General features: G+C 46.9%; 7 protein-coding genes across 18 annotated transcripts; 2 read left to right on the plus strand and 5 right to left on the minus strand.

The window, feature by feature from the left end:
- Positions 1-2,238: 2,238 nt before the first annotated feature.
- On the minus strand, positions 2,239-5,916 carry LOC114500699 (olfactory receptor 10A3). The gene is made up of 2 exons (XM_028517457.2): positions 5,781-5,916; positions 2,239-3,718 (listed from the first exon to the last, which is right to left on the minus strand). The coding sequence occupies exon 2, from the start codon at positions 3,480-3,482 to the stop codon at positions 2,538-2,540; it is 945 nt and encodes a 314-aa protein (XP_028373258.1). The 5' UTR covers positions 3,483-3,718; positions 5,781-5,916; the 3' UTR covers positions 2,239-2,537.
- Positions 5,917-10,285: 4,369 nt separating this feature from the next.
- Positions 10,286-15,596, minus strand: LOC114500828 (olfactory receptor 10A3-like). Its single transcript, XM_036028962.1, has 2 exons — positions 15,158-15,596; positions 10,286-12,734 (listed from the first exon to the last, which is right to left on the minus strand). Exon 2 carries the CDS (start codon positions 12,497-12,499, stop codon positions 11,552-11,554), a length of 948 nt encoding a protein of 315 aa, XP_035884855.1. The 5' UTR covers positions 12,500-12,734; positions 15,158-15,596; the 3' UTR covers positions 10,286-11,551.
- A 5,072-nt stretch (positions 15,597-20,668) lies between these two features.
- Positions 20,669-23,182, minus strand: LOC114500745 (olfactory receptor 10A3-like). Its single transcript, XM_028517516.2, has one exon. The coding sequence runs from the start codon at positions 21,908-21,910 to the stop codon at positions 20,963-20,965; it is 948 nt and encodes a 315-aa protein (XP_028373317.1). The 5' UTR covers positions 21,911-23,182; the 3' UTR covers positions 20,669-20,962.
- An 8,264-nt stretch (positions 23,183-31,446) lies between these two features.
- Positions 31,447-39,306, minus strand: NLRP10 (NLR family pyrin domain containing 10). 2 transcript variants are annotated; one of them, XM_028516600.2, is made up of 3 exons: positions 39,230-39,306; positions 35,155-35,464; positions 31,447-33,448 (listed from the first exon to the last, which is right to left on the minus strand). In XM_028516600.2, exons 2-3 carry the CDS (start codon positions 35,432-35,434, stop codon positions 31,779-31,781), a joined length of 1,950 nt encoding a protein of 649 aa, XP_028372401.1. In that variant the 5' UTR covers positions 35,435-35,464; positions 39,230-39,306; the 3' UTR covers positions 31,447-31,778. The 2 variants fall into 2 exon arrangements, with proteins under 2 accessions (XP_028372401.1, XP_035884856.1); XM_036028963.1 differs by having other exon boundaries at positions 35,155-35,473; positions 39,230-39,299.
- A 10,532-nt stretch (positions 39,307-49,838) lies between these two features.
- Positions 49,839-57,087, plus strand: EIF3F (eukaryotic translation initiation factor 3 subunit F). Its single transcript, XM_028515485.2, has 8 exons — positions 49,839-50,265; positions 53,199-53,269; positions 53,512-53,591; positions 54,013-54,150; positions 55,421-55,512; positions 55,949-56,085; positions 56,205-56,318; positions 56,866-57,087. Exons 1-8 carry the CDS (start codon positions 49,890-49,892, stop codon positions 56,941-56,943), a joined length of 1,086 nt encoding a protein of 361 aa, XP_028371286.1. The 5' UTR covers positions 49,839-49,889; the 3' UTR covers positions 56,944-57,087.
- An 11,683-nt stretch (positions 57,088-68,770) lies between these two features.
- Positions 68,771-149,807, plus strand: TUB (TUB bipartite transcription factor). 11 transcript variants are annotated; one of them, XM_036028964.1, is made up of 16 exons: positions 80,951-81,091; positions 82,608-82,662; positions 85,558-85,642; positions 86,192-86,239; positions 105,253-105,411; positions 134,386-134,437; positions 134,916-135,078; positions 138,277-138,420; positions 139,850-140,071; positions 140,994-141,115; positions 141,487-141,684; positions 141,951-142,063; positions 142,889-143,003; positions 144,484-144,582; positions 144,819-144,990; positions 145,454-149,807. In XM_036028964.1, exons 2-16 carry the CDS (start codon positions 82,635-82,637, stop codon positions 145,585-145,587), a joined length of 1,854 nt encoding a protein of 617 aa, XP_035884857.1. In that variant the 5' UTR covers positions 80,951-81,091; positions 82,608-82,634; the 3' UTR covers positions 145,588-149,807. The 11 variants fall into 11 exon arrangements, with proteins under 11 accessions (XP_028372806.1, XP_035884864.1, XP_035884857.1 ...); XM_036028965.1 differs by having other exon boundaries at positions 139,850-140,017; XM_036028968.1 differs by lacking the exon at positions 139,850-140,071.
- Positions 149,659-207,665, minus strand: RIC3 (RIC3 acetylcholine receptor chaperone). The gene is given in 7 exon segments (XM_028517006.2): positions 149,659-154,485; positions 168,257-168,405; positions 176,847-176,940; positions 179,480-179,537; positions 179,539-179,553; positions 180,536-180,759; positions 207,536-207,665. Coding segments are annotated over 7 exon segments (1,101 nt in total). The 3' UTR covers positions 149,659-154,054.
- Positions 207,666-251,300: the final 43,635 nt, after the last annotated feature.

Consider the following 251,300-nt stretch of genomic DNA (forward strand, 5'->3'; position numbering starts at 1 on the left):
TGAAAACTAAAAGACCCTCATGAAAAATACTGAAGAAGACACTAATAAATGGAAAAATATTTCCTGCTCATAGATTGGAAAATTAATATTGTTAAAATGTTGATACTACCCAAATCCATCTATATATTCAATGTAATCCCTGTCAAAATCTCAGTGGCATTTTTCACAGAAATAGGAAAAATACTAAAATTAATATGGAACTACAGAAGACCCAAATAACCAAAACAATGCTGAGAAAGAAAAACAAAGCTGGAGACATCACACTTTCTAATTTCAAACTATACTGCAAAGGTATAGTAACTAAAATAGTATGGTACTGGCATAAAAATTGAGAGCACAGAAATAAAACTTCACATACATGGTTATGTAATATTTGACAAGAAAGCCAAGAATACTCAATGGGGAAAGGATAATCCCTGCAATACATGGTGTTTGGCAAACTTGATAACCATATACATAAAAATAAAACTTGGGCCCCTATCTTACACTACTCATAAAAATTAAACTGTATTAAAGACTTAAATCTAAGACCTGATACCATAAAACTCCTAGGAGAAAACAGAGAGAAATCTCCTGCTATTAGTCATGGCAACCATTTTTTTGGATATGAGACCAAAAGCATAAACAAAAAAGCAAAAATCAACATGTGGGACTACAACAAATTAAAAAGCTACTACATGGCAAAAAAATAATTAACCAAATGAAAAGGTAACTTACAGAATGGGAGAAAATATTTGCAAATCATATATTTGTTAATGAAATAATATGAAAAATATATGAAGAACTCATACAACATAATAACAGAAAAATAAAATAATGTAATTAAAAATTGGACAGAGGAACTGAATAGACACTTTTCCAGAGAAGACATACAAGTGGCCAACAGGTATATGAAGTTGTGCTTAACATCACTAGTCATCAGGGAAATGCAAATCAAAACCACAATAAGATAACACATCATACCTGTTAGAACATTTATTATCAAGAAGACAAGAGATAATTATTAGCAAGAATGTGGAAAAAAACAGAACTCCTGTGCACTGTTAGTGGAAACATAAATTGGTACAGCCACTTTGGAAAACAGAAAGCAGATTCCCTAAAAAGCTAAAAACAGAACTCCCATATGATCCAGCAATCCCACTTCTGGATATACATCCAAAGAAAACAAAGAAGGGATTTTGAAGAAGTGTCTGCACTCCCATGTTTATGGCAGCATTATTCATAATAGCGAAGATATTAAAACAATCTACATGTCTGTCAATGGAGGTATGGATTAAACAATGTGATATATATACACAACATAATAAAATATTTTTCAGTCATAAAAAAAGGAAATCCTGCCATTTATGACAATATGAATTAACCTGGAGGGCATTATGATAAGTGAAATAAGCCAGACAGAGAAAGACAAATACCATATGGTAACACTTATATGTGGAATTTTAACTAAATTTATGTAAATAAAAATTTCAAGCCTAACATGCAGATAGACAGTAGAATGGTGTTTCCCAGGCGCTGGTGGGGGTGGGGGATTGGGGAGGTGATGGTCAAAGGGTGCAAATGTTCAGTTACAAGATGAGTACCGGTATGTTCAGAGTATCTAATATTCCATATGGTGACTGTAGCTAATAATAACATGTTGTATACTTGAAATTTGCTCATAGATCTCAAGTGTTCTCAATCAAAAAACAAAAAAGGTAACTATGTAAGGTGAGAGATGGGTTAATTAACTTGACTGTGGTAATCATTTCACAATGTGCATATATCAAATCATCACATTGTACTCTAAATATATCAATTTTAATTGTCAATTATATCACATGAGCTGGAAAAATAAATACATTAAGGTATTAAAAATTGGTTTCTACAATCAATGAATGAACAAATGAACTAAAGAATGGTTAAAAGAAAACTCTGTATTCAGCTTCCTTTTTGTTTGCCTGTTTGTTTTAGATAAGCCTTATTTTTATTGGTTCTTTTAAGAGCTACGAGATGGAAATTTCAAAATATCAAGGAATAAGATTCAACCAAACTTTTTTGCTGATGCTACTTTGATGTCTGACTGAAAACAATACTATACAGCATTTGGCTATTACCCAAGTTTCAGCAATCTGTTGATGAAATTTTAAAAAGTAATTTGGTAATATTTATGAAAGTTTGCAAATTCACAGTTGCTGTAACCCATCAAACTCAGGTTTGAAAACGTACTCTGCAGAAATGAAAGCTCCAGAATTTACAAATGTATAAAACTAGGTTTTTTATTTAGCATACTCTGAAGGTACAAAAATCTAACAAACACCTGTATGGCTTCCAATAAACAGTATTTTGAAGAAACCGTGTTATACCCAATATGCAGGAATATAATGCATCTATGAAAAAAACATGTATATAGATAACCCTACTTATTAGCAGATTTGGAGAACTCAAAAAGTTAAGCATATCCATGCCAAGAGATGCAAACTTTTACACTGTTTATTAAATTCAAAAGAGTTCACCAAACACTGACCAAATAAATATTTCATGCCTTCCCAGCACAGTCAGAGAGAGTGTAAGTCTACTTTTCTTCGCCATAACTTCATCAAAGCTCTTTTCATCTCACTGTTTCGCAAGCTGTAGATCAGTGGATTCAGCAGAGGCGTAAGAAGTGAGTAAGCCAGTGACATCAGTTTCTTGGTTTCTGGGGAGTAGCCAGATTTGGGTTGTAAATAGGTCATACTGGCTGTGCCATAGAAGAGGGTAACAGATGTGAGATGGGAGGCACAGGTGGAAAAGGCCTTCTGCCTGCCAGTGGTTGATGGCATCTTCAGGATGGCAAAGAGGATTCGAATGTAAGACAGGAGTATCAGAAAGAAAGGAACCATAATAATCAAAAGGGTGCCAATGAATGCATAAATTTCAAACCAAAACGTGTCTGCACACACAAGCTCTAGCACTGCTGGGGTTTCACAAGAGATATGACTAATTTCATTGGGGCCACAGAAGGGAAAACTAAACACCCATGATGTTTGCATAGTAGCCACCATGATTCCTGAGACCCATGAGAACATTACTAATTTCATGAAAATGCTCTTGTTCATAATCATTGGGTAGCTCAGAGGATGACAGATTGCAGCAAATCTGTCATAAGCCATTGTCCCCAGGAGAAAGCATTCAGTCCCACCAAAAAGAAGAATGAAATACATTTGTGCAAAACAACTCACAAATGAAATCGACGCTTTCTCAGTGGAGAGAACCACCAGCATTTCAGGCATAATGACTGCACTGAAACTTACGTCCACCACAGACAAGTTCAGGAGGAATAGATACAGGGGAACATGGAGGCTCTGTTCCAGGGAGATGATGACTATGATCATGGCATTTCCTATCAGGGTCACCAGGTAAACAACCAAGAAAACCCCAAAGAGTTGTTCTTGGAGTTCAGGAAAGTTTGAAAAGCCCAAGAGGATGAACTCAACCACAGAACTTTGATTTTGTCTTTTCATTTCAGTAGGAGAGCATGTTTTGTTTCTACAGACATAAAATATGAGTTATGAAGTCACCGTCCAATAGCTGAGTCAGTGTCCACACTTACCCCAGGTATACTTGGCAGATGATATAAAAAAGAAATTGCCCACACAGGAACTCAGTGTGACAATTATGGAGAATGGCCAGTTACTCAGATTAATCAATCTTTCAAATAGAAAGGATGAAGTAAAGAATTCTGGCTCAGAAATCTTGTCTGTAAAGTACAAATTATATCAAAATTCTTTTGCAATTTTTGCATTATGTAGTTTGAAAATTAAACATAGCCTTAAAACAAAATAAATAATTTAGATTCCATCTTCACAACATTGTTACCAGTATCATTCATTATTCTCAATTTTAAATACTATAAAATTTAAGACCACAAAAAAAGAAAGTATTAAAAAGTAGACAAATGGAAAAGGATACCCACAAAATTTTGATAACAACTTAATAGTTCAAAGTTACAGCAAACTTGTTTTATATTTGTTACAAATATGTATCATGTTCAAAATACACCTATGTGAGGTGGCTGAATATGAAAATGGCACAGGAACACACAAAGGGGGTTGTACTTCAGATATACTTATCTTAAGTGATCTGTAAATAATGTGAATTGCTTCCGGGCTTATTAGTTTATGCAAACACTGGTCATAAACAATTACATTAAGGTTGGACTGCATGGGAATTTTTAAGAGCCTTTGCCTTCTCATGAAGAAGTTCATTTCATCAGTTATTCAACACACATTGGTTAAGCAAATAAGGTTTTCTAGGTTCAGTAATCTCAGGCACACATTTGACCCTACAATTCAACAGAGAGCAGGAAATGATACATAAACTAGCATTCCAGCCTTCCCTCAGTCCCTCCTAACTCCTCCAATCATACCTTGCTCTATTTTCTCCATTACCACCAACTGACATTCTAAGTATAAATATATAGTTAACATACAAGAATAAATTAATTTATATCTATAAGTTAAATGGTATAATTTATATGTAAGTAAATAAGTTTATATATATAATATATATAAAATCTAACTTCCTCACTAAAACATAAATTCCAGGATTCAAAGATTTTTTTTTTGGTTCTTTGCTAGAGTCACAATGTCTAAAACAGGCCCTGACCCATAATAAATGCTACACCAATATTTGATGAATAAGGGGGCTAAATGAGGAAAACCCATGATAACTTTAAGAAATAGAGTGTCTTTTAAAAAGTGAAACCAGCACACAGGACTTTTGGGAAGCAAAAGTAATAACAAGCGGGTTAGACATTTCAAAGAGGGTCAGATTACTTCTGAATGGGGGGGAGGTGAACAGCCATAATCATAGGTGTCATCAGTGGAAGACATATTAGGTAGAAGGAGAAAGTCAAAAGGAAGGATGATTGCTCAGGTACAGGTATCTGATGGCACATTATTATTACAATGGAGGCCTACTGTCCTTTCTGTGATGTTTTACAAACCAGCAAACACAGGCTGGGAGGTGAGAAACCCAGAAGACAGTAAGTACAAAGTAGGATGAAGTCATTTAATGTTGTCTGAGTGCAGATCATTAGGGCATTAGCAGGCAGAACACAGGCTGATTTTCTCCTGTGCTTGACCACAATCATCCATTAAAATTAAATGGCTGTGTTAACCACAATAATTATAATTTGGATATCAAAAAGTCACCTAAAATTAGTAAAATGTAGTCATAAGATCAAACAGTTAAAACCCATTTCTAATGGGAAAAAGAGAATGATATATGATCAGTTTCTAATATTTAAAAGTAGATAGATTTTTTTAAATCAGAAAATCTGCGGTATCATATAAATAAAGAAGAAAACCTTTCAGGACTCACTGTGAGCATGCCATGGAACAGAACGTTCATGAGTGGTGAAGAGCAGCTGACCACAAATGCTCTTATTTTCTCTGTAACTTAGAAGAAGACCCTTACACCATCTGATCACTCCCTTCTGTAGAGTTCATCCATGAAATTGAAAAGAGAATAATTAGACTCATTTACCAAGTTCCCTTCAAGTTGCAAACCTCTAAGGTTTGGTGAATAGTCCATGCAAAATACTTCTACCCCTAATTATTGCCTGAACTCTTCTCTGAAAGGAAGAGGAAAATAAAGAGCATCAAAACCAAGAGCCTACTGATTCAAGTGGTTCAGCTGTGTCTCATGATTCCTGAGCACAGGGGAATCCCTTCCACTGCATCTCCAACTATCAGGGAGAAGAAGTGTATATGGAAAACCCACCATCAGGCACACAAGCAGAAGCTTCACTCTCTTACCTACTGACTTTGTCTCTTTAAGTTTCCCACTACTGTATCAGAAGTCCTTCCTGTAGCCAAAGCCACCTTGTTGTACATACAGCTCAGTGATTTAGTGCACTGATTCTAGAACATTATATGACATTGAATCTATGCCCTGGAGAATCCCTCCCTGGGAAACGTGAAATCACTTCAAAAATGCTTTTCCGTATTCTCATGTAATAACTAAAGAGACTTAAACTTGACCCCTCCAGGGAGAAAGCTCAAGAACACAAACCTGGATCCATCCCTCCCTCACATTCCTACAGGGAACAATGCCTCTTCACACAAGAGGCTCAGTTTCACCATGACATCACTCAACAGGAGGTGAAAGCAGAGGCTGCATAAAGCTTGTAAATGGGGAAAGAAGAGAGTGGTGGGATGAGGGGTGAGGGTGTGAGCAAAGGCAGGGGACCTACAGGCAGGGGATCTGATTAGATGGGTGCACAGTTGGGTTGTGGTCAGAAACAAGTGAGGGCAGTCTAGGGAAGCTTTGTAGAAAGCCTGGATGCCCCACCCCATCCAAGGAATTTGGATCATTTGAGTCACTGACAATTCTGAGAAAAAAGAAGTCATTACAATTGTTTTCAATAGTGGAAATTTTAAACTAGGAACCATACAATCTAGACCATTTTGTATGATTAGAGCAAGTCATTTAGCTCCTCTGATTCAGTTACTTTATCTATAACATAAACATAACATCATTAATATCATGAGATATTAATATCATGAGATATTAATATCCCTGAGTCCCTGGCTCTCAAACATCATGTTTGAGATTATGTTTGAGATTGACATCATGTTTGAGAGGCAGGGACTCAGGGATTGGTACAAACTGGTTTGAACAAGTCGTAAGCCATTGGCTCAGTCCCAGCAGAGTGAAGAGATAAGTGAGTCTGCAGGCTTGGCTTTCTCCAGAACTGGATGATGTGGCCAGATTACCTTCGTCTACTTATCATTGCCAAATGCCTGCAGTAGGATTCATTCTCAAGGAAATTCATCCCTCCTGGCAGCAATAAGGCTTCTTTCCGTGTGATCTGTGTGCATTGAAAAACATACCAGTGATCCTGAGGAAAGGAGGATTCCATTCACGGCTTCTAATCCAAGGGCCCTTCCCATAACACTCACCATGGTTGGATAACACCACATGTGTGAACTAGTCACCTGTGCCAGGTGTGGCAAGTGCTGCCCATGATCCATGCCCCCTAAAAATCTCATGAGGGCTTTTATCACACTGATGTGTTCTATTTATTGGTCAGCGATGGTAATGCAGGTGATGTGTACTCGGTGAGAAGTCATCAGGATGTAGAGTCACAATTTTTACACTTTCATCTGTGTGTATTGGACTTCAATGAAAAGTGTATAGAAAAACTTCAGATACATGCTAATGGGGCTAAAAAGGATGTAATGTTGTTAATATCACACTGGAATTCCTAGCAGTAGTACTAAATTGATAAAACAAAAATCAAAATGTAGAAAGTTTAACACTTCTTCCTCAATGTTTGACACACAAAATAGACAAAGAGACATACAGATAGGAATATTTTAATAATAAAACTTTGACTTAACAGATGATAATGAGAGTAAACATAAGACAGAAACAACACTTTTTATGCTGCTAACCCTATATTTTCTCCCAAAATATTTATGGAATATCTATAAAATGGATTATGTACTTGTCAGAAAGAAAATATTAATAAATTCAAATGCATGGCAATCATACACATAACACACTTTGCAATAAAACTGCAAAACAACAATCACATCCAGAAAAAGAAAGCTAAAGTCTTAGAAATTTTTAAGTAATCTGCAAGCATGTCTCATGTTAACAGGAAGTCAGAAGTGAAATATAGACTACTAATACATACATTTTAAATTAAGTAAACACATGTTCATTTATTAATGTGTCCAAAATGAACTCCTGGTCCTTTCCTAAAACCTGCTCCACCTTCTGCACTCCTCATCTAAGGTAACAGCATCTTAAAGCTTCCAGTTTCACAGACCAAAAGCCAAGGAGTCATCCTTGAGTCCATTTTTCCTCCCAAAGCATATCAAACCCATAACCTGTCTGTGGCTCCATCTTCAAAACACAGTGTTAAAAATTCTCACCTTTCCTAGCCATGGCCAGGTGGCTAACTTGTTTGGGGCATTATCCCACACACCAAAAGGCTGCTGGTTCGATCCCCAGTCAGGGTATATATGGGGGGCAGCCAAAGGATGTTTCTCTCTCTTCTTCTCCCAACCTTTTTACCCTCCTTGTCCACTGTCTTCCTCTGTCTCTAAAATCAATAAAACAGCCCTGACTGGTATGGCTCAGTTGGTTGGGCATCCAGAAAGTGGATGCTTGACAAATTGATTCCCAGTCAGGGTACATGCCAGGTTTGCTGCTTCAGTCCCCTTCAGGGTGTGTGAGAGAAGCAAGCGATTTATGTTTCTCTCCCTCTCTTTCTCCCTCCCTTTGCCCCGTCTCTTAAAATAAATAAGTAATATCTTCTTCTTTAAAAAAAAGTAAAATCAATAAAATATCCTGAAGTGAGGATTAAAAAAAAATTCTAACCTCTCCTAAAGCTAACACTGGTCCAGATTACCTTCTTCTCTCATATGATAATTGCCATAATCTCCAAATTTTTTCCTTCCTTCCTTCCTTCCTTCCTTCCTTCCCCCTACTCAAAATACTTCCATAGCACCGTATCTCATTCAGTGTTTAAGCCAAACTCAAAAAATGTAGATTAAAGATCTATTTCCCTGTTACCCTCTCAGCTCTCTGGGCTCATCTTTGGTACAATACATCCCCTTGTTCACCACTATTCAGCCATGCAATTTCTTTGCTCTTTCTCACACCCACCAGCAATATTCTCATCTCACAGCTACTGCCTTTGTTTTTTCCCTGAACACAGACTATGCTCTGAGAAAACTCTAACTCCCTTATGTCCCTTTGCCCAAGTTGCATCTTCTCCATGAGATCCTCCTATAGGGAGCCATTCCTCATGGCATGGGAATATAGCTCAGCACCCTTTCAGAAAGGCCAGTGGGAAGCGAGTCTGCACACAGCAGCCATGCCCATGGATAGGTTTTCCCACAGGGAATCAGGCCTGCATTGTACCTAGGCTGCTATGAGACTTGCTTTTGCTAAAACTCCCTCACCTTGAATTGAGGTAGCAAGTGCTTACTGTAACTTCCTAAAGTCTGTGCTAAACCTCCCAAGTATGGAGTGTAACCAGTTCAACCACCTTCCCCCCTGATCTATACCATCCTTCTCTTTGAAGTAATTAGCAAAATTCTTTCCTTTTTTATCTGTAAGTGATCACCTACAGCAAAACTTTGCATAGTAAATGAGGACCATCCTCAATATAATGTACCCAGAGAAGCAATAAAAGCCTGTCCAGGCAGGGGCTGGGGCCTCTCTCTCAGAGAGTGACCGTGCTGTCCCTTTGTCTCCATAGGACTTCTGTAGTCCATGTGTATTTGTTCATCGTAGCCACAACACACAGATCCTGATGGCTAGGATTCACATCATCCTCTCAAATCAACCTCTTTAAAATTGAACCACAACCACAACACTGCTGTCCTGATTTATTCTTTCTCCATAGCACTTCTCAGTATAGATACATCTAAATCATTAGGATATGAAAAGGCACAACATAAGAAGAAGGAAAAAGATACTCCAAAATAATACTTACATAAAAGGAAATTTATATAATGACATTATAATGAGAAAATTTTCAATTCTCCAAGAAGATATAACAATTCTAAACATGGAAGTGTCCAATAATATAGCTGAAAATATATCCAGAATTTATTGACCGAATCACAGGGAAACTTAAGAGTGTCCATCACAGTGCATACTGTAACATGCCTTTTTAATTGATAAGAGGAATAAATAAATCAGTAAGGAGAAAGCAAATATTCAAAATGTGACTTAGTCTGTTACACGTATAGAGAACATTGTGTAAAAAATGCAGAAGAGAACACATCCTTTTTAATCACGTGCACAACATTTTTAAAAATCTGATGACATACTAGACCACCAATCTAGCAATAAAAGCTTTCAGGATTGGCAACTTAGAATTATGTAACTGTGGCAGAAAACGTACTGGCCAGTGCAAGGATTCAGCCATCAAAAGGTGGGAAAGGATGAAGGCCGATAAATCAAAGCATAATAGAATTACATAGTTGTTACATAGCTATGGTGTGGCTGGCTTCTGTGACCTCCCAAAATCAGTGATCTTCCAATAAACTTGGAATTCCTCAAGGACAGAGACTGTATTTCCCCAGGGACAGCCACATTAAGTCACCTCTAACAAAAACTTGTTTAATCAATGAAGGAATAAACAAATGAAAGAAAGACCAAAAGTTGAAATGAAAGTTGTATATCTGTCTTGGGATTTAGGCTTTGTGAGTTTTTTTCCCCTTGATTGGCCTTATTCAATTGATCTCTCTACAAGGGCTATGAGGATATTTCAGGACACCAAGGACAGGATCTGATTAAAGGACTTCCAAATGCCTGTTCAATGCCCTACTGAAAAGAGTATATGACATTCAAATATTACCCAAACTGGTTTTGACCATTTGATGATGAAATCTCCATTTGTGGAAATCCAATCAGCTTTGCATCTTTACTTCTCTTTTGTGGCAAAGGCAGTGGTAATTAAAAGATTGTTTTTCCCACAACTGAGTGACAGTGGGATTAATGTTTTACCCCTTTGTTATTGTCCCTGGGGCACAAACTAAGAGCAGTAGAAGCTCATGTGTTACAGATTCAATACAGGGGCCCCTCCCTGTTTATAAATAGCAATGTAAAATTGCTTGCAGCATTAAATGTTTCAAATGTTGCTAGGTGAGAAATTATTCTTTCTTTCTCTCCATGTGATACTTAATGACATGACTGGAAGACATAGAAAATATGCACAAGTACTTAATCACTTAGTTTTCCATAATAAAAAAAATGAATCATCCTATGTTTATAAACAAAGTATCATAGCATTTTGGGGCCTACAAAGGGAAATTTAATGAAAGTCTCAAAAAAGAGTGGTCTATGGCTGAAAAATATACTGACACCATCAAGCGAGACTTCAGGGAAGTTTCATGTAGGTCTTTGCTCACCAACATTCTGATGAGTATCTGGAAAAATACCAAAGAAGTCCTGCTTTGAATAATAACCTGTGTGAGTCCCGGACATAGAATGAGTGTGGTCTCCCCAAAATGACTGCACTTATTTTCGTCATTCATGGAACAGGTTTTCACTCCAGAAATGAAAATCTCCTCAATGTGTTCATCTCTCAAAACTCTACCCTATTGGAGGGCCTTTGGGTCCACCTGGAGTTGCAATCGTTTTGAAGCTATTAAAGCTTCATGTGGTAGCTATTAAAATGTATAAGTATATACACTCCATCCCATCAGGCCAACTTTGAGGAACCTATCATACAGAAATAAAACATCACTACATAAGGACGTCTGAAACTAGGTGCTCATTGGAGCTTTGTCTTAGTGACAATAATTCAGAAATGACCTGGATGATCATAATAGAGGAACTAATAAGTAATTGTTTTATGTTATGAAAGCTTATATGCCCCCGGGAAGTGAATGACATCAGTACACGATCAAAAGGAGCCCTGACATATCATTGGACTTCAAAAACCCAACCAATTGAACATACTCATGCTAAGAACTGCAAACTTTTCCACCACTTATTAAATTTAAAAGAGTTCAGTCAGACAGTGACCAAATAAATATTTCATGCCTTCCCAGCACAGTCAGAGAGTGTGTTGTATGTCTACTTTTCTTTGCCATAACTTCAGCAAAGCTCTTTTCATCTCACTGTTTCGCAAGCTGTAGATCAGTGGATTCAGCAGAGGTGTAAGCAGTGTGTAAGCCAGTGACATCAGTTTCTTGGTTTCTGGGGAGTAGCCAGATTTGGGTTGTAAATAGGTCATACTGGCTGTGCCATAGAAGAGGGTAACAGACGTGAGATGGGTGGCACAGGTGGAAAAAGCCTTCTGCCTGCCAGTGGTTGATGGCATCTTCAGGATGGCAAAGAGAATTCGAATGTAAGACAAGAGTATCAACAAGAAAGGCACCATGACAACCAAAACGGTGCCAGTGAATGCATAGATTTCAAACAAAAACGTGTCAGCACAAGCAAGCTCTAACACGGGGGGAGTGTCACAGAAGAGATGGTTGATTTCACGGGGGCCACAGAAAGGAAAACTAAACACCCATGATGTCTGCACAGTAGCCACCATGATTCCTGAGGCCCACGAGAACATTACTAATTTCGTGAAAACACTTTTGTTCATAATCATTGGGTAGCTCAGAGGATGACAGATTGCAGCAAATCTGTCATAAGCCATTGTCCCCAGAAGAACGCATTCAGTCACACCAAAAAAAAGAAGGAAATACATTTGTGCAAAACAGCCTGAAAAAGTAATTATACATATCTCAGTGGAGAGAACCACCAGCATTTCAGGCATAATGACTGCACTGAAACTCACATCCACCACAGACAAGTTCAGGAGGAATAAATACAGGGGAACATGGAGGCTCTGTTCCAGGGAGATGATGACTATGATCATGGCATTTCCTATCAGGGTCACCAGGTAAACAACCAAGAAAATGCCAAAGAGCTGCTTTTGGAGTTCAGGAAAGTTTGAAAAGCCCAAGAGGGTGAACTCAACCACAGAGCTTTGATTTTGCCTTTTCATTTCAGTAGGAGAGCATGTTTGTTTCTACGGACATAAAATATGAGTTATGAAGTCACCGTCCAATAGCTGAGTCAGTGTCCACACTTACCCCAGGTATACTTGGCAGATGATATAAAAAAGAAATTGCCCACACAGGAACTCAGTGTGACAATTATGGAGAATGGCCAGTTACTCAGATTAATCAATCTTTCAAATAGAAAGGATGAAGTAAAGAATTCTGGCTCAGAAATCTTGTCTGTAAAGTACAAATTATATCAAAATTCTTTTGCAATTTTTGCATTATGTAGTTTGAAAATTAAACATAGCCTTAAAACAAAATAAATAATTTAGATTCCATCTTCACAACATTGCTACCAGTATCATTCATTTTTCTCAATTTTAAATAATATGAAATTTAAAACTACAAAAAAATAAAGTATTACAAAGTAGACAAATAGAAAAAGATACCCACAAAATTTTGATAACAACTTAATAGTTCAAAGTTACAGCAACTTGCTTTATATTTATTATGAATATTTATCATGTTCATATCATATACATAAAAATATATGTATGTGAGGTGGCTGAATATGAAAATGGCACAGGAACACACAAAGGGGGTTGTACTTCAGATATATCTATCTTAAGTGATCTGTAAATAATGTGAATTGCTTCCAGGCTTATTAGTTTATGCAAACACTGGTCATAGACAATTACGTTGAGGTTGGACTGCATGAGAATTTTTAAGAGCCAATTCTCCTTGGCTCATACATGTGACCATGATGATTTATGAAAAGTCCAATTTTTTCACTCTGAAACTAATTTCATTGTTTCCACTCTCTCCTTCTCTTTCTCCTTTCTCTCGTCCAATTTGCCTTCTCATGAAGGAGTTCATTTCATCAGTTATTCAACACACACTGATTAAGCAAATAAGGTTTTCTAGGTTCAGTAATCTCAGGCACACATTTGACCCTACAACTCAACAGAGAACAGGAAATGATACATAAACTAGCATTCCAGCCTTCCCTCAGTCCCTCCTAACTCCTCCCATCATACCTTGCTCTATTTTCTCCATTACCACCAACTGACATTCTAAGTATAAATATATAGTTAATATACAACAATAAATTAATTTTTAAGTTAAATAGTATAATTTATATGTAAGTAAATAAGTTTATATATATAATATATATAAAATCTAACTTCCTCACTAAAACATAAATTCCAGGATTCAAAGATTTTTTTTTGGTTCTTTGCTAGAGTCACAATGTCTAAAACAGGCCCTGACCCATAATAAATGCTACACCAATATTTGATGAATAAGGGGGCTAAATGAGGAAAACCCATGATAACTTTAAGAAATAGAGTGTCTTTTAAAAAGTGAAACCAGCACACAGGACTTTGGGGAAGCAAAAGTAATAACAAGCGGGTTAGACATTTCAAAGAGGGTCAGATTACTTCTGAATGGGGGGGGGGGGGTGAACAGCCATAATCATAGGTGTCATCAGTGGAAGACATATTAGGTAGAAGGAGAAAGTCAAAAGGAAGGATGATTGCTCAGGTACAGGTATCTGATGGCACATTATTATTACAATGGAGGCCTACCATCCTTTGTGTGGTGTTTTGCAAACCAGCAAACACAGGCTGGGAGGTGAGAAACCCAGAAGACAGTAAGCACAAAGTAGGCTGAAGTCATTTAATGTTGTCTGAGTGCAGATCATTAGGACATTAGCAGGCAGAACACAGGCTGATTTTCTCCTGTGCTTGACCACAATCATCCATTAAAATTAAATGGCTGTGTTAACCACAATAATTATAATTTGGATATCAAAAAGTCACCTAAAATTAGTAAAATGTAGTCACAAGATCAAACAGTTAAAACCCATTTCTAATGGGAAAAAGAGAATGATATATGATCAGTTTCTAATATTTAAAAGTGGATAGATTTTTTTAAATCTGAAAATCCGGGGTATCATATAAATAAAGAAGAAAACCTTTCAGGACTCACTGTGAGCATGCCATGGAACAGAACGTTCATGAGTGGTGAAGAGCAGCTGACCACAAATGCTCTTATTTTCTCTGTAACTTAGAAGAAGACCCTTACACCATCTGATCACTCCCTTCTGTAGAGTTCATCCATGAAATTGAAAAGAGAATAATTAGACTCATTTACCAAGTTCCCTTCAAGTTGCAAACCTCTAAGGTTTAGTGATTAGTTCATGTAACATACCTCTACCCCTAATTATTGCCTGAACTCTTTTCTGAAAGGAAGCCGAAAACAAAGAGCATCAAAACTGAGAGCCCCTAGCTGGCATAGCTCAGTGGGTTAAGCGCGGGCTGCGAACCAAAGTGTCGCAGGTTGGATTCCCAGTCAGGGTACATGCCTGGTTTGCAGGCCAAGCCCCAAGCAACTGCACATTTACGTTTCTCTCTCTCTCTCTCTCTCTCTCTCTCTCTCTCTCTCTCTCTCTCTCTCTCCCTCCCTTCCCTCTCTAAAATTAAATAAATAAAATCCTTTTTTAAGAAAACTGAGAGCCTACTGATTCAAGTGGTTCAGCTGTGTCTCATGATTCCTGAGCACAGGGGAATCCCTTCCACTGCATCTCCAACTATCAGGAAGAAGAAATGTATATGGAAAACCCACCATCAGGCACACAAACAGAAGCTTCACTCTCTTACCTACTGACTTCGTCTCTTTAAGTTTCCCACTACTGTATCAGAAGTCCTTCCTGTAGCCAAAGCCACCTTGTTGTACATACAGCTCAGTGATTTAGTGCACTGATTCTAGAACATTATATGACATTGAATCTATGCCCTGGAGAATCCCTCCCTGGGGAACGTGAAATCACTTCAAAAATGCTTTTCCATATTCTCATGTAATAACTAAAGAGACTTGAACTTGGCCCCTCCAGGGAGGAAGCTCAAGAGTGCAAACCTGGATCCATCCCTCCCTCACATTCCTACAGGGAACAATGCCTCTTCACACAAGAGACTCAGTTTCACCATGACATCACTCAACAGGAGGTGAAAGCAGAGGCTGCATAAAGCTTGTAAATGGGGAAAGAAGAGAGTGGTGGGATGAGGGGTGAGGGTGTGAGCAAAGGCAGGGGACCTACAGGCAGGCGATCTGATTAGATGGGTGCACAGTTGGGTTGTGGTCAGAAACAAGTGAGGGCAGTCTAGGGAAGCTTTGTAGAAAGCCTGGATGCCCCACCCCATCCAAGGAATTTGGATCATTTGAGTCACTGACAATTCTGAGAAAAAAGAAGTCATTACAATTGTTTTCAATAGTGGAAATTTTAAACTAGGAACCATACAATCTAGACCATTTTGTATGATTAGAGCAAGTCATTTAGCTCCTCTGATTCAGTTACTTTATCTATAACATAAACATAACATCATTAATATCATGAGATATTAATATCATGAGATATTAATATCCCTGAGTCCCTGGCTCTCAAACATCATGTTTGAGATTATGTTTGAGATTGACATCATGTTTGAGAGGCAGGGACTCAGGGATTGGTACAAACTGGTTTGAACAAGTCGTAAGCCATTGGCTCAGTCCCAGCAGAGTGAAGAGATAAGTGAGTCTGCAGGCTTGGCTTTCTCCAGAACTGGATGATGTGGCCAGATTACCTTCGTCTACTTATCATTGCCAAATGCCTGCAGTAGGATTCATTCTCAAGGAAATTCATCCCTCCTGGCAGCAATAAGGCTTCTTTCCGTGTGATCTGTGTGCATTGAAAAACATACCAGTGATCCTGAGGAAAGGAGGATTCCATTCACGGCTTCTAATCCAAGGGCCCTTCCCATAACACTCACCATGGTTGGATAACACCACATGTGTGAACTAGTCACCTGTGCCAGGTGTGGCAAGTGCTGCCCATGATCCATGCCCCCTAAAAATCTCATGAGGGCTTTTATCACACTGATGTGTTCTATTTATTGGTCAGCGATGGTAATGCAGGTGATGTGTACTCGGTGAGAAGTCATCAGGATGTAGAGTCACAATTTTTACACTTTCATCTGTGTGTATTGGACTTCAATGAAAAGTGTATAGAAAAACTTCAGATACATGCTAATGGGGCTAAAAAGGATGTAATGTTGTTAATATCACACTGGAATTCCTAGCAGTAGTACTAAATTGATAAAAATCAAAATGTAGAAAGTTTAACACTTCTTCCTCAATGATTGACACACAAAATAGACAAAAAGACATACAGATAGGAATATTTTAATAATAAAACTTTGACTTAACAGATGATAATGAGAGTAAACATAAGACAGAAACAACACTTTTTATGCTGCTAACCCTATATTTTCTCCCAAAATATTTATGGAATATCTATAAAAATGGATTATGTACTTGTCAGAAAGAAAATATTAATAAATTCAAATGCATGGCAATCATACACATAACACACTTTGCAACAAAACTACAAAACAACAACCACATCCAGAAAAAGAAAGCTAAAGTCTTAGAAATTTTTAAGTAATCTGCAAGCATGTCTCATGTTAACAGGAAGTCAGAAGTGAAATATAGACTACTAATACATACATTTTAAATTAAGTAAACACATGTTCATTTATTAATGTGTCCAAAATGAACTCCTGGTCCTTTCCTAAAACCTGCTCCACCTTCTGCACTCCTCATCTAAGGTAACAGCATCTTAAAGCTTCCAGTTTCACAGACCAAAAGCCAAGGAGTCATCCTTGAGTCCATTTTTCCTCCCAAAGCATATCAAACCCATAACCTGTCTGTGGCTCCATCTTCAAAACACAGTGTTAAAAATTCTCACCTTTCCTAGCCATGGCCAGGTGGCTAACTTGTTTGGGGCATTATCCCACACACCAAAGGGCTGCTGGTTCGATCCCCAGTCAGGGTATATATGGGGGGCAGCCAAAGGATGTTTCTCTCTCTTCTTCTCCCAACCTTTTTACCCTCCTTGTCCACTGTCTTCCTCTGTCTCTAAAATCAATAAAACAGCCCTGACTGGTATGGCTCAGTTGGTTGGGCATCCAGAAAGTGGATGCTTGACAAATTGATTCCCAGTCAGGGTACATGCCAGGTTTGCTGCTTCAGTCTCCTTCAGGGTGTGTGAGAGAAGCAAGCGATTTATGTTTCTCTCCCTCTCTTTCTCCCTCCCTTTGCCCCATCTCTTAAAATAAATAAGTAATATCTTCTTCTTTAAAAAAAAGTAAAATCAATAAAACATTCTAAAGTGAGGATTAAAAAAAAATTCTAACCTCTCCTAAAGCTAGCACTGGTCCAGATTACCTTCTTCTCTCATATGATAATTGCCATAATCTCCAAATTTTTTCCTTCCTTCCTTCCTTCCTTCCTTCCTTCCCCCTACTCAAAATACTTCCATAGCACTGTATCTCATTCAGTGTTTAAGCCAAACTCAAAAAATGTAGATTAAAGATCTATTTCCCTGTTACTCTCTCAGCTCTCTGGGCTCATCTTTGGTACAATACATCCCCTTGTTCACCACTATTCAGCCATGCAATTTCTTTGCTCTTTCTCACACCCACTAGCAATATTCTCATCTCACAGCTGCTGCCTTTGTTTTTTCCCTGAGCACAGACTATGCTCTGAGAAAACTCTAACTCCCTTATGTCCCTTTGCCCAAGTTGCATCTTCTCCATGAGATCCTCCTATAGGGAGCCATTCCTCATGGCATGGGAATGTAGCTCAGCACCCTTTCAGAAAGGCCAGTGGGAAGCGAGTCTGCACACAGCAGCCATGCCCATGGATAGGTTTTCCCACAGGGAATCAGGCCTGCATTGTACCTAGGCTGCTATGAGACTTGCTTTTGCTAAAACTCCCTCACCCTGAATTGAGGCAGCAAGTACTTACTGTAACTTCCTAAAGTCTGTGCTAAACCTCCCAAGTATGGAGTGTAACCAGTTCAACCACTTTCCCCCCACCGATCTATAACATCCTTCTCTTTGAAGTAATTAGCAAAATTCTTTCCTTTTTATCTGTAAGTGATCACCTACAGCAAAACTGTGTATAGTAAATGAGGACCATTCTCAATATAATGTACCCAGAGAAGCAATAAAAGCCTGTCCAGGCAGGGGCTGGGGCCCTCTCTCTCAGAGAGTGACCGTGCTGTCCCTTTGTCTCCATAGGACTTCTGTAGTCCATGTGTATTTGTTCATTGTAGCCACAACACACAGATCCTGATGGCCAGGATTCGCATCATCCTCTCAAATCAACCTCTTTAAAATTGAACCACAACCACAACACTGCTGTCCTGATTTATTCTTTCTCCATAGCACTCCTCAGTATAGATACATCTAAATCATTAGGATATGAAAAGGCACAACATAAGAAGAAGGAAAAAGATACTCCAAAATAATACTTACATAAGAGGAAATTTATATAATGACATTATAATGAGAAAATTTTCAATTCTCCAGGAAGATATAACAATTCTAAACATGGAAGTGTCCAATAATATAGCTGAAAATATATCCAGAATTTATTGACCGAATCACAGGGAAACTTAAGAGTGTCCATCACAGTGGCATACTGTAACATGCCTCTTTAATTGATAAGAGAAATAAATAAATCAGTAAGGAGAAAGCAAATATTCACAACATGACTTAGTCTATTACACATATAGAGAACATTGTGTCAAAAATGCAGAAGAGAGCACATCCTTTTTAATCACATGCACAACATTTTTAAAAATCTGATGACATACTAGACCACCAATCTAGCAATAAAAGCTTTCAGGATTGGCAACTTAGAATTATGTAACTGTGGCAGAAAACGTACTGGCCAGTGCAAGGATTCAGCCATCAAAAGGTGGGAAAGGATGAAGGCCAATAAATCAAAGCATAATAGAATTACATAGTTGTTACATAGCTATGGTGTGCCTGGCTTCTGTGACCTCCCAAAATCAGTGATCTTCCAATAAACTTGGAATTCCTCAAGGACAGAGACTGTATTTCCCCAGGGACAGTCACATTAAGTCACCTCTAACAAAAACTTGTTTAATCAATGAAGGAATAAACAAATGAAAGAAAGACCAAAAGTTGAAATGAAAGTTGTATATCTGTCTTGGGATTTAGGCTTTGTGAGTTTTTTTCCCCTTGATTGGCCTTATTCAATTGATCCTTCTATAAGGGCTATGAGGACATTTCAGGACACCAAGGGACAGAATCTGATTAAAGGACTTCCAAATGCCTGTTCAATGCCCTACTGAAAAGAGTATATGACATTCAAATATTACCCAAACTGGTTTTGACCATTTGATGATGAAATCTCCATTTGTGGAAATCCAATCAGCTTTGCATCTTTACTTCTCTTTTGTGGCAAAGGCAGTGGTAATTAAAAGATTGTTTTTCCCACAACTGAGTGACAGTGGGATTAATGTTTTACCCCTTTGTTATTGTCCCTGGGGCACAAACTAAGAGCAGTAGAAGCTCATGTGTTACAGATTCAATACAGGGGCCCCTCCCTGTTTATAAATAGCAATGTAAAATTGCTTGCAGCATTAAATGTTTCAAATGTTGCTAGGTGAGAAATTATTCTTTCTTTCTCTCCATGTGATACTTAATGACATGACTGGAAGACATAGAAAATATGCACAAGTACTTAATCACTTAGCTTTCCATAATAAAAAAAAATGAATCATCCTATGTTTATAAACAAAGTATCATAGCATTTTGGGGCCTACAAAGGGAAATTTAATGAAAGTCTCAAAAAAGAGTGGTCAGTGGCTGAAAAATATACTGACACCATCAAGCGAGACTTCAGGGAAGTTTCATGTAGGTCTTTGCTCACCAACATTCTGATGAGTATCTGGAAAAATACCAAAGAAGTCCTGTTTCATAATAACCTGTGTGAATCCAGGACATAGAACGAGTGTGGTCTCCCCAAAATGACTGCACTTATTTTCGTCAATCATGGAACAGGTTTTCACTCCAGAAATGAAAATCTCCTCAATGTGTTCATCTCTCAAAACTCTACCCTATTGGAGGGCCTTTGGGTCCACCTGGAGTTGCAATCGTTTTGAAGCTATTAAAGCTTCATGTGGTAGCTATTAAAATGTATAAGCACATACATTTTATGTGCTTATACATGTGTGCTTATACATGGGATTCCATCCCATCAGGCCAACTTTGAGGAACCTATCATACAGAAATAAATATCACTACATAAGGACGTCTGAAACTAGGTGCTCATTGGAGCTTTGTCTTAGTGACAATAATTCAGAAATGACCTGGATGATCATAATAGAGGAACTGATAAGTATTTGTTTTATGTTATGAAAGCTTATATACCCCTGAGAAGTGAATGACATCAGTACACAATCAAAAGGGAGCCCTGACATATCATTGGACTTCAAAAACCCAACCAATTGAACATACTCATGCTAAGACTGCAAACTTTTCCACCATTTATTAAATTTAAAAGAGTTCAGTCAGACAGTGACCAGATGAATATTTCATGCCTTCCCAGCACAGTCAGAGAGTGTGTTGTATGTCTACTTTTCTTCGCCATAACTTCAGCAAAGCTCTTTTCATCTCACTGTTTCGCAAGCTGTAGATCAGTGGATTCAGCAGAGGCGTAAGCAGTGTGTAAGCCAGTGACATCAGTTTCTTGGTTTCTGGGGAGTAGCCAGATTTGGGTTGTAAATAGGTCATACTGGCTGTGCCATAGAAGAGGGTAACAGATGTGAGATGGGAGGCACAGGTGGAAAAAGCCTTCTGCCTGCCAGTGGTTGATGGCATCTTCAGGATGGCAAAGAGGATTCGAATGTAAGACAAGAGTATCAACGAGAAAGGGACCATGACAATCAAAATGGTGCCAGTGAATGCATAGATTTCAAACAAAAACGTGTCAGCACAAGCAAGCTCTAACACAGGGGGAGTCTCACAGAAGAGATGGTTGATTTCACGGGGGCCACAGAAAGGGAAACTAAACACCCATGATGTCTGCACAGTAGCCACCATGATTCCTGAGGCCCACGAGAACATTACTAAGTTCATGAAAACACTTTTGTTCATAATCATTGGGTAGCTCAGAGGATGACAGATTGCAGCAAATCTGTCATAAGCCATTGTCCCCAGAAGAAAGCATTCAGTTCCACCAAAAAGAAGAAGGAAATACATTTGTGCAAAACAGCCTGAAAAAGTAATTGTAGATATCTCAGTGGAGAGAACCACCAGCATTTCAGGCATAATGACTGCATTGAAACTCACATCCACCACAGACAAGTTCAGAATAAACAAGTACATGGGAACATGGAGGCTCTGTTCCAGGGAGATGATGACTATGATCATGGCATTTCCTATCAGGGTCACCAGGTAAACAACCAAGAAAATGCCAAAGAGCTGCTTTTGGAGTTCAGGAAAGTTTGAAAAGCCCAAGAGGATGAACTCAACCACAGAGCTCTTATTTTGTTCTTTCATTTTGTAGTAGGGTATACAGTGTTTTTATTCACATCGTATGTTAAATATGAAGTCACTTTGGAGAGTTGGAGATTCTTGGCAGAAGATGAAATTCTTGGCAGAAGATGAAATGACTCATTTTGACAGATCTTCATCATGGAAGTTTTGAGAATGGTTAAGATATTGAATAGTTTATCTTTCAAATACAAATGAAAAAGTGAAAAATTTTTATTCAACCCTCATTTTAAAAGTACAAAATAACAGCAGATAGCTTTCCAACTTGGGCCCAGCAGAACGGCTCCTTTCGTTGAGGGTGCCAAGAAGAAGCAGGGACAGTCTGCCACCAACAAGGCAGTGAACAGAGAACACACTGGCAACAGTCACAAGCACATCCGTGGAGTGGGTTTCAGGAAGTATGTCCTTCGGGTACTCAAAGAGATCCTGAAATCTGCCATGAAGGGTACGGGGACTCCAGGTGTGTGCACTAACACCAGGCTCAACAGAGCTGTCTGAGTCAAAGGAATAAGGGATGCCCCATGCTATATCTGGGTGCAATTGTCCAAAAAATGTTATGAAGATACGGATTCACCAAACAAGCTTCTATATGCTGGTTACCTGTTTACCTATCATCACTTTGAAGGATCTACAATAAGTTAATGTGGAAGAGAACTGGCCGCTGGTTGTCAAACAAGTCATAAAACTGCAAAAACAAAAACAAAAATAGCAGCAGGTGTTTTATGGCATCTTTTTTGTTAAGTTGAAAATTAATCCTAGTCTTAAAACATACATAGACATTATGTTATTTAGAATTCATTGTCTACTACTACATTGACGTGTACACCTCTGTATGCAATTTCAATTGTATATTTAAGAATTTTTAAATAAACAAGTAGCAAAAATTCAGAAAAAAGCTATAACATAATTCAAAATTAAAGCAAAATTTTTGATGCATATATATTGTAAATGCCAAAGTTCAAAATGCACTTATATTACTTTATTTAATATGAAGTATATGAATAGTACACCTAAACAAATCAGAAACATTCAAAGAGATTAGATGCACGTATCTCAGATGAACATAAATAAATTGCATCAAGCATACTGATTTCTGATTAGAGTGGATCTGACTAATTACTAGAAATTTGCCTGTATTACAAATTATAGAGTTCATTTCTCTATGGCTCATTTTTGTGACCATAAAGTGGCTTTCAGAACTATAGAAAATACCATTTTTGGTCATTCTGACCCTGTAATTTAAGTAGTCTCCATCCCCCCCTCTGCCTCCCTCTCTCTCCTCCTTTCTCTCTCCCTCTCTCCCTCTCTCCCTCCCTCTCTCTCTCTCTCTCTCTCTATCTCATACACACACACACAGTAGGAAATTTATTTAACCATTAGTAATTCAATAAACACTGGTGGACCACCTACCTTGTGGATGCCTGTGTACCCTCAGAGATGTATTTGAGCCATGAACCAACAGAGAGGTCTTCCCTGGCCACAGGGCATAAAATAGCAACCTACCACAATATTCTCTGACTCCTATCTCCCTGGTTTATTTTATATCATAACACTCATTGCCAACTGAAATAACCCATATTTATTTGGGTTTTATGCTTGTTTCCTAAGTCTCCCTTTTGGAATGTAAGCTCCAGGAAGACAGGAACTTGCTCATCTTCTTTGCTGTATTTTCAGTGCCTAAAACAGATAATAAATGACACAGTAGCTGCTAAACCAATACTGATTGAGTAGATGGAGGAGTAAATATTAAAATTAGGAAAACCCAGACTCTGCCCTTATGGAGTGTAATGTCTGAAGAAAAACTAAACACAGGGAAATAGAAGGCTGCAGAATTAATCCATGAGTTTTGCAGACCTTTGAGTCTCCTTGTGGGATTGGAAGTACCACTGGACTGGGGAACTGGGCTCTCATCCTGACTGCCACTACCCCCAAGACTAGTGTCTGCCTCTCTCTGCACTCAGGTTCCCCTGTGGATTGGAAACAGGAAAATGACTCTGCAATCCCTTCTGGCTCTGGCATGGGTATTTCTCTGATTTGTTCCTAGAAATCTTCAAGCTTCAGGGCTTCCCTTCCATTCATATGACAGCCAGGCTGAACAGACCCTGGAATAGTGTCGGGTGGCAGGTAGGAGGCACACATGCTCCCTGAGTCCTGTGGGCCAGCCAAGCAGAGCTAACCATCATACTCCCAGTTCACCTTCCCTTCCCAAGCTCCTCTCTGAGCAGAACACCTCACTTCTCTCCACTTCCCTCTCCAGTCCCCCAACCACCTCTCCCCTGTTCTCAGCGTCTTATTCACTGTCAGGCCCAAGGATCTTTAGAATCTGGAGTCCCTCTGGCCTCAGTGAGTTCACCCCCACTGACATCTCTCCAGCTCACTGTTCCCTCTCCTCCCAGATGGCCTCCCTCCATTATTAAATGGTCTCCTAACTGGCTTCTCCGTTTGTTGTAACTCCTCCAATATATCCCTCATGCCTCTGCCAAAATATTATCAGCTTCACTCCCAGAACCTTCAGTGTATCCTCTTAACTACAAAATAAAATGCCTACAACCTGGCACTTAAGGGAAATCAAAGTGGAAACAAGTGCTGTAGAAATTTACAGAGGGAAAAAAATGACTTCTGAATGGAGAGAGAGGGTGAACAGCTATAATCACAGGATGTCACAGGTCAAAACGCCATTAAGTAGAAGGAGGAAGGCATAAGAAAGACAGCTGACATGCTCAAATCAAAGGTATGAAAGGCATCTTAGCACTAGAAGAAAGTCTTCTGGTCTTTGAGTGATGCCTGAAAACCAGCAGAACTTTACTGTGGGATACAGAGAAGTCTGGAGAACAGACAGACAAGCATGCTGGATACATGTAATGCAGTCTTGAGCTCAGATCATTAGGACATTAGTACCTGAGAGTAAAGGCAAATTGAATTACTGAGTTTGACCATAGTGATCTATTAAAAGGAAATATCTTCAGCAAATGAATGATTCAAAAACTTGCAGTACATTTACACAACAGAATACTACGCAGCAGAAAGAGAGAAGGAACACCTACCTTTTGTGACAGCATGGATGGTACTGGAGAATATTATGCTAAGTGAATTAAGCCAGTCGGTGAAAGACAAATAACATATGATCTCACCTATAAGAGGAATCTAATGAATAAACTAAACCAATGAACAAAATAGAACCACAGGCATGGAACATAGTACAGACTGACAGTGACCAGAGAGGAGGGAGAGGGGGATAATAGTGGAAGGAAGGGGAAGGGACTAGACAAAAAACATGTGTGAATGACCCATGGACATGGACAAGAGTATGGGAATTGACTGTGGGAGCTGGGGGTGGAATGGGCAGAGGAGGACAAAGGGGGGAAAATGAGACAAATCTAATAGAATAACAATAAAAAGTGACTGAATAAATAAATGTTTAAAAATCAAATGTCTGGACTAATTTTAATAATTATAAATTGGATATCAAAAAGTCTTCTAAAAGTAGACTCTATGGGAAAAAAATTCAAGTACCATTTCTAAGACAGAAAAGTATTTGAGTTCCAAGAGTATAGAAATCAAGTTATAAAAAAGATAATTTAGGGTATCCTATTAAAAATAGACAGGCTTCCGGGGGCTGACAAAGTTATGGAACAGATTTAAACTGCTGCCTTCATGAGTGGTTAAAAACAACAACAGCAACTGGACCTCAACCCTCCATCATTTCTCTTGAGCATGAACTACCTAACATGTGGCTTCTGGCTCCAGTATGTACTTTCCATGACTTTGGGCAAATCACTTCCTCTTCTCAGTCTCATCTTCCTACATGACCAGCCATGTAGAAAGATACCAGGTGTTCATCTATTTCTGAACACCTCCCACCCAAGCTACAAACCTCTACGAATTGATGATTCATGAAAGCAAACCACTTACAGCCCTAATCATTAACCAAATGATGGGATACATGGATATGAAAGGCAGAGTAGTTGACATCCTTACCTTAGCACTGAGATATCACTTGACAAATATGCCCAATTGTCATGTGAACTATAAATGGTAAACCCAGTGTCATTTACATAAGCAGAACCTGACCTATTGACTGCATCTGATTTTCATCCCATTTAATCAGGTTTCACCTTTTTAGTTAAAAAAATAAAAACTCTCCCATAAATACAACTCAGCAATTCAATGGACTGATTTCATGACATTATATGGCATTGAGTTGTTGCCTTGGGAGAATCCTTCTCTGGATAACTTACACTCAGTTTATGTAGACTCTCCCATATGGATATAAGAAAGCTCAATGCACATACTTAGAGAAACACGTTTCAGGTTTCCACGGGGAATCAACAGCTCTTCACTCAAGAGACTCAATTCCACCATGGCCTCTCCCACCACTTAAGAAATGAAAGCAGAGGCTGAGTGAAAGTTAGTAAATAAGCAGAGTGAAGTGGGGAGGAAGGGGTGAGGGTGTGAGCAAAGTCAGGGTGATCTAGACAGAAGTTCTGATTGCCTGGGGTAGACAGTTTCTGCAATGATAGGAAACACACTGAAGCAAGTAGACTGAAGTTCCTTTGTGGAAAGCCTAAATGGCATTCCCAAAATGTTCTATGTCTTCTAGTAGAAATGTAGAAACACTGAAAATTGAGGGGAGGGGGCATAGGGTGTCATTCAGATGATTTTATAGTTGGAGCTTTTTAATTTGAAAGTCAAAACATCTGAACTAGTTATATGACTTCAAGTAAATACATAACTTCTTTGGCTCTCTTACCTTTCTGCTAAAATAAAGATAATGTTATTAATTTCACAGGGTATGTATAAGAATCAGAGGACTCAGAGTTCAGTCTATACTGATTTGAATAATCAGTGAGACCACTGGCTCAGTTCCAGCAGAATTCAGGGATGAATGACTCTTCAGGCATGGCTTTATCTGGAACCCAGATGATGTAACCAGGACCTGGATGGGTTTTCTTCCTCTGTTTCTCATCTCTGCTTTCCTAGAATAGGTGACAATCTCCAGGAAGCTCTCCCCTCCTAGAGGCAGGCACTAGGGTTGCCAAAAACACTTAGAGATACATCTTCTCTAATCTGTGTGTTATGAGGAACATACTAGTTATCCTACAGAAAACAAGATTCTCACTCACAAAAACCAATCCAAGGACTTGTCCCATATCATTCACTATTGTGAGATCACCTGTGAAATCATACACCAGACACTGTGGCTGTGACAAAGCTGAGAAATGCTGCTCACTATGTACTTTTCATGGTTTCTACCCCATAACTGGGGATAGTACTAACCCCAGCTATGCATACCTAAAAAGGTTTAATGAAAAAATTCCCCAAGATAAATGAAGGTACTGCTGGCAGGAGAATAATGCTGATGAATGATGGCAAGTCACGCTCAAATGCCTCTACATACATATATGAGAAAGCACACTGTCTATATTAAATTATTATATGAATACAAAGAGGAAGATGAAAGCTGAGACCCAACCAGATTTCATTAGTTGTTTTGGCAAGACAGACTGGAAGTATAGGTAAAGAGAGCAGAAAGAATGAACAAAACAAAAGGTACTTCAGGGCACATTGATAAGTCCTGGAGGACATGGATGTGGCAGGTAAAGAAGAGAGAATTTCAAATCTTGGCAAAAGAGGATGGAGAATAAATAAAAATTAGGTCAAAGAAAGTCCATAAATGAATCATTTCAAGGATTTTGCACACTTTGAGGCTGGTTCTCAAGCCCAGCAGTCATGGGGAAAAGAGTATAAAAGAATCTAAGGGATAAATAGCCCCACATTCTATTAATGACAGGGTATTCTTGTGGTTGACTCTCCCTTCACTGAACAGGCTGAGAGTCCAACCTTAAAGACATTGCTAAGAGCCCTGTATTGATGCCTTAGTCACCTTCTGGCATGGTAGGACAATGACTGGGACCTGGAAATGAGAAGGAAAGCAACAGATTAAGTCCCATCAGCAGGCAGTGAATTCAGTAACTATCCTTTTCTGTGATAAGGAAAGGGTTGCATTTCTTCCAATGTTCCAAAAATTAGAAGTAGAAATTCTAAATTGTCTGAGAAAGAGCATTGTCAGTAACAACCATGTCAAAAAAAATAGATGCAGAAAATCCTCAGTGCAGTGCCTGACAGTACTAGGGTCTGACAGGTGTTCATGTTGAAGCCCCACCAGTGGCCAAGATGGGGGCAGCAGCCCTCAACAAATTTGGTGCAGAAGGAACATACCTCAATATAATAAAGGCTGTATACAACAAACCCACAGCTGACATCACACTTAACGGTGAAAGATTGAAAGTGTTTTCTCTAAGATTGGGAATAATACAAGGATGCCCATTCTCACCACTCTTATTCAATATAGTAGTGGAAGTCCTAGCCAGAGCAATCAGGCAAGAAAAAGAAATAAAAGACATCCAAATCAAAACAGAACAAGTCAAATTGTCACTATTTACAGGTCATATGATCTTATCTATAGAAAATCCTAAGACTCGCATAAAAACCTGTTGGAACTAACCAATTTTCCCTCTTCCAATTTCTAGCCATTTCCCAGACCTCTTCTTCTAATTGCATAAGAAAATTTTAGTGTAAAGAAAACTTTCCAGTTGCTTTATACAGGAGAAATATAGAAAGAGGCCCATTTCCAAAAATGAGCAGGGGAACAGATCTTTGGGCAAAGAGTGTTAGAAGTAATCCTAAGAATGAGGTTTGCAGCATTCAAAAATGACTCTAAAGTGGCCCCTTAGGAATGACAGGAACAAGACAAATCCCATTTCAGAGAGGTGCACAAAAATCCTTGCCTCTGGATGGAAACCAAGAAAAAGTATCCCCATACTTTAATTAGAAAGGGAGGGCCTATGGTGGTACCCGTGTGCATTTTGGGAAGGGGTAAAAAATGTATAACAAGTATTCTGCCTGTACCCTGAGTGTAGCAAGCTTAATTCCATTTTTATCCACATCTGTCCACATACTGATATAAAAAAGACACACTAAAAGCAGGTAACAGGTAGAATCGATTGACTGTTCTCTGTAAGTGCCAAGCCACCCCACACACTTCCCACTTACTGCACTTTCTGCCATCCAATCCTTACCTGGTAACTGTGTTCCAGAGTTCACTGGACAGTACAGGCAATTGTCACACAGCACACAGACCCAACCTCAAAGTTGCCACAGATTTACTAATGTAAGTTCAGTCTTGTCCTAGCAACTCTTCCCCAAATAGTACCAAGCACACTCACATTTTTAACCTGTTGCAGGAGCCCCACCAGCCTGTGAGTTCTACAAAAGGCCATTTTCTTTTTAAAAGTCCCAGGGAAGGAGAGGAGAGTCAGGCAGGATTTCAGAACTAACTGGAGCTGCAGTGGCTGACGTCTTCCTCATGTGGCTTACAGCTGCAGCCCACTCCACCACCAGCCTCCTCCACTTGGGGTTGCCAGATTGAGCAAATAAAAACACAGGATTCAGATTTAAATTTAAATTTCAGATAAACGAGTAATTTTAGTGTAAGTTTATCTTGTGCCAAAATATTATCTGAAATTCAAATTAACTGGTTTCTTGTATTTTGCCTGACACCCTCCTCCACCTACCACTCTGAAACCCCACTCTTTTAGGAGTTCCTACAGCACTTCCCTAAGGATGGAAGAGCTTCCTTTTGGCCACAGATTTCTCTTTCCCATGGTTCATACCTCCCACTCCTCAGAGGGAGGCTACGTAAAGAACAGGTGGGCCCAGACTCTCTCTGTTCCTGGAATCACTACCCCCTCTGACCTCCAGGCCCTCTAGCCTGGTTGGGCCCAGACATCCAGACTTCTACACACAGGGTGCTCATTGTCTCTCCCTTTCACCCAGACCCTCAGGGAACCCCAATCCATCAGACACACTGTATCTGTGCGACATACTCTTTTCTTTTTCTGTTCAAAATGCTATCTTTTGGGGAGTCACTCTCCCATTCTGTGCATTTCTGGAGATGTTGATTCTTTCTTACTCAGCTCTAGGGGCATGGCAAAATGACCTGGAAAGTATGGCTATGTGACCTAGGCCTTGAAAGTCAAGTCTAGTCAGTCAGAGAAGTTCATCTCCCAGACCACAAGGACTGTTCAAGGCATGGCATGTACCCAGGGTCAGGTCAGAACCCTCCCCCAACTTCCCTGCTAAAGCTATTAGTAAAGATTAATCTCTTCTTTTGGGATTATTGACTAATAAGGATGGTTTAAGTTGAAGTTCCTAAGGCCACCTTCTCTAACGCATAAAGGTTACTTTCTGAAATAAGAGCCAAAGGTAGCTACAAAAAGGACTGAGAGGAAAAAGAGTGAAAGCCTTGATGGTGTTGTTAGAATGAGCATGACGTACCTAAAACTGGAAGTCAGTTTTTTTATTTAATTGAATACAGTAAATCATTTAATTTTTGCTAAAGCTAGTTTGAACTGAATGTGAATCCTAAGTTGAAATAATGTCTAAACCTCAACTGGATGTTAAAACTGTGTTTATTTTTTTAAACAGATCTCCTTGGCTGCATGAAAATCCAGCAATGTGACTGGGCACCTTCATTGTTTCATTGTTCCCAAATTCTCTATGGCACTCAGGAGTTGGCCTGCTGAGAACATCCAAGCTTGTTAGGGGTCAACACAGCGTAGCTCAGTGATACAGTACAAATTGCTCTTCAGATAAGTACATGCACACACATACTGTTTCCTATAATACATATTCTATGTTATAGGTAGGCAATCTGTGTTCAACATGCTATGTATATAATTATGAAATATAGTGTCACTGAATTCCCTGTGAGAAGAAGAGTTAATAATAATTGGTGCCATGGCATGCCAAGTCAACCACTCAGGGCGGAGTTCCCTTGGATTCAGATGTCTGGATGCATCCAGCAGATTGCTATCTTTGGACTGGTATACATGGAATCAACTGATAAGGAGTCATGACAGGAATAAAAATGTGTGAGAAGCCAAGAAACGCGCCTGTAACTTTCTGTGGCACACTGGAGTCCCAGACAGCGACAGCACTCTTGGTCACACAGGAGCCAGCTGCCACAGCCAGGATGGGAGCGCATTCACGGTGCTCACAGTCTTCCAGGGCTTCTACAAACCCTGGAAATGAATGGGGCTCCTGGATTAAATTTCCTCATCGATGATGAGGGAGTTAGGAACTGACCACACACCTAAATCTGTAATTCCTTTCCTCCTTCTTTTTTATGCAGAGGGAACCAAAGGAGAAAGAGATTATGAGTTAGTGCTTGGAAATCAATGGTCTTTCCAAAAACAAAAGTCTGTTAATGGTACATACAGCTGGAGACAACAGTGGCCTGTTATTAGCATAGAGGTAAGTCAAGTCACAGTACAGCTTCTAAGACCAAAGTTTGCCCTAGCCAGGTGGCTTAGTTCATCAGAATGTTGCCCTGTGCACCAAAAGGTTGCTGGTCCCAGCCTCGGTCAGAGCACGACCTGATTTCTCTCTCTCCATTATATAGCAGTACAGTATCTCCTTTAAATATTGACACTGATATGCTTCACATTATCTAATCTTACAGAATGAGCACAATCCACATTGTATTATATTAAGGAGTTTATTTTACAGGAAAGAGTCAAATGTCAGACTCTGCACTTTGGGAAGTTACAGACAGCCTGGGTGTGGGGTGGGGAGTGCTAAATAACTGAACTTGAGTCATTGTTGACACCTGTGATTGTTCCTAGGACCCATTCATGTGGCTTCAAATCCCCAAGTCCTATCTTCCAAGTCTGATCTTTTTCTACTTCTCCTTTCCATTTGCTCCTCTGTCCTTCCACTCCTTGTGCCCATTAGTCTAACCTCACATCTCTCCATTCCTTTCCACTCTCTCCCCCATCCTCTTGTCTCTCTATCCCACCATCCCCCTTCAGCTCTAGTGTCTCCATTTCTCTTCTTCCTGTCCTCCTGCCCTCCTTGTCTCTAGTTCCCCTTCCCTTTCTCTGTCTTTTCCATTAGAAGCCTTCTTCTGTGTCCCTGTTATGCTACCTTTGTCCACAACTGGACATTTTTGCTCCTCTTTCTTTGCTTTACTCAGTCGGGTTTTGAAACATGTTTTCCTGCTGTCAGATTTTCCTTTGTTCGAATGTTGCATCTTAAATGCTACGTCACTCATCTGAACACTCTTTACCAGATTCCTTGTCGACTCATACAGGTTGAATTCCAAATCCCAGGTCCTGTTGTGCTTTATAGAGTTCATTTGTTCTTTGAAGTTCTTCAGATCCTGCTTTATTGAAGGGGAAATTTTAAAGCAGAATGTTAGCTCAAAGATTGAGGAACTCTCTTTTTTTGACATGTCCAGTAAGAACTGCATACTGAGGGTCATCTCCTCATTCCCTGCCTGCCCCTTGTCATCCATCAGCCTAGTCACTTCTCTGAGGGTCTCTCCCCCCAGCTGGCTCTGGTCCTGTTTCACCAGGTAGGACATGGCATGAAAAAATTCCTGGAAGCTGATGTGGCGGAAGCTGTAGAATTTCTTGATATCAAGTCCCTCTTGGTAATCGTGGCTGCTCAGGAAAGCAGCAAGGCTGGACCCATCCAAATTGTGCTTCTTGAGGTCAGCTTCTTCAAACAGGAACCGCTGGTGCTGGATCCCCTGAGCTGCCAAGGAGCACAGACCCCTCAGGACCTTGTGTCGGGTAAGCTCAGGGCAGCCCTCATTGTCAGTAGGTGGCAGAAAGGTGGAGACATAGGCCATGAAGATGTCAGTGTCATTACTGAGAATCTCTGGGAACTCTCCACCTCTTTCCATCTGCCCCTTCAGCCAGGAGCAGACCACCCAGCAAAGGCCTGGAACCTGACATGCTTTGTAGAGAACGTCATTTCTACGTACAAAGTCAATGGCCTTTTTGGTTTGCTCCTCATCTGTGAAGTATGAGTGGAGATACTTCTCCTTCTCATCATCAGAGAAGCCCAGGACATGGACATGGCGTGGTTGTTTCAGCAAGGACTGCAGGTTCCGCAAAGCCAGAGGCCGAGTGGTGATGAGAAGGGAGGACGTGGGAAGTACCTCTCTCCTAATTAGACGGTGCAGGACGTCCTCTGTGCGGCTGGGTCCCAGCCTCCTCAGCCTTGCTGCAAAAGGCCTCTGTAGCTCATCGTAGCCGTCTAGGATGAACAGGAGCCGCTCCGGCTGCCTCCGAATCTCTGTGACAGGTGCTTTATTGTCCCCACAACACCAGATGAGGAGCTGGTCCAGCGTGCCCTCTGGCAGCAGGACCACTTCTCTGCAGCTCACATAAAAGACATAATCAAACCGGCCTGGGTACAAGCTGCCAGTGGCCCAGTCCAGGACCAGTTTTTTTGCCAGTGTTGTCTTTCCAGTACCAGCCGACCCTTGTAGCACCACTATGGGTGGGCCTTGGTTGGGCTCTTCCCCTGAATCAAATAGAGCCTCCACCGTGACAGAGTCCAGCTCCTGCTCCTGGGGGACACTCCCTGAGCTGGGCTTGGCCACCAGGAGCAGCTGGTTGTAGCTGCGGCTGACTCCCTCTTCTTGCCTCTCCTCCAGGCAGCGCACATACTCTCGGTATACGTCTCTGTAATCTGAGCCAAACACGTGGGGTATTAGGTGGTGAGATGGCAATACAAAAAAGACAAAATAACCCTTCAAATTCTGGACTCTGCTCTTTAGTCTCATATTCTATGCTCTCTAACTTGTATCTCCATGAAGGTTTTATTGGGTTGGCCAAAAATGTTTCTGTGGGGTTTTTTTTCCATAAAATAAAAGATACATTTTTCATTTTTACTAATAACTTTACTGATTTGGATATTGTGAGTATGTCAGCTGTCTCCCACATGGTGAACATTGATTGTTCTCAAGTAATGTCTCGATTTGATTGCTATTAACTTCAGCTGGTCTAACCAACCACGGAACACGTCCAGCAAGAAATCTCCAGCATGAAACATTGCAAAACATTTTTGATACATTCAATCAGTCACAGCACCTTTTGCACACACTGCACAAATCTTTTTTTTTTGCATTTCAGTTGCATTTTTACCTTTCTTGAAATAATGAAGCACGATATGCTAAAAATGTTGCTTATTTTCTTCTACCTTCAATATAAAAATAGCTACACAAATATTCAACAATTTTGATTAGTTTTTAATGCACACTGATATGACAGCTGTGACAATACAGCCTAAAAAAATGTTTTGGAAGAAGTTAAAGACAACTAAGAGCTACTAGGGCCCTCTGATGGAAAAAATTAAATGAACTTTTTGGCCAACCCAATACTTACAGCTTCATGGGGAGGGACCACTGTACATATATATATGAATATGTGTGCATGCATGTGTGCATTTGCATGTATGATGTTCATGTGTACAAGTGTGCAAGGTGTGTTTAGTGTGTGAATATCTGTGGGAAGGGGTGAGTGCTTGTCTCCACACACACTCATGGGAGTGTGCTTACGGAAGCTCATATATTTTTCTGTAGAGAAGGCATGTCAGTGTGCATCAGCAAGTATGTGTTAGTAAGAATATGTGTATGTGCAAAAGCCTCCATGTGCATGAATGAGTGTGCATATGAAACGTCCCCAATTGAAATGGTGAGAGAAGAGAGGACAAAGGGAAGGGAAGCTGTGAGATGGGGAAGCCATAGGAGCCTGTTCTAGGTAAAGATCAGGCCAGGTGGCACTATAGACAAACCAGCCCCTGATCAGGAGCCATGACCCTGAGTCTGTGGAACCTCACAGGGGCATCAGAGGAGTTCTCGGGTATGAAAGGAGCCCGCAGAGGGAGCATGGGCATCAGCAGACACTCTCTCCTCAGCACTCCACCAGAAGGGATAGGATGGGGCTTCATGCCCACCCCACTCTCTGGGGCACTGTCAGACCACCAGTTTCTTGAGAGAGCCAGGCACAGGTGCAGGCTGTCCTTGCTGAGAGTCAGCCTGAGCTGCCTGCCAGGAGAGCAGCTGGGGAGAGGTCTGGGGCGCATCCTGCTGGTTAGTGGAAACCCTTCACCAACACGCCCCCAATCTTTAAGCCCCGTTCTCCATAGTCTCCCCCTCTGTGGAACTACAACTAGAGATAGGAGGTGGGGCATAGTGGCCAAAGGATACCCTAGTCTTTCTGTAAATAAATCGCCACCCTTGGCTCAGGCCCCTCACCCCACAGTTGTCAGAGTCTTCAGCTGGAGACTAGTAGGACCACTAGGACCCTCAGGCACTGGAAAGTTTTTGGAAATGTCATGGGGGCAGGGGAGTCCCAATGCCACCCTGGCCTCCCCTTGTCCCCTGCTATACTCACCATTTAGGCAAATGTGGCTGAGCTGGTCTACAAGTTCTAATAAGTTCATGACCTCCAGGACCTTGAGCACCACTTTCACAGCCTCCTGTGCGCCGTACATCGAAATCAGCCGAGAAGCCAGGTCCACCCGACTCAGGCCCTCCAGCTCCCCTCGGGCCAGCCCTTGGCCCGCAAGCAGGGTTCTATCCCGTAAGTGGAACTTTAATATCTTGAAGTCATGTTCGTTAAGATCACTCAAGGCCCAAAGCAATGCCTCCCTCGGATTGCTGTCCAGGGCCATGGTATTCAGTATGAAGTGTCAAGTTCAGACCTGTGTGACCTGGAGAAGGGGTTGGGGTAAGAGGTGAGGAGAGGAGAGATCCAACTGCTGAGAGAAGAGCAGCCTGAGGTGCCTCAGTCTGCCCTGCTTTCTGGGTGCTTGGCAAGCTAATGAGCACAAGTTAAGGAGAGAGATGCATGCCAAGTTCTAAGAAAGGCAGGGAATGACCAGGAAAATTCCCTGACTGCTTTTTCATTATTGTCTCTGTGGTAAATAGAAATAAGGTATGTGGATGTGTTGATCTCTCTCTCTATCTATCTATCTATCTTTCTCCTCCCCTCCTCCTTCCCTCTCACACATATTGTTTAGCAGGCCCTGTATCCCTTTAAACAGATCCCTTTTAAACAGTTTGGATTAAAAAAAAACAATTATATTTTTCTGGGACTTCAGGCAAGAAGGTAAAAAAACTCTATACTCATAAGCCCATTGGCCTCACGTATCAGCCTCATGGACTCAGTAACACACAGGATTTCAAAGCTGGAAGTCTTCTCATTCAGATAAGGAGACAAGTTCAAAACATGATCAAAGAAATGGCAGCAACCCTAAATGGCATGGCTCAGAGGGTCAGGCATCATCTCACAAACAAAAAGGTCACTAGTTTGATTCCTGGTCAAGACACAGTCCAGGTCCCTGGTTGGGGGCACATGCAACAGGTAACTGATCAAAGTTTCTCTCTCACATTGATGTTTCTCTCCCTTTTCTTCTCCCTCCTTTCCCCTCTCTCTAAAAATAAATTAGATCTTTTTTTAAAAAATAAATTAAGTAAATAAATAGAAAGAAATGACAGTTTTGAGGGCTCACTTTGTGCTGGGTGATTAGCATATATTATGCCTTTTGCCCATCACAGAAATTGTCTTGGGGTGCCTCCAGACGAGAAATTTGACAGTCAAATCTTTCAGAATCTGAAAGATTTTCAGAATTTTCCAGAGCTAGACAAGTGGGCACAGAAGCAAGATTTAAATGCTGGTCTATGACCTGGATAAATACAGAGACAGAAAGAGATGAAAACGGGAAGACAAAGTAGACAGGCACAGAAAGAAGCGAGGTAGTTAGACTAAATGCTACCCAGAGCTGAAGAGATATGTAGAGATAAAAGCAGCAGAGACAGAAGAGCAAGGTCTTCAGGTGTGTCTGACACAGAGAACTATAGTTTTGGTAGGGTGGCAGTCTCCAGAGAAAGAAAATCAACAATTGATAGGAAGCTTTCAGAGTTTAGGATTACACCTGTGATCTAACGCCAGTGGGGACTCCATCTCAGTAGTAAAATGTCTGAGAGTGAGCACAAGGTATTTGGGAATGAGGAAAGTTGTTGATTCAAATATCAGCATTTTGACTATATAGCAAAAGGAGAGAAAACTTTAGCAATATGTTAGGATACAGGGACTTTGGCTGCAAGTCATAGGGCAATGTAGAAATGAAGGCTGGTGGATGCAGGAGCAATTTACAATTAAGTCTCAGGCTCCCCTGCAAATGTCTGTTGTTAGCAGAGCTAATTCAGGAAAGAACAAGAGAAGACAGCACTAGCTCTGGCTGGTAGCTCAGGTGGTTAGAACAGCGGCCCAATATACCAAGGCTCGATCCCTGGTCAGAGCACATACAAGAATGAATCAATAACTGCATCAATAAGTGGAACAACAAATCGATGTTTCTCTCTCTCTCAAAAAATCAATTAGAGAGAGAGAGAGACAACATCACTAGAGCCAGCCTAGATGTGCCCTCTAGGCTGTTTAGTAGGTGTAGGCTCGGGGAGCTGGAGGTGAGCCAGGGATGATGAGCTTGCTGTAGCAGGAGCCCAACAAGCAAGGTCTTGGGGATTGGACTGAAACAGATCCCTTTTCTGATCAGACAGCTTCCCGAGCCAGGCCTGGTTCACTGGTCCAAATCCACGAGTTCACTTTTGCTGAGTGAGGCTGGTATTAAAAGGCTACATATGAATACCTACACATCTACCCTTACATCAAGTATAAAACCTACCAGGCCCTAGGACACACGAGACTAGACCAGATGAAGAAGCATAAACACCCACACGTGCCATCTGATTATCATTGGATGAACAACTCACCAAAGGAGAATTTGACCTCATTTCTCACATATGAAAGTTGAGAAACAAGGGAGGAGCCAAAGGAATGAATTCTTCTGTCACCAACAGAAAACGAACCCAGCAGACCCTCCATCTCTCTCTCTGTAACCCCAGCCCTCCTCTACAACTTGACTCCAGGCCAAGCTGGGCAGTTTGACTTGAGAAACAAAGGAATTGGGGCACTGTCATCACCACATCCTTGGCCACGACACCCTTTCTTAAAGTTGTTGAAACCACCGGAGGATGTGCTCACATCCACCAAAGTGTAAAAGGAGGAAGACAGGAGCTTCATGAAACAGGAACCCAAACAAGGAGCAAAACAAAGTCCTAGAAGGCATCTGGTCAGTGGGCATGGAGAGCCAGTGACCCAGGGAGCCCTGACAGAACGGAATGGGGTTCTCAGAAAAATCCTCTCCACAGAAAAAGGAATCGACAGATTTGCTGGTGTCACTGACCTTCAAAATAATCCTACTGAGATGCTGTTAGAAGGTATGGGAAAAACTAACAATAAATACCAAGAAAACTAGACAAGGAAGTAAAAAAAGGAAATTACTAGCTCTAGAAAAAAATAACAAAGGGAAAATAAAAGTAATAAATTTACATAATAGTAAGTTACAACGCTCAGGTGTACATAGTATTTGCATAGAAATAATAATTCAACCACTGACTATTGTTTTAACTAAAATGTATAACTATACTGAAAGGATAATGGTGGACCACCCTAGAAGTCAATAGATAATGCCTAAAATTGATGAATCAGAAGGTAAAGGTATACATGCATTAGAAGGGCAGAAATGTAAGGAGAAACCATTTAAAATCTAAAGTAGATGCCCCCAGAAGAAAGACTGGCATAGTGGCAGGAGGGGTAGTCCAGAGAACTACTTTATTTGGAGCATAATCTTTTTAATTCTAATTGTCTTTTTAAACTATGAGTATGTGGCACTCTGATAAAATAAAAGTTAACAACAAAAGGATAGGGGTAAAGAAGTGGAGATGTGTAGATGCAAAAAGAAAAACTTGTCCAGACAAATCTTTCAAGAAGCTTTGGCAGCAAAAGAAGTCAGAGGGGTTCTCAGGTAATCGGAGTGAAGACAGGGTTTTATTTGTTTTAACATGGGAGAAGGTGGCAAATGCTAACAAAAACATCCAACAAAGGAATCAGGTTAGAAATGCTGGTGAGAGAGAGAGAAGTGCCAGAGGAGAGAATGGAGAATGTGGACTGGGATAGGATTCAAAGCCTTTGGCAGGAGGATGGAGAGAACATCCAGGTCTGAGGAGAGTGAGAGAGGCTGTTTGGTAGAACTAGGCAGGTCTGTGGGGTTTATGGTCAGAAGATGAGGGTAGTCATGTCTGGTGGTCCCTGTATTCTCCATGAAAGATGAATAAGAGCATCCCCTAAGGGTGAGAGGTCAGTGAGGAGGGGGAAAGGCTCTCCCGTGCACATTTCCCCCACCCCTTGCAAGCATCCCCTGCCCATTGCTCTGGGAGTTCTCCTGGAGTCCAGGAGAATAGGCAGGGACGGGATTTAGTCTCTCCCAGAGCCTTATTCAAGCTGAGGCTAGAGACAGAAACATGGCAGCAAAGAGCCAAGCCCAAGAGACCTAGGTGGGAAAATAGAGTGAGGCACAGCCTCCTGGCTCCCACGTGTGACAGAAGAGAGGAGGGAGACCACTTACTGTGAAGGCTCCAGGTCTGGAGATCACTGGGCCAGGGACTGAGAATCACTCCTGAAGGAAGTAGAATTGAAATGCAAAAGAACCCATTGTAATTAGAGGGTGGAGGCAGGAAATGAAATGAGATCTGCCTCCCTGTTAACCCTGGCCTGGCTGTGGGCAGAACTGACAACTGGTACAATTGAGTCCCAACAATGGAAGGGATGCAGACAAAAGACTCAGAGACCAAGGGTGGAAACAGTCAGAAGAGATACAAAGAGGCACAAAAGAGAAATGAGCAGACAAAACAGAAAGTCAGCAAGAGAGACTGATGAAACTAGCTGATAGGTACCATGCTCTCTGGCTCTCACTTGCTCTCTCTCTCCCTCTCCCCACTCTTTCTCATCCCTTTATCTCTCCCTCCCTCCCCACTCTCTCACATGGGCAAGCATGGCATGGGCAAGCATGTGTGGACACACATACCCACACACATTTATATACTCATTCTATAAATAGGGTTCAGCCTACCTGGATCCCTTAAGCAGCCATTGAAAAGCCAGCATCCTGGATGTATGCACTCCCTTGTCTGGACAATCAGGATCCCTAGGAAGACAATGACAAAGATCTCTCTCCACCTGCCCCTGAACCATGTGGCTGGAGAAAAATACAAAAGCTGACCAGATCCTTGAGGTCTCCAGGTTCCACTGGGTCCTCCCATAATTGATCAGTGAGTGCCTTTGATGGCTCACTCTCTGCACTTCTTCAAAACACTGCCCATTGACCCAAGGCTGAACCCCACCCTTGCACTGCCATTCTCAGCAGACCAGACTGCCTTGCCTCTACTTTCCTGAGGAAAACATGATTTGACAGGAACTCCTACAACTTCACTTTCCTCTCCAAAGCATCTCTGATTCTTCATCCATCCCTTTACCCTTTCCTACAAAAAAGAAAAATTCTTAGACCATCGATATAAAGGCAAAGTTCTTGACAATGAAGTGTCCACACCCAACTCATATCCACATATGAGTAGGAGGTCCCAAGGTTGTGCATGGTCAGCTGTGGCAGCAACATCTCTTCTCCGGGGGTGGTTCTCTCCTCTGGACTTCTCACCATGGAATGACTTCAGGGCATCAGCCCAGACTAAGGCAGGATCCCCCTAGGTACCCATAAGGGAGGTCATAGCCCAGGGCAGTCTCTCCAGCATGTCCCTCACCCTGCCCAAGACCACCCCTCTCATCTAAGCTTCTCCATTTGCATTCCCCTTCCTGCCTTGTTTCATTACATGGCTCCTCTAACTCACACTTGCACATTCAATCATTCTTTCTCCTCTAGACCTTGACCCTTAGTTTAACAATATACTTAAAGCCCCTCCAGACTTGGGAAGATGGCGGCCTTACTCTAGGCAGCGTGTTTCTCGGCTTCTGTGAAGAGGAGGGAAACTCACGGATCAGTGGAGAAACAGAGCAAGTGGACTAGGTTACCGAATCACTTTTGAAAGCAGGACATCAAAAATTATTGCGATCAGTGAAAAACCAGACGGTAAGGAGACTTCTTCAGGACAAAAGGGAACCAGGGATCAGCTCGGGGTCTAGGGTGTGCAATTCCCAGGCCTGATGCTCCCGGGTCTGCCTCAGGGCTCCTGGGAGAGGGGAGTCGCTGCTCCCTCCCCCAAATTCGGGGGTTGAGCAACTCCAGGGGAGAACGTGTTGCTTGAAGGAACAGATTGGCCAGTTGGACTGGGAAAATATCGCCCAGGGACTATGAACACCCACCCAGAGACCTGGGAGAGGTGAGGGCCTCCAGCCAGCATGTCCAGGGGCAGCCTGGAAGTGTGCCTGCACCCCTAGCCTGGTGAGAGAGCGGATTGGTGGAAGACCCAGAGCTGGGAAGGGCTCAGCTCGCGCCCCATCAGGAGTCCTGACTCTCGAGCTGTGATCCTGGAGGGGACGCAGCCCTTAGTGTGTTCCTACAGTATGTGACTCAGGGATTTCCAGCCAGCCCAACCAGGGGCAGCCGAGAGGTGAGCCAACACCCCTGGCCCGGTGGGAGTGCAGATCGATGGAAAACCCAGAGCCGGGAGGGGCTCAGCTCGTGCCCCATCGGGAGTCCTGACTTGCGAGCTGTGATCCTGAAGGGTCGCAGCGCTTAGGGCAATCCTAGAGCCCAAATCTCAAAAGTTTGGTGGAGGGGCTCGCCCTTTTATGATTCCCAGGGAGGGCGCAGTGAATCCCAAAACATTGCAGGTGCCTCCTGAGATTATAGAGCTGGAACCCTGCAGGGACCCCGGAGTCCAGAAGAATGTGGCAGTGAGCTCCAGAGAGCGAGTGTGCTCAGGAGCGCCCAGGGTACCTGAGAGACTTGCTGAGATCTCGCTGGGAAGAGAGAGAAGCAATTCAAAGGTCCCTCAGCCAGCTGAAGCCAGCAAGATCAGAAAAACTGGTTTGGCCAGTTAGAAACCAAGAAGAGGTTTTTTTTTAATTTGGTTTGGTTTGGTTTGGTTTGGTTTTTGTGGCTGTTTTTGGTTGATTGGTTTTATCTTGTGTTTTAAGTGACATTTTGTTTTTCAATTCTTATTATTTTTGTATCTCGCAATCCCTTATGTGTCTCTTCCATTCATCCTAATATTATTCTTTCCACTCCAAATTTATCTCTCCGGCACTCCATCTTCTGCTTTTCTTTCCTTTTTTTTTGTTTTGTTTTAATCTTGCAAGTTACTGTAAATTTGTATTATCTTTTTCCCACTTTTCCAACATTTTTTATTTTAATAATATTTTGGTATTCTTTTTCTTTCTGTATAATCTTCTTTGCTTGGTTGGTTATACTGTCATTTGATAGGTTCCCCCTGGTATCTCAGTCACAGTGTGTTGATAATTTACTATCTTTCATCTGTGTTCCATTAATATACCTCTCAAGGTTCTATACTCTTTATTCTTGTTACCTAGATCTCATCGATTCTGCCATAAGACTGTCACTTTACTATTACTGTTAATAAGACCTAGTCCATACAATTGTAAATATTACTCAATACCCCTACCTGATCTCAGCCCACTTTGCAATTTCCTGAACTATACTAGTGTGGGGGTTGTCTCTATTCTTTTACACACTACTCCTATATAATAATCTTTAATCCAACCCTATCTTAGAATATGACCTCCCACAGCCTCACAGCTTTCTAGATCCAACTAACAATCCTCTCGTCCCAAATAAGAGTCTTACGCTCTTTCCATCCTTTCTAAAACATGGATAGTGGGGTGGAGGATCATGGTTAACACTATAAGGAGCCAAAGGATAACCCATCTCTTCTCTACCGGCTGCTAATGTAAATATCATAGTATACTGTCTTACTGTCTTAAACCATTTCGCCTTACTCCTCCAACTGATCACAAAAGAAGAGTAGGGGGAAGCTGTGAACACCAGGATACACAAAGGACATTGCACCACTGAATCTCACAAGTATTCTACCACAGAAGTTCACACCATAATTACAGGGAACCAGAACGGATCAATTTAAGAAACAAGAAGAAACCCACGAACAATGAGAAAACAAAGAAACAACCCCAGTTGAAGGGAAACGAGGAAGCCTCAGGAAAAATGCTAAATGAAAAAGAGGCAACTCAACTATCAGATAGTGAGTTCAAAACAATGATTATCAGGAAGTTCAATGAACTCACAATGAGCTATCAGAAACTAGAGGGAAACTACATCAATCTCACTGCAAACTATATAAACATGAAAAAGGAAATAGAAACTCTCAATAAAGGTCAAGAGGAAATGAAGAATACAATTTCTGAACTGAAGAACACAGCAGATGGAATAAAAAGCAGGATTGATGAAGCAGAAGATCAGATTAGTGAGCTAGAGGACAAAGTAGAAAACAATATCGAGAAAGAGCAAGAAAAGGAAGAGAGGCTCAGAAAGAATGAAGAGGGATTAAGAGAAATGCAAGACAATATGAAACATAATAATATCTGTATAATAGGGATACCAGAAGGAGAAGAAGAAGAGCAAGGGATAGAAAACCTAGTTGAAAAAGTAATGAAGGAGAACTCCCCTAATTTGATGAGAGAAAAAGTCACACAAATCCAGGAAACACAGAGAGTCCCAATCAAAAGGAACCCAAAGAGGCCCACCTCAAGACACATCATAATTAAAATGGCAAAATTTCAAGACAAAGAGAGAATCTTAAAGGCAGCAAGGGAGACACAGGAAGTAACATACAAGGGAGCCCCAATAAGGCTAACAGCTGACTTCTCAATGGAAACACTTCAAGCCAGAAGAGAATGGCAAGAAATACTCCAGGTAATGAGAACCAGAGGTCTACAACCAAGGCTACTATATCCAGCAAGGCTCTCAATCAAGATAGAAGGCCAAATAAGAAGCTTCCCAGACAAAAGAAGTCTAAAAGAATACACCTCCACCAAACCAGCTCTGCAAGAGATTCCAAAGGGACTGCTTTAAGGAAGGGAGGGAAAAGAGAGAGAGAGAGAGGAACACATGTACATAAAAGACAATGAATAAGTACCTATCAATAATAACCTTAAATGTAAATGGATTAAATGCTCCAATCAAAAGACATAGAATAGCTGAATGGATAAGAAAAAATGACCCACATATATGCTGTATATAAGAGACCCACCTCAGGATAAAAGACCTACACAGGCTGAAAGTGAAGGGCTGGAAACAAATCTTCCAAGCAAATGGACAGGGAAAAAAAAGCCGGGGTAGCAATACTCATATCAGACAAAATAGACTTCCAAAAAAAGTCCATAAAGAGAGACCCAGAAGGTCACTTCATAATACTCAAGGGAAGAATCCACCAAGAAGACATAAATATTGTAAATATATATGTACCTAACATAGGAGCACCCAAATACATAAAGAAAATCTTAGAGGACTTCAAGAAAGATATGGACAGCAACACAATTATAGTGGGAGAATTTAACACCCCACTATCAAAAATGGACAGATCTTCCAAACAAAATATCAACAAAGATATTGTGGCATTGAACAATACCCTTGATGAAATGGACTTTACTGATATATACAGAGCCCTCCACCCAAAAGAAGCTAAATATACATTCTTTTCAAATGTACATGGAACATTTTCAAAGATAGACCACATGATAGGACACAAAACAAGCCTCAAGAATTTCAAGAAAATTGAAATCATACCAAGCATTTTCTCGGACCACAAGGGACTGAAGCTAGAAATCAACCCCAAGGAAAAAAACCCAAAACACTCAAAATCATGGAAATTAAATAGCATGCTATTAAATAATGAATGGGTCAAGAATGATATTAGGGAAGAAATCAAAAGGTTTCTGGAAACAAATGAAATGAACTCACAACAACCCAAAACTTATGGACATAGCCAAGGCAGTCCTGAGAGGGAAGTTCATAGCAATACAGGCCCACCTAAAAAAGTTAGAAACATTCCAAACAAACAACCTAACCCTATGTCTACAAGAACTCGAGGAACAACAACAAAGACAGCCCAGAGCAAGCAGAAGGAAGGAAATAACCAAGATCAGAGCAGAATTAAATGACATAGAGACTAAAAGCACAATTCTAAGGATCAATGAATCCAAGAGCTGGTTCTTTGAAAAGATAAACAAAATCAACAAGCCTTTAAGCAGGCTCATCAAGAAAAAAACAGAGAAAACCCAAATAAACACAATCAGAAATGAAAGAGGAGAGATTACAACAGATACCACAGAAATACAAAGGATTGTAAGAAATTACTACAAAGAACTGTATGCCAAGAAATTTGAAAACCTAGGTGACATGGATAAATTTCTAGAAAAATATAACCTTCCAAAACTCAATGAAAAAGAAGCAGAAAGCCTGAACAGACCAATAACAACAAAAGAAATTGAAGCAGTAATCAAAAAACTCCCAACACACAAAAGCCCTGGACCAGATGTTTTCACAGGAGAATTCTACAAAGCATTTAAGGAAGAGCTAACCCCTATCCTTCACAGACTATTCCAAAAAATCCAAAAAGATGGGAGTCTCCCAAACTCTTTTTATGAGGCCAACATCATCCTAATTCCAAAGCCAGATAAAGACACAACAAAGAAAGAAAACTTCAGGCCAGTATCACTGATGAACATTGTCACTAAAATCCTCAACAAAATACTGGCAAACCACATCCAACAATACATTAAAAAGATCATACATCATGACCAAGTGAGATTCATTCCAGGGATGCAAGGATGGTTCAATATTCGCAAATCAGTAAATGTAATACTGATAAATACTGTATTATTTATCACATAAACAAAAGCAAGGACAAAAACCACATGATCATATCAATTGATACAGAAAAAGCATTTGATAAGGTACAGCACCCATTCATGATAAAAACACTCAGCAAAGTGGGAATAGAGGGAGCGTTCCTCAACATAATAAAGGCCATATATGAGAGGCCTACAGCCAACATCATTCTCAATGGGCAAAAACTAAAATCTTTTCCACCAAGATCAGGAACAAGACAAGGCTGTCCACTTTCACCACTTCTATTCAATATAGTACTAGAAGTTTTAGCCACAGCAATCAGACAAGAAAAAGAAATAAAGGCATCCAAATTGGAAAGGAGGGAACAAAACTGTCACTGTTTGCAGATGACATGATAGTATACATAGAAAACCCTGTAGACTCTACCAAAAAACTGCTTGACCTAATAAATGAATTTGGCAAAACAGCGGGATACAAAGTCAATATCCAGAAATCAAAGGCATTTTCGTACACCAACCATGAAACAGCAGAAGCAGAGATCAAGGAAAAAATCCCATTTGAAATAGCAAAAAGAAAAATAAAATATCTAGGAATAAACCTAACCAAAGAGGTAAAAGACCTGTATTCAGAAACTAATAACACTCAGGAAAGAAATCAAGGAAGACACAAACAAATGGAAACATATGCCGTGTTCATGGATTGGAAGAATTAATATCATCAAATGTCCATACTCCCCAAAGTAATTTACATATTCAATGCAATTCCTAATAAAGTACCAATGGCATATTTCACAGACATAGAACAAACACTTCAAAAATTTATATGGAATCATAAACAACCCCGAATAGCTGCTGCAATTTTGAGAAAGAAGAGTAAAGTAGGAGGGATCACAATACCCGACATTAAACTATACTACAAGGCCACTGTAATCAAAACAGCCTGGTACTGGCATAAAAACAGGCACATAGACCATTGGAACAGAACAGAGAGCCCAGAAATAAACCCAAGTCTCTATGGTCAATTAATATTTGACAAAGGAGGCGGCAACATAAAATGGAGTAAAAATAGCCTCTTCAACAAATGGTGTTGGGAGAACTGGACAGCCACGTGCAAAAAAATGAAACTTGAGCACCAGCTTACACCATATACAAAAATAAGTTCAAGGTGGATAAAAGACTTAAATATAAAACGTGACACCATTAAAGCCCTAGAGGAGAACATAGGTGGGAAAATCTCAGATATTTCACGAAGAAACTTCTTTACGGACTTATCCCCTAGAGCAAGGGACATAAAGGAAAGAATAAATAAATGGGACCTCATCAAAATTAAAAGCTTCTACACAGCTAAAGAAAACAGTATCAAAATTAAAAGAGAACCAACTGTATGGGAAAACATATTTGCCAATGATACCTCAGACAAGGGTTTAATCTCCAAAATATATAAAGAACTTACAAGACTGCACTCTAAGAAGACAAGGAATCCAACTAAAAAGTGGGCAAAGGACTTTAACAGACTTCTCCAAGGAGGACATACAGAAAATCCCAAAGACACATGAAACGATGTTCAATATCGCTAGCTATCAGAGAGATGCAAATTAAAACCACAATGAGATACCACTTCACACCAGACAGAATGACCATCATAAACAAAGCAACAAACAACAAGTGTTGGAGAGGTTGTGAGAAAAAGGGGTCCCTGGTGCACTGTTGGTGGGACTGCAGACTGGTACAACCACTATGGAAAGCAGTGTGGAACTTCCTCAGAAAACTAAAAATGGATCTGCCTTTTGACCCGGCAATTCCACTGCTGGGACTCTATCCTAAGAATACTAAAACAGCAACCCAAAAGAACCTATGCATCCCAATGTTCATAGCAGCACAATTTACAATAGCTAGATGCTGGAAGCAACCAAGATGCCCATCAGTAAATGAATGGATCAGAAAACTATGGTACATTTACACAATGGAATTCTATGCAGCAGAAAGAAAGAAGGAGCTCCTACCCTTCGCAACAGCTTGGATGGAGCTGGAAAACATTATGCTAGGCGAAACAAGCCAGGCAGTGAAAGACAAATACCATATGATCTCACCTTTAACAGGAACCTAAACAACAACAACAAAGAAACAAGTAAAATATAACCAAAGACACTGAAATAGAGGACAGGCTGACAGTGCCCACAGGGGAGAGTAGAGAGAATTTCAGGGGACATTGGGAAGGGTTCACAGGAACAAACTTAAAGGACACATGGTCAAAAACTAAGGGGAGGGTGGTAATGGGAGGGAAGTGGGGAGGGGTGGGAGCGGGACTGGATTGGGAGTAAAAAGGAGAAAACTGTATTTGAACAATGATTAAAATAAAAAAATAATAAATAAAGCCCTTCCAGCCTAAACCGTCCCCCTCTGAGACCTGCTGCTCCCCCAGCTACTGTTTTAAATGTCTCTCTTCTTTCCCAGCAACTTCCTTGAGAGAGAGTAGCACTCATTGCCATCATTTCAAATTGACCACTCTTTCACACTTGAATTCTGGTTTCTTTGTGCATGCCCCCCTCACACACACACCCCCACAGCCCAATTCCACTGACGGTGCTGTACTAGGGCTGCTGCAGATCCAGGATATCAAATCCAAGAGTCACTTTTCAATCACTCTCTGATAGGCTGTTCACCTATGTTAGGGGGAATTTAAAAAATACTGTATGTCTACCCAGGGAACTGACAGGGGAGCAGGATTATGTGAATTCTAATTATAGAAGGCATCTGCAAGGGAAAAGCAGTTCTTGGACATAAGAGTCAGGGCTAAGAAACCCAAACTCACACACCCAACTTGACAGCTGGATGCTGGGACTTGACCCAATTAAGGGAGATGATAGGTTTCCTGATAAATAGATGTTATCCCTCCCAATATACCAACAAGGAAAGCGTGGCTCAGAAAAAAAATGGTAGATTGTCCAAAGTTACACAGTGAGTTAGGATCAGACCTCCTTTCATTGCATAGTAATGGTAAGAGCTACCACTTAATAACCGCTGGATATGAGGCATATGCTAAGCCCTTTACAGAGCATTATTTGTTTAATCCTCTCCCAAAGGGCAGGCTAGAATCTCCACCTGACCACTCTGCAGTTCTCCTGCAATATCTAATGACCATTTCCATGGTGACACAACAAAAATGATCTTTTCCCCAAAATCTGCTCCACTTGTACTTTTCACTATCTCGTTAGACAATTTCTTCACACTAGTTAACACACACAAAAAATTGCAGTAGTCTTCTCTTTCACACCTTACATACAGTTTCTCAGAGAATCCTCTAGTCTCTACCCTCAAAATATACCCAAATCTGCTACTTCTCACCACTTACACTGTTAATGGTTTGGTGCCAACCACTATCATTTTTTGCTTAGAATACGTGGTATCTCCTACCAGTATCTTTGCTCTTTCTCTCTCCCCCAGTCCCCCCCACCCACCATTATCCTTCCCAAAGCAACCAGAGTGATCCTTTTAAAACTAAGACAGATCATGACCCTCCCCTACTCAAAACTCCACAACGGTTCCCTATCTCACTCAGACTAGACGGCAAAATCCTTCCCAAGGCCTAGGAGGTCCTTAATGGTCTGCGCCAACAACCCCTGTTTAGGGGTCCATCTCCTGATACTCTCTTGCTTGATCTTAACGCTCCAGCCATCAAATAGCCTCCTCAAAGACACCAGGCCGGCTCTTGCCTTAAGGCCTTTGTATTAGCTACCCCCTCTACCCCGAGGCTCTTCCTCCCCCGACCTCCATGACCACTTCCCTGGCCTTTTTCAAGTCCACTCAAATCTCATATTCTCATTGTGTCTACCCTAACTCTTCACAGTTCCTGATTCCTCCTTACTTTCTGCTACATGTTTACTTTTTCTTAGCACTTATCACCTTCTAACATATAATATAAGGTACTATTTATTTTTCACTCCCCTCTAGAATGTAAACATTTCAGGGACATAGATTTTTGTTTTGTTCACTGATATATCCCAAACGCCTAAAAAAGAAGCGTCTGTCACATACCCAATTTGTTCAATGAATAAAGCAACAGACTGACACCTTATGACGCTGTCAAAACAAAACCCTTTTTTTAAAAGACACTTTTGACAGTCATGCCACTGAAGTCTGAAAACACGATTTGCGACCGTTATGCAGCTCTCTGCCTCCATCTGCCGGCAACTGCTCAGACTAAGTCTTTTCTTTTCCGGCAGGGTCACAAGTTTGTTAGGAACTGTTCAGCTTGCTCTCACTCAGTGCGCATCGGACCGAGATCAAAGAGCACAAGGTCCGTGGAGAAAATTGTAGTGCTGAGAGAAGCACAACCAGCAACCAATAGGAACAAAGATCTTGTTCACGCGGTGCGATCTCAGCCTATCGTGCTGTCAATGTTTGCTAACTAACTCCTTTCCGCTCCATGCTCCTTCTCTCTCGACAAGATGGCCACACCGGCAGTACCAGGGAGTGTGCCAGTGGCCACACCAGACCCAGCTGAAGCCCCCGCCCCAGCCCCAGACGCGGCCGCGGCCTCAGCTCCAGCGCTGGCTCCAGTTCCAGCGCCGGTTCCAGCTCCCACTCCAGCGCCAACCTCATCCCCAGACCCGGCGGCAGCTGCGAGCGCGGCGCCGGGCCAGACCCCGGCTTCGGCGCCGGCCCCAGCGCAGACACCGGCGCAGTCGCTGGTTGGCCCTGCTCTCCCAGGCCCCTTCCCCGGGGGCCGTGTGGTCCGGCTGCACCCGGTCATTTTGGCCTCCATCGTGGACAGCTACGAGCGACGTAACGAAGGTGCTGCCCGAGTTATCGGGACTCTGCTGGGTGAGTGAGCAAAGAAAATTGACGCCTTCTTCTAACCCCCGCCCCCACGCCTTTATTTTGCTCCCTTTCCCATCCCCATTGATCTCTGACCTGTTTCTCTGCAACTTATCTTCCGAAGGAACTTGAAACTCTCCGGCCTGATTGCTGTCATTTGGGACAGCATAAGATATGTAAGGAGTAGAATACCGTGTGCCGAATGATTTACATTTCAGTCTTCCCAGTAGCATTTCACGTCGAGTATGATTAGTCCCAGACTACCAAAAATAAGTTAAAACGCCGACTAGGTAGTCAAAATCCCTTAATACCTAAGCCTGGTGACCACATTTCCCCCCTTATCTACGGACTAAATACCTTTCTTTTCCAGGTGGTTACAAAGAAGTTCCTAACCAGTTGTCAAAAGGGAGCATCTGTTAAAAGATATCCCTCTCAACAAGTGATCTATTTTGCAGGAATCCAGCCAGGGCTTCTGTAATAATCTGGTTTCCTAAAGGTGAAAGCCTGATGTTCTGCCCCTCAGTCTCGCAGATGCTCATCCTTAAAGACCTGGTGCCCCCCGCCCTCTTTGTCTCTGATTCTCTATTTAGACACAAATAATTGCATTGTCTGTTTATTACATTGCTTAACCTTCACATTGGAGAATAACCTTTTCCTTACCCATGTTTCAGATTTGGGGGATAGTTATTTTATGTTAAAGTAATTTATGAAACAGAAGCACTGAAGAGGAATTACTGGTAATATATTCCTTTCTCTGGGGACTATTGGTCCCATCACAATTATTTTCACCTCATCTTTGTTAAAAATTTTAGACACCTTTGTGAATCCACTCCAATTGCACACATCATTTCTGTTTCTTATCTTGAACTTGTAACAGTCTTCTTACCTTAGAAGGCAGTTGGTGTATTGCAAAGAGGACACGACATGTAGGCAGACTCCACCAAATGTTAGCCCTGACCCTTGGGACAAATCACGTGAAGTCTGGTTCCTTCAGGAGCTACTTTAGACTTGGTCTCTGTGAGAACTAGGTTATTACAGAAAGCATATAACTGCTGGCACACTTTCGGTATAAAACAGCTGTTGGCCGCACTCCTTCACCACATCAGGCCTGTACCACCCCTAAAACACCGACGCATTCTCCGCCTTTTTCTTTGAGAGCGTAGCATTTTACAGAAATTACAATTAGTCCGTTATCTTCCACGCATAGCCATGGTTTTTCCTCAAACCAAGCTTTTGTATTCTCTTTGCCACAAGTGCCTTCCCTACTCCCTGCCCCCCTTATTTGTTTCTTTAAGTTCCACTCACCTTCCAGATTTCCAGGAACAGTGTTCGGTGTTGGTCCTTCATCCCATATTTCCGCCCTCACCCCCATTCTTAGCCTCCCCAAATACGACAGCATTCCGTGACCGTGCCCTGCTTTGAGCTTGTAATACATGGTGTTTGCATCACTGACTCAGCACTCATGAGTACTTTTCCGGCTTCACTGTCAAATTTTCCAAACTCACTGGAGCTGCTTTACTAAAGAAACAGTTCTCTACTCGAGGTCTGTGCTAAGTGCCCCAAATATGACAGCGACTCTAGTCAGACAGACTGTAGTCTCCATCTTCAGATTCTCTTCCAGACAGACAGTCATCGTGGTACAGTGTTAGCTGTTACAGAGGCAGTGTTTGCTGAAGAATGAAGCCTGGATTCTTGGTAGGGACTTCAACATTTTTCCAAGTTAGACATTAATATATGAAACATTTCATTTAGTAAGACGAAGTCACTAGTGCTATTTATATATCATAAAACTGTTGGGCACTTAGAGTTTAGAGCTTAATAATATGAGCTCAACTCAAACCTTAAGTTGAAGTTGAAGGCGTACTCTTCTATGCAAGTAATTAGGATATAATGTGGTCACTGCTCCAGTAGAAGGTGTCCTAGTGGCATAGAAATAGGGAAGACTTAACTATTCCAAAAGCTTGAAGTGATTGGGTCTGCTGGGTGCTAATAAGAGGTCAAGTGAGATAAAGAATATATACCCATTGGTTTTGAGAGCATAGTTTCACTGAGGAGCTGGAACCCTTAGTAAAGTGGAATCAGCCACTAACGGGCATAGGCCTCATGGTCTGTGCTGGAGAGGGAGGTGCTTGAAGCCTGAGGATGGGAGTTAAGTAGAGGAGTCAAGGGACTCGAAGTCTCGGTGAGGTTGAGAAACAGGTGTATACAGTGGAGATAAAGTTGTCAGAACTGCAACAGAAGTTTGCGGTAAAAGACTGGCATTGGTGTTGAAGGTTCACAGGCAGGTTTCTGGGTGATGATAGGGTTAAGGTTAGGACTGTAGGAGCAGCCGGCTGAAGAGAGGTGCAGGTAAGGCTCCCTCAACTGTGTTTTCTGAGCCTTGGCCACTGCAGGGGTGGTCTATGTAGACTGAATTGAAATCTTCCAGGTAGCTCTGCAGACTAATTGTAGGGGGAAAGTCTAGAGGCTGAAAATGAGGGCCATGGTAAAGATCTGGAGTAGGGACTTAATACTGGGAAGTAAGGCAAAAGCAGACCTTGTGAAAAGAATAGACCCTATTTGTTGATGGCTGAAGGAAGGAGTTATACATCTCTTCAGAGTTTCCTTTCTCTGAAAATCCTGGTTCCACTGAGGCACATAGCTGATTTATGTTTAGAGAGAGGGGAAGGGAAGGAGAAAGAGAGGGAGAGAAACATCAGTGTGTGGTTGCCTCTCGTGCACTCCCTACTGGGGACCTGGCCTATAACCCATGCATGTGCCCTGACTGGGAATTGAACAGGCAGCCCTATTGTTTGCAGGCCACCACTCAGTCCACTGAGCCACACCAGCCAGGGCTGTTCATTGATGTTGACTCTAAACATCTGAAAGCATTAGGAAAGTGATCAGGGGCTGTTGGGGGCCTTCAGATTCCATAACACATGGACAATTCTCTCTCGCAGGAACCGTTGACAAGCACTCAGTGGAAGTCACCAATTGCTTTTCAGTGCCTCACAATGAGTCAGAAGATGAGGTGAGTGGGGGGTTGAGCTGCCCCTGTGCAGGGATAGCTATTCTTTTGCTGGGCTCCCCTCTGGGTCCTCCGCCGCACGCTGTGTTGTGCTTGTCCTAACTAGAGCTCCTACAGTTCAAAGAGCTTCATTCTGTTTCGATGTGCTTCATGTGCCTCTTCTGGCTGGTGGGTGGCCTCTTGCTCTTTTTATCCATTTTTTCTGTGGACTTCTGGCTTTTGAGCTTCCTTTTCTGCCTTCTTAGGTGGCCGTTGACATGGAATTTGCTAAGAATATGTATGAATTGCACAAGAAAGTCTCTCCAAATGAGCTCATCCTGGGCTGGTAAGTCAGGGTGCAGAGGTAATTAAGTCTCAATAATTGCCAAGGCCTTCTGCCACCAGAGTAGATACTCCTCGTTCAGGAGATAGAATGGAAGGTGTGCTAGCTCAAGGAGCTATGAATTCAGTGTGTTTTGCTAGCAGTTCTGCTCCTCTGAAGCCAAAAGTGTTTCTTTTCAGTTGCAGCTTTTTCTGAACAAGTCTTTTTTGCCTTGCTGATGACTTGGAATTTTTCAAGAGCTCTAAGTCAGCTTTTGATTTGATTTGATAATAGTTTTCAGTGTGTTTATTATTTTAGTATTTTCAGTGTCACTGGGTATCACTGCCATAGGGACATCAGGTACCACGGGACACCCAGGCCACCATTATGTTTGGTGTTGATGTCACAGGTAGACAGGTGTCCTCAGCCCTACGTTGTTTTCCAGGTACGCAACAGGCCATGACATCACAGAACACTCTGTGCTGATCCATGAGTACTACAGCCGCGAAGCCCCCAACCCCATTCACCTCACTGTGGACACGAGCCTCCAGAACGGTCGCATGAGCATCAAGGCTTACGTCAGGTGACCAGGGTCCTGGGCCACAAGGGCATGCATGGCCATCTGGTCCGTGCCAGGCGTGGAAACCCACGTCTCCCACAGGCAGTTATAACCCTCTGCCTCCTGAGGAAGCCCATTCCTCACTCAAGGGTGCTCATTAGAAGGGCTTTATTCATTTACCCTGAAACAAGATCTGTCTTGGGAATTTCCATTCACTGACCCTAGCTGCACCCTAGCTAGGCATTTCTACACATTGCTCTTAACCAATTTCAGGTGGCAGCCCCTTAGGTATTTGAGCATGGTATCACGTTCTTCGTGTCATTTTTCCTGGAAGCCAACTCCACACAGTGCCTCTAGCTGATCTTTACATGGTATTCTGGTTATGGTCCTTCACCATGTTCACTGCTTTTCTGAATTACCTTTTGTAGCTTGTCCTTGTCCCCAGAACGGAGCACGGGACTTGGGGTAGTACAAATTAAATAATGCTGTCCTTATTTTGACATGTCTAGTAACTGAGGATTATGTACAGTTTTGAGGGCTGTAACAGGGGAGTGTTGACATACAGGGGCAGTGAGAGTGCTGGTTGATGGGGTGTGTTGGGGAAGGCTCTATTTTCTGTTTAGAGTAAAGGCGTCCATTAAGTCTGTACGCTGTTCAGCTTTGTGCTGCTTCTGTGTCTGACACTGATGTAATAGTTAACTACTACTCGATAAGACAAAGGGGTGGATTCCAAGTCCTCATGGCCAGTTGGTGTGCCACTAAGCTCTACCTGTTGCCTGACTTCCCTGCCTTTCCAGATACTTTATACCTCTTCAGATCCAATTGAAAGTGTAGAGTTAACATAGTCAAGGCAGTCACCCATAGTGAGATGACTTACAGTACCCAGTCTCATCCTGGTGGACTGGAGTCCATTTGTTTTAGATGCAGATGAAGAGCTCAGTCCCAGAGGAGACCTGTCCTGTCTCTTCGTTCAGTGGGGGTGGATGTCTAGCAGCCAGCTGCATGGGAAACCCAGTGTCAGCCCTCTTGTCACTGAGATCCCACAGTGTGTGGTGTAGTCCTCTGGCAGGACCAGGCCAGGTCTGAAGGCGGAGCCCTCACTCACAGGCCGAGGGTTTGGTGTGTGGAATGAGCTAAGGGAAGAAAGTGACTTTCTCCTATGAGACCTCTGGGGTTCAGGCCTCTTACGATGGAACCTTGGAAGCCATACTCTTGGTGTGACTGCTTTCCTGGCCTGGCTAGAGGTGCAGAACGTCTCGAGGCCATCTGTTTACCTTGACTTCTCTCTCCCCAGTACTTTAATGGGTGTCCCTGGGAGGACCATGGGCGTGATGTTCACACCTCTGACAGTGAAATACGCGTATTACGACACTGAGCGCATTGGAGGTGAGTGACTTTCCTGTGCCCTCCTTCAAGGTTGTCATGGGAGGGGGTTGCTGCTCTCTAACAAGGATGGAGGGCCTTGGGTGGGTTAAAAAGGACCCATTCACCTAAAGTATGTGCTGACTAGAAGTCATAGTCATTCTACATGAATGAGATTCAAGGAATTATGTGTGACATTGTTAGAGATGGGGAATTATCAGTAGTAGAGGCTACATGGCTATTCATGTGAGACCGAAGCCAGTGATTGGCATCCCAGGTGCAGGAGCTGATCTCCGTCTGCAGGAAGCAACGCTGCAGTGATGAGGGCAAGGCAAGGCAAGGCAGTTGATGAAGTCCAGAGGGAGGTGGGAGAGTTAGCAGGATGGTTAGAAATCATCTTTTTCCCGATGGAATTACTGAATTTTCTCTGTTTCTTCTACCTCCCAACCCAACCCCACAGTTGACCTGATCATGAAGACCTGTTTCAGCCCCAACCGGGTGATTGGACTCTCAAGTGACTTGCAGCAGGTAGCGGGGTCATCGGCCCGCATCCAGGACGCTCTCAGCACGGTGTTGCAGTACGCGGAAGATGTCCTGGTGAGGAGGGGGAGGGCGTAGATCTCCGCTCCTGGGTCACCATGAATAGGCTGCTGAAATGACAGTCCTCGGTGCTGAGAATTAACTCTTCCTCCTTCAATCTTGGTTTTGGTGCTCAGTCTGGAAAGGTGTCAGCTGACAATACTGTGGGCCGCTTCTTGATGAGTCTGGTTAACCAAGTACCCAAGATAGCCGCCGAAGACTTCGAGACCATGCTCAACAGCAACATTAACGTGAGTGTCACTTCTGGGCTTCTGGGAGCCTGTGCCTTCCCCTGCCTCACCATGGGCGTGAGCGGAATTGGGGGAGACAGCCTGGTTGGAGACGGGAGACAGGGCTTCACCTTTGTCCCCCTTGCTCTCCCATTGGGGAGGAAGGAAGAGATAGCGCACATGCTCGTACATCCCTTCTTCCTTGATTCCGTTGGCTCAGGTACTGCTGATACTGTGACTTGTCATCTAGATTTGTGGTTGAAAGGAATGCTTAAATTCAGAGGTTAATGAAAATGCAACTTATTTTCCCCATCTGAGTTCACCATCCCCCCCACTAATTTTACCCATGGATCTCAACTCAAGCACCCCTAGTCTGTAAGTTATCAATAGAGATGAGAAAGTGTTCTCAAGCATTTCCCTCCATCTTCTGCCTTCAGCTCTTACTTACCCTCTCTGGCTGTCATCCATCCAGGACTGTCCTCATACCCAGTGTTTGTCGTAGAGCTGCTAGGACCAGCCTCCCTGCTCCCCTTCCACCCAGATCCTCACTCACTGCTTTCTCTTCCAGGACCTGCTGATGGTGACCTACCTGGCCAACCTCACACAGTCACAGATCGCCCTCAATGAGAAGCTTGTGAACCTGTGAATGGGCCCCAGCAGCGCTCCTTCCACTCTGGCCGCAGCACTAGGACTCAGACGGTGTGAAGTGGGAGTAGCTTTTTGTGGTTTGAGTCACTGCATGAGTTAACCACCTGTGACTCTAAATAAACGTAGCCTACCTTTTGTAAAAGGATTCCATCTCATGTGAGTTTACTGCTGGGTAAGGGAGGAGACTCTTCTGGAGCTCCTGCAGAAACCAAGAGTGGGTGTGCTGGGTAGAAGTCAGTTGTGTGTTTGGCACGACTTGTCATCAGTATTGCACCCACAGCCCAAGCCACTGTGGCTTCACCTGACCCCACACCAGAAAGCTTAGCATACTGGTTTATAGGGACAACCTCCTCACTCTCTCTGCCTATGATCAGAACAAACCAGGCCTGCACAGAAAGTTTTCTTTACCCCTTCTCTTTTGTAGCATCTTAGAGGTAGCAGTATAAAGGGTTACCTTATGCACGGTTTGAATGACCTAGAGAATGTGAGTAAGAGGAGAGAAGGGGGTGGTTACAGATCTCACTCCTGGGACCCGTGAGTCCTGGTAGAAAGACAGCCTTCTCCATGGGGAGAATTACCAGTGTCTTACCGAATTTTTCCTCTTGGTTTTCAGTCCAGAAAGGAGTCCACTGATAGTACTATGAATCATTTCTTAATGAATCAGGTGGTTTCAACAGGAAATGAGGAAGAATCCATGCGGGGAAAAAGACGGAGAGGCTTGGATACTTACCTAAACTGGTAGAGCAGAGGATGTGGTCCGTGCTTTAAAATAAGTAAATAGTGGGATAGAGCTGTGCGACCCTGTGGTTCAGAGAGGCAGAATTGGGATCTCTAGGTGAAGCTTTTCCCCATTTTAGTGGGGAAAACAGAAAAGTAAATAATCAGTTGCAAAAAAGAGTGCTGGATCTAATATTTATTACACACCTATTATGTTTGGGGGCAGTTTTCACAGTACAGAGGGAGCTGGGGTGCAGAGGAGTTGCGTACGTCACTTGAGCTTACACCATTAGTAAGTGACAAAACAGGATTTGGATCCAGGTCTGGATTTTGGTTTCACATGTAGCCCTCTGCGTCACAGTTGAGCGGCCCAATGAAGTCATGACTCTCATGGGGCAAAAATGAATGCATCGTAAGGACTGACCAGCTGCCAGAGGGTACCTGGGAACAGTCTACCCAGGGTGTGTGTGTGTGTGTGTGTGTGTTTACCAGGAAATCATGAAAGGGTAATCAAGGCAGAAGAGACAAAAAAGCTTAACCTGTTCTGAACCTAAGGAGACATATGTAGGAGCCCAGCCACCAGGGCCCTCGGGCTCTGGAGGTTGGCTTTACCCTGGAAGTTGTGGGAAGGCACTGACTGGGCAACATAAAGCAGGTTTACTCAGATTTGGGTTTCAGGGAGATCACCTGGCAGTAGTGTATGGCTAGACGGAAGGAGAAGGCAGGGGGTGAGTTCGAGGGCCACTGTGACTGCAGAGGAGAGAAGAGGAGTGCCCAAACAGGCATAGCAGTGGGGTGGGGACAGAGACTCAGGTTCTTGAGGATGTTGTAAGGCAGGCTCAGGAAGATGCTTGAAACATGGACAGTGAGAGACAGGGGAGTCCAGGATGTTCCTGTTTCTGATAAAGGTGATTGAAGAGATGGTGGTCTGTGGAAACTGGCTCCCCACAGTAGGTGGTAGGAGCTTTGAAGATGCAGAGAGGTGTGATCAGTGTTAAGGTTGGAGGGGTAGTGTGGGACCACTTAGTGACATTTTCAATGCAAAACAAAATTGTGACTACCCTATTTTGACAAATTGTGGGGCTCCACCAAATCTTTCTGGGGAAGGCTGAAAAATTAGTTACCCACTTGCTTATGTAACACCAAATGCCAAACTATGTGTTGAGCAGAAAGCTGTGGTATTTGCTAATAGGGGTATCCAACTCCTGGGTTGCATGTGGCCCAACACAAAGTTGTAAATTTACTTAAAACATTATGAGATGTTTTTGTGATTACATGTTGCAGTGGACCTAATGTGTGGCCCAAGACAACTCTTCTTCCAATGTGGCCCAGAGACGCCAAAATGTTGGACACCCCTGGGTAGGATCTGTTAGGACAGAAATCATTGCCTTGAGAATCACAGGTGTTGAAGGTGATGGAAAGCATCTACTCAGGAAATGAAATCTAAGCTGGTCTTGAATGAGGAAGAGGAACAAAAAACAGAAGAAAACAGAGCACTCTGGGCACAGAAAAGAGTGTGTGCAAAGGCTCCGAGAAAGGCGGTGTTGACCTCGTGGCTCCCTCGTTGCCGACTCCTCGGGAGATGTTTGCAGGGAAAGAAATACTGCATGCTTAGGTTGACTGAAAATAACTGTTTGTTTTGTTTTGCAGCCTGTGCTTAGGCATGCACAAATTTGTCTCTACTACAGACGTGTCATGTGTTCTCTGTTGCATGGCTGTGCATATGCCAGAAAGCGAGGCATGTTGCTTGACCTCAATGACACACCGCACTGCCCTGGTTTTCTCCCAGTGGCCGTAAACACTCCTTTTCGGTGCTGCTTCTGGGTCCATCCTTCTCTGACCCTCAACGTTCCATTCCCCAGGGTTGCACCCCGGGTCCCATTAACCTTCTCTACACCCCCTGACTGGACAAGCTCCACGAAGCTGTGGCAGCTACAGCTACCTGTAAGTTAAGGGGGCCAGGCTCTAGCTGTAGACCTGACCCCCATTCAGAACTGGTGTCCTGATTCTGGACTAAAGGAACACAAGATACCTCATTTGGCTGTCTCAAAAGCATCTTATTCAACATCTTCCATATTGAACTAATTGTCTCTTCCTCCTGAACAAATCACCTCCTGAATTTCCTGCCTCAGGTGATAACAACCCTGTACTCAGTTGTGCAAACCATAACCTTGTTAAACCTTGGATGAGTCCTTGATTCACCCCACTCCACCGTCATGCCTCAGCTAGTTCATTACAAGTCTGCCTTCGGTCTTTCCTCTGTGGTCTTCTTACATATACTTTGGTCTTCATGTTCCTGGCAAGTAGGTGTTAAAATTTCCTAGGCAATGAGAGCTATAAAGATAGTTTTATTATTCCTTTCAGTAGGACCTAAGTTTATGTTAATGAAGTGACTTTGGCAAGCCTCTAGATAACCATAAGATGGGGACCAGTTGCCATGTGAACCGACTTGTGTGATTGAAGGTTGGATCTTTGAGTTTGATGTAAGTACCAGTGATTTAATCAAACGTGCCTGCATAGTGAGTCCTCCATGGAAACCGACAGGGACGGAGCCTGGAGAGCTCTGGGCGGGTGAACAAGATCTCATTCGGGAACAAGGTGCGTGTGGGAAGGCGGCGCACCCCAGACAGGGACAGAAGCTCCAGTGCGCTGTACCCTTTCAGAGGTACACTCTGCCCCTCCATCTGGCGGTTTGTTTGTATCCTTTGTAATAAATTGGTAATGGCAAGTAAACTGTTTTTCTTTAATTCTCTGAAGTGCGCTGGCAAACTAATCGAACCCAAGGAGTGGTCATGGGAAGATCCAATTTATATCAGGTTGGACAGAAGCACAGGGGGCAGCCTGGGCTTGCAGCTGGCATCTGGCGGTGGGGGAGGCAGTCTTGTGGGACTGAGCTCTTAACCTGAGGATCTGGCAACTGTGTCCGGGTGGACAGTGCAGAACTGAGCTGAATTGCAGGGCACTCAGCTGGTGTCAGAAATGCATAATGTGGGAAAATCACCTGCACATCTGGTCACAGATGTGTTTGATGTGAGGAGTACATTTAGAGTAGAGCAAAACAAATTTTCCTGTTCGCCCTCTTCAGTCCATTCTCACAGCAGCCACGCTGCTCTGCAAATCTGACCAGGACGTACCCAGGATGAAATCACTTCAGAGGGGTCTCCTTGCCCAGGATAGAGTCCACCCTTCTCAACCACAGTCCGTGTGGCTCCTCAGACTGCATGGCTCTCCAGCTCCATCCCTGACACTCCCAGCCGGGGCTCCCTTTGCACCTGCTCTGCCCTCCACCAGAACCTCTGACCCTTTAGCTGCCTTCCCACCACTCATCCTTCAGGTTTTAGTCTAAATGCTGCCTCCTCTTGGAGGTGCTCCTGTGCTGTGATCCCTTGAGAGTCTCTTCTCAGCCTTTATTTTGCCGTTTTGAACCTGTCCATCCCCTAGTAGAATCCAAGTGTCATGGGGGCGAAATCTGCTCTAGACTGTCCCATTCCTAGATCCCAGAGCCAGCCAGACCCAGAATAGGTTCTTTGTAAAGGTGTTCATTTAGAGTGGATGGCATGTAGGATCATTACCATGAGGCACTGTGGACGTGATAAATTCATTAGGAGTTGTCAGGATCCTTTGGAGAGGGGCTGGAGGGAGGGAGCACACCACACATTTGTTTTGCTCATTTACTCTACAAATATTTAGTGATGCTTAGTATGTACCAGAAACAGTGGCAAGTGTCAGGAGTATAGAAGTAGATGAACCATGTTCTCTGTCCTCTAAGGGTCTCAACGTTATGGTGCACATGCACAAAAATAAACAACAGTGACGAGAGAATGATTGCTGTGAAGGATAGAACAAGTCTTGGGAAGACTCAGTATAGGACACGCTTAAATTTGCCTCGGGGCCAGAGAAGGGAGTCAACTTGCAAGACAACTGGAATTGACGGCACAAAGGAGGAGGAAGAGCTCTGAAGAAATAGGAATGAAGATCAAAACATCACTCTTACTTTTACAATGACCCATATATAGAGTTGTGTTTCCAAGGATACAGCAGCTTAGAGATAAAAATAGGGTTGCAGTAACAGCCGCAACACAATCTCTGCCGCCTCAGGGGCACCAGCTTCCTCGGATCCTCCTCAAAGAGGTCTGGGACCTCCTCTCACAAGTCCTCTGAACGTGGAGTCAATTTTATGTTTTTGAAATTTATTTTTTAAATATATTTTTATGTTATTATAGTTGTCTCATTTCCCCCTTCCCTCCACCCTGCACCCCCCACACACATTGCCCCCCTTCAGTTCATGTCCATGTGTCATACTTAAAAGTTCTTTAGTGTCTACATTTCCTATACTATTTTTACCCTCCCCCCATCTAATTTCTACCCACCATCTATGTTACTTATTCACTGTACCTTTTCCCCCTTCTCTCCTCCTCCCACTCCCCTGTTGCTAACCCTCCATGTGATCTCCATTTCCGTGGTTCTGTTCCTGTTCTAGTTGTTTGCTTAGTTTGCTTTTGTTTTTGTTTTAGGTATGGTTGTTAACTATTGTGAGTTTGCTGTAATTTTACTGTACATGTTTTTTATCTTTTTAGATAAGTTCCTTTAACATTTCATATAATAAGGGTTTGGTGATGATGAACTCCTTTAACTTGACCTTATCTGAGAAGCACTTTTTATCTGTCCTTCCATTCTAAATGAAAGCTTTGCTAGATAGAGCAATCTGGGATGTAGGTCCTTGCCTTTCATGACTTGGAATACTTCTTTCCAGTCCCTTCTTGCCTGTAAGATCTCTTCTGAGAAATCATCGGACAGTGTTATGGGCACTCCTTTGTAGGGAACTGTCTCCTTTTCTCGTGCTGCTTTTAGATTGTCTATGTATCTTTAATCTTGTCTAATGTAATTATGATGTGCCTTGGTGTGTTCCTCCTGGGGTCCAACTTCTTTGGGACTCTGAGCTTCCTGGACTTCCTGGAAGTCTATTTCCTCCACCAGATTGGGGAAGTTCTCCTTCATTATTTGTTCAAATAACTTTTGTGCTTCTTGCTCTTCCTCTTCTCCTTCTGGTACCCCTATAATTTGGATGTTGGAATGCTTAAAGATGTCCTGGAGGTTCCTAAGCCTCTCCTCATTTCTTTGAATTCTTGTTTCTTCGTTCTTTTCTGATTGGATGTTTCTTTCTTCCTTCTGATCTACTCCACTGATTTGAGTCCCAGTTTCCTTCCCATCACTATTGGTTCCTTATACATTTTTCTTTATTTCCTTTAGTATAGTCTTCATTTTTTCATCTAATTTGCAACCAAATTCAACCAATTCTGTGAGCATCCTGATTACCAGTATTTTGAACTGTGCCTCTGATAGGTTGTCTATCTCTTCGTTGCTTAGTTGTATTTTTTCTGGAGCTCTTATCTGTTCTTTCATTTGGGCCATTTTTTTTTTTTTTTTTTTTTTTGTCTCAGCTGGCCCGTTACATAGTGAGGGGCAGAGCCTTAAGTGTTCGCCAGGGCGGGGCAACCCAGTCTCTGGATTGTGACGCTATATGAGAGGCAGGGGTTGGAGAGGGAACAATGGCACTTGCTCCACTCTCTGCCGGATTTCAGTCGCTTCCCCTACTTCTCCAAAGCAAACTGGGCTCTTCTGGTGCTGATTCCTGGGTGGGTGGGCTTGTGTGCATTCTAGGACCCTGTAGGTCTCTCCAGTGAACTCTCCTGTGAGGCTGGGAGGCTCTCCCAGCACCTCAGCCCCCACAGGTGTTTTCATTCAGTGTTTTGAGGCTTTAGTTCCCTGCGCTGGGACCCTGGGCTGCGTGATCTGTCTTGCTCCCCAGCTTTGCCTGGTTTATCTGTGCGCAAATGTGGGACCACCCAATCCACCAGCCGTCTTGCATGCTGTGCCCCTCCACAATCCACTGCCTCTCTGGATATGCCAGCCTCCACTTGTGTGCCCAGGGTCCACCAGCAACCGCTTTGCCGTGACCTCTCTCCACCTGGCTGCCCAACTCTGCCCCTCCTACTGGTCTGGATGAATATGTCTACTTTAACTACTTGATTGTCGGGCTTCCATACAGTTCAATTTTCTGTCAGTATTGGTTGTTTTTTGCTTCTGAATTGTTGTTGTCCTTATTTTGGTTGTGCAAGGAGGCACAGTGTGTTTACCTATGCCTTCATCTTGGCAGGAAGTTAAATTTACTTTTTTAAAAGATTGTATTTATCCACTTTTAGAGAAAGGGGAAGGGAAGGATCAAGAGAGGGATAGAAACATCGATGTGTGAGAGATACAGTGATTGTTGGCCTCTCACATGCCCCCAACCAATAACCTGGCCTGCAACGCCAGCATGTGTCCTGACTGGGAATTGAACTGGTGACCCTTCAGTTTGCAGGCCAGCACTCAATCCACTGAGCCACACCAGCTAGAGTGTATTTTTGAAATTTTAATTACACTTTATAAAATAACATTTAACTGAACAAAATAATCATTGTTTGTGGTTGTAGCAAAAGTTCTTACAGAGCTAACAAAATTCCACGTATCCCCTTTCCCTCAGTGATGTCTCCCATCCCCATGGGGGCAAGCATTTGGGTTTGGTGATCTGGGCTGTGATTAATGTCTGTTTGTTCTGTGATCTGTCTGACCCGCCCTGATCTATCCTCTCTCTCATTGGGGTTGCCAGCCCTGTGCTTGTGATTCTCTCGCAGGATGAGGATGAAGGTTGTCAGTCTTAGAACTGTCTTTCTGCCTCCAAGTGTTGGTCGTCCTGTCAGTGATGATGAACCACTAGTCCCAGAAGCTGTGCTGCGCTATGCTTGAGGTTTTAAGTGATTGCCACTAGAGGGCTCCCTCGTGCAACTTAACGGATGCTGGTTGTCCATTAACAGTCCTTTAGTTCCTGAGCAGTTGTCTACACAGTCTAGTTTAGAAAAGGCACCTTCAGCTTTGGAGAGGCCAGGACAGTACGGAAAAAGTGGCCAAAGCCTCTAGAGATGCTGCTTTGTCCACCTTTGAGCCACAGTGGTGATAGCACAGCATCTGCCTCTTAACCCACCTCAAAATCAATCTGTTTCAAAATATGGTTTGGAAAGTTTTAAGTAAATCTAGAGTCCACTCCCTGCCAATCAGATTTTAATCTAAGAGAATTCTGGAGCTGCCACTTTGCAGGAGAATCTCTGGCCTAGGCCCACATGAGGTTTCTGGGCTCCCGTCCAGGGAAGGGGTGGTGCCAGAGCTGGTATACAGTCCCCAGCCCCTATAAAAGACCATAACCTTTCCACGTGGTACTAGAGTTTTGGGCAGGTGAGTGAGGGGTGCTCCCCCATCTCTGGAGGTTGGAAAAGAAGATGGTTCGAGGCAGGGTCACGGTCCAGGCCCAGGGGAGACGCTCAGCTGACTGGGAGTGTAAGAGATGGGCTGCAGTAAGGGCTAGCTGAGCCTGGAAACTCCAAATCTAGACCTAAAAATTCAGCTGGAGGGGGACATACTCAGCTGGATCCCTTGAAAGCAGAACAGGTGACAAGGACTTGAGGGAAGATAGTTCATGTCTAAGACAATCTATTCACTTCCTAGGGTTGCAGTAAAACGTGCCACAAGCTTGGTGGCTTAAAGCAACAGAAATTTACTCTCTCCCAGTTCCGAAGACTAGAAGTCTGAAATAAAGGTGTGTTCTAAGGCCTGGGGACCCAGCACCGTATTATTAGTGGAATGTACGCATTATGTCCTGGGGGACAGTGACCCAGTCCACAGAGTTTCATCCGAAAGCTGGCTCCTTGGCTGGGCCTTTAATAGACCACTCTCACTTTCTCCCCTTTGTTTGCAGGTAATGAAGTGCATGGTAGGACCCCCTGTTTTACAAAACCATTGTCACACATCCACACCTCCTTCACCACACAATAGACCCTTCAGCTGAAACTTCCCTGGAATCCCAGGTTGATGATTAGACATCTCTAACCCATTGGAAAAGTGTCACAGGCAGAGAAGATAAATCCGCATTCAGAAAAGGGACTGGTTCCAATAAGCACACACTGCTGCCCTGTCCGGGGTGGGAGGAGTCCGGAGTAATCCAAGTACCACCAAGTGCTGGTGCATTCTCGAGAAGTGACACAAATGACACCACAGGAGGATCCAGCTTCTGCAGCCACGGGGGAGCAGATTCTGAGGCAACCACTCATGCCCACATGGTTTATTAAGGGAGTGCCTCAGTGGTACGATCGTAGGTAACAACTGGCTCTCTGGAAAGAAACCAAAGCCTTGATTCATAGCATTTGCCAATTTCCATGCACGCTCCATGGTGAATGCTCCTACCACGGCCAGTTTAAAACTACCAACACGGCATTTCTTATTACGGAGTGGGAAAGAGTTGCTAACAACAGCTCATGGCACCGGTCCACTCCAGGGCACCACTGACACGCAGGAGACAGGGAAAGGAATGGGCGCAGGGGCTCAGACATGGGAGGAAGGGAAACAAGGATGTGGTTGGAGTCCCACAAAAACTGCGTGCAGCCTACAGGGACACTGGGGAGTGCGAGTCCCACCCCAGTGTTAGACGAGGGCCATCTGGGTGGAAAGTTCCTGGGTGCCTACTGCTCCGTGTGTGGGTGAGCAAAGTGGCTCCAGCGAAGGGAAGGCAGTCCTCAGAAGAAGAGGTGCAGGGGTGGGGTTTAGAAGCAGACGTACATCAAAGCTGTGGGTGAGCATGGAAGGTGGGCAGGACACACAAGATCAGTAACAAGAGATCCAGGAGAATCTGAAGGAAACGGCAATGTTGTCTACTGTGCCATCTCTCCACGAGCCACACCATGTCCAGGCTTCAGGGGGTGACCACAGCCAATGTATTAGACCAGCCCCTCGTGCCCTTTCCAGAACATGCCATCCTAGGTCATAGGAGAGTGCTTCCAGGTCAATAAGCTCTCCTCTGTCTGACCTGGTGTCACACTCCCCAGCCCCACTCCCCGCCAAACATCTTCTAGATCAGCTCCTGTACTTGTCCTCCCAGCTCTGACCACTGCACTTTATCAGACAAGTTCAAGTGGAAAAGCAGAACCCTCTCTCCAAAAGGGGACAGAGGCCTGTGTCTGTCTTTGGGTGATGTGCACTTCCCTTTTAGCTGAGTCACACTCCTCTTTTAATGCCACACAGCTTAAATAGTGAGACGAAAGTTAATTACTATTTACACGTCTTGCATTAGATGGTAAGGGAATGGGAGAGGAGAAGGGAAAATATTGCTTAATACACACACAAACATATCCAGGGAGGAGCACCCTTCCCATGGAGCGGGGTGATGCTGCAGGAGTGGGGCCTATCTTCTGAGTCCCTTCTTAGGTCTTAGTTGCCTTCCATCAGTCCTTCAGAGAAAGGACATCCTTGGAGGCTCAGGAGCAGTGGCTTCTAATTCTGCAGTGTCTGTGGGAGGGGCAACAAACCCATTCTCCAGACAGGGAGGTTGCCCCCTCACCCCTACCCAAACAACGAAGTAAGGCTCCACACTCGCAATGCGGTGTTTCTGGAGTTCCAATGCAGCACTCCTGAGGTCATGACTAGACCAAGAGCCTCACCATCAAGATGTGCTTCAGGAGCAGCAGTTCATGCATGTCAGTCTGCAAACCCCTCGCTGTACACAGCGGTTTGCTGAGGACCTGCCTGTGGTAAATACTGGCTAATGCTGCATTTGCAGTAGTTAAGGGCAGCTCTGAGGGCCATAGAAAACGAGTGATTGCAGGGATGACTGTGTTATGCATGGTGGCAAACTCCACAGCTAATGAGACCAGCAAGCTATGTAATTGAGAGGAGCTGGGAGGCTGGGGCCTGAGGCTGCAGGAGAAGATGTGCTCTCCGTGAGGATGGCGGCTGCTTCTCTGCCCTGTGCCTGCCTGCCATGCTGGAGGCAGGCCCAAGGGTGCCAGCTTTTCTTAGTTTCCCAGAGAAGACAAAATGCTGGATGTATTAAATCTCCCAATTTTTAAATGTTGTCAACCTAGTCAATGAAAAGAACACCAAACCGCTACTGGACACGCAGAAACACACCTGTGGGCTGGATGCAACAAGTGCACTGGCTGCCAGTTGCAAGTCCTGTGACTAAGGGTTAACAGGCAAGTCTACAGTTTCTCTGAAGCTGTCCCCCATCCCGGGATTAGTGTAGCTCAACCCCTACTACCCTGCACTCCACCTCCAGGGACTTAGGTGCCTCTGCCTACCCCAGGTCCCAGCCTGTTAGCACTGCCTCCCCGCAGGTGCACTGAAAGGTCCTTCTTAGGCCTCCACGACCTTGCAAGGAGATTATACCTGTAAATCTCCGCAGGCAGGCGGGAGAGGGGCAGGAGGGGAGCAGGCTGGAAGGCACTGGCCAGCTCTCCCTCCCCACCCCACCCTGCACTCAGACCCAGTTCTCCTTTCCTTGGGCCAACCTCAGCCACCAGGTATAGATAAAGAAAACGCTCGCTGCTTAGTTGAGCCAACACAGCTGGATTTAATGAATGGAAAGCACAAAGGAAAATAAACAAATGATGGCCTAGAAATGGGAATGTTTACAGACCCTGGTTCTCGGAACCCAAGGGGGCCACAATATGCTGAAGAGCAGGGCCTAGGGACTCTAGCAGTGGAGGAGGAAGGGAGGAGTGGGTTTCCATTCGGGGAATGAAGGTGCTGAGTCCCGACAGCTTTAGGAGAAGTGCGATCCCGGAGATCAAAGAACTTCGGAGCTTGGGGAAAAGGGGCGAGGAGAGGCAGGGAAATCTCCGAAATTCCGGGGATAGGTGTTCCCACTCCTGAGAAAGGGATCAATTGGTGGAAGTTTGGAGGGAGTAGACGGATAGAGACACCCCTGCCCCCGCCAGAAAGGAGGGCCGTCTCTGCAGAGGGGCCGGGAGCGTATCCCAAACTGCAAGAGCAAGGACAGCCTCTTAGTCTCTGTCCCGGGAAGGTTTGAAAGAGCGGCGCCTTAGTAACGCCGGAGAAGATGGAGTGGTTGCCATGGCGACGTGGAGCACACATCAGAAATAAAGAAATAAGCAGTGCAGGCTGCAGGAGCCGCGCCCCCGCGGGACTCCGCGCGGGGGAGGGAACCCCTCGGGCCCGGGTCCCCGCAGCCTGTGCGTCCGCGCCATTGGCAGAGCCGGAGGGGGTTCCCCCCGGGGGGGAATGGTACGGTCCTCCACCCGCGCCCGGCCGGCGAGCTTCCAGCCCCGCGCAGCCTCAGCCGCCACCCGCTGAGCCCGGAGGCGGCGATGGAGGGAGTCAGCAGCCATCGGACCCTGTCCTACAGCCGCTGGAGCTACGACAGGTAGGGCGCGCGCCTGGAGGATGGGCTCCACGGAGCCCCTCGGGGTGGCCCCGCGTGGGCGCCCGTCGGCACTCGCCTCCAGCGGGAGAAGCCGGCGCTCCGCAGGGGGTGAGGACCGGCGAGAGCGGCCAGACCCCCAGGGTGGATTCGGACCCTCGAGCATCTGAGACACCGGTACCGATAGCCTCGGTTATCCGAGACCCCCGAGTCCACAGCTGCGGGGCAGGGCGGTCGGAGTGGGGCGCCCGGGCACAGGGACCGGCGAGCTGCCACCCCCGGCCCTCTCACTCCGCGGCGTCGGTGGGCTCTGGAACCGCGTAGAAGACCCCGAGAGGCTGCGGGCTGCCCGGCCGGTGGGGCGTCGGCTCCTTGCCGCCTCCCGGGTCTGCGCCCCGGGGGACCCCGTCGGCGGGGAGGGGGCTGGTCCCGGGTGGAGTGCGCCCCGCCCGCCTCGCGGGAACTGAGCGTCGCTGCCGCGTGGGCGGTTTGGAGCCGCGCTGCCCACGCACTGGTCTCGAAGGAAGGAATCATCATCCTTCCTGGTGAAATGGGAAAAATAAGGACATTGGAGTGAGTTAGTCATAGAGAGGAGTACTTATGCTGAGATTTTGTCCTTTCTACGCGCTTTCGGTGTGTTAAATCCTCCCTCTTTAAAAAATGAAACCATAATGATAGTAGATAGACTTTTATTGCTTTTATTTATTTATTTTTTAAAGTTGGCAATCAATCTCCAGAATTCTGGAGTTAAATTTTTTAATCCATGGCCCTAAATGATGAGAGCTAGAAAAGAAACTTCATCAGCGCGGCTGCTGTCACCTCCCTTCTGAAGCTCTGCTTCGCGCCCCCCCCCCCCCTCCTTCACTGTTACAAACCTGCTTGCGCCCCTGGCGGGGTGGATCAGTTGGTCAGAGCCTCCTCCGCACGGGCTACCGAGGTTTTGGGTTCCACCTAGGTCAGGGCACATACAAGAAGCAACCAATGAATGCATCAGTAAGTACAACAGCAAACAGCTGTTTCTCTTCTCTCTCCCCAACCCCTCTCTAAAATCAATTAAAAATAAAATTAAAAACCTTGTTGCATCTCTGACAGCTCTTGTTTTCCTGGATTCAGAGGAACAGGTGTTTATCCTGCCCCAGGCCAATTCCCCTTGGGCCCCTCCTTTCTCTCCCCTTGATCCCATCCGTGTCTCTCTTCTCCATCCTCAGCTCCCTGTCTTTACTGGAGTTCTTTGCTCAGCCCGCAAACCTGCGCAAGGATGTCCGGCCTCTCTCCCCAAGATGGGTGCCACTGGGCCACCTCTCTCTTTGCTTTCATTACCTTCTTTGAGGAAACACATCTATTGGATTGTCTCCTCATCAACCCTTCATTGCACAATCCTATCAATCTGCTTGCTGTCACCTCACAGTCCCAGTGACCTTGCTCTTTGGAAAAGCTGTGCTACCTGTGGAGAAGAACTTTAAAATGATTGAAATAGTAAACTTAACAAAACCTTCAAGCTTGTGATTTGATCCCAAATCACATGCATGCACTTATTCAGCAATGTATTCAGGGCAAACTCTGTGCTGGAGTTAAGGAGATAAAGACATAAACCCTCCCCTCCCCCTCATGAGCTGACGGTCTAGGTTCTGATAGAAATAAGTGGTAGCACACGCCAAAGTGCTAATGCACATCTAGGAGGAAAATTTTACATCGAGATAATTTTATATCATGACTAAACTTTACTGAACAATTGAACAATAACATTTTTAAAAATATTATTTACAATTTTATTGGAAAATATGTAATTCTTGGTGTTTTGTCCTGCAAACACAAATAAAAACAGCTATTAATCGTGAACCATAACTTCCCAACCCTGTTCTCTGGCTTCTGCTCCCATATCTTTGAACCTGGGAAACCGCTCACCTTCGGGTCCCCATTGAAGTTGACCTCTGTGCCACCCAGTTCTCGGGGAACCACTGGCCAAAGCTGTTTGCATTTCCTAGAATTTTATATAAATGGAATCATTCAGTATGTGCTATTTTTCAGTTCAGTTTTTCATGCCACAGAGTTATTTTGATTTTCTTTCCTGTTGTGGCCTGAATTGCTTGTTCTTTTCTTTTTATTGCTGAGTAATGTTCCACTATATGGAGGTGCCATTATTTGTTTATACAGTCACCTATTGCTAGACACTCGGATGGTTTCCACTTTTTGGCTATTACAAATGAAGCTTTGTGACTTTATGCGTAAGTCTTTGCATGGACATATGTTTTTATTTTTCTTGGGAATGGACTGGCTGGATCCTATGGTGGGTGTACATTTAAGTTTTTAAGAAACAGGATAACTTTTCCAAAGTGGTCATACCATTTTACCTTCCACAGAGCAATGTAGGAGAATTCCAGTTCCTCTACGTCCTTGAGACAAATTGGTATAGTTAGATTTTTAAATTTCAGCCCTTCTAATAGGCATGTAATGGAATATCATTGTGACTTTAATTTGCCTTTCCCTAATGACTAATGATATTGAACATGTCCATGTGCCTATTTGCCATCCATCTCTCTTCTTTCAGGAAGTGTGTGTTAAAAACCTTTTTCCTATTTCTTAATTGGGTTGTTTGTCTCCTTATTCTTTTTAAAAAAATATTTTATTTATTTATTTTTAGAGAGGTGAAGGGAGGGAGAAAGAGAGAGAGAGAAACATCAATGTGTGGTTGCCTCTCACGTGGCCCCCACTGGGGATGTGGCCTGCAACCCAGGCATGTGCCCTGACTGGGAATCGAACTTGCAAATGCTTTTGTCTCCTTATTCTTGAGTTTTGAGAGTTCTTTGTATATTCTGGATACATGTCCTTTGCCAGATTTATGACTTGCAAATATTTTCTCCACATCTGTGCCTTTCTGTTCATTCTCTTATGTGTTCTGAACAGCAGAAGCTTTTACTAGGATGCAGTCCAGTTTATCAGTTTGTTCTTTCATGGATTGTGCTTCTGGTGTCATGTCTAAGGAATCATTGCCTAACTCACAGTGACAGAGGTCTCTCCTAGGAATTTTCTAATTTTAGATTTACTATTTTAGGTCTGTGCTCTATTTTGAATGAACTGTTGTATATGTATGAGGTTCATTTAAAAAAAGAGAAGATATCCAGTTGTTCCGGCACCATTTATTGAGAGGACTTTTCCTTTTTCTTTCACCTCTGTTGAAAATCAGTTGACCTTATATGCAATTTATTTCTATACTGTGCATTCTGCCTGATTGATCTATTTATCTTTCTTATGTCTTGATTACTACAGCTTTATAATAAGTATTAAAATCAGGTTGTTCAGGACTTCCAACTTTTGTTTTTTTCAAACCAGAATACCTATTTATTACTCCACAGTTGTGAAGATCCCTGGGCAGTTATCACAGAGGCCCTGCCCAGGGCCCATCCCCAACCCAGAATCAAGCGACTTGACAAGTCAAGTCAAAGGTCGCTTGGTGAGTGTGGAGTCCCAAGGAGGGAGGAGGAATGATTGGGAGAGGCTCTCTCACCCAAGCCCAGGAAAAGCCAGGATTTTCCTCTTTCTCAAAGTTGTTGTGGCTATTCTAGGTCCTTTCCAGTTTTACATTAATTTTAAACGAGACTTTCAAGTTCTACACCAAAAAAGAAAAGAAGAAAGAAAGGAAGGAAAAGCCTGCTGGGATTTTGATTAGGATTGTGTTCACGCTGTAGAGGGATTTTGGGAGAGTTGACTCTCCCCAAAGAATGCTGGGCCTTCCAGCCTCTGAACATGTGTATCTCTGTTTTCTTATATCACCTTCGGTTTCTCTCAAGCATATTTTGTAGCCTTCAGTGCATAAGTTTCTTACCTCTTTTGTAAGATTTATCCCTAAGCATTGCGTATTTTTCAATGATATTGTAAATAATATTTAAAAATGTTACTGTTCAATTGCTCATTGCTAGTGTATAGAATACAGCTGGGGTTTTGTGGTAAAATGTGTATAACCAAATGAGCCATGTCAATGATTTCTGAGCACACAACTCCGCGGCAGCAATCCCCTGCACCGTGTCATGTCACCATCACCGCCATCTACTTCCAAACCCCTTACAGCTCCCCAAACAAGAACTCCGCCCTCACTGGGAAGTAACTCCCTATTCACCCTTCTCCCCATTGGCTTGTGGCCGCTAATTTACTTTCTGTCTCTGTGACTTGCCTATTCTGGATACTGCATGTCCGTGGAATCATGCAACCTTTTCTCTTTTGTGTCTGGCTTATTTCACTCAGCATAACGTTTCCAAGGCTCATCCACGCTGTAGTGTGTGTGAGAACTTTGTTTCTTTTCCGACTGAGTAATACTTCGCCGTGTGCATGGACCACATTTTGTTTACCTACCAGTCAATTGATGGGCGCTTGGGTTGTGTCTTAATATCTGTTGCATTATAATGCTAAGAATACTTATAATACTAAGAAAATGCTGCAGTGAAAATCGATGTGGAAATGCCTGTGTGGGCCCTGGTTCTCAGGTTTTGTGGTACACGCCGAGGGGCGGAGTTGCTGGGTCCTATGGTGACTGTATGTCAGCTTTCTGAGGAGCCCCCCAAGTGTTTCCCGCAGCGACTGCACCATCTGACATTCCCACCAGTGAGTGTTCTCATTTCTCCGCGTCCTCGCCAACACCTGTTATTTTTTGTTTCTACAGCTGTTATTATTATTATTATTATTCTATCCAGCCTCGGGCTTATGGAATGGGTTTTCATTGTGGTTCTGGTTTGCATTTCCCTAATGACTAGTGGTTTGAGCATCTTTTGATGGGCTGATTGGCCATTCATATCTCTGCCCTGAAGACATGTCTATTCAAGTCAAGTCCTCGGCCTGTCTTTTTTGTTTGTTTGTGTTTTCTAAAAACCTTCTGTTTGATGCATAACCTGCACAGGGGAACATGCACAAGCCGTAGGTGAAGGGCTTAGGGAGTTTCCACAAAGGGGATGCACTGCTGTAATCGCTGCCCCTGACGCAGGGGTGACCCCTGCCCTGCCCCTCAGCTTCCCTCAGACAGACTTCTGACAGCAGAGATTCGTTTTGCCAATTTTTACTTAATTTCTGAGCACCAGGTGCACTCTTTTGTGTCTTCCTTTTTAAGCTCAATAGGAGGTGCACTCGGGGTTGGGCGTGCAGTGTGCGGGTTGTTCATGCCCATGGCTGCGTGGTGTTCTGCTGTGTGAAGTGACCACCACCATCTCTTCCGCTGCGATGGGCCGTTGGCATGACCAAAGGTTCTGGCTGTTATTAATAGTGGACAATTTAATGCCTGTGTTTTCATTGATATCATTATTATTGTTGCTTTGATATTTTTTCTAGCTTTATTGAGGTCTAATTGACGTATGGAAATTATATATAAAGTGTATAATGATGTTTCCTTACACATGTGTGTGTTATGTGCTGTTGAGTTGGCTCCTTATATCAATACTTTCATGCTGCAGTTTTGTATTAAGTTTCTTTAAAGATTTTATTTATTCATTTATTTTTAGAGAGAAGAAGGAGGAAGAAAGAGAGGGAGAGAAACATCAATGTGTGGTTGCCTCTTGCTCGCCCCCCACTGGGGGCCAGGCCTGCAACCCAGCCATGTGCCCTATTGGGATTCGAACCAGCAACTCTTGGGTTCTCAGGTCAGCACTCAACTCACTGAGCCATACCAGCTGGGGCTGTATTAAGTTTTGAACAGGAGAGAAAGGCAAGGAAGCAAGACATGACCTTACTAAACATGTCCAGGGAGGGCTGGGACTCCCAAGGTTGCTGAGATGGCCAAAAGGGGGCAGTAGAAAGAGCTTGAGCTCGGGTATCACACAGACTTGTTTGAATACCAGCGCCACCTCTTAAGAGCTGTCAGGGTGGAGCACAGGAAGGGAAAGCCCTTATCGTTTTGGATGATTATAAAAATCATATCTGCCACCTGTAAAAGTACAAGAAACAAAGGCCTAACAGTTTAGAATTCTATCAAGTAAATCGTTATTTAATATTCTTCAGTCTCAGTTTCCCCATCTGTAAAACGATGGGGCTGTTTTTCTTACAGTGAAGGAGATAATGTTTGTGTACAGTGTTAGGTAGGCTGTGAATTAGCAGAAACAGACCAGACACCTATGGGCCATAGGATTAGGTAAAGTGAAGTTCCTAATGTAATTGACCCGGAGCTTATCGGAGACAAGGGGACCACAGCGGCCGGGAGTTTCTACAACATGCCCAGGTATAACTTCCTTCTGTACTCTCCCCACGGGCAGGTTTCTGTCAAGTTGAGAAGCAGCCACAGTTTTATTGTGAAGGTGGCCCTTTTGCACGAAGGCTCACTTTGCCATTCTGAGAGACTTGGACACTAACAGAATATGTTGCTTCTGTTTTCAAAAGTTAGGCTGTCCTGGTTCTGAGCCTACCTTGGTGCCAGCAAAGCCACATCCTTTTGGCTGGGGTGTGGCTGGGCAGGGAGGGGACGCCAGACTCAGTGTCTGGGTGCTGCTGAGCTGCAGCTCTGGCTTCTGCTTTCTAGTGTTCCCGAAAGTTGTCCCTTGTTCCTTTGGAGTTTTCTGCTCACCTGCACGGTACGTGTGTGTGACCTTAGGAAAGCTACTGAATAGCTGTGAGCTTCCACTCTTCATCTTTAAGTTGGATGTAATATCAGGGCCCATCCCATAGGGCGGTTGTGAGGATTAAATGTGCTAATACACATAAGGCTTAATAAATGTAGGGTGCTTGGGACAGCATCTGCCATGTAGTAAGTGCTATTTCATTGTTAGCTGTTGCTATTATTTTCACCTGGCCCATAGCAGGGCTACTGCACTGACAGCAGGACTTCTCCATCGGTTGGGGTCTGAGCGTTAGGCCACTCCTAGGTACAGAGACAGGTGTGGTGACTGAGGCAGGCCCTGCCCCAGTGTAGCCAGGAGCGCTGCAAGGAGAGCGGGCAGGGAGGCGGGGAGACTGAGACAGGTTAAGACCGTATCTGGGGAGGCAGTCCAGGGACTAAAGAGGCATAGCTAACAACTGGGATCACTCGTGTGACAGGGACACAGTTACAGGACCTCCAGGCAAGGGATGAGGAGCAGGGTCAGATGAGGACTCCAGGGCGGGGGACTTTAGCCAGTGCCTGAGGCACGGGTGACAAGACTGAGCATCTCCAACAGGGACCGGGCCTTTGGTCCCAGGGGAGAAGTCACAGGAAGATCTGGAGCTGAAACAGAGTCCTCTCTGAGCACGTGGACCTGTGGCACACCTGTAGAGAGACAACCCCAGCGAGACCCGTGGGGGCGAGCCGGCTAACTCCAGCCCTGACTGTGGGGGTCAGAATCAGCAGCGGAGCTGGCAGGGCCAGGCAGCAGCAGGGCAGGCCAGGCCTGGGAGCAGCTACATCTGAAATAAGGTGGTAATGCTTTCACTGTCTGTGTACCGGGTTTTCTGAAGCAGGTCAATGGGTTGGCAAGAGCACTGTGAAGGGGGTCAGGAGTCCAGGGTTTGATTCTACCTGCCCTGTTCACTCCCATTCTGGATCTGAGCAGGACCTGTTTCCCTTGAGGTTGAAGGGCGGGCTGGTTGACTAATTGAGCTCGCAGTCCTGGGGAGCTATAACCCATGACTGATGGCCCCAGTGTGTGTTCTGCGATTGGGAGGGCCAGGCTGGAGGGATGAGAACAGGTCAGGCCAGGGTTGGACGCCCCAGCCATGGCAGTGCCAACGTAGGGGTTGTTGGCAGGGGTAGCCACCAGAGGCTGGTGATGGGAGGCCCTGCTTTGTTCCAGGGCTTTTAGCAACTTTTGGTGCATTTCTGGCCATACGAGACCGAGGTGACTGACTGGGTGGGGCAAATGGGAATGGTTGGCACCAAGCTCTCTAAAGGGATAGCTCTGGAGGAGGCGGAATGTTGGGGCTCAGGATGATAAGGGGCGGGGAGAGATGTCAGCCATGGAGGTGAGGCAAGGACTTCCCGAGACCTTTGGGACTGGCCCACACAGAGGTTTGAAGTCTTCAGGCACCGTGGTTTCCCATGTGTGGGGTGTGTGCAAGTGGAAAGACTCAGGGGCAGAGACATCATATCTGTGACCAAAGGTAAACGGAAGGGCCAGCCATGCCCACAGCCTGGAGAAGAGCTGACAAGCAGGGGCTCACGGGCATCTACCTACATCAAGCTCCCTCACTCTGGAAAACCCTGTGCCTTCGTAGTAGATACATGCCAGCTGAGCCCGAGTCCCATCTGGGAGAGATGCGCTCCTTTTCTGTCTGCCCTGAGCAGCGTGGGCTCTACTGCTGTTGGAGCAGTTAGATCTGGGTCAGGCCTGTGCTCCCAGTGTGCCTGCCTCTGAGACCTTGGGCAGATGCTCTGGTCTTATTTCTTTTGAACAAAGGAAGCCCTAATGTGTATGTATGGGAGGGGGAGAGGACAGAGGTCCTGTCAGTGAGTGCCAGGCCAGGTTGTGAGGAAGTCAGCAGGCCTTAGGGAACTGCGGGCCCATGCTGTTGCCAGGGGAGACAGCTTTCCACAGGTGAACTAGAGAACTGTGCCAGCCAACTGGAACCTAGTGTGAGAATGAGGGGCACGGAGTTCAAGTCAGGGGGACAGAGTCCCAGCGTCCGAAAACCTTTGGAGCCAGGGAGAAGCTGCGCCAGGGTAACTGGGAGCCAGGATTATCTTCTTGCAAGGTCATATTTGTCAGCAAAGACGTAATCCCAACCTGGCTTTGCCTCCAGGCGCTCTTGAGCACTGCAGACCAACTAAATAGCACACAAGGAATGCCACAGGGCATTTTCCTTGCACTGACCCTCCGCCCACTGTCTGGTCTGCGGTGGGTGGGACATTCTGGGCGGTATTCCCTCTCCATCACCAAGATTTAGAGACCAGACACAGTGATGGGTCAGACTCCTCTGGGAGGTTCCCATTAGTGTGTTTCCCCGTGTGTGCAAGTGGGTGTGTACACCAGTGAGAGTATATCTGGTGCATGTGTGTGTTATGCCAGGGCATGTGTGCACAGTTGAATGTATATTGATGAGTTGGGGCGCCTTTGTCGGGAGGGGCGTGTGCGCCACCCAGTGGCTATGTGGATGTGTGCGAGTGGTGCATATTCGAGTAGAGGCGGATCTGCAGAAGGGAACTGACTCTGTGTGGGGGCTGGGGAGGAGACTGGCCTGCTCCCTCTCTCTCCTTCCCTCTATTGCCCCTTCTCCAGGCGGTGTGTATGTGCGGGGGGGGGGGGGGGGGGGGGGGGCGGGGAGGGCGGAGGTTGGGTTAGGATTGGGAACTGGGGTGAGGGGCACAGTGTCCCTTCCCCTAGCCCAGGATTTGGCAAACTCCCTCCCGTCCCTCTCGCCCTCCCTCCCCACACTAGAGAGTCCTTAGATCCAGGAACTGAAAGGTACCTGTGTGACGCTGGTGGTGAGTTGCGGTGTGCGTCCTTCCCTGCCCTCGGACCCTTCCCAAAGAATTTGGGAGCCGGGACCCTGTCCCCCATGAGGGGCTCTGGGGCAGTCCGGGGCCCCATCAATGTTGGATGAGCACACGCGCTGCCTCTGCGAGGCTTCGATACCATCTTCCCCTGTCTCACTTTTAGTGTAACTGGAGAGGCCAGGGACCGCCTGAGCCTAGGACTCGCGATCTTCTCGCCACGGCGCCACCTACGGGGGCCCGGTGCTGGGGTGGGGAGGCTGGCGCAGGCTCCGGTGGTGCGTTCCAGGACAGGGTGGGGGCCGGCCGGGCCCAGCCTGGCGGGGCAGTGGTCAGTCCAATCCTGGCCTCTCCTGGGCCCCTGGGTCCCGGTGCTGGGTTACACCTCCTCCCCCCTCTGGCCACCTCGTCCTCCTCGGGGTGTCATCTGTCCCGTGGCCTGTCCTTGGGGCAGTTCAGTCCCATCCCCCCACCTGCCTTTGGGGGTTTCCTGTTTGGGAAGGAGCTGGAGGGACCTCAGCTGGACTGTGAGCGACCCCTGCGGGGAAGAAAGGGGAGTAGCTGAGGCTGCGCAGAGCCTCCCACTGCAGGTGAGTGCCTGGGGAAGTGGAGACAGGGTAGGCCTGGGATCTGGAGACCCCCACCAAGCTTGTCACTACCCTGATCTGCTCTACTCCAGCCCCCTGAGACACCACCTTCAACCTTGCTCTGGGAGGGGAGGCAGCGGTGAAGTCCGCTGGCAGTCCCTTTAAGAGCCAGGTACTTTTGGTCATTTCTTGAGCTGAAGGTATTAGTTGGCCTCGGTGGTGGGGCATGGAGAGCCACTGTGGGGAGCAGTGAGCTTGGGTTAAATAGGCCAACTGTGGCCAGGTGAGCTGGCAGCGTGTTTTTGTAAACAGTTAAATGGAACACACTTACGCCTGTTTGTTTACATGTGGTCTGTGGCTGCTTTCACACTTGTCTCAGTTGAGCACAGCCTGCAAGCCTCAAACATTTACTGTCTGGCCCTTTAAGAAAATGTTTGCCCACCCCCCTCAGATATTCCCCAGTGCAGGTTCCCCTTTACACTACACTTGCCTGTCTCCTTCCTCTCCCCCACACCTGGGCACATTTCCTCCTCCCTCCCTCTGCATCCCTCACCCCGCTAGACTGCCCCAGGCTGAGGGCTTTCCAGCCTGGGCACTTTGCTTTGGGAACCACTCACCTCACCTCACCTCACTACTCCTCTCCTTGGCAAGGCAGGAAAATGCTCGGGGACCACAAGCACTGCAGAATCCAATGGGGTGCCTGAGAGCTGAGGGCTGAGCCCCTGCAGCACCCCTGCCTGACCCCAAGAAGAACATGGGGCCCTTCCTAAGCCACAGGAGCAGGATGAGTTAGAGAAGCAGTGAGTGCAGCTTCTCTGGGATCCCCAAATCTGTCACAGCACCTGAGAGGCTGAGCAGACCAGTTCTGGGTATGGGCTTCCTGTCACCTCTCCCTGTGACAGGGGCCACGCCAAGACTGGGTGATAGAGCCCAGGTGCTCTTGGAGCAGTGAGGAGACATTGCTGAGGGAGCAGAAAATTATAAGGCACAGCCCCTCCCCTGCCTGCTGCCCAGCAACTTCCAGATGTTGGGCTATACTGTGCCTCTTTCTTCCAAGTTCCAAGCCTTTGTGAACAAAGCTGGACCCCTTTCCTATTTCCCTTTGCATAGCTGAATTCATGGGGTTCTGTTTCAGGGGAAGTACAGGAGCAGAGGGACATCCCAGGGCCCAAAGACAGAGCTGCATTCCTGCTGTGCCGTCACTAGGTGGCACCCTCGAGGTGTCGGTGCATGCTTAGCGAGGGCGCTGAGTATTCTGACACTTGCCTGTGGTTCACGAGTCTAATTCCAGCCTGTCACAAAGGCAGTGGTCACATGCACTCTGGATCCCACCTGGCATGACCAACTCTGTCTGCTTGTGGAGGCTGCTCATCAATGTCTCCAGACTCTGTAGTTCAGGGCATTTTTACTCAGGACTACCTGCAGTTGTAGTGATCAGTTCCTACCTGCCTATTCATCCTCTTCTACAGGGCTCCTTGAGGGCAGGGACTGTCTTGTTCCCCTCTGGGCCACAGCGCCTGGCACAGCAGAGAGGGTAGAGGGTGTTTGGCGGTGAATGATATGCTGCCACTGTTTACCACCAAAGCGTGTGTGGTGAATGCCTCTTAGCACCCAGCTACCCTGCTGGGAAGCCAGGGGGAAGGGCCCAGGCAGAAGTGTACACTGGGAGGGGGCTGGGCAGAGGCAGGAGCAGCCTTTCCCCCTCAGGGCTGGTTCTGGGCGGTGCCAGCATCCTACCTCTAGGTAGGATGAGAGGCACCGAGGAGACACAGACTGTGGCGGGAGAATGCTGCCTGTTTACAGGGAGAGTTTCCAGACATCCCTGCTCTCGTCCAGCATGGGGAGCAAGCACACACAGTTCATTGAGGGGAGACAGGGGCTTCAGTGAGCTCCACACCTATGGTGGCCCTGTCCCTCTCACCTGGCCACAGCTCAGGCCATTCCAGGGGCCTCCCCATTTAACAGGGAACAACTGTGTGGCTGTGGCTGTCCAAGGTTCTGGAGAGAGGCTTAGAGGGCTGCATCTGTACTGGGGGCATAGCCACGCCCCCTCCATGACCCCAGAAACTGCTTTTGACAGCTAGGGACAGCGTCCATAAAGGGCCTCCACCCAGCCCAATGTGGGGCGGCCATTGGGAGTGAGGTCTGAGGTCTGGACTCTGCTTAGCAGCCGTGGCTGATGGATGGGCGCCCCTCCCCACTGCAGTTCCTAGGAAGAAAGGTGGGTATTTCTGTTGACTGTGTCCCTTTGAGTGAGCAGAGGCCAGGCCAGCTTGTGCCCTTGGGAGGAGGCCCCTTGAAGAAGCAATCTTTTCCCTGATGGGTTGACACCTACATGCAGGTGCCATTTCTCTGCCTAGAACAGGCTCCAGAGTAAGACTGGCATCACTCACTGGGGTAATTACTGGTTTGGGTTCGATTTCCATTCAAAACAGTAATCCCAGCCTGAGCTGGGTGTCAGATCTGAAGCTTGATTATTAGTAACACTTATCAACAGCCTCTCAGCTTCAGGCAATTAATCTGCCATTCCTGCTCCCAGTCGTGCAAAACTGCCGCCACCTCCGTTCCTCCCCTTCTTCTCCCCTTCTTCTCTCCTCCTTCTCCCCTTCCCTTCCCTCCACAGCCACCTGAGGGAGGGCAGGGGATGGGAGGCCCCCCTCTGAGTCACTGTCACCCCCACAGGTAGGGGGCCATGTGCCTGCTAGGCACCTGTTCTCCCCAACAACAATCTTCAAGTTGCAAAGTCTTGTAAAATCTGAATCTGATTCTGTCAGGACTGAGAGGCAGGAGCTCACATCTCCTGGCTCCTTGTCCTATAATTTGCTTTCAGCTGCATCAGGCTCCCCCCTGCCCCCGACTCAGTCTGTCTTCCCCTCCAGGCCTGAGACTAGGGTGAGGTAAGTGAAGCATTTACTCTGGTACAGAATCTAAGGGAGCAGTAAAAAGCTCGGTAATCCACATAAATAATACATGAATACAATAATTTTTAAAAAGCAAAGTGAATGTAAAAACATCCACAGTAAACAAAATAAAAAATATAGTGAAGACAGGGTCCAGCCTGGCTTGCAGGGCTCGGCCGTGTCACTTGCCGCACCCTAATTCCAGCCCTCCAGGACCCTGTCTTTGTTTAAAAAAATTGGTATTTTGTTGAGTGTATTTTTACATTCATTTTGATTTAAATATCATTTATTTTGATCACTGAGCATTTTGTCACTTTCTTAAAATTTGCACCCCAGGAGAATGCCTCATTGAGCTCACCCCAGTCCTGGCCCTACTCCCCGACTTCCTGCTGGGCCCTGTAGCCCTGTCCCTTCATTCTCCCTCCACTGCCTCAGACTGGGCTCAGCTTTCACCTGGGCTGGGGCCCCATTGTGGGCTGTCCTCTCTGCATGTCCATGCCTGCTCTCCATTCTGTCCCTCTAGACCTGCTTCAGCCTCAGACACCTCCAGTGGGGGGGGAGGGCGGGGGCTGCAGGTTGCCATGGTAACTGCTCTGGTTCCTTTGGAGGGACGAATTGGAGGACCGAGCAGCTGGGCTTGCTCCATCCTCTAATCATGTCCAGCCAGGGAGGGATAAGTACAGGCATGCCTGAGAGTCGCTGATGCACAAATCTCAGAGGAATCTAAGACATTGCTGGACATGTGTGGAGATGGAGAAAATTGTATTTACCTGAATCCCTCCCAGGGAGAGGACAGCGTGTGGCTAATGGAAGACTGTCATGATCTGTTTGTGACAGGGAGGCGAAATGCTGAAGTAGACATGGATGCTGGCTAACCAGCCTTCTGCAGAGGGTAGGTCTGATTCACCGAAGGGCTTGGCTTTGCCACGCAGGATCTGTAAGCTGAGGCATACCTGTCTCCAGAGAATGCACCCCCCCACCCCCACTGTACCCTGTGTCCCTTCCCCCTGTGCCCCGCCCCCAGCTATGCTCAGCTGGTCCAAGGGTTAACTGTTTCAGAAAGATCCACATGGAAGGGGTGCCCAGGACACCAAATTGTATCTGGGACTTGAGGCATTGTCATGTCAAGGTCCAGGCCTAGGTCCAAGGTCACCGGGCTACTCTGTGTCCCGCTCTGCCCATGCCATTCTCCACAGTCTCCCTTCTGAGGCCTCCACAGCACCTCAGAGCTGGCACACTCCAGGCCCCCAGCCTGGTGAGTAGGTCACCCAGCTCCTGCTCTGCCACTGATGAGGCAGGTCACTTCCCCCAAGCCTTAGTTTCCTCCTCTAGGAAATATCAATAGTAGTGTCCGCCTTCAAAGGCTGTGCTCACTCACCATTAAATCTGCTGACGTGTAAAAGTGCTGTAACCCTGAGTGCCGTGACAGCCGGAAGAGCCATGTTCTGTAGGGCTCTGGAGGACAGAACCAGAGCCCAAGGGAAGTGTGTTTGGGCTTGATCTGAAGGGAAGAAATTGCTAGCCGCAGAGGCGGAGGGACGGCTCTGGAAAGAGTAAGCAAGCACTCCGATGCTGGAAGTGTGCAGCAGAGGTTTCAGAATCACCTGTCCATCAGCTTTGCTTCAAAGGGCTTCCTGCCTGGGAGGTGTGACCCCGGAGGGATGCTGTTAACTCAGAGCTGAAGTTCCCTCATTCTTTTTGTCCACCCTCTCCCAGAGCTCCCCCAGGGCGTCATGTTGCTGAGCCCGCCTTGGAGGAAGCTGGCTTCCCTTGCAGTAGACACAACTTTTTCCTGGTTTACATTCCCTGGGTTAAGGTCTGGCCCAGTGCATAAACCTGAGGTCTTGGGTAGGATGGGGACCAGGGAGGACACTGTACTTAAGAAAGTGGGGGCCTGACTATCAGCTTTGAGATGCCCTTTGGCTCTGACTGGGAAGTCCTTTCTGCCTGCAGCAGGACAGAAGACATCTGAGAGCCTGTGAGAGACAGAGAGATGAGGTCTCTAGTCCCCGGTGGGCTCGCGCATGCACTTCTCCACTGGGAGCTGTTGTGTGCAGTGTGCAGTGCGGCTGCTCAGGATCCCTCCGCGCTGCCTTCCCCCGTGCTGGCTTCGGAGCTTTGAGACTTGTGTCAAAGTGACAGAATGGCAGACTGAGAGTTGGGAAGCTTGGCTCTGACCTTTCCTCCCTCTGGTTTTTCCATCTGAGACCTGGAGGGCAGGGGGTCAGATGCCCTTCTGAGCTGACAGTCTGTGGTTCTTCTGTTTTCTGGAGGCCATGAGCATTAACAGCATGGGCTCACCTGTGCGCCCTCCTTGCCAGCCCCTTACAACCTCCCACAAGTCCTTATCTGTCTGCTTGGCAGACCAGGGGCCGAGGCCGCCAAGGTCTATCAGGGTGGGGTCAGCAATGTCTGTTTTTGCATCTAGGTGTCTTTTCCCCTCAGAAATCTGAAAATGAATCTCCAAGATTCCAGATGATTGTTCTAGGTACTCACTGAAGAGTGTGGCCCAGGATGGGCAAGAAGGGAGGCAGAGTGAGCTCCTGGTGGAAAACAAGGCTGGGGGCAGGCAGGACTCCGCTGCAGCTTAGATGCTGCCTGAAGCAGTGGGGAGCTTCTGGAGGGTGTAGGCAGGGTCAGGGGTCAGGAGACAGGGTCAGGTTTGCACATAGCTCATAGCTCACTCTGGTGCCACTGGAGGATGGATTGGAGGGGCCCACACTGGACGCAGCCACCATCCTGATGCCAAGGTCTGGGCAACAGACAGGGCGGCCCTCCCACGGGGGAGAAGGGGCTAGGAAAAGAGTGGCTGCAGGCGAGATGTGCTGGGTAGGTGACTTCAGAAAGCTTTGATGGTTGTCCAGGCTGGCAGGGGAGTGGGGACAGGGAAGGCAGGAAGCTATGGTAATGCCTGCCTGCAGGCTGGGCATGTCACTCACAGAGACAATACATAAGATGAAGGCTCAGACTCTCAGGAAGTCCCACGCTGCATCCTCAGTGTGCCGGGCTGTGGGACATCCAGGGGGATGTGTCCAGAGAGCAGGAAGATGCTCTAGATTTTAGGAGAGGGATGGGCCCACGATGCAGGCATGGGCATTCTTGATATAAGGGTAGTAGGAGTTGACGCCCTGTGAGGGACAATATCACCTAGGTACACTTGCAAGTGGAGAGAGGACAAGAGACTGTGGACACAGACAAGGAAATCCTAGATCCCCATTGTCCCTCAGAGGGACAGTGTGTGCCTCCCCCACAGCAGAGCCTGCTGCTGAGCCCTGCCTAGCACAGGGCTGGCCACAGAGAGTGTCCGTGAATGTGGTCCTCCACATGGGGCCTTTGTCCTCAGTGCACCTGGCTCTGCCTGGGTTGCTATAGTAACCCCAGATGCAGGGATTGCCCTCTCTGTGTTGCTGTGGAAATTAGTAATTGGGTGTCCCTGAGTGGCATGGCTGCTTAGGCCTTGGGGACTCAGTCTGGTCTTGAAGGGCTTAGGAGGGAGACTGTGAGCAGCAGAGAGGGTTCCCACATCCTAATCACTGATCCATGAATCAGTGATGGCTGTTAGTCTAACTGTTGCCTCGGTATTGGGGGAAGACACCCTGTGGCTCAAGGCAGCTTCAGGAGAGAGCCGAGGGAGACAAGGAATTGCACCAGGCCTGGGTGGTTGTGTGTAGCCCAGACAGGACAGCCCCCAAACTCTGCCCATGCTCTGGCTGCCATAGGGCCCAGGATCCCTTTGCTTTCTTTGTGGGTTTGCACCCTTTTGCCAAGACAGGGATTTCATTACCAGGAGGCACCCCCCGGCCCATGGGATCTCAGCATTCAAAGCAACAGAGGACACTGGGGCCCCTGAAACGGGGCCATCGAAGAGATCGGTAAGCACTCAACACCCCTACTGTTAGCCCATGGGCCCCACCCCACATCTACTCCACCCCTGCAGTGACCTAACCCCTTTGCAGTTCGAAGGTCTCCCCTCCCCCATCACTACATGGGGTCCCACCTCGCATCCCTTCCAAAGCATCAGCTCTGCATAGATGAACAAGGAGGCTTCACTTCTCCTGTCCAGGCTCTCAGGGGGCTCCTCCACAGCAAGTGAGGCCTCTGCCCTGGGCAGCACCTCGCTCCTGCCCTCTGCCTCTCCTGGTGGGCTGCTCCTTCCAGCCTCCACCCTGCCCCATGCTTCGTTCCCACAGCTCTGGTCATGACCTCACTCATTCTGGGCTGCCTGCCTGCTGTCCTGGGCCCCACAGAGTGAGCACCCGACGGAACACCCTCCACCCTGATCCCACTTAACTCCCACCTGAAGCGGCTGAGACCGAGGCCCTGAAGGAGGCCTTGAGTGACCACGGTCTGGCCAGGCAAGGGGCAGGAATGACGAGGTGAGGCAACGAGGGCGTGGAGTCACCCCTGCTTTTCCTCCTCAGGAGAACAACCAGGAGGAAGTACTGGAAGGAAGGAAGGGAGATCGCTCGGTGAGCTGGCTGGGAAAGGGCCATCCACAGGACACTGTGCAGGGAGGTGGTGGGTGGGACACGGGCAGCTTGGTGGCTGTGGATCCCGTATATGCAGGGGTGTGTGTGTGTGAAATGGGACCCAGAGAAGCATGAGGCCCCCCCAAGTGAAATCTGCACTCACGGGGGCTGTTGTAGCCTCATTTGTTCCTCCTGGGTCCTCCTGTGGTCCTTTTGCCCTGACTCTAACCAGGTGGTACTCATGAGAAGGCCCAGAGTCCTGGGCTCTGCTTCCCAGCCTGTCCTGGGGCTCCAAGCCAGGCCTTGCCTGGACCACCGAGGGAATTCCTTCCCACCGTCTGCAGACCCAGGCCTGCATACCAATTGTTCCACTGGCAACCCCTGGCCTCAGTTCTGCAGTCAGGAGGTGGGTCTGCTCCCACACTCCTGACCAGGACTTTGTTTGCTGTCTACTGATGGCACGATCTGGAGGATGTATTTTTGGCCCAAAGGATGGGCAAAAAACAGCTGCCCTGTGAAGGAGGGAACTCAGCCCTGTGTATAAATGAGACAAGATGATAGGGTCCCCTTCTCAGCTGTGGGGGTGCTGAGTATTCTCAGCAACTGAAGAGCCTGCCTGCCCTTCCAGGGACCAGGCCAGAGAAACAGAGGGGCCCCTGGGGCTCTGGTCCACCCCCTCTTGGCTGTTGGCCTGGGTCTGTGGTAAGGGTGTCCTGAAGAGGAAGCTCTGTAGAGAGCCATGGGTCTGAGGTATGGCGCCATGGCCAGGGCATCCTGTGTTTTGCTTTTCTACACACCTCCTCAAACCAGGGTACTGTTTAGACTAAAGAAAATCTCATGGGAAGAAAGGTGGGAGGAGTGATGTACAGCTTGAGCCAATTTCAGGGACTCTTGGGAAAGAGGAAGAGGAGGGTACAAGTAGTGAACCCCAGGGGGATGACTGCTGCATGACTCTGATGAGGCTGGAAGACTTCAACTCCCTCAGGTGCATTCTGAGTGATGTGAGCTGATGAGCCTTCTTCCTGAACCCACCGCCCATACACCGTCTAGGTTGCAAGAGTCTTTGAGATCCAACGCCCAACCCCTTGTCTAACAGGAAAAACCGAGGCCTCAGGGCAGGGTCACACTGCAAGTTCATGGCAGAGTCAGGACTAGAAAATAGGCCCCCTGCTCAAGGCTCTTTCTCTGCTCAAGGCCAGGGAGCGAGCCTTGCTGTGTGGGAGTCAGGAGCCTTACCGGGGAGTGAGTGGTCCTTTGGTTGTGACCTTGCTTCACGTGGATGGAGGCCCTGGACATATGTGGACTATGTATCTACTGCTGGTGGCTGGCCAGCAGGCATTCCTGGCCGTGCTGGGTTTCTGGGATGACTCATTTCTGGGATTTGTTGCCTCTCTACCTAGAGCCCCCAACACCACTCTGTCTCTTCATATTGACGGGCTCTACAGGTATCCCTTAAACACTGCTCAATGCAAGATGGTGCCAACAGGTGTGATGCTGCACCCACGGTGGCCAGTCCCATGCTGTGCGTAGGTGGACGAGGGAGGTGAGGAGCCAGGCAGCCTCGGGGTTGAGAGCTCAGTGGCCGTGATTAATGATGAAGTTGGATGGTTCAGTCACAGCCATGTAGGGATGCAGCAGCCCTTCTCTTCTCTGTATTTCCTTTTTAATTTTTTAAAAGCTTTTATTGATTTGTTTTTGGAGAGAGGGTAAGTGAGGGAGCAAAAAAACAAGCACCATTGGTTGCCTCTCACACATGCCCAACTGGGGAGGGGCATGTGCCCTGACCAGGAATTGAACCTGTGACCTTCCAGTTGGCAGGTTGGTGCTCAACCCACGGAGCCACCCAGCCAGGCATCTTCACTGTATTTTCATTGGCCCCACCTTTCTGGCTCTTTCCATCATAACCCAGTGAAGAAACAAAACAAAAATTCTTGGACTTTACAGTCTTCTCACTCTCCTACGGTCTCAGCTCAGCCTACTGAAGTCAAAGTCAGTGCTCATTATCTCCACTTCTCACATCCTGCTGCGTCCTCAATGCACTGCAACCTGGCTTCTGCACCCAAGTCACCACCCACGCTTCTTGCACCCAGGTCTCCAGGGATTCTTACTGTAAACCCGGCAGAAGCCTTTCAGTTCCTAGCTTACTTCCCGGCAGACTGAAGCCCTCTTCCCTTGCATTCCAGGACCCCACACTCTCCGTCCCACCCGCCGTACTGATCAGTATTTCTGCTTTCTTCATGAGGCTTTCTTCTGTTCCCTGGAAATGCTGATGTGTCTCAGGATTCTGCCCTGCCCTTCTCTCCCTCACGCTTGTCCCCAGTGGTCTCATTGATCATGGTGGGTGGCTTCAGTGACTACCGTGGTCTCATTGATTACTGTGGCTGGCTTCAACATCCACCTGGGAGCTGATGGCCAGAGCTGCTCCTCGGACCTTTCTCCTTCATTTCATTTTTTCCCTTTTAGTTCTGTCAGTTTTTGCTTCATGTATGTTGGAGCCCTGTGCTTAGGTGCATGGACATTTAAGATCATATGTGCGCTCAAGAACTTAACCCCTTCATCAATACGAAATGTCCTTCATCTCTGGTAATATTTCTTGTTCTGAAGCCCAGTTGGCCTGATATACCAAATTTTTTGGACTGTAAGATGTACCTAGGTTTTAGAGGAGGAAAATAGGAAAAAGAATGTTGAAGCAAAAAAAGTGGTAAAATATTTAATAACATAAATAATAAAATAATATAGTCCACCCCCCAACCCCCGCGAGCCAGGTAAGCTACATTCAGACTATAAGATGCACCCATTTCCTCCCAAATTTGGGGGGAAAGTGCATCTTATAGCCTGAAAAATATGGTAATATACTAACTCTAGCTTTCTGTTGGTTAGTGCTTGCATGGCGTATCTTTTTCTATCCTTTAACCTCTATGACTTCATATTTAAAGTGTATTTCTTATAGAAAGCAAAGAGGCAGTTGTGTCATTTTTACCCAGTCTGACAAGTTTGGCTCTTTATTTGGGGGGTTCAGACCATTCACATTAAATATCAATATGATTGAGTTTAAATCTACCACGTTGCCGTTAGTGTGCCATTTCTCCCATTTGTTCTTTGTCTCCCTTCTTGTTTTGCTTTCTTTGAAATTGGTATATGTTAATGATTCTCTTTTGTCTCCACTCTTACTAGTTGAAACTCTTTCTGTTCATGTTTTTGTTTGTTTCTCTTAGTGGTTGCCCTGGGATTTACAATGTACATCTTCACCTTACCACAGTGCACCTCGAACTAATGCCACACCATGTCCTGACACCGTAGGAGCCTTCCATCAGTGTGGCCTTCCGCACCCCAAGCCCCCCCCCCCCCATCTCCTGACCTGTCGCTGTCATGCATTTCTCTTTCACCTCTGATGTGGACCCAACTATATACCAAACTATGCATTGCTATTCTTTTTGCTTTAAACAGTCAGTTATCTCTGTATTAACAACACCTTTATTGGGATATAATCCATATACCATACAATTCACCTGTTTATAATGTATAATTGAATGAGTTTTAAGTTGCGCAACCATCACTACAATTGATTTTAGAAGATTTTTGTTTACTCCCCACCTGCCCCCACTGCAAAACAAACAAACAAACAAACAAAAAACTACACCACAGCCTCACTGGTTAGCGGTCACCTCACTTTTCTCTGTCCACCCTCAGACCTGTGTGACTGATTGGCTTTCTGTCCTTATGGATTTGGACGTCTCTCCTATGGACATTTCCTATAAATGGGATCATGTAGTACATGGTCTTTCGTGACTGGCTTCCTGAATTAGCATAATGTTTTCAGGGTTAATCTGTTGTAGCCTGTATCAGAACTTCATTTCTTCTCATTCCAGATCACATTCTACTGTATGGCTATAAACATTTTATTCATTCATTCATCAGTTGGTGTACATTTGGGTTGTTTCCACTGTTTAGCTATTATAAGTGATGCTGCTATGAATATTTGTGATCATGTTTCATTTTTCTTGGCCATATACCCAGGAGTAGAACTTCTGGGAAGCTCTACTCTATGCCGGGGTCCAGCCTCAGCGGGGTCTCAGGGTCCCCGAAGGATGCATGGCTAAGGCGAAGTGAATGAAGCGAGACACCCAGTGGGGTGCCAGAGGACAGTCAGGCTTTCTGGGCCCGACTGACTCACCGAGAAAAATCAATCTTTATTTTTATAGGGGAGGTTATACAACATTCAATGCATAATGTGATTATTAAAACAGGAACGGTTACCATAGAAATAATTTTGAAGAACACAGAAGGTTTTACAGATCAATCATGTTAAACAAAGAAATAACTGAAAAGCACAGGAAGTTCCACAGATCAACCATATTAACAAAGGTTATTTTGACCAAGAGGGTCATTAATCAGATAGCCAAGAAAGCTATACGGGAACAAACTTTCAGGTGCCAATTAGTAACTAGGTATCTATTAAGATTCTAGGGATTGGTCTAAATTAAAAGGGTACAAGGGGTGATTTATAGGTTATATAGAAATTAGCTATTGTCCATTGAGGTTAGATTTGTCTAGGTTAGGTAACTGTTTTTTTGCCTAGGTTTTTTGATTTATACATTTGTGGGGGGGCATGTTTTGTGTTCGTTTCCATGTATTGAGATTATTATTCTCAACTAGAACTCCTTGCTTCTTTACACTCCTGTCCAGAGTATGGGAGGGGTAGTGGCTCTAATAAATCTTAAGTTTTCAAGTGGTGACTCCCTAAGAAACATTCCTAGCAACAGCTTCCTTCAGCATTCTGGCAGTTGGTCTGCCCATAGTTTAGTTTTGTCCTTAACTTCCCAGGTGGGGGAAGCAGGCAGCATTAGGGTTGCTGGGGTCTCTATTCTATGGTCAGCAAGTCATTTCGCACACAATCAGAGGCATCATGCAGACTTTTTGTTATAACACACAAGTATCTAAAAATCCCACCACCTATTGCTAGCAGGGACAGGCATACAGGAAGAGATAGACAGGAGATCTGGCCACAGTCGCCTCTGCTGTGCAGATACGTCTCATCCGACCCGACTGTGTCAAGGGTCCACTGTTGGTCGGCTCCCGACAATTCTATGTTCAGCCTTTTGAGGAACTGCCAGCGGTCTTCTGGAGTGGCCGCACCAGCTCACATTCAGTTCCTAGCAGTGTGTGCGGATTCCGGTTGCTCCACATCCTCACCAATACGTGTTTGCGTGTGAGTTTGAGCATAGCCACCTTAGTGAGTGTGAAGTGGTGTCTTGTTGTGGTGTTGACTTATGTTTCCCTGATGAGTAATAATGACTAATGCTGTGCCCATGGGCCATTTGTATATCTCCTTCGGAAAAATGTCTATGCAGATCCTCTGTTCATTTTTCAAATGGGTTATTTGTCTTTTTATTATCAACTTGTAAACATTCTTTATGTATTCTAGATACAATTCCTTTATTAGATAATGATTCACACATATACTTCATCCCATTCTGTAGGTTGTGTTTTTACTTTCTTGATGGTGAAACACAAAAGTTTTAAATTTTAATGAAGTTTCATTTACTTTTTCTTTTGTTGCTTTGTACTATTGGTATCACATCTAAGAAATCATTGTGTAATCCAAAGTTACAAAGATTGATGCCTGTCCTTTCTTCTAAGTTTTATAGTTTTTGCGCTTACATTTAGGTCTTTGATTAATTCGGAGTTAATTTTTGTATATCTCTGTAATGTGAGGTAGGAGGTCCCCACCCCCTCCCCGCCCCTGGTCATTCTCATTTTGTTGTCCCAGCACCATTTGCTGAGAAAGCTGTTTTCCCCTATTAAATAGTCTTGGCATTCCTGCCAAAACTCAGATGCGTTTATTTCTGGATTCTCAGTTCTGCATTGATGTGCGTCCTTATAGCAGCACCACATTGTCTTTTTAAAAAATTGACCTGTGACAGAGAGAGAGAGAGACAGAGAGAGACAGAGACAGAGAGAGAACAGAGAGACAGAGAGGAAGAAACACCGATTTGTTGTTCCACTTATTTATGCATTCATTGGTTGATTCTTGTATGTGTCCTGATTGGAGATTGAACACGCAGCCTTGGCGTATCAGGACAAAGCTCTATCCAACTGACCTACCCTACCCAGCCAGGGCCACACTGTCTTGATTACTGTAACTTTGCTGAAAGTTTTGAAGTCAGGAAGTATGAAGTCTCCACATTTTTTCTTTTCAAGATTCTTTTGGCTGTGCTGGCTCCCTTGAATTTTCATATGAATTTTAGGACAAGCGTGACAATTTCTGCAAAGAAACCAGCTGGTATTCTGATGGGGAATGCATTGAAACTGTACATTGATTTGGAGATTATTGTCACTTTAACAGAATTTCATCTTCTGGCACTGGCCAGTGGCTCAGTTGTTTGGAACATCGTCCTGTACACCAAAAGGCTGTGGGTTTGATCCCCAGTCAGGGCACACTGATGTTTCACTCTCACATCGATTTCTGTCTCTTTCTCTCTCTCTCTCCTCCCCGCCACCCTGCCTCTCGCTGAAATCAATAAGACCATACCCTCAGGTAAAGATTTTTTTTAAAAAATAGAATTTAATCTTCTGATACATAAACACAGGGTATTTTTAAAATTCATTTATTTAGGTCTTTTTAAAACTTTTTAAAGAATATTTTTAGAGAAAGGAGAATGGAGGGAGAAAAAGAGGGAGAAAAACATTGATGTGATCAGTTGCCTTTCATATATGCCATGACCTGGGACTGAACCCACAACCTAAGCATGTGCCCTGACCAGCAGTGGAATCAGCAACCTTTTGCTTTGTGGGACGATGCCCAACCAACTGAGCCATAGTGGTCTGGGCTATTTAGATCATCTTTAATTTCTTGCAAAGAAGTTTGTAGTTTTCAGTCAACTGTCTTACTCTTATTTTTGAAAAAAATAACTATTCCTAAGTATTTATTATTTTTGTTGCTCTTGTACATTGAATTGCTTATTTCATTTCTTTTTTGGATTGTTCCCAGGAAGAGTATAGAAATATAAGTGATTTTGTATATTAATCTTGCATCCTGCAAGCTTGCTGAACTTCTTTATTTGTTCTACTAGTATTTTAGTAGGTTTTCTTCATACAAAATTATGTCATCTTTGAATAGAGAGAGTTGTACTTCTTCCTTTCTAATCCGGGTGCCTTGTATTTCATTTTCTTGTCTAATCACCTTGACTAGAACTTCCAGTACAGTGTCAAATAGATTTGTCAAGAGCAAGCATCCGTTTTTATTATCTTGGGGGAATGTCTTCAGTCTTTTCACTTTTAAGTATGATGTTAATTTTTGTGGTTTGTTTTTTTTTTTGTACATGCCCCTTTATCAGGTTGAAGAAATTCCCTTTGAATCCTGGTTTGTTGAATGACTTTATCATGTAGAGGTGTTAGATGTTTTCTAATGCTTTTTATGCATCTATGGAGATTATGTGGTTTTATCCTTTATTCTGTTGACATAGTGTACTTTATCATTGATTTTTGGATGATAAGCGAACTTTGCATCCTTGAGATTAATCTTACTTGGTCAAGATAATGCAATCCTTTTTATATGTTGCTGAATTTATTTTGTTATTATGTTTGTTTTGTAATAAGAAAAAAATGTACCTGCATATTTACCATTTCCAATGCTCGTCATATATTTATATTCAAATTGTCAGCTCATCTCATTTTTCTTTTCCCTGAAGGACTTATTTTTAATATTTTGTGCAGTGTTGGCCTGCTGGCGATGCAGTCTCTTAGATTTTATTTGTATGAAACAGTAATTGCTTTCATTTTTGAAAGATATTTGTCTGAAAATAGAATGAAAGTGGACAGGTTTTTATTTCTTTCAGGACTGTCAGATGCTGCTTCCCTGTGTCCTGGGTTGAACGGTTGCTGCTGAGAGAAGTGTGCCGGTGTTTTTCCTTTGTTCCTATTTGCAGCATCTGCACCACCCCCACCCTCTTTTTTTCTGGTTGCTTTTAGATTTTTCTCTTAGTTGCTGGTTTTTAGTAATTTGATTACGAGGTACTTGATGTAGTTTTCTTCACATTTCTCTGTTTAGGTCTGTTGAGATTGTTGGATTTGTCAGTTTATAGTTTTCATTCACATTTTTAAAAATTTGGGCATTATTTTCTCCTATCTTTTTCCTGCCTCCCTCTTTCTTTTTTTCTCTATGACTTCAATTACATGTATGTTCAACTGCTTGATATTGTTTCACAATTCATCGATAAGTATTTCTCTCTCTGAGTTTTATTTTGGAACATTTCTATTTCTGTGTCTTTTAAGTCACTGGTCTTTTTTTCTACAGTGTCTAATTCTAGGCTGGACCACACTGAAGCCAGAGTGGTTTTTCTGAAGCCGATATAATTATATTCCACCACGTAATGTTTTCCAGTGGCTTCTCTAAGGCTTCAGCATAAAGCCTGATTCTTGGTGGAGACAAAAGCCTCTTTACTCTCTGGGTCCAGCTATGTTCTGCAGCCTGCTCTCACCTCCTGCCTTCCGCCCACATCTTCACCAGTCCCCCAACATCACGTGCTCTCTTCCACCCAAGGGCTTCGCTTCACCTGTCATTCCTTCCATATCTCTGCCTGGTAAAACTTCTCATTATCTTTCAGGACTTGGTATTACCTCCTCCAGGAAGCCTACTCAGATGTCTTCAGTTGCACGTAGTACTAAACTCTGATATGTCTTAGTCAACTTTAATCATAGGTTATATCTGCATCTGCTACTGGGCTGTGAGCTCTCTGAGGGTAAGGCCCTTCTTGCTTGGCTCTGTACTCTCCATCAAGGGCCAGAGTGGGTGCTCAGTGTAAGTGCACTGAATGAACGAAAGCAGGTATAGAAGCATAGCTGGTGGAAACAAGGAGACCTGAGGCAGCTGTCCTTCAATGGCATGGATGTCCCCAGGACTGTCAGGCCCAGAGCAGAGGGGCTCAGTGCAAGCAGAGCCTTCCTCCAGGAATTGGGCAGCACTGGGCTTGCGGGTTTGCACCGCCTCCTTGCTCCACTGCACAGGGGTGAGACTGGCTGGGGCTGCGTTCACAGCAGCTTCAGAGGGAACCTTGCTGTGTCGTGCCAGCCTGCCGGGGCCTGAGTCCTGTGCTAGGTCTCAGGGCAGCTGGACTTCAGGCCCCTCAGCAGAGCCATCTCTTCCATTAAGGTCAGAAACTATCGCAAGGAGCCTGATGTGTCACAGGAAATTTTTATTGGAGAGAGACGTTAGGAGAGGATATGATGAAGGGCTTTGATGACTGGGACCAGCCCCTACACAGTGTAATGGCTGGGGAAGGTCCCATTTGCTCTTCCTTTTGAAAATTACGTTTTACTGTCATTCAAGTATAAGCTCCATGAAGGTGGGGGCCTTGTCTGTCATCCTCATTGTGTCCTCAACCTACAGTGCATGTACACAGTAAGCACTCAATAAATACCTATCAAGTGGATAATAGTAGCCATACTGGATGTTACAGTAAACCATACATGGCTCTAAGCCATTTACACATATTAACTCATACAATAGTCATACCACCCTGTGGGCTGGATTGTGTCGTCATGCTCGTTTGGCAGATGAAGAAGCTGGGACACAGAGTGACTGATTGTCCAAAGTCACATTGTCACATAAGTGGTGGGGCAACCTTTCAGAGACTTGCACCCTTATTCTTTACTGAATGAATAAATGCATGAATGAATGAATGAATGTTCTGATTTATGGCATCTGCAAAAGGGGACATGATAAATACAGGTTTGTTTCCTAAAACACTCATCAGAACATCAGACTTCCCATAATTTGGATTATCCGTACTCTATTAATATATCTCTGTATTATATTTATTATTACATGCAATATTACAATACATGATTGTATACAATATGCAATTAAATGCAGTAATACTAGAAGTACTAGTGATACTTACACCTAGTGTCTATCGTTACTGCTAACTTTGTGATCACACTGATGCCAGGCTTTGAAGTAAGTGTTTTACAGACAGAGTCTTATTTAATATTCGTGATTCTATGAAGTAGGTGTTAGCATCCCTGTGAACGGCTGGGATGTAGTTGAGGCTCAGGGAGGGTAAGCTCAGGGTCACAGATCTTGTTACAGAGCAGGACTTGAGTCCATCTGCTCTTTGATTCCACATCTGTGCTTTAAGGGCTTTGCCCAGCTCCCTCTCTGGTAGTCCGGCTGACGCAGGGCTGCTGGGCTTTCCAAGCTCTTGCTTCCCCAGGAAGCTCCCAAATTCTAGGGCATGATCCTCACTTCAGAACCTTCCCTGAGAGGGACTCTCAGTGCCCCAGGCAGGTTTTCCTGGGTCCTTTCCTGCAGGGAAAGTGGAAGCTTGGACAGGTCAGATACTGTAGTTCTTAGTCCCAGTACTTTAAACTTGAGAGGTGCCATATTGGAGCCCATTCTAGACCGAGAAAATCAGAATCTCTGGGATTGTGGGACACAAAATCTGATTTTTAAAAACATTTTATTTATTGATTTGAGAGAGAGAGAGACATTGATTTGTTTCACTTAGTTATGCATTCATTGGTTGATTTCTATAAATGCCCTGACCCAGGATCAAGTCCTCAACCTTGGTATATTGGGACAATGATCTTACCAACTGAGTTACCCCCCCAGGGCTCTAAGAATCTGAATATTTAAATAGTTCCGCAAGTGACTCTAATGCCCAGACAGATTTGAGAACCTCTGGCTCAAGCTCAGGAAAAAGGAAATGGATACTTCTCAGGAAAAGGAACAGTGGCCTCTTGCCAGAGCCAGTTTCACACCACCAGTGAGCAGCATGGTGGCGTCATGTGTTGTGAATATGTATCGTAAAATAACATTAAAAAATGTAAGACTGCTCTGGCCAGGCATCTCAGTTGGTTAGAGTGTCCCAGTACACCAAGGTCAGGGCACACACAGGAATCAACCCATGAATGCATTAATAAGCGGAATAACAAATCAATATTTCTCTCCCCCTTCCTCTCTCTAAAATCAACACATACACATTTTTAAATTAAAAAATAAGATTATTTGTTTATTAGTAGTAAATTTGGAATACATGAAATAATATAAGAAGAATAAGATTACCTACAATCCTTACACCCAGAGGTAACTCCTGTTAGCATTTTGATTTGTTTCTATTTTTAAGCTTTTTTGAAGTATGATATATATAGTATACATAAAAATGCAGAAATTTTTTTGAAATGAAAGGGAGTTTATTAGCGAAGCAGTGAGACTGAACTCGGGCTGCCCCACAGGCAGAGAGCAAGCAAAAATGCACAGGTTTTAAGTGCACAGCATTTAACACCGGCCGGCCCTTCAGAGTCCGGAGGTCCTGCTGACCCTGCCCAGACTGAGGAACGGAGGGCGGGGCGCCCCAGACACGCCAGTTGAGCCCCTGGCTGGTAACCGGTCCCTCCTACAGTTCTCCTGACTCCCAATGTTAAGGATTAATTTTGCCTTGTTTTGACTTTTATATCAATGGAATAACTTATTACCTACTCTTGGAGTTTGGCTTCTTTTTCTCAACATTGTATTTGCAAGATTCATCTATGTTAGACCTCTAGTCTTGTAGTTCATGGTTTCTGTATGGTGTTTAATTGTGTGGCTGTAGCAAATTGATAGATCTGTTCTGCTGTTGGTGGGCGGCGGGGAACTCAGAAGCATTTAGCAATATGCCTCGTGCTGCCATGAGCATTTCTGTGCGTGTGTGTTTGCATTTCCATGGGGCGTGTACCCAGGAGTGAGACTGCTGAGTTTACGTTCAGCCCAAGTAGATGCTACCAAAGTTTCCCCAAATGGCTCTCCGGTCCACTTCACCAGCAGTATGTGAGTCCTGGTTGCTCCATATCATCACCAAAACTTGGCCTTTTCTCTCCTGTAACTTTAGCCCTCTTGGTGAGTATGCAGTGGGTGGTTTTATGGTTTTACTTTGCATTTCCTGGTGAGTGATGAAGCTGAGCACCTTTTCTTTCATGCATTTCTCTTTAATCCTTTCCTTAAGTTCCCTCCCCTGGTAACTCTTACTTGTTTTTTTTTTAAGAAAGAAAAAGAAAACAAGCAAGGCCAAAGTACAAAGCAAAAGTACATATACTAAAGAGAAAAAAATTCAGGTATTCTAACTTTTTCCTAAGTTCTAACTATAAAACCTTAAAGAAAATACATGCTCTGTTGTTTTCTGTCTTTGAGCTCTTTCTTCCCATGTTTTCCTCAACATTTTATCTTCACTTGCTCCACCAACAACATTCGTATCCATCTGGGGATGTGTGTTTTTGCAAACTTTGCACTAGTATTCTTACAGGGCAGGCCCTGGTGAGGAAGGGAACGCTCGGGGCAGGGAAGGAAGCCTCGCGTGGCTACCGTCGCACTGGTACCCGCTGATCTTCTGGGAACAGCAGGGAGCTTCATGGAGTGGAGTGTGGGCATGGCAGAATAAATTCTAAAAATAAGGTGGTTTTGTGTTGTGTTGTTACTGCAGAAAACTGTTCATTGAAAAAAAATGGGTTTAAACTCACGTTAGGTACTATTTTGGAAAAAAAAATCTCAGGTGTTGTCTGGGAAAAAATTTGTAGTGTGAGTTTGCTCACGAGTGGCAATTGTATGTTGTCTATGTGCATCTGTCCTTGTGACACAGTTGTGTAGCACGTTTCATCACCTGCATTTTCATGCAACGTATTTTCCTAGATCATGGGATATTATTAGATAATGTTTTCAATGGCTGTATAATAGTTATTTTTATGGACTTATTGAAATTCATTTAACCATCCTGATTTTATTTTAATGACTTCTAAATTCTCAATGATGGACATCTTTGTACATAAATGTTCGTGCTCAGCTGATTACTTTCTTAGGATAGCGTCAGAGGAGTGAAATAAGTGGCTCAAAAGGATGATTATCTTAAAGATGTTCATTAAAGTTCTTCGAAACATTAATATGGTTGCATTTCCTCCCAGAAAGACCACTGACCAGAACGCCCCCCAGCAGCATGTGAAATGCCCCTCCTGGTGCAGGTCTGCCTGCTTCGCCTTCCCCTGGATCACAGCGTCTAGGGCAGGGGCGTCACACTCATTTTCACAGGGGGCCACATCAGCCTCACGGTTGTCTTCAAAGGGCCAAAATAATTTTAGGACTGTATACATGTAACTACTCCTTAACTGTTAAGGAGTTGAAATTACATTCGGCCCTTTGAAGGCAACCACAAGGCTGATGTGGCCCCCGGTGAAAATGAGTGTGACACCCCTGGTCTAGGGTCTCATAGACAAGACCGTTGGGTTTCACTGAATAAATTCCGTGTGGTTTCTGGATCTACGAACATGCTTAGGAAGGCTCCCCTGCTCCCTACACATGATGAGAAGAACATTCTCTAACATTTTCTACTTGTAGTTGTCTTGTGTCCTTCTTCCTAATCAATCTTTAACCCATCTGTTATTTGTATTTGCAGATGTGATATGCGGCAGACCTATAACATCCCCCCCACCAAATGGATAGCACGTTGATCTCTGAAACATTTAGTAAACAGTGTAGTATTTCTCCGTGTTTGCAGGGCCCTCGCCATCATGCAGACACGGGTCTGTTTCCACATTGTGCTGGTCTGTTCACTTCTTCTCCAGTGACTACCACTGTGTTCTGGTTATTTCAGACCCATAGTCAGGTTGATAGCTAATGTGGCAAGTGCCTCCTTTTTCTTTACAAAATCTTCTTAGCTGCCTTGGAAAATTGGCTGATTTTTCCAGATGAATATTAGAATCAGTTTATCCAGTTGAAAAAACTCCTACTACACTTGTGATTAGAAATTTATAATTCATTTGGCAAAATTATAATACTTTACAAGAAAAGAGGATGCATCTCCTTTTATCAAGGGCATTTGTGTAGTTAAGATTTCCAGGGGCTTTATTACAGTTTTAGTGTGTTTATATGTATGTCTGAGACATTTCTTATGAAATTTTCCCAGATGTGTTATTTTTTCTATTGCTTTGGTGAGTAAGATTCTTGTTATTGTATTTTAAATTAGATGTTTCTGGTAGGTAGAAAAATTATTTAGAGTCGGTGTGTCAGGACTGAAAAGGTCAGGGTGTCATGTCACTCTCGCTGAGCCCTGGGGACACTGAGGCCAGAGGGTTGGAGACTTGCCACAAGCCATGAGATGAGTCACGGCCAAGCCAAGTCTGGAGCCGAGGCCTAAATGCCCAGCCTGTGTTCACTGGAAATCCCCCAAGCTAGACAGAGGAAAGGGCTTGTTATAATTCATCAGCTAGGAAGCCAACACCTGTTACCATGGAAACCTGAAGGCGGTATCTTCTGGGAGGACCAGGATGTGGAGTACAGAGAGAACAGAATGCGCTAGAGTGGGGCCAGTTTAGGATGTCTTGTCTCTGGGCCTATGCATGTGTGTGTTTGAGACAGAGAGACAGAGAAAGACAATGAATGCTCTCTAAAGAAGGAGGTGGCCGCCCTACTCTTGTCCTCCAAGCAGGCCTGGGCCATTACCCTGGATTGCTGCTGGGTGGCGGTAAGCAGGGGTGATGAGATGACTTCCCTGTGTCCATCAGGGCCCGTTCCAGAGCTGCTCTTAGAGCTGGACAGAAGTGTTCAGGGCAGAGGTGTTGGCATCTGCTCGTCATGGGCCCTGGAGCCCACTGGCATCTGCTGGATACTGACTGCTTTTCCTCCCTCAGGTGATGGGGTGGCTCCACAAATATTGGGGTGATGGGAGCAGAGACAGAACCCCCACCCGGACTCACCTCTGTTGCTGATAAGCCGGAGGGCAAGGGCAATGCAGGAGTGCAGGATGGCAGTCCGGGGACAGGACAGGGCTGACCTCCAAGTGGAGCTGAGGGTTGGGACCTCCAAGAACAGGGCATGCCTCTGCCACAGCCTCAGTCTGGTGAGACCCAGGAAGGGGACAGCGCCTGGAGTCCTGCCAGCAGCGGTGGAGTTTGCAGCTGAGAGCCCTGACTTCCCTGTCCCCAGCCCCTCTCCACCAGCATCCTGTGCCTCTTTCCCTCTGGCCCTTCCCCGGGGTCCCAGAGAGCCTGAGCTCCGCCTTCCCTGCAGCCTGCGGGCCCCCATGGAGGCCTGCTGTTGTGGGGAGACCCACATGGGAGGAGCTTCCTAAAGCTGATGGGCATCTTAGTTTGGGGGTGGGGTGCTGGGGAGAGCAGGAAGGAGGGGGCTGCTGGACCCTCCTGTAGCAGCTAAGTCTGGATCTGAAGAAAACATTGAAGGTATCAAAACAGCAGTGCAGTTCCATCCCTTCCCAAGCCTTCCTTATCCTCTCTGTGCCTCAGGCCAGGTCCTCTCGTGCTTCTGGTCCAGGGGGATGCGCTTGGGGAGCTGGCGGGGGATGGGTTGTCTTCTGTCTTGGAACCCAGGTGTGATATAGGGGTGTGTGAGCTCTGTGTATGAGAGTGGTGTGTTTGCACACCTGTAACATGTTTCAAGAGACATAGGGGTAGGTGACAGTGTATATGTGTGCCTGGGAGGGAAGGAAGTGTGTGGGTGTATCCGGAGTGTGAGTGCGTGGTATTTTAGATGAGGTATGTGGTGGGTAGGGAAAGGTATCTATTGATGTGTGAAATGCCTTGAGCAGGGTAGGGGGGTGGGTAACAGGCACTTGGTTGGTGGGAGGTGTGCACAGAGGGAGTATGTGGAGGAGTTTTGGGAATGTGTGCTTGTCACGGCGTGGGGTTCAGGCCTGTGGGCGATGGCTGTGTGTGAGATGCACAGTTGCAGGCTACCTGTGTGTGTGGAGTGTCTGAGCTGACATATACGTGTAGGCTTGTCTGTGGTGGTGTAGAAAGGGCTGACACACACTACTGCGTGTGGTGTGTTTTGGGAGGGGAGGGCTCTGTGTATGTGCATGGTGTGTGTGAGGTTGTGTGTGTGTGTGTGAGTGGAATGATGGAAGTGAACCAGCGCATTACCGTGGGTGGAGAAGGGATACGAGGGTCTGTAGTCCTCCCTCCACTTAGGAGTTGGTGGGTGACTTTTTTCCCTCCAAGGTGAGGGAACGGAGGCTCATGGGGGAGACAAGCAGCACCATCCCATCTCTACCAACTCACAACTTAGACTCTAGAGGGTGGGGGAGGGGACAGGCCCCTGTGGCTCCTGGTAGATGATGGCGGGTCATGTTCAGTGTTTTAGGGTTACTGACCTGGCTCTGGCTCTCACCGGCTCAGGAGAATTGACTGCACAATGAGAGAGCATTTTTGTAAGCTAGTGATGATCAACTTAGCCATTATCAAGAATTGAATCACTGTTTTGTTGCTTGTCTAGACTTAAAAAAGTGATGAAAAAACTGTTACTGATGTGGAGTAAATTTTGAAGTTTGTTATGTTGATAACTGCTTCGTATGACTAGCACAAGATAGTAAAGAAATATTCTTCCACTCTCCAGAAACTATTAGCCAGTCCAGCAACGAAGCCACTGAAGTCACTGGCAAACGAGTGACATTCTGGCACGTCCTCATTGTTTTGCTTCCCTCTTACTTACCAAGGGACACTGCCAGCCACACTGGGACTGGAACCACACACATCTGTGTTTGCAATTGTAGTTTGGCTCCAGATAGAAGAGTAGGAGGGAAATCAATGATTGTGTTGATTTCTGGGACAATCGTCTGGATATATGGAATTTGTGTTTGTAAATTATGCACTATACATCCTTTATCTCAGCAGAAGGTATAAGGAACTTTGCATACATACATGCAGACATGTTTTGGAGAGCCAGGTGTTAAATATCACTGTTCAAAGCTCCCAGAAGGCCCCACGTTAGCCACAGCCCCAGCCTGTCTCCTTCACCGTACATGGGCTGAGGCGAGGAGGCAGATGCACCCTGCAGAGGCACTGGGAGGAGCTTCTCAGATTCCCAGACAAGCTATGGCTTGTCACAAGCTCAGCTGTGACCTCCTCCTGGTCCTGGGCATTGGGGCTCACCTGGAGGCCCCACTCATTCAGCAGTTGCTGCCTCAGCCCCTTCCCTGTGGCAGGTGCCAAGGAGCTGCAGGAAGGGAAGGGAATGACATGGTCCCTGCTTGCATGGAGCTCCCAGCCAAGAGGAGGAGATGCTCAGTCAGTCACTCACTTCCTAGACATAAAGGAGTCACCTCACCCAGGAGACACCTGGAAAAGGAGGGAGGTGGGGACGAGGGGAGTTGGACTCACACAGGTGTCCGACCTCAAGCAGTGCTTCCCAGCATTTGCGCAGCACCCCAGGATCTCTGTTGCAAATGCAGAGATGCTCTTTCAGTCAGTCTGGGCAGGGCGGTGCCCAGGAGGCTGCAGTGTGCCAGGAGATGGTGAAGCAGGCGACCCTCGGTTCACACTTGGAGAAACACTGGCTGGGGGAGAGAAGAGAGTGTGTGCAGAAGCACAGAGATGAGAAAGATGAACTTCTCTCAGGAGATCTGCAAGGATAATTTCAGGGTAGCTGGAGCAAGGCAGAGTTGGGCCCGCCTGAAGGGGAGTCAGAGCGGGCAGTGCAGGCCACCTCGGTCTTGTGAGGGGTTTGAATTCCTTCCTGGGGTAGGAGAAGCTGTGGAAGGATCCTTGTTAGCAGACAAGTGAGAAGCAGAGATTGATGTTGAAGAGCGTGTTGCTTGTGGAGAGGACAGAACTGGACGTAGGGAGACTGGGAGGCCTAAACTGGCCAGAGGTGTCACGGACAGACGGGAGAGGGCTGGCAGCAGGGTTTCCTGGGCTAGATGGAGACGAGAAGAGTTTGAGAGGCATCTGTGGTTCTGGAATGATTGAGTGGATGGTGGGCCATTTGTGTTGCCAGGAAACAGAGGGAAGAGCCAGTTTGGGGCAAGATAAGTTTGATTTTGGAACCTGGAGACTTAGGGGTGCTTCTGGAGGGGCCCAGAGGCTTTGGGAGCTCAGAAGAGCTATCAAGTAGTGGATTTGGGAGCCCATGAGGATAGGCAAGGGAGCCATGGGAGTGGAAAGGTCACCTGGGAGAATACAGAATAAAAACAATGTCAGAACAGGTGTCTGGATCCAGCCCTGAAGGAGCTCAGGTGTCTCTCTTAGCCTCATTTCTAGAAAGGGTGACTCAGTCACCAGGGCCCTCCTTGCAGGAGAACTGGAGAGTGGGTGCCACAGGTGGAGGAGTTCAGAACCATGGACAGGGTGGCTGGCTGCTTTCAAGGAGTTGCTGGAGGTCCTAATGGTTAGGAGTCGTGGGGCCTCGGTTCTAGCTCCAGTCCTGGCTCTGCTACCAACTTGCTGTGTGACCTTTGGCAAATTACTACCCACTCTGGGCCTCAGCTTCATCTGCAAATGGGAAGGTTGTACCAGACCAGTGACTTTCCATGACATTTGGAGCCCCAGGGTCACCTACAAGTATCTCCAGGGAAACTTGGGGAGAAGGGAAGAGGCTGAGCGGGTGGCTGGGCCTACACTAGCATGTGGGAGGGCGGAGAGAGGGGAGGCTTCAAGAGGGGACTGGAACGCCTTTCCAGGGCCACTATAAGAAAAAGGAGGACCCTTCAAGTCCAGTGGCCTCACATCCCCAAGAAACCCATGTCTGGCTCCCCTCCCTCAAGGCAGGGCATCTAGATGCCCACACCCTTGCTGTGGGACCCTGTGGTGAGGGAGTCTGCTCCAAGGGGCTGGAGATCATGCTTGTTTGCCCTGTGTCCCTTCCGTCCAAGGTCACGTCCCAACATACACTACCCTCCTATTTCTGGGGACGTTGTCCTGCCTGTGCCCACAGTCTAAGGGGTCCAGGTCCCCAAATCAGGTCCCACTGGGTCCCAGGACACCAGGCTTGAAGACAGCCTTTTGAGGAGCCCTAGGGTGCCCCAGGTCTCTGCTCACTTAGGAACAGATCAGAGGAAGATCTCAGCAGAAGTGGCCTCAGCATACTAGACAGGGCTCCGAAAGTTGCCTCAGGACCTCTAGGAAGACGCCCCTCCTTCCTGTTCCTCTCCTTGCTCCCTCGGTTCCTCAGGACCAGGGAGGCCACTTCAACCAGCTCTAACTTGGCAGGGTGGTTGGATGGAGGCGGGGTGACGACTCTCGGTGTTTCCTGACAACAGGCTGGGGGACTCAAGCACCAATGTGAAGCTGAAGAGTATCGTGGAGACAGGGGGCTGTGAGACCAAGTCTGCCCCGGCCACGCCCGTGGCCGGGGTGTGGCCCTGGGCCTGGGGAGGGTCGCTGTTTGAGAGGAGGACGCAGCTTTATAAAATGACTCCGTAAGTATGCCCTCAGCAGGTGGGGCCAAAGGCCCCCACTGTTCCACCTGGGACTCAGGCATGCACCAGGAGGCACCTGCAGCAGGTGACCCTGCAGCAGTCAGTGAGGGGACCCGGAGAGCTGGGAAGCTAAGGGTGTCAGGGACACAGGCTGGCTCTGGGTTTCTGGGGAACCAGGGCACCCAGGCACCCTCGGAGGCCTATAGAGGGCCTGCCCTGATGTTCTAGGCCCCAGGTTTGGGGCCTTCCCTTGAGGGTCACATGTGTGTGTGTACGTGCATGTGTGTACACATGTGAGGGCTGTGGTCTCTGCCACAACCACTGACTGCAGGCTGATTCTTGATTCCCCACTGACTGCAGGCTGATTCCCCAAACATGAGCCCTCTGAGTTCAGGAGCTCTGGAAGGGAGGCCTGTGATTCCTTTGTTGGGCACGAAAGGGTCTGGAACAGTGATTTGCCTCATGGGAGCCACTGGGAGAGTTTTTAAAATGCACACTCCCAGGCCCTACCCCCATAGGTTCCAGGGTCAGGCCCAGGGATCTCTGTTTTTAAAGCCTCCCAGGTGGTTGTGATGGAGAGCTGCAGCCGAGCGTGGAGGCTGCCCCTGTAGGGGATGCCAGGCCTGGGCCAGCCTTACTGTAGGTACATGGAGAGCCGGCCGGGCCTCTGCCCACATTACGCACACATACATTGGTTCTTGAAGATGTTCTGGTTGTCCAGATTCTCATGGGATGGGAAGGCCCAACACGCCCTCAGTGACCTCTTCCTGAGGCACAGAGAGAAAGAAGGATGCCTGGGGGGACCCTGAGGGAGGAAGACTCAGGAAGGAGGGGGTTGGAGCCTCAGGAGAAGGGATTCCTGCACCCCAGTGTCTGGGGCCTCCCACACAGCCCCGGCTTTCAGAGCCCAGGGCACCTGCCTCCCCGGCGCTGACACTGCCTCCAGCCAGTCCCGAAGGCGAGCCTGGCTCTGTGTGCACAGACAGGAAAGAGAAGAGGTTAGAGAGAGGGTTTCTTGGAAGGTGAGCGTGCTCAAGGGTAGTTATGAAATTTCATCAACGGAGTTCCTTTTGAACAGTTTTAATGTCTTAAAAAAAAAAGAAGCCACTTAATTTAAAATGACCTCCAAAGCCCTCCTCATTCACACAAAGGTTACTGACCTAACTGAATCAACACAAAGTAACCGGCTGAACGTTTATGTGGTGGAGCTGGAGTCTGAGCGGGTCTGTTTCCGGTCTGGCCTGCCCTGCCTGGGATGCACACTCGCTTCTCCCGACCCTGCACACACCCACACCTCCTGGCTGCAGAGCATCCGAGCTGCTCACTCGACCCAGTTTGCTTAGCCAATCCCCAAGTGCTGAATCTTTGGGCTCTTTCCAATTTCTCGCTATTATAAATATCACTGCTATGAATATCTCTGTACAAATTACTTTCTTAGTATTTTACTGGGAAGCATTTCCCAAGTGGAATTATTAGGTCAAAGGGCACAAGCAATATTACGGTTCTTGTCACATGTTACTTGATAGTTTTCCAGAAATATCGAATCTGTTTACCATGATACCAATTATGTACGGCTGTCCCCACAGCCCGCCGGTACTGAGGCTCCTTGTCTGCGTTTGTTTGGACTGGTCAGGAGGGGCACTGTAAGTGGTCCGCACTGTGTATTACAGCCATGACTGGTGGAGTGGGACATTCTGTGGAAGCCCCTGAGGACCTGGTGGGCATTGTTTGTCCCACAGGGATCATGGTGGGCTCAGTCCTGAGTAGAGGAGCTCACCTGGCTGGGAGATGGTACTTTTTGGGTTCCTAGACTTTTCGGCACCCAGCCTCCCAGTGGTGGGATGGCAAGTGCACCCGGGCGCGGTGCGGTTCCAGGTGTTCTGAGGCTGAGCGGGGAGTGTGCTATGAGAGCAGTGGTAATTGTCTGGCGTGGAGACCGAGATGGCTCACCCCCCAGCCTGACGGGCTCCGTTGGTGGACAGCACAGCCCCACCCCCAGCCCCATGCTGTGGGCTTTCTGGCACATACGTGACTGCCCTGTGCTTGCGGCTGTGGCCATGGGGCTCTGTGGCACACTTGCCTGTTGCCTTCATCTGGGTGACCGTGGGGGAGCCGTGCCGAGTTTGTTCCCTGTGCGCCAAGCCAGGGTTTTGACAGCAGCTGGAGAGGCCAGCTGGGTGAAGGCCAGGAAGTCTGGGCCCACGTGTCTTCGATGAGGTGCAAACATGGGGAGTTTGGGCCAAGGAGTGAGCTGGAGAACACTGACCCAAGTCCAGGTCCAAGATTTTGGCCTGCACGTGATGTCGGGAGGGCTCCTCAGGGATACCAGGGGCTCAAGACAGAGGCAGTGGGGTTCGGGGCCAGGAAACCTGGGGCTGGAACCTGAGGGCCGTCATGGTGAGAGGCAGGGCTACAGGCATCCTGGGGTCCCAGAACAGGCCCCAGGAGGAGGAGGAGGAGAACCCTGGACAGACGTGGCTGGTGCACACTGGGAGCTAGTGTAGGGTACGAGGTCGGCAGCCCATGTCACAGTGTCAAAGGACTCAGAGAACTCGAGGACAGAGAGACAGATACGGACCTTCGAGGCATTCTGGGTAGGATGGAGCAGGAGGGCAGTTTGTGCAGCAAGGTGGTCTTGGAGTCCCCACACCAAGGGCCTGTCCATGTTGAAGCAGGATATTGGGGGACAGGGAGGACACAGGATGAGAATGTGATGGAGGCCACAAGGCCCCGTCTCTTGGAGGGGAGTTGGCAGGAGCTGGCCAGGGCACCAGCGTTCCAACCGAGCCCCTGGATTTGGGCCAGACCCCTGTTCTCTCAGCCCACCAGGCTGAGGGCAAAGCCCACATGTTGCTGGGGTAGCAGAAGGCTATCCTGGGCTCTTCGGGCTCCTCTGGGCTTTGGACAGGAAGCAGATCCTCTTTCCCTCTCCTTCCTGGCCTGCCGCTTGTGGGGCCAGGGTGTGTGCAGAGCTGTAGCAGGTGGTAAGGGACAGCAGAGACGAGGCAGGCGCCCCAGAACCACCCAAGTGGCAACTAGGCCAAGAAGTAGTTGGGTGCAGTGGAAGGGTGGACTTTAGATTCAGGTAGCCTGGTCCGGTCCTGGCACTATATGTCACTGTGTGACTGTAGTTTAGTGTCTCTGAGCCTCAGCTTTCTCCTCTGCAAAACGGGGACATTTCTTACAGTTGTGGTTGAAAAGGTGAAAATGGAAAAGAATACATGAAAGTACTCAGCACAGGTAGTTGTTGCTCCCTGAACGCCTCCCAAGTACCCAGGAGACTGCTGAGCATCTCTGCAGGGCCAGGTAGGCTTCAGCCCTAGGCCTCGGGCCGGGAGTAGGGAAGTTGGTGGAGATGGAAGGGTCTTCAGTAAATCCAGGAGCAGAGCTGAATCTCAGCTTCTGGTTAACAGAACCTCAGCTTCTGGTTAATCTGACCTGGGGGTTGTGGTGAATTTAGCCTGGTTATGAACAACATTTGAAACAGCAAGTGCATGGGTAATCTTAGCAAATGTCCAAGCCTCAGTTTTGTTATCTGAAAAATGGGTATTTTGGTACCTCCCATTCGGAGTTGTGTGAGGACTAGCAACAACTCATGGAGAGCACTAGCACCGCTCATACACATAGTAGGAGTTCCATAAATACGTAGCCGTGTGGTTTCTGTGGCTGCCGGCACCTCTGTGAACCTCACAGTTGAGTCACGGTGAGGGATTCCCCTCTGTGACCCCAGGGTCTGGCATGGGGTTTGACGGACACGGGACAGAGCACATGCAAGGTGGTTAGTGCCCTAACTGGTTCAGTCTGTGGCTCATTGTGTCATCCTAGAGTTGGCTGAGGAGGGGTGCCAGCAGCAGGTGCCCGAGGCCCCTTGGACCTCTGGGTGCACTGCCAGGGTCAGGATGGGCAGGTAGCAGTTCCCGTCCTTCACATGGGGTGTTCTGAGCGTGGCAAGAGCCAGCAAGTCGCTCAGGTCCTGGGCTCAGGTCTCATGTGGCACACTGTGGGACACCCTTTCCCCTACAGGACCATTGTCAGGGGCAGGCGGCACAGAGGAAGGAGTCAGGAGTGGCCCAGCTTGAGTGGGGGTGGTGAGGATGGTGGTTCCAAGCAACCCTGTGCAGTGTGGGGGGAGCTGGCCCTGGGACAGGTCGCTGCCTGTGCCCAGGTCCCAATCTCAGGCTGGGTCTGCTCTTGTGCACAGGGGACCAGGTGATGACTTCACTCTTCTTTGGGGGCAGGAGGATGGGGCAGAGGCTCCAGACAGTGGGGAGAGTCAGGCCAAGGTTGCTTCAGACTTCCCCCAGGGACCACCCTGCCTGGGCAGCACAGTTCTGGGTGGGCAAGAGGAACCAGGGTTTGGAATCCCAGGCTGTCACCTGCAAGTGGGAGCCCTGGGGCAAGTGCACCCTCTCTGACTTGTTGCGTCCCTTCCTGGAGGACGCCCTCATGGGTCAGGCGCTGCGCTTGTGCTGCACATGCAGTGGGGGGCAGAGTCAGACCTCATCCCGGGACCACGGAACTAGAGTAGTTACTGCGCCAGTCATAACTGGTGACATTTGGGGACTTCCCAGTGGTTTGAAAAGCCCTCTGAAGGGGAGGGGAGCCACTTCCATGTGTACTTTGCAAATGTACACGCCAGTCCCCACCCCCTCTGGATCCATCTGGATCCGCCAGGATCCTCCGAGCAACCTGTGCAGCTCCTCCCCAGTATGCACTCAGGTGTACACACACAGCTGTCACCCTGTGAAGACGGGGCCAAACCTCCCCATCTCTGGCCTCCATTCCCCACTTCTCCCTCCAGTGGGCTCCACTCCTGCTTTGTGGTCAGCTCCCCATTCTCCCAGCATTTGGGCCTTGCTACACAGTTCACCGGTAGCCTCACCCCCTGCGTCTCACACTAAGTCCTGCCTCTCCAGCTCACAGCTCTGGCTTCCCTTCCTCTGATGAGACTCAGGATCAGCCACTCTTTCCTGTGCACTCGGAAGCTAATGGGGTGGGGTTGCTGATGAGCTGTTTTGCCCAGTTCCTTCTCTGTTCAGCACTGTCAGGGGGAACACTCTAGGGAGCCACAGAGCCCTGGCTTTGGGCCCTGGCTCTGCCCCCTACCAGCCGTGTGAACTCCGGCAAGTGGCTTTGCCTTTCAAAGTCTGTTTCCTGATCTGTAGATGGGGAGTAATACCAGGGCCTTCTCTATGGGGCTGCTGTAAAGATGAAATGAGACCCTGCACATGCACAGCGCCCGGCATACAATAGGTGTTTAATAATTGTTAGCCTCTCTTATTATTTTGTGCCTAAGAAACTATTTGGGGTAGATCACAGGAAGAATCGTCCTCATTTATTGACTCAGCAAATAGTCATTGATCTTCTTCTCTGTTCCAGGCACTGTGCTAGGTACTGGGGGGTGGAACAGGGGAAATCCCTCTCCCCAGGGAGCTTATATTCTCCTAGCTTCTGCAGCCTCGAATGGCACCTCTGCTGGCAGCGCCCCTGCCCAGTCTGCATCCCCTGCACCCCGCACACAGGCAGTCTCTCTGCCCTCTCTCCCCAGCCTCCTCCCGCCCTCCGGTCTTCCTGAGTGTCGCCCCCGACCCATCCTCCCACTCAGCTCCATCTGTCACTCACCCGCGACATGGTGTCCTGCTGACACACAGACCCAGCACACCCCATCGGGAACTCACTTCGTGCAACCCCCTCTCAAGCCTCTCCTCCCACTGGGTGCCCTGAGGGGCCCCTGTCCACTCCTGCCCTCCCCTGGACATGCAGCTGTCGTGTCATTATCATCGATCATCAGAGAACTGTTTCAAAGGCTTTCACTTGTTAACAACACCATTTAATCCCTTGATATCTTTAAGAAGTAGTTTCAGTTGTTGGTGGGTGAGAGAACTGAGGCCGGATGATGAAAGACAGCCCAAGGTCACAGGACTGGGCAGGGGCAGAGGCAGGGTCCGCGGCCCAGGCAGCCCGGCCTCAGAGGCTGTCTCCAGAGTCTGATCTGTTCCCGCCACTGTGTGACCCAGCCTCGTCCTGCGGGCTCACATCAGTCGGTCCTCTTCTCGGCCACAGGCCCGGCCACGCTGGCCCTGGGCTGTCCAGGAGCCCACTCACCAGTACCCCTGAGTCTCCACGGGCCCTGCTCGGAGAGCTGCCTGTCACTTCCTCCCTCGGGGCAGGAGCAGTCGTTCTCCCAGGCCCACAGTCCCTGCGATGTCCTGTTACGAGGTTCAAGGCCACTCAGCCCCGCCCAAATGACTACCCCAGACCCCACTCCTCCCCAATTTATTCCTTACTAGACACCACACGCCCACACTCTCCTGCCTCCTGAGTCTGCCTCCCTCTTACCCCTACCTTCACTGGACTTGCATCCAGCCTCCACAACAGGTCTGCTGCAGGGCTCTGCCTGACCCCCGGCCAGACTCCCTCGCCCTGTGCCCCACACTCTGCACCCTTGCTCTGGCCTGGCCGATCCCTCTGGCATTGTCGTTCGTTGTGTCTGCATCCATGCGTGTCCTCCGCTGCCCTGTGGTCTTCACAGGCCGGTGTCTGTCTTACTCATTCCTGGTCGCAGTGGCGACAGCGCTGGGAGCAGCGTGAGCACTGCCGCTGGAGGGACTCGGCCAGCCTGCAGTGTCACCTGGCGATTTGGGGCAGGAAAGGTCCCAGTGTGTTTCTGTTCTCCCACCTCGTCCTGCTAAAGCCAGAACTGGGGACTGAGCCCCAGATTGTCATGTCCCAGAATGGCTGAGCTGGAAGGGCCAGTAGGGGTCATCTGCATTAATCCTTCATCTTTGAAACAGACTGAGACCCAGGAGTGGAAAGACGCAGCCCCGATCGCTCAGCAGGGAGCAGTGACTGCAGTTCAGACCCGGGCTGCCAGCTCAGGGTGCTCTCTGCTCTGCTGAACTGTACTATCTTTTCTTTGTTCTTTTTCTACATCAGATGCCTACTACAGTAACCATGGTTACCTCCACTGAAAGTCAGCCACAACCTTATAGCTCTGGAAGGTTTCCTTCTGCCCTCCTAGGGAACTACAAGAACACTTTATTGTGCACATTTGGCATCACCGTTTTTGCACTCTCGATTTTCTTATTTGTATTTTTTGGGACTAACATTTAAATTAAGTTCATACAGAGAATATTTCTGCATTGCTTACTTCCGCCTGTTGAAGTTCAGGGGAGGCTTGTGTCCATCGCCACACTGTCTCCATTGCCACTTTAGAGTAACACAGTTTGCTGTCTAGTGGGACCAGTCCTCCGCTCATCAACCATCTTTATGAGAATTTCGTTCACTTTACTTACCTAGTTTTTTAAAAAAAATTTCCAGATAGTCTTTACTGGGGCTGTCTAGAGGCGTGAAGGGCTGGGGAACAGTCCGTCCCAGGCTGCCTTCATGGGGCACCAACACAGGTCAACTGGACACGCTTAACTCATGGCTCTGAACTTGGAAAAGAGGCCCCCGATTGGGTGAAATATGTGAAGAAGGAAGTCGTGGTCAGAACTTCAGGGCCACCCCCCGCACTGCCGCCCCCTGCTCTGCAGTCTTGGGCTGTAGGATGGGGTGCCCGCAGGGTGTAGGCAGGCTCCCTCAGGGTGGGCGTAGCTGGTGCCCACTGCTGCGCAGCGACTGTGGCCTCTCCTGAGACAGAGTAGGGCGGGAGCCTGGGGAGCAGGCCCCAATCCTTTGAGCCAGCCGCCCCAGGCCCTAGGGCATTCCCCCGTCTCCAGCAAGCTTCTAGTGCAGTCTGCCCCGGTCCCTCCACTGTGGTGCAGGAGTGTGCCTCTCCCTGCCCATTTCCCAAAGTTGTTATCTCCAGAACAACACCTTACCTCTCATTAGCCTACATGGCCCTAAGAACACTCACTCGAGGCACTAATTAATATCCCTGACCCGCTGCACTGTGAGACGGAAGTTAGGGACACTGTTAACAGATGCATGTCTCAGTGGCCATGCTGGCTTTCTCATCAGGGACCCGAGCTCACACGCCATCTGGCAGCTGCCCACCCTTTCCTTAGGTCGTCACCCCAGGGACCTTCAGAAATCCCTCTGCATTGTCATCTGTCAGAATCCCCTTGGAAGTTTGCTCTGAACTAAATGAAATCTAATTTAGGAAGAACTACTACCTTTAAAACAGTCTTCTTATGTCAGAATACATTAGGAATCTATCCAAGTTCTTTTTATAAATCTCAATTATATTTTATAATTTTCTTCCCGTGGATCACAAATATGTCTCATTAATATTAGTTTAAAACCTTTGTTACCTAATCTTGCCTTTGGAGATGAGATACCTTTTTCATTTCATTCTGTAAATGATTATCTTATAATAGTAACAAGAATGTTATTGACTGTTTCCTTTTTACAATATCTTTTCATCGGGAGACCTTGAACTTTCTGATTCTAGAGGTTTTCACATTGATTCCCTTAAGTTTTCTCAAGATCCCAGGACAGTGTGGCAATTGCAAAAATATGAACTCTGACCCCACCTTCCTCATGCAGCAGACTAATAGCTGTTCATCAATCAGTGCGGCTCTGAGGAACTTTAGCAAAATACCAGTACAGTCATCCCTTGTGGCCCGTCGGCTTCAGAATTCATCAGACCTTGTACTCGTTGCATTTTGACGAGAAAAAAAAAGTTTCCGCAGTCGGCACTTGCTCAGGGCTCATGGCACTTGCTGGAATTTGTATGAGTCACGCCACTACCCCGCAAGAGAAAATGCTTCATCACTCATCACTTGCTCGATACTCGTGGATTTGGGCACTTGTCATGAATTCTGGAATGAATTAACGACGCGTACCACACTGAGCTACCACTGTAGTTGGTCTGGCTTCATCCTCACTGAACCACAAAGTCGGACTCAGCATCTGCGGAGGTGAGGAGAACACGAGCTTGCCTCCTCTGCAGGCAGACCGGTATGGCTGGAGAACAGAAGCTGGATTGGCTTTGCAGACACTTAAAATTTGGGGGCCTGTGAACAAGGGAAGGCAGGGAAGGATTTTAAGCGGCAGGTGCGATGGTGGATTTGCATTGTGAAAAGATCACTCGCACAGCCATGTGAGAACAGACTGCAGGGAGGCCGGAGGGGAAAGGGGGCGCAGATCGTTATGCAACAGCTAACTCATGCATCTCCTTACTGTGTGCCAGGCACTGTTTGAAGTCGTTTACATGTATTAATTATTAAGTCCCCAGGTACCCAAGAAGTCAGTGGCAGAGCCTGTTTGAAACCTGAGATCTGGCTCCCGAAGCCACACTCTGAAGCATCCTAGCATGCGGCAGATGAAGTCATCTGCACGAGGGTGGTAGCGTGGGAGATGGTGAGCAGGGGGCTGATGGAAGAGGTACACAGGATTCAATAGCAACCAGACCCGCTGATGGATTGGTGTCCACCTGGGACTCGTGTGTTCACTTTTCCACTGGGTTGTTCATGTGTGCTTGTCACTCTACTCTTTCTCACAGGGAGGGAGGGACTTCAGACCCTCTCTCCAGGGTACATTCTGTGCCTCCCTTCTGGATGTGCAGCTGGGGCAGGGATGGGTCTCTGCTCATCACACCTTCTGCTGGGGCATGTGAGAGTGAGGGGAGCCTGATCTGGGTGTTCTCTGCTCAGTTCTCTGAGGACATTTGGGGTGGGAGGTGAGACATGGGTGTCCTTTTTATGTAAATTGTCAGATGGGACTGTCGATAAGAGGACTTCAGCAATAGCAGGGGCCTTAGACATGAATCCAACCCCCGCATCTTACAGATTGATGCGTTGAGGCCCAGAAAACTGAGAGGAGATTGTGTCTGTGGTCAGGCAGGAGGTCAGGGACTTGGGCCTAGAACTCAGGTTTCCCAACACAAATGCATCTTTGGATCAGTGGTGATGTCGACCAGTGACACCAGCAAGTGTCTGGTCACCTGCTGGGGTGGGGGCAGGGGTGGGCACTGCAGCTGTCCCTCAGTACTCGCCAGCTTCAGAATTCATCAACCCAGCACTCGTGGCATTGTGACAAGACTTGAGGCACTTGCTAGAACTTGTATGAGTCGCAACACTGCCCCACTGGAGAAAGTGCTTCATGGTTTGGTACTCTTGGGTTTTGGCTCTCGTCACAAGTTCCAGAACAAATTAGGGACAAGTGCCGAGGCATCACTGTACATTGTGTCAGAGCTAAGAGGTGAGGTGGGGCAAAGTTCAGAATAGTTTTGGTCAAGCCAGAGAAAAGGGTGCCGATAGCTCATGAAGTCCAGAAAGGCTGAGAAGTGAGCCCAGGGAGCTGGGACCCAATCCAGAGGACTGGGGCATTTTGGAGCAGGTGGTCAAGCGACTGAGGTGGAGTGGAGGGTGACCGCAGCCAGAGGAGCACACAGCACCTCCCAGGGCCCTGCCTTCTGGGGAACGGAGACCTCAAGAAGTCCATCCGAGGGCCAGAGCCCCTTGCTCATCTCCAGGGAGGCCTCAGAAGTCCTGATGAGTAGGAAGGTTGGGTCAGGGCTGTCAGCCTGTGACGCCCGGGTCCCTCATCTCACTGAGCAGAGCCCTGGCCCTGGGGCACCCACTCCCTACACCCACTCCCTGATAGCCTCAGGGTGGCAGGGTCGGGAGGGGGAGGGAGGGTGGTGCCTGCAGAGGAGACACAGTGGGAAGGTGGGCTGTGATGAGGACCAGGAGCTGGGTGGAGAGGTCCAAGCCGGCCTGGAGTTGAAGAAAGGCAGAGGCAGATACTGTCCTCACTCCCAGCCCTACCAGGCCTGCATGTGATCTCACCCAAAGAAACCTAAAAGGGGCTGCACACAGCCTACTCCCCCGATCAGAGATGCTCAGGGGCCCTCTCCTCCCTTCTAGAGCCCAGGCAGGGCAGCCGCTGGGCCCTGTTCTCATTCTCAGCTGAGATAGGCCCAGGCCCAGGGCACAGGCCCTGACGGAGGCAGAGGAAACCCTTGCTGTCGTGACCACCCACAGCGTTTGTGCCTCCTTCTGGATCACAGCTCCTCAGGGTTGCTGCAAGCAATCAATGAGACAGCACATGTAATGGTTAGCACAGTTCCCGTCCTACTCAAGGGCTTAGTAAGTGGGAGCTCAGATTACTCAATATTGTCACGTCTCTGTGCTGCTTTAGACTTCGGACACAGCACCACAGGTTCATGCTTTTTGTCTCAGGTCAGCCTCACACACCCCTACACTGGGCAACACAGGCATTGTTCTGCCTTAACAGGTGAGGAAACCGAGGCGAGCCCATGGGTGGCCCCTTGCCACCTAGTGCGTTAGCATAACGAGGAAGACAAGAATTCGGCTTTCCTAAGTCTAGTGTGTGCTCACTGCTGTGTTTCTTCCAAAAAATACAAGATGTTTACCCTTGTTTCAGGGTAAAACAGCCCTGCTGTAAACAGTCAAATGTCAGAGAGATTGAGTGCTGGAAGATCATCCTGCCTGCTGATTTTCACAGAGCACAGAGAAGGCAACGTACTTACTCAAAGACACACAACACAAAGCAGTAGAGTCAGGACTTGAGTCTGGGTCTGGTGTTCTTTCCTCTATACCTGCTGCCTGTGAAGGTCTTGGAACTTTATCCCCATTTCATAGATGAGAAGATGAATCCTGAGAGGCAAAGCAACCTGACTCTAATCCCACAACACCCCCTTTCAAGGCATTGCTTCTTCTTCAGGGATCTGGTGGCCTTAGAGTGTGATATTTATGGACCATTAGCTGAAAAAGGGCAGGGCCATGGAGTGAAAAGATGACATTTGGGGTAATAAACTTTGCTGGTAGTTTAAAATGTATTTCAGGGTCTGATCTCTCTTGCTAGGAAGGTTGGTTTATGAATTCAGAGTAGGATTTTTTAAAATGCATTTTCCATTTAAAAGAGCCATGGTTTTCTTAGATGAGGAGGAAAAACAGGTCAAAAACGCAAACTCACAGGCTTTTCTTGAAAGGTTACAAATAAAATGTTCTTTGCTGGAGGATGCAAAGGCAAGGTCTCTGTGTTTGACAAAGGAGAGGGCTCTGCTAGATAAACCCTGTGTTATGAACACACGAGAGCTCTCTCCCTCTCTTCCTGATCAGCTTAACTCCTTGTTGCTTATCTGCAAATTTAATAACCCTGGTAAAACAAACCCTCCTGCAGGCCGAGCACAGGCCCCAGGCCTCCTCCTCAGAGGCCTTTCCTATTTATAACCTCAGGCCCGGATCCTAGGAGAGCTGGCTTAGCAGGGGTGTGGGATGTGGGCAGGGGGACTTGGCTGGGACAGTGGAAGAAGCTTCCCCAGGACTGAGCTGCTGTGCTTCAGCTCTGGGACTCCCAGCTCCCCCCTTAAGGTTTGGCTCTCCTTCCCTTATTTCCCTTGCCCTCCTTCAAGGTAAATAACCTGGCTCAAAATTGTGGGTGTATTTTTATGCCGCATGCATTAGAGTGTGGCCACCCAGTTGTCATTGTGGTGATAGCTCATGCTACACTGGGTGACTCCGGCTATGTCAGTTGCACGGCTTTTAACATCACATTTATTTATTTACCAAATCCATTGTGCACCAACAGGATTTACTGTCTGCCTTTCCACTGTGGTGGGGTGGGGGTGTTGTGGTGCTGTTTAGTGGTCACTGGGAGATCCCAGGAGCCAACAGCTGGAGTTCAGAGGAAGCCTGAGCACCTGGAGGGAGAAACCACGGGGAAAGGGGGATGCAAGCGCTAGGGTGGCCCAGTTGACTGTGCTCGATGTGTCTCTGTCACCCTCGGCAAGTTCTCACGAGGCCATCTGCATAGGCACCAGCGCGAGGAGATTCTTTACAGGACTTGACACTTCCCTGCAATGTGGCATCCCATCTCAGAAAACTGTCACTGAACAGTGCTCAACAATCCATCCTGTGAACACAGAATTATTGACGTAACCAAGTCCCCATTGACGGGCACTTGGCAGCCCCCACTCCTGCCAGCCCCCCCCCCCCCCCAACTTAGAAATAAAGCTGCGACGAGTATCCCTGTACACAGACTTCCAACTCCATCGGACCGTGTCCTTGGCCGGACTTCCAGCACAGGAAGTCCCAAGGCAGAGGGCCGTGGCCGTTGTCATGTGGCTCTCTCTAGGGGACAGCAGTGAAGCCTCCGGGCTCCAGACTGTGCACTGCCTGGGCTCTAATTTGAACTCTTTCACTCGTTGTTTGTGCGACTCCCAGCGGGTTATGTAACTCCCCGTCCTCCGTCTGTAAAATGGGGATAATAATAGTATCTGCCTCCCAGGGTTGTTGTGAGGCTTAAATGGGAGATGCCATGTGTAGCTGCCAGGCTGAATAGGTGTGACTCATGAGATGCAATCATCAAAGCAAACCTTATTTTTGCCTCCCACGGTCTCTTTAATTTTATTCTGTGGGGCCGTTTTTCCCCCCAAACCTAGACGGTGTTGGGGGAAAGGCCCATGGCTTTTCTGAGCATTTCCAGGTAACCAGCGGTCATTCTGTCAGTAATTAACGTGTCCTGTCTGTTGTAATTAAAACGCTTAACTATCAGTGACACGAACTCCTCTTGTCTGTCACGGTCTGCTGCAGGCCAGCTGCCTACAGGAAAGGGGTGGGCTCGCCGTTCTGACCCCTTCCAAGGTGAAGGCCGGGAGTGGGGAAGGGACAGGAGTGGGATGGGGAAGTTCTTCCCTGACCGAGGGTCTGATGAGCTAGCTGCACACTCTGGGTCTCTCTATCTCTAAGATTTTATTTTATTATTTATTTTTAGAGAGAGGGGAAGAGAAGGAGAAAGAGAGGGAGATTTCTTTCTTCAGTGTGTGGCTGCCTCTCACACACCCCATACTGGGGACTTGGCCCACAACCCAGGCATGTGCCCTGACTGGGAATTGAACTGGCAACTCTTTGGTTCATAGCCTGTGCTCAATCCACTGAGCCACACCAGCCAGGGCTGGGTCTTTCTCTCATTGGGGTGCTTCAGTCAGTTCTCAGAGACCATTCCACCACTGGGGCATCCCCCCAAGGGCAGCTCCCTTGATGTGGATGGCGCTGTCTCTCCACGGCTTCAGACAGCACTGTGGTTCCTTTCTCAGGCCCTGGGAAACCTGGGCTCATCCACTCCCCCAGCGTCACCTCCCTCACCAGGGCCCTTTTGGTAGGGGTCTAAGACAATCAACCACATCTGGCCCTTGTGCTGGAATCTCCATTGGTCCATAGGGAACAATCACGTGTCCTTTGCCCCACAAACCTGTGAGCACAGGCTGACCCTGAAGCAGCAGCATCTTCTTGGCCATCAGTGCAGCCAGATGCCACCGCTTTTTGCATTTGTGAAGCATGAGTCAGTTGCCCAAGACTGTTGTGGCCACCTAGTAAGCTCTCTTAGGCAGCCTCCTTCAAGCACCCTTCACCCCTTGGGGCTCACTGGTCCTTCAAGGATCTCTCTCAAATTCCTCTTAAAGCTCCAACAACCCTTTGTCCAGCCTCTCCCTTTTTTTCTGTCCTGGAGCTGGGTCTGGGCTGACGGTGCAGACCCAGGTTTCCTCTGCCTTATTCCCAAGTCCCTTCTGGTGTCATCCCACCTCACTTGGGAATGTGGTGTCTATTAACTCGGAGGCTGAGCTGGAGAGTTCCTCTTCATCCTCCTATGTCCACATGTGCTTTTAGGAAACCCATACAGGAGTGCCTGCATGGCACACTTACTCAACAAGTGGCAGCCATGAATGATCCAGTCTCATGGGCTCTGCGTGCACCTTCACTTCATCACCATTACATTCGGCTTTGTCCCTAGTCCAGTAGAACCTCGGTTCTCGAACTTCCTTCATTCCAGAAGGCTGTTGGAGAAGCAATCTGTTTGAAAACCAGTTCTCCTTTGTTGCCTGAGAAATGCATGACTGACCACACAGGTATCAGCCCAAAAGGGTTGTCGGGTTGAGAACCGAAGTTTTGTTTGACAACTAAGACATTTTTTTCCACGAACAACCTGGTCGAGAACTGGTTGTTCGAGAAGGAAGATGTCGGAGAACCGAGGCTGGACTATACCTGGTTCTGTGCTGTGTGAGTTTTGTGTCTCCTCTAGCCTGTGCTCGGTTCGGAGGGTCATTCTGCAGTGATTTGGAAGATAGACATATTGTTTTTAATCCTACTGGTGGTTACCCTACATTTCCAAAGACTCCGGTGAGTCTGCATCATCTCACTTTAGTCACGGGGAACGGGGCGGTGGTCCTCGCGTACTCCGCAGTTACCCAAGTCGTCTGGCCGCCCACACAACGCAGCCGCACCCCCACGGCATCCGTCTGTCCGCAGGTCTGAGGAGGCACCTGCTGGGCTCCGGCTCCAGGCCCCTCGTCTCCCCCCAACTGCCAGCTGGCAGTTTTCAGTGCCTCTGACCTTGGATCCCTCTGTTCCCCATTTTGCTCCTAATTACATCTTTCCAAAAGGCAAATCCGGGCAGTTTACTCTTGACTTAAAACCCTCTAGTAGTCCCAGGTTAGCTGTAGGATAGAATCCAAACTCCCCAGCCTGGCTGGTGTTCAGAGTGCCATGTGATCTGGTCCCACCTTAACCTTCTAGGCCCATCTCCTGCCACACCGAAACACTGACCTACCTGCCACCACACTGGAGTGGACTTTGGTTTCTCTTCTTCTTTAATTTATTGATTTGCAGGGAGAGAGAGAGAGGAAGAAAGATGGAGAAACATCTATTTGTTGTTTCTCTTATTTATGCATTCATTGGTTGATTCTTGTATGTCCCCTGACTGGGGATCAAACCTGCAACCTTGGCGTATCAGGACGACACTGACCAACTGAGCTACCTGACCAGGGCTCCTCACCTTGGCTTCAAGTGCATCAGTCATGTAGACTCCTATCCCCATGGCTTTGCTCATATCCTGTCTGGAATGCCCTTTGGGCAAAGCCCAGCACAGCACCTGGCCGGTCACATAATCTTGGTACCTGTTGAACTTCTGTTTTCCTTTCTTATCAGTCTGTCGAAACCCTACTCATCCTTCAAGGCCCAATTCAACTGTCACCCTTTTTCATCCTCAAGAAGGGCTCGTCCTAACCTGACTTCCCTCCCTTTGGGACCATTGTCTGCCCCTCCTCTGGGTCCCTGGCCACCTGCACTTTGTGTACCTGTATTGTAGCACCAGCACCTTGAAGCTTCCGGTCCCTCCTGCCAGACTGACGGCTCCCTGCGGCGGCAAGATGGAGCCCGACACCTGTCAAAGGCCTGCGTGCACCTCTGGGCACAGTCGGGTCCAGTCGATGTTTGACTGATCAGAACGGCCCTCCTCAGGCTGCGAGTTTACAGCGTCAGGCTGCTAGGCAGGGTACTAGGCCTGGCACCTTGGGACTTGGTGCCCAATCCGAATGGAAATTCATTTATTATTCATATCCTTTTGCTTCCAAAGTGGACTAGAGGTGGCCCAAACGCAATAAAACTGTTAAATTAGAAATAGGAAATTTAAGGCTCCATGTGGAAATAGCAAGCTGCCAAAATGCTAGCCTTCCTCCTTGGGGGGTGAACTAGTCTTGCTGAGGGGAGCTGGCACGGGGCTTCCTCCAGCTGGGAGGGCAGCTGTGAGGGTCTCCTGTGGGCCGCTTCAGTCCACACGCGTTCCTTCACTGCCCCACCACCCCCAAATCATGGCCATGTTTGAAAATGCCTGAGACGCAGCAAGGATAATTTAAATTCATGGCAAATACCTCATCCCTGCAGGACGGGGACAGGTGGCGAGGAGAGCATGCTGGTCCTGCTGTGTGGCCGCGTTTCAGTAGAGATGACGAGTTTCTAGGGCTACATTTGAGGCCCTTCTTCAAGGGTCATCGATAGCACAGTGGTACTGTACCCGTGGCCTGGTGCAGCAGCTCTCACGCGGTTTGCTGAAGCGGCTTTCTGATGGAATCCAAGGGCATACACTTAAAATGTCAGCCTGGGAAGCCGTTTGAACAGGAAAACTCACCGCCGGCTCTGAGTAAACACTCACATACACGCCCCTTAGAACTCACAGGAGCACACACTCTGATCTTCCCCAGGCACACACGTTAGCACACCATCCAACAGATGTTCTTGTGCAGACACACTCAGACTGCAGGGCCACCTCACGCACACTCACACTCACTCGCCCGTGGCGTGTGGTCCCCTGGCTCCCACGCACCCCACGTCCTCAGGCACAGCTGCCGCAGGAAGAGAGACATGGAGAGCCGTCTTATTTCTGCACCTCACTCTGCCTCCGGATTTTGCTCCCTTAGGACGGAATCTAAAGTGTCTATTTAATAGATTCAATTACTTCAGGCTCCTGAGACCTTCCAACTTGATTCTGATTGCTTTAAGGTGTCATAATTTGGGAATAAAGGGGAAGAGCAGCCTCAGATTCTTGAATGGGAAGTCTTCTAGGCTCTAGTCAGCTGCTGATTGTAGCTTCGGGAGGCGCGGTCTGGAGGGCCGGGCTGGCCTCTTTTGTCTCTGTGGGGCTCTGTACCAGGATCCTGGGTCCCGGAGGACAGAGGCCCTTTAGGTGGCACTTTCCTGTGCTGCCTTGGCCTCTCAGGCCAGGACCACTCCCTTTCTGCTGCCCGTCCTGGGAGTCCGACAGGGATGAAAATAAGGCTCAGGTCGTGTCCCAGCAGGCAAGCAACAGCCCACCTTCTGCCCCTGCTCTCTACTCCAGGGTGATTTATTGTGTCTGCTCTGTGTCCTCAGCAACAGTGATGGCTCACAGAGGTTGATAAAGAAAGAGTCACAACCTTTAGAGAGTGTTGAGGCTGTGCCAGATGGATATGGAGCCGATGGACGTGGCCTGTGCCCCAGCAGCCCCAAGAGACAGGCTGTGTCTGCGCACGTGTGCCTGTGCCGTGCAGAAGCTGTGGGAGGCAGGAAGCAGCCGGAGGGTGGGGCTCTGGACCTAGGCCGCTTGTGTGTGAATCCAGCTCGCATCCCACATTGGCCAGCTGTGTGACTTGGGACAAGATCTTTGCCTTCTCTGTACCTCAGTTTCTTCTGCTGTAAAATGAGTATGATAATAGCACCTACCCCCTAGCCTGATTGTGAGGATGAGAGGAGTTAATAACATAGCTCCTGATGCTCAGCAAATGCTCCAAATATCTTGTTTATTGTTTTTATGGCTAAAGGCAAGGCTGTAAGGTTGGGAGAGTTTTGGGTGGACAGTCCTGGCTGTGTTCTCAGGGCAGCAGGATGGGGCCCTCCCTCAGCCAAGCAAGCCTTCTCACACATTCTCCCGACCAGCCATGCCGTCAGGACAGCCTGGTTAGTGCCAGAGGACCCCACGGGGACACTCTTCTGGCATGGCTGGGGGCTGGAGCTGCTGAGTCCAGAGAGCACGTGAGGGTGCTCACATGTGGTGTGGGGCCTCTGCCCTTCAGCAGACCCCCTCCCCAATCGCCTGCCCCCCCCACCCACTGTGGATACTTTGCCCTCCACCTCCACATGACTCACCTTCCTTTCAAATTGGCACTGGTCACAGCCAGGGCCTCCTCAGCACCGGAGACTTTCAGATTATCTTCGTTGGGAGGTTTTTGCTCCTTTTAAATGTGGTGTGGCCCCTAAAAACAGCCTTGCAGGACAGAGTCCCTATTTCCATTTCAGCTCCATTGCTTCCTAGCTTTATGTCCTTGGGCATCTTAGCACTCTCGAGGGTTTATTTTCTGGGAATTGGAGAGAAATACTTGCCTCTCAAGGACACTGTGGAAATTAATATGTGGAACCTTATAAGGGCCGCGAATGCAGTAGACCGCACATGCCATCCTTTCCTCAACTGCTGCAGCTCAGACAGGAAGGACCGCTCCGCTGGGGGGAAAGGCGTCCTTTACTAAAACCCAATGAAGAAGGCTTCCTAGGGAAAAGTGAGAACTGGGAGGGGGGCGGGGGGGGGGGAGCGGCGGGGGAGGGCAGCCTCCATACTGAGGACCTGAAGGTGTCCCTGGACCTCTTTTGCTCTCTGCGGTCATCATCCCCCTACCCGCATAACCCATATGCTTCCCCCCACCCCACCTCTCTCCCTCCCCGCCGCCAACGTGAGCAGCGGCTTCCCATCCCTTAGTGGAGCTAGGTAGGTAGGTGTTAGAATTATCCCCGTTTCACAGAGGAAGGAACTGAGGCTGAGAGGGCGGGGGACCTGCCCAGCGACGGTGCGTACCCGCGGTGGGCGCGGGTGCTGGTGCGGTCACGTGTGCGGAGCCTGACTCGCGGGTTCGGGAAGGGGGCAGGAACGTTTGGGGTGCCTAGCCGGCCTAGGGGTGGGGTCTCCGCTGGGGCGGGGCGAAGGAGGAGAGGCCGGCGCCGCCGCCACGCAGTGCTCCTACCCTCCGCGCTGGCGGAGCCGCTGTAGCCGCGGTAGGGCAGTGGAGTCCACCTCTCCCACTTCCACGCGCCCGCGCGCGCGCCACCCGCCCTCTCACGGCTGCCCCGCGCGCTCTGCCGTTTCTTTCATCTCTCCGCGCCGTGCCGGCAGCCGCTCTCCGAGCCTGCGGCCGGGGCCCTGGCGTGCGGCGCCGGCCTCGGCGGGGCCCAGCGCCCCGGCCCGGGAGGATGCGGCCCGGGGTGGCCCGGGAGCTGAACAGGGCCCCCGCGCAGGCCCCCGCGGACCCCGGCCTCCGGAGCCGTAGCCGCCGCTCTGCCGCCGAGAGACATGACTTCCAAGCCGCATTCCGACTGGATTCCCTACAGGTACGCGGGTGCTGGTCCTCACACTCCACTGCTGAGGGCATCGGTCAGGGTAGAGGGCGCTGGGCCCCAGGCGCGGGTTACCCTCTCCATCTAACCCAGAACCGGGAGCGCGGATTGGAGGCACTTGTCCTTACCACCCCAACTTTGGGGGCCCCAGCAGACTGAACGTGCCTCCCCTGCTCCACCCCTTATCCTTCAGGGTTGCTGGATGGTGCCAGTGCTCTGGGCCTGCGTGGGCCTTACTGGGTCTGGCAGGTCCATGTGGCCTCCTGGAGAGATCGCACAAATTGACCTGAGCCCCCTCCTGGGCCCAGCACAGCGGCTCACTGGCCAGTATAGCTAGCATAGCCTTGCATCTGCGGCCATGCACTCACGAGACTTTGCGCCCTGGGCCACAGACGCTCCTGCTGTCCACTCACATACTCAGTGTGACTTCCTAGAGACAGTTTTTCTGAATCACAAGCCCGGGCGGCTCGTATATGCATGCACCGTGTATCTGTGTACACACACATATGCACACATACTTACACAGGTGCAACATATTTGTGCACACACACATATTTGGAGAGTACTTGATATCTACGACCGACTCACAAGTACTATTTATATCTGTCAGAGACTCGGAAATCCACCTGCTATCAGGACTGTATCTGGACACACACCAACTCACAATGCATAGAACTGCTTTTACATGCTGAAAGAGCGCTCAAGAACTCAGGCACACTCAGGGAAGCACACCCCATACTGTGGTGTGACTAAGTGACAGCTGGGCTTTCCCACCTGTGGATGTTGGGGTGAGGACAGGTCTCTGGGGCTTCACAGAGGTGCAGGCCTTTCCCCCATCCACTCTACCCAATTCTCTCCTTTACCACCGGAAAGGAGCTCATTGCCATGGCAGCGTCAGATCCTTGGCCACTCATTGGCTCCTTGGTTGCCATGGAGCTACAGGGCCGTCTCCGGGCCTCCTGGAGAGGCATGTGAGTGGAAGGGGTCCCTGACTGCTGGAGTCCACTATGTTCTGGCCCACTCAGGTGCACGTGCCTGTGGGTAGTAGAAACAGACCTGCAGGATCTGCCTTGTAACAGCCTGTTCTCCGGGTGGGGGTGGGGGGAGACACCCGATTCCAGTTACTGATAGAAAAAAATTCTGACAGAGCTCTTCTGTGAGTCTGTCCAGACAGCATCCAAAATGGAATCCAGCTAGAACCGCCTGAGGCTTTGTTAAAGCAGATCTTTCTGCAAACGAGCACCTGCCGCTGGCCTAGGGATTCAAGGTTTTCTTGAGAATTGTTGTATCTAATCTCGACTCCTTTGGGGGCTTCACGGCTTTTCAGGTTAGAATTTGTGGGTGCCTCTTCCACCAACACACATTTGAATGCACAAGTCACATAATTTTTCCTGTAGAACACACACAACCACACCTCAGCGTCTCACATAGACCCGGGAGATCCTTCCATCAGGGGCCCAGGGCTGGACTGACTCACAAGAGCTGTTGCTCCGCTGGGCATCTAGACTGGGGGCACAGGTAGTTTCTGGAGCATCTTGGCTTTTTGACACATGTGGGCTGACCTTCTAGAAGCCAGTGCTGCCCCACAAAGTACCATTAACGTTCTCTTGACACCTAGCAAAGGTGCTTGGATAGTGCCTGTGGGTGAGTGGCCTCTGGTGCTGTGGTGTAAGGACCTGTGTGGGGGTTCAGGTGGTGGGGTGGTGGCCGCAGGCTAACTTAGGGAGGGAAAGAGCAGCACTTGTGGCTGTGGATGGGGTGATGTGTTTAGAATCTGGCAAACTGGGGGCAAACTGGCTCATTGTTTAAGGAAGCCACTCCCAGGAGCCAGGGACCAAAGCAAGTTGTGGAGTGATTGCACAGGTCTTAGAAAATCTCCGCCTCTGGAACAGTGGGGCCTGGGAATGTGGGGCTGTCTTTGGGAAATGGCTCTGTCCACCAGTCAGTGCTCAGGGTGCTGGCATCGTGCAAGGAGTGATTTGGCACTCGCCCAGCCCAGGCCCAGCCCCTGCCCCTGTTCCCTTCTGGGGCCCACACTCCACCTTGAGTCTAGAATCCTGCCACCCCGGAAACCTAGTCCTGAGGAGCAGCTTGACACCTATGGGTCCTTGCCCTGCTTGCTGTCCCGTTGCTCTGCCACCCTGGCCACCTGGCTCTGTGGCAGGGAGGGTAGGTGTAGAGCAGGGGCATGCTGTGCTTAGATGTTGCCAGAATCTCTCCTGCCCTGCTGGGGTCTTTCTGAGCATGCACTGAGCCTGAGAAAGCGCTGCATGTGGGTTCTGGCTTCCAGAATGGGGAGACCCGGGCTGCGAGGAGGAGATGGACCTGCCTCTTGCATTCACTGGGCTGCCGACTGCAGTCACAGCCACAGCCTGGCTGCCCACAGAGAAGACCCAGGCAGACGACAGGCGCTGCGGTTTACTTGCAGGTGCGGGGGATGGGCACGCGTGCTCTGCTCGGGCTTCTCCGTGAGAGGTTTCCCCTGATGTCGCAGCCAGTCGGCTGGAATGTGTCATTTGGTTTGGGGGTGGCGAGAGCTCTGTCGTTAGCTCTGCTGGTGGCGGTGCTCGCACCTGCGCTCCCTGGGCCTGGCTCATTTCCTTCGAAACAGTAACAGTTGCTGATAATCTTCTTAAGGGTGACCGTGGCTCAGTTTTAATGATCATGGATTAACCTAACATCCTGTCTTTAAAGGAACCATTTAGTTTATAAAGTTTAACAGTTGGAACAATGTGCCTTTTATTTTTTCCTATTATTACAACTAAGTCCATTTCTGCTGTTTTCTCTTCATCTGTGTTCTCGAGGAGTGTTCAGTGCCCCTAGTTCGTGCCCTTACAACCGTGAGTTGTAGGTGGAGCACTGAGAGTCCGGAGGGACTGTGCTGGGTGGCAGTGACAGCGACCTTGTCCTCTGGGCTGTCTCCCTGGCCTGGCTGCCAGTGCCTGGTGTCTTCCTCACCAGCCCGTGAACTCCTGGAGAGCAGGAACCTCGTGTGGTGCGTGGCTGTGTGCCTAGCACGACCCAGCACAGGCAGGATGCCCACCACTTTGACTCAAAGTGGCGCCCACAGGTAGCTTTTGAGGACTTCCTGGCTCTCCTGGCCCCACCCAGGTTCTCTGCACCCGGAGGGATGTGGCACTCCTGCTTCACAGTGGGGCTTCCTGGCGGCTGCAAGGGCGCCACCCTGTGTGACTGCTCCGGGGCACGCCGGGGACAGCCTTCCAGCAGATGCCAGTCGTGACCCTTAGGAAGGGCCTCCTGAGGGTGAGCCTGAGCTTGTCTCTGGGTTCCCCTCCCCTTGGCCCTTGTTGGGGTCCTCCCGCCACTCCCTCACTCTGCGTGCTGGGGAGCAGAATGACAACTGGCTAAGCGAGACTCCTGGCTCTCCCAGTTCTGCCTTTGGGGAGCCCCAGTCCCCAGGCCTGGCGACAGGGAGAAGGAGCAGAACCTGTGCTCCTACATCCACAGGGAATCTGTCTCCACGCCTTCCCCAAGCATTCTTAGGGTGTCCTCCGCCTGGGGTGGGAGGAGCAGAGGAAACACAAGGCGGACAGGGGCCCTGTGGATGCCCGCAGCTGGCTCTGCCCACGCCCAGCCCGGGTCCAGCAGCCACGGGCAGCGTCTATCCCAGGGGCAGCCTGTGCAGCAGGAGCAGAGCGAGGCTGCAGGCATCCTCGGGACCCCTGCTCCCAGTCCCTCCCTGTTCCATGGGATGGCCTGGACGCACTGACCAGGAACCTTGAGGCCTCTGTAAACAAATCCCCAAGTCTTCCCTCAGGCTGACATCAAGCCCCGTCCTGCCTGTGTGCGCAAGACCTGGGTGTTAGGACCCGCACGGCAGACTTGACCTTCACCTGCTAGATTTCTGCTCATCGTAACCTTTGGTAGCTTTTCAAGGTCTTCTGAATTCCTTCTGTCTTAGCGGCCAGGTTGGTGCCGCATCAACTTTGTGTCACTGCAGAGGCCTGCCGTGTCTTCGAGTGGTTGGTAAACGTGCCAACCAAGAGAAGCAAGATGCTAGAAACTTCCCGTGACTCTGGCAGAAACCTCCCGTGAGTGTCCGTCTCAGTGGACTAGCATGCCGCTTGCCCACAGATGTCATCATTTGCTGGTCCCTGCGATTCCACGCAGACCCTTTTCTGATGGGCCTGAAGACATGCGCCCTGACTTGCTGGGAACTCGGGCTTGCACCTCGTGGCCACTTGCCTTCTAGCTACGCTGACCACCCGTCCAGCTGCTCAGCGGGCCCCTTCACAGTCTCGCCTGAGGCCCGAGTGGACACACTGATCCGCAGACTGCGGTTTCTTACCCATCTGAACATAAGGCTGCATTTGCACACTCCAGCCTTGTAGCGACTCCCTGAGTTCTTTTTTGTTTCGGAGAGGTCAGCAGCTGTGGCTTGGGGTCCTCGGCCGCATGGCCACGCATCAGCGTCACCTGTGTCGCTTGCTGTTCAAGAGAGAGTGGGGGCGGGGAGTGAGCCCAGGGTATCCTTCCCAGCAGTCCCGAAACTGCCCGGGCAGGGCCGAGTGCCCCCAGCAGTTTTGCTGCACCTGGCGAGGCCCTGAGCCGGGGTGGGAATGCAGACACCTCATCCCGAGAGCCTGGGACTCCTGTGAGCAGCGCGGCCCCTCCCTTCTGGAGCTGCCGGGGCTGTCCCACCGCGTTCCCACCTGCACTGCGTCTCCACCGCTAGGCCAGCAGTTCTCCGCTGGCCTGCCGCAGGAATTCCTAAAACATGCCCCGCACCTGACTGTTTCGTCGGGGGCGCTGACCTGTTTTCTCTTAGATTGTCCGGTGAAACAAGGACAACAGACAGCATTGAAATAGCTGTCCATGGGAACGAATCAAAATCATACCTTTTTGACAATCAGCTTGGCAAACAGCATGTTCTGGTGTGCGGCAGACTTGCAGTAACCGGTGTGTGCGCCGTGGGGTGGTGAGCCTGACAGGCGCTGCAGCAGGCGGCGGGGGGCCTGGGCGAGCTGCGGGGGCAGGGAGGGCGTCTGGCACCCGGGGTGGTCTTCCCTCCCCACTCCCCTGTGCCCTGGGTCCAGCGGGGGCAGCTTCTGCTGTGACTGAGTGGGAAGGATGAAATGGGCCTGGTTCTGCCCCCAGGTTGGCCTGGTCCCGGGGCCCGTGGTCGGCTCAGGTGGATTAGCCGGAGCAGGCATGTTGCGTCTAAGAAGCAGGGTAACCAGCTTCCTAAATGTCTTGGGTGTGTCTGGTTTCTCCAGCCCCCGGGATGGGGGGAGGGCATCTGCCCTCATTTGTTGCCCAGCATGACCCCTCGGATTCTGTCCCGCCCCAGGGGAAGCCCCCGGACGTGGAGGGGCTGCCTCCCTGGGGGGTGGAGGCTCTGGGCAGAGCACATGGATTGATGGACCAGGTTTGACCGTCATGAGCCAGTGGCCGGTGCATTCTGGGGCCTCCCTGGCCTACCCCCCAGCTGGAAGTGAGGGCAGGAGATGACCGTGAGGAAGGAGCCACCAGGGTCAGCCGGAAGACCCATCCATCAGGGCCCTGTCTCCCGTCCGAGCCTCCTGGCGGGGCTGCAGCTGGCAGCCTGGACTTGGCAGCGATTCCATAAGTGGAGCCCGAGTCGTTAAAAAGCCATTACTGTCTCCTCTCGTGGTTGTCGTTTCGCGTGAACAGCGCCTGTCAGAAGCAGGCGGGCTGGGCGTGTTGGAGATCGAGGAAGATGCCGAGGAAAGGTGCTGGAGTGGGAGACGAGAAGGCTGACCATCGGTGGGGGGCGGGGCTGGGCCTGCTGAGGAGAGGGCGGGAGCTGGGGCTCCATTCTCCCCGGAGACAGGAGATAGCCATCGTCATTGTCCTCCACTGCACGCCACTGTTACTCAGCAGGGACAGGTGCAGTGCGCTCTAGACACATCCGTGTGAGGCAGCAACCCGCCGCCCACCGGGACGAGCTGGTCCCCGCTCGGTGACTGTGGTCCGCTGGGACCTGTGCAGCCCCGCTGGAAACACAAACACTGCGCTGTGCCGGGAACCTCTTCACCCCACCGCGGTGCCCACTCCAGGGGCGACCTCCTGTGGGTAGATTGCTGTCGGCCTCAGGGTTCTTACCAGGCCAGGCGCGCTCACAGCCACCAGCACTGTCGCTCCTCCCCAGCAGCCGCCTGCAGCCCTGCACCCCATTCTTCCCGCTGTTCTGCCACACCTGGTGGTAAGGGGGTGGTGGGGGGGGGGGGGGGTGGAGCTGCCACCAGCTCTCTGGGCACTTCAGGACGCCTGAGTTTCTGAAATTCTCTAGAGGCCCGGCCCCTGTAATCGCCCATCCCCTCTGAAGGCTGGTGGTTGAGTCTGTTCTACCTGTAATCTTATCTGGGGACTTGTGTTACTATTTTTTCTTTTTAAATTGATTTTACAGAGAGAAAGAGAGAGGAAGGGACAGAGAAACACTGATCTGTTGTTCCACCTATTCTCGCACTCACTGGTTGTTTCTTGTATGTACTCTGATCAGGGACCAAACCTGCAACCTTGGGCCCCGGTTGGTGTGGCTCAGTGGTTTGAGCGCAGGCCTGCAAACCAAAGGGTTGCTGGTTCGATTCCTAGTCAGGGCACATGCCTGGGTTGTGGGCCAGGTCCCCAGTAGAGGGCACACGAGGGGCAACCACACAGTGATGTTTTTCTCCTCCTTTCTCTTTCTCTCTAAAAATAAAAATGAATAAAATCTTTTTTTTTAAAAAAACTGCAACCTTGGTATATCAGGACGACTGGGCTACTCGGCCAGGGCAGGGCACTGGGCACCTGTGTTATTAAAGTCTGTGGCTCTCTGCATTGTCCTCCATCAGGAGATGGAGGTGGGGACACAGGAAAAGGAAGCAATGTTCTCATGGAAAGCAGCCTCCTTCCCTGGGTGTGGTGAGGAAAGCCCGTGGCAGGGGGCAGTGGTCCGTGGCAGGAAAACACCGCTCATGCACAGATAAGGGCCTGAGGGGGTGCCGGGCCGTGAAGGCGCATGGCCGGCACCCCCTTCTGTCAGTCGGGCAGCCACTGTGACCCAGCAGTTCCGCAGGTGGCTTTGCTGATGTGAGCTTTCCTCTCAGCTGGACATCCCTTTTTCTAAATGACCCGTGCTCCGGGGAAGTCACCTTTTCCTGTTCAGCCAAGCGCAGTGCCGGGGATGACCCAGATGGCGGCCCGCAGCTGCCTTCCCCACCCTGTGAGAGTGCAGGCGGCTGGCATCATCCCCAGTAGCTATGGGACAGCCTTTCTCTCAGGCAGGAAGGGGAGCCAGCACCGTGTGGTGGAGGCGCCACGGCTCCTGTGGCCAGGCCACGAGCAGGTGCCCGAGGCTGCAGGCTGCCCCGTGCGTGCCCGGGCTCGGAGCCTGGCGAGCAGAGCGCAGCTGGGCCTCGAGCCCATTGCTCCCGTCAGCCAGGTGTCACACAGAGCCAGCTGCAGTTTGCCAGCATCATGGAAACAGTGGACGAGTGCGCACTGCTCGCCCTGCAGACCATGGTGGACGGTGCTGGTGGGACCGGCCCTTCGAGGGCAGTGTGCAAACAGATGCTTTGCCTTTGTGTTATTCAGGCAGGGCCGTGATTCATGGAGAGACAGGTGGAGGAGCTGTAGTCTCCCAGACCTGGAGGGGCCCGGGCGCCTTGCTCACTCTCACACCTTCCCCCTTCCTTCGGCCACCCTGCCGCTGCCCTCCAGCCCGTGTGCATGCCTTCCGTGACGGGACACTCACCGTCCCAGCCAGCCCAAGCTTTGTGGCAGAGCTGGTTCCCTGCCTCCTGGTCCTGGCAGCGCCCTCAGGGGCTCCCAGTGCTCTTGTGTGCTGCTGTTAGGCAGGTTGGTGAGGGTAGGGAAACTGAGGTCTGTGAGCAGTGTTTTCTCTGGTGCTGGGGCAGCTGGGGTTCTGGCAAATAAGGCTGTTCTGTGCACAGCCCCAGGTCACAGTGGGGCTCCTCTGAGTGCAGAGCAGCCCATGCATCTAGGGAAAGGCCCTCCTGGATGGCAAGGCGACAGGATGCTGGCAGTTCAAAATATGCAGAGTCCTCACTGGTTGTGGCCAGGGAGGTGGGTGGTGGGCCATCTGTGATCATGGACTGCCCGCTCCTCTCTGGCCAGCCCCACAAGCCACAGAGATGCAATAGTTTGCATGAGCTCAGGGGACATTTCGGGTCAGTGATTATCTCAGCCAGGAGGGCTGCGGTTGCTGCTGCCAGGAGGAGGTGGAGATGGCTCCGCCGTGTCCCGGGGGCGATCTGACCTCCACTTCCCCTCCATGCACAGTGCTCCCCGGCACACAAGCATGCCCACCTTTTACACAGTCATGTGCATGCACATATATGCAGGTATGTGCTCACCCAGGTAGATGCGCTCACACTTCTGGACACCTCCGGGCATGTGGGCACATTCACGAGATAGCCGCACAGCCTCACACACAAACCTCGTGCATCGGGCACATAACTGGCCAGGGCAGCCTGGGGCTTCCCACAGCTCAGGCCCTCAGGCTCCAGCCCCACCACAGGCAGCTGCCTGACCTTGGGTCATAGAATTTGGGCCCAGGGCCCAGGAATGTCTTGGACTAGAAAGAAAACTTAGCAGTTTGAATTACCAGCTCCCTACTTGTACTCTGCCTTCCTGGGAGGCAGGGCCAGTCTGGGTGAGGCGGCGCTGCCTGTCCCAGCACCTCAGGGACTCCAGGCTTTGACGCCCTGCTGCTGCCTGGTGCCATGTCTGTGCCGTGTCTGCGCCGTGTGGCTGGTTGCTGGCCCACGTGTTGCTGTCCCCACCCGGCCCCAGCCCCACCCTGAGCGACTGATTGGTTGCTTGGCCTCACTCCCCCTAGTGAGGGGACCCTCAGCCCCAGTGGGCAGCGTCAGCACCGCTCTGCCTCCTGGAGAGCCAGGAGTTTGCTTTGGACACATGGGGCCAGGGGCTGCCCTGGAAGACCCAGCTTTCTCCAGAAAGGACGAAAGACAAGGGGACGAGCTGCTGAGACCTGGGAGGGGCCCAAGGGAGCCACCCCTGGTCTGAAGCCTTGGCCTTGGGCCTGGCTTGTGCCCGAGGCCTCGACAGGTTCCCCTGGAGCCCAGCCAGGCCCTGCTCACAGGCCCAAGGGGGAAGTGTCCTGTGCTCATGGGGGCCAGGCTGACGGGGGTTCCTTGGGGCAGCGGGGATCCCAGTGGAAGATGAGCTCCCAGAGTGGCAGAAATATGGCTCAGGCCTCTCTGTCTTGAGCTGGTTCCCAGGTGCTAGTCTTTCCCTCCCTCTCTGCCGTGTGGACAGCAGCCTTGGCGGGAGGGGTTAAAGAACCCAGGTGTGCCAGGTGGGCTCTGGGCGACATCCTGGCCCCTCGTGGACAGGCCCTGAGTGCCCCCCTCTCCCTCCACAGTGTCCTAGATGATGAGGGCAGCAACCTGAGGCAGCAGAAGCTTGACCGGCAGGTGAGTGGGGCCAGGGCCGGGTGGAAGGGTAGCCAGCCCATGCCATCCCTGCCAGAGTCCGGGCTGGGATCTGTGGGGCGCAGAGTGGGGGCTGTCCCTGTCCTGGGGGGATCCTGACTGGTGGGGAGTGGGCCCTCCCTGAAGCAGCTCTCTCCTTAACCCGCCCAGCTCAGCACAGACCAGCACATGGGGCTTCGGCCAGTGGGCAGCTAGGAGGCTGCGGTTGAGGGCTGCGTGTCCGTGCTGTGGCCCTGCTAGGACAGCTCCCTGGGCTGAGTTTTGCCTCCTTCTCCTGGACTCTATGTCTTGGGGCACCAGGGACATGCGGCCTTGACCCTGAGTGGGCTTTGGACCCCCTTGTGACCTCCAGAAGTGAGCTGAGCAAGCAGTGTGGGAACCCCCCACCAACCTCATGGGGTGGGCGGTGGGCTGCCCTCTCCAGCCCGGTGACCTCCGTGCCTGTCCGCTGCCTCTGCAGCGGGCCCTGCTGGAGCAGAAGCAGAAGAAGAAGCGCCAGGAACCCTTGATGGTACAGGCCAATGCCGACGGGCGGCCCCGAAGCCGGCGGGCCCGGCAGTCGGAGGAGCAGGCCCCCCTGGTGGAGTCCTACCTCAGCAGCAGTGGCAGCACCAGCTACCAAGGTATGCCCCGCCCTTGAGATAGCCAGCCCGAGGGCCCTGTGCTGATCAGGGAGGGCAGGGGTCCTCTGCTGGGCATGTGCAGGCTGAGCGTGACCCCCAGCCCAGGTGCATGCTGAGGGGGTGGGTGGGGGGAGGCTGGCACCTGGGGCCCTGGGCTCCTGGGTCAGGTGCTGGAGCCACAGGCTAAAACCTGGTGGATCTGGGAGGTCAGAAGTCCAGTTTGTGACCTGGAGAGGTTCACTGAGAGCAGGCAGTAGCTCCTCGGAGCAGAACTGTCCGCTCCCCACCCGTGTTCTGCCTCCCGAGAAGAATCCCTCTTAACAGCCGACACCAGCTCCCAGCTCGTGTCTCGGTGGACAGACACACGCTGCCCCTTTCCCTGGGCCCCCGCACCTTCAGTTGGCCTGGCTTCCCACCGGTGGGCCCTGCTCGTGCCGTGATGACCAGCAGACTCCAGCTCTCCCATCTTCGCACACTCACTTCTCTGAAGAGCCCATAGATTGGGGGTGGGAGGAAGATTCTCTGCAGCTCATGCTTGGGGTGCAGGGACGGGTGGCTCCCTGAACTAGGGACCCCGCCTCCTGTAGGTTAGGGTAAGAGTACCCAGGGCAGAAACAGAGGGTTGGTGTCTCTGATCCCAAAGGCGGGCCTCAGACCCAGTCACCACACTCCGACCCCGTGCTGGTCCAGATAATCCCAGGGACTTTTCTGTCGGATGGTGGTCCTGAGAAGTGGCCCCTGGCCTTTGCCGTTGGAAGGAACCTGATGTTCTTCAGGACCTGCAGCCTCCAGCCACTTCGAGCTGCTGGTAGCTGCCTGTCAACTCAGGGCTAACGGTTCTCATCTAACTGCTGGCCCCATCCCCCACCCGCCACCCCTCGCCCCAGCCCCACGGCGTCTCAGGGTCTCAGGTTCCTCCAGTTCTCTGCCCTGGAGGGCAGCACCTCGTGCCCAGCGCTGGCGCAGCACCCTGGACAAGGCCTGTGCCAGTGGCGCAGCATGGTGCTAGGCGCTCTACCTGCATTATCTCATTCATTCCCCACAGTGACTCACTGTTGCCCACGATCTGTAAGCACTTGCACTCTTGGGGCACCACTGATTTGCCCCTGGCACATTGCTAGTGAGCATCGGGGCAAGGCTTTGACCCCAGGCCCATCAGACTCCAAATGGCCTTTCCACCTGGTTGAAGTTGCCTCCCGGGTGGAAGGTCTGTGGTAATAATTCTGCTGTGTGGGCGTCAGCAGCCAGGGCCTCAGCCGGTGTGTCTGCACTCCGTCTGAGAGGCCCTGCAGAGGAGGGGGCCGGGGACCTGGGCCCAGCGCTGCTGCCTCAGACAGGCAGCTCAGGCTGCTGTACAAAGACCCGGCCCCTGGCCCCCTTGCCCTGCCCTTTCCCGGCCGACACCCCCTCACTTTCCCCCAGTGAGCGCTGTCCTGGGGGAGCAGGGGTGCCCTGCAGAGAGGGTGCCTGCCATTGTGGAGCCTGGCCTGCTGCCCTGTGGGCAGCACGGCCCCAGCTCTGCCAAGCCGGGCACCTGACCGCTCGAGGCTGCACATGGGCTGGGAGCCTGCTCCTGGGACTTCAGGCCCTGCCAGTTCGGGCTACAGGCCAGTGTCTTGAGGCTTTGAGAGAGTCTGAGACGTCGCCAATGTGCAGTCATTCTGGCAGGAGTTTCCTAAGCCCTGAAATGTGGGTCAGGCCTGCAGAAAGGACCACAGTCAGAAGACAGAGTTTCTGGTCATGCCACTGCCGGCCACCTGCTCCCTGGTGATTGTGAGCAAGACACTGACCCTGTCTGGGTTTGCTTCCTCTCCTGCAAACGAGGAGAATTCTCTGTCTCCAGACTTTGAACACTGAAGCAGCTCTTGTGTGTTTCAAGGTCCAGCAGCGGCGTGCTACTCTCTGCTGAGAGTCCAGAGCAGGCTGGGTTGTGCTGCTTCTGCTCCACTCTGAAAGGTGGACACAGCCCTGAAGAGGCTGCTGTGCATGGGCTGGCTGGCTGGCTGACCTGGGATTGGTGTTACTTAGAGCACCTGGATCCCTCCTCCCCAGCACCAGCTGGCTCCTGCGCTGCCCTCTGCTGGTTCTTGGTGTTAAATACAAGGGGAGCTGGACAAAAATCAGAACCCATGGGTTTATCCTGGTAAACCCTTTTTGACCCACCGGCCAAGCTCATTCACGTTATATATTCATCTGGCCCTTAAATGTTTACTGAGGGCCCACTTTGTGTCAGCCTCCGGATCAGAGCCTGGGGACCCAGGGTGACCAGACGGGCGTGGTCACTGTTCTCTTGGGGATCTCACCATCTGTCACAGGTGTGCTGTGCAGGAGGAGTCCCGGCTGTGTGGGGGAAGGGCAGAGCCCCTGCTCCCAGACCGGGGGTCCGGGAGGCTGCCCCAGGGCCCGAGCCTGCAGAAGGAAGGGGGGCTAGAGGGGGAGGCGGCAGTCAGGCGGGCTGTGCGGGCGGTGGGACAGCCAGGGCAAGGCCCCTGCGGCCAGAAGTAGTCCAGTGGGCACGAGGCACTGAGGAGCATGGTGTGCCCGGGGACGCGGGGCGGGGGCCCGGAGGTGAGGCGTGAGCAGTTAGGCCAAGCCAGGGGGAGGGAGTTGGAGGAACCAGACTTACAGGAGAATGTTGGTCTTTGTCGTATGTAAGCACCATGAGAAACCGTCCCGGGACTCAGGGCAGGCTGGGTTCCAACACGGGAGAGCATGGAGGCCGCCCAGCTGCGACCCTTCTGAGACTTCTTCAGTGTGTGCAGCTCCCTGTGTCCCGAGTGGAGGTCCTGCCTCAGGGCGCTCCGCACCTGGGCTGCTGGGCAGGCCCCCTCCAGTGCTTGCTCTCGCTGTGGTCTCTTCCAAGACGTGCAGCCTTTTCTGTCTTCGTCCACCACCTTCGATGACCCACATTCTCCCAGACGCTCTCCCTCCCCCTGCCCAGGCCCAGATGGTTTGCTGGCCCAGAGCTTCAGCGGCTCTGCTTCTTGGTTATGGTGGAACGGGCAGGCTTTTGACTGTATCACACCGGGCCGGGGGTGCCGCCTCCAGCACCTACACCTGGTAGAGATGGGGGGGTACAGAGGCCCTGCTAGGGCTCAGTGATGGGAGGGGGGGCTGGAAAATGTGCTGAGTAGTGTGAGGAGCTCTGGTCTTACCTACTGCCTGTTTCTCTCCCTGTCTCGGCTCTTTCCTAAGCAGTTCAAGAGGCCGACTCACTCGCTAGTGTGCAGCTGGGAGCCACCCGCTCAACAGCACCAGCTTCAGCCAAGAGAACCAAGGCAGCAGCAGCCACAGGGGGCCAGGGCGGGGCCTCGAGGAAGGAGAAGAAGGGGAAGCACAAAGGTTGGCTCGCCCTCCCCGCAGCTCTGCATCAGGGCCTGGCCCCCACTGAGGGTTAGGGGAGGCTTATCTTCCTGACCCGGAGGGGCGGGGTGGGAGCCCCCCTACCCCCACCCCGGGCAGGCACCAGGTGCACTCAGGGCCCCACCTAGCTGGCTGGCTCACAGGCCTCATCTGGCTCGTGGGACTCCTGGGCTGGCCTGCGGGTGTGGGGCAGGCCCTCCAGGTGGCCAGGAAGTGAAGTCCAGCCCGGCTGTGGCCCGGGAGCCCCTACCCAGCCCGAGAACCCTCACCTCCATCCTGACCCCAGGACACCCCGTCCCGTGGGGCCCCCTGCCTCCCAGACAACCCAGCCTGCCCTCGGGCAGCCCCCCACCCATCACGTGGGCTCCGTGATTCTCGTCCCAGGTCCACCCCCTGGCCCCGCACACCAGTCTGTCTCCCTGCTCCTGTCGCTCTGAAGAGATCCTCAGCGATCGAGGATGGCTACGGTGGCCCCACCCCGAGTCCCATCTCTGGGCCTCTGGTCACAGTGGGACAGTGGGGTGCCAGTCTGTAGGTTTCTGGAGCTGACTGCTGCTTTTAGGACAGCCCACGCACTCAGGGTGGCTGCCGTCTGTGGGGGCCAGGCCTCGCTTCTGTTACTGAAGCTGCGGCAGCTTCCTGGTGAGGAAGGTTGCCATGGGCCTCCGTCTGGGGAGGCGAGGGTTTGCCCGCCTCAGCCTTTTTCAAGGGGCCCTATGTGTGCACGTGTCGTTTTCTTTTTTGTTTTTGTTTTTGTTTTAAGATTTTATTTATTTTTTTAGAGAGGGGGAAGGGAGAGAGAAAGAGAGGGAGAGATATCAGTGTGTGGTTGCCTCTCGAGTGCCCCCTACTGGGGACCTGGCCTGCAACCCAGGCATGTGCCCTGACTGGGAGTTGAACTGGTGGGTGACCTTTGGCTTCACAGTCTGGCGGTCCATCCACTGACCCCAGCAACCAGGGCAGGGGCCCCGTGTGTTGTTAATGGTGTGTGAGTTTCCTGTGCGTGTGTGTGTCAGAGAGAGAACGAACACCAGCACAAGGGGGCTGCCCGTGCCCATGAACGAGAGGTGGTCTGCGGCCAAGACCGGTCCTTTCTCTGCGCTTTGTCTTCCTCACTGTGCAGTTGGCTGTGTAGACGGCCGCTGTCTTCCTAGGGGCATGAGGCACTTCACACCAGCCCTCGGCAACTAATATGGGGGAACAGCACAAGCAATAAACCCGTGTCTCATCCCAGCTTTTACCCACCTTTAGGACGCTGAGAGCAATCATTAGTTTTTAAAGTCAGCTTTGCAAATAGTTTCCCAGAGGGTCCCCCTACTCACCCCTCACCCACTTCATGGACGTCTGTGGATCCAGCTCTCCCCTCCCCCCGCCCGTGACGGGACTCAGGAGTGCCCGTGGCCTGCAGGCACCGGCGGGCCAGTGGCTCTGGCAGAAGACAAGTCCGAGGCCCGAGGCCCAGTACAGATCCTGACTGTGGGCCAGTCGGACCACGCCCAGGACGCGGGGGCAACGGCAGCTGGTGGGGGCGCACGGCCCAGCGGGCAGGACCTCCGTGCCACGATGCTGAGGAAGGGTGAGCCCTGTGGGGGTCCAGTGACACCCCCAAAGCTCAGTCCCAGGTTCTCAGGTGCACCCTTCTTGGGGAGCACAGCCTTCCTGTGTCTATTCCAGCCCCTCCCAGACCCTGGTCGGGGGGCACGGCACACTTGGGGACCAGTGAGAAACTGGGGCAGGGGCTCCTGAAGGCCATGTTAAGAGAAGTATGAACTAGGGTAACCAGCCCTGTCTTCCCCATCCATGTCACCTGTCCCTAGGGAGGCCCAGTTTCCTTTCCCGTCAGTTCCTTTGAAAAAGCTCCTTTTGTAAAATGTTCCCCTATCTGCTGAGCTAGAGAAGCAGGACCAGGATGCCCAGAGGCAGGGCGGACCCTCCCAGGAAACCTGCTGCCCAGATAGCTCCTCCCCCAGGACCCCTGCCTCAGGGAGACCTGGTGCGGGGCGTCGGAGGGGAGCCCAGCAGCGCCCCCCCATCCTGAGGAATCGGATCAGGGACAGCTTCCTGGAGAAAGGGCTGCTGGGGAAACGTGAGGCCGGAGACAGCATTCGGGTGGGGAGATGCACACAGAGGAGGCACCAGCCCTGCGTGTCAGGCTGAGCGAGAGGCTGGGCCTTCCCCAGGCAGGTGCCTGCCAAGGCCTTCAGTAACCCTGAAATGGGGGCCCCCGGCACAGGGTCAGCTTCTCGGGCTGCTGCCCCGCAGACGGGCGTGGCATGTGCTGGAGAGCCGGGCTCTGATGGCGGGACAGCGCTGAAGCTGGGGGTGGGGTGCACACACCCCGTGGTTTGAGCCAGACCCAGCGTGCACCTGGGAGAGTGCGTGTCCTCGTGTATATGGGGGGGTGTGTGGGGGTGGGTGTGTGAATGCGCGTGTGCACATTTGGCCTGTGCGTGTGCATGCATGCAAGCTCGGATGGCTGGGTGCCTGCGAGCAGACGTCCGCCTGGGTGTGCGTGTGACCGTCATCCCTTCCTGCCCCTCCACCTGGCCCAGGCGTCTCCAGCAGCATGAGCTTTGAGGAGGAGGAGGACGATGAAGACGAGAACAGCTCCAGCTCCTCCCAGCTAAACAGCAACACCCGCCCCAGCTCCGCTACTAGCAAGAAGTCCACCCGGGTGAGTGAGGAGGGTAGCAGCCTGTGCCGGGGGCTGGTCGTCCAGCGGGAGGAGGATGAGTGTGGAGAGACGATGGTGACTGGCTCCTTGGGCACTGGGCCCAACCGCCTGTCTAGAGCTGCTCTGGCCTGGGCTCCTCTGTCCTCCCACCCTCCTTCCTATCTTCTTCAGCCAGGCCAGGGGGGCGTGGGGGGGGGGCCAGAGTCCGGCAGGATGACCTCTGAGAACCTGCCCCCAGGTGTGGCAGAGGGAGGGGGGGCTCTGCCCCATCTCCCACCACCACCACGTCAGGGGCCAGCTCTGGACCCCGGGCCCCCAATTTCAGCTGCTCAGGGCCCCCAGGGCTCAGGCTCCTGCTCTCTCCCCCGTAGGAGGCAGCCTCGGCCCCCAGCCCGACAGCCCCAGAGCCTTCGGTGGAAATCGAGGTGCAGGATCTTGAGGAGTTTGCGCTGAGGCCAGCCCCCCAGGGCATCACCATCAAGTGCCGCATCACGCGGGACAAGAAGGGGATGGACCGAGGGATGTACCCCACCTACTTCCTGCACCTGGACCGAGAGGACGGGAAGAAGGTGGGGCTGGCCCAGGCGTGCGTTCACCTGGGCAGGCTGGGGTCCTGGGGGCTGGGATGTGGCAGCGCCTCAGACCCAGCACTGACCTCTCAGTTCCCCCAGAGACAGAAGCCTGGTCTCAGTGCAGCCTTGTGCTTGCCAGTGTGCGTGCATGTGTGTGCGTGCATGCTGTGTTCAGAGCTGACGAAGAGTCCCCGTGTGAGTGCCCCTGATTGTGCGTGGACCACGGGCTGGACCTGGAAGGTGACCTTGCTCTGCTCCCCCAGGTGTTCCTCCTGGCGGGAAGGAAAAGGAAGAAGAGTAAAACGTCCAATTACCTCATCTCCGTGGACCCAACAGACTTGTCTCGAGGAGGGGACAGCTACGTGGGGAAACTGCGGTACCGGCTCTCCCCCCGGAAGGGGGTGGGGCGGGCTCCCTAGAAGGCGCCTCGTCCCTGGTCTAGGCCAGGAGTCAGGTCCTCTCCCTGGATCTTCTTGTCCCTCAGGTCCAACTGTTGGCTCCGTGCCAGCCTTGAGCCACACTGGGAGATGGGCCTCATACACCCTGCTCTGAGCTGCCCCCAGTGGGGGGTGGGGGGCACAGGCCCACCGAGAGTGAGAGAGCAAACCCCAGGTTGTCACCGATGATGTGGGCCACCCCGGAGGGGTCCCCTTGGCCCGTGGTCAGAGCTGAGGGACAAGGTGAGAGTCGGTCCTTGGTGGACGCGAGAGCAACCTTGGAGCGAGGGGCAGGCTCTGAGCTCGCCCCGGGGCGGAGGGCTTGCTGAGCAGCAGTGCCAGGTTTGGGGACGTGAATCGAGCTTAGAGGTAAGAAAGCTGGGGAGATGGGGCTGGACCAAGACTCACAGGCTGGCCAGGACAGACAGGAGGTCACCTTACCTGGTCTCCATGGCAGGCGGCGTCCCCTCTGCTGTCCTGCCAGGTGCTGTTCTGTGCACTCATGGCTGTACCTCCAGGGCGACATTCTGTGGAACCCAGACCTCCCAGATTCCCCTCACTGCACCTAGATGCTCTTTGATTCAACTGGGAGCAAGCCCAGGCCCTTTGCCCTTAAAGAAGGGAATTCAGTGAGCAGTGCGCCCCCAGGTGGACTCCCAGCTCTGCCCAGACTGCTTTGCAGGCCCCTCCCAGGACACACAGGTAGCCATTTGCTGCCCTGGGGCAGAGGGTGGGTGGCCCAGTGCTGACTGCCTGTCCTGCAGGTCCAACCTCATGGGCACTAAGTTCACCGTGTATGACAATGGGGTCAACCCTCAGAAGGCATCCTCTCCTCTGGAAAGCGGAACTTTTCGTCAGGAGCTGGCAGCTGTGTGTTACGTGAGTCCTGGGTCCCTGGGTCCCTGGTCCGCAAGGTAGACGTGACACCCAGACCTTGCTGCCTGACCTGTGGGCTGTCCCTTCTGTCTTTGTGGGTAGACAGGCTTCAGAGAGGTGGGCTGTCCTCGGTGCAGTGGCCCCTGCCTGGGAGAGCTGTGGGGCCTGGGCCGCCCGGAATGCAGGGGCAGGAGCCCCGGGCTCTTGTCTGTGCACCCCTTCAAGCCGCCCCCTGCCCACGGCAGGGACTCCAAGGACCTTTGCGTAATGGTCTCACTGAATGCTGGGTCTAAGAGCTCCATCCTATTTTATTATCATGTAGATGAGGAATCTGAAGCTCAGAGGTTGGGTCACTAGCCAATGTCACAAAGCTCATAAGTGGCCAAACTGGAATACAAGTACTGGGATTTCACCTCATTTTAAAATGAGGGACTGGTACCCCTATCAGCCTGGGCGTGGGCACTAGCTGCCCGCCCCCCCCCCCCCCCCCCCGCGCCCCTTCATTGGGAATCCGCAGCTGTTGTGCTGTTTTTGTACGATCCTATGGTGCCACCTGCTGGTCAACTTTGGGGAGGCAGTCCGAATCGCTTCAAACCTGAGTCCCAGCTATGTTCCAGGTACTGTTAGAGGCACTGATGATGTCGTAATGAACAAGAGAGGCATAATTTATACTCTTACAGGACTTAAAGTCTTAGTAGGGGAGATAATCTATAAAGGGGAGTATGCATATAAGCAAAAATAAACACATTCCTGATAAATGCTAAGATGAAAAAATGAAACAGGGAAGAGGGACGGCTGTGAAGTGTGCAGGTGTGGCTGAGCTCTGAGGAAGGCTGCAGGGAGCGCCTCCCCGAGGCGGCCCTGGGTGGCAACCAGAAGGAAGTGAGAGCAGCACGTAGGTTTCGGGGAGGGGCGTGCTGTGAGCGCGGGGGCGGGGCGTAAATGGAGGGGAGGAGGCAGCAGGGCCGCGTCCTGTGAGGCCCCCTGCAGGTTGAGGTAAGACCTCCAGCGTTCACTCTGCACTAGGGAGGAAAGCCACGGGACCTACCGGACCGCTGGCTGCTGTGGGAGACCAGGTGACGGGGGAGGGAGAGAGGGGTCAAGGATGGAAACAAGGCGACCTTTGCAGTCTGTTACTGGGACCTCAGTGAGCGACGGTGGTGGTGAGGAGGGATGGGATCCTTGCTGTGATTGAAGGTGGCACGGACAGTGTTAGCTGATGGGTGGGAAGGTGGGATATGAGAGGCAGGCATCCGGCAGAACCCAAGGTGGTTTGCCTGAGGTGCTGTGAAGTGAATCAGAGGACTGAGAGGGGGGCTAGTTCGGGCAGAGACTCAGGAGCTCGATTCTGGACATGCTGAATCGAGGGATGCCCCTTCGACGTTCAAGTGCAGATGGGGAGAACTAGTTCATCATCTTTATTCCCTTCCGGCCTCCCCAGGAGTAAGTAGAGTCCTCAGGTGGCCCCTGTTCTGTTTCCCAGGAGACGAACGTCCTAGGTTTTAAGGGGCCTCGGAAGATGAGTGTGATTGTCCCCGGCATGAACATGGTCCATGAGAGAGTTTGCATCCGGCCCCGCAACGTGAGTTCCTACCCCGCCCACCCCTCCCCCACCGCCCCAGCAGCCTCTGCGTGCGGTGCGTGCTTCTCAGGGCAGACCTCCAGCCAGTGCGTCTATGCCTTAGGAGGCAGCGTGAGCAGAGCCCTGGGGGTCTAGGGAAGTCGAAGGACTGCCAGCCCTGAGCCAGACCCCGTGAGCCCTGGGCTGGGTGTGTGCCGAGGGGCCTGGGCCCGGCTCAGGTGCGTCTGCTCTCCCAGGAGCACGAGACGCTGCTAGCGCGCTGGCAGAATAAGCACACGGAGACCATCATTGAGCTACAAAACAAGACGCCTGTCTGGAATGATGACACTCAGTCCTACGTACTCAACTTCCACGGGCGTGTCACACAGGCCTCCGTAAAGAACTTCCAGATCATCCATGGCAATGACCGTGAGTGTTCCAGCCCTCACCCATTGCTGTCCTCATGCTAGCCGGGGCTCTGAGCTCGGGGTCCAGCTCACCAGTCCCGCCCGCACAGGCCAGTACCTAAGGACACTGGCTACACGGCTTAGACCAGATATCAAGAATCATGGCCTCGCAGAACCTTCTCTAGAGCCCTGACCCCAGGTTCTGGGCACCCCGCAGTCTCAGGCGTGGGGATATCCTGGGGGTGGACTCGCTCGCTCCTTCCCTGTCTCCTAGTGTCTGTGTGCATCTTCCTCCTTTGCCATTTGCCTCCCTCTCTCCTGCATTTCTGCCACTCGGTCTGTGCATTACCTCCTTTGGGGTTCCCTTGGCATCGCTGCTTCTCACTTTCTCTTCTGTCCTGTGACTTGGGTGTCTGTCCGTCCTTCCCCATCCCTACTGTACTCACCCTGTCTCCCTGTCTGTCTGCACCCATGCCTGGTTCCAGCGGACTACATCGTGATGCAGTTCGGCCGCGTGGCAGAGGACGTGTTCACCATGGATTACAACTACCCGCTGTGCGCACTGCAGGCCTTCGCCATCGCCCTGTCCAGCTTCGACAGCAAGCTGGCCTGTGAATAGAGGTCTCCTCATGCCCTTGGGGTTGCCCAGCCCGGGGTGGAGCTGCCTGCCTGAGGAGACAGCCCTGCCTGCCCCCTGTACATAGGCCTCCCGCCAGATGAACCTTTGGCTCTCAGCAGCTCCTTGGCGGGGCCAGCCAAGAACTGGCTCCTCTGCCTGAGGCAGAGGAGTGGGGGTGTGTAAGGGACCAGAGTGAATTCTTTCTGTGCCCCAGGAGCAACACACCCACTCTTGGGTTGGTATGCTGCTGCAGTCACCTTTGCCAAGCCAGGCCGCCTCTTCAGCTGGGAAGGCAGGGAGAGGAGTGGAGAGAGAGGAAGCACAAGGCAGGGCTGCCGTGACCCAGCCGCCCACTCAGCCCCAGAGGCCGACGACCACGGATCCCCCACTGTGAGGGGCACAGTGTGTGTGTGTTGGAGGGCACACTGCCTTCGCACAGCAGAGGGCGTGGTAGCCAAGCCTGGCCCTTATCTGCAGCAAGTCCCGACTTCAGGAGGCCTCAGCCAGGCCTGGGCAAGTTTGCTGGGGTCGGGGGTGAGTGGCAGGACCTTGTCCAGATTGCAGGGGCCTGGCTGTGGGAGTTGGCTGGCAGCCTAGGGTTGTAGCTCATGTGATTTCTCTAGGTTTTCTCTCTGGGAGGAGGCAGCAAGAGGCCAGTAGTCAAGGCCAGATGTCTTAGAGGATGGGGCCTGCAAGACACAGGCTCAGCATGCGGGAGGTGCTTGGGACAGGTGTCCAGGATCAGGCTGTCTGGGGAGCCCTGTCAGCTGCCCCGGCCTCTGCACAGGAAAGGTGTGCGGAGCCCAGTCAGCAGCCCTGGACTGCATACAGGGAGGCAGGGAGGCAGGCAGGTGTGCCTGCGGCTGTGGCTGGTAGGCTGCAGGTGCTCCTGCTTGTGCTACAGCTCCTGCTGCAGCCAACGTAGGTCAGGGCTGCTGTGGCTTCTCTATGTGGTCCTTCTCGGGAAGGAATGGGGTAGGGTGAGGAGAGCGGGGACTGTTTTAGAACCATAGAGATCAGAGGTGGCAGGACCCTGAGAGATGAACTAGTATAGCTTTGTCACCTTATGCAAATCACTCAGAAAATGGTACTTGCTCTGGGTCATCTGGCTGGTTAGTGGCAGAGTTCCGAACTTCAGCTCACTGGATTTCTTTGTTCCCACCCTCCCCCAAGAAGCCGCTCTCTGTGGCTTTTGGGGCTTTCTGGGGCCCAGTCCAGGTGCCCTCACCCCTTGGCCTGATTCCAGAGCAGCGATGTCAGAGTTGACGTGTGGAATTGAAACCATTTCCGTAGGAGGCTGGGCAGTTCCCCGCTGAAGGCTGCCTGGCTCTTTGCACTGATCAGGACTGACCCCTGTGTGGTCCCCCAGAGCGCAGGCCTAGCCAGGCTGCCTCCGGTTTCCGTGTGCGGGTGTGCGGGGCCTGTGTGCGTGCTCCAAGGTTTCCCTCCCCTGCTGTCCTTCTCCCTGACTGGGGAACTCTCATCTCTTGAGTTCTCGTCCGTTACCCTGGTGGAGGCTGCTTGCGCAGATGGAGACCAGAAACCCGTGGCAAGCACTTAGTTGTTTCTCACTTCAGAGTAGATGTGCTTGGAGAGGCTGTGTAGAAAGTGATGAAAACATCACAAAGTCATACTCAAACCCGCAGGTGAGGCTCTGTAATGAGGTGAAGGAGTGGTTTTGACGGAAGTGGAAGTAGTAGGCTCTCACTCCCTTGCTGTCTAGGGTTTCCTGTGCTGGGTGCTGAGATCGAGGCATGCACCTCACCGCGCTGGCCTGCCCACACCTCTGGCGACCTCGCTTTTGCTGACGCGGTCTAGTTTCTAGGCAGCTCTTTCCTTGGGACCATTTTGAGGGCTCTAGAACTTTCCGTACGGGGCTGGTCCACTTCCCAGGAAATGCTGTGGGCCCACCCTCGTCTCCAAAGTCCCAGTTAGGTTCTTCCCTTTCCGACCTGCTGACATTTGGAGTTACAGAAACCAGATGATCTCTGATGTCCAGCCAGAGTGTCCCTCTGGGCCTGTGACTTTAAGGTGTGCCTCCCAGGGAGACGGGGGTCCTGGAGGCAGAGTGGGAACGTCAGAAGCACAATGACAAGCTCCCGTCTCCTGCTTTCTCCTCTGGTCCACACGAGGGGCTGGCTGGGTATTTTGGAAGGGAAGGGTCAGGGATGTGGGCCGAGCTTTCTAGCCCAGCTGTGGAGGGCAGCCCAACAACAAGACCCTCTGCTGGGCACAGAGAAGCGAGAGCGACTGAGGCTGAGGCTGGGTCTCAAGCAGGCGAGTCTATTCTGACAACCCCGTTTCTGGTGAGGCTGGTTTTCCTTGACCACTGGCCTCACAGCTATGGGCCCAAAGACTCAAAGCTGCCAGGGACCTTGGCGCCCATGTGGGCTCAGCTCCTCCCATAGGAAGAGGTCTTCGTTGGTCAGAGAATGATAATGTTGTGAGCTGTCCCTAAGGGTGTTGGGCAGGTGGGACCTCAGGCAGCTCTTCCGTGACTGCTCCTGGCTCTGCAACTCCTTCTGGGGCCACACCCAAAATCTCGACACCCTCTGCCCTAAACAGTTCTTGTGCAGAGTGGTGAAGTCCACTTCCCCGATCTTTTTCATTCCTTCTGGCTCCAAGGTGCTCTGTGTGTCTGCATCTCTCTGTGTCTGTGTGTATTTGGGAGGAAGGGCAACCTGCAGTCAACTGAAGTTCGTTATGACGATCACGTTTCTGAGAACGAAGAGGAAAGGCGTGAGGTGTACCTGTGGGTTTCGTTCACTCAGTGCTCTCTGGTGAGAGAGTGGCCTCTCTCCCAGGGCTCTTATCCGAAGGACGCCGTCTGAGGAAGTTGTTGATCACTTCCCATTCTGTGTCGCCTGAGGAATCCGTGTGTTGTGTGCATGCCTTTGGACAAATGTGAACACACTCTGGTGAATGTGCCTTAAAAATCACGACACTCGTTCGGAAGGAGCGTGCAAGGTCCAGGCCCGTGTGAGGACAGGTGTCGGAAGCCAGGGAGTGTGGTGATGGCAGGCTAGAAGGGAACCTCTGGAGCCTGCTCCTCTAGTGACAAAGAGGGCAAGAGAACTGCAGAAGCAGAAGGTTTTCTATAAATAGTGGGGCATTTGCCTTCAATTTGGAGGTGGCTCTGAATTTAACAAGCGACAGCGCTGATTTTACTAAGAGGTCCCTGCTCCCCTAATGGTGGGGTCCACGGGAAGGGAGCTGCAGGGTGCTACATCCCCGGCTCTGTAACGCAAGCACAATCCCACCTCCCGGGAGAGTCCCGGCTTCCCTTCTCCAGAATGCCTCACCCTGGTCAAGACACCGTGGTGACCTTAGGCTGCCAGGTGGCCCTCTGCACACCTCTGCAGGTGCCCAGCACGAAGGGGACTGGACTCCCCTGCCCCAGGCCCTGGCTGGCTGACAGACAGCAGCCCTGGGAACAGGCCAAAGGACGGTGTGCTTTGACTTGACCCCAGCCCTCCCACCAGTCTCAGGATATGGGGGGAGGGGCCGAGCGGAAGGGTCGGGGCGGGTTTGGTTGTTCTCACAGAAAGTAGTCCTGTACTCAGTGGCCACGTGATTCTGAGCACACCACGTAACTTCTCTAGGTCTGTTTTCTCATCTACTGAGCGAGGGGTGGACCGTCAGCGCCTGCGGGAGGGCCGGGGCGGATGAACACAGCCCGTGCTTTCATCACTACCTTTTCTAGTTCGTCACTGTGCCTTTTTCTTTCCCTTCTGTTCCACTGCCCCGCCCCGCTTCTCTCACCAAGGTCCAGGCAGAGCTGGGGTTAGGCCGAGACCCAGATCCAGAGTTCCCTAGGGAGTGACTAGGGGCGGCTCGGAAAGGGAAGCCCGACTCCGCTGCCTTCCTGCTTCTGGTAACGAGGGGCCTCGGCTGGGAGGGGCGTTGGCCAGTTGTCGCAGTGCTTAGGATGTGTGTCTGTCTGTTTGCACAAGCCTGTCTTTCCCTATTTCCGAGTGGTCAGACATTTTATTTTTGTTCAAAGTCCTCTGGAGTTTTAGATGAACTTGCAAAATTGTGCTTTTATTGACTTTTTGAATAAACTCTTTGGTATTCGGGATCAATGTATTTATTTATTGGTATGTGCAATGACAAAGTCGGTATTTTCCCATGCTGACATTATGTACCATTGTATAACTTAAGTGTTTGTCTAAAGTACAGACCATATATCAACAAATTAAACTTGAACTGTTTCAACACTACTGTATACTTTCTTTTTCCTATAAAAGGAGAAAAAACATGTTTTATACCATTCATTCGTCTGTCCTGAGAGCCTCAGGGGTGAGGACGGTGGTAACAAGGGCGTCACAGCTTGTCTGGAAGCAATGACAGGTGGTCAGAGCTGTCCTCCCTGTGCTCTTCACATTTAAGGATGCTCAGAACCACACACAGAGGCTGGGGAGGGCTGGCATGGGTTAGCTGTACCAGCTGGAAAGGGGCTGTTGGTTCCTGAGTATCCCCCTGTGGCCCTGGCCGTTAGGAGCAAAAATTGGCCATCGAGCTAAAAAAAAAAAAAAAAAAGGTGGAAAGGCCCAGGTTAGAAGAAGACCCAGCCACTTGATTCCTGTGGCCCCACTCAGGGCCTGAGCCACTTCAGCGGAACGTGGACATGCTTGGGAATCTTCTTTCCAGCCAGTGGCAGGTCCAAAACCAAGTGTGAGGGAGGCTGCTGCTGCGGCGAGAAGCAGAGGTGAAAGAGCACGGTCTGACCCCCAAGGGAGGTGGTCAACACTCGGCCGCCCGCAGTCTGGAGGGCATCAGAGCAGCCGCCCAGGACCTGACGACAGCCACGGGTGCCGTCCGAGCACCCAGGGTGTGCGGCCCCTGGGGACAGGCGCTCTGCAGACGGTCCCTCCTCTCGTCCTAGCAACCTTGCAGGTGGGGGGTATTCTGAATTCACAGATGAGGAAACCAGTGCTCAGAGAAAAAATAAACTAACGAAAAGGAACTTGTCCTATTTGTATATAAATGGGAAAGAAAAGTTTAGGTGCATTTAGAAAGATTTGTATAAAAGGGTGAAGAAAACAGCATGGCTACTTCCTGTTTTTCCTCAATGCCGATGAAGTAGTAGATGTTTCTTTAGGTTAAGGGTCTGGGTTAAGGGGAAATTTTAAGAATGCAGTAATAAGGAGGCCTGGTTAATCACCTTCAGTTTGGAGTTCTTCTGTAGGCAAGAGCATTTCCTGCGGGAACTATAGCCTCTCTCCTTGGCTCTGCCTGTGCAGGAGACAGCACATGCAGGGGATAAGGTGAGAGAGGGTTTGTTATTCGTGGTCCCCAGTTAAGGAGAAATCTTTTAGACACCATAGACAGGGAGACCCTACATCTAGGACAGTCCTGGTGTATACCTTTTATCCTCGCATATTTACCATCAAAGCTCCCTTTCCCCAAGTTTTCCAGTTTGGACCATAAGCTGTTTGACACCCAAGCTACAGGAGGTGTGGGCCATCTTTTCCAGAGGCCAAATGTGCTTCTGCTTGTCGACACAGCTCCCTGGGCCTCACTTCCTGAGCCCACCCACCCATCACGAGTCCTGTTGCTAATGGAGTGCTTTCCTTGTGCCTCCTGTTACAACCAGGAGAGAGCATCTCCTGGCTGGGTCACCTGCCTGATTTACCAAGCACAGTCCCAGGTGCTGTAGTTGTGTCCCAGGCTGACTGTCTGCCCCCCGAGGTGTGCCTGCCCTGCCACAGTGGCCCAAGGCCGAGGCAGACCTAGTGCCAGGGGAGCGGCCGAGTTCACAGCCCACACCAGTTCTGAGAAACGAGCCAAGAGGCATCAGGCTGATAACAGAAGCCAGCGCCATGATTTTGGTCATCCTGGGCTGTATACTCACATGCAGCTGTCACTCCTGGAGGAAAAAACAACTCCAGAAAATGCAAACAACAACAAAAAAAGACTGTCTAATCAGAAGTGATTGACAAGTACATAAAATTTCCGAGACAGAAATACATACACTCCTGCTGTATGCGCCCACCAAGGCCTAGGGCAGCAGGAGCCGTCATGAGCTCCTGTACTTCTGCAGGAACTACGTCCACACGCCAGCTTCCCCCAGAGACTAACTCGCAAAATAAGGACTTGGTTATGTAACACCTTACACAGCAGCCTCTTCAAAGTACCTGAACAACCACTGACTGCCACACCCCACTGCTTTCTCAACACTACTCTTTCTGCCAGAATGTCCTCTCCTCCTTGCCCACCTGGAGAAGTCCTCAGTTCTCAGCACACCTCAAAATCTACATCCTCTGCAAGGTACTTTGGCAAAAAGTCTCTTTTTCTGTAGATGTGGGTCCCTATCTCAGTTATATAGCACAGAACCTTAGCTGCCACTTACCAAGTGGTTACCACGCACCAGACAGGACTGGTGCTGTTTTACAGGCACTGATGACGTCATTTAATGCTCACAGCCCACCCCACCCCTGCCCGGAGACCCCCTTCTGTAGAGAAGAGAAAGCCAAGACTCCAGGGGCTGACAAGAGCCTGCAGTCAGAACAGGCGAGGACGGAGTCATGATGGACACTTCTCTGCCTGCAGAATTCATGATCTTGAGCCCTTTTGTAGTTTATAGTTCACTTAAAAAAATAAATTGGATAAGGCTCCCATATTAAACTGAGTTTTTAAAAGGTAGGAAATGAGCCCTCTGTTCCCACTGCCTAGTTCTGAGTGGTGTCTGCCAAGTGAATAAATGAGTGGATTAGCTAGAAGGAAACACGTGTCTCTAATGAGGGCATCACATCCTAAGGCGGGAAAGACACTCGGAACAGGGCCCAGGACTCCCCTCACAAATCAACCCCTCACTGTGTCCGAAGGGAAATGACATGGAAAAAGACTTATCCCAAGAGTAAAGAGCACCTACATTATTTTTTACCTTTAGCATTCCATTACATCTAGACTGTTCTCAGCACATTTTAAACTCCATTTGTACAAGTGAATCGAATGTTCCACACAAAGGCAGATGCAATAAACTTCCTAAAGACTCAATCTTCAGCGACTTCTCTGTGGTTCACTGACAAACAAGAACTGTCTAGCAGTAACCGACACTACCTTAGTATGATCCCGTACCTCTGACAGCAGTCGGTATGCTTGTATGTGTAATTTAAAGTATTTTCCTGGCCTCTTGGGCCAGAAACAATGGAACTCTACAAGTCGCACCTGCCTTTCTACAATTCCTTAAATTTCAAGCCTTCCACCTTTCATGACTGGGAATGCCCTCAGGGATGCGTCCTCTTTAAAACCTCAGGTCTCCCATGTAAACTGGACTTGCTCATCCTTACTAGACAGAGTACGTGGGTGCTGTCTTACCTTAAGAAGACAGATGGCAGCTTAGAAATTAGGCTTGTAGTTTGGCCGAAATCCTCCCAGTGCTAACCCACTTCCTACTGTCACCAGCTCTCAGAAGACCCAGATACCTGAATACAGACAGTCCAACGGTCTCTTCCCCTGGGCACTGCGCCATGCTGGTTCTCTCAACAGACACTCTGCAACTTCCCTGTTGGGCTGGCACTTTGTCTACAAGCTCAGACCTGGTTGTTTCTGTTTCAAGTCTTGTGATTGTGGAAATGAATTTCCCAGAGGGCACAACATTCAAAATCAGCTTCAAGGCAAGGACCGTCCACAGCTGTCACCAGCCCCCTGAGGCTCACAGCAGGACCACTACCCTCGGGCAGGCTTCCCTGCAGCCTCAGACCCTGTCTCTGCAGGGCGAGGACTAAAGTCTCTACCTAAAGCTTCCTCTGGCCACTGAAGACAAGAGGTACAGATGTGCTTCTGGGTTTGGCAGTTCTGTTGTGCAGAACAGGGACAAAGGAAGCTAGAGATCCAGGCAGCATGAGAGCAAAACAGCCCCCCAGCAGACCCCTGGGCTCATTTTCAGGACAGTGCATGTCTTTCAGCCCTTCCTGTGAGGAAGGGCCTTTAGCTCAGAAAGTGGAGTCCCACCCTGCTCTGGCTCCATCATCCCCCAAAACAAAATGTTCTTCTCTTGAATCCAGGGGACCACTAACCTGCTCAAGGCCCAGAGAATAAGGCATCCTGGACTCTGAGATCTTTGCTCTGCAACCTTAAGTCCTTGCCATGTGTAAACTGATGTTCATTCACAGGGGAACCATCTGTTACTCCTAGTGCGAAGTACTGGACCTCTGCCTTTGAATGGTCCCATCTGTAATTATGACAGATCAGCCATAATTACCCAGTGGATCAATTCTCTGATGGAGGAAAGGCAGGAAGATAAAAGAGCAAGGTCATCTTGTGTTCCTACTACTCTATGATGTTTACAAGGTGACAGGTAAGGGAGCACCAAGGGGGGATACGCGATATCCGTGGCTGTCACCTGACTGGCTATGACATTTGAACACTAGGGAGGAAGCACAGGGCCGAGGATGAAGTCTGAGAGAGGGAGACAGGTCACCCTGGGGCTGGAGTAATGGATGCTCCCTCAAACTGGCTGTTTTCACTCTAAGCCCTCGGGGTTCCGCTTCCTCAAGGTGCCCCCTGTACTTGCTTGGTGGGCACAGATGCCCAACCCCTCCGCCCCGAAGTCCCGGGGCCACGCATCTGCGGCGGATTCCTCCTGCTCACTGTAGCCATCTGCAGTGAATCCAGCGTTCTCTGCCAAGACAGCGGGGTCCTCTTCTTCATGAAAAGAGCAGGAACACGTTTCTGGCTTTGGGTCACATGAGGTGACATAATTATCTTCCCAGGCTCTGGGGTTGGTGGGCGTTTCCCAGACCAAGTGGTCGGATTCTTCCGGCACTCCCATCCTTTCCGCTATTTCTTCAGCAGAGGGCTCCTCTGGGTCAGGGTAGTCCACCAGGATTGTTTTTTGCCTACGCTTGACGCAATCTGAAAGGTCATAAATTGGGTAAGTCTCTTCAGGGTAACCTAGAGAGAAAAGTAGCGCAAAGTCTTACAAGGATTGTCTCTTCCAAGCAAAGTGTCAGGCTCAAAGAGGCCTCTCAGGCAGCAGCCACCCCATCCCAACCAATCCATTCAAGACATCTCTCAGGAAGAACAACCTCTCTCAGGTGACTAACAACTCTAAAGTTTCACTTGAGTAAATTCTTAGTGGTCTGGCTGACCCAGTGCTCTTTGAAACACAAACCCATTCAGATGAAAATCCCTCCTTGAGTTCAGGGTGCTAGGGGAAGACTGTACCTCTCACACCTCCAGCTTCTGCAGTACTGATGAAGACTAAGCAAACAACACAGCCCTCAGGAAAACAAAACAAAACAAAACACCAGATGGAGAGAGTATACAGCTTAAGGTTAATGTTTATAATTTCTTCTTTTTTAAGATTTTATTTATTTACTTATAGACAGAGGTGAAGGGTGGGAGAAAAAGAGGGAGAGAAACATCAGTGTGTGGTTGCCTCTCACACACCCCCTACTGGGGACCTGGCTCACAACCCAGGCGTGTGCCCTGATCTGGGAATCTAACCAGCAACCCCTTAGTTCGAAGGCCAGAGCTCAACCCTGTGAATCATACCATCCAGGGTTAATGTTTATAATTTCTATTTGTAACCATTTCCAAATCTTTCCAGGAAGTTGGGGAGAGGGGGACGCATGGGAGGGGTGGACGCATGACAGGGAACACTAGGCTCTTTGAAAAGAAGCCTCCTACTAAACTAATTTAAAAAATTGAAATGGCTTGCAAGTGTCGGAAACAGACAGCGCTTTAGCAAGACGTGCCTGAGATCCCAGAGGACAAGCACTGCATTTTCACGACACAGAATTCCTGCTGTTGGCTTCTTCATCTTTGCAAAATGGAACAAAAGAACACAACAACCTGGTAAACAAAGTGAGTGATGCTGGTACTGAATTCCAGTTATGATAATGAAAAAAGAGAAAATGCTGCCAAATTAAAGAATGAAATAATAAATCTGTGTCAGCCAAACCGAGCCGAGCCTGGGCACAGATGGGCCAAGCTGGCAGCCGCGGCGGCTCCCTCCCGGCGTGGGAAGCTGGATTCAACACCCGTGTGCACATTGTGATAATCGGCAAACTCAGCCCTAGCGTAAAATTCTGCCTACAAATTCTGAAAAGCAGATCTTTTTGGTGCAGTGTAGAGTATGAGGAGACATTTTTTAACAACATTTACTGGTTTTTTTTTCCTGATTATAAAAGTCATAGAGACTTGTAGAAAATTTGAAAAATAGAAGTTGTGGAAAGAAAACACAAATCACCTAGAATCCCACCACTGATAACAATTTGTTGTATCACTTCTGACCTTTTTATCCTATATAAGCATATTTTTAATAAAGAAGGATCATATTGTATAAAAAATATTATCTCGATTTTTTTAACATTGTATCATGATCATTTCTCCATGTCGTTAGGTATTTTAGAGCTGGCTGCAAAATGCCCCATCACACAGCTACACCTAACTGATCTGATTTACCCCGCCTCTTCTGGGGGACATGATTCTTTCCAATCTTCCCTTGCTGTAAGTAACCTAGCAGGTAAGAGCTCTGCATATAAATCCATTTCTACTTCCCTGTTTCTTTAAGATACACTTCAAGAAACATGAAAACTATGAAGACCATAGAGAATGGACATTTTAAAAGCCTTTTTTTACACTCTGCCAAACTGCTTTCCAGAAGAATGGTACAAACTTTTAGTTCTACCAGTGACATAAAAAAGTGTCTGTCTTATCCCATCCGCACGGTCACTGACAGGACCTTAACCTGCAGGAGCATGCGCTGTGCACACAATGCTCGCTGGAATGGAGTCCAGCTGCCCAAGGCCCTCATTGCCTCTTTGGCCAACGGCAGGGCTGGAGCAGCTCACATTCTCAACCACCGACTGCTTAAGAGAAGTCCATTTCCGGGCTTGTTCCCGTCTTCTCCCGACACCAAGAACATGGTTATCTGCTTTGGTTTAAGAAGGGAGGCCTGCTGAAGAAAATCAAATAGTGACTCACACAACTGCTGAGGCAACCTCAAGAACTCTGTTAGTGGCTGTTAAAAATATAAAAAGCAACAAAATATTGCTGGTCCTATGAGTAAAGCAGAAGTTCAAAACAGGGGAACCAAATGAAGCAAACTCTGCAAAGAGCCCCTAAAAAGCAATCCATGCAGGAAACAGGAGTAAATGTCAGTCAACTTGAACTGCTATTCCCAGTAATATTCGGAGGGGTAATTTACCAATAAAACCAACCAGGCTTCAGTGTAAAAAGGGAGCAAAAATGAAGTAAGACAGAGCTATTCGAAATACAAAGGCATCATTACATCAAACATTTAAACTCAATGGAGGAAGAAAATAGCAGATTGAAATGGCCATGGCTAAAAACCAAATTAGTATATTAGAAGTCCAAGTTGAGGAAGTCTCTAAGGCAAAAATAAAAATGACAAAGAAACAGAAATTATGAAAAAAAAGATAAGTTGCATGGAAGACTGATCCAGGATATGCAACTTCAAAACTAGTGGAATTCTAGAATGAGAAGGCAGAGTAGGTTAAATGAAAGCAACAACCAAGGAAATTATAAATTATAAATGCTAGATGAAAACACTATGAAAAAATCCACACATTCGTACATACTGAGACACATGCCAATGCACCTGCCCAAACTCAAATGTTAAGTACAAAAACACAGATTCCCAGGTGGAAGCCAAACTAGCTCACTAACAGCAGGTTGCCTAGTGAGAGAAAGCAGCAGACTAGACAGGATTTCTTGTCTTTGACATCAATGAATGTGGACAATGAAGTAATGCTTTCATGTCTGTACAGGAAAATGGCATGATCACATAATTTTTTTTATTTGTAAATAAACACAAACTATTTGTACAAAGGTGAAAAATGATATGTATATATATCCAAGTATTCAGAAAATATACCACTCTATATGGGGATGGGATGGGGAGGTACTTAAGGAAGTATTCTGACAAATACAAAAATTAATAAAGAATTTTAATTCACTAAAGAAGATACTGTATACAGGAAACTGGCAAACAATGAGTGAGAATTATTGATGTAAAATAACTTGAGAATGTGGCTAGAAATGTAATGCCATTGTTACATACTTAAATCAGAAAAGGCTAATATCTTTAAAAGTTAATATTTGTAGCTAAAATTCCCCAACACCTGAGAGGTAGGTAGAAAATAAAGTGATAAGGATTTTACCTTATTTGGGAACATGATTATATAATGAACATTTGCAATTTGGAGGAAAAAGGAATTCCAATTTTCATTTCCTTGATTACTAGTGAGATTGAAATACTTTTTCATATGTTTTGTAGCCAGCTGCATTTTTTTGTGCACTGCTTATACAGGAAGATATCACTGTTTTCCAAATTACAGAACTTTTTATATATTAAAAATCACTTCTTGCCCTGGCTGGTGTAGCTCAGTGGACAGAGCGTGGGCCTGCAAACCAAAGGGTTACCAGTTTGACTCCCAGTCAGGGCACATGCCTGGGTTGCAGGCCAGGTCCCCAGTGGGGGGCGTGAGAGAAACAACCACACATTGATGTTTCCCTCTCTCTTTCCCTTCCTCTCTCTCTAAAAATAAATAAATAATTTTTTTAAAAGTCACTTCTTTTCAGTCATATTTGTTAAGTACTTTTCCAGTTTAGGATTGACCTCTACACTTTGTGGTATTCTCTGATCGATAGGAGGTAAAACTTTTATTTATTCAAACTATACTTTCCCTAATAGTTTCTTGTGTTGCTTTTTAAAATTAATATTTTTGAGACAATTATAAATTCACATGTAGTTGTAAGAAATACTACAGAAACCCCATGTACCTTTACCCAGTTTCTCCCAATGGTAGCCTCTTGCAAATCTATTAATACAGTGTCACAACCAGAATGTGAATGTTGATACAGTCAATACACAAAATATTTCTACCAACACCAGGATCCTTCATGTTGCCCTTTCACCGCCACACCCACTCCCTCCGGCCTCCAGCTTCCTCCTTACTCTCTAGCAGTTACTATCCTGTTCATTTCTACAAACTTGTCATTTCAAGAATGTTATATAAATAGTTCACAGTGTATAACCTTTTGGAATTAGCTTTTTTATTTCACTCAGCATAATTACCTGAGTATTATAACACAGAATTGATACACCACAGTTTGTTTAGCCATTCACCTGTTGAAGGATATTTGGGTTGTTTTCGGCTTTGGGCCACTATAAATAAAGCTGCTATAAATATGCAGGTATAATTTTTATGTGAACACATCTTCATTTCTCTGGGATAAATGCCCAGGAGAACTGCTATGTTGTATAGTATTTGCTTGTTTAGTTTTTAAAAAAACCAGCCACATTGTTTTCCAGAACGGATGTAATACACCAGTAACATATGAGTGAATCTATTTTCTCCACATCCTCACCAGCATTTGGCAGTGTTTTTATTTTATTTTATTTTTAGCCATTCTGATAGGTGTGTAGTAGTACCTCAGTGTAATTTTTTAAACTTATTTTTTAAATTATATTTTATTGATTATGCTATTACAGTTGTCCCAATTTTTCCCTTTGCCTCCCTCCACCCAGCACCCCCCACTCCCTCAGGCAGTCCCCTCACCATTGTTCATGTCCATACGTCACGAGTAGATTCTTTGGTACTCCACTTCGAATACTGTACTTTACATCCCCATGGCTATTCTGTAACTACCTATTTGTACTTCTTAATCCCCTCACCTTTTCAACCATTCCCCCACAATCCCCTCCCCTCTATCAGCCATCAAAACGCTCTCCATATCCATGATTCTGCCTCTGTTCTTATTTGTTTACTTTGTTTTTTAGACTCAATTTTTGATATGTATTTATTGCCACCTTATTGTTCATAGTTTTGACCTTTTTCTAAAGTAAATCCCTTTAACATTTCATATAATTATGGTTTGGTGATGATGAATTCTTTAGTTTTTTTCTTGTCTGGGAAGCTCTTTATCTGCCCTTTGATTCTAAGTGATAGCTTTGCTGGGTAGAGCAATCTTGGCTGTATGTCCCTGCTTTTCATGACTTTGAATATTTTTTGCCAGTCCCTTCTTGCCTGCACAGTTTCTTTTGAGAAATCAGCTGACAGTCTTATGGGAACTCCCCTGTAGGTAACTAACTGCTTCTCTCATGCTTCTTTTAAGATTCTTTATCTTTAACCTTCAAGATTTTAATTACGATGTGTCTTGGGAGTGGGCCTCTTTGCATCCATCTTGTTTGGGACTCTGTGCTTCCTGGACTTGCATGTCTATTTCCTTCACCAAATTGGGGAAGTTTTCTTTCACTATGTTTTTCAAACAGATTTCTAATCTCTTGCTCTTTCTCTTCTCCTTCTGGCATCCCTATGATGCAAATATTGAATTGCTTGAAGTTGTCACAGAATCTGCTTACACTATCCTCAATTTTAATGGATTTTCTTTTCTTCTTGTTGTTCTGATTGTTTTTTTTGCACCCTTATGTTCCAAATCTTTGATTTGATTCTCGTCTCTGTCCACTCCACTGTTGTTCCCCTGTAAATTGTTTTTTATTTCATTTAGTGTATCCTTCATTTCTGACTGGAACTTTTTTATGCTGTTGAGGTCCTCACTAAGTTCCTTAAGCATCCTTATAACCAGTGCTTTGAACACTAAATCTGATAGATTGCCTATCTCCATTTTGTTTAGTTCTTTTTTGGGAGTTTTGATCTACTTTTTCACTTTTTCAGTACCATGCTTCTTTGTCTCCTCATTTTGGCAGCCTCCCTGAAAGTTTGTTTCTATGTATTAAGTAGAAATGCTATGACTCCCTGTCTTGGTAGCGTGGCATAATGTAGTAAGTGTCCTGCAGGGGGTCTAGTGGCACAGCTGCCCCCATCACCTTAGCTGGGTACTCCAGGTATGCCCTTTGTGTGAGCTGAACACACCCTCCTGTTGTAGTTGAGCCTTGGTTGCTGTTGGCAGATCAATGGGAGGGATTTACCCAGGCCAGTCAGCTGCAAGAACTCGCTGTGTCCACTGACCACCATCTTCCATCCTCTGTGGAGGATCGGCTGTGTGGAGGCAGGGTGCTGGTGCTCCAACATGGACTGTAGCTGCCCACTGGGTACACAGGCTCTGGGGTTTCCCAGGTGGTACAGGCCAAGGTCAGTCCCCACCCGTGTTTTGCCCAGGGCTACCCTACCTGAGCCATAAAGCAATCTGAGATGGCTGCTACTTGTGCTGGGCTTGGAGATTCCCAGGAGAAGCCAAGCTGTGAATCTAGGCTGGTTGCTGCTAGTGCCAGGCATGGGGCAACTTAGCAAGAGGTACTGGGACTGGGGGCTCACTGAGGCTTGCTGTTGCTTGTTTGAGAGGATTTAAGAGGTTGTGAAGCATTAGCCAAGACCAGCCATTCATATGAAAAAGAAGCTTAGGTGAGCCAGTAACTTGGGTGGGACAGAGTCTCAAGGGATCTCCATCGTGAGACAAACAGGGTTATCCAGGTTGGTGGAGACTCAGATACGGCACCCACATGCTGGCTCTGCGGCTCTGTGGCTCTATGAGGGGAGGGCTCAGGAAGGGGACAATGGTCTCTGCCTGCCTTTCTGTCTTAGAGAAACCTGTTCTCCAGCTCTTGCCTTGATGCCAGTCACTTTAGTTCCTTCCTGTATGTCACTGGTGCCTTTCAAGCTGCTACCCCGGAGCTGGGGGTGACAGAGCATGAGTCTGAGTAAGTCCGTGTGTGGGTTCTTTAAGAGGAACTGCTTGGGACTCCAGAAGTTTCTTCCACCAACTGAATACCTACTGGTTTTTCAGCCTCAAGTTATAGGACCTTATCTTCCTGGCACTGGAACCCTGGACTGGGGTTGGGACTACTCACTCCCAAGATATCCTTCCTGAATTTTTATCCACACATATGGATGTGGGACCAGTCCATTCTGTGTCTTGGCCCTACCTGTCAGTCTAGATAGATGTGGTTTCTTTAATTCCATAGTTGTTATTTCCACTCAACTTGATTTCTGCCAGCTCTTTTTTTTTAAACTATATTTTATTGATTATGCTATTACAATTATCCTGGTTTTCTCACCTTTATTCCCCTCTGTCCTGTACCCCTCACCTCCTGCCAGCATTCTCTCCCCCACCTTAGTTCATGTCCATGGGTCGTACATATAAGTTCTTTGGCTTCTCCACTTCCAAAACTATTCTTAACCTCTCCCTGTCTATGTTGTACCTACCATTTATGCTTCTTATTCCTTGCACCTTTTCTCCCATTCCTCCCCCTCCCACTGATAACCCTCCATGTGATCTCTATTTCTGTGAATCTGTCCCTGTTCTAGTTGTTTGCTTAGTTTGTTTTTGTTTTAGGTTCCATTGTTGATAGTTGGTGAGTTTGTTGTCATTTTACTATTCATAGTTTTGATCATCTTCTTATCCTTAGATAAGTCCCTTTAACATTTCATATAATAATGGCCTCGTGATGATGAACTCCTTTAACTTGACCTTATTTGGGAAGCACTTTATATGCCCTTCCATTCTAAATGATGGCTTTGCTGGGTAGAGTAATCTTGGATGTAGGTCCTTGCCTTTCATGACTTTGAATACTTTTTTCCAGCCCCTTCTTGCCTGCAAGGTTTCTTTTGAGAAATCAGCTGAGAGTCTTATGGGAACTCCTTTGTAGGTAACTGTCCCCTTTTCTCTTGCTGCTTTTAAGAGTCTCACCTTATCTTTAATCTTGGTTAATGTGATTATGATGTGCCTTGGTGTGTGCTTCATTGGGTCCAACTTCTTTGGGACTCTTAGCTTCCTGGATTTCCTGGAAGTTTATTTCCTTTGCCAGATTGGGGAAGTTCTCCTTCATTATTTTTTCAACTTCTTGCTCTTCCTCTTCTCTTTCTGGCACCCCTATGATTTGGATGTTGGAACATATGAAGTTATCCCAGAGGTCCCTAAGTCTTTCCTTGTCTTTCTGAATTCTTGTTTCTTCATTCTGTTCTGCTTGAAGGTTTTTTTCTTCCTTCTGGTCCAAACCATTGATTTGGGACCCAGTTTCCTCCCCTTCACTGTTGGTTCCCTGTATATTTTTCTTTATTACATTTTGCATAGCCTTCACTTTTTCCTCCACTTTGCGACCATACTTAACCATTTCTGTGAGCATCCTGATTACCAGTGTTTTGAACTCTGCATCTGATAGGTTGGCTATCTCTTCATCGCTCAGTTTTATTTTTGGACCTTTGATCTGTTGTTTCATTTGGGCCATATTTCTTTGTTTGGGTGCACCTATTACATTGTAAGGGGTAGGACCGTAGGTATTCACTAAGGCAGGGCAACCCACTTCACTGTGTTGTGGCCCTGTATGTGGGGGAGGGGTCAGAGAGGGAACAATGCTGCTTGCTTGGCTCTTGGCCGGCTTTCAGTCACTTCCCCCATTACCCAGAAGCAAATTGGGCCCTTCTGGTGCCGATTTCAGGGTGGGTGGTTTTGTGTATTCTAGGACCCTTTGAGTCTCTTTAACAAACTCTCCTGTGAGGCTGCGAGTTTCTCCTGCCACTTGAGCCCACACAAGTTTTTTTCAGTCAGAGGTTTTGAGGCTTTATTTCCCTGCAATGGTACCCTGGGTCGCACAGTCTGTCTTGCTCCCCAGTTGTTTCTCCCAGTTTATCCACATGCACAGGTGGGACTGCCTGGTCCTCCAGCGCTGCCTTTCCGTGCATCCTCTCCATCCCAGCTGCCTGTCTCTACCTCTCCTACCAGTCTGAATGAAGGTTTCTTCTTTAACTCCTTGGTTGTTGGACTTCCATACAGTTCAGTTTTATCAGTTTTGGTTGTTTTTTGTTTTTAAATTTGTTTTTCTCCTTCTTTTGGTTGTGTGAGGAGGCAAAGTGTATCTACCTATGACTCAATTTCTGACAGATCTGAGTGATTGTTGTTCTATATTTTAGCTGTGATTTTGATGTGGCTGTGCAAGGAGGTAAGCCGTGTTTACCTGTGTTGCCATCTCAACCAGAAGTCCTCTCATTGTGACTTTAATCTGCATTTTCTTAGTAGCTAATGATTTTGAACATTTTTTATGTGCTTATTTGCCATCTGTATATCCTTTTTGGTAAATATCTGTTTATATCTTTTGCCTATTTTTCCTAATTAGGTTATTTTTTACTGTTGAGTTTTGAGAGTTCTTTATATAGTCTAAATATAAGTCCTTTTATGGATTTATGATTTGCAAATATTTTTTCACACAGTGTACTTGTCTTTTCATTATCTTTTGCAGAGCAAAAGTTTTTAATTTTGATTAAGCTCAATTTATCTATTGTTCCTTTTATGATTGTGCTTTTGATGTCAGTCCTACAAACTCTTTGCCTAATGCTAGATTCTGAGGATTTTTTATTTTTAAAAAGTGTTTATAGTTTTACAATTTGCATTTATGTCCACATGATCTATTTTTAGTTAATTTTTATATAACAAATGTAGACCATAGGTATATAAACCTATGTAGAACTTAGGTTTAGGTAATTTTTTTTGCTATGGACATCCAATTGGTCCAGTACCATTTGTTAAAAAGACTCTCTCCCCTCCATTGAATTGCTTTTGTACTTTTGTAAAAACAAAATAATCAGTTGTGCACATTTGTGTGGGCCTATGTCTGGGTTCTCTGTTCTTTTTTTCTGTGGACCTATTCCTATACAAATATTACACGGTCTTCTTGATCACTGTACCTATATCATAAGTCTTGGAATCAGGTATACTGATTCTTCTCATATTTTTCTTTTCAAAAATTGTTTATTCTATATTTCCTCTGCCTCTCTATATACATTTTAGAATAATTTTTTCTGTATGCTGTAGTTTTGATAAGCATAGTGTTAACCTGTTTGTCAATCTGGGAAGAACTGACATTTGTACTAACTGAGTCTCCTGATCTATGAACATGGTATGTCTCTCCATTAAGACTTGATTTCTTTCATCAGGGTTGTACAGGTTCCAGCCGCCATGTCCTAACATGTTTGTTAAATTTACACTAAGTCTTTCTCTTTTTTGAATAATATCAATTTTGATGTCAAATTTTTAACTTAAATGTAAATGTATTCATATTCATTGCTAATATACAGAAATACAGTTGGTTTTTGTGTGTTTATCTTGAATCCTATGACCTTGCTGGACTCACTTATAAGTTCTAGGACTTTTTAATAGATTCCTCAGGGTTTTCTACATATCAATTTTCTATGAAGCTCTTTTCTTTCCACTATTCTTTCCTGTAAATTCTGCACCTTATAAAATTCTGTATCTTATGGAATAAATTCTATAACTTACAAAACTCTATATTCTATAATCATGGAATCTACATATAGGAGCAGTTTTATTTCTTCCTTTTTAAACTTGTATGCCTTTCTTTTCCTTTTACTTGCCTGACTACAATGTTCAGAACATTCAGTGCTATGCTGAATGAGAAAAGCCACCCTCACCTGTTCCCAAACTTAGGGGGAAAGCATTCATCTTTCACAATTAAATGAGATATTAGCTGTAGGTTTTTGTAGCTTCTCTGTATCAAGTTGAGGAAATTCCCCTCTATTCCTTTTTTGAGAGTTTTTATGAATTCATCCTGCATTGCTCATATATTCAAAGAGTTGTCATTTGCTTCTAAAGAGCCAGCACATATTTGCAACTATTTTTCTAGTTTTTAAGGTTCCTCTCCTTATCTATAACTATTTAGAATATCTAGCACCATTTTGCTGTTAAATACATAGACTCTTACTTCTGCTCTTGCAATAAGGGAAACATGGGGACTCCTCCCATTAAACAACTAGAAAACCAAAAGAAGCACATGAAGTATCAATTTTCAAACATTATACAAGTAGTGCAGCATGACCCCTGAGAAAAGGGAAACAGCCCGGTGGTCTCATTGATCTGGGAAGACAGATTAGAGTTCAGGGAGGTCAGAGCAGCTAGAATTCACAGGGAAGAATACTGGAGAGAAAGAAGCTTCATAGAGCAACAGCTCCAGAGATCTGCACAGGGAATTTTTCATGTTTTCAGCTGAGTTCTGACCTGTGCATATGTAGGAGAGAACTACTCAAAGCCAAGAAAAAAAACTACTGGAAGCATTAGGCTCAAAAATTCCTGGACCTCACACATAGCAAGGAGTAGTTCACATTCCCACCAGCCAGAACAGAAAGACCTTGTGGAGTGTTAATTAGGCAGAGTCCTGAGAATGGCAGGGCCTTACTAGGGGCACAGTGTAAAGGCAGCTCTGGACACACTATAACAAATCTTAAAAATAAGGCTCAAAGGGAACCAACTGATTTCTGGTAATTTAACTGTGTGCCAGAAAGAAGACCAATACTATTTAAAGCACTAAAACAAAATCCAGGATCCAACAGTATAAAATTTGCAATATCCATCATCCAATCAAAACTTACCAGGCATGCAAAAAGGGCAGGAAATGAACTCATAACAAGGGGGAAAATAATTACTAGAAACATGCCAAGAAATGACACAGATGATAAGATCAGCAGCCAAGACTGTTAAGAAGCTGTTATAAACATACCTCATATTTTAAAGAAGGTAGAAGACAACATATGGCAAATAAGCACATGAAGAAATGTTCATCATCATCAGTCACTGGGGAAATGCAAATTAAAGCAAGCACTGAGATACTAAACACTCACTAGAAAGGCTGCGGTTAGAAAGACTGACAATGCCGAGTGTTACCAGGATGTTGTAACTACGATCCCCACACATTACTGGCGGGAAGGCAAAACGGCGGATCCGCTCTGGGAAGCCAGTTGACTGCTTCTAATAAAGTTGAACATATACTTACCATAAAACCTGGAAATCTCATTCCTAGGTATATACCTCTGAGAAATACAAATATATATCCAAAGACTTGTATGCAAAAGTTCATTGCAGTTTGATTCATAACAGCTCAAAGACGGAAACAACCCAAATGTTCCTAACCTAGCAAATGGAGAAACAAATTACAACATATTTATACAACCAAATACGACTCAGCAGTTAAAAAAAAGTACTGGTATACTCAACACATGAAACTCAAAAGCATTCTGCTAAATCAAGGAGGCCAGACACAAAAGAAAGCATGTGCAGTGTGGCCTATTTATACAAAAAAGGTAACACTAAGGGACAGACAGCAGTTGCCACTGTGAGGAGGAGGGAATCAGCTGCCAAGGGGGAAGGAACTTTCTGAGTTGATGGAAACGTTCTGTTTCATGATTGTGGTGTCATTACACAACTCTACACATCTGTCAAAAGTCATCCAACTATACACTTAAAATTGGTGAACTTTACTGTAGATACATTATACTTCAGTAATGAAGCTTGTTTTAAAAAAAAACTCTCTCTTAACATTTGACAAAGGGGGCAGTAACATAAAAACAGTCTCTTCAACAAATGGTGTTGGGAAAACTGGACAGCTACATGCAAAAAAATGAAACTCGAGCACCAACTTACACCATACACAAAAATAAATTCAAGGTGGATAAAAGACTTAAATATAAGCCATGCTACCATTAAAGTCCTAAAGAAAAGCATAGACAGGAAAATCTCAGATATTTCACGCAGCAACATTTTTACTGATACATCCCCCAGAGCAAGGGACATAAAGGAAAGAATAAACAAATGGGATCTCATCAAAATAAAAAGCTTCTGCACAGCTAAAGAAAACAGTATTAAAAAGAGAACCAACTGTATGGGAAAACATATTTGCCAATGATATGTCATACAAGGGTTTAATCTCCAAAATATATAAAAAACTTACACGACTCCACTCTAAGAAGACAAGCAACCCAATTAAAAAGTGGACAAAGGACTTGAACAGACACTTCTCCAAGGAGGACATACAGAGGATCCAGAAACACATGAAGAGATGCTCAATATCACTAGCTATCAGAGAGATGCAAATTAAAACCACAATGAGACACCACTTCACACCAGTCAGAATGGCCATCATAAACAAAGCAACAAACAACAAGTGTTAGAGAGGTTGTGGAGAAAAGGGGACCCTAGTGCACTGTTGGTGGGATTGTAGACTAGTACAACCACTATGGAAAACAGTATGGAATTTCCTCATAAAACTAAAAATGGATCTGCCTTTTGACCCAGCAATTCCATTGCTAGGATTATATCCTAAAACACCAATTGCTAGGATTATACCCTAAAACACCAATCCAAAAGAACCTATGCACCCCAATGTTCATAGCAGCACAATTTACAATAGCCAAGTGTTGGAAGCAACCTAGATGCCCATCAGTAAATGAATGGATCAAAAGACTATGGTACATTTACACAATGGAATTCTATGCAGCAGAAAGAAAGTAGGAACTCCTACCCTTTGCGACAGCATGGATAGAGCTGGAAAGCATTATGCTAAGTGAAATAAGCCAGGCAGTGAAAGACAAATACCATATGATCTCACCTTTGACAGGAATCTAAATAACAAAACAAAGAAACAAGCAAAATATAACCAAAGACACTGAAATAAAGAACAGACTGACAGAGTTCAGAGGGGAGAGGAGAGGGAATTTCAGGGGAATTTCAGGGGGAAAGGGGAAGGGTTTACAGGAATGAGTATAAGGACACATGGATAAAAACTAGGGGCAGGTGGAAATGAGAAGGAGGAGGGGAGGGTTCGGTGAGTGGGTTGGGATGGGAGTAAAAGATAAAAAATTGTACTACAACAGCAATTTAAATAAAATTTTTAAAAAAACTTCTCTCTTTTCTGAGCTGGCAGCTACCAAAGAAATGAGAAGATGCTGTTTACCTTCCCAGTCCTCCATGTAAGGGGCCTCCTCGGCTTCTTTCTCTGGAGTTAGCCTGTCAATGAATCTTCCCTCTTTCATGACCCTGGTTATTTCTCGGAGCTGATGCAGCAATCGTTTTTCTTGGTCAGAAGTCACAGTCTGAGCTCTGCTTAGAAATATCAGACAACCCAGCCATTTAGTGGTAACTACTCCTTGGCAATGAACATAAACATCACTGTGATCTGCCTGGATCCCAGAACAGGAAGTGAAACAGCAGCACATAATTATTCTAGGACTTGATCCTAGAGCAGCATAGCTGGTCATCAGACATGTTAGTTCAATGTTCTGGTTTTACAGCTGGGGAAAATAAGGCCCAGAATAGATTGAGTGATTGCTCCCACAGTGAGGTAAGGTCAATGCTGGGACCAGGCCTCAGATGTCTCAGCTTTCAGTTCAGTGTTCTTGCAGTCTAACTCACTGCTCTTACTCTCTAATCCCCAAGCAAGTTCACTGTTACTTAATAGGATTCCATTTACTACAAGCCACCTCGGTCTGAAGCAAGGTCATCAAAAGCAACTGTGCCGAGCCATTAGTCTCGACAAGGGGAAAATGTACTACTAGGCCACCCCTGCAACCACCAGGCTGCGAGTGCTTGCACAGAAATAAACACACACCCTGGAATTCCAGAGCTGGACCGTTCTGACTAATCAATTATCCAGGCCACAGAAACTGGGGAAACTGAGACCCTCAGAGGGAAAATTGTACATTCCTGCTGCTAGTTAATGTCAGCACTTTAACTAAAATGAAAGTCTCCTAACTTCTGACAGCATTCAGTGCAACTCTTAAAGCTCAGTGCTCAAGTTCCACAGTTTAGAAGGTCTGGGTTTGGGTTATAGCTTAGCTGGGGGGCTCTGGACAAATGCTGGCAAAAATCAGAAGAGGCTCAAGGATAATGGCCTATTTTTTTTTTTGAGAAGGAAGCACTGCATCACACTCGTAGGCAGACAAGGCCCTATGCAAAGACCAAGCACTGCCTTATTTGGGACCAGTTCTGTCTAGTGTCAGGATTTAACAGAGACTACTTACTCTTCTCTTAAAAACGCAAAGTATTCGAAATCAATATAACACTCATGAAGGAAAACTGAAATATTCTGGATCAGCACCCTCTAGAGGTGCCATCTATTTTTCTTATCAGCCAGTAGGAGCTTGCATTCCTTTTTATACTTAGTCTAACAAACTTTAGCCTAAATGACCCAAAGAAATGGGGAAAAAGAAAAAAGGGCTTCTGCCCCCAATGTAAGATGGTAAATGAGGAAAATAAAGGTGCACCATGTCTGCAGCTCTCAGTGGGAGGAAAACAAGAAGAGCGGAGCTCTCCTGCTTCCACATTAAACTGCCCCAGAGCCATGAACGGGAGCAGCCTGCCTGGTCTACAATCAGCTAAACTCATGCATTTTTTGTGCCTCTCACAGCTCTGCGTTCCCACCAGTCCAGCAGTCTGGACTCCCTGCAACTGCTCATCTGCTCTACGTAGCCCCTAATTCTTATAATGACCCACTTTGTGGGGTGCTTCCAGGCAGCCAGATCACCCCTACCCTAAAACAGCCATGTGCTTATCACAGAGCTCTTGCTCTCAGGCTGCACATGTTACTTCTCTGAACTGTACTCAGTGTATTCTGATTTCTACTGTATGAAACAGCCTGGATCCTCTGTTTCTTAATTCATGAAAAATCAGAACCTTAATTAAAAGAGGGATGGCTAACAGAAGTCGAAACAGACAACAGAAACTCTCTCAGAGAGTCCCAAACTAAAGTGTTCTCTTTCATTTCTGAACAAGTATACTCGTGTTGTCTGTACCATGCATTAGGCAATTAACCACGGCCTGCCTTTCACCTTCCGAATTTATCACAATGAACGTTTTCATAGGTTCTTTCTGGTCTCCACTTGGCTTACTCCTGGAAGACGGTGCTCGCTGCACGACTGTATAGGTGCAGTGCCACAGACACTGTAAGTGTTGATGCGTTGGACTGGTCCCCATTTCCTCACCATCCATTTCCTCCCACCTCTCTGAAACCTGGCTTTCACTCCATCCTTTCACCAAAACTTGTGAAAATCACCAATGACGACTTTACTCTCATGTCCAAAAGCCTTTCTCTCACATTCCATCCTTCTTGACTTCTCTGTGCTGTGGACCATCCCCCCCTCGAAATGTACTCCTCCTCCCTTGTGTCCTGAGACACCTGTACTCCTCCCACTGCCTTAACCATTCTCTCATCTCTGATCATGGCTAGCTTTCTCCTTCCCAATTCCTAAACCATGGTTTTCCTGAGGGCTCAATCCTAGGATTCTTGTTTCTCCACTGCACCTCCATGCCCTCAGGAAGCTGACCCAGCATCACAGATTAAACCATCACCTCTACGCAGATGAGGCCCAAACTCTACCTTCACTCTTCTCACACAGTCAGGCGCATTATCCCAGTTATCTCCTGCGCACTTCCACTTGGAGGCCTTGCCACCACACTGAGGTTCCTTCAACTGGTTCTTCAGAAAGAACCAATGTCCTAGCTGGGCCTCAGATCATGAACAGCTGCATGGGCAGGCAGGCTAGGGGAGGTTGGGTATGGCAGATTCCACAATGCTAGAAAAATAAAAGGTCAAGTTGGGAGATACCCTCACCCAGGGAAATCACCAAGCTCTGAATCTAAGAATTAAGCACAGAGAGAATGAAACAGTTTCTGACATAACCACTCATGGCTAGAATGGAATTCAGACTAGCAGAAGACTGACTACAGGCTCCTGTCACACAGGTCAGGATGCCTCAAGGACTGGGTGATCTCGTCTCTGCCCTTCTTCTTGCCAAACATGAGCCTTTTGTTCTGACCTCAATACCCAAATTTCCTGTTGTTCTTGCATATTTTATTGTACATGGATGTTGGGAAGGCCCCTCAACCATATTCAAAGCTGAACTCAGGATCCCTATCCCAAACCTTATCTTCTTCTCCCTCTTTTGTGCTTTTATCTTAGTTAGTATCCTAATATTCCTTCCAGTTTGGGCTATAGATATCCAACTTGTCTTTATCTCCTTTTTCCTCTTCATTACTCTTATCTAGTTAGTAGTTTTCTCCTTTAGGGGGCCACCCCCTCTTCCGCTCACAGTGCAAAGGTTAGGGTGAAGCCAATCACCCCCTCACCTCTCCTTCAAGGATGGCCAGGTGGTGCATGGCCAACCAGCACACTTCATTTCCTTGGCCATAGCAATTGAATCAGTGATACACACAGGAGCCAAGCTGTGCCAAGGGTACTTTCTCCTAAAACTAGATCTTGAACCCAGTGAAACTTCATCTGAAAACTTGTCACATTAATTCCTCCTGGCAACAGTGCCTGAGAGACTGTCCATTTGCTCCTGCTCCCTAAATCCCCAGAGCTGCTATGCTTCCTACTCCTCCTGAAACCTGATCGTTAGCTATTCCTCCCATATTGTGAGCTATCCGATATTCTTCCAGTAAATGCTGCTGCCTCCTCCAAATATTTAATACCCAGATGGGTTGCCTGCAACCAAGGAAACTTTGTACGGCCTGTGATTTTTTTTCTCCATGCAGTCCCCTGAACTTGGCCCCTCTTTCCCACTTTCACTGGCTTATTTATTACCTTTTGCTAAGACTTTTTCAATAACCTTCTAGCATATAAGCCACTCTACACATCACTGTAAGAGTTATTTTTCCAAACCACAGGGGATAACGATGTTACTCCCCAAAAGTACAGAGGCCCCCACTGTAAAGACAATGCATTTCCACCTCAGCCTATCACTTGGGCCTTCCAGTCTGATCCTAGTTTACTGTTCCGTTTTTTCCCATTACTCACTTCTACTCCTGTACCCACTCCCTGGTCTACTCCACTCCAGTTACTTAGAACTACTTGCTGCTCCGAAAACATGCCTTGACTCTCTCCTCTTGTCCATTGCTTGTGCTACCCTCTCTGAAACATTCTTTCCCCAAACTCTGCCTTTTACCCTCAAGGCTTGTTCAAATTCCCCCCATCCCATAAGACCTTCTGTGGCAAGCAGAATAATCCCAGTGTTCCCCAAGAGTGTCCACATCTTAATTCCTGGATCCTGTAATTACGCTGTCATATATGTAAGGACACTTAAGGTTACAGATGGAATTAAAGTTGTTACTCAGATGGACTTGAACTAGAGAGATTATCCTGGATTATCAGGGAGGGCACAATGTGATTAGAAGAGTCCTTACAAGTGGAAGAGGGAGACAAAAGAGGTCAATGATGTGAGAAGGTCTCTACCCACTATTGCTGCATTTGAACATGGAGGAAAGGGTCCATGAGCAAAGAAATGCGGGCAGCTTCTCAAGTCTGAAAAAAGGCAAGGAAACATTCTCCCCAGAGCCTTCAAAAGGGCATACAATCCTGCCAACACCTTGATTTTAGCCCAGTATTGTTGGACTTCTAACATACAGAACTGTAAGATAATAAATGTGTGTTGTTTTAAGCCATTAACTTTGCAGTAAATTGTTACAGCTGCAACTGAGAAGTAGTAACACGTTCCTAGAGCACACCTGACGTCTGAGATACAGTTTCTTATCGAGAAATACTGCTTTCACTGACAACCACATGAGGTGCACAGAAGAAATCAAAATAGGTAAAGACTTGGCTGGTGTGACTCAGTGGATTGAGTGCTGGCCTGCGAACAAAAATAGGTACCAAAGAAGATATTCTTATTATTGCTGAAAAAGCCTACATTGAAGCTCCTTCTTTAGGTCTACCTTGATCATTCTTTCAACGTGTACCAACACTGTCAATGTGCCAGCAAGGAACACAAATCTGAACAATGAAGAATCCCTGTCTTCAAGAAGGTCAGAGGACAGCAGGGAAAACAAAAGTGAACAGAAAATCAGAAAGTAACATGATACTTACAATACTAAGCAAATCTAGGTGGCATGGGAGTACATAGTAGGAATACCTAACCAAATTTTGAGTCCAGGAAAGGGCTCTCAGAGAAAATGATGTCTAAGTTGAGACCTATGAAACAAGCACGAGTAACTGTGTGGGGTGGGGGTTACACCCAAAAGTAACTGTAAGGTGGGGTGGGGGTTACACCCAAGCAAGTGAGAAAAGTATATGCAAATCCCTAGAACAAACACTCAGTGGACCACAGGACCACAGAGAGCATGACAGAAAAGAGGTGTGCGGGGCCACATCGCCCGGGACCATGTAAAACAGAAGACACAGTCCATCTGTCTGAAAAGCAGACAGTGAACCAAAGGGAGGCAAAATCAGAGAAAAAGAAACCACATGAGATAGTTCTGACCTATGTCAAAAATAAAGGTATTCATTCATTCATTCACTCATTCTTTCTTCCATTTCAATGAATACTTACTTCAGAGCCTACTATGGGCCTGTGCCAGGCTCTGGGAATAAGGATAATCCCTGCCCTAATGACCCTTAGTGTCTTTTGCAGGAAGACAGACTTATTCATTAGGAAGAAATGACAGGACATGATGATCGATGAGATATGGGAAGTGAAGGAAACAATGAATCCAGGATGACATCTAACTTCTGCTAAGCAGATGGTGAGGCCATCTACTGAAATGGAGAATAGAAAAGGAAAACTAAGCTCAGCGAGGGGCAGATGATGAGTTCCCTCCTGGACATTCATTCCTTGAAGAGGCACTCAACATCTGATGGGGATAAGGGCAGGTGTCACCCATGATTTATATCATAGACTTTGAATCAGGAAATGATTCTCAACAGGGAGTGGCCATGATTGATTCTTTGACCATAATACTTCTGCAAATGCTTGTATCAAAAGTGAATTACCTGTTCTTTTCCAACAGCATTTACTTAACACCTACCATGTGAACACAGTGAACCAAACTGACTAACCCTGTTCTCAAAGAGTTTATATTCCAGCACTGCGTGTCAGAAATCTACAATCCCACACACACACTCACCGGGCCTGCCAGGGCTGCCTACTGCCAGACACTGCACCCTCACCTCTGCCCTCAGGCCACACCATGCTTCTAGGGGGTGAATAGTTACAACTAGACATGCTGCTCTGGGGAGGAAACTTAGCTGATCATAAGGATGTAAGTGAGGGCACCTCAACTCTGATTCCTAGATCTTTTCCTCGGTCTCTGTGCCTCTGGGTTGGATACTGTGCCTAATATCAGAGGGAATGTGGCACCATACAAGCCTTTAGGAGGCTTCATTATTTAAACACGTATACAGACATATATTATCCAGAGAAAGCTGTCCAAAAGTTTTATTAGATAGCCTTAAAAACCTTTCCTATATTTTGATCCTTACATAAGCATTAAGATGGAAGTTTCAGAACTGCATATTTCTAAAATTTTAAACAAAATCTTGCTGATATGGAGTGAATTATATACATAAAAATACTTAGAAGGCTGTAAATGAACATATCTTCTTTGTCTTACACCCTCTCCTTGACCCCCAAAAGCCAAGATATGATAAAATCTTGACCTGACAGAAAAAAAATACTGTGGTATTTTGGACTAATAATCTTAGAAGCACAGACTTGTGGAGGAACAACTACCACAGGATCTGAGATTAGAGCACATAAGTATTAAAAGGAAACAACGTCAAGCATGGGGCTACCTGGCCCTTGCAGCTTTCAGGGTTGAATTCCTTGAAATGCTTTCAGCTAGGGCCTAGTTGTAAGGATAAAAGGTGTCAGATTAAGGGGTGTCAGAGAGAAAGTCACATCTTCATGGACTGGAAAATAAAAGGGGTGGGAAAGACAGCCTCAAGCTATGCTCGCTTCGGGGGAAGGGAACCGTCCTCCAGGTCCTGAGCCGTACTGTGGAAAACAATTTATACAACCATCACTTTGTGGCCGGCTGGAAGGAGCCCACACGCCAGCATCTTATGAGTGAAGTTTCCAGCCAGGACCTGTGACCCCACAAACAATGAAGTGGCACAACTCCAGCTGTAGGCTGGGGACAAGTCCTGTGCCTCTGCACATAAAACATGGAGCAATAATCTTAGCACAAAGAGGACAGACAATACTTAGGGTTTATGGTATTGTGTCCCTGGCCTGGGCAATGGGTAGACGGTGTACATGAGTGGGATAGTGGGGTTCTTTGATCTGAGCTAAGGGAGTCTGGGTGGGAGTAAAAGTGAGAAAATATGTGCATGTGGCTTCTCATTCCAAGGCATAGGGGCTGGGTCTCCCAGGAGGAAGGCCAATAAATATCAAATTTTTCAAAAATTTTTTTATATTTACTGAGTACTTACTAAGGGCCAAGCTCTGGGCTAAATGCTTTTTATATATTATCTAATGTATGAGAACTTGTACCAATGTGACTGCCAGTTTGTGCAACTATACTTTTCTGATCTTTTCTGTTCTTACCCTGTGCCACTCACAGTCTGGGTGGGGAAGGGGGGAAGCCTTTTCAGGAACAACTATAAAGGTCACAGGACAAAACCAAGGGCGGGTGGAAGCAGAGGAGGGAGGTGGGGATGACTGGGGTAGGGGGAGTGGTGGAAGGTAAATGCAGACGACTGTACTTGAACAACAGTAAAATAATTTTTAAAAATATCAAACATTTTTATGCAATCATACAGTATACTCATGTATAGATACGTACACATATCTATACCACTTTGAGGAACATTCTAGATAGTCACTCTGCTTTCCAGACTAAAAGAAGGTCAAAGCTCCTGGGCCCATACAGGCAAGGTTCACCCTCATAAATGTCTTCTCAGCAGCACTGTAGATACTGCAGGGAAAAGCCAAGACAAAAGACTGCGATCTGAGGATGTTCACTCTTCTATCCAGCCAGACGGGCAAGGCTGGGGTCAGGGAACAGAGTGAGGCAGACATGTTCTGGAGCAAAAAAGACTCCACAGTGAGCCCATGGGGCCATAGGGAGAGACCTTTCACAACACATTCTCCTGCGTGGGGTTTGGCCCCTCATCCCTGTTCTTCCTCAGTTCTTGTCAGAAGGCCTCGCTCAAAGAGAATCTCTCTTTGCTCTCAGTCTCACACTGTGGTTTTGCCTTCCTGGCCTTCCCACATTCATGTTTTCTCAGTTGTGCCCACTTCCATCAACCTCCTGAAACCACCTTTCCAGATGCACAGCCGGCCCTGCGATAGCAGCGGTGAGTGTTCCCTGTGGGGCATCCTCAGGGGCTGGGTTGGTTCCTGACACCTGCTGTATGTGTCTACCTCTGTCCTGGCAGAAGCAACACAAACCAAATGCCTAATCTGATCACCCTTGCTCTGTTCTCTCATTTGGTCTCAGATAGCACAATATTTAATAGTCTAGTTTTACCTAAAGTTATGCCTTTTTTTAGACAAGCTAGGAAACTGTCTTCCTTAAAACCTAGTTATTTAACCCATCAGGATTTGCTCACAAATTTACTCACAATAGTGTGCATAATACTGAACATATGCTCGAGAAACCTGAGATTGCCTGATAGCACGAAAATGGACAGGATACGTGAGAAGTGATATGCAAATGACAAATAAGCTGACAACTATGTAAAATGCAAAGAAGTGCCCCAGAAACCAAAGAAAAGCAAAATTTTGAATTGACTCTCTAAATCGGAAACAGTCTAAGTCCTGAAAACCTACCTTCCGCCATTAGGCCCCACTCGGTTGATCAATTTTTCCATGGCTTCCTCTGTCTCCTTCAGTTTTTCTTGCAGTTGAACAAGCTCAAAATTGGCTGAAAAACAAGCACCAGTCTGAGAACCATCATACACAACTCACTACGCTCTTTTCTGAAACATGCTGACTGTGACACTCTGTAGCAATCCAGGCTGGCCCTGACACTCAGAGAAGAGACGGGGAGTTTCTCCAGCTAAGCCATCAGGAATCAAAGGGTGCTGTGGTCTGGCACTGCTATGTAAAGGATTCGTGCTTAGTGAGTGGTGAGCAGATCACTCTCTAACACACAGAAACAAGGTGGGACCAGCTAAGAAAACACCTAGGAATGAACCTATCCCTATAGTCACCCAAGAAGAATGAGGAAGATAAACACCCCCCCTTTCCCCCTTTCCTTTTAATTAAAATATAGTAATATACAGTATTATATTAGCTCCAAGTATACAACATAGTTATTAAACATTAATAGACCTAACAAAGTGGTTACCACACTAAGTTTAGTAACATTCTGTCACACAAGGTTTATTATTGACTATATTCTTTATGCCATATGTTACACCCCCATGACTTTTTCATTTTAACAACAAGAATTTGGCATCTCTTCTTCACCTTCGCCTTTATGTCCTTTCCCTAACCCCTTCTCCCCTGGAAATCACCAGTTTGTTCTCCACGTCTATGAAACTGTTTCTGTTTTGTACTGTTTGTTCATTTGTTTTGTTTTTAGATTCCACATATAAGTGAAATCATACAGTATTTGTCTTGCCTGCTGGACTTATTTCACTCAGCAAAATACCCTCTAGGTCCACCCATGTGGTTTCAAATGGCAAGATCTCATTCTTTCTTACGGCTGAGTAATATTCCACCGTATACATGCACCACGTCCTCTTCACCCCTCATCTGCCCATGGAACTGAGGTTGCACCCAGACTGGCTACTGTTATCCAAATGGTGCTCGAGGGTGAAGCACCAAATCTGTGAGGCACTCTAGAAAACTAATGAAATGAGCAGTATTTCACCTGCACCTTAGGAGGGAAACACATCTGGAAGGTAAGCATTCCGATGTTATGCTCCCTCAATAGAGGAAGTCTTGGCTAGGGTGAGACTGCTGCCCAAGGTTCTCTGCCCCAGCCATGTGGAGTGAAGTGTGTGACCCTGCCTCCCAAAAGTATCGATAGTTTTCTCAACGAGGGTCAGTAGGGAGCACATCTATGCATTGATACTAACTTTAAGACCCTAAAAGTAGAACAGAAGAATAATCAGTACATGAAATGAATTTTAAGGCAGAAGGAAAATAAAATGTTCATTATGCAGATAATCTAGTTCTTCCGTTTCATGCCCAGAATCATTCTCTACCCAGATATAGTTAAAGGGTCACTGTAAATGTGGTATTTCAAAGGCTTTTGAACACTTCTGGAACAAACTCTTATTCATGCAGTTAACATTGATAAGTATCTGGAGGATTGTGCTGCACAAACACTTTGGTTATTTTTATTTGCTGCATGACTCAAAACTGAAGGATGAGAAGCTGATATAGCTATTGCTACAATTATAGAACACATGCTCTTAGGAATTCATTTTATTTACTTCTTTCTGTTTTAAATGAATTATGTGGCAGGATACAGAATTTGCTACTCTTTTAAAGAGCCCTTTAAAATTATTTTACGGATATATTTACCATCACTGTTTGATACTATCTCAGTTAAGAACACAGAGTCTTTCTTACAGAATTCCCTGAATAACTGAGATTTCCAAAAAGGATGCAGAGTGTGACTGAAATGTCTATTTCCACAGAGAATCCAGAGGAAGTACAAAAAGCAGTTACAGCCAGAGGCAGATACTTTGGTCCAGACTCACATCATTTGGCTGATGTCTGCTTTAAAAACCTCTGATGAGGCTTCGTTATCCACAAGATAAAGCCATTTGGCCTCTAAGGCCCTCGACAATATGGCTTAAACCTGTCTACTCTCCAGGCCTTCTCCCCCCAGCTTGCCCTGTATCAGGCCATGTCTCGCTCAAGCTGTCCCATCTCCCTGACACCCAGCCAGACATGATTTCCCAAAAGGGCTTTTGTCTTTCTAAGTGGTAAACTTTTCAAAGTTATTTTTCCTGACATCCATCCTCCACTATAAATTCTGAGAGAGAAGAGCTATGCCCATACATTTCGTCTCCCCAGAGAGCACAGAACATTCTAGTTGGTCAGTAAATATCTGATGATCATGTTTGAAGAGCCAGAAGTGTTACACTCTGTTCCTAGGTCTCATGACTTGAATCTCTCTGCTTCTCTGTGAAACGAAGATATTTGCTCCCAATATTCTGAAATCTGGCAATGAAAGTAACCCATTCCAAATGTGAAATATTAATTTGCTAACATATAAAAAAGTGAACTGGCGGTTTTATACTTCTTATAACTATCTTTCCCTTAAAAGCCAACATGAGCATGGAAACTTTTGGAACTCTGAGAGCTAAGGTTAAAAATGGCATCAGATTAATTTGGCACAACTTTTGAGAAATGCTTTAGGACGTACCCATATCGTCTCTCTGGCTGTATCATAGTTGTCTGATGCAGTAACAACCTGTGACTATGCAGAGAGGGGCACTCACTTATTTTCCTGTAGGCGTTCCCGGGTGGCAGCTGTAGGCACTTCCGGTCCTCTGTAGTGTTTTCCCCTGGAAAGCTGAGGATTGAAGGGGGGTACCGCACATCAACAGCAGCTCAGAACCTCAAAGTCATGGAACCCCTCATATTAAGTGAAAAAAAAAGAAGAAGAAAAAGAAAAAGTGGGAGACAAAAATTAAGCCAGAAATCCAAACTGAATAAAAGAACTCAAAACAAACAATTTTAAAAAAGGTTTCCAAGCCAAACTTATCAAGGCACAAGAAAAAAATGGCTCTCCAGGTCATCTGCCTTGCCCACGCTCATCTAAGACTCAGCTCAGGCTGCCTGCAGAATTTCTGGGCGAGGAGGGGCTTGCCTCTCACTCTAGTTAGGAGGGCAAAGTGAAACTCCTGCCCCCACTTCACAGTGCCTAGCTAGGCCCATGGCCTGCCAAAGTCCACCTGGAGGCAGGACTTAATTAGCAGTCCTACTTGCAAAGGACTCAAACCATGTCTCCCCAGAGCTAGGAAATATCAGGCTTAGTTTCAGGATGTGGCACTTCCATTTAGAAGAATTACTGAAGATGATGTTAGAAAAACAGCACCTCACACTTCTCAGGGAAAAGAAGGACAAATGATGCTGGTGGAGTCATCTGGCCTCCCAGTGGCTACCTGGAAATCACTGAGCCGATCCCAAAATTAAGCTCTTCTTAGAGCAGCTTTATGCCATTTCAGCTTGCAAAATGCCCAGTGAAAAAAAACTGGGGGCCTTTGAACTTTATTGCTAACTGGATTAGAAAACTAGAAGATCCAGGTTCAAGTCCTGGCTCTGCAATTTCAGTTGTGAATTCTGGGTCAAATCATTGAAGCTGAGTGAAGATTTTCTCATTGGTAAAATTGAGATAATGGCTATCCTAAGTACCTTATGAAGAGGAGGCCAGGTTTAGGGAGATGACAGGTTTGTAAAGGATTATGAACTGTAAGGGCTTTGATGCTGACAACAATTTTTATTGCAATATTAGACTGTCACTGATGTAATATGATCAAGATGATTCCACTTACCTTAAATAGAATGTACAGTATGTATAAAAAAAATCCCAAAACCGTAGATTGGAATAATCTGCCCATCAGGCCTCTTCCACTACCTCCTCCTCCTCCACTGCCTCCACCTGATCCTCTGGCCTTTGCAAAGGCCTCTGCAAGGTGAGACCGCTGGACGCGAGCCGCGGGGCTCTGGCCATCTAAGGGTGCTTGGTGATGATGCATCCTGGGTGGAAATCGACTCACTTCCCTGAAAAATAAATTAATTGGTCTTTACTTCTCTACTATTTTAAACATGGCTATTATGAAACCACCAAATGCACTGAGGTACCAACAACAGAAGCCAGATCTCATAAGTTCAAGAAAAAAGAGGAACTCGATCATAAGGACATGGAGGTTATCACACAGACAGTATGACATGCCTATTCTCGAGCTGTTCAACCAAACCCATTTTTTCTCTCCTTTTGGGTCCATAGCTAGACATTTTTCAGCTTCCCATACAGTTAAATGTGGTCATGTGACTGAGTTACAGCCATAGGAATGTGAAGGACATGTGTTAGTTCAAGGTAAAACTCCCCGTGTGTTAAACTCCATGTTCATTTCCCTTCTGCGAGCTGGATGCTGTACCTAAGGAGACCCTGGACATCATGTGACGATGAAAATGGCAGAGCTTCCAGCAACCTGGGCTCCTGATAACCGTGTGGCACAGAGCCTTCCACTACTGCCACCCCCAACAACTTAGAACCATCTGGATCTGCTTATGTGAGGAGAAACAAATTTCCACTGTGTCAGGGCCAGCGTACACTTTGGAGTCTGCTACAGCAGGGAGCCACGCCTCCCTAACACAGATAAGGAAATGCAGTCTGGTCTCAGAAGAGAACAGAACTAGAAACTGGAAAGCCATCAGGATCCAGGACAGCCATTCTTTCATTCAATCTCATCGTTCTCGCTCCCTGTGGGGTCACGAGCCTTTTTTTCTGTTTCTCTGTGTGTATCTTCTCCATTCTCCTTTCTCTCTGGACCATTTCTTTAGCTTCTTTGGGAACATGGAAATAGATGGTCATCCCAAAACCCCTCGTTTGCATGTCCTTCAATAAGCCAGCAGAGACTGGTCATAATTTCATATTCCTGGGGGGAGATTTTTGAATGCTCAGCTTGGGTAGGTATGAATCCCTTCCCAACCCACTGGAGCTGAGCAGACAGGACTCGTGCACACAGACAGGGTCACAGGAGTCCATCCCTGTGAGTGGGAGCAGGGCTTACGGACAGGAGGGTGTATCAGTTTTCTTGCATTTCTTTTCCTCTGTCAGAAGCAGCCAAACATTAACACCAACTGCCAAACCCAGAGAGAACCAGAGGTGAGAAAGAAAAGGAAGACACCTCTTCAAAAGGGCATGTAAACAGGCTTGTGTGGAAAAACCATAGAGAGACAAAATTGTAAAGCAGAGAACACGAGACAGTAGAAAGACTTCATAAATCAAACTCTAAAAACACAAACTACAGAGTGAAAAACTGTTGGATTTGACTTCAACAAAATTGTAGGTTTCTGTTTAATAAAGAATGCCATGAGCAGAGTTAAGATTGATGACAAGGAAAAGCTTTTGCAACATCTAAAATAGACAAGTGATTACAGTATCTAGAATGGACAAGAAATTCCTACAAGTAAATATGAACATCACAGGAAACCCAATAGAAAAGTGGTTAAAATATATGAGTAGGAAACTCATATCTCAAAGCTTAAATGATTGAAAAATAGTAGAAAAATTATATAAAGGCCCTAGCAGGGTGGCTCAGTTGGTTGCAGCACTGCCCCATACACCAAAAGGTTGCAGGTTTGATCCCTGGTCAGGGCACATACCTCGGCTGTGGGTTCAATGCTGGTCAGGGCACATAGAAGAGGCAAATGATCGATGTTTCTCTCTCCCTCCCACTATAAAAATCAATGAATATATCTTCAGATGAGGATTGAATTATACAAAGATAAGCTCAAGCTCAAAGTAAAACCAAGGAGTAAAATATAAGTTACAATATAAACATATTATAGTAAAACACGTATGAGACCTGCGAGAAGGGAAAAATTAGAAAGCAGGTAACAGTGAGGACTGGCACAGAGGCGGGGAGGCAAGAATCCCACGCACTGTGAGATGAGTGGAAACCGACACGGCCATTCTGCTAAGTCACCTGGCTGTACAGGCTGACATTAAATGTGTCTACGCCCTGTGACCCGGTGATCCCACTCTGGGGCATAAACTGCAGAGACATTCTCAAATAAGGCTGTCTACATCCCAGTCTGAATTACACACATTACAGATGGTGTGGAGAATGTGTGCTGTGACAAGTCGTAGCAGAGGGCTTTAAGAAACCCTGCTTTCCAGAATGAAAAAAAATCAGTGTGGAGTGGATACAAATATGGAATTCTATGTACCTTTTAGAAATCACACTTTGGCTATATCTACAGTAATATGAGTGCATCTTAAAAAGCAGAGCATTGAGTAAAAAAAAAAGCAAACACCACAGCCATACTACATATCTTTTCAAGCAAATATGCAGAGGTGTAAGGACATAAAACAAATACATTATTCCAGTGGGTGCACATGAAAGGGGAAGGTAATGGGCATGAGAATTGAAGAAAACTGTTGAAAAGAGAAAGAAGAGAACAAGAAAGGAGACTTGCCCTGATGGTGTTGATAAGGTGCTATGAACTAGGGCCTATCTTCAAGTCAACTCTCTGCTCCAGAGGTCAGAAAGAAGGCTGTGGTCAGGCAGGGAGGCAAGACAGCTAGCCCACTGGACCAGCTGCCATCTGCCTTGGATCCTTCCCCAGCCAAGTCCTACTTCTCTCCCAGGACTGACTGGATGATATGAAGTTATGGGGGGGGGGGGGGGGGCGGGGAATGTTTCTTTTTAAAGAAGGTCAGCAACAGAAAAGAAACACAGCTTCTGACAGTAGAAGGAAACCAGGTCACCAGTTCTTACTCTGGGTGCCAGTGACTATTATGTTGCTGTGAAATTGTTAAGGATCTTATTATATTAACTGGTGAGCACTGACTTTAAGACTATTAATGCACCTTCAGAGAAATGCCTAGTCAATATCCAAGCAGCTAAGTAAGCTTTCTCTTGAGAGAATTCAATATAGAGTAGCTAGTGTTCAATAAATTATATTTAATATTTGTAGTAATACATTGAACCTTCATTTCACTGTACTGAGAACACTCTGAAACCTGGTATAAAACAAACAATTAAAAATTAAAACCAGGTAATGGCACAAAAAGCATTATTTGCATTTCTAAAATTGAAAAATTGATGATGATGCCAAACAGCACACATCTCCCCTGAACTCTTATAGATCTGTCAGCCAGGAAGACTTACTGGACAGCTGTTATACTCGGGGCTCTGTGCTATAGGTAAGAAAGGAGGAAGGCCATAAATGGCTAGAGTTCCCACGTGGAATAGTGCCTTTAAAAAGGAGCTTTTCTGAAACAGACAACAAAGAGGGGCAGGGTGTCATGGGACTTTATTACTAGACAAACTAAATATCTATTGAAAGAATGCAAACAACAAACAAAAAAGAGGAGTCAAATGGGATGAACCATGGCAGGGAATGAGATTCAGAAAAGCAGAGAAGCAAAGGCACACCATGAGGGAAGAAGGATGTGTGCAACGAGGAAGAGATGAACAATGAAATAAGACAAAGAATAAATAGGGCTATCTACCAAATTATTGGGTTGGTCAAAAGGTCCATTACATTTTTTCCATAAATAACAGGCACATTTTTCATTTTTACCAATAACTTAATTGATGTGGACATTTTGAGTATGTTGGCTATCTCCTGCTATTGTCTTCTAGAGTACAGAAGCCAGGGGGTGCTGCTAAACATCTTCCAATGCATAAGACAGCCCCACAGCAAAGAGTTATTTGGCCAAAATGTCAGTAGTACTTGAGAAACTTCATAAACCACTTTTGACATGTTCGATAAGTCATAGCACCTTCTCCATACACTGCACAAATCTTTTGCATTTCAGTTGTGTCTTTACCTCTCTTGAAACAACAAAACATAATGTGCCAAAAATGTTGTATATCCTCTTCCATCTTCAATACTAAAATGGCTGCAGAAAAACTCACCAATTTGGTAAGTTTTTTTTAAATGTACACTGATATGACAGCTGTCACAATACGATGTAACAAAATTGTTTCAACTGATGTTAAAGACAACTAAGCAATACTAGAGCCACTGCATGGAAAAAACAAGGGATTTTTTGGCCAACCCAACAATCTGGCTCCACTTAGAGAAGTAACAGGTTAAGGAGAGGGAAGTGGAGGGGATATTTAAATGCTTATTTGTGGTGTGTAAATTTGATCCTGTGGGTCTAAGATCCAGGAAGTGACTTAATAAGAAATGTGTTTGAGGGGGATTAGTCTAGCAGTTGAGTTGGGTCTGGGAAACCAGTAAGAGGGCAGTAACTCAGCTCTGAGACCCAAGGGATTGAGGTGCTGGCTGTAGCTATGACGAGGAGAGGAGAGGCCCAAGGGCTCCTACGACGCACGTAGTGTTCGGCAGCATGTACTACTAAACAGAGTACAGAGCCAACTGGGAAGGAGGTAAGAACACCCCAAAGTCAGGAGTTCAAGATGCTCAGAGCAGACAGCAAAGAGCCTGGGAGGGCGTAAGATGATGGGAAGACTGAGCACACATATTTCACACGTTCAAGTCCAGGGCTGGTGGCACATTTAGAAGAAATTATTAGACTACAGTTGGTCTTGAGAAGAAGCTCTGAGCTACCTAAAGTTATAAAGCTAATTAAAATTAGGTAAGTGAATCATTCCCACAACAAAAAGGTTGGAGGGATATGGCACATGCGGTAAAAAGCAGAAGAGAAAACTGAGCTGGTCCAAAGAGGACCAGAAAGCAAACCCAGTATCATAAAAGAGGACAGAGTTAAAAGCAACTGGGAAGTCTGGAAGGAAACTGATAAAAGACTAATAGCAATCCCTGTTTCAGACATGACGCAGTCTTGAGAAAAGGGTGGCCATCACAGGAAACCCTGACTGTCTACTGGTTTAGACAATCAGAGGAACCCATGTACCACAAAGCACCAGAGAGTCTTCAGAGTCAGAAGGAGCCTTAAAAGCTATCCAGTCTTGGGACATAAAGTAGAGCACACGGAATATAGTCATTAATATTGTGGTAACTATATACGGTGCCAGGTGGGCACTGGAGTATCGGGGGAACACTTTGTCAAGCATGTAATTGTCTGACCACTCTGCTATACACCTGAAACTAATACAAAATAACATTGAATGTGGACTATAATTGAAAAATAAATTTTAAAAAAGGTCCTCCAGCCTTTTTCAACAAATGTTATGGGGATGAAAGGATGAAGTTCAACCCCTAATTCATTCACAACATAGTAAATTTTAAAATTAACTCAAAATGGTTTAAAACCCTCAATGTAAGAATCAGAACTACAGAACTCTTAGAAGAAAACAGACAAACCATCACAACCTTGGATTGGGCAATAGCGTCTTAGATATGACACCAAAAGCACAAGCAACCGAAGAACAAATACACGAACTGACTTCATCAAATAAAGTGTGTGTGCTACAAATAACCCCATCAAGAAACTTAAGACAGCCCAATAAATGGGAGGAAGTATTTGCAAATCATACATCTGATAAGGGTCTAATGTTCAAAATACATAAAGAACTCCTACCACTCAATAATAAAAACAATTCATTTAAAAATGGTCAAAGGCTCTTAATAGACACTTCTCTAAAGTATATAAAAGACCAATAAGCACAAAAAAAGATGTTCAATGCCACTAGTCATCAAAAAATGCATATTAAACCCACATGAGATATCACCGTATACTCACTAGGATGCTATAAGAAAGGACAGATAATAAAACGTGTTGGAATATATCTCCTTGGGCAAGGGAAACAAAGGAAAAAATAGACAAATGGGACAACATCAAATTAAAAGTTTTTGCACAGCAAAGGAAACCATCAACAAAATAAAAAGACAACCCACAGAATGGGAGAAGATATTCACCAATGATACATTTGATAAGGAGTTAATATCCAACATTTATAAAGAACTCATATAACTCAACATCAAAAAAACCTCTAACAACCCAATTAAAAAAATAGGTGGAGGGCCTAAATAGATACCTTTCCAAGGAGGACATACAGGTGGCGAAGAGGCATATTAAAAGATGTTCAACATCACTAGTCAGCAGAGAGATGCAAATTAAACCACAATGAGATACCACCTACACATCTGTCAGAATGGCCATCATCAATAAATCAACAAACAAGTGCTGGTGAGGATGTGGAGAAAGGGGAACCCTCACGCACCGTTGGTGGGAATGCAGACTGGTGCAGCCACTGTGGTAAACAGTATGGGAAGTTCCTCAAAAAATTAAAAATGCAACTTCTTTGTGAGCCAGCATGTACTCTTCTACATATACTCATATATCCAAAGAAACCCAAAACACTAACTCAAAAAGATATATGCATCCTTATGTTCACTGTGGTGCTATTTATAATAGCAAAGACATGGAAGCAACCCAAGTGCCCATCAATAGATGACTGGATAAGGAACTTGTGGTACATATATACAATGAAATATCATTTTTTATCATACCATAAAAAAGAATGAAATCTTAAAATTTGCAACAACATGGAGAGACCTGGAGGGTATTGTGTGAAGTGAAATAAAAAGGGCAAAATAAATGAACAAACAAAATAGAAACAGACTTACAGATGCAGAATACAAGCTGATGGTTGCCAGAAGGAAGGGGTCTTGGAAAGAGGGAGGAAAAGGTGACGGGATTAAGAAGTGCAGACTGGTAGTTACAAAACAGTCGTGGGGATGTAAAGTTCAGCACAGGGAACAGTCAGTAGTATCACGACAACTATGTATGGGACCAGGCGGGTACCTGAACATTGTGGGGACCACTCTGTAAAGTACGTGATTTTCTAACCACTACGCTATACACCTGAAACTTATATAGAATACTACTGAATGTGAAAAAAAAAAGAGAATAAGTGATGGCACAGTTGTAGAGAAAATGGAACTCTCATACTCTGCTGGTGGGAATATAAACCAGTGCAACCACTTAGAAAAACAGGCTGGCAGTTCCTCAAAAGGGTTGACAAAGATTCCATATAACCCAACAATTACACTTTTAGGTACACACTCAAGGAGAATATGCTCACACAAAAACTTGTATACAAATGTTCATAACAGCATTATTTACAATAGCCAGATATGTATTAACTGACAAACGGGTGAGCAAAATGTGTTATATCCATACAGTGGAATATTATTTGGCCATAAAAAGGAATGGAATATGATAATACTACAGTATGGATGAATTCTGAAAACAGTATGCTATGTGAAAAAAAGCCAGTCATGCAAGACTACATATTATATAATTTCATTAATATGAAATGTCCAGAGTAGGCAAACCTATAGAGACATAAAGTAGATCAGTGGTTTCTTTGGGCTGGGGCGGAGGGGATGATAAAATGTTCTGAAATTGATTGTGGGGTGATTGTACAACTCTGTGATTATATTAAAAACCACCAACTGTACACTTTAATAGGTAAATTGCATGGTATGTGAATTATAGCTCAATAAAGCTACGTTTTAAAGTCATCTAGTCTAACCACCTGTGTTCAATATCCTTCCCTCCCTTAAGTGGTGGGCTTGACTTTGCCGAATCCCATCCAACGGAAAACTAAGTGTTTCCCCAGGAAGCTCACACCACTTCGATCGGTACACTCTGACTGTTAGACCTGCCCTGAGTTAGTACAATACAGAGTTTCAAAAGCAACACTGACTGAATCTAGATGTGTCAAGAAGTAGAGAAACATGATTGATAAAGAGAATGTAGACTGGAATTAAGAGAAGCTGAAAAGTACGGAAACTATTTTCAAAGGCAGGAAGGGAACTGGAGTGCAACGGAACAGACAGGCTAGATAAAAAAAATGTTTTATAACCTAGAACCTACAAGAAACCCAAGCATTTTATATTTGGTGTAATAGTTCACATATTTACTACTGACACTTAATATGCCAGGCACCGTGCCAGACACCGAGATTAAAATGCTAAATAAAAACAGAGCTCCTGTCTTTAAAAAAATTACAGATGAAAAGTATAATTATAACAACATGGTGGTAACTGTGCCTTAACCATCAAGTCCAACGGCTTTTTCCTCAGTTCTCACTCTTAGGACTCCTCTGCAACACAAGAAGAGAATACCACCACAAAGGAGTCATTCAGTAAGTACTGCATTAATCTGAGTAAATCCTCGTCAACCTTTCTGCCTTAATTTCTGCGGCACATCACTCTAAGAGCTCATTTCCCCACTAACCAGCCTACACCTATTCTGTCTCAGACTCTTGCACTCTCCCCAAGATTTTCTCTCAACCTCTGCTCTTCTAAAAAATTTTTATCATATTTTTCCATGACCATTTAACCCCCTTATACCCCCACCTCCACAATCACCACACTGTTGTCCATGTCCATGAGTCCTTTTTCCTTTTTCCTCAATCCCTTTACCCCCTAACCACTCCCCCCATAGCCATCATCTGCTGTCTGTGAGTCTGTCTCTGTTTTGCTTGTTAGTTCAGTTTGTTCATCAGATTCCACATCTCTGACTGGCTTATTTCACTTAGCATAGTGTTCTCCAGGTCCATCCATGCTGTCACACAGGGTAAAATTTCCTACTTTTTTATGGCCGAGCAGTATTCAATTGTGTAAATGTCTCACAGTTGTTTTATCCACTCATCTACAGATGAACACTTGGACTTCTTCAATATCTTGGTGGTTGTATAATAAATGATGCTGCAGTGAACACAGGGTTGCTTATGTTCTTTCAAATCAGTGTTTTGGGTCTCTTCAAATATATTCCCACAAGTGGGATCACTGAGTCAAAAGGCAGCTCCATTTATAATTTTTTGAGGTATCTCCATAATATTTTCCACACTGGCTGCATTCTTACCAAAAGTATACAAGGGTTTCCCTTTCTCCACATCCTCGCCAGCACTTGTTGTTTGTTGATTTATTGAAGATAGTCATTCTGACAGGTGTGAGGTGATAGTTCACTGTGGTTTTAATTTACATTTCTCTGATGATTACTGATGTTGAGCATATTTTCATGTCTATTGGCCATGTGTTTGTCCTCTTTGGAGAAATGTCTATTCAGGTCCTTTGGCCCTTTTTTAATTGGTTTGTTGGTTTTTTGGGTGTTGAGTTTTATAAGTTCTTTATAAATTTTGAATATTAGTCCCTTATCAGATGTATGAGCAATTATGTTCTCCCATTCTGTGGGTTGTCTTTTTATTTTGCTGATGGTTTCCTTTGCAGTCCAAAAACTTTTTAGTGTGATGAAGTCCCATTTTTTTTCTTTTGTTTCCATTGCCTGGGGAGATATGTCAGATAAAATATTGCTACAAGTAATGTTCAGGTTTTACTGCCTATGTTTTCTTCTAGAATTTTTTGGTTTTGAGTCTAACATTTAAGTCTTTAATCCATTTTGAATTTACTCTTGTGTGTGGTGTAACAAGGTGGTCTAGTTTCATTTTTCTGCATGTATCTGTCCAATTTTCCCAACACCATTTATTGAATGAGCTGTCTTTAGTCCCCTCTATTCTTTCTTTATCCTTTTTCCTTTGGCAAAAAGCACTCACTTTCAAGGCATCCATTATAATTTCCAAAATGTACACCTCCAGTTCTGACCCTTCCCTCAAGCTCCCATTTCTTATCTCTAAATCTCATTAATGTGTATATATCCTTTTATAAGTCTATCATCTCAAACCTAAAAATGAAACTCATTTTCACCTTCTAAAACCTGTTTTCCTCCTGTATTTCTTTTATTTGTAGAGTCATTCTTTCAGACCTTTACTCTTTGTAACTGTAACTTCTGCCACCTGTGACTAAGGGTCTATCGGAAACAGCAAGCTTGAGTCAGAACGCTGAATTTGGAAGAGATTTTTCTTTTTGTAAAGTTAATTGTTCGTAACAGGGAGCAACCTCACCTCTTGGATCTTAGTACTACCACGTTTCTGGTGTTTCTACCAGAAATTAACAGCCCAGAATGTTTAAAAAGTCCACAACTATGAAACATTTAGAAATGTCTAGTTGATTTTTTAAAAATTTAAATGAAATACTCCAAAAGTGTACAACAAAGTAAAAATAACACATGAGCACTTGTATACCTGCTTACCTGAAATGTAACTGGGGCTCCCATGCACCCTCCCTGCAACGGTCACAACTCTGAATGTGCTGATTGTTAGGTGTGCTTTTAGACTTTACTGTGGAAGTCTGCATCCATAAACAATATACAGTATTATCTTGAGTATTTTAAAACTTTGTATTATGAATGGATAGTAATGATAGTTCTATAACAATGAGAATGTACCTAGTGCCACTGAACTGTACACCTAATGGTTAAACTGATAAATTTTATGTTATATATATTTTACTACAATTTTTAAAACTTTTATATTATGGTATCACACTGTACTCTTGCTTCTTCAACTTCTCTTTTTTTGCCTTTTTTTTTTCTGGGTAGGGAATCGGTATTTTGGCCCAGAAACGTACATGTTGATACATGGAGCTCTAGTTTATTTACTCAAAGCATCACCTTATGTACCCATGTCACGATTTATTTATCCCTCCCCAGCTGATGAACATTTAGGTTATTTTCTACTGTTCACTATTCAAATGTTCTACTTTATAGCTACATTATAAATAGGATTTGCGGGGTTTTTTTTTTTAATGTGCTTAAAAAACAACTAAACAGATCAGAACATTAAAGATATTAGAACATTAAAATTACAGAATATCCAAAATAGAAAACAGCTGTTTTCACTATCTCTAAATGTACTTAAGTATGCCCTAAAATGGGATCTGACTAAATCCTAATTGTTTATTGAAAGCGTTCCCCATATATAGGTTTATTTAATTATTAATACTTCACTCAGCATACCATTTAAGCGTGACTAAAAACTTAATGGATTTTACAGAGTGAAGCTCTACTTTCCATTGTTAATAACCACCCTCACTGCTAAAAACAAAAACAAAAACTCTAGCGCTGTTAACAAAAGAGCTTTCTGAAAGCAACATTAAACCATCTGCAGCATTTCATTCTCAGGGCAAATAAATCAATAAAGAATTGAATATGTTTTGATTTCTTACCACACAGTTCAAGAAAGATCGTATGGGCTCGTCCCTGAAGATATGTGAGCTTCTTTCTAAGCACTGAGGCCATATTTAATCAGCGTTCCTTCAGGTGGCGGTTGGGACAACAGCTGTTTCTTCAGCACTGGTATCCGAGGGTCTCCTCCTGCTACATTCCTCTCCTAACTCTGTTTTGCTTACCCCGGCTTTGATGTTTTGTGCTAATGCAACCAGCTACTCTTCACCTTTTGCCCACCTCCCCGCTTCAGTTCATCCTATGTATTACTAAAAGGGATGTATAAGTTGTTTAGCATGGGGCCTAGTCCATATACTCTACACGTGTTAACTACTACTGTTTTGTCTCCAGAGTAGTTTTCCTGAAGCATAACTGCAACTGGTCTGGCCATTTTTCTGATCAAAAGCTCTCAGCGGTCCCCACTGAGGACAACCGGCCACGTTAAGCAGGAGGCAGCAAAGGGAGGTAAAAGGAGCACCATCTTTTGGGTCAGAGTTATGAGTTAGACTCCTGGCTGTGCCTCCAACAGCTTAGGTGGAGGCTGAATGGACCTTTCTAGAGCTCATTTTCATTATCTGTAAAATAGCAATAATGACTCCTATTTCTCAGGGCTGTTACAGGATTACAGATTAAATACCACATACAAAGTACTCAGCACACACAGTATGGTCTTAACAAATTCTGACGTTCCCTCCTCACTACAAAAAGAATTCCTAAACAACTGAATTACATAATCTAGTTCAAAAGTACCTCCTCGCACTCCTTTCCTGTTACATACTCCTTACTCAACCTAACCAGACTCCTCACCATGCTCTGGGCCTGCCTGGTGATTTCTTGCTTCTAAGCCTTTAGATTCCAGTGGTTTTGACTTTCTCTCCAACTCCACAGAATCTAAATCCGGCCTGTCCTTCAGGGCCCAGGTCACCGCCCCCACCCCAGAGCATTTTCTCCCCATGCACTTAGAACACACTTCTTGAATCTCTTTAATTGTACCTAACATACCTGGCTTGATTCAAGTTTTATGTATGTGTCATACAGCATCTATCTGAACAGGCTGGGAAACAGAAATAGGTGACATCTTCCACTAATCACTGTTTGTCCAGTTTCATTTAGTGCTGACTGACATCTACAAATCATATCCAAGAAAAAGCAGCAGCCCCTGACACCCAGGAGCTGACTGGTACTATCAGTTTGGCCCTGCTGTTGCTGCCAGCCAGCCCGGCCTGCACAATTCTCCCGGTGTTCTGCTAATTATAAGCAATTCCAGGACATCAACATCAAACCATCAAATAAGGCCATGTTGTGATCACGATGGATCAAAAAAAAAAACAAAAATAAAACATGAGTACCATCCCAGCCAAATATCAAATTGCCCCCATTCTTGGATAATGAGTGACTGCTGCTTCTTCACCAATTACAGCTTTAGTCTTTCTCTAGTGTGCTCTCCCTTTAGACAAACTCTATTAGGGTACCCTATCACAGAACTGTCCCCACTTCCTGACAGCATCACAAAGCCCCACATCCTTAAACCTTCCTCAAAATCACCCTATACAGGCCCAAATCCAATATAAGGCTTTCAAACACTCCTACTGAGATACCGAGTTCTTCTCCATGGTGTGCGTTCTCCCTTGCTAAAGTAAGAAACCCAACTTGCTCAACCAGAGGTGTATTCCTGCTGTTCTGTGGCTGGAGGAAAACTAAGAACTTCCTGAATAAAAGTGTAGTGTTTTCTTTATGCACGGGGCCCTTTATGCTCTGGATCTCATGTACGGTTCACTTTGTTGAACTGATCTGCCTGACTTACACAGCGCCCTTTACTGCACTCAAGACCCAGCCCAGTCACTCTCGGTACTCAAAGGAGCTTTTTACTTCATTATCCTGAGCAAACTGAACTTCAGTTTTGAGAAGAGAAAATGGCAGTCAGGGTTACTGATCAAAGTGCTGTACACACACCACACCACTTCACACCCACTCACCTCTAAGTTTCTGAACTTGAAAAAGAACCTAACTGACATGCATTCACAGGCTCTTTCCTCTCTTCTTTGAACACTCTTTTAGAGTAGATATAATTTAAGATAACAAAGAATTATATATGTATATTCATGTTATATATGTATATACAAATACAGATATGTGCATGTGTATTTTCACATCTTGGAGAGCTCAAGATTAAGTGGGCAGGACTCACTTGAGGAGAACATGTTGATAAGAGTCTGAGCTTTCCAGAGAAACAGGACTGCTGTGGAGGGGCTGGGAAGGAACCCTATTTATAAGCATTCAAAGTGAAACACTCACCAGAAAACATGGGCGAGCAGGGTCAGCAGGAGAGATGCCAGAATGACACTCCTATGGGAGCACCATGTGCAGGTGGTGGGTAGGACCCCCTTGTAGCCAGCTCCAGCACAGAAGCAGCACAGTGTCATCTTGGAGGACTTCAACTACCCTGACACCCATTCAAAGTCATAGTCAGCTGATCCTAGAACAGCTGAAAAGTTCCTGACTAGTGTGCTGACATTTTCACGTTCCAAGGATACATAACGTAAAAGCAGGGCAACTGCTACTCTGGCTAAGGAAGAAACAGGCCAGTGAAGTAAAAGGAGAACCACAGGAGAAAGAGACTGCTCCAACTTAGCATCTGTGGCAGCAAAGCAGGGGTTGCATGGCATAGGCTCTAGGAAGGCACAACCAAGAAGCTCTAAAAACAGACACACAGTTCCATGGCGTGAGCCCATCTCTAAAAGGAAAGCTCTTTAAATACATTTGTTTGGGCTCTTCAAAAATTGTCAAGCAGGTAGGAAAGGCACAGGGAAATAGCAGCTGTCCAGGGAGCTCTTCTAAAAGAACAGAGACAACAGTGTGGTGATTGCTCGGGGGAGGGTGCATAAGGGACTAAAAGGTAATGTTAAAAAATAAAGATTAAATTAAAAAAAAAAGAACAGAGAAAAAATGAACAGAAAGACATAAGCAATCAGCAAGAAAGAGCAGCAAGACTTGGAAAAACCATATGAGGAGGCCAAGGTTCAAACTAAACTAGGACCTACCAAAAAGGTACTAAAGGGGTTCTTTTTTGAGCAAAGGCAATTTGCCTGAAAGTAAAATGTAATGCTGAATGAAGTGAACTTCTCAGCCTCTATTTTGCTTCCATATTCCCTCTTAAAGGGAATAAATTTGGAGTTAAACAGAAGAGAATCAACAATCCTAAGGAAAAAAAAATAAAGTTCCAGATAGGTGAAGAGAATAAACTCAAGTCTATTCACTAAATAATTTCTACCAAGAAGATTGGAAATACTTGCAAATAAGATCACTGGACTACTGAAAATTTTAAGAAAGTGTGTTGATAAAAAGAAATCTTGAAACAGTGAAGACAGATAACTATGTTCCAGTCTGCGAGAAGAAGGCAGATGGTGGTACCCTCAACCACAGAGGAGTGAGTACGTTGTGGCTCTTAGGCTAGATTCCAAAAAGGATTCCTCCATTTATGATGGAGTGGACGTGGGAGGGAAGAAATAGTATTTCTTCCTTACTATAAAAGAGATGCATACCTATGGGAAACTGAGAAAGTACAGAAAAGTTTAAAGAATAACAACCACCCATACCTCATCCAGAAATAAAACCAGCTAGCATGTTGACATATTTCTTTCTGGTAAATGCATAGTGGCTGTATCTTTACCTTTCACACATAGCATATGGTTTCCCATCATTTAAAACTCCTCATGAATATAATTTACTGGATTCATAATAGTCCACGCATGTACGCTCAATAACTTATGTAACCATAAAGAATATAACAATAACAGTGAAAAGGTGATGGTTTACAACGACTAATAGGGGAAACTATAATCCCTAGGGGACAACATTCATTAATTTACTCAACTTCATCATCTTTTCATTCATTAGTATTTACAGTTCACTACCTGCAGGCCTGGTCTGAGACTGGAGCTACAGCAAAGAAGAAGACAAACTCCCCTGCCCTCGTGAAACCTCCTTTGTGAGTGAGAAAAGAGATAATAAACAAGATAGTGATAAATACTAATGAGAAAAAATACAGCAAGCCAAGGAGATAATACATGTGGGAGAAAGAGTTTAGCTGAAGTGGCCAGAGAAGGCTCAGGAGATGCATGCATTCAAGTGAAGGCCCAAAGAAGATGGAGAAAGGGCAGATGGATATTCAAAAAAGGGCATTTCAGGCAGAGGAAACAGCAAATGCAGAGCCCCTGAGGTAGGAGCACGTCTGGCCTGTTACAGCAAGGAGGCGGCTGGTGTGGCCAAAGCAAAGTGAGAAAGCAGGAAAAGTAGAAGGCAATGGGGAAGAGGATTAAGCAGGGCCTTTTAGGTCTTGTACAGACTTTATCTCCTCATCTGGGGGTCTGTGGAGGGAAGAGATTTGGGCTTTGACGGGTCCACCTGCCTCCATACTGTGTTGAGAACAGACAAAGGGAGCAAGCAGGCTGACCACAGTCTGAAATGGACAGAATGAGATGGGGTAGAACAATCCAATGACCAACTGGTTGAATTACTCTTCACAAAAGGTTTCAGCAAACAGACTGGGGCAATCCTAACAGCAGGCTCAACTGACCGATACAGTGAGAAAATAATCAGACTGATCTATGAAGAAGACGTGCTGATCATAATTAAGAGTAAAATTGTAAAAAAAAAATCATGAGACAGAAAGAAATTTGAACACTGACTAGATATTTAATGCCATTATGAAATTATTGTTTTTATGTGTAATAATGGCATTGTGGCTTTTTTTTAATTCTTAGGGTTTTTAGAGATGTATAATAAAGTATTTAAGGATAAAGTGATCCAATGCCTGGGATTTGCTTAAAAAACAATCTAGTGATGGGGGAAGGTGGGGGAAAGTAGGTGGAGACACCCATGACATGAAAAGATAGTGGTTGAAGCAGGGCAATGTGGATCTGTTTTACTGCTCTCTCTGCTTTTGCTTAGGTTTCAAACTGTCCTAAGCACAAGTGTTTTTAAAAAATTAAGAATGGCACATAGCTGAGAGAGACAATAAATACACTGAGTGGAAGAATGGATGCTCTGAAAAAACCTCAAGAGGCTAGAATTCTAGGCCAAATTTAAACAGGTAAAATGCAACAGGAAAGAATATAAAGTACTATATTTGGCTCCAAAACATCAAGTAAACAGTACAAAACAGACAAAAAATGTATTTTTAAAGAATAGCTTAGGATTCTAATAAATAGCAAGGGCAGCAAGTAAAATGCCAAAAGTCTAAAGTCATACCCAGAATACGCTGCATACAGAATTTTAAAAAGGAGTGTGGGAAGAGGCAACAGGCTGCTCTTTCATTGGCTTACCCTTGCTGGTATTTCTATTTTTAATTTATTTTTAAAATATATTTTATTTATTATGCTATTACAGTCCCAATTTTCTCCCTTTGCCCTCCTCTGCCCATTACCCCCCTTCCCTCCAGCACCCAGTGACCCTGCCCATTACCCCCCTTCCCTCCAGCACCCAGCATCCCCTGACCCACTTAGTTCATGTCTATGGGTTATGCATATAAGTTCTTTGGTTTCCCTATTTCCTATACTGTTCTTAACCTGCCCCTGTGTATTTTGTACCTACCAATTATGCTTCTTAATTCCTGTATGTTTTCCCCCATTCTTCTCCTTCCCCCTTGCAGTTGATAACCCTCCATCATACCTATGATTCTGTTCCTGTTCTGGTTGCTGCTTAGCCTGTTTTTCCAGATTCAGTTGTTGATAGTTGTGCATTTGTTGCCATTTTAATGTTCATAATTTTGATCTTCTTTTTCTTAAATAAATCCCTTTAGCATTTCATATAATAAGGCTTAGTGATGATGAACTCCTTTAGTTTTACCTTGTATGGGTGGCACTTTATTTGCCTTCCATTCTAAATGATAACTTTACTGGGTACAGTAATCTAGGTTATAGGTCCTTGCTTTTCATCACTTTGAACACTTCTGGCCAGTCCCTTCTTGCCTGCAAAGTTTCTTTTGAGAAATCAGCTGACAGTCTTATAGGACCTCCTTTGTAGGTAACTCTCTGCTTTTCTCTTGCTGCTTTTAAGATTCTCTCTTTATTTTTGATCTCTGGCATTTTAATTGTGATGTGTCTTGGTGTGGTCCTCTATGGGTGCAACTTGTTTGGAATTCTCTGTGCTTCCTGGACTTGTATGTCTATCTCCTTTATGAAATTAGGGAAGTTTTCTTTCACTATTTTCTCAAGTAAGTTTTCATTTTCTTGCTCTTCCTCTTCTCCTTTTGCAATCCCTATAAATTCAGATATTGGTAGGTTTAGAGATGTCCCAGAGGTTTCATATACTATCTTTATTTTTTTTTGATTTCTTGTTTCTTCTTGCTTTCTAGTTGAATGTTCATTTCTTCCTTATGTTCCAAATCATTGATCTGAATCTTGGCTTCCTCCCCTCCACTGTTGGTTCCCTGTAGATTTTTCTTTTTATTTCATTTAGTATAACCTTGGCAGCCCCCCTGTATTTGTTTCTGTGTACTGGGTAGAGCTGCTTTGACTCCCTGTCTTAGTAGCATGGCCTATGGTACAAAAGGCACCTATAAACTGTGTGGGCAGGGCCTTAGGTAATGGCCAGGGCAGGGCAACCTGCTTCACCACCTTGTGGCTCTGAGTGGAGGGAGGGCTCAGAGACACAACAGTGCCACTGCCTGGCTTCTGGAGGTTTGCCTGGCACTCGCCCCATTTCCAGTTACTTCACCCACTCCCTGTATGCAACTGGCACCCGTCTAGCTGTTGTCCTGGTGGTGAATCCCAGGGTGGATGGGTTTGCATTCGTTCTAAGTCTGTGAGAGCCTTTTAAATGGACTCTCCTGAAAAAACTGGCAGTTTCTTCCACTGCCCTGACCCTCAGTGGTTTTTATAGCCAGAAATTATGGGGTTATATTCCAGTGCTGGAACCCTGGGCTGTGTGGCCTGACCTGGGGCTCAGAATGCTCACTCCCAAGGTATCCCTCCTGGTTTTTATCCACCATACGTGAATGTGGGGCCTCCCATTCCCACCGCTGCCTCTCTGTGCCCCATCACATCTCGTCACCTCTCCGCCCCTCTCTGCATCTCTGCCCCTCCTATGCATCTGGATGAATGTGGCTTCTTTAAATCCTTGGTTATCAGACTCCCATACAGTTCAATTTTCTGACAGTCCTGGGGGTTATTTTGAGGTTTAGTTGTAATTTTCTCTGTGGTTGCATGAGGAGGCAAAGTATGTCTACCTATGCCTCCATCTTGCCCAGAAGTCCCACTTAGTGTTATTTTTAAGTAGCTATGTTGAGATAATTGCAACCTATACCATCATATATATAAGGAATGGAAGAAGGAGCTAGAGTTGTCAATGGAAGAAAAAAGACTGAATTAGGAGACGTCCTACTAGTCTTCAAATTCCTGAGCTCACCATCTTTCCCCTTAAATTTATTTTTCTTCCATTCCTACTTTGGTGAAGGGCATCACCATTTCTTTATTCACCTGAGACTAGTCCAAGATGCCTCCCTCACCCTTGCCTTCCACTTGTATTTAAAATTGCCTCTTAGAATTGTTCTCTTCCTACCTACTGGTGAAAGCCTCCCCTGCTCCATTTACTCCTATTCCTAGCCTAGTACTGCTATTTTTTGGGGGGTGGAGATCACTCTCATCTTCAGAGTAACCAGCATATTCTTTCTACCCAAGCACTGCAAGTAACTTAATTCAAGCCATTAAGATGGGTGGATATGTTAGCTGGAACTACTGAGGACTAAGAGTGACGTGGAAATAAAGGAAGACACACTTGCTCCCTGAATAGAATGTAAGGTGATGCCTGGAACTGTCGCAACCATTGCTGCTACCCTGAGAGGAGTCAGATGGTAAAACCAACTTGAAAGGAACCCAGAAGTGAAAAATCACAGATGGAGCCCTGATGAGATTGTGAATCTCTGGATAGATCAACAATGGAGGCCAGTTCTAACAGAGTTCATACCTTCATCCATCCATCCATCCATATCCTCACCCAAGGACATGCTTACTGATCTTAGAGAGAGGGGAAGGGCGGCAGAAAGAGGGAGAGAAACATCATCGTGAGAGAGAGAAACACTGATCAGTTGCCCCTCCCACACACCCCAACTGGGGACCAAACCTGCAACCTAGGTATGTTCCCTGACAGGGAATCAAACCCATGACCTCTTGGTTTACAGGACAATGCTCCGACCAGCTGAGCCACACCAGCCAGGGCGGAGTCCTTTCATTTATATAACACAATAAATTCCCTTTCTGTCTTAAAACAATTCAAGCTGACTTTTCTGTCCCTCGTCATGAGTATCCTAACTGATGAGCCCAATGGCATTAGCTTAACGATGCTCATGATGTCTCAACTGGACTACTGCAACAATCTTCCCCTCAAGACATCGTGACAGTGCAGCCTCCACACTGCTGCCAGGGCATCTTTTCTAAACCCAGACTGGGTGTCTCTCTTCTACTTACAAACTTAAAATGGCCTCCTCTGCCTTTAGAGTAAAATCCAAACTCCTAAAGTATGGCAGGAAAAAAATCTTCAGTTTGGCCTCTGCCAATTTCTCTGGTCTCATCTCTTACAACCCTAAAGCTACTTCAGGGCTCTAAGATTTTCCCCCCTGTGTTTCCCCTGCTTGGAGTGCCCTTCTTGCTTTGCATGATAAAAATACTTTAAGAGATACCACCTCAGTTTAGACAAGAAATGAAAGGCTGATTTAATATCCAAAAGTCAATCTTGTAATACATTGTATCAATGGAATGAAGGACAAAATGCCATGATCATCTCAACAGGCACAGAGAAAGCACTCGACATAATTCAACATCCCTTCATAATTAAAACACTCAACAAACAAGGAACAGAAGGAAACTTCCTCAGTCTGACAAAGGGCATCTATACAAAACCCATACCTAACATCATACTTAACGGTGTGAAAGCTTTCTTCTCTTTTTTTAAACTGAAACTGGGGTGACACTGGCTCACAAAACCATGCAAGTTTCAAGTGTACAACTCAACAAAACATCAACTGCACACTGCATCATGTGCCCATTGCTCCAAGCAAAGTATCTTTCTGTCCCCATTTTCCCCACTTTGCTCACCTTCACCTCTTCCCTCCCTCCTTTTCCACTGGTTATCACCATACTGTTGTCTGTGTCTGTGATATACATATATCTATGCCTATACATCTATAGGTATAGATACATATGGAGTTTCTTGCTTAATCCCTTAATCTTCTTTCATCCAACTCCACAGCCTCCATCACTTCTGACAGCTGTCAGTCTGTTCCATGTATCTGTGCCTCTGTTTCAATAACATTTTGTCCGTTTTTGTTCATTAGAGTCCATGTATGAGTAAAATAATACGGTATTTGTCTTTCTCTGACTGGCTTATTTCACTTAGCAAAATAATCTCCAGGTCTATCCATGCTGTTACAAAAGGTAAGATTTCGAGCTCTGGCTGGCGTAGCTCAGTGGATTGAGCACAGGCTGGGAACCAAAGTGTCCCAGGTTCGATTCCCAGCCAGGGTACATTTCTGGGTTGCAGGCCATAACCCCCAGCAACTGCACATTGATGTTTCTCTCTATCTCTCTCTCTGTCTCTATCTCTATCTCCCTCCCTTCCCTCCCTAAAAAATAAATAAATAAAATCTTAAAAAAAAAGAAGTCATTTAAAAACAAAAGGTAAAATTTCTTTTTTTCTTTTTACCGTCGAGTAGTATTCCATTGTATAAATGTACCACAGCTTTTTTATCCACTCATCTATTGACGGGAACTGGGCTGTTTCCAGATCTTGGGCTAGAAAGGCACTGCAAGGAACATAGAGGCACATACATTCTTTTGAAGTAGTGTTTCAGGTATGTCTTAGGATATATTTCCAGGATCACTGAGTCATAAGGCAGTTCTATTTTTAATTTTTTTAAGTATCTCCATACTGCTTTCTACACTGGCTGCACCAGTCTGCAGTCCCACCAATAGTGCACAAGGGTTTGCTTTTCCCTACAACCTCACCACCACTTGTTTGTTGATTTATTGATAATAGCCATTCTGCAGGCATGAGGTGATATCTCATAGTGGTTTTAATTGCATTTCTCTGATGATTAGTGACACTGAGCATTTTTTCATGTCTCTTGGCTATCTGTATGTCCTCTTTGGAGAAGTGTTTATTCAGATTCTTTGCTCATATTTTAAATGAGCTGCTTGTCTTCTTGGTGTTGAGTAGTATAAATTCTTCATACATTTTGGAAATTAATCCCGTATCAGATGTATCAATGGCAAATATGTTCTCCCATTCAGTGGGTTGTCTTTTCATTTGTTAATGGTTTCTTTTGCTGTGCAAAAGCTTCTTGGTTTGATGTGGCCCCATTTGTTTATCTTTTCTTTTGTTTCCCTTGCCTAAGGAGATATAGCAGCAAAAATATTGCTACAAGAAATGTTTTCTTCTAGGATTTTTATGGTTTTGCAACTTAAGTCTTTAATCCATTTGGAGTTTATTCTTGTAAATGGTGTAAGTTGGTGGTCTAGTTTCACTTTTTTGCATGTATCTGTACAATATTCCCAACACCATTTATTGAAGAGACCGTCTTTAGCCCATTGTTTGTTCTTGTCCCCTTTGTCAAATATTAGTTGACCTTAAAGGCATGGGTTTATTTCTGTGCACTCAATTCTGTTCTATTGCTCTGTATGCCTGTTCTTGTGCCAGTACCACGTTGTTTTGATTACTATGGCCTTGTAGTATAGTTTGATATCAGGTAGTGTGATGCCTCCAACTTTATTTTTCATTCTCAAGATTGCTAAAGCTATTCAGGGTCTTTTGTGGTTCTGTATAAATTTTAGCAATATTTGTTCTAGATCTGGGATATGCCATTGTGATTTTCATAGGAATTGGGCTGAATTTGTATGTAGACTGCTTTGGGTAGTATGGATGTTTTAATGATGTTAATTTTTCCTATCTGTGAACACAGTATATTGAAAGCTTCCTTCTTAAGATCAAGAAAAAGACAAGGATGTTTACTGTTACTACTTCTATTCAACATTTTACTAGAAGTTCTAGCCTAGGCAGTTAGGCAAGAAAAAAAGAAAAACATGTAGACTGAAAAGAAAAATAAAATATTTCTATTTGCTAATGACATGATTGTGTATTAGGGCAAATAATTCAGCAAGGTTGTAGGATAAAATATTAATACACAAAAATTAACTGTATTTCTATATACTAGTAAACAACATGAAAATAAAATGAATAACTCAATTTTCAATAACATCAAAAACAATAAAATACTTAGAAATATATTTAACAAAATAATACCGGGAACACTGAAAATTACAAAATTATAAAGTTATAAAAAGCTGAAAGCCACTAGAGACCTAAATATAAAAAAATGTTGTGTTCATAGACTGAAAAGCTTAATATTGTTAAGATGGCAATACTCCCCAAACTGATCTACAGAATCAACACAATCTATCAAAATCTGAGCTGGCTTTTTTTTTTTTTGGCAGAAATTGACAAGCTGATTCTAAAATTTATACAGAAATGTTGGGTCACAGGACTCAGAAATCAATCTTGAAAGAGAACAAAATCGGAATGCATACAAGTCAATCTCAAAACTTACTACAAAGTTATAGGAATCAAGACTGTAGTACTGGCAAATATATACATGTCTCTCTCTCTATGCCACAGGTGGCAAATACAAGGCCTGTGGGCTAAATCTAGCCCTCCACCTTGTTTTATTGGGCCTCGCACCTTGTTTCTGCCTGTTGGCAGTGTCACGCTCCTTGCCCCGAGTTAAGGAGTGGTAACATTTATACAGTCCTAAAATTACATAATTAACATTCAGCCCTTTGAAGGCAACCATGAGGTTGATGTGGCCCCTGGTTAAAACGAGTTTGACACCCCTGCTTTACACACACACACACACACACACACACATTAATGGAACAGAATTGAGAATCCAGAAATAAACCGTCACATTTATATTCAAATGAATTTTGACAAGGGTATCAAAACAATTCAATGTAAAAATAATAGTCTTTTCAACAAATGGTCCTGGGATAATTAGGTAACTGCATATCCACATGAAACTGGGCTTCTATGTAACATTGTATATATAAAAATAACTCAAAACAGATTAAAGACAAATGTTAAGTGCAAATACTGTAAAATTTGAAAACATAGGCATAAATCTCCATGACCTTGGATTTGACAATGATTTTTTAAATATAAAACCAAAAGCAGAGGCAACAAAATAAAAAATAAACTGGACTTCATCAAAATTAAAAACTTTTCTTCTAAAGTACACCATCAATAAAATGAAGACTAACCCATTCAAAGGGAGAAAATAATTGCAAATCGTGTATCTGATAATGGACTTGTATCTAAAATATAAAAAGAACTCTTAAAACTCAGTAACAAAAAGTAACCCAATTTAAATATGGTCAAAAGATATGAATAGAATTTTCTCCAAAGATATGCAAATAGCCAAAAAAAAAACATGAAAAGATGCTCAATGTCTTTAGTCATCAGAGAAATGCAAATAAATCCACAATGAGATACCACTTCACACCCACTAGAATGGCAATAATCAAAAAGTCAAACAATAACAAGTATAGACAAGATTTGTAGAAACTGGAACCTCCATATATCACTGGTGGGAATATAAAATGGTACATCCACTTTGGAAAATAGTCTAGCAGTTCCTCAAAAAGTTAAACATAGAATAATAAATCACATGACCCTGAAATTCCATTCTTAGTTCCAGCCACACTGAATTGTTCCTATTTCCCAAATGTATATACCTGAGAAATGAAAACATGTGTCTACACAAAAGTTAAGAGCAGCATTATTCATAATAATAAAAATATAAACAACCCAAATACCCATCAACTGATGGTAAAATGATAAATAAAATGTGGTACATCCACACAAAGGAATAATGCTTGGCCACAGAAAGAAATGACACACTGACACCTGCTACAACACGGATGACCCATGAGAACACTGTGCTAAGTGAAAGGAGCCAGTCACAAAACACCACATACTATACGATTCCATGTACATGAAATGTCCAGAATAGAAACGCTCATAGAGACAGAAAGTAGATTAGTGGTTGCCCTAGAGCAGAAGGGGGATGTTAGAGGGTGCTGACTAAGGATTACAGGATTTGGTGGGGTGAAATATTCTAAAATTGATTTTGGTGATGGTTGTATAACTCTGAATACACAAAAAAAAATCACTAAATTTACACTTTAAATGGATGAATTGTATGGTATGTGAATTATATCTTAAAAAAAGTCATTAGGAAAAAAACTACACTCTCCTCCTCTATGACACCTTTCTTGCCTCTAATAAAACTGACCATTCGAACCACGTTGCCACCACTCCCTGCAAGGACTTGGGGACCTACATCTGACACTTTTTGCATTTATTTGTTGTCTGTTTTCCTCCAGAAGCTGTGGGCTCCTCATGCAGAGATTTGGCTTAGTTTTCTTCGGAATCTGCCGTATCTGTACACTGTGTATTCTAAGTGAAAGGGTATATCATAAATATTTGCTAAAACATTACTTTAACAGCTGTCATGTAGAAAAGGGACTGTGCTTTTTCACATATTCCTATGGGTGGAAATGGAAGATCCAATGGCACAAATTTTATGAATTTTCAAATAATGGAGGCTGCTTCTTTCTTCAAAGCAAGGATTTCTGGATTCTATGAATTCTCTGAATTGATCCTCAAATCCTCAATGTGTACATAAAAAGTATGTGCATTTTTCTGGAGAGACAATCCATAACTTTCATCAGATTCTCAAAGGGATATGTAACCCAAAAGTGGTTAGGAGTCACAACTTTGAAAATGTCAGTATACTAGGGTAGGGATTTAAGTTAGCAAATTTCAGTTACCAGAATACATCATTTGAGATAAGTTTCTGCCTAGATTATACTACTTCAGCAACTAATGCAAAAAGAGAATTTGCAATTTAGGAACTTTGTAATCTTAAATTATTCATTTAAAAGTACTGACTTATTTTAGCCAGGTGCTAAAGAAATAGTGCTAAAGAAGACAAAGCCCCTGCTCTCAGTGAGCTTACATTCTAGAAAGTAGAAACAAACAAAAATGAGTAAACAAAATAATTGCATATAGTCATTCCTGCAATAAAGAAAATAAAACAACATGATGGAATACGAAATGGTGGGAGTGGACAGAATTATTTTAGCTAGGCTCCTTAGGGAAAGTCTCTTGGAGAAGGTCACATATGAGTTGCAACTTGAATGATAAGGAAGCTGAGGGAAGAACACTTCAGGAATAAAGAGAACAGAAAGTGCAGATTCCAAGATGAGAACACTGAATACCAGCACTTGAGTTCTCCAGGGAAAGAGCCATGCCTAATTGCTATACTCTACGACATTCACAAGAGTGTCTCCCACTCATATTAGATAGGACATATTCAAGATAATTCAGCATAATGGGAATTCAATTCAGTAAAACTCTGTTTTGGAAGAATCTTTACTGTGCAAGATCATCCATGAATTTACTTCTCTTCAGGGCAGACAATGTCATTAGACAAATAAGTAAAACCTTAGGGATTCTGTAATAAAACAAACAAAAAAAGAACAAACATGTAAAGATTTTTTGGGAGCCTCTTCCATGTAAATTGTTTTTGCAAGTATAAATATTACCGAGCAGATTCTATCTGTCCGCCACTTCTAGAGCCTAGTTCTCTGTATTTGTAGTATTTATAATCTAGGGTGTGCAAGAGGGTGGAACTGCAGCCAGTGCGCACAAATTAAAGGGAAGAGGATTTCAGTTTAAAAGGAGCTGTCCAATAATCAACAGGTTGAACATGAGTGCAAGTGTTTAGAGACTATAAAACCACATCTCTAGGATGTTACAGAGATAATTTACAGGACAGAGTTACAGTAGAACTTCATGCCTACAGAAAATTGTTCTAGCTCCCTGTCCCAGCTTTTGGTGTCCACTTTTACATTCACTCATTCATTATGTAAAAGTCCCAGAATGCAACCAACAGGGTGGAATTTTTAAACACCACATAATGAATCTTATGTTATTGGCACATACATCATGCCAACAACAAAGGATTAACAAATAAACACTTATTTAAGTCAGCAGATGGTAGTGATTTCTTCATCTCAGTAATTAACATTTGGATTAAATCTTCAAGTTACAAGTATACCTCGCTTTATTGAGCTTCACAGATCTTTCTTTCTTTTCCTTTTTTTTTTTAAAACAAACTGAAGGCAAGCCTCCACCCTGCTCTCCGCTTTATTAGGGTGGTCTGGAAGGGAACCATCTACAAGGCCTGCCTGTATATTTTCAAATGCACAAAAAGAGCCTGAAGCACTCAGCAACCAACATTTAAAAAAACAGAAAAACACATTACTAATTAAGGTTACCACCACCAATTCAAATGGACTTTATTACATATAAAAGCACAGCAGAAAGCACCCACGAACCCTAAAAAGGGATCCCAAGTGGGAGCCCTCCTGAAGCTAAGCACCTGAATGAGTTGACATACGCCGAAGAGGGGAAGGGGCTGCGAGTAACGGGTGTGTGAGGACCACTTAGAGGGTGCCCAGCATGGGAGCACGGATTCCTGGCCTTTGAAGGTCAGTAAGGACGGGAAGCCGGGGGAGTCGCCCGCTGCCCACCGATGTCAGGGGAGCCGTGGGGTTCGCCACCTCCCAAATGGTCTGCCTTCCCTAGCCCAATCTGCGGATCTGTAGGTGGGGACCAGAGGCTCCGGGAGTCACCCCTCCCTGGAGCTGCGTTCTCCCTACTCATAGCAGGGATGCTGGCGGCTCAAGGGAAGCTGGCCTGCTCTCACCTTCGGGTGCTGGTGGCGGCTCCTGTCGTTTTCCGCGGGACAGGAAGACCTTGGGCAGCAGCAGCGACATAGCCAGGATGAGCCCCGAGGCCAGCGCCACCCTCTGCACCGTGGAGTACGCCATGGCCACTAGCCCTCACCACAGGTGCAGACGCGAACCGGAAGCGGAACCGCAGCACCGGGGCGGCCTCCTCCGAGCAAACGGAGGGCAGCACCGACGGCGACGCGTGAGGGACAAGAGCGCCCGGCGCCCGCACTTCCCACTCCCTGGTGCGGGGCCGGTCTCCTGCTCCCGCGAGGTTTCACTGTAAGCGGTGCCCGCCGCACGCCCGTGTGTACAAACGAGCAACCCCTCCCTCCCCCTCATGCCACACCTACACCTATGCATCCTACCACGTAAATAGCCGACACTCGTGCCCTCCACTCTGCCCCCGTGACCACCAAGGCTCACTACTTATCCTGACCACACCATCAATTTCCTCATTACTTCAGCGAACTCACGATCTTCCGATTCCCCCACCCCCACGGCCCTCGCATCCATTCTCCATCTGCAGCCAAAGGGGATCATGCTAAATCTCAGGTCGAATGATCTTTCTCCACAGCGTAAAACGTCTCAACTCCCCTGTATCCTCAGAACAGCTGTCAAACTCCTTTCTATGACCTGGAGGCGCCGTGTCACCTGGTCTTGCCAATGCCCCATCAAACTAGATCATTTGCTATTTAACCAGCATAGTCCTTGCTCCACTTGTCCTGTTCCAGCTGCATGGAAAATTCCTAGTCATCTCCACCCATTAAAAACTTCTCCGAAGAACAGCTGGAAAATACTACCCTTGTGAAACTTTTTAAGTTAGCCTCTCCTTCCTCTGTCTCCCCGCAGTTCTTCCTTACTGTCTTTACTGATCTATTGAATACACATTCTTTTAGTTCTATGTATTGAACCCTGAAATGACACTAAAGGGTCTAATGCGTAAGATGGGTTCCCTTATGGAGCAGATAGGTATCTCAACAAGAAAGTGCAAGAAATACAGGGTTGGCCAAAATGTCTGTATGCTTTTTTCCATAAAATAAAAGACACACTTTTCATTTTCACCAATAACTTCATTAATTTGGGTATTTTGAGTATATCGACTAACTTACACTGTTGGCCTCTAGTGGATAGAGGACAGGGGTGCTGCTAAACATCTTCCAATGCATAAGACAGCCCCACAACAAAGAATTATTTGGCCAAAATGTCAAACCACTTTTGACATGTTCAATCAGTCACAGCACCTTCTCCACACACTGCAAAAATCTTTTTTGGCATTTTTACCTTTTTTGAAATAATAAAGGAGAATACACTGAAAATGTTGCATATTTTCTTCCATCTTCAATGTTAGAATGGCTGCACAAAAATTCACCAGTTTTCATGGGGGATTTTTTGGCACACCGATGGGACAGCTGTCATAATACAATCTAACGAAATTGTTTTGAATGAAGTTAAAGACAACTAGGCACTAGTAGAGCCATCATATGGAAAAAAATGTAATGGCCTTTTTGGTTTAGGGGGGCAACCCAATATTTTGGACTCTGGAGCAATCCAGTACACCTGAAAAGAGGAAGAGTCCACAAAAGCTCCTGAGAGTAGGTGAAATTTGAATGAGTTTTTGAAGAATAAGTTGCTAGGCAGACAGGTGGGAGGAGTTAGAAGGGTATTTCAGGAAAAGGATGCAAAGAAAGCAAAGACATGAAAGCCTGAAGCTCCCTAGAATGTTTCAAAAACTAGTATTAATAACTCATTTTGTCTGCGCCAGAGGGTAGGTGACAGGACATAAAGTGATAAGACCACAAATATAAGCAGGAGCTAGATTGTGAGAAGCTTGCATACAATTTCCAGTTAAACATAACAGATTGAATACACCCATTTATCTTTGCTTTCCCCAGAAACCTTACAAAAATGAAAATAAAGAGATACAGCAATCAATTTTAGGATGAAAGTGAATGGGAGAAAACATGAGCAGGCGAGAAATACCAAAATTTTGCAAGATGCAACATTATTCAATAGAAATATAATACAGGTAATTAAAATTTTCTAGTAGCCACATTAGAAAGTGAAAATAAATAGGTAAAATAAATATTTTATTTAACCCACTATACCCAAAATATTATTAGTTTAACATGTGTAGCACTAGTCAATCACATTTAAATGGTTTAATAGCATGTGTGATTCGTGGCTATCATATTGGACAGGCATGTGTAGAGTGAGGTGCCTATTCATTAAAGGTAAAGTCCTGCAGAGAGAACACCTCTAAGAGGCAAACTAATTTGCCCCTCAGAACCTACAAAGTCTCAGGAATTAGAGGCACTGAGTTCCTATAAAGGCAGGGATGTAGAGTGGAGCTGAATAAAGAAGGATTGGTTAAGAATCAGTTGATAGCCTCCAAATCTTTATTTTAAAGTTATTTACTTTTAGAGTGAGGGGAAGGGAAGGAGAAAGAGAGGGAGAGAAACATTAATGTTTGATTGCCTCTTGCGCGTCCACAACTGGGGACCTGGCTTGCAACCCAGGTATGGGCCCTGGCTGGGAATCAAACCAGTAACCTTTTGGTTCATAAGCCAGCACTCAATCCACTGAACCACACCAGCCAGGGCTGATAGCCTCCAAATCTTGTTCCTCTATTATGGAGCCACAACTAGGGGCTACACCTGTTGTTGTCCCTACAGATGTTGCTGAGGCATCATCTTTGTTGATATTATCAACATCACTATACTTACTATGTTCCAGTAGTTTACATATCATAATGGTCGATTCTTCTAACAATGTTATGAAGTAAGCAATATTACTATATATCCATTTTACAGATGAGAAAACCAAGGAATAGGAAACTTAAGTAATTTGACAACAACTGTACAGTATAAATTAGAAGCTATTATTTGAACTCAGGGGTACTTACTCTAGGACTTGCCCTCTTAACTACCAGTTTTACTTTCTGGAACCAGAGAAGCTCTGGACTCATGAACCATGTGTGCAGCTTAGGGAGGTGGTGACTGACATGCTATGACTTCTAAGAGGTGCAGAGGAATCTGGGATGAGCTCCAAAATTCTGGCTTGGGTGACTGGTTAAACATTGATTCCATACACCAAGATTGTGAGAACAGAAGAATCAGGTTTGCGAGAGAAAGATGATGAGTTCAGATTTTGACTAGTTGAATTTGAGGTTCTGTGAAATATTTGTGTAGGGCTATCCAGTTAGATTTATGGGTCTGAAGCTCAGAAGAGATGTTTGGCCTGGAGACAAACATGGAAGAAATTCACTCATTAATAGTAATGAAGTCTGGGAGAAGTATTATTAGCAAGGGTGCTCATGAAAAATGGTAAGAGGCCACCATGGAAACCTAGGTTACACCTTTATGTTGAAGTTCCCAGGTATGAGGACAGAAACACAACAAAAAAGAGGATAGTGACCAGGTGTTAAAGTTCTGAATGAGGAGTTACTAGAAGGCTGGGAGATGACAGGAACAGAGGGTGTAAATGAGCAGCCAGGTGAATGCTCTTCTAAGGAGTTGTCTTTGTTTTGGGAGTAGTTGTCATAGCAGCTCAGCAGGCACTCATAAGCCCACTTCTAAGTGCCAAATGCATACACAGATGTATTGATGATAATACGAAACTTCCCAAATAAATGCCAGCTCTTATTAGTAACCACTTGATTAAATACTATTTTTTGTTGTTCTAAACTCAGGACAAACCTGTTTTCCTCTCACCTGAAGTCCCACTGTCACAGAATTTGTAAATTGCTCCCTAGTAGCTCATGCCTATGTGGCTGGCATTCTTATCCCAGCCCTAAACGCCTTCCCAACATTCCTGATTTGCCTCCTTTTTGCCTTATCGGCACTCAACTCCAAGGCAGAAACAAACTTTTCATGGGCTGCAAGATTCCAGGAGGAGAATCTTTCTTCCTCTAGTATGCAGTAGGATATACAGAGGGGCTCTCCCAGCCTTAGGCCCCAAGGAGTGGGGGGTTCTGTTTGCCACCTTCTCCTTGGAATCCACTTCAACTCTGCCTTGTACTGACTAGCAGGGCTTCCTGATATAAGACACTCAAGGCCCTGCAGCTGCTGCCAGCTGAGCCTGGCTGGGGGCCCTGAACCATTCCTCTATGAGGGACCTCAAAAAGTCACAAAGTATGAAGTCGGCATATACATCATTATTGATCATAGTCTGACCTTTAGCCCACTCTGTTGGCTTACTTCTGTGACTTGCATTCGTGATGCTCGAACTTGACTTTTCTGATGACATATCTTGATTCCAGAAAGCACAGTAAGCAGGAGGTTTGGGAAATCAGGGGCAGGAGATAGAGTCAGAGTAAAATGCAGACTGAGCAGTATGGCCATTTGAAAGATGGATGATCTGGGAGGCTTGGACTTAGTGTGGTGGCCAAAGTGAATGGGCAGGGATTGTGATCACTAGTTGCAGAAATAGCCTAGAGCAAAGTGGCAACAAAGTGGTAGGCCAGAGTGTTTAGCTGGGACCATACTCATTGTTGCAGCCAGGGGGAGTTTAGGCCTGAAGGAGACAGGAGTCTCCTCTGGGGCACAGGGCTGTTAGGCAGCCCATGGAGCTCGGGAGGCCTAGGGTAGAGCCCTGCTGGCTGGTGGTGTGGTGGAGTAGAGGTGCATTAAGTAAGATTCAAGTCCTTTCGAAAAACTTGGGTCTTACCCCCAACATGAGGGCTCAGCTTTTCCAATAAAATATCCATAGAGAACTGAGATCACAAGTCTTGTGGTTATAGGCTAAAAAAGGAGTGAATGACAAGGAAGTAGAGATGACAAGTCCCTCCTACACTCTATGGAGCTTTGTGGAAAGAAAAGCTGAAAGGTATAGTGGTAACTGGAGGGTGTTTGAGGTTTGAGGGAGGTTTGTTATTTTCTAAACAAAGAGGCTTGAATGTGTGTATACAGTTAGGGGGAAGACATTAGTAGAGGGAGATGGAAAGTGTAGGAGCAAGGGGACCAGTGTTGGAGCAAAGCCCAGATTCTGGAGCAGACATAAGGAACAGACATTAAGAACCCAGCAGTGGGGATCAGCTCAGAGGAAAGAAAATGGGAGTGAGTTCAGGCACACATAAAAGGACTCAGGAACAATAAGTCAAGGGGGTCCATTTCTTACTGAGTTAGTCTTCTTGGGAAAGGATATGGTCAGACCAATATCTGAGAATGCACAGGGTGGGAGAGGACTTGTTGAGTGTGGGGAACATTTGAAAGTGGGATAAGAGGTATTCAGAAACCACTCCAGTTTAGCAAAGGGCTTAAACTGGAGTTGCCAGGGATAACCGTGCGCTCGTGCGCTCTCTCTCTCTCTCTCTCTCTCTCTCCTAAGAGCATCTTCCAAGCACCACATTCTGGACAAGACCTGGCACCCCCAAAGTGTCCCCTGAGACTGGTAGCCTCCAAAGAATCCATGCCAGAGAAAGGGGAGACTCGAGAGGCCCTTATAGTTAGCTGAGCCGTCTTACTGTTGAACCAAAGGAAGAACAGAGGTCTGCAAAGGAGAAGGGATTATTGTCACCCTGATCATCAGTGGCTGCATCAGGACTGAAACCCAGGTCTCCCAACTCCTGGACCAGGCTTCTCTCTGCACTTGCAAATCTGCCAGTTCTTTGGGTGGTAATGAAGAAACTATCTTCAAAAGTAAGAGTTAGACCCTTTGTTTGCTCAATTCAAGAAATCTGTTTCTTCTCTGTGCCCCTTTTCTATCTGACAGCCTATGGGGAAGTTTCTTGGGAGAACTCTAACTAATACAGTGACTTTGGCTGTTTCCAAAAATGGAAGTCCCCCTGTGATTGAGGCTTTTCCATCTCAGAGGAAATTCCAAGGATGTACTTTTGTCTCTGAAAACAATTTTAAAGAACAGCCCATAAGGAACAACATTGGTCCCATTGTAGAGAGTCCTGGACCCTTACTATAGGCAGGAAATTGGGGTGGTTAGCAGGGAAGCGAGACCCAAGCACCCAGGGCACTGAGCAGAAGGGGGCAAGGCCTGTAACACCAAAGCCCGGAATGAAGAGGCTAAAGAAGGAAGGTGGGAGAGTGACGGGATGCCCACGGAAGGTGCTGGATCTGGATCCTGAAAGATGGATAGAATTCCTACCAGGGAGGAGAGGACTCTAATAAACACCTGTCAGTTGTGGGTGTCCTGTGGGTGTCCAAAAGCTTTTCAGCAGACCCCCCCCCCCCGGCTTTTTTTTGTCTGACGCTATCCACACTGAGAACCTCACATTCTCATTGTTTAATCCAACAAACTACATTTTCCCTACATAACTCTGTTTCCCCAGATACACACCCATGGCTGACTTCGGTTTGGAAATTATCCCTGAGAGGAAAGAGCAATGCCTGGGCTACCTGTTTTGACTGGCGCAGGTGGCAGCAGAGGACAGATATTCCTTACACCTGGCGGTGGCCACAGGCAGCTTCCTGACCGGCAGAATGGAGGCCACGCAGGTCCGGGGTGAGCAGCGGCAGAGCTCCCTGACGAGGCCAGCTCTGTGGTGGGGTTCCTGGAGTCCTTCCAAGCTCCGGAGCCCCTGTGTACTCATCTGTGAAATGGAGTCTGCGCAGCCTCTCTCCCCTGAGGCGGCAAGTGTGACGGAGCCTGGAAAGCAATCGTGTGTGAGGCCAGAACAGCGGCAGTCGCTGCAGCTCCAAGGCAGGTTGGGAGAAAGAAAATTGGAATCAGGGAGGGGAAGACAATTTCAGAAGAAAACCTATAGGGAGGAAGCTTCTAGAAAGCCCATATTCCTCACCTAAAGCTGTATCTAGCTGGGACTGGGTGGGTAATGATCGCGAGTATGAGGACCCAGGCTTCCTGGTGGGTGATGGCCCAGGTGAGGATGTCCGTGCTGCTTTCCTGCCCACTCCCCTCGCTGGCCCCTGCCCCTGGCGGCCGAGGCAGAGCAGGGAGGTCACAGTTGGATACCTTGGGCCTTTCTGCCTTGAATGAGAAGAAATAGTCTTTGGCTTCAATTAATTAAGCAAACTGATAGAAATTCCCCTCTTAAGTCACACTTTGCATATCCATAATCTCTGCACTACATTTTCTGTATACTTTACCCCTGGGTAAAAATTGGTGAGCATTTAAATGCTTCCTCACATAATCTTGCTAAAGCACATTCTTGCCTATAAATATTCATGCCACTGCCAAAACATTTGCAAGCTTTCCCCAAAGGTGAAATGTGTGTAATGTACTTTGTCTTCTGGGTATAAATATTATCCAATACATTTTGGTTAATATGAATACACTAATTATTCCTGTAACCCTTTTTAAAAGGGTCATCTTCATGATGTGAATTTTTAAAAAATGTAATTACAGTAATTGGATACTTAATCTAATTAAAATTTGCTTTATCTTTAATGGGAATTTTTCTAAAGAGGCAGAATGACAATTGGCTTTTTGATAATGACTGTTTTCTTTCTGCAGAGGGATGGAGTTGGTGCAGACTGAGGAGCCAGGCAGCTTTGCGTCTGTCAGTGCCTTTCTCCTTCTAATGCAGTACTCCTGCAGTGAATATGAGTTTTAGTTACTGAAGAGGGTGGAGGAAAGGACAATAGGATACTTTTCTATTTAAATAGATGAAGCTACTCCCCTTCCCAGGAAGCAGCCTTCTGTCCCCCTGGATCTGTGACTGGTCCAGCACGGGCACTTGATGGAAGCCTGCTGGGTCAGGGTCCCTCAGTGAGTGAGCTGGAGCTGGAGGAGCAGCCTCTCCATGCTGCTTTGGGTGCCATTACGCTGGAAGGAGTTGTAGTGGACCTTACAGGTGTGCCACACATACCTCATTGGCTCATCCCTGAGCTCACCTGAAGACAGTTTCTATACACAGGTCGGGGTCCTGTGTTTTTCTGTATAGGGCTGTTCTCTGACTTGGGGAGTAAGCTGGATCTACGGGAGAGCTATCATCCACAGAGCAACTCTCAGATGATGAGCTGGTAGGTAAATACTTCAGCTTGCTTGCTTTATAGGTGAGCAACCTGAAGGGTTGGTTCTCTGCACATTCTTTCCGAGGCATCCCAGTGGGATTGAGCCCCGGGTGCTCCAGCTGTAACCTTCACATTCACACATCCATTCTGGGGCTTCCTCTCCTTCCTGTCTCCCTCATTGTGCCTCTTGAGTACTGCACCCACATGGAGTACTGTCCCCAAACTCTTGTCTTGGAGTCCGCTTTAGGGAAGCCCAAACTAAGACAGATGCAAGGTTGGTGTTGCTGGGCAACTATTTTCCCCACCTTGTGGAAATGGCCTGTCTGAAGGCGAAAGGCCTGCAGAAAAAAGCAGAAACAAGATGATGGAGAGCGAGTCTGCTGGAGTTGATCCTGGCTCCACCTCCCAAGACTCTCCTGCTCCTTCTTTCATTCATGAGCTGCCCTGAACCCTTCTCAGTCATGGGAGCCAACACACTCCTCCCATATTTTTACATGTTAAGCTTGCTTCATTTGGATTTCTAGCTCTTGCAGCTGAAAGTATCCTGACTTGCAAAGAATAAGTGTGCATGCACAGCACTTAGAATAGAGCTTGCCTCAGATTAAATGCTGCTGCCATCACTACTACTATTATTAAGTGCATACTGTTATGATTCGATGTCTGAGCTGCCTCCAGAAGGGATGGATCAAGGACCTAGAGCCTAGAAGAGTCACCACACATACACACACACACACACCCCAGCTTAATTCTAGCTAATTTTCTCCCTTTTGTCTTTTTTTCATAACTTGATTGGGTTGATGCCCATTTTCTCACTGGGAGATATTTATGTGATTAATAATTATAGCTTTTTAAAATTTATTTCTATTGTTGTTCAATTATACTTGTCCCTATTTTTTCCCCATTAGTCTCCTCTGCCCTACTCACCCCCCCACTTTCCACATTCAATTGCCCCTGCCACTGTTGTCTTTGTCCATGGGTCCTTTATACGTGTTCCTTGACTCAACCCTTCCCTTTCTTTTCCCCTTTATCCTCCTCCCCCTTCTCTCTGGTCACTGTCAGTTTGTTCTTTATTTCAGTGTCTCTGGTTCTATTTTGCTCACTTGTTTGTTTTGTTGATTAGGTTCCACATATAGGTGAGATCATATGGTATTTGTCTTTCAGTGCTTGACTTGCTTCACTTAGCATAATGTTCTCCAGTTCCATCCACACTATAGCTTTTATTGTTTTTTTACTAATCAATAACAACGCTCAATTAAATATTATTCTATTTTGCTAAAGGGTCACATTGGTTTTGCTGTAATTTGTTACCAAACCTGGGCGGCCTAGGCAAACTGTGCAGTGTGAATACCCCAGTCCGGTTCAGGCCGTGGTGGCCTGAGTGGTTGCAGGGCCACGTGGAGACTGCCACCAGCCCGGGGCACTTTCTGCCTTGATGGGTCCCGTCTTCCATAAAACGTGTTTAAGATTGTACTTTATGGCTGCCTTAGTATAAAAACAAGTATGTTAGTATTACATATTAAGACATTTTCTACCTAAAAATTTATTTTTCCTTCTAATTAAAAAAAATTATATTGTTGTTCAATGACAGTTGTCTGTGTTTATTCACCATTTTTTCTTCTAATTTTAAGAGAAATTAAAACATTTTAGTGATACGGTTTCTACTTTATGTTTTCCATAACACATAATAGTTACTATTTTAAATTTTTTAAAAAATATTTTTGTTTTTTATTTTATTGTATTTTTATTTATTCTTTATTGTATTTTTTTCCATACACATAATAGTTTTTAATTGTATTGAGCATCACAGAAGTAAAAATGTGCCAGCAGATGTTTCTGCATTCTGGGGATGGTGGAAAACTTGACCTTGGCACAGGGACAGTGCTTCTGTGAATCTTCCGATTCAGCGAAGACAAGGCCCAGAGGGCCTGGGCTGAGTAGGGGTTGAGACAATGAGGACTAAGGGGCTTGTCAGAATAAATCAGTGTTCTCCTTCCATGGGAGTTTGCCATGTTGTAAAACTCGGGACTTCTTCTGGTGGTCTAAAGGCAGGAATTTGCCAGTCTGGGGGCTGGGAGAGGACAGGGTTTGAAGACCTGTGTTTGAGGAGGAGCTGGGCCTAATGGAAGACAGCCTGGAAAGCACTTCTTGTGACGGGAGATGCCTGGCCAGCTATGGTTTTGGTTAAGGTGATATCCAGGTTTTTCTCCTTTAATTATATTCCTCTAACGGTTTCTTCAAGGCTTTAGAAGAGTCTGCCCACACAATGGGCCTTATCATTGTGCCAAGGAATAGGGAGGGGACCGGTCCCTGGCTGAAGCAGGGGATTCTCATTTTATAAAGCCAGGGCAGAGACAGAAGCCTTGAGCCAGTGGAGAATGCTGACCCTGCCAGCCAGGACGACTAGAAGCAATGCAAGTGCAGGGCTGCAGGGTGGCCAGGTGAAAGCAGAGGAGCAGGCTGCAGTGTGTCTGGTCGAGAATGCATTCGAGACAAAGGCTGTTTCTCCCAAATGCACTGGAAGACAGTGATCCCTGAAGGGAAAGGAACAGAGAGAAGGATTGGATCCTGCTATTATGTGGTTAGGGGCCCCCGGGCCACCAGAGTTCATAAACACCCTCTCCTCTCTGAGCACATGTCCCTTTGCTTCCAACACCAGCCCCAGTGAGCCTTGGTCTCGCTCACACAGGCCTGGGCAGCACCACCCTGAGCCCTTGCTTGTGTTCTACAGCTGGAGTACTCTTGCCCCAGACATCTGCTGGCTCCACCCCTCACCTCCTTCAGATCTCTGCTCAAATATCACCTGTCTTGGTGAGACCTTCTCTGACCAACCTATTCAGGTAAAACACTCCTCATTCTCCTGCTCTGTTTTGTTTTCATCAATGGCACATGTCTTAGCTAGTTCAGGTGGCTGATAAGCAACAAAACTTTATTTCTCATAGTTCTGGAGGCTGTCAGTCCAAGATTGGGGAGCCGGCAGATTTGGTGTCTGGTGAGGCTGCTTTCTGGTTCACGGATAGCCATTTTCTCCCTGTGTCCTCATATGGCAGAAGAGGCAAGGGTGCCCTCTGGGTCTCTTTTATGTGCACTAACCCCACACATGAAACTCATCATCCCATGACTTAATCACCTCCCAAAGGCTCCACCTCCATGTTGCATCACACTAGGGATTAGGTTTCAGCATACGGATTTGGGGCAGACACAAACAATCAGGCTATAGCATTGATTATCACCTTCTACGGCTTATTACTTTTGTTTCTCTCCTGTTCTTCTTCTCTAAAGCATTTGCCCTCATGAGCTGCATGAGGGCAGGGAGTCAGGTCCATTTTGCTCACTTCTGTGTCCCCAGCGCCCAGAACAGTATCTGGCACGTGGTAAACACTAATAAATATTCTTTGGATGGATGAATAAAGATGACGACGTCTAGATTCTACAGATAAAGTGATCTGAAACAGCTCCTAAACCAACAAGAACTCAGTTCCCATGCATATTTTATAGCAGCTGAAAGCCCCAGTTGGGTAAATGAAGGGGAAACAGGTTTCCACCAAGTCATTGATCGTCCGCATTCTCGTGTTTGGCTTCGATGGTGTTCAGCATCCTGGAGCTGTGTGGGTTTTAAATGGCATTCAGCAGAAACTCATGCTGCTGGGCTTCCCTCAGTGTTTGTTCTTAACTTCATTTTCAAGTACATTTTTAACTATGTTGAGAATAAAGCACATATATGTGGCATATACTAAATTTGAATATATTGGCAATTCCTAATGTCCTAGTCAGGTTAACTCCTTTGTTGAAAAAGTAGGGCCTAAGAATAAAGATTCTTCTGCCATTTCCACAAATATATGTTGATTTCTTATACATGTGTTCATAAAAGAGTCTAAGTTTGGAGGTCAGCATTGGCAAAACTTTCACAAGAAATGCAAGGTGGTAGATACCTTTGGCAGTTCTCTACTGGGAAAACAGGTGAGCTTAAAATATGTTGTCATTTCTCTGTACGTTTTCCCAGGTATCAGGATGCCTTTACTACTATGTAACTAAAACCAAAGGCAGAAATAAATTAGGTGCCAAAACTGGTAATAGAAACTCTCCTCAATAGCTGTTGCTTTCAATATTTTTTCAAATGGTAATTATTTTGTATTTGTGATAGGTGGGGTGGTCTTGTATTCGTATTGGTCAATAACCACACAACAATGTCAGATGACAGTGTCAGAGTGCATTCTGGTCTTATTTTTGATGTTTATAGAAATGATTCTGTTTCAATATTAAGAATGATGATTACACCTAATGAAATTGAAGCAGTAAAAAAAAAAAAAAAACTCTCAGCAGACAAAAGCCCTGGACCAGAGGGCTTCACAGGTGAAGTCTACCAAATATTCTGAGAAGAACTAAAATCTCTCCTTCTCAAACTATTTCACAAAATTCAAGAGGAGGAAAGTCTCCCAAACTCATTTTAGGAGGCCAGCATTATCCTAATTCCAAAACTAGATAAAGACACTACAAAGAAAGAAAATCATAAGCCAATATCCCTGAGGAACATAGAAGCTAAAATCCTCAATAAAGTATTAGCAAACCAAATACAGCAATGCATCAAAAAGATTATATACTGTGTTCAAATGGGGTTTATCCTGGGAATGCAAGGTTGGTACAACATTCTCAAATCAATAATGTGGTGTACCACCTAAAAAAAATGAAGGACAAAAATCATATGATCATATCTGTAGATGCAGAAGAAACTTTTGATAAAATCCAGTACCGATTTACGATCAAAACTCTCAGTAAAGTGGGAATAGAGGGAACATACCTAAACACAATAAAGGTCATATATGACAAACCCACTGCCAGCATTATACTCAATGGGCAAAAACTACAAGTGTTCCTCTTAACATCAGGAACAAGACTGATCTTAAGAGATCAGAGATGTCTGATGAAGAGATGTCTGCATTCTCCTCTCTTATTCAACATGGTGCTGGAGGTCCTAGACACAGCAGACAAGGAAAAGAACCAAAGGCATCCAAACTGAAAAGGAGAAGTAAGACTGTTTTTATTTGCAGATGACATGATTCTGTACATAAAAACCCCAAAGATTTTGCCAAGAAGCTACTAGAACTGGTAAATGAATTCAGCAAAGTAGCAGGTTATAAAGTTAATATCCAGAAATGAGTTGCATTTTTATGCCAATAATGAACTAACAGAAAAGGAGATTAAGAAAACAATCCTACTCACAATTGCTTCTAAAAGAATAAAATACCTAGGAATAAACCTAACCAAAGATGTAAAAGACCTGTACTTGGAAAATTATAAGACACTAAAGAAAGAAATTGAAGAAGATACAAATAAGTAGAAGCACATACCATGTTCACAGATAGGCAGAATTAACATCATTAAAATGTCCATACTACCTAAAGCAATCTATAGATTCAATGCAATTCCTATCTAGACTCCAATGATGTATTTCACAGAACTAGAACAAATATTTCAAAAATTTATATGGAAACACAAAGGCCCCGCATAGCAACATGATACTGAGGTACAAGAACAAAGTTGAAGGAATCACACTACCTAAAATCAAACTATACTACAAGGCCATAGACATCAAAACAGCCTGGTACTGGCACAAAAACAGACACAGAGGTCAATGGAATAGAATAGAGAGCCCATAAATAAACCCACACTTTTATAGTCAATTAATATTTGACAGAGGAGATAAGCACATACCATGAGCTAAAAATAGTTTATTCAATAAATGGTGTTGGGAAAACTGGACAGATACACGCAGAAAAATGAAACTAGACCACCTTCTTACACCACACAAAAGAATAAATTCAAAATGGATTAAAGACTTAAATGTTAGACCAGAAACCATGAAAATCCTAGAAGAAAACATAGGCAGCAAAATATCAGACATAGTTTGTAAGAATTTTTTATCAGATATATTTCCCCAGACAAGGGAAACAAAAGAAAAAATAAACAAATGGAACTATATCAAATAAAAAAGTTTTTGCACAGGAAAGGAAATCATCAACAAAATAAAAAGACATCCCATAGAATGGTAGAACATATTCACCAATACATCTGATAAAGAGTTAATATCCAAAATTTATAAATTACTTACAAAACTCAACACTAAAAAAAAACAAAAACAAAAATGAACAAACAACCCAATTAAAAAATGGGCAAAGGACCAGAATAAACACTTCTCCAAAGAGGACATGCAGATGGCCAATAGACAGATGAAAAGATGCTCAACGTCACTAATCATCGGAGAAATGCAAATTAAAACCACAATGAGATACCATCTCACATCTGTCAGAATGACTGTCCTCAATAAATCAACAAACAACAAGAGCTGGTGAGGATGTGGAGAAAGGGGAACCCTTTTGCACTGCTGGTGGGAATGCAGACTGGTGCAGCCACTGTGGAAAGCAGTATGGAAATACCTCAAAAAATTAAAAATGGATCAGTGATCTCACTTCTGGGAATATATCCAAAGGAACACAAACACTAATTTGAAAGAACATAAGCAACCCTGTGTTCCTTGCAGCATTATTTACAATAGCCAAGATATGGAAGCAGCCCAAGTGTCCATCAGTAGATGAGTGGATAAAAGAACTACAGGACATTTATACATTGGCATTCTACTCAGCTGTAAAAAAAAACAAGAAAATTTTACCCTTGGCAACAGCATGGATGGACCTGGAGAACACTATGCTAGGTGAAATAAGCCAGTCAGAGAAAGACAAATACCATATGATCTCACTCAGATGTGGAATCTAATGAACAAACTGGATTAACAAGGAAAATGGGTACAGACTCATAGATGGAGAGCAGGGTGGTACCTATGGGGTGTCCAGGTTAGGGGGTGGAGGGATTGAGCAAAAAGGAAAAAGGATTTATGGACACGGCCAACAGTGTGGTGGCTGCTGGGGGGAGGAGGGTATAGGGGATTAAATGGTAATGGGAAAAATATAATAAAGATTAAATTAGAAAAAAGAATGATAACTTTTAGTGTGAGTATCTATATCTAGGTATATCGATATGTTTAAATTATATTTCTTAATTTTAAATCACCCTTGAATTTCACTTGGTAACTGTTATATTTGAAAATATGTCACAAACTTCTGTTTGCTAATATTTTATTTAAGATTTTCACTTTGTTATTCAAAAGTGAGATTATCTGTAGTTTCATGTCTTATCCAGTTTTGCCATCAGGATTTTGTAGCTTTGTGGGTGGAAAAGGACATGAGACTGAGAAGTACCGATTCCCAGTCATGGAAGTGTCAAGTGCAGCGCAGGGAATGTAGTCAGTGCCACAGTAACAATTCCACGTGGTGTCAGAGGGGTGCTAGAGGAATCGGGGTGGCCCCTTCATGAGTTATACAAGTGTTTGATCACTATGTTATACACCTGAAACTAGTATAATACTGTACATCCACTGTGATTGGAATTTTTTTAATCTAAAAAAATATTTTACTAGCTTTGTGACAGATAACCTGGAGATTCCCTTTCCTTTTCAATCACTGGGACAGTTCAATGTCAGAGTCTCTGTTCCTCACAGGTATGAATGAACTCACTTGTAAAACTCTATTTTGTGAGTGTGGGTGCAGATACATATGGGGAAACATTTTTTGGCAATTTTCTCAGTACCTTTTATGCTTATGAACATGTCTTTGTCAATTTTGGTAATAACATTTTCCTAGAAATAATTTTACACAGTTTTAAAAATACATTAATATAGCATATAAATTTTTTGAATTGTAATTATTCTAATTTTGTACGTATTGTGGTTATTTCCCTGTTTTGTGTGCTTGTGCTCCTTCTTTTTGATCTAATTAATTAATAATGCATACATTTTATTTTAGTCCTTTCATCTGGACAGTTAATAAATTGTTCTTAATGGATTGGTTTCGATTTGTATTATTAATTTCTTCTTACTACTTAGGATAATCTTATTCTTTCTAATTTCTTTAGTTGGGTGCTCAAGTCATTTATTCTAATTGTTTCCTGTCTAATGTTTAACGTGTGGCTCTTTGATACATATGTGCTATTTCCCTACATAGTCCAGGGCCCTTGAAGTTTGGTTTCAGCTACGTGACTAGTTCTAGCCCATGGACTGTGAGCAGAAGTGATGTACTTTTTGTCTGGGCTGAGACAGTTAAGATGCAGTAAGTTTTCTCCCTCCTCACCCTTCCACTTTAGCACAGTTTGCAGGCCCAGTATTTCAGATGGCCCAGTTCTAAGGTCAGGGGTCCTCTGTCAGCCTGCACCCCCCACTGACTGACACAGGCATGCGGCAGGAACAGGAAATAACCTCTGTCATGTGAAGCCCCTGCAGTTTGGGGGTTTGCCTGTTGTATTAGCTATTAATTATCTCATGTTGGGAACCGCCCTGACTGGTATCAGGAGCTGAAACCCCCACCTAGGCTAAGGCTAAGGGAACGCCCTTGGAACCGTAAGCCAGCAAGGAGACAAAAGCTCATCTCCCTGGCAGGAATGCTGCTTCTGCTGCTTTATTCATAACTGAACCCCAAAAAGCTTGGTCGGTTAGCCAAAGACGGGTAAGATTCCCCAAGGGGGGAACGACCTAAGACAGGCACGATCACTTTGGGAGGCCCCCCAAAAGAAGGACTTGGGGGGCTGCAGCAAAAGGGGGTGATGGACCCTCGCTCCTCGGCTTTGACATAGCCTGAGTTCTCATCGTCTGGGAGAAAATCTCCTTATCTCTTGGTTGCCTTAGTTCCCTTGCTCCACCTAGCCTGAAACAATGACAGGGTGATGCAGCTCTGTGCTGAAAAGGGCGGATTCCCCGAGTGATCAGGCCTAAGAAAGAATATGTAAATTACTGTGAAACCTTCTTTGTTTAGAATGCTCTCAGTTGAATGAGAGGGGTCCAAGGAGGAAGTTAGTTTGTTCCTCAAAGTCTTACAGCTTTTTTACCCCGACTCAAAATAGACCAGCAGAGTTCCTTGTTTTCTATAGTTCCTTACTTCCCCCTGATGAGTATTGTACTTTACCTGAATTATTATGCAAAATGAGCCCAATAAAAGCAGGTATGGACGGTAAATCGGTGTACTCCCCACTAGGGGGGGGTGGCCATTCCGTTCCTACTTCCCCACAGAAACTAGTTTGTCTCTGTGCATGTTTTTTTCTCTCGTTTATCGACGAGCCATCCACAGCGTTCGTGATCACTGCTGGCCGGTGACCCACGCAACAATCTCATTGAACAATGTATTTGAGATATGACTCTTCCTGTGAGTATAGCTTTAGACATATCCAGAGGTTCTGATAGACAATTAAAGTAAAGATTTCTTTTTTCCTGTTCAGAGGTATGTGCACCAGTTCTCCTTTGCTCAGTCTCATGGTTGCAGGATACATCTGCTCAGTCCAGTTCTTCAGACCCTAGTCTGGCCAGAGCTCCAGGTCCTCCCACTCTATAAATACAACCTGTGATTGCCTAGTAGGTGCCTCCTTGCCTGCTGCATCTGCCCCTGAGTCACTCCTGCTCAAATGCTATGCCCCACCAGGTTACCCATTCTGGGCTCCATCTCTCTCTCACAAGCCTGCTTCTCTGCCTTTGGTCTTGGCATTTGCAATCCACCTGTCTGATGTCTTGAGGCTCTCCTGTAGAGTAGCTTGGATTCAGCTCAATCCCTGTAGATGGCCTCAGGTAGCGGGTGCCCAGCCCAGCCCTGCCTGGCCATCTCAGGAAGCAGGTGTGGGGAAAATGCCGTCCTCAGGTTTCCCTGTGCATCCTACCTACTCTCATTCCTTCTCCTTCTCGCATCCCCTCTATTGAGGGTCAAATGTACATGCTGCACTGAGTGGGTGCCTGGGGAGGCCTAGGTGGTCTGAACTTGGCATAGTGAAGGCTTCCTGCAGTTCCACTGGGAGGCCCTAGCAAGGATGGAGACATAGTGCCCCTACCACCACCGTTTTCACAGCTTTGCAATGATTTGCATTCTTGAGGGAAAAGTCCTTAAGAGGGAGTGTGGGAATACATCTGATTTATGATGCAAACAATATACACTGACAGGGCTGCATGAATAGAGGGTGAATGAATAAAGTGCAGGGGTAAATAAGCCTCCTGCCTTGGCCTTGCTCTGAGCAGTGAGGGAAATGGTAGGAACCTCACACAGCAGGGCAGGGCAGGGCAGCCGGCGGCTGCCGCCTCAGCCTTCTTCCTCACCAGAGCCTGGGCAGCCTCCCTGCCCCCTTCGTCCCCTGCAGCCCCCCGTCCCAATCAGCCACCCAGATCCTACATTAGGAGCTGACTTCTTCAAACTGGGGCAGTCAGGGGCCCAGAAAAAGCGCAGGACACGTACTAAGTAGCATCACGACCTCGGGCAGGACAGCATCCCTCCGTCCTGTGGCCCTGCAGGCCTTGGCTTCCCCACCTGTAAGCAGAAGGGTCAGACTGGAGGTCCTTTGAGTCCTTCAGGGAAGAGCTTTCACAGTTCCTCTTCTCAGAGGGTCGGCATGACGTGCCCTATTTCTGGGCCTCGGTTTTCCCGTACAGAAAGTGGGGGTTCTGGTAGAAGTCTTGGAGACTCTTCCCAATCCAACTCTCCTGACTTCCTTCCAGATTTCACAGGCAGGAACACACCTCCCACCTCCTGCCTTCAGTGCAGCCAGCTCTGGAATGGGCCTGGTTCTCTGGACTGTTGGTCCCCAGGCAGACTGAAGCACCTCATCCAGGGAGCCTCCCATCTGGATCTATGACAGGTCAGGCCCTGTGGGCCCTTCTTCCCTGCCTGGCTTGGTCCAGCATGACAGAGGGGACAGACGTCATTTCCCACCCAAGGGGCCCCAGACCCCAAAGCCCCTGTTCTGTGCTTGCACTCTGTGCTGGGTCAGGGAGCAAGAACCCAAGGTGGGGATTTGGGGAAGAGGAACCCGAGCAGAAGAGGAATCAGTACCCTAATGGAGCACGAGGGGGTTTGGGAGGCCAAAGGAAGCTGGCAGGGAGTCTGGGAGGGAGGCTGCAGGACCAGGATGGCTTTTCCTCAGGTGGGAGTTCTGGCTCCAGCCCAAATGCAGGCCAGCCTCTGGGTTGTTCCTCTGTCCTCCCAGCAGATGGCAGCGCGTGTATGAGAACCAAAGTGAAGACAGCTCCTGGGATTACCCAAGGATGATTTTACAGGCTAGAAAGCAAAAAGAGGACCACAGTCCTTCCTGTCAAAGAACTGGATAACCAGATAAGGGATCCTCTAGCCTGCTGAATAGTCACCAACTGCCCTGGTGAGCCCCTCAGGGGAGGCTTGTCCAGGAGGTGCCAACCCAATGGTGGAGTCTCTTCTGTTTCCCAGGGGTCCCATCCACCCTGCCCTGTCCAGTGCTTGGGCTCCTGTGGGCCTGGGTGGGGTCAGGATTGGTCACAGTTCCTCCAGGCACCCCTACCTGGGAAAGTCCAGCACTGTACAGCTAGTTCTGTGGCTGTAGCTTTCCCCAGCTCTCAGACTAAAGCTGCTTCTGGGTAGCTTCCCCCGTCTGTCTGTTCTGTGCAGTCTCCTGGGCCCCATAGCACGGCTGGGTGTGAGCCCAAACTTGTTTCCAGTGGCCTCTAAAGCTCAGCCTCACTGACCTGGCCCCTTCTCCAAATACAACTCTATGTGTCCCCGACAAGGCCCTAAAGGATAGGCCCAGAGAAGGAGAGAGCTGGATCTCATCCCTGCCATCCCACCCCGGAGCCCCAGGCTGGCCTCTCAGCCCAGACTGTAGAGAAGATGGTTAGCAGGTGGGCAGGGATGGGGCCCACCTGATGTGGGCTCTGTGCAGCCTCTTTGGCCTTCCTCAGGGGTCTTTGGTGTAAAAGGAACAGAGCAGCCCAGGGAGGAAGGCAAGTGAGCAGGGAGTCTGAGACTCACAGCAACACGAGGGCAGGGCCCTAATGGTACAAGGTGTCAAGAGCCTTATTAGAAGCTGGCCCCAGACCCCTGGTGGCTGGGTGACCTTTGTGGTGGGCCTTCCCACTCTTCACTGCAGTGTTCTGTTGCTAACCCAACTGAACACTCCCTGTGTGCCTGCTTCTCCTCTTCCGCACACTGTCTGTGTGCCTTCTGGGTTTCCAGCTCCTCTGTACTCATCACCTCTCAGTTTCAGCTCCCCACAACCTTCCATGGCCCCTCAGAACTGACAACCCCTATACTCAGCTGCTGCAAGACCTTCTAGATGCATCTTTTTTACTCTCTATTACTATTAACTGTTTTTTTTTTCCCCCACACTTTATGATCCAGATTCCAAAAGCAAGACTCTGATTTGCCATTTCCTAATCAGATACCAGACTCTGGTTTGATCGGCTGTATGGGAGGGTTGCGCAGTACAGCACACGATGCCTGGGGAGAGCGATTTCGGCACGTCAGGAGGCTACTTACTGTGGGGCAAGTGGCACCCTGCGCAAGCATGCCTGGCTGAAGGGCACTTGGGGGCTGTCATTCCATCTGCACTCCTTGGCAAGCCATGCAGCTTTGTGTGGGGCTGCATCAGCCCAGAGGAAGGGAGGAGGGATACTTTGGCAGAAGAGAAGCGGTCCTGTGATGTGTCAGATACTATGATTAGCACATAATCTTTTTATTACTTAGGACAATGTATCTTGTCCGTTTCCATCCCACCCTGTATCTGCTGGCTTTGGCTGCATGATGAAACCCCCCTGCTATGCACTGATTGTTTGTGTCCCCTCCTGATTCACATGTCGAAGCCCAATGTACCCTGCATAATGGCATTCGGAGGTGGGACCTTTGGGAGATAATTAGGTCATGAGAGTGGAGACCTCATGAATGAGATTAGTGCTCTAGTAAGAAGAGCCACGAGAGAGATGATCTTCATGTTCCTTCACATGTGAGATTACCACAAGAAGGTGGCCATCTACAAACCAGAAAGAGAATTCTCATCAGGAACCAAGTCAGCCAGCACCTTGATCATGGACTTCCCAGCTTCCAGAAATGCAGGAGAAAAGTGTTGGTTGGTTAAGCTGACTGGACTATGGTATTTTGTTATAGCAGCTCAAGCTAAGACACTCCTTCAAAGTAGTGACTTAAAATAACGACCACTTATTATTGCTCATGAGTCCATGGGCTGGCTGGGTGGGTCTGCTGGTTTGGCCCTGGATTCATTGGTCTAGGCTTAGCTTTTCTATGTGTCTGCCTTTGGCTGGAGGTTTAGCAAGGGGCTGGATGCATCACTCACATGGCTGACATTTCTGCTTCTGAAAGTTGGCCAGTTGTCAGCTGGGGGACCAGGGGCAACCGGCTCCATGTCTGACACCAGCTGGCAAGGTAGCCTGGAATTACTCACAAAGCAGCTCAAGGTTCGAAGAAAGTGAGTGGAAGCGTGTAAGGCCTCTTTTGGTACAGGATCAGAATTTGCACAATGCCTCTTCTGTCAAATTCTTTTGACCAACAAGTCACAAAACTACCCAAGTTTCAAGAGGTAGGAGAAAGACTCTTCATATGACAGGCTACAAGTCACATTTTAAAGGGTGAATAAAAGAAGTATAATTTGCAGCCATTTATGCAACCTACCACACACTACTAACTTTGACCGTGAGGTTCCTTTGCAAGCAGGGAGATGGTGACCTGAAAGGAGACCTAAGCACAGCCTAAGGGAGCTCTTGTGGGTAGAAACAAAGAGGACTGCTCCTAAGCCTTGTATACAGATCTAATTGTTCATAGATATAGGCTGGGGGTTGGGTGGGGGTTGAGGGGAGGAAACCATGGAACTTCTTGTTCACTAAGTGCCGTATCTTCACTCTCACTGCTCATATAACATGGAATTCTCATAGCTATCAATGGCTTCCTGAAACCTATGCCCCCTAGGACACACTCTTAGCCATGATGGGTGGTGGGATGAGAGGCTCTGGTATCTATTGGAGGCTCCACTTACTACCCTGACGTCTCGGTGGCTCAGCCCCCTTTCTCCCTCTGCACATGGCTCCATTCCCCACCTTCACACTAGTTTAGCAGCCCTTGCCTAGAAACACTCTTTTTTAAAAAAAGGTTTTATTTATTTATAGAGACAGGGGAAGGGAGGGAGAAAGAGAGAGAGAGAGAAACATCAGTGTGTGGTTGCCTCTCGTGCACCCCCTACTGGGGTCCTGGCCCACAACCCAGGCAAGTGTCCTAGACTGGGAATCAAACCAGTGACTCTTTGGTTCACAAGCTGGCACTCAATCCACTGAGCCACACTAGTCAGGTCTAGAAACACACTCTCGACCCTGTCTGTACCCAAAGTGCTTCACCTGTTTCAGCCTCATTCTCTATTATTTCCTGGTGACTACAATATTCTGTGGGGGTGTTCATACTTCCTTACCCCTGTTTCTACTGATGTGGTCCTTTCTGAGCCTGGAAATTCTTCAAGTTCTTTTTCTAGAAATATCTATCTTCTCCTGGCTTTAGTTCCTCTTGATCTTTCCATTGACCCATCACTTTTACCACTGTCTTGTCAACACAGTCAATTCAATTGACCTCTGTTTTCCCACTGCCCTTGTTAGTAAACTCCTAATCCTGTCAGTCCAAGCATTCATCTTTCCTTCTCTGCATCCAGGCAACTGAGTTTGGGCAACCCAAACACAAGGATCAGAGTACTACCACCTATGGGCTCCTTTCTGCAGGCTCTCAGTACCACCCATCCCTCCCTCTGTTGGTCCCCAGTATCTCTGTCTCCTGCTGTCCACAGAAACTATTTCAGATTTTTCTTCCTCTCCTCTAACTTCCCTCTCATTCACTCATATCAGGAAACCTGAGGAATAGAGCCCTTCATATGGCAACTCCTTCGATGGACTTTTCTATCAACAACGTATTGCAACCTGTCCCATAGCCCATTGGCTCTGCTCCAATAGCTCTCAAACTCCAGCTCTCCCTTCCTCTCCTAGTAAGCCACCTTGAAGATATGCCCACACTGATGACCATCTCTTTAGGTTTAGCCTAGAGGGAACACGGCCCTATACCTGATGTGGGGGTCTGAGTGCCATGTGGGGCTCCCACCCAAGGCAAGATGGGAAAACTCTAAAGACTCAATTTCAGGAGAAATCAAATTTCATCCACTAGAAACACCCAGAACAAACCCAAAGAGATCATTGAAAGGATAGTGGCAGGAACAGAGTTTGGATTGTGGAGCAAGAGTTTAGAGTCCCATGAGATAGCACCACAAAGAAATGCAGATGAGGAAGGGACAAGGGAGAGTGGATCTGGATGGTTTCTCTGAGCAGCTTTAGAACATTCAGGTATTCTTTCTTGGCTTTTAGGTGCCATAGGCCAAAAGGATGGGGGTACAGATCGATTTAAATGTATGGGGAAAGTGGGGTGAGAGCAGGTTTCCCCTGGCTTCTTCCAGAGGAAAAGAGAATGTTCCTAGGAAAAGAGGAGGTGAGTGGGGCCTTCTGCCTTCCTTCCTGGCCTGTTCCTCTCATTGACAAGTGCACTGAGCTGCTCATGGTAACCTTCCCTTTCTGGGTTGTGACAGCCAAACTGAAGGTGGGATAAGGGAGAGGGAAGAGTCTGGGGGTTGAGACACGATATCTTGCATACCCAGGATGTCCTGCAGGGCAGTGTGTGGCACATACTAGGATCTCAGCTAGTATTTATGGGATGAATGACAAATGACTCAGGACACTCATACAGGTGCGGACATGTCTGGGAGAGGATTTGACCCTGTATTGCTTTCTTCCATCCAGATGAGGCTATTTGCACCTGGCTTCCTGAAGACTCATGCTGTCTGGGTGGGTCCCAAAGGCCAAAGGAGTTCTACGCTGCTCACACTGTACTAGATCAATCCTGGCAGAGCAGAGTCCTCCTCCCCCCACCATCCCATCCAGGAGGTGGTTTGCTTTTGTGAGAAGACTTCTGGACTCAGAATTAGACATTGGTGTCATGGTCCCTTAATCATCACTGACTTGTTGAGTGAGCCTGAAAAGGTCACCCACTCTTGGGTCTCAGTTTCCCCTGAGAATAATGATCTCTGTCTTTATAGGGTTATTGCAAATTTAAATAACTCAATAAATTGAAAAAGTTTTACAGATCATAAAACATGGTACATGGGGGTAGGACTGTGATGGTAATGATATCAAATGTGGCATCCAAGATAAGATAAGGTCTTAACCAGGCAAAATATGCAGGCTCAGTGATAGCAGAGCTTGTGGGTGATTCTTCTCTGTAGTCCCCCAGAACACAGTAAGGGAAGTACATAGATGCCAAGTAAGTCATCAAACGGAACTAAACTTTCTTCAAAAGACCCTACAAGTAACACAGATCTGGAGGTTTTGGGCCCAAGAAAGGTGAGATACTCCATCACCTGCTATTCCCCAGGGATTAGCTGTCCTTCCTTTGACTCCCATCCACCCATCCCTCTGGGCCTCAAGGAAACAGCCTGGAGTCTGAAGCCTCCAGCTGCACCAAGTGCCTCTTCTGGACCCTGTCACCGTGGACTGCTGTCATCACTGTGTGCAATGTGGCTGGCTACCCAAAGGGAGGGAAATGCGCAGCGTCAGCATCTGCTAATCAATCACTACCTTGTGGAAACACTATTCAATGAGAAACTGAAAGCAACAATCGAGCTAACTACATCCATCTCTTGTTATTAGGAGCTGTTCAACAGAGTAGCTATAATTATTGTACAGCTATGTGTCATTTAACAGTTTTCAATTTCATAGCTATACTTAACCAAAACTTGATAAATACATAAATTGTAGCCCAGGACACTGATTTATACCTTGCATGGGACTGTGAGGCACCTCCTGGAGCTGCTGTACCACTGCCCACGTGCCTTTCCCTCCCTCTAGAGCTGGCCACTAAAGATGTCCAACCTGAGACCCTGGGCATTGTCATGGGGCAACATTAAGAGAAGAGAAGAAGCTGAGGTTTAGGTGGCTGTGAGAGGACAGATTCGACCTGAGCCCAGAGAGCCGACCTGGGGCTTAGAAAGAGAGGCTCAACTGATGTTCATTAAATCAGTATATGAATAAAGGGCTGATGATGGGGGTGAACACAGTATGTACCAGGTTCAGTTTAAACACATTTGTCGACTGAAGCATGTGGAATACTTATGGGACATTTTGGTATTAGGTGTAATGTCAGGGCCAGATGCCTGTGGAGTCAGAGTCTTGGTTTTCCAAAGATGGCACCTGGCCCCACTTACTTGCTCTGCAATTTGGGTACATTATTTAATTTCTGTGCCTCATTTTCCTAATGCATAATGTGGTAAGAATTAAATGAGATGATTAGGTCGAACCGTGTAAGATTACAACCAGTTGATTATTTTTGAACTATAAAAATGCTGACATTATATGATTTAACAAAGTGCTTAGCACAGGGGTTGGTACAGAACAACTGCTTAGTACATGGTAGCCGTGTTTCTTCTTATCCAGATGGTACAGGCCTAACAGTGAGTCCTGTCATCTCAACTGTTTGCCTCTTACTGACATTTGGAGATGAAGCTCTTTCTAGCATCCAGGAAGGTTTTGACTCAACATTTACATACTCAGCAGCTTAGTTTTACTCAGGACTAGAGACTATCATGTTACAGCCGGCCATGATGGACGACAGTTAAAGGCCAGCCAAGGAGTGACCTGATGGCGTCAAGGATTCCATTAGGTCTTATTCAAAGTGGCATCCATCAGCTAAGCATAAAGTTAACTATTAATGCTAATTAATACTCTCTCGATTATTTTAACAGAGTTTTATTTCTAGGAAATCATAATGGAATGAGAATTATCTCTATACTTAATCACAGATAATGTGTCCATTAATCACAAATGTATATTTTTTAAGTGCCAGGAAGAGGCAGAAGCAGGAGCATGTTGACTGTGAGCTGGGAAGTGTGCAATCCTCAGACCTACAGGGGCAAGAAGGGGACTGGGAGGTGGGAAGAGAGTCTGTTTTCCAGAAAGCTTGAATCCAGGAGGAATACAGGGCCCTAGACAAAGCCTTCCTTTCTCGGCATCTTTTTCCCTTGAACTACCTACCCAGGCAGCTCTGTCCCCAGAAACAACAAAGGCTCGAAGCTGCCAGAAGCCAACCCACCTAACCTTGCATCCAGAGCTTCTCCCACAGCAGCACTGGTCTCTGCTCTGATGCCCAGGGGTGAAGAGCTAGATAGCACCTGTCAGCTTTTCCGAGAGCACCTGTCGGCAAGGCAGGCTTCCCAGGGCTTCATGGATTTTTCTCAGTGTCCCTAGGGCTCTCTTGCATTCCCTCCATCCAGGACACAATTCCGAGTTTTTAAGGAAGCGAGGCAAGGCTGCTAGCTCTGTAGCCTCCCGGGGCCTCTGGCTTGGCAGAGCAAAAATGGCAGAGCACCTGCTGCAGCGGCCAGCCCCTGCCTCTCCTCCCTTGCCTCCCTCCTCCAGCACGTTTCCAGGCCTGAGAACGAGTCTGCTGGGGACCCTGAATTTCCTTTGGCTTTGAACAAAGAGGCTGTACTTTTATTTACGGTGCCAAGAAGCTGAGTGGCGAAGAGAGAGCAGAAACATGCTGTGGTTTGCCAGTCACTCCCTGAGAGCAGGAACGTCCCACCCCACGTGTTGCACAAGAGGCAGTGGAGGCTCAGAGAAGGGGAGGGGCTCACCCAAGGTCACACAGCGAGTCTCTTTTCCTCGCTCTAATAAGCTTTTCTTTCCACAATTTTGTGTTAAGTGCCAAACTGTAGGCCACCCCCAGAGAAGAAGAAGAACAAGAGAACCAATCTCAAAGTCTGCATCTCAGCCATAGAACCCTCTGTGTTACGAGGCCCCAGGGAAATGCAACCGCCCCCCAAGTTCGAAGTGAGGAGGCCCCCTCTTGAAAAGTCAGTTAAAATGCCCTCCTTTATGCACATGCCAACTTTGACTTCAAAAAGACTTTATTCCCAAGGATAAACAACCCCATGTTTGTGTAATATAATTAAGTGAAGGCATCTTTAAATGTCATAGTAGCTTGTGCCCATTTCAAATTGTTATGCATCAACAGAACTTAACGAGATAGCCAAGCCTTCTCCATGCTGTGAGACTGAGATAAGCCACAGCACTGTGGGCCCTTTAATAGATTGCCAAAATAAAGCATTTTCTATGCAAATTATTCATGCCGTGGGACAGTTAATCGCTTGCCAAGAGCCCGCCCACTGCCTCTCTGCAATTAGTCGTGAAGTTGAAGGAGCTCCAGACTCTGCAGGCGCACTCAGGGCCTCCTGCTCCTACCGCTGGTTTTCAGGTGAGTAGAAACTTTCCATCCCCTTGTGGTGGGGTCTGGACTCCCCTGCATGGAGACAGGTGAGGGGAGTGAGGGGCTGGGCAGTAGGTAGAGAGTGAACGGTGAAAGGGGAGGGCTGTTCCTGGAGTGTTGTGCTGACCCAGCACCTGACTTGGAGTATGCAGTGTGTCCCTGGGTAGCCTCAGTTTCTTCATCTGTAAAGTCGGGATGGACACTGGTCTCAGGTCCGGATGTTTTAGGGACAAGTGGCAAAGGAAATTGAGAGCAAGCTTAGCCCTTCCTCTGCCCAAAGAAGAACCCACTTTGGCCTCACAGGAAACCGGACCCTCAGGATTAGAGACAGGAAAGAATATTCTCAAAAAGAGGGATTCAGGGTGTCCAACCAGTAGTCTGCAGGCCACATGCAGCCCAGGATGGCTGTGAATGCGGCCCAACACAAAATCGTCAATTTACTTAAAACATTATGAGATTTTTTGTGGGCAAGTACATGTTGCAACGTATTTAATGTGTGGCCCAAGACAACTCTCATTCTTCCAGTGTGGTGCAGAGACACCAAAAGGTTGGACACCCTGAGAGCTTCCCCTTAGCCTCACACAAACCAGCTCACTCTCCCCCAAGTCTGTCTCCGCATCTCTCAATGTCTCTCTCTCCATGTCTCTGTCTGTCACTGCCTCTCACTGCCTCTCTTTCTCTTTCTCCCACCAACAGCAGGCCAGGGGAGCCTCTCCAAGAGCGGCTGGCATCCAGCAGCCTCCTGAAACATAACCGGAGCAGATATGATTTGGGAAAAGAAGATTGGGGTGTTTTGCTCTCAAACTGGCTTGTGCAGGACAGCACCTATGACCTGGGATCCAACGTTTACTCCCCAAAGGGAATGGGGCCAACATCCTAACTCACCTTTGACCTCCAATCCCAAGATTTGATGAGACGGGTCAAACCCAAGTGGTCCAAAGAAGCAGAGTTGCTCAGTGAGGGACCAAGAAGACCCATGGGGGTAAAGGTCACTGGTGTGCACACATGTGGGAGAAGGGATTGTTTGGGGGTTCTGGGCAGCTTTAGAGGCTAATTGCTAACTTGGTAGGTTAGGGCCTGTGCAAATCCCTGGGTTCTTAAATCCATGCTTTGCTTACTTAACGCAAGGTGATTTTTCTCATTAGGGTTTGTTAATACATCAAAATGGCAGTCGTTTCACTGAGCAGAAAAAAGAATGATGGATACTTGCCTTAATGTTCTTCCACAGCCTTTTGATGCACCCAGAGCCCCAGGGAGGACGCCGATGAAAGGCTCATTTGGTTGGGTCCCCGAGCATCCTTGCCATGCTGAGCATTGGTGACTCCAACAGCCCCCACAGGTGGAACATGCTGCTGAGCCTCACCCCCACCCCAAGGCCAGGGGCAGCTCCAGAAACACCTGACACCTGTTCATTCTCCCAAGCAGAGGTCAAGGGCCTGAAGGCCGCATCTCAAGATGGAAACAGCTGGGAGGAGCAGCCCATTGAGTCCCAGCTGCTGAGTCACATTTAAAGACAAAGGAACTGCTCGGATTAGCCAGTAGCTGCTTCCCTGGGCTTCCTTCCTTCCTTTCTCCTTGGCCACTAGACTCTACCTGTGACCTCCGTGTGGTCCAGGTGGTATCACTTTGGTCTCATTCAGTATCGCATCTAGTCCTTGCCTTGGGCCCCAGGGCTGATCACTTTATCCTAACTTGTAATGGAGCTCAAGGCCCCTTTCATTCACTGCTGAGGATGCCTGCTTCCTAAGTTTAGAGCTGCCCATTGGGCAGACCAGCTTTGCCCCACCAGTCCCACCTCCAGCTTCTGTGGCTGGGACCCTATCACTTGCTGATGCTCATCCCTCCTTGCACCTGGCCTTGGTTCTTGTAGGATGATGGCCCAGCAATCTGCAGATACTTCCCCCACTGCATGGGATCTGGGGCACTGAACCTGAACTTGGTTATGCCCAGTGTTTGCCCCTACCTATGGCCTCTTGATTTCTATTGCTTGACTAACTCTTGGGCAGCATCTGAGAGTAGGTGGGGGACGATCAAGGTGGGGATTCTCCCTACTTCCTCATCCTAGGCTGGCTCCAAATTCAGGGCCCTTAAAGCCCTTCTCCCTCAGCGACTCAGGTTTGCTGTTTCATTTGTGGAGACACTGCCAAGCTGCCCTCTGAGCTCTTGTGACTCTGGATAGCTGGGTCTGGGCTGGGGGAAGGCAGGGATAAGGCAGAGCTATGATACTCTGAACCCTATGAGCAAGGGCAGGACCGGGAGGCTGCAATGATAGGGGATGGTCCAGGGGGTGAAGAGAGAAGATAGGGCAGAAGGGACAGGAAGGACACTGAGGAAACTTTGCCCACTGAGAAGGTAGCTGAGGTCTGACTCTGTGTTGCCAACCTTAGAAAAAAAATAGATACATTCCCCCTCCATCCTCCTCTTCCCTGACTTTCCTCTATTTCCTCCTCTTCTCTTCCCCATCCCACAGACCCCTCTGCTAAGGAGATGTGCTAAGACAGCTTCCCTATTGGTCTCATGGTACCTAGGGGTTAGCCTGCGGACCCATCCTCCCATGCAGGCATCATTTCTGTAGAACATGCATTCTGAATACCTAATGGCTTCCAAGTGGTTTCTGGAGCAACCACTCCAGTGGTTGCATCAGTCCTGCATAGCAAGGGCTTGCCTACACTGTTGGACACATGCAGCCTTGTTCCACACCGAACAGGACTCCCAGTGGACCATGACCATGGCAGCCTGTTATCCTGCCTCTTTGCTGGCCAGTCCTACCATTCCCAGAGTGCCCAGCAGTGGGTAAGGGGAAAGTGATTCTCCACCCCATTACCCAGGAATTTGTATATTAAATTTTTCCCTACCCCAGGTGATTCCAAGACACAGCCAGGAGTGGAAACTCTGATCTTGTCCATTGCTTCTTAAATTTTAGCCCTGGCTGGGTAGCTCAGTTGGTTGGAGCATAGTTCCATACACCAAAAAGTTGTGGGTTCGATCCCTAGTCAGGGCACATTCCTAGGTTCCAGGTGTGATCCCCTGTTGGGCTGGGTGCGGGAGGCAACCAATCAGTATTTGTCTCACAATGATGTTTCTCTCTCCCCCTTCCTCTCCCTCTAAAATAAAAAAAGTTTGTGTGTGCATCAGAACCATCTAGAGGGCTTACTAAAGCCTAGATTCCTGGGCTCCCACCTGTCTCAGATTCAGGAGATCTGAGGTGGGGCCCAAGAATTTGTGTTTCTAACAAGCTCTAAGGTGATGGGTGCTGCAGGCCTATGGGCCACACTAAGAGTAGCACAGGCCTGGTCCAACCTCTCAGCCAAGCAGGGCTGGAATACTGGCCACTCATGCAAATCCCTGTCTGTGAGGGATCGGGTTCCCATTGAAAAGATCAACAAAACTCACGTCAAACCCAAGTGGGCCACATTGCCATATATGGGGCCTCTAGTCTGGCCCAGATGACCAAGGCATCAAGAGTGGCAGCTGCTGCCATTGGCTGGTTCCTCAGTGACTGATTGTCACTGTTGGCAGAAACTTGGCCAATGGCAATCAATCAGGGGGCCCGCGCTGCCTTAAATACCAGCAGAGCAAACAGCCTTAGACAAAGCTGTGCCATATATCAATTACCAAGAGGCTGCATGCTCCTCTGGGCGGAGGGAGCTGGAGCAAGCGGCCAGGGCTGCTGCCCCAGCTGATAAGGACCCGCATTGTTTGGGGACAGCTGGCGGCCCGATAAGGGCCTGCTCGCCTGAGATAATGGCAGTGGGCAGGCGCCTCACGGCAGTTTAGAATTTCTTGGGTCTCCAAGAAAGGTTCTATTAAGCCCACTGACCCCAATTGAATATTAATTAGCTAATTAACGGATTTATTGTTCCACGCCATTTCTGGAGAGGCCATTTTTTTCAAGTGCCATTATTTTTGTAAATGATTTTTTGCATTGTGCATAATTGAATCTTTGCAGCTGCCAGCATCTTCTGCATGATTTGGCAAAAAAAAGGAAGCAGAAGCACTTAGGATTTTTTCCCCCCCCCTCTCTCTCTGAACAAATGTTTCAGCTCCTCCTGCTAATGCTGGAGCGAGGAGGGGGGAAAGGGGGCTGGCTCTGTTTCACAGGTTTATTTTTTAAGCTGAACTGCAAAGTCCGCACTCCTTTTTCCTACCTTTTGTAGGCAGCTGAGGACCGAGGCACTCTGGGCGGTCCTGCGTTAGGCCTTTGTCTGGCTGTCTTCAAACTGGCCAGACTTAGCTTTTCTCAGCCCAAACTCCTTAAAAGCATCGTGCTTTATATTAGGAGACAGGTAGAAGGAACAAGGCCTGAGCTTGTCCCACCCAGAGTTCTCAATGGAGGGGTGCTAGCTCTGACTAGCAGGGCAGCACCCACTACAGGCTCTGCCTCGGTTCCTGCTCTTACCTACCCCAGCCCAGCCTTCCTTAGCGGATACCTACCCTGGACCTGAATGCTCTGGGGGAACATCTGGCACCTCTCTGCTGCTCCTTAATAAGTCTTTGCTCCAAATTCCATGCCAGGACTGCCTGACTCCCTGGAGCTGGCAACTGCCCATCATAAGTTGACCTAGACAATCCCGTAGGCAAATGGCTGATTGAATCAAACCCATTCCTCTGCAGAGGGTCTGGAATGGGGGTGGGGGGTATGTGCACTAGGGGGGGCTGGTGTGGGCATCTCAGCAATATTGTCAGGCCACAGAGGAGCCCTCTTGGACCTCTCAGCCCCCTCAGCATTGTTAATGAAGCTGGAGGCAGGTACAGGCTCCAGGAATATTAGTCAGGTCGCCCCACGGTGGGCGGGCCTGGGGAAGGCTTGTGCCCAGGATCTGCCCCTGGCCACCAGGGGCCTCAGAGCTTTATTGGGATTTTTTATTAAGCCACCTCTTCCTGCTCTCATCCCTGTCCCTATCCTGCTGCTTGTGTGCAGAAAGAAGAATTTTGAAGGCTTTTCTGAGCAGAGGTGAGGCAGGAAAGAGTTCTGGCACCCTCCTCTGCAGACCGTGGCCGGGACCATGCCATCTGCCCATTTCCTTTGCTCTGGGCTGGAATGAAGTCCCAGTAGACAGGCTGACATGGGCATCCCCACCAAGTGCAGAAGTAGAAAGAACCCCAAAAGTCTGACTAAGAACGGGAGACAGCCTTTAGAGTTGGGCAGAGGGCTTGTGCAGCCTCTGTTTGAACACCTCCAAGAGTGGGAAGCTCACAACCACTGAGGCAGCTTTAATAATAACAAGGGTTGTCTTTGCCCTGGCCAGGGGCTCAGTTGATTAGAGCATCATCCTGTGTACCAATAGGTTGAGGGTTTGATTCCTGGTTGGGGCATGTACAGAAGGCAATTGACTGATGCTCACTCTCTCTCTCAAATCAATAAACATATCCTCGAGTGAGGATTTAAAAAACATATAATAATGAGAAGGGTCATCTTTGTATAGAGCCTGCTGCTCCTCCCTATGAGCCCCCCAGAGTCTTCCTCTCCCCATAATGGTCATTCAGCTAATAACAGTAATAATTGCAGCAGTATCTAATACTAACTGAGAAACCACTATATGCCACATGCAGTACTAGGCACCTGTCATGCATCACCTCATTTAGTCTTCCTGATACACCTGTGAGGTGGGTGGGATTCTGAGGCTTGGACATGTGATGTAACCTAGGCAAGGTCACTGATGAAAGCACCAGCACCAGACCCCACTTTGCTAGACCCGAGCTCTCCCTTCTGACCACTCCACTCTGCAGTCAGAAAAGCCATGGTCCCGAGCTGCTCTACTACAGGGTAAACAAGCTCAGTTGCCACAGATGCTTCTTGTTTAACAAGATCTTTCTTCGCTCTGCTGTTATGGAACTTCTTTCTAAAGGTCCAAGCCCAGAGGTGATCTGGCTAGAAGAAAGCAGAGTGAACCCATCACCATCCACATTTCAGACACTCTACTGTGTTAATGCAGCCTGGTGGCAACAAGGTTCTTAGCAAGGGGCCACCCCCCTTTACAACATCTTCCTACCCTCCAAGGTTCAGACTCCATGTTTTGAAAAGGAGCCAAAAAGATCAGACTTAAAGGAAAAAAAAGACATCAGAAATAGGGTGGGCCCCAACTATGCGTGACCAGCAGCTTTGATGGAGCCACTGAGGACATGGACGTTTCTGTTCCTCCACTCGGACTTCCTGGGTGTCAGCTTCACGGTAAGGCTCCTTTCCTTTGTGGTCCTAAGATGCCTCCAGTGGGGAAGGGGGCTACCTGTTCTCTTATTCATGTACGAAAAGAAAAGAGAAAACCTCTCCTCCACTCATAGACTGTAAGTCCTTAGTTTGATCAGGATGACATGGATACTTCCCCACCCTGGTTGGCACCAGGTACACCCTTTTGCGCATTGTGGAACGGAGGTTGGGAGTCCAACAAATGTCCACCAGACGGACTGCCTCAGCTGGATGCTCCTATGTGAGAGAGCGACGTCCATGCTGTGGCTCTGGTTCAGCCTCCCAAGCAGACACGCACGGCTTCCTCCTCGGTGTACCCGGGAGAAGCCCACCGCCGCAGCAACTCTGACTCTCCTCGGACCAGCGCGCATTCCTCCTGCTGTCCCGCTTCTTTTCCTCTCCAATAATCATGACCTGGAATTGTTATGCTAAGGAGGTGTTTGGCTCATTTTCAATCCGGCTTTCACAGGATCCTCCATTCACAGAACACACCTCACCCTGAGTCGTTTGGGATATTGGCACCATTCTCTACCCATTTCTCTATGAGCCCCCATGTCTTCCCTGGTAATGGGGGGTAGGGGAAGTAATAGGGGTGGCCGCAGTCCTTCTCAACTCACCCCTAATTGTTTGCTCAATGTGCACACCTTCCCTTTAGCCAGTTTATTCTCTGTGCTTGAAGAGGCCCTAGAAGCGGGTATGGGGGGAAGTCCTTGGGAGGAGACAGCAGAGGCTGGGTTTTCTGAGAAGGGAAAAAGCAGACCTTGCAAGCTGCTGTGGTGGGGGGAGCATTTCACCTTTGCATCCCCAGGAGGCTTGGAGCATACGTTTTTTGAATGGACATAAAAATAAAAGAGCCCAGCAGGGGCTCATGAAGAGCAAGCCAGGCAAAACTCATTTCTCACCTGGGCAATTGAAACTGCAGGTGTTCCCACCCCTGGTGTCTGCTCCCTCTGATTCACCCTGTATATCACCCCAGAGTGAGCTTTCAAAGAGTGCAGATCTGATCATGTCCTTATTCTGCTTACAAAGCTCTGACATTTTCTGTTGTCTCGAGGATAAAGGCCCATCTCTGCAGCCCGCACGGAGCCCCTGCCAGCAGCCTCGCTGTGGTCTGCCAGGGCCTCTGCGTTCTGTGTTGCAAGCACACCGAGCTCCAGGCCACCCTCCACCCAAGCCCCACTCTCTGCCACTTCTGGGTCTTCGCCCACTGCCTCCTTTGTTTGATGGTTCAAGGATCCTTTCCTCAAAGACCTTCCTGTCTCCCAGGCTGAGTTAGTCACCTTCTCTCCCTTCTTTCTGATGCCATGTCTTGACACCGATCACACAGAGTAATGACTTTTTGTTTTTATTCTCAACCAAGGACATGCTTATTGATTTTAAAGATGGGATGGGGGAGGAGGAGAGAGAGGAACATTGACATGAGAGAGAAACATTGACCAGTTGCCTGTTGCATGCACCCCAACCAGGACCAAACCTGCAATCCAGGCATGTGCCCTGACTGGGAATCAAACCTGCAACCTTTCAATTATGGGATGATGCCCAACCAACTTAGCCACACCAGTCAGGGCTGAGTAATGGCATTTTTACAAGCTGGCTCCTGCCTCCACTCCTTTCTGTGAGAGTTTTTGAGGGCAGGGACTTTGCTTAGTTTCTTTTATATCTCCCTTGCCTTACACTACATTAGATGCTCAGTATACATTGGGTAGATAGAAAGGCAGCTGGAAGGAGGAATGGAAGGAGTGAGGGAGGGTAGGAGGGATAACAAAACTAATCCCACTTTCTTCTGACTAGATCAATAGATACCCATCTATTGATCTAGTCAGGGGATACTTTGAGATGTCTGAACTTTTGATACATTCTTTCATAACCTCACCCATGCCTGTGATGGAAAACTGCATTTGACAGGGTACTACTCAGCTGTTTGAGGAGCTACACCCAAAGAGCACTGAACAATGGTACCTCATAGGAGGTGCTGAGTGACCGGCCACAGGGCTCTGACCTAGGCCATACCACACTCAATGTTTAGCCAAGAGATTGGTCTCATCTCTGCTTTTAATTAATAATATTACCCCTTGCCAGAGGCCATGTTTAAAAACATCATCTTATCGTGCTGAACTCTGCCACCTGCTGAACCCTTCTGGTCTATCAGACTTTGGAGTCCTCCCCAATTGAAGGCACCTCCTGACCCCATCATGTGCCTCATTCCAAAAGACAGAGACCATCCAGGACCTCTGTGAACCACACCCCTTTTCCTGTAGCCTCCTTCCCTACAAGTACAGCTTGGCAGCCCCTCTCCCACCAGTACACCTGCCTTCCTGTTCCTCCAGGTGCTCCCCAAGCACGGGCCCACCTATATGCCTTTCCACTTGCTTTTGTCTCTCAGCCTGATGTGTCCTTTCTTCATGTTTCCACACAGATAAACCCCAGACTCAGCTCAGACAAGCCCATTCTGCTTGGTGGGCCCCAACCCGACCCACCAGAACCTTCTTCCTCAGTAATCTTGCTCCACTGCAGGTGGTCACTTGGCCCTTACTACGTAGAGCTTTCGCCAGTGATGCCCAGTGAGTTTCTCTGTGTGCCTGCAGGAAAGGACATATCCATGGGATTCATGGCTCAGAAAACAGAGGACTGTGTGCCACACCCCGCTCAGGAACCTTGCATGGCTCTCTGTTGCCTTGTACATAGAGTCTTAAACTCTTCTGCTCAGCTTCCTCCCATTTCCTTTCCCCTGCCTCAACGCCAAACCCATTCCACTCCCCAATGCCTGCTCTTCTCTTTCAAGATTCCGGACTCCCCTGCACCTGTAAGGCCTCCCTCCATCTCTCTAGCTTCTTTCTACAAGAAGCAACTCAATGTCTGCTCCTCTCAGGCCACCTCTTCAGAGTTCCCACAGCATGACACGTAGTCACTCATTCTCACCATGTGTTGCTCATACTGATAGTGTAACCTGAGATGCCACAGTGCAGGTACCCTGTCTCTAGGTGTGGAAGAGGTGACTTCTATTCTCTCCTCCACCCCAGGTACATTACAGTGAGTTTTATTTCCTCATCTACAAAGTGGTGATATTAACCTGTGCACTCCCAGGGAGGTAGTAAGACACAATATAGCACTGGAGGTGACATGTTTAAATAATTGTTAAATAATAAGCAGAAACATTTGAATTATGGGAGCTGTCATTAGCCCTGCTGAGTGGATAAGTTCCTGAGAGTACAGACCTGTGATCTCAGGAGAGTAGACTGCCCATGCAGAAAGAAGGCCCTTGATATGTTCCCTCAAATTCTCTTAGGGCCCCAGGGCATTATTTTGCTGGATAAAGTGGCTACTGAAGAGCAGGAGGGGGCAGAAATATGAGCATTCCCCTGAGGAGTAAAGGCAACCAGAAGCACAGTGGGGATTTGGTCACCACCTTGATGGGGCCAGGAGCCTGGGACCTACATCTGTTGTGGGACTCTGGAATCAGTGCTCCTTCCTCCATGTGGAGTTTTTGTCCTTGCTTGTTCTCCTGAACAAATTGGAAGGCAGAGCTTGAAAGGTGTACAGGACAGGGAGGGTGTAGGAGGCAGGGTTAGGAATGTGATGCTTTACTCTTCAGTGTGCTGCAGGTGGTGAGGGTCACCAGAGACAATGCCAAAGGTAGAAGGTAAAGCCTGAGCCCTACTTAGACCGAGGAGGGCCGGGGCTTCATTGCAGAGGGCTCAGGATCCCCAGCAGGACAGATCATGCCACTTCTTCCTTATATTCCTACTCTAACAGGGCCTGGTTATGAGCCAGACATTGATGGGCATCCGCGCTGGGAGCGCATGCAGTGGCAGCCCATTGTCAAGTGCACCTTGGGAGGGGACTCCAGGGCTCTCAGAATGTGGGAGGGGGAGAGACCTCGTGGATGACGTGGCAAAGCCTCCAGTGAATACAGGGGAGCAGAGCCAGATGGAGTTTAATAGCCCAAGTTGAGGCCTTAAGTAAAAGAAAAAAGTGTTAAGGCATTCCCTCTGTGATTTAAAATAAGTGTAATATATAAAGTGTGAAGTGAAATTATATTTCTGAGACAGAACAAACTTAACATATGTAAGCATACACTTACATACATGCTGAAATTAAGAACTCCCCCTTTCTGTTAGCCTGCTTTTTTAGTTTGGTCGTTCCACGTTGTGGGTCTCTGACAGGGGGCGCAGGGGGAGGGTCAGAACGGTCATTATGAAGGGCAGTTTTGGCTTCATTTCCCGGAGTCAGCGAGGCCTGAGCAGCGGCCTCCCTTCGTGGGATCAGGCTGCTCCTGGAGGTCGTGAGCTCCTGTTTCCAGGCAAAGGCCACATCATAATACTTGGAGGTGCTTTCCGCCACCCCTTCCACTCTATTCACCTGACCCTGAGCCAATGGCCTTTTCCAGGAAACTTCAGGACCACGGATAGCTCCAGACCGAGCTGCAGCCCCGGTCTCGTTGCTCGTGGCCCCCGCCTCCAGGGTGCATTCAAGCCTTAGATTTGGGCGGGCTAGTTTTGCAGCACAGAAGCTCCCGCGGGGCTAGCGGCCACCATTCAGGACTCGTTTTCCCTTTCTGCCCTGACAGCCTCCCTACACTGACTGGGACGTCTGCCTGGAGGGGAAGAGCCTTTGACACTTCCACTGCCTAGAAATGCTTCTGGGAGGAGCCACTGGCTGCACTAGGGTGGGTGGGAGGACAAGGAGCAGGGTCCCTCTTCAGAGGGGAAATGGTAGTAATTAGCCTTAACGGGGAGGGAAGGGTAACCCATTACACTGCAGGAAAATGGGATTTTTAAATCATTTTAAGGGCTGTGTCAGCTCTCAAATGGCCTGTAGTGGGGCCTCAGAGGGTCTGGTAATTAACTGTCTTGACTTTAATGAAAGCAGAGGGGAAGGAGGAGGGCTCACTTAATAAACACAGGGATTAGCTTCCAAATAGGCCCTAAATAAGTAGGCAGGTGCAGGGGAGGAGGTGAGGACAGGCCTGGGCCTCCTGCGCCCCAGGCTGAAGGGCAGCCAGCTTGTGAACTTGGAGAAGGAGGTCCAGGGTCTCCTGAGTCCCACAGAACCAGTGCCCACCCCCAACCCTACTAGGTACTAAGTTCCTCCCTCTCATCTTCACTGTGAGAGGCTAGGGGTGAATGATGGCCTCCTCAGCCTCAAAACGAGGGGCTCTACTGTCAGCTGGATTCTAGAAATCCATAGCCCTGCATGAAAGCACACGATGAAGCGGGGGAAGGGGGACACAGAAGCCAGAAAAAAACAACACTTTCTCCAGGGGGCACCTTCAGGGTACACTGTGGGCAGCAGACAGGAGACCCCACACTTCTGTCCAGTGATGCATACCCAAGAGCAACCCACCTGCCATGCCCCCCCCCCACCCCTCGGCCCCAAGAGCCAGGAATGTCCATTCGGAGCCCTGAGGCTGAGCCTCAGCCAAGAGCTCCTCCCCCTTCCGAAAACACCAGCCAGGCTGAAGGTAGTGAAGTCTGGAGAAAGGGGAAAGGAAGGTTTGTCATGCCAGCCCCCATTGCCCGTGGCCCTCTGGGCATGGCCATTTCCTGCTTTTACAGCAAATCCTCTGTATCTCTGGAAAAGTGCTCCTCTAAGCTCACCTTCCCTGAGCCCCAAACAGCTCAGTCTCCAGACTATCCTACTGGCACTGCATTTTGCAAGGCATGTGGCCTTTGCAGAAAAACTGTGAGCCCTTGGGGGCTCAGGAGCCCTCGGGCTGCCTGTGGCGCCCAGGGTGGGGTCTGCACTCCCTCGGTAGTCCTACAGAGCCTGCTGAGAAAGCTACTTTCTTTTTTTTTTAAAGATTTTATTTATTTATTTTTAGAAAGGGAAGGGAGGGAGAGAGAGAGAGAGAGAGAGAGAGAGAAACATCAATGTGTGGTTGCTGGGGGTTATGGCCTGCAACCCAGTCATGTACCCTGGCTGGGAATCGAACCTGGGACACTTTGGTTCCCAGCCCGCGCTCAATCCACTGAGCTACACCAGCCAGGGCAAGAAAGCTACTTTCTTGATGCATCCTCTGCCTCTGTGGAGACAGTAATTCCAAGAGGTCAGACAATCAGGCTAGAATCCCTGGAAGTCAAGGATCCAGCCAACGTGTCCCAAGTTAGTGGCATTATGGGGCAGGCAGGCTGGCGATGGCAGCCAAGAACCCAAGCCCAATTTTGTGGTATTTTAAGGAATACTATTTATTAACCTGGAAAACAATAAAGAGAAGCACTGAGCAGGAGTCAGGGCCGAGCAGCACATCCTCTCCACCATGACTGTGTGCCCAGGCAGCATGCTGGGCTGGAATGAGGTCTCAGGTGGCAGGAGACAGCACCCTGGAACAGGCTGAGGGCCAGGACGTCCGGCTTCCAGCCCAGGCCGGCTCCAGTGCACCCTGACCATCACTTCCTCTTTGGGCCTCAATTTCCCCAGAGCAAGCACATTGAATAAGATGATTTCTAAGGGCAGGTGGGAAAAGATTATTGTTTCACACTCTGTCTAAAGTAGGCATCCCTCCAGCCACTTTCCAGCACTCAGCACTATCTGTAGATTGTTATTGATCTATTTATTAGTTTGCTGTCTGTCTCCCCACTGTGCTGTAAACTCCACGTGGAGAAGGACCCTTCTGCCTTCTCCACTGGTGCTTCCACACCTCAGCACCCGGCATCAGCCTGGCACGGAGCAGGCACCTGACTTGTGTTGGCCAACTAACTGGCAGGCCAGTGTCCTGACTGACTGAGTGAGGATGCACCGGGGCCTGTGTCACTGGGAAACCTGCAGCCCAGGGGCTGGACGAGCTGCCTGGGGTCAGACCACTGCTCCACCCTGCACTGTCTTCAACTGCGTAATCTGTAATAGCTCCTCCCACCCAGCACAGGCCACCGGGCTTTCAGTGACAGGCTCAGCTAGGATGTGCAATGAGGAACAGAAGTGCCCAAGGGCCCCCCATACCCAAGGTCAAGTCCTCATTGCGGGTTGGGTTGTGGAGAGAAACACAGGCTTTGTCATGGGTAAAGTCTACCAGATCACCCTGGCTGGCGTAGCTCAGTGGATTGAGCGCAGGCTGTGAACCAAAGTGTCACAGGTTAGATTCCCAGTCAGGGCACATGCCTGGGTTGCAGGCCATGACCCCCAGCAACTGCACATTGATGTTTCTCTCTCTTTCTCCTTCCCTTCCCTCCCTAAAAAACAAATAAATAAAATTAAAGTAAAAAAAAAATCTACCAGAACCTCCCGCTGTGGGGTTACCTCTGTGTGTCAGTTTCACCTGGAAATAACCTGCATGGAGCCTGGAGTCAGGTTCTATTACTAGAACAGCTCTGTGGGACTCGGTTTCTTCAACTTAAAAACGGGGATGATGACAATGATAGCCCCCATAGTGATGGGGACAATATTGCCTGAATGTAAGAAGCCCCAGGCTCAGCAGGGCTCCCTGTTCCCCTCACAGAGCAAACCCAGGGGGTCGGGGTGTAAAAATCAGGCCCCAGGCAGGGCCCCTGGGCCAGCTCCTCCCTGGAATCTGGTGGTGCCCTAGAGAAGGCAGGGGACCGAGGGAGTGCAGACCCCACCCTGGGTGCCACAGGCAGCCCAAGGGCTCACAGTTTCCCTGCAAAGGCCACACACTGTGCAAAACGCAGTGCCAGTGGGACTGTCTGGAGACCGAGCTGTTTGTCTGGGGCTCAGGGAAGGTGAGCTCAGGGGAGCAGAGCCCCAGCAGCACCCATGGCAGTTTCTCAGTAAAGGGCCTCTTGCCTCTGCCCACCCCTGGTGGGTGCTCTGAGCAGCAGCAGTGTGCCCCTTACTAGGTGTGGCCCCGAGCCCCTGGGGAAGGCCATGAGGTCTGGTCCGGGCACAAGGAGCCCCAGCCAGGGTGTGCCCGGCTCCATGCAGGGGGTGCAGGGGCTGAGAGGGAGAGACCACGGGGTGGGAAAGAGTCTGATGTGAAACTTACAATGCGAGCCCTGGACCCGGCTTTGAGGACAGCAGTGAGTGTTGGAGTCCCTGGAGCCTGATGGGTGGTCAGCACGGTGGTGGCGGTGGCCAGCAGAGGCAGAGCAGCCCTATGTGGGGCTGACTCATGGTGGGAGGGGCTGTCAGTGATAAAAGCGGCACCAACCAGAGGGAGCTCAGGGACAGTCTACTCTGGAGGTAGTGAGAGTCCAAGAGATCTGGGACACCCTGGACTCAAGGTCTGGGGCAGGCGCAGGAGGCCCCCACCCTTGCTGAGGTCAGGCAGTTTGGAAGTCGGCCCCAGGGCCCAGGTGCAGAGTGAGGTTTGCGCAGGACGTTCTGGTGAGCTCCTCTCTGGGCTTCAGCTGCGCCCACCGGCCTGCGTGCGTGTGCGCGTGTGTGTTTGGTTTACCGATCACGTTCTCCTGAGGAACCAGCCGGGACCAAGTTTGTCTGTTCACTTGCACTTGTTTCCTGGACCCACTCATCTTCAGATCAGCTTATCTGTACTCACTCATTTTTAAGCATTTCTAGTTCTAGAGGTAATGTATAGCTAAATATCAACTTGTAGATTGACAGTGTTCTCTCACAGGAATTTTCACCAAGGGTGATGTGCACTCACAGCTCCACAGAACCTACCCTCGCTCAGTGGCAGCATCCCCAGCTGGGCGGTGCTCCCCCACCAGATGCAGTTAGTCTGACCATAACTATTGTATCTCATAGCTTTGAGAGAGTGAGAGACAGAGAGAGAGAGAGAGAGAGAGAGAGAGAGAGCACGCGTATCCACATAGAGGTGAGAGTTACCAGGCTAGAATTTCCCATGGATTCTGCCCACAGCTCCTGTGTGTCTCAAGAGGCAGGACGTGATTTCTGGGACCAGCCCCGGGAGAAGAGAGCACCCCTGGGAGATTTCACGATGGGCCCTGCAGCAGTGTCAAGATTAGAATCACATTTCTTTCCAAGCACTGACTTTCCAGTTCAGCCTCAGTCCAAGGAGTGGCAGGGGGAGGGCACAGGCAGGTGTCCTAGTCCATGGGTCTCAGGCCCCTGGGTAGGTACCTCTGACACCAGGCCACCGAGGGAGGCCGGAGGGGAGGTAGGGTCCCATGAGCTGGTTGGGGGAAATGGAACTTGTGCTCAGCTACAGTTCGAGGCCTGTCCACAGCCCACCACCCACATGCCGCAGGCTGAGGATAAAGTTATTCCAGCCTCTAATGGTTCATGTCCAGTGCTCCCTTGCTCTGCTGTACTCCAGTTCTCTGTGGTGGGCTGCAGCCACCAGGCCCGGCCCACTCATGCCCTACACTTAACCAAGTTTTTCCTATGCAGTGGCTGGTGGGGGAGTTAGGTGGTTAGGCTTTTCCTGGGTCCCTCCTGGGGGTTGTGAATCCTCTCCAGGGGCACAATCTCCAGCCTCCAGTAACCACTCCAACCCTGTGTGGTTGCCCTGCTACAGAGAGAGCTTGGCCCCCTCTCGGCTCCCTCCCCTCCCCGCACTGGGTCCGTGCCTGCACAGGCCAGGCCTGTGTGGTCCTTCCTGGGGGCAGCTCTGCACTGCTAGGAGACTTCCTGGATGAAGGGTCCACTTAGGACCCCACGAGGGGCCGCAGGATGGTGACCCCTGCTCCTGCAAGCACAGCACTTCATAGTGCAGGCCTCGGCCTCGTGGCTGCCTGGGAAATAGGCCATCCCCATTCCCTGGACGAGGATGGCGAAACAGCAATAGGTGGAACCATGATGCTGGACCTAGAGGGTTCCAGGCCGTGGTGAGCTGAGGAAGCCCCCTGGCAAGGTCTGGGGTGGGCAGAGTGGGGCTGGGGTCCTTTTCAAAGTCCAGTTCTGCTCTGGGGGGCTTTCGAAGCCTGGCTGCCTGACTTGAGCCTATCTCATTGTGAGTGAATTAATTGTTGTGCAACCTAGAGTGGTGAGACAAGTTAATTACATAATTACTACAAAATGACATGTTATTTCATGACTGCAATATGGTAACTCTGTTGGAAACAATTGTAATTGCCCAGAAACTGCATTCAAGTGGCTCCGTTACCTCTCGATAACCATGCAATTAACTTGCGTTACAAGTTTATCTGCAGCAAACTCTGAAATTAGTAGATGGGAACCTTGGGGTGAGCACAGCCATCTGGGACCTAAGGGCCCAGGGAGGGTTTGGCACTAGGGGCCCTGTGACAACCCAGGAAGAGAACTTGCTTTTTCATGTTGAGCATGGAAAATTCCTTATTAGGGACTCTGGCCCTCAACCTCACTTGCAGTCTCGTACAGGTAGCCCCCCATTTTGTCGGACTCACATCACACAGAAGCAGCCAGGCCGACTGGTTCTCTGCCTCTCTTGTCTCTCACACATGTGGATGTAGTTCCTTCTGAGGAGGGGGAGACCCCAAAGTTGAGAACTCCTACCCCGAGATCCTTGGCCTTTCCAAGCCCTTCCCATGGATGAGGCCACGGGCCACACAAATACAACTTGGAAACACAGCCTCTTCCAAGTACCCACGAG

This window comes from Phyllostomus discolor, chromosome 6 (assembly GCF_004126475.2).
Source record: "Phyllostomus discolor isolate MPI-MPIP mPhyDis1 chromosome 6, mPhyDis1.pri.v3, whole genome shotgun sequence".
Taxonomy (NCBI): domain Eukaryota; kingdom Metazoa; phylum Chordata; class Mammalia; order Chiroptera; family Phyllostomidae; genus Phyllostomus; species Phyllostomus discolor.

What these genes read in the sequence shown, in the direction of transcription:
- LOC114500699 (XM_028517457.2), bottom strand. Translation starts at nt 3,482, where the DNA reads ATGAAAAGACAAAATCAAAGTTCTGTGGTTGAGTTCATCCTCTTGGGC.
- TUB (XM_036028964.1), top strand. Translation starts at nt 82,635, where the DNA reads ATGCTGGCTAACCAGCCTTCTGCAGAGG. An exon ending in GCTCAGTCCCAGGTTCTCAG is followed by an intron (nt 140,072 to 140,993) that starts GTGCACCCTTCT and finishes CACCTGGCCCAG; the next exon opens with GCGTCTCCAGCAGCATGAGC. An exon ending in CTAGCAAGAAGTCCACCCGG is followed by an intron (nt 141,116 to 141,486) that starts GTGAGTGAGGAG and finishes TCTCCCCCGTAG; the next exon opens with GAGGCAGCCTCGGCCCCCAG.
- LOC114500745 (XM_028517516.2), bottom strand. Translation starts at nt 21,910, where the DNA reads ATGAAAGAACAAAATAAGAGCTCTGTGGTTGAGTTCATCCTCTTGGGC.
- EIF3F (XM_028515485.2), top strand. Translation starts at nt 49,890, where the DNA reads ATGGCCACACCGGCAGTACCAGGGAGTGTGCCAGTGGCCACACCAGAC. An exon ending in CGACACTGAGCGCATTGGAG is followed by an intron (nt 55,513 to 55,948) that starts GTGAGTGACTTT and finishes CCAACCCCACAG; the next exon opens with TTGACCTGATCATGAAGACC. An exon ending in AGTACGCGGAAGATGTCCTG is followed by an intron (nt 56,086 to 56,204) that starts GTGAGGAGGGGG and finishes TTTGGTGCTCAG; the next exon opens with TCTGGAAAGGTGTCAGCTGA.
- LOC114500828 (XM_036028962.1), bottom strand. Translation starts at nt 12,499, where the DNA reads ATGAAAAGGCAAAATCAAAGCTCTGTGGTTGAGTTCACCCTCTTGGGC.
- NLRP10 (XM_028516600.2), bottom strand. Translation starts at nt 35,434, where the DNA reads ATGGCCCTGGACAGCAATCCGAGGGAGGCATTGCTTTGGGCCTTGAGT. An exon ending in CAGCCACATTTGCCTAAATG is followed by an intron (nt 33,449 to 35,154) that starts GTGAGTATAGCA and finishes TGTTTGGCTCAG; the next exon opens with ATTACAGAGACGTATACCGA.